Source organism: Artibeus jamaicensis, unplaced genomic scaffold (genome assembly GCF_021234435.1).
Source record: "Artibeus jamaicensis isolate MK-2021 breed Jamaican fruit bat unplaced genomic scaffold, CSHL_Jam_final contig_1832, whole genome shotgun sequence".
NCBI classification, from domain to species: domain Eukaryota; kingdom Metazoa; phylum Chordata; class Mammalia; order Chiroptera; family Phyllostomidae; genus Artibeus; species Artibeus jamaicensis.
This window is the reverse complement of record NW_026521362.1, coordinates 4070689-4324515: the sequence shown is the minus strand read 5'-3', so window position 1 is coordinate 4324515 and position 253827 is coordinate 4070689. Positions and strand designations below refer to the sequence as shown.

Below are 253827 nucleotides of genomic sequence, written 5' to 3'. Positions count from 1 at the left end.
GGAAGATAAACTGTAGGAAACTTGAGGTAAGACAGTGGTGAACAGGGAGCAGAGTGGTTTCATCCTGATGCCTTGATGGAGGACTGACATCCTTCTTGCACTACACGGACAGCCCACAGGAACTTTCACCTCTTGGGACAATCTTCACTTACGGTATTAGCCACACCAAAGTTCCCCAAATCCCAACAGGCAGATGAAGAAAAATTGCAGTATATCTAAGCAGGCCTAACAGTAGAAAGAGATAAACAAAGAGAACAATCAGAACAGGCCTCTAATGAAGTAGAAATGTTGGACAAGAGAGAGAACAACTTGAACAAGAAAATAGAATACTTAAAGTTTCAATTAAAGCCTAAATTAGTCTTCCTATGGGGAGAAAACATAACTTCCAAGTTAAAAATTCACTATGGGGCTTGTAGGAGAGGATGGCTATTTAGATAATTAGGAAGGAATGATACATCTGTATTTTCATTTGAGAAATACATTGAGCATCTACTGTGTACCTGACTCTGTGCTAAGTGCTGGAGAGAAGTGGCAGAAAAAGAAACAGGTCTCTGTCTTCCGGGAGCCACAGACTTGAGTATGATGAAAGGGAAGGCCATTCTGATGAAGAGACATGGTATGATTAGAATTTAAAGTAGAATAAAGCTCTTAAGGAAAAAAATGAAATGAATAAGATTGTTGTCTTTTGGAAGTTAACTGACTGAGATAAAGTATAAATATGCCGCTTATGCTGCCCAAAGCTCACCAAGGAACTAGGTAGCCTTCAAAATTCCACCAAGAAGAGTCAAGTTTAAATAATATAATAAAGGATGTGATGCAATTAATTTTATTATGACCAAGGATATGTCATAATATGAGTGCAGTGTGTTGACATCAACTAATATTTTTTGAACAAATGTCCTTTGCCTTGTGCTTAGCACTATGTTTATTGACTCATTCAGTCCCCATAAAGCGTCTTCTATACCTTCTCCATTTGATGCATAAAAAACCACAGGGCAGAATGGTTATTCATTTGTGCGTTTGCAAAGCTAGTATGTAGTTGATTCAAACATAGGTTTTACCTGACTACAGTGAATTCTTTCCCACCACCCGCCACTCTTCTAACCCGGAGTCTTGAGAGTCAAAGGAGAGGTCCATTTTTGTGCCTCTAGAATGGTTCCGGGAGAAGGGCGATGTCCTTCTGGTGACCCGTCGTATGTCTGGAGGAAGTATTTATTCTCTGAGCCTACAAAGTAATTCAGCAAGTAGATTATTGTGCTGTTCTGAAACTGTCCTTTTTGGCCATTTAGTTCTCTTAAATTCTGTACTCTTAATCAGTAAATTTGTGATTTATTATGTGTTTTGCTGAGTGAACTTGGTCCTTGGGAATATGACTGCTGACTTTTCTGACATATTCCCCTTTTTCAACTCTTAAATTTAGGCCTCTTATGAATTTGGTTAGTATGAATCATTTGCTTAGACTGAATCATGGCTTTTAAAATGCATTTATTTATGTATTTATTTGTTCATTCATTCATTCTTTTAAAGCAAATGACATGCTGTGAAACTCAGTCTCAGTAGTCATCTCGTGGACTTCATTGTAGGTTTCTCTGTAATAAAGAAGTTATCACCCACAAGTGGTACTTTGAGATTGAACAAGAAGGCCTCTACATTTGCATTAATAGTATAGATTTTTTTGTACAGGAAAAGATTTTTTTCTCCTCAAAGATAAGGGAACTGGTATCTGGAGAAGTAAGGACACATCCCCAGGACCACAAAAGGTGGCAAGAGCCCAAAGCAGGATAAGAACACATGACTTATCTACAATTCCACACACCAAATGGAGCTCACTACTGTCACTCAAGGTTGGAGGGCTTTTCAGCTTTGGGGCTTCTAAACCCCAGAGGAAGAAGTTATATTTGTAGTTGAAGGATAGCAGAATATGCCACTCCAAAACATGTCTCTAGGAATTTAGGACATTCTACCCCCAAATATGTCACTTTGGTAATATTGTTTTGAATTGTTGGCACTTGCAAAAGAGCAAATGTATAGAGAGGTTTTTTTTCCTAACTCCCCTTATCTGCCTAAAGACAGATTGTCCAGAAGGAACTCATTTGTCATAAATCACTTTCCCCAGAATTTCATCAGTCGGGGAAGATTGATTCTTATCACAGAAGAGGATATTCGAAGTTGACACCATGAGCAGACAACTTTGTCACAAGCTGTCATACCTTCCATCCATTCTTTTAAGGGTCCATTCATCTTTTCGTCTTTCCTAAAAATCATGTACTCCCTCCTAAGAGGTCTAGATCTCTCCTCCCTTTCCCTATTCAGATGATATTTAATCCTGAATTCTAAAGACACCTAGAGGAGTAATTCATTTTTCCCTGGGTAGCTCTGATGCATACTTGAGTATACATGTTAATAAACTGTTTTTCTGTGGTTTGTCTTTCTCAGCTAACAACTCAGAAAGGTAGAGAAAGTATGATTTTTCTTCCTGTACAGAAACTGTCCAGTCAATTTCCTGATATGATAATTAATGGGAAGCAGCTGTCTTTTCTCCTTTGTTTAAAAAGTGGGATTTATGGGGATTAATATTTATAAAGCACTTTTGAATGGAAGAAGCACTGTGATTATTCAATAGAGTATGGAGTTATGGGAGGGGGAGATTCATCAATCTCTTGTCAATCTCTTTAAGTCAGATATGACAAAAGACCTGATCAAAAACACACCCAGTGCTCATCGATGTGCACTGCCAGCTTTGCCAGTATTTCAGAAAAGTCTGCAGAATATTATTCCTCCTGCATGTCCTCTCCTAATGCAGCTTATTACTGGTATGTAGCCTTGGTGAGACTCATGGGCAGCTATTGCCCACACTTATTTAATCATCCTTTTCAGTAAGATGTCACACAGCAAAAAAAAAAAAAGATCTACTATCAGAATAATATAGATATTTACTGAAGATTAAATGAAAAATGGAGAAGAGAGTTTAGATTTTCTGGCTGACAGTATCTTTATGTCCACACCCTAATCTTTCCCATAACCTCCAAAACCTCATCTATTTCCTGGAGCCCTTCAGCTCTGTCCATACCTCACTTTGCAAAATGAAATGTGTTGGCCAGCTAGCTCTTTGCCCTTAAGGAATCAATTCAGGCTCAGGGACTATCTATTGTTATTCAAGTTTTCCCCTGAAGCTTTAGTCCAGTATTCCAGGAAGCAAAGTATTGGAATATTAATACTCAAAAGGTATCTGGGTGAGAGACTTCTGGCCAAGATGGAGATGTAGGTAGATACACTTTGCCTCCTCATGCAACTAAAGAAGGATAACAACAAATTTAAAAACAAAAAACCAGAACTGCCAGAAAATTGAACTGTATAGAAACCCAACAAAGAAGGAGTTAAAAAAGAAACATATTTAGACTGGTAGGAGGGGCGAAGAAGGGAAGCCGGAGTGGAGAGGACACACGGCTAGGCAGCAGCTGGAGGACTGGGGCGGGTGAGGTGGTGGCTGGTGGTCCCACATTTGCATGCAGATAAATGAGGAGTAACAACCAGGGAGTGAGATAGACCATGCAAACCAGGGTTCAAGTGCAAGAAAAGAGCCTTAAAACCTCTGGCTGTAAAAACATGTTGGAGTGGCAGGGGCAGGAGAAACAGCCTCACAGGAGAGTTCCTTGGAGAGACCCACAGGGTCCTAGAATGCACACAAACCCACCCACACGGGAATCAGCACCCGAAGGGCCCAATTTGATTGTGGGTAGCCGGGGAAGTGACTGAAAACTGGCAGAGAGCGAAGCAAGTGGCACTGTTCCCTGACGGACCCCCTCCCTCACATATAACACCACAATGCAGCAATGTGGTTGCCTGCCCTGGTGAATACCTAGGACTCTGTCCCTTACAACATAATGGGCATGCTGAGAAAAAAAAAAAACATATGGCCTGAATGAAACAACAGTCAAAAACTCAGAAAAAGCATCCAGATGTTAGGCATCTTTTCATATGTCTATTGGTCATCTGTATGTCCTCTTTGGAGACATGTCTATTCAGGTCATTTGCCCATTTTTAAATTGGGTTGTTTGGTTTTTTGGTGTTGAGTTTTGTTAGTTCTTTATAAATTTTGGGTATGAACACCTTATCAGATGTATCAACAAATATGTTTGCCCATTCTATGTGTTGTCTTTTTATTTTGCTAAAATTAAAGCTAGTTTGCTAAATTTAAGCTAGTTATGCTTTCATTTGCACATTTTTCAATATTCCTTATCTGCAAATGTGTTTATTCTTTGAATTCTCCTTTAAATTGATTGTAACATTTTACCCATTCCCTCATGAATGAATTAAGAAAATCTTTAATATATGTTTGTTCAGTATCTATATGACAGTTACAAGTTTACTTTTTTTTTTAAGTTTCCTTTAACATTACTTAGGAAATAAGCTTCTTTTACAATTAGTTGAAATGAATGACCAGAACATCCATTTCAATGGCATTCTATATCTTCTCACATAAATTAAACATATTCTCAGCTTAGTGAATATGTTAAAGAAATTTCTGCTCTAATTAGTTTTCCATTAATCAATCATTTGCCATCAGATTGTCATCTCTGCAGGGAATGCAGGGAAATAGGGTTTACCCAAGTGTAATACCGAACTGCATGCAAAGAATTCTCCCTGCACTGAGAACTTTTTCTTTTCTCACAGGGCTGATAGCATTCTGTAAAGTGTAGAACGCAATTCCCTGTTAATCTCACAGCTGCCGACTGTGAACTTAACACTTTATGTACAATATGAAGGCCCCTAAGAAAAAGCTCCTTTGGTTTCTGTACTCTCGCAATGTTTCTGACACCATATGTATGGAGGAAGTTTTACCTACAACCAACCAGTTCTCCTGTCCTCTGGACACCCACTGGGTATCCTGCAATTTAATTTAATTTTGACACTAACTACCTGGAGTCAGTGCAGACCCCACAGGTTAAAGGCTCAGTCCCACAAAACTGCCTCCACCCATTTCAGACACCACTGTTAAGCCCAGGTTGTCCCGTGTGAGTCCGACTGACCAGCTATAAGTTAGAGGTTCCCATGAACCTGAGGTTGATAATTTGCAAGAGTGGCCACAGAATTTAGGAAAACAGCTTATTCACTACATCAGCAATTTTTAATTTTTTTATCTCATGGCACACATATGAGGGGGGACCCCCAAAACCCCTGAATTATCTTCTGGAGGGCAGGCTCCTTGTAGTATAGGCTTCCCCTGCTAGGTGAGTTCTCCCCTGCTAGGTGAGTTCTAGGATCCCATCTCTATCAGTGTGTCAGCTGGTGTTGTGAGAGGGTGCAATTGGCTTCAGTGAATTATCTTTTCTGAAGACTCAACGCATTTGTCCATCTCATGATGCGTGATTTACAAGCACACCTACCCACACTGTGCTGAGTGTTCAGCAGTTTTTGACCAAAACAGCATGACCCCCATGTCCTACCCTCCCTATTTACCCAGTCACCCCGAGTGACTATTTTTTTTTGTTTCTCCAAATAAAAAAAAAGTCTTCAAAGGGAAATGTTATGCCAATGTGGGAGAGGTGAAACAAAAAACAGCAGAAGCACTAAAAGGCATCAAAATCGACAAGTTCTTTTTTGAGCAGTGGAAAAACATTTCAAGAGATGTAGTGCATCAAATGGAGAGCACTTTGAAGATGACTGATGTTTAAACATAAGAATAAATACACAATTTTATAAATAAATTTCAGTTTATTTTGTGTCTTCTCTCATCAACTAACTCCTAAAATTCTGAGGCAGATAAAAAATATATTTTTTTGCTGATCTGACAAAAAATAAGTATAGTTTTGACTCATTCACATCCCAGACATCCATGGCTGTGTTGGCTGTAGTTGTTTTTTATTTGATGCTCTAAGGGAAAAGAGGTCAGTGCCCCTAACTAAGTGGGTACTGCCTGTTTTAAAAATGCTTGTGGCACACTAGTTGAAAATCACTATGCTAGATTAGTGATTTATTATACAGAATGCAACGCAGGAACAGCCAGGTGGTCGAGATGCACAGGGCAAGGTATCATCGGGAAAGGGTTTGGAGCTTCCTTGCTCTCTCTGAGCACACCATCTTCCCAGAACCATGAAGTGTTCAGCAATCCCAAAGCTTTCTCTATGCTTTTGTTTATGGTTTCAATGGAGGTTCCATTTTTGTAGGCACGATTAATTAGATCAGTGGCCATTGGTGACTAAGTTGGTCTCCAGCCTCTGTCCCCTCCCCAGAGATAAGGGTAGGACTGAGAGCTCCAATTCTCTAATCACCTGGCAATAAGCCCCCTATTCTTAGAGGTTTTCCAAAGGTCCCTTCATGAAGACAAACTCAGGTGTGGTTGAGAGGGGTTTGTTATGAATAATAAAAGACCTCACATTACCTTCATCACTCTGGGGCTATTTTAGGAACTGGGGACAAAACCCAAATATAACAAAAGATGCTCCTTTAGCTCTTATGTAAGAAATTACAAGGGTTTTAGGGGCTCTGGCCACAAACCTCGGTGCCTAATATCCATTTCTTATATCACAATAATACAGATCCTACCTCTCCTGAATGGTGGGAAGAATTATGGTGTATATTAGTCAAACAATTAAATCATCATGCAATAAACATTTGTTAAGCCTTTAGTATATGTTGTGATCTCTGAAAGATGCTATAATATATGACAAGACACTTTTCTTCAATGAGTTTATAATCCAACTGACAACAGGAAATTAAGGAGCAAGAAAATAGAAATCAATAAAAGACTAAGCAGAAGTTCAGAGAAAGGAGTAGTCAGTATGAGCTGGGTATTAAAGGAGAGTTTCTGGGAGGAAGTGATATCAGCTAGTGTTGAAAGATGAACTAAAAGTAGAAATCTGTTCAACATTTTAAACAAAGTTTTTCAAGCCCTTTTTTTCCTCTTTTTTTCCCCTGTGATCTATGCTTGAGCTTCAGGAAACCCCTGAAGTTGTTTCTCAAGTTCTGGGCATATTTATGCTTGTATATTTTTCTCATGAGTGTATCCATGTGTTTACTAGCTTACCAGAAGGGTCTGTGACCACTTAAAAGTAAAGAACTAGCACCTACTTAGGAACAGGAGAACTTCAATCTTGGTCTTGTCCAGAAAATGGCAATTTACTACAGTTAATGACATCTCAACAGTAAGAGCAATAAAACACCCCATGTGATTGAGCATTGACAGGTGGAATAAAGGGGCCAAACCCAGCAGGAGAGACGCCACTTCCCTGCACTCTTCTCCATTATAATTGGTCTTCTAGGCATGTATTTTCTTTCTGTTGGATTTTCTAACTTAAACGGAATACTGTTTATTTAGTTTCTACTCTTCCATTGGAAAAGTGCAAGTTTCTAGAAAACAGATAAATTAAAACACATAAGATTTTCTCTTCTCAAACTTAGTGTGCTTATACTTTACTCCTTTGCATTCCCCACTCTGTGCCCCTCACCCCACCCCATTAAACACAAAGATAAGCAAGCCTGGGTAATCTGTAACATATTGTTTTTCTTTATTTCCCACATTTCTCTACTTTTACTTTTACTTTTTCCTCAAACTTTTGTGTCTAATTTAAAGACATGCTCAATGAATATAGAAATCCTAACTTTGATGCAAATTTCTTTTTTAAAAAGATGTTAAAAATAGAAGCCATTGCTTGGAACTCTTTACCCAATCACTCTCTCTCTCTCTCTCTCCCAGTTCCTGTGGGTGCCAGCTGTGTTTTCCTTGTGGTAAAGGCAGGCAATTTGAGAAAATTAAAGAATGTTTGCAACTGATGTGCACAGAGCTGTCCTTGGAAGTGTACATAGTATTTTCGAGTTGATAGACTCTAATAAATGTTTTCTCTGTTCATTGTTAGGACTGGTAAAATGCTGTCAGTGAAACTCCAGCCCTCACAAAGGAGTAAGAAGGCAGTGACTGAAGGGAGTTATTGCTGGTTACCATGAATGACAAAAATTAATAAGTTCATTTTGTTCATTAGTCACAAGGCAAGGGGCTCAGATCAGTGTCCAAATATTGTCTTATTTAACCCTTATACCACCCTATATACTAAATGTTCTTTATACCAGTTCACAAATGGGGAGAATTGAAGCCTTGGAGAATTATGTGACCTGGACGAAGTCATACTGTCCACAAAGATCAGACTGGGGTCTGGGGACAGTACTGGAAAATTCTCTGAAGACTGATATGCTACTACTTACTAGGTGATATTTGGGGCCAAGGGTTGGGGTGGAATTAGTAGTTTGGTAGGTATGAATACCTTGTTTTAATTGGGAGTGTTAGTTGGTATTGGGATGAATTGTTTGTTAGTCAATAGTCTTAATGTAAAGATGGGATAATAATAATTGGGTCATAGGATCTTTTTAAGAAGTAATATAATAATAGTTTTAACCTTTTAAAATAATGCTGTCCATACAATGCATGGTCAAAAATGTTAGCTATCATTAGTTTTCTTTAAAGTGCAATGAATTGAATTGGTAAAACGAAAGCATAAGTGAAGTAATAATAACCGGTTCCCTCTATCATCTCTGGATCTGGGTGCTGCTTTGTCCCTACAAGCACATGAGTGAGGGCTTTTCCATAAACCCAGAGGGCTTTGTTGTAGGAGCCTACCCCACGTGTAGAATTCTCCCCTGCTTAAAGTTCTAAGCCAACTGAAACCATCTGCTCCCATCCACTGGACCTTGGCCTTGGACTCTTTCCTGGCCCAGTGACAGAAACACGTTGTCACTGCTCCTCAGGAGGAGCGGGCTAAACACGACACGGTTGTGAAGTAGCCTTTTCTGTTTCTCTTGCCCGGTCTAGAGTTGCTTTTCTTTTATGGTTTCTGGATTTTGTATGTTAATTTGGAATATTTTTCCCAAATAAAAATAATCCTTGAAATTTTGTGTATTAATTGTTGTTTCTTTTTTACAGTTTGTTTTTTAGACCAGGTGAAATTGATCTTTGCATGGGACCTGGGGTAGGCATCTAAATTTATCTTTTCCCATAGGACTAGTCAGTTGTTCCAAATCTGATTATTGATTTGGAAATTCCAGCTTAGTGACACACAAAACACAAACACACACACTTTTTGAGGCTATTTTTTTCATTGGCATTTCTATACCATTTCAATAATCATACCTTTATTTTATGCCTTAATAGCAGTTAGGACTCATTCTAACTTACTGTTCTTCTTTTTCAAAATATTTTTGAGTGTCTTGTACTGTTTCACTACAAATTTGGAATCTGATTTTTAAGTCCCATTAACTATTCTACTGGGATTGCCCCAAATATATGAATTGGGGAAGAACTGATAACTTCATACTATTGAATTTTTACATTTAGGGACATGGTATATCTTTTATTTGAGTCTATTTTTCTGTCCTGCAGTAAAGTTTTATATTTTACTTTATGTAGGTCTTACATAATCCTTTTTTCTTATTATTATTCCCAGGTATTGTGACTTAGTTACTATCATTTTGAATGGAATAAATGTTTCCGTTACATTTTCTGATTTAACATTGCTCATATAAAATGTTAATTTTTTGTTGTTGTTGAGCTTATATCACTGGCTTACTAAATGCTCACATTGATTTAGCTGTTTTTCACTTGATTCATTTGGATGTTCTAGGAAAAAATTAAAATTTACAAAATACCAACAGTTTTCTATATAGTCAGTCTTACTGGGAAAATAGATGCCACTTTAAGTTATTTACTACAAAGGAAATGTAAAAGGGCAAAGTGGTTACAGATGTGGAGAACACTTAAAAACCACACCAGTAATGAAGAAATTACCCAGGGATTAATGACAGCAGTAAACCAGAACCACTAGACTGTGGAGATAAAGGGAGCAGCCAGTGTTGCTGGAGTTGGGGACCAGGGTCACTCCAAGGAAACTGGAGAACTGGTGGACCTGTCTGGTGGGAGTGGGAATCATGCAGGAGACTTAGCTGCTTCCAGAGAAGCTGTAGGAGGCCAAGGGATGAGAAAAATACCTCATTATCTCCACTACCCCACTCTGCAGTCTCCCCTCAGTGCCTCCCACTGGCTAAACTTAGCTAGACAGCAGCTGAAGACAAAGCATGGGAAACACAGCTTGCAGGTGTTGGCCCATCTATGATACAGAGAAAAACATGGGTGCTTCAGGAGTGGATCTGAGCACAAGTAATTTAGGATTAGCCCTCTTTCCAAGTTTATGCCTCTAAATGACTTTTCTTATTTTATTGCATTGGTGATGACCTGTGGCACAATATTGAAGGGTGCTGGATAGGAAGTCTCTGAGCTTATTCTTGATTTTCGTAGAATTATTTCTAATGTTTAAAACTTAAGTTGGGTGCTTAATATTGTTTATAATTATTATTTATCAGGTTAAAAATAAAATCTTATTTAGCACCTACTGAGATGATTATGTATAAATACATATTTAGCCCTGGCTTGTGTGGCTCAGTTGGTTGGAGCATCGTCCGGTAACCAAAGGGTTGTGGGTTCAGTTCCCAGTTGGGGCACATACCTAGTTGCAGGTTTGGTCCCTGGTCTAGGTGCACATGATCCCCAGTCCAGGTGCATGGGATCCCTGGTCCGGTTTCATGTGGTATGCAACCAATCAGTGCTTCTCTCTCATCCTTCCTCTTTCTCTAAAAGCAATGAAAAAAATGTTTTCAGGTGAGGATAAAATATATATGTGTATATTAATGTACTATATTAATGCAGTGAATTGCACTAATAGATTTGCTAATGGTGGACCAGCCTTCTATTAATGGGAAAAAACTTACTTTGTCATAATGTATTGTTCTTTGTAATAAAGTGCCATAATTGTTCATATTTTATTTTGAACTTTGGGACCTCTTTTTATAGGTATCATGAACCTAGAGGATTATGCTTGAGAATGAGTTAAGATTCATTCCATTTTTTATACCTTGTATATACAATATAAAGTTTTCCTAATCTTTGAATGTTTGGAGGAACTCCCACTTAAAACCTGGTGTTTGATGACTTCTTAAAGAGTAGAGCATGCATAACTGTTTCAAGTTCTTCTATGATCATGCTTTCTTTTCTTCTTGAGTCAGCTGCTGAAAGTTGCTTTAACAAAATTTTGTCTAGTCAAGAAGGCACACTGGTCCCTGACTCAGCCAAATGCCTTGGAGATACACAGTCCCCTGCTCGTTTGAGGAAGTTTGCATACCCAGGATGCTTCTCCTGAGACTGATTATTTTTGTAGTAGATATATATACCTCATTAGGTGTCAATGTGGAGAATGGTATGAAGGAACGTTCTTTACCCTAGAGTCCACATAATTTGATTATTTCAGGGATTCATGTATCTCACCTAAACATTCTCAGAAGAAAACAGTAGTAGCAACTTAGCCAAAGAAGTGCCGTTTCAGGAATAGTGTCCCAGCAGCCCTTTCATGTGTGAGGCACAAAAGTGCTATCACATGGGGACAGAAAGTAGGCTATTCCCAGGGTGAGCTACTTCAGCTAACTGAATTCATTTTCAGACCAGAGGTCGTTTTACTTGTGTTCTTCACCACTATTGGGGAACAGACTTAATAGTTTTCTCATGCTTCTCACTATAAAGTAGGAACCTTAAAATGTTTTTATTTTAAAGGTGACTACAGATTATGAAACACATGATGTAAGACATAGTTGAGGGCAATGTGGGACATTATGCGGTGAGTAAGGAGAGTGAGAGGTTTCTTCAAACCCCTGACCCTATTTTGATAGAAGGGAAATGAGGTTAAAATTAGCATCCAGGGCAGGCTTCAGAAGAAAAAGAAGTAAATTTCTAGGTCAGTTCATTGTTACATTTATGGAAGTAAGGGGATTGGGGAGGTCAGCTTTGTTCTCACAGGAGTGTTCGGGTCGATTGTTGGTATGTAAACTACCTACTCGCCCTCGCCTTCAGAAAACCCTCGGCATTCACCCTGTGCGCCTACCACTTCTACTCACCGCATCTTCACCACACGCTGGTCCGCACTTGCAGGCCCCCTCATTCTTTCCCCCACCCCACATGGCACCACAGAGCAGTCCTCCTGGTCAGCCGTGTTAAAAGGAAAGAAGGAGGAAAAAAGCTGCTTCGTCCCCAGCACCGTGCTGGGCATAGCCATACATCAGATGAGGAACTGGCCCCCAACTGTGGTTCTCAAACTTTAAAGATGAATCGTATGCGTTAGCATGTTTAATTTGATTCTTGGTATGGAAATTTGAGACTTGTTGATGTAGCTACTAGAGCTCAGCTTCTTTAGTTAGGCATACTCTGAATGAATGAGTCTTTGCTGCTCACTATGTGGTGGCACTGTAAGTGTATCAGCCATTTTAAGACTAACTGCTTTTTAGTCAGGCAATGAGTATATTAATAACAATGTTAAGAACAAATTAGGTTAAATGTGCATGTTGAAGGCTTAGCACAGTGCCCGGAACGCCGGCAGACATCAGCCAGTGTCTGTTAGCACTACTCATGTCAGGAGACCTGGACTTTTTTCCTAAGTATTGTGTTACTTCGAACAACTTATATAACTCCTCAGTACCAATATTTAATCACCTGCAAAATACATTTGTGTTTTACCTCTTAAAAATAATTTTGTGCTGTGTTTTTACATCTCTTAATCTTTAAACAACTTGGTGGTATTGTTTATTTTTAAGAGGAGAAACTCATATGGATTGCTGCCAAGGTCACGGATTTAATCGGTGGTGGACAGGGACTTGAATGCAAGTTCTCTGATGCTAGATCCTCATTCTCTTGTTTCTGTCACAATGGTCCTCACATGAAGGAGTTGAGCACATGATTCGTAGGTGATCCCTCTGTCGCTAAAAGATTTGCATCAGGCGTTTCACTCTTAGGGACAGCTTGAGGGGAATTGGATGCTCACAGTGAAAATCCAGGTCTGCAGTGGTTAAAACAACAATGGCAGCAAATGCAGAAGTACAACACTGAAGATGACTGACTGTGCAAAGCATGCAGGCTGTGTGAGAAAAGTTGAGACCTGTTTTGGGATCCCCAGTTATCTTCCAATATGAGATTAAAGCCCAAACTCCAGCTGGCTATGTGAATATGTCCCCCTAGCCCCCCACCTCCATTGCCACCAGTCCCCCACAGATATCAAAGGGACAGAGCTGGGGGTTTCAGTCACACTGATGAGACCAAAAGTGGTTTCACATCTGCTTCTGAACAGTGCTTCTGAGAGGTACAATGTCTCAGTTGCTCCTGGGTGCCTCCCTCCCGGTACAGTCACCAGAAACCTGGGAATGAGATGAACATGTAGTCTACCAAGTTAGAATGTCTGCACTTGAATTTTGGAGGCCATGGGTCTATGCAAGTGTAGCAGAATGTTCAGGAGGGCTCTTCCTGTTTTCTCAGATTCTTCTGTGTCCAAGTTTTGTTTTGTAGCACTTGTGGAGGATACCCAAGAAGGTGTGGAGGGGACCAGAATTTAGAAGAAGAGCAGCAGCTGTAGAACTGCTGCTTAAAAATTGAATGTGCAAAGCTGGTGACCACAGATGGGAAGTACTCAATATTTCCAAAAGGACTCTAGCAATTAGGGTCAGTCTTCTGCCTGTTGTGCTTACCCCCAGGAGGCAATGCATGTATAACCAGCAGTGCACCAACCATCTGCCTTGCCCAGGTTCCCAACTCAGATAAGAAGTGGATTGAGGTGCTGAGGGTGTGACCTTTTAGAAAATTCAATAAAAGTGGTTTGCTTTCACTTGCTTCTGATGGGGCAATGATCTCTCCTTTCAAAGCCAAGAGAGTCCGCCATATGTATTGAGGGCATCCTCCAAGAATTTTGTTATCCACAGAATCTTAACGAACTGTAGAAACTGCAGGCCCAACTTGAGTATCTTCAGAGTCATATGGAGAGTTCTTGGAGAATGTACTTTGAAAAGGATTTCACTTATATTGTAGGGTGATTGCATGTTTTTTTGCCCAAACTAGTACACCTTTGAGAGCGAAGGGGGACACTATAGTTATCTCTGAACAACAGGTGAAAAATAGGACTCTCTCAGGTCAACCAGGGTGTCTGATTCCTCTATCTAAATTTACTTCAATATACTTCATCACAGGGAGGGCGACATATGCATGTTAATTAATTTTAATCTAGCTACTAATCCTATGAGTGGTTAATTAATATTTGAAGTCCCCAACTGGGCATGCCCACTCCAAAGTGATTAGTTAGCATTTGAAGGACTGACTAATCAGAAACCCATTCTCCAAATGCCTGTTGGCTTTGGTCATCTTGTTAATTTGCATAATAAATAACAAAATTTTCATTAGTGAGATCAGTGGTGCTCAGGATATATGAGTGAGCAGTAATACCCGATATTGTACAACCACTTTCTCCCTTGTATGAACAGATATAAGTACTCCAGGAATTCGAGAGCCTATACCACTTGGAATGGCCCCTAGGTTTAGAATTCCAAGGAAATTGAGAGGCTGTTTAAAGTTTCCTAATGGAAGTTTTGTTACCTTACTCTAACCAGAAGGCTAACTGAATATCAAGAAAATCTTTCATTCTTCAATAAAACCTTTTATGCATGGCTGGACAAAGGTTTATTAAGCCTATGGTATAAGTTGTATGGTTGTTTTCCATAACTCTTGCTTATATAGCAGCAAATTTATCATCACACTCTGCATGGTAGCAATGTTGGGGGGAAAGACCTATCTAGTACTTACATACCTCCTCTGAGGTAGAGGACCTACCTACCTCTAATGACAGGAGACTACAAGTATCTGCCAACATACACACTGGCTTAAATCAGTGTGTGACATATGTCATTTTCAGCCTCCTCCCCACTATGGAAAAGAGAGGATGCTTAACATTAGTCCTTGGATCTAGGGGTATATTTCAACCTAGAGAGAGATGCTCATGGGGGCCTAGAGATTCTGATGTAGGGAGGCCAATGGAGTGTGTTTCCTGATGTAACTGTACTATATGTGTCTAGGAGTGGCAGGGGGGCCATGCTAAGATGTCCAATTATCTAAGATCCTTGGAGGGTATGGAAGAGAATTCCAAGTGAAGAAATCCCCAAATTCTAGGAAGGTCAGGAGCTCTGGGCTGTGGGCTAGAGAAGGGGTTGGGCGTTTTGTCACAGAAAAGTCCAGGAAAGACACAGCTGTCACTTCTAAAAGGAACCTCCTGAGTAGAGGGGACTGGAGTGAAGTTTTACACGGTTCCAGGAGAACCATGCACAATGTTTACGTAGTGACCACCACATCGGCTGAGGCTGTCAGCATGCCTGGAAAACCAGAGCAAGCTGGGGACCCCTTTCCAACACTGACAGGCAGTCTCCCCACCCCTCCTCCCTGTCCCCACCCCATGGGTTATGGGGCCAGAAGAAGAGAACATTTGTGAGTCAGAGTCTCTTTCTTCCTCCTCAGTCCGAGCTCTCATAAACAGGGAAATGGATATTTTCCCAAAGATTCTGTAGGCGAGTCAGTGGTTTCATGATGTGCCAGGAGAAGAAATTGATCAAATTCCAATTACTCATCTCATTTGTTCTGGAAAAACTCTCCCCTCGGCCTTCCTTTATGTTTGGTTTAAATTAGTAGCTGCAGTGAGACTGCTGCACTCAGCAGGGGAAACCTGTTGGAGGATTTGGGACTGTTTCCACGGAGCGAGGGTGCTACTGGTTTTGAGGAGCTGGAGCCAGAGAAGCTGAATACCCTACAATGTGTGGTAAAGTGCCACACAACAGAGGATTGTACCATGTCTCCTATAACTCCAGAAGGCTCCGCTGGATATTCATTAAGTAAGAAACCCTGTTGGTAATTATCTGAGCTTCGAACTTAGCTAAAGTGTATGTGCGTGTGTGTGTCTGGCATGGTTTTAATATACAGCATGCATCGGGTTTTTCAGTAGTACAGGTACTATGTAAATCAAAGGAAGTTGGTAGCTAATTATGTCTTAAAATTTTCTAAGACAGCATTTGTCATTTCAGAGAATCACATGATTAATGCCCATACTTACCACTTATGAGCAGAAATGAGACTGACTGATATCAGCCTGTGTTTGTAGCTATTGCAGTCATGGCGATTCCGTTGTAGGTGCAGGCATCAGACCACCTCGCGAGGTGTCATGGTGCAGTCAAGGCCGAGCAGTTTGGTAGTCAAATACCTATTTATACTGTCGTCTCTTCCATAACTGGGGTTGCCAGATTTAGCAAATAAAAATATAGAAATCCCAGTTAAATTTAAATTTCAGATAAGCAGTGAATAATTTTTTAAGTATAAGTATGTCCTAAATATTGTCCCTCCGTTTACCTGGTGACCCTTTCCAGAGTACCTTTAGGGAATTTTAGCAGATGGCTTAAAATGTGCATGGATAGACAATTCTATCTAATAATTTAATTTCTGGAGGTTAAGGGGTATTAACAGCTATTTATCATAAGAAGGAATCAGTGGAGCTAGATAGCATTTCAAAGCACCAGTTAGTGCAAAATAGATGTTAAAAAGGAGGAACTCCACAAGCAAGACCTTTGGGCAAAGGATCTCATACTTTCCACCTCCATCCTACCCAGTCAAATAACTAAACAAATATTCTCTCAATTTAAAAAAGTATCTTCCTTAGTAAGAATTGTGCTGCTAGAAAACAGGTTTTCTTCATTTTGCTACATCTAAATCCTGATTTCAGTAACGTAAGTGCTTTCTCTGGGGAGAGGTGGGCCCGTGCAGCAGCTCTGACCTAGAAGGCTGGAAACGATTTCAGGAGTTTCTAGTAATCAGTGAGATGTCGCTCTTCAAACCTAACAGTCATTTGTGTTGCTTCCCAGGCACTAAGAAACCTTTCCTGTATCTTCTGAAACCGAAGTGTAATTTCTGCAACATTAATATTTGATTATAATATAGCTATCAAAATTGATAAAATGATATTTTAAGGTAGTAGGCCCCACTGAGAACAATCAAAGATTAAATTATGGCTTTTTGATTAGATTTAGGGGAAAATCTGAAGCCCATATGCACCAGAATGCCTCCAGCTAAGCTTTATAAGGTTCAGGATGAATCACTCAGTAATTTACAAAGGACAGAGGTATTTTATGGTTCGGAAAACTGCAGAAGAATTAATAAATAAACAAATAAAAATGACATAATAATCATTAGGACGAGGAAAGGCTTGTCTGGTTTATTCTGGTGTAATTGCGCTGGAGCCAGGAATATCTTCCAGCGCTGCCATCTGAGCACATTACCCCCTGCTTAACACTCCGTGGGGACTTTGCCTTGAACTCAAAGTCTGAAGTTCAAAATTCTCTACAAGCTCCTCCATAACCTGCTTCCTGCTTCTGTCTGCAGCTTCATCTCACACATCTGCTGCAGCCCCACCAGACTGTTCATCTGGGTCTTTGTTCTTCAAGCTCCTGCCACGAGGCCTGGGAACACGTTGTTCCCTTGGCCTTAAACCTCCCTACTTCTCCCCCTGCGCCTGTTGCTCAGGCCTCAGTCTAACTACCTTTCTGGAATCTTACTTAAGATAACTTTTAACTGGTGGCAAAAGAGATTTGATGCCATTAACAGATACAACAGAATAAAACACTGTTTACTCTTGTTTTTAAAATGTCCATTTTTGTGTATTTTCTAAGCACATAATTCACAGTACAGTAAAACTGCCTTATAGTTCATAAAGCAGATATATAAATATATGCTACAGACACACATGCTGAATTTTTTTATACCATGGACATGGATAAAAATCTTTGGAGACTGTGAAGTAATGATTCTCAACTCTATCTAATATGGAAATTGCTTTTCAAAACTTTCAGAGTGCTTGGGATCCTTGCCAGACAGGCGGTAGGGGGTAAAGCCCAAGAATTAACACTTTGAAAAGCTCCACAGGTAATTCTGATGTAGAACCACAGCTGAGAATCAGTCTAGAGACAAGGAGAGAGTTTCTCAAAGTATGCTAAATTCTCAGATGGCCTGCTCCAGGATTACCAGGGGAAGGGGGCCCACTGAATTGGAACCAAGGACCAGTGTGGGGGCTCTATATTCAATCCTGTGCTGATACTTTTGTTCATTATTTTATTTTAAAGTCTCAAATACTTTAATGTAGACCTCATTCCCATTTTATGCAAGAGAATACTGAGGGCCAGAGAGGATAAGGGACACTCAGGGCACGCAGGTGTAGGTCAGAACAGGGAATCTGAACTATTAACAAGCTCCACAAATGAGCCACATACACACCTAAATTTGAGAAGCACTGAGGCAGAGCAGAGCAGCTACTCTCCCCACTGATCACCTTCATATTAAGAAACTCTTCAGTGGGAGCTAGGCGCTGTTATGCCAGAGAAAAATTACCTTTCCCCTCTTAGCGCGCACAGCCATTACAGGAGTTCATCAGTATGAAATATATTCACATTAAAGGGTCTTCGGGTTAGCATTTTTATTATTTCAATAATTCCTTTATTATAGTATGGTAGTCATTCACTGGAAAAGCTCAGAACAATAGCTGTCTTCTGTTATTTCACATTATTCATGTAAGCAGAATAAATATAAGTAAGGAGTAATTTGAAAAATTTGAGTATAATCAAGGTTGACAGAAGCTAATTAAGTAGGACATATGCAGAAAGGTTCTTAATTAGCCTTTCAAAAATTGTCACTTATCTTGTGACTTCAACTCTTAGGAAGAAAGGAGCCAAAAGAAATGGCAGCACACATGTGTGTCGGAGAAGGCCATGCCTCTGACCATCTGGGCACAAAGACAATTGTTAAGAACATGGGAGAGTGGTTAAGGCAGAATGACTTTGACCTTGTGTTCAGGAATTGTTGTCTGACTAAATGGAGGAGAAACTTAATATAATAATTTCCCCTGCTTGGATTAGTTAAATACATGTCATCATGTTGGGAAATAGTCAGTTTGAAGGGAAATAAAGTGAGCAGGTGGTTTCTGACAACTTGTCTCAAGAACCTTGTGTGTGCCACACCGCATGTGTGTGTGAGGATACAGAGATATTTGTTTATGCGTACCTAAATTCAGGTTTTATCTCAGGCGTTAGCATTTTTTTGATCTTTTTAGATGACTAAAGGTAGCAAACTTGTGGCCTATTGGATGGTGCAAGGCAGCAGACAAGATTTGTTTGATCTCACAATATTGGCAAATACGGTGTTTTAATAATTTGGACTTCACTATGAACATTTAAATGTGGAGAAATTCCACATAAAGTTTCCGGTTTCTGCTTTACTTCCAGCATAGAAAGATGTGGCAACATTCAATCTCTAGCCCTACGTGGCGCTCATACTGTCTTCTGTGATCAGGCTATTTAACCTGCATTTAATTGGTGGTGCCTATTCTGGAGGATAAAATGAAGTGAGATGTGGAAGGGATGAACTTATCACATCTTTATTCTATGTTTGGTACTATGCTAGGCTTCTTATATTTAAAATGCTATTCTTAAATCCTGTGCTAGGATGTATTTTACTTAAACTGTCAAACTATCTTTACTGAGATTCAGAGAAGATAAGTAATTCCACCAACATCACACTGCCCTTGGAAGAGGCAGGATCAAAGCAAGGTCTACTTTGGCTCTTCATGCTACTATACAATTATAACTGAAGTTAGAATAGCGCCCTCGGACTCTTGCATTCACATGTTTGCCTTCCTGTTCTTTCTACTTTTGACAGTAAGTTTTGCTTTCGGACGTTTTTCTGGGGCATCAGATTTATGAATAGCAGAAGAAACAAGTCAACAAGTGTGCATTAGCAGCTGTTACATGAAAGGTAATACACTAGATTACATGTTTTAGACATGACTCCAGTTTATACCAGAGAAGAGGCATTAAGGGAAATACAGAAGTAACTACAATACTAAATGCAGTGTATGGGATGCATCATGAGCATGGTAGAGAGTGCAATAGATGATAAAAGAAGGAAGAGATCTTTTAGGAAGTGTGCCATGAACTCTTGGGTGAACTGTGGGATCACTGTTCACTCTATATATTTCTATATATTTCATTAGAAAAAATATATAGGTTATTTCTCTCAAATGTGTATGTATAGACATAGATTAAGATACATTAGGCATATTTATTTGTACATACCTAGATACACAGATTGGGCCAGGTCAATAATCTGCAGGTCTTATCTCAGAATCTCACAAGTCAGAATCTAGATCCTTACTTTTAATAGATGCCAGGCCCTGGCTGGTGTGGCTCAGTGGACTTAGTTGCCAGCCTGTGAAGCTAAAGGTCACTGGTTCGATTTCCAGTCATGGCACATGCCTGGTCCCCAGTTGGGAGCTTGTGAGAGGCAACTGAATCACACACATTGGTGTTTTTCTCTCTCTCCTTTTCCCTCCCTTCCCCTCTCTCTAAAAATAAATAAATAAAATATTAATAAAATAGATGTCAAATGCTTGTACAATACACATCAAGAGATGATAAGGAGTAGTGGTTAAGGGACCAGACTTTGGGCCACAGTATCTGAATTTAAGTCCTAGCTATGCTATTTATTGGCTGCATAACCTTGGGCAAATTACTTAATCTGTTTGTGCCTCAGTTTGCTTGTCTGTAAAATGGAGATAAGGAGAGTGTAGCTGACTTCTATGGTTATTGCGACAATTAACATGAATTAGATACATAAATTACTTAGAGTAATACCTTCCTAATAATTACTATAGTAGAGTTAGCTACTGTAATTATTACAATAATGTAACATGCTGATCTTTTCAATATTCAATTAGGAGCATATTTAATGATATTCATTTTTGGTGTCTCTACATTTATAATTTAATCATCTACACAGAAGCTGCTATTCTTCAATCATTGCACTTCTAGCTTTTTTCATGGTTAGCAACACTAGGAAAATTCTAAGAAAGTGGAAGAAGAAAAAGATTAGAAAAACCACACTGCCTGCCCTTTCTTCAAATACTCTGAGAACTGAAGTTCTACGGTGCTGGGGGCAGAGATCAAAAATGTTTCAGGCTCATTGTAGAAAGTTATTTTTTCTCTCCAGCTCCTTATTTAGGTCACATGCCAAACATAATAAAAGAATAGAACATCCTTTTAGGACTTCCGCCAAAATGGAGGCGTAAGTGGAAACACTTTGCTTCCTCCCACAACCAAATCTAAAAACAACAAAGTTATAACAATAATAAACGTAATCAAACCACACAGAAAATTGACAATACAGAGTTTGAAAACAACAAACTGATCAGCTAAACTGGTGAGAGGGACGAAGCCAGCAACGGAGAGGGTTGGGCAAAAAAATATCCCCAACCTGGGCAGTGCGCAGGCAGCCGAGGGCGCGGATCCCAGGTGCGGGCTAGCTACGGGTGGACACAGGGAAGAGGCGTGGCGTGGCTGGTTGTCTGTGGTCAGTTGCGCATTTGTGCACAGATAAACCAGTGAAGAGGTGAGCATTGAGACTACGCAGCGCAGGGCGGCAGGCTCGCACATTTGCACTCAGATAAACAGGCGGGGGCTAGCTGTGAGGTCGACTGGGCAAGTGGGGAGGACCACCATTGCTCCCTCTCTGACCCCTCCCCCACGTACAGCATCACAAACCAGCGACCTGGGTGATCCCGCCCTGGTAAACAACTAAGGCTCTGCTCCTCATACATAACAGGCACAAACAGATAAAAACATGGCTCAAGAACTCAGAGCCCCAGAGTCGATAAATCTAAGCAATGAAGAAATAGCCAAACTTTCAGATGCACAGTTCAAAACACTGGTGATCAGGATGCTCACAGAACTGGTTGATTTTAGTCACAAATTAGAGGAACATATGAAGGCTAAACTAATTGAAATGAATGGTAATGCACAGGAAACTGACAGTGATGGAAAGGAAACTGGGACTCAAATCAAGGGAGCAGACCAGAAGAAAGGAAAAAAATGACCAAACAGAAAAATATGAAGAAACAAGAATTCAAAAAAATGAGGAGAGGTTTACAAACCTCCAGGACATCTTTAAACACTCCAACATCCGAATTATAGGGGTACCAGAAGGGGGAAAGGAACAGTCACGAGTGGAAACCTTATTTGAACAAATAACAAAGGAGAACTTCCCCATTCTGGCAAAGGAAATAGACTTCCAGGAAATTCAGGAAGCTCAGAGAGTCTCAAAGAAGTCAGACCCAAGAAGGAACACACCAAGGCACATCATCAGTATATTAGCCAAGATTAAAATGAAGGAGAAAATTCTAGAAGCAGCAAGAGATGAGGGGACAGTCACCTACAAATGAGTTCCCAACAGACTGTCAGTGGATTTCTCAAAAGAGACGTTGCAGGCAAGAAGGGGCTGGAAAGAAATATTCCAAGTCATGAAAACCAAAGACCTACATCCAAGATTGCTCCATCCAGCAAAGTTTTCATTTAGAATGGAAGGACAGATAAAGTGCTTCTCAGATAAGACCAAATTCAAGGAGTTCATCATCACCAAGCCCTTATTATATGAAATGTTAAAGGGACTTATCTAAGAAAATGAATATAAAAAAGATGAACAGTGAAAGGACAGCAAACTCACAATTATCAACAACCGCACCTAAAACAAACGCAAATTAAGAGGATAGCTAGATCAGGAGTGAACCATAGAAATGAAGATCACATGGAGGGTTAGCATCAGGGGAGTGGGAGAAGGAGAAGGGGGGAGAAGGTACAGAAAATAAGTAGCATAGACAGTAGATAGAAAATAGATAGGGGGGAGGGTAAGAATAGTAGGGGAAATATAGAATCTAAAGAACTTGAGACACGTGTTCGTGAACTAAAGGGGGGATGGTGGGGGAGGGGAATGCAGGGTGGAGGGGAGAGGAGGGGGGAAATAGGACAAATGTAATGGCATAATCAATAAAAAAAAGTTGCTAAAAAAAGAACATCCTTTTAAATTGTAAAGTTATTTTGTTTATCCTCTGAAAAACTGTGCTCACGTCACTTTGCAGTCAGTTGCCTTGGCAACTTGTGGCAGCAGCTCATTCATTTTCTTTTTTAAAAGATATTTATTTATTTTTAGAGAGAGGGGAAGGGAAGGAGAGAGAGAGAAACATCAATGTGTGGTTGCCTCTCATGTGCCCCCTACTGGGGACCTGGCCCACACCTCAGGCATGTGCCCTGACTGGGAATCAAACCAGCAACCCTTTGCTTCACAGGCCCATGCTCAATCCACTGAGCTACACCAGCCAGGGCTCATTCATTTTCTGAACCTATAGATTAGTTTTGACCGTTCTAGAATTTTATGGAATAAAATGGGATAAAACAATATTCTCTTGTAAGTATGGTTTCTTGTGTTTATTGATCATTTGTATATCTTATTTTATGTAGGGTTCATTCAAATCTTTGGCCTATTTTACAAGGAGTTGATTATCTTACTCAGTTTAAGACTTCTCTGAATATTCTGGATACAAATCCTTTGCCAAATATGTTCTGCAAATATTTTTGCCCAGTTTGTTTCTTTTCTTTTTATTTTGTTGATACTATGTTTTAAAGAACATAACTTTAAAATTGTGATGCAGTCATGTTAACACTGTTTTTGCCTTTTATGACCTAGCTTCTGAAGTTACATGGCATCACTTCAGTTGTATTCCACTAATAGAAGCAGTTGCACAGCCCCTCCAAGGCTCAGGAGTATGAGACAGGGATTCCATCTGCTAAAAGGAGAGAGGAAAGTTCCGAGGGAGTGTGTGGAATGAGAACTGTTATTGTAAAATACAATCTGCCAGTGTCCTTAAAAAATTAGTCTATTTCACTTACATAGTAAATTTATTAGCATGAAGGTGTTCATGATAATCTCTTAGTATCCTTTTAATGTAAGTAGGATCTGTAATAATTCTTAATTCTTACTGTTAATTCTTTATGTCTTCTCTTTTTTTCTTGATTAGACTATTTAGAGGTTCATAAAATTTATTGATTTTTTAAAAAACCAACTTACTTTCTCACTAATTTTCTTTATTTAAATTTTTTATTTTATTGATTTCCATTCTTTAGAATTTCTTTCATTTTTGATACTCTGGGTTTAATATGTTCCTGTCATTCTAGCTTATTAAGCTAGAAGCTTAGATCATGGGTTTAGATATTTATTGTTTTTCAATATAAACATTTATAATTATAAATATTAATATAAGCGCTCCCATAGACGCATCTTTAAGATTCTGATATGCTATCATTTTATTATCATTGTATTTAATATTTCCTAATTTTTCTTTTTCTTCTTTGACTTAAAGATTATTTAGAGGTGTTTTGTTTAATTTCCAAATAATTTGGAATTTTCCACTTTTCATTTTGCTATTGATTTGTTTTCAATATAACATAACATTAATCATTTTTAAGAGTACAATTCACCAACATTTAGCATATTTCGAATGTTGTGTAGCCATCACTGGTGTCTAGTTCCAAACATTTTCATCATCTCAAAAGGAAACCTTGTACTTTGAAAGCAGTAACTTCCCATTCTTCCCTCTCCCTGGCAACCTCTAATATTTGCTGTCTTTGTAGATTTGCCTATTCTGCATATTTCATATGAAAACCGAATCATACAATAAACAGCTTGTTACATCTGCCTTCTTTCATTTTGCATAATGTTCACCCATATTGTAGTATGTACCAATAATTCATTTCTTTTTACAGCTAAATAATATTCCACTGTGCAGATATAATTTTGTTCATTCATCAGTTGAAGGATATTTGCATTCTTTCTAACTTTTGGTTATTTGCATGAAAGTTCTGTTTAAATAACCATTTTTAATTCATAGAGGGAAGGGAATTTAAGGGGAAAAATGGGGAGGAATTTTGAGGAACAAGTATGAAAGACACAGGAATGAGGACTGGGGGGGAGGAAATGGGAGGGAGGTGGGGAGATGGGGCGGGGGGCTGGGATGGAAGAAATAGATAAAAAACTGTACTTGAAAAATAACTAAATAAAATTAAAAAAATAAACAATTGGTGAATGGAAAAAATACTTTAAATTTTTATTGTTGTTCATATACACTTTTCTGCCTTTTCCCCCCACCCCTCTCATTTTTAATTCTTGTAGGTATATGCCTAGGAGTAGAATTTCTGGGTCATATGGTAACTTTATTTTTAACTTTTTTGAGGATCCACAAGACTTTTCCACAGTGGCTGTGTCATTTACATTTCTACCAGCAGCGTACAGAGATTTCAATTTTTCACATCCTTGCCAATACTTGTTTTTTATTTTTTAAATTCTAGCCATCCCTGTGGGTGTGAAGTGACATGTAATAATGGTTTTAATTTGCATTTCTCTGACTAATGATGTTGAGCATCTTTTTATGTAATGATTGGTCCCTTATATATCTTCTTAGGTAAGACATCTATTCAAGTCTTTTGCTCATTTTTAAAATAGGATATTCATTTTCTGTTGTTCAGTTTTGAGTCCTTTTTACATTCTGGGCACTAAACTCTTATGAGATATATAACTTATAAATATTTTATTCCATTAAGTGCATTGTGTTTTTACTCTCTTGGTAAGTGTCCTTGGATGTATAATAGTTTTTAATTTTGTTGAAGTTCAATTTTTCTGTTTTTCTCTTTTGTTGCTTGTGCTTTTAGTGTTGTATCTAAGAATGTATTGTCAAATCTATGGTTATAAATATTTTCCTATATTCTTGTTGAAGAAACTATTCTTTCCCTATTGTATGTTCTTGGCACCCATGTTGAAAATCAATTGACCATAGGTGTATGGGTTTATTTCTGAACTCTGAATTCTATTTCTTGCAACTATATGTCTATCCATTTCAGCAATGTTTTGTAGTTTCCAGTGTACAAGTTTTGTAGCTTCTTAGTTATATTAATTCCAAAGTATTTTGATAGTATTATCAATGAAATTGTTTTCTTAATTTCTTTTTTGGATTGTTTATTGCTATACAAATACAACTGATTTTTACATATTGATTTGTGTCTTTTGCAACTATGATGAATTTGTTTATTAACTCTAATAATCGTTTTTTTGCAGATTCTTTAAGGTTTTCTACATGTAAAGCCATGTCATCTGTGAATCAAGATTTTATTTATTAATTTCCAAATTGAAAGCCTTTATTTATTCTTGGGGGAAGAAAATTGTTGTGGTTAAAATGTCCAAAAAAAATGTCCAGTACAATGTTGAATAGAATTGGCAAAAATAGGAGTCCTTGTGTTGCTCCTGATCTTAGAGGGGAAAGCTTTTATTTTTCTCATCATTTTTTTAAAAATTATTTTATTTGTTGATGAGAGAGACAGACTTGTTGTTCCATGTATTTATACTGGGGATCGATCCCACAACCTTGGTGTATCAGGATGATGCTCTGAGCAGCAGAGCTACTTGCTGGTCCTTGTTCTTTCATCACTAAGTATAACATCAGCTGTGTTTTTTTCATAAATGCTCATTTCACATTGAGAAAGTTTCCTTCTATTCCTAGTTTGTTGGGTGCTTTTGTGTGCTATTATTTTAAAGCCTAATCCTGCTATCATTAGGAACAAAATATTATGACCTTTTAAGTTTACTGAGATTTGTTTTATGATCTACCTGTAGTCATTCTGGTGAAACTTCACTTGAAGAGAAGGTCTCTTCTGCAGCTGTTGGGTGCAGTGTTCTGTATCTGTCAATTAAAACAAATTGATTGATAATCTTCTTCTAGTTTTTCTATTCTTGCTGATTTTTTTCTACTTGTATTATCAACTATAAGACAGAAGTATCAATATGTTCAACTATAATTATGGATTTGTCTCCTCCTCTGTTAAGTTCTGTCAGTTTTGCTCCATGTACTTGAAATTGTATAATTATGTGCAGACACATTTAGAATTATTATGTCTTCTAATAAATTAACCCTTCAATCATTATGAAACAATCCTTTTTCCCTCTGGCAATATTTTGTGTACCAAAGGCTAATTTTCAGATACTAATGGAATCGCTGTAATTTTCTCATGATTTGTGTAAGATAGTATGTTATTTATGATGTTTTACTTTTTACTTGTCTCTTTATATTTAAAGTGAGTTTATTATAGACAATGTAAAATTGAAAATTCCTTTAGAAATCCTGCTGGACAACCTCTGCCTTTTAATGGAGCGTTTAACCATTTACATTTTTATATTTATCAGTATGGTTAGGTTTAAGTCTATAATCTTGTTTCTGGTTTGTAGTTGCTTCTTCTGCTCTTTGTTCCTTGTATATTCTTCTAACTTATTTTGGGTTGAGTATTTTTTAGCATTATATTCTTGTCCCCACTATTAGTTCATTAGGTATACCTCTTTGTTCTTTTTTTTGTGGTTACTAATATTTATAATATGTATCCTTAACTTATCACATTTTACAAATAGCATCACATCATACTACATGTGATGTAAGAATTTTACAAAGATATAATTCAATTTCCCCTCTCTCATCCTTTGTATAATTGTATTGTTACATTTCTCGTCTACATGTAAACCTCACAATACATTTTTATTACTGTTACTGAAGTCAATAATTTTAAAAAATTTAAAGTGAGAAAAACATATTGCAATGTGACATATAAATGTATCACATCAACATGTTGTACACTTTAAGCTTAAACAATGTTATATGTAAATTATAGCTTCATAAAAAGGAGAAAAGTAATTTTATTTTTACCTGCATATTTATTGCTCCGGCCCGCGGAGCAGTCAACTGGAGCTCGACCACCTACCTAGAACAAATGGGTTGGGGGGACAAGAGGCACGAAGAATGGCAGCAAGACAAAAGATTCTGATCAAGCTGTAAACTTTATTTTTCTGAACTGGGTATATATATAGGGGAGGAGGGCGAGATTAGGTTGCTTGCTATTGGCTAGCTTGAGACAAAGAAGGGCCCGCTTATTGGTTACTTGGGTGCAACTGGTACTTGTGGACACCTCATGTGCCTGTAGCTGATTGGCTTGTGGACCGCATGCACACCACCATGTGCCTGTAGCCGATTGGCTTGTGGAGCACACAGGTTCCTGTAATCAACGCAATGTTTTTAGCTAGAAGCCAGGTGTAAGGTTCCCAACAATTTATCATTTCTAGCACTTTTTATTGCCTTTTGTATATTTCCATATGGTATTATTTTCTTCCCACCTGAATTTTTCCTGTAGTGCAGATGTTGACAGTCTTTTTTAAACTTTTGTTAACATGACATTGAAGTGTCTATTTCTCCTTTATTTTTGAAGGATATTCTCAATAGATGTAAAATGCTAGGTTGAAGGGGTTCTGTTCATTGTTTCACTTTCAACAATTTAAATATGTCATTGCATCTTCTTCCTTCTTGTGTATTTTCTAATGAAAAGTCCACTGTCACTCTTATCTCTGCTTCTGTATTTTGTATGCTGACCCCACCATTTTTTGTCCCCCAGCTTTATTGAAGTGTAATTGATACATTCAAAGTGTATATACCACACACACACATTTATAACTATGTGAGCAGATGGATGTATTAAATAATTTTATTTTGGTAATCATTTCTCAATATATATGTGTATAAAATCAGCATGTGTATAACTTAAACAAATGTGATGTCATATCCCAATTATATCTCAATAAATCTGGAGAAAAAAGACCTGAAGGAAAACAATGCAATATTCTCATCTTCAAAAGAAAAGATACATATTTAAGGTCTACAAGGTGATAAATTTTCCCTCTGGCTGCTTTTAGAAGCCTCTTTTTATTCTTGATTTTCAATAATGAGGTTTATAATGAGATTTGATGTAGTTTTCTTTGTTTTTATCCTGTGTACATTGAGTTTCTCATATCTTGAATTTTTGGTTTTCATCAAAATTAGAAACAAATTTGCTATTATTTCACTAAATACTTCTTCTGCTTCTCTTCCCCCCCATCTACTCCTGGGACTCTAACTGCATTCATGTTGTGCTGTTTGTTAGGGTTCCACAGCTCACTGAAGCCTGTGAACTTCTTTTTCACTCTGTGCTCCATTTTGTATAGTTTCTATTTTTATGTTCTCAGGTTCATGATTTTTTTTCCTGTGGTATTTAATCTGTTGTTAAGTACATATAGAAATTGTATGTTTCATCTTTAGAAGTTTCATTTAGTTCTTTTTTATAATTTCCAACTTCTTCTTATGGTCATGTTTTCCTTTAAATCCTTGTGCATAACAGATGTTTTAATTTCTTTGGCTAATAATTTCATCTCTACAACTTTTGGGCCTGATATCACTTACTGTTTTAGTCTTCTTGTTATAGGTAACACTTTTCAATTATTTGCAGCTCTGATAATTTTTTGTTGGATCTAGGACATTGTAAATGTTAATGTTGAGTGTTTTAATTTTGTCTTTCTTTAAAGAATGTCAAACTTCATTTTATGAGTACGTTAAGGGACTTGTAGATTAGCACTATCATTTCTAGTTTTGTTTTACAATATTTTAATTTTATAGTATTTTTCCCAGTGACCATTTAGTCCTATTATATCTGCCCCCCCCCCCCCCCCCCCCCAAGCAGTCACGACACTGTTGTCCATGTGTGTCTAGGTTGGTACCAAGTCATGACCCTCTGGAGATTTCTACTCCATGTGCCAAGTTTTCAACAAGGTTTCCCACTCTGGCTAATTGGGACACAACTGTCTCATGGTTCTATATAAACTCTGGGAACGGTTCAGCTCACAGCTTCTCAGTAGTTCCTTCTCTGGCCAGATGGAGCTTGAAATCAACAACAGACTCAATGGGATTGCTATGCAGATTTCTCAAGCTCTTTGTTTGAAGTCCTCCCTCCTGTATTGTACTCTGTCCCAAATATTTCAGCTGTGTCATTCTGCTCGAAGTCCAGACTCTGCCTTATCCATTTCTAACTCAGCATGACCATTATGATCTGCTTGGATTTTTCCTTTCTGCCAGGATCAGAAAAGCGCTGTTTGGCACAAGGGCAGGGTGACCCCAGAGCTCGTCTCATTTGCATGCTTTTTGTAAAGGAACTTAGTCCTGTCCTGCCTCTTTCCAAACATCTATTATTTTTAACAGATATTTGAAAACATCTGTTTTTTTAAAAGAAATTTCTGCTGACTTTTCTAGTGGAAGGACAATACCAGTAAGTTATTTCAATATGAACAGAAATAATTTAAATTTTGATAATTAAGCCTAACATTAATGAATTGGGTTCACCGGGTGAGTGTATTTTAGAAATTTTTGTGTGTGTAGAGAACTACCTACATCATTGTTTTAAAAACGCCGCTCATACTTTTAGCAGGACTTAACTGCACCGGGCAGAATGGTTAGAAGAGGCCCAGCACTAAAACAAGATGCAGCGGCAGTTTGGCCATGGGCCTGGGAACACTCCTGTCTCTGGTGCAGGAGGAGGTTTAGTCTGGAGCCACAGGTATTACATGGTATCCAATACAATCAGGGAGTTCCAGCCTGTAGTAATGATACAGGGTGCAGCCAGGGGAGGCCCCCCCCAAAAAAGATTTGGAATGGTGTCCAGAATTCAAAGTGCATAGGAATATTGGAGAGACATATAAAATGTCCTCACCCCTCCCCCCAGGGGGAAGAAATGAATGGAGCAAGGCCATTGAGAGCTGTTTTGCATAGCAACAGTTTTGCAGCTAACCTCTGGAAGGATTATTTAGCATATCTATAACCTTTAACTGGTTTCATAGATATGTTAAATAGCAGTGGCCAAGTTTGGAGCCAGGGAGAAGGGAGTGGCTGGGACCTAGGATGTAACCAGGGCCTGGGCCCCTGAGTGAGAAGGGCCTGTGTGAGAGCTTGGAAAAGATGGGCTCCGGGACATGAAGGGATAACTGCCCAGGTGAGGAGAGGGCCACGCCGTTTGGGGCAGAATGGAGATCCCTGCAGCCAGGTGAAGAAGAAAGCCACACCCTTTTGGTGGAGTGCGAACCCCTGCAGCTTTGGTAGAAGAGGCCCACACGGCTTTGGGATGCTCTCTTTGGCCGAGTGGCCTGAAAAGCAAGAGAGACTTTGACTGGAACTGGGTACAAAGAACTCTTGCCAGTGGACCATGAGAGGGTACCACAGTACTTTGGATTAACTCGAGATCCTGCACAGTGACACAGCTGACGGTGCCAGCGGCCTGAAACACAGACGTGTGCTCTTTTCCTGATTTACGGTACCCGGAGTTGGGACAGTGGGAGAAGGGAGCGCTGTGTGGGTGTAGGTGTACAACCTACAGGACTTTGATATTTTAGTGGAGGCATTAGGCCTGAATAGCATTAAATAAACATTTTGTTTCCTTTTCACAAATCTCTGGCATTGAGAGATGTCTTTCCAATTGGCGGCGGACAGAAGAGCCCAGTAGATATTAGTATTTTGTTTTTGGGAGGGGCCCCTGTTGTATAGCAGTTTTGGGCATCCCTAGGTGGGCCAAATATTGTATTGCCCCTCCCTCAGACCTCTTGTTCGGTAACAGTAATGATGAGGCAAACTGTGAATTAAGTCCTTAACATATTTCATCACTCTGCTAAGTGTTTCACAATCTGTAATGGAAGTTTTTGTTATTGTTTTCTCTTGTCCTTTCTTGGTTGATAGCTTTCCTTTGGGAAAGTGCTCCTTTCAGTCTTTAGGGTTTTTGTCACTCATCTTGGCCACAGGTCCAGGGACATGTTGAACTGAATCCCATTCAGTTAGTGATTGTTAAAAGGGCTGGGTATGTGATCTGGTGATTCTTGAATTTTCACATGTAATTCAAGAAGGGCCAGTTAAATTTCTCCCACAGAATTAATATAGAAATTGATAGAGAATGATAACTTCTATTTTTATTGAGTTGCTAAATTGGAGTGGTTGGTAGCCATTCCCCAGGTAGATGAGGGAGACTCTTCAAGAGTGAGAAGTAAGGGCCTCTTGCCATTATTTGAACTTGTAGATCCATCTGCATCTAAAACTAGCAGTTTTTGTGGGCCCCCTTTTCATTTCTTGAGTTAGATTTCGAATGCACATATTATTTCACTATATTCTTTTAAAAAATATTTTTATTTTTTATTTTACATATTACTTTACTGTTGTTCAATTAGTCGTGTTCATTTTCTCCCCACTACTCACCCCATCCAAACCCACCTCCCTCCCTTACTTCCACCCTCACCCTTGGTTTTGTCCTGCGCCCTTTATAATAGCTCCTGAAAACCCTTCTCTCCACAATCCCCTCCCCCTCCCCTCTGGCTATTGTTAGATTGTTCTTAATTTCAGTGTCTCTGGTTATATTTTGTTTGCTTTTTTCTTTTGTTGATTAGGTTCCAGTTAAAGGTGAGATTATATGGTATTTGTCTCTCACCACCTGGCTTATTTTGCTTAGCATTATTTCACTATATTCTAATTGTAATTGTTGTTTCCTCTGTATTTCAGAAAAAGATACTAAGATATAGGTTGAATAAACCATCAATAAATTATGTATACCCAGTAAGGACAGAGCCAGGATTCGGAACCAGGCAGTCTGACCTCAAGTGTGAGCTCTTTTTCACTAAGTTGAACTAGTTCCGAAGAGGACCTACAAGGCAAATAAAGGCAACTCAATGATGGGAAAGCCAGGGCTGAAGAACTAGAGAATCCAGATGGGCATTATGTTGTCATTCCCAGGGAAATTTGTCAGTAGGTTAGGTTACAAGGCTCAACCCCAATGTGAGTTTCAAGTATTATATGCTTTGAGGTAAAAGTCATACAAGACAGGCATTTTCCATCTTTTATCATCTGCTGTCATCTCTTATCGCAATCACATATTTAGTCCTTACTTTTTGCTGAGGGCCAATCACTTTCTCATTTAATTCCTTAAATGCTTTCTACCAATTAAAAAATGCAGAGCTTTATAGGTCATATTTCTGATGTTAATAAAAATGTAACATAAAATTTTTAAAAGATTCAAACTTGAAAATGAAAGCCTCTGATCTCATGCTATAGACTATATTAAACACCATGGAAAAGATGACAATAAACCCAAAGATCTTTGAAATACACCAAGCCTGGATTCAGATTTATATCTAATACAGATATATATCTAAATATATGATCTATGGATCTATTTCTACATCTATAAATCTATGTAAATTAAAAATCTATTAAATCTATATCTCTATAGACCAGGTGGCTTGAACAACAAACATTTATATCTCTCAGTTCTAGGGGCCGAGATTATTTCTAAAATTCAAGAATATTTCTAAGATTGTTCAAGATTATTTCTAAGTCCAAGGTAAACATGCTGGAAGGATGAGTTCTCAGTGACAGCCTGCTTCCTGGCTTGCAGATGGTGGCCTCTTTCCTGTGTCTTCATATGGCAGACAGAAAGCTCCGGTCTCCTCTTCTTTAAGGACACTAATTCCATTACAAGGGTCCCACACTCATGATCTCATTTCCTCCCAAAGGCCCCATCTCTAAATGTCATCACACTGGGGATGAGGGTTTTAACATATCGATTTGGGTGGGGACACAAACATTTCGTCCATGACATTCAGCTAAGTAAATTTTGTCTGGGAAAAATTGGAACACAGGAGCAGAGCAGCAGAAATATTCTTTCCTGACCCTTTAAATAAATGGATTTAATTTCCAAGCCTTCATCTTCTCTTAAGAATACAGTAGTCAGGGGATATGTTCCAAGACCCACAGTGGATGCCTGTACTCACAGATAGTACTGATCCCATTATACACTAAGTTTCATCCTATACATGCATACCTATGATAAAGCTTAACATGTAAATTAGATACAGTAAGATACTAACAATAATAACTAGCAATAATATAGAATAATTATACAATATACTGTAATGAAGTTTATGTAAATGTGGTCTCACTCAAAATATCTTACACCGTATTCAGCCTTCTTCTTCTTGAATAATGACGATGAGGTGAAGTGGGGTACATGACATAGGCATTGTGATGTAGTGTTAGACTACTTTGACCTTCACACAGCAGAAGGAGGATGAAAACTAGAGTAAATTTCATTTTCCTTCTTCACATTTTCAAGATTGAAGATTTGTTCTTACTGAAGATCTTGGTAACCTCAAAAACTTTCCCCTTTTCGCTTAAAAACATACTTTATGCCTTCTTTTTGGCATGTCTGACTTGGCCAGAATCACTATTCTTGCACTTTGGGGGCATTATTAAGTAAAGTAAGGGTTATTCAAACACAAGAACCTATTTGATAACGCAATTAGCCTCTACCTAACAGACAGGGATCATATACAGTGTGGATAGGCTGGACAAAGGGATGATTCAAGTCTTGGCCAGGATGGAGCTGGACATCATGAGATTTCATCTCACTGGCCAGAACAGCGGGAAGGTGAACCCCAGAGATTTCATCACACTAACTCAGAACAGCACGAAGTGGGATATGCCAGATTTCATCATACTACTCACAAAAGCAGGAAGCTGGATGTGCAAGATTTCATCACACTACTCAGCATGATGCGCAATTTAAAAGGTATGAATTGTTTGTTTCTAGAATTTTTTATTTCATATTTTTAGACTGTGGTTGACTAAAAACCACAGAAAGCAAAATCATGGATAAGCAAGGACTGCTGTACTGTCTCCCAGTGTGGGCTGGGACTGGGGATGGGGATATGGAAATATAGAAACCGGTCCTGACTAGCACAGAGGCCCTGGCACTGTTTCCCATAATCCTTTCTATGGTTTTTCCCCAGGTCTCAGCTCCTTACTGCACAGATGCTGATCAGTAGTCTGCTGATCTCTCCTTTCTTGTTCCCTCTCAGGAACTCTCACTGCCTTGGTCTCCCTGGACTCGCAGCCCCATTTTCTCAGCTTGGGATGTCTGCCAGGCTTCACCTGGGTTCATCCCCTCTGCACTGAAACCTGGAAATTTTCTACACTCAGTAAGCCAGGACAACCATAGGACTCACCTTATTTATTTTTTATATCTTAAGAATCACTATTCTTCGTTGCCTGGATGACCATTTTGTATGACTTATTTTAATGAGAGGGCAAATTTTTTTACTCAAATTCTTCAGTCAAAATTTCCTACTGAATATCACTGAAAACTCTTCCCTATGGTTTTACCATCGTTTTTACGGAAGAAAAAAATTTCAAAACTGGGGTTAAATAGACTTCTTCCCTTGCTAGGTATCCTTACATTAAAACTGCCATTACTTAAAATATTCTAAGAGAGTGTCTAACATAGTAGGAATTAGAAACTGTGGCAGGCTGGTGGGCCATATACACGGCAGGCAATTTTTGCATCTTTGAGTCGACCAATTTATGCACTGGGGTTAAGGTGGGATGACAAAAAGAAAAAAGAAAAGAGACTGATGGCAGAAGGAATATTCCAGTGGTCCACAGGCCCTAACCACTCGCACATGCGGGGTCACACAGATCCTCTTTCTCCTTTCAAGTCGGTGGGGTCTCATCAGTAGAACTGATACAGCAACAGCTTACCAGGGATGCTGAGAAGATTAATCAGAATCAGTTAGTCCAATGCTTTCAAGAAGTGTTAGGTTCTTGCTACATTATGCAAATTACCCAGAAACTACACTAATGATGTGCTGTTAAATTCAGAAAATGAGAATGCCAACAAACAACATAAAAATGAAAGATACTGCTTTACAAATTGTATCGCATCCATTTAGTCTGTCCGGCAAAGCCGGGTTCCTCTTATTTAGGACTGTCAGTGTTGTGGCATACCAGATATATTTTATGGGCAGTAATGAAGTCTTATTAGTATAAAATCTCATTACAACTAATGATGCCTAAATCTCTCCTTTGAAGTAGGTGAGGTTGTCTGGCTCTGGAGGGAGCTGGCAGGTAGATGGACTGGTAAAGTGAGGGGAACTCAGAACGGTAAACTGCATCATCAGGCCCCACCTGGTTCCCAGTCTCCGCAGCCCCCTCTCCTCACAGCTGCAGCCACTTGACTCTCAGCCTCAGGCTCCTTCTCTCTCCAGCCTCAAGGCCAGTGGTTCACAAAGTGTGGCCCCAATCAGCAGCCTCCGCAGCATTTAGGAATGTGTTAGATATGCACATTCCCAGGCCCCACTCAAGACCTACAAATCAGAAGCGCTAGGGTAGAGCCCAGGAGTCTGTGTTTTAATCAGGCCTCCGGGGTGGCTCTGATGCACATGGAAGGGTGAGCACCTCAGCACTCTCATGTCATCTTCTTATTCTCATCTCTTGCTGTATTTACTTGGATGTTTCTGTCTTAGTCTGCTGGGGTGCCTGTAACAAAATACCACAGACTGGGTAGCTTATAAATAACAGAAGTGTATTTGCTTTGTTAAGCAAATTAACAAAATTAGCTTTGTTAATTTGCATGTCTCTGATTACTACTAAGTTTAAAACACTCTTTCATGTGTTCATTAGTTATGTTTGTCTTGCTTTTGTGTGAATTACCTATGCACCGCTTTTGAAAGTTTTTCTGTTGGGGTGTTTGCCATTTGTTATGAGTTCTTTGCTAATTACAGATATTTATCTCCTGCTCATCAAAAAGAATGCACTTTTTCACAGTGCCTCCTCTATCTTTTAATTTTATGAAATTTTTGTCCTATAATTTTTTCATGTTATCCTATGTGTCTATATTTTTTATAGTTTTTGAACTCCATGTATTTGTTAAAAGGATCTCCTTCATTTGACTTTTATTAATTTTCATCTCAGAGTTGTATTTTTAAAAAATCAGTATTTGATGCAGCTGGTATTTATTTGTCTGTACTATGTAGAGGAAGGGGTGTCTAGCATCCCATAACATCTGCGCCTGGCTCCTCAGAGGGAGGAAAGCCACCGCAGAGGGTACTCCTCTATCTCACCCCGCCCCTACACAGCAAGTCAGGCACTGACCCCAGATGGCAGCTGTTGCATGCAGGTCCTGGGTCGAAAGGGTGCAGCAGCAGGAGGTGGAGGTATGACGTTAGCTGAGACTGCCAGTCCGTGGACATGCTCTATTTTCTCATCAGACTTTACTTACAAAACAGAAATTCAAAGATAAAGAATTAAGAATTTCAAGAGACTACAGAGAGCATCAAACCTTATTTGCAGCATCCTTTTATATGCCGGCTCTGTGCCACTGCCCTGGACACATGCTCATGAAGCCCACCCTGCCATTGACATTCAGTTGCGTGCGATAAGTCTGAGTTCTTGTTCTTTGCGCCTCCCCAGCGTTTCCTGAGTGACTAAGCTCCAGTGGCCCAGTTCCTAGCTGGCTTCGTAAGCGCACCTTTTTTGGCTGCCTTTCCTTTGCACCGCTTCCCCATTCTCCTATCAGTGTTCTACTCTTCCCAAATCAACCTATTACTTGCATTGGAATCCTGGCTCAGAATCTGTGGGGCATTATTTTGAGTGCTTTTATTTGTTCCCTGAACTAATAGATTCTGTGGGGATAAACAAAGATGGCCCCCTTGAGGGTAAAAACTGCTTGTAGACAGCAGGAGGGTCAGTCTGAGTCACCAGCACTTGCATTTGGCAGAGATTCAAATCAAAGGCGAAGCAAGGAGTGGGAAAGCTTAATGGTGGCTGAAGGGGAGCTTTTGTCCCCAGGAGCGATTGCTGGCATGGGGAAGCTGCAGGCAGGCTGACAGAAGAGGGACTGACCAGATTGTTGTTTTTCTTATTGTAGCCATTGCTGCTATAATTTATCAGGTTTTATAGTGTTAAGTTGTGCTGGTTTCATAAAAGAAATCGGGGTGCTCTCCATATTCTTAAGCTCAGGAATAATTTTTAAAATATCAGAATTATCTATTCTTTAAAGATTAGTTGGAACCTATCTAAAAAACCATCTGGACCTAGTGACTTTCCTAAGGTAGATCCTTAACAGCTTTTTGCTCTCTTCACAGTACTCGGTCTGTTCTAGTTTTCTACCAGTGTGGTGTGTTTGCCTCCCTTGTATTTTGTGCTGAGTTTATTTAATTTTTCTAGGTTTTCAAATTTTCTCCCACAGAGTGAAACTTAGTGTGTGTAATAATTATATTATCAACATCATTAGTCATCTTGTATGTTTTATTTTTCCTTATTTATTCCCTAATCAGGCTCATAAAGAGATTATCTAATTAGACTAGTTGAATAACCAGAGTACAGACATATTTATATATCATTTTATTAGAAATCTTATTAACATTATTAATTCCCCCTTCTAGCATTCTCTTTATTGTTCTTCTTTTCTAATGTCTTAAGATAAATCCTAAATTCCTTGTGTTTTAGTCTTTCTTATTTAAGCTTCCCAGTCTATGGAGATATAGATATATTATGGAGAATTTAGAGGTGCTTTTAAGACCTTCTAGCCAGTTCAAGTTTTTCTACTGTAAATAGTCCCAGTACTTTACTCTAATTTATTCAGCCTCTATGACTGTATGTTCTGGATTATAATTATGTTTCTTTCTACACTGTTCTTTCTAATAAGTCTTTCTAACCTCATAGCCATTTTTATGCCATGGACCTCTTCGGTAGTCTGGAGAAGACCATAGATGCCTCAGAATAATGCTTTAAAGTGCATAAGATTAAATCCCTAAGCTTACAAAGGAAACCAATTCCACTGAAATACAGTTAACAAAATTTAAAAAATTGCAAACACTGTTCTGTTTTACTAACACATTAAATAATAAGATGTGACAAGAAGTCTAATAATGACTCTGATTTGGAAGTAGCAATAAATATAAACAATATATCTGGATATCTGCAGTAACTGTTACATACTATAAAAATAATTATGATTCCCATTGGTGACAAAGTCATGAGTTCTCCTGTAGCTTATATTTGCATTGGAAGTACGTGCTAAATAATCAATCATATTTCTGCATATGAAGACATAATATTTTCCATCATCTAATTTCAGGACCTCTGAATTCTGAAGGGGTTAAAGACCTCTTTTCTGCTCAAAGTAAACATTAAAAAGTTCTTCCCTTTCTTATATGGCTATATGGCAAAAAATCAGGCAAACTTTGCAAGTCTGAACATTGTCTTAGTTCCAAAGTTCTGGTCACATTTTAAGTACAAGGAGGTATTTGTATGAGGGCACTGGGTATAAAAATGGATGTTAGATACAAAGCAATCAATTGAATGTATCTGAAATATCAGGTGTGTCTTGGGGAATGTTTGGTGCCTGTAAAATTTTTCTCCTTCTCCTCCCCCTCCCTGTTCTCATCTCTCTCCCTTCTTCCCATCCCCTCCTGCTCTTCCTAATTGAAAAGCCTAAAGTATGGAGAACCACGTCTTGTAATGATTTAGTCACAGGCCTTCCCTCCACTGGGCACTGTAAGGTGCGCAGCAATCAAAGGGCTTTCCATCAGCTTGTGGGTGGGCTGTGTGGAGCATTGTGAGAGGAAATCCAGGCCCTGATATGTAGCCTCTCCTAACTGATTTAGAGTAATGGCTTGTATTTTTTTAAACAAGGTTCAGAGTAACAAATACATTTACATCATTATTCAATACACACACACGCTTGTATACTCACTTATATACATACACAAATACTGTAACTGAAACAATGTTCCAGGATGATATGTTACTAAGTATGATGCATTGATATTTTTATTTTATTCTGTAATTTAAATATGCTGAATTGATTTTATGATCCACTAATAGGTTGGCCTCTTCAGTTTGGAAAACATAGATTCTGAAGATCTGAAATTAAATATATAACATTGCAAAAACACTATAATATTTTTCACACAATGAAAATTATCGGTCTTATGTGGGGAAAAGGAGCTGAATGAAGACTTTAATATTTCTCCTTTTGCATGACCTCAGGCTCTCCTCTTCACAGTATGTCTCTGTCTTAGCTAAGCATTTAGAAGGTTACCATGACTTCCTCCACAAAAAGCCTGCTTTTTCTAACACTGCATTTTATTAAATAAATAGGTCTTCCATGCCTGAGGCAGGCAGTGGCTCTTCCAGTGTTTGCATTTGTGTTGGCCTGATGGTGCCCCCCTTCAGCCCTTTGTCTGCTTTCTGTTGTGTGCCAATCCAGCCACCTCCCAGCTCCCACAATAGAAGAGACATTTGTCTTAGGATGTATGGCTTATCCTTTGTGGACTGGGGTAAGGCTCCTTTTCAGTCACTTCCCTAGACAGTCAAGTCACATCATCCTCATGGAAACAATCACCTGCTGGTGCTGCCCGACTGTGTCACACTGGGCAGGCAGCTGCTGCCATTGGGTTGTGCCTGATCAGGAGATTCTGCCTTGGGAATGAATGGATAATAGAGGGTCTCAGATGAGGAAAGAGCAATGACAAGGTCAAGGGCATTGTAGTTATTTATGTTAGTGAGTTCATTGCCTAGCTGGTTACTACAGCTATCTTCCCCACAGAAGTTGTGGGGAAAAGCTGTCTCCTGTTTCTTACTCACAGAATATCTAACACTGTGAGTATTCCATGAGTGATTATGATTACAGATTTCTCTGAAAATCTATCAGTCAGCCCAGAGGTGCTTGGACAGGCAAAGCTGATATTAGCACCTCTCCACAGAGCACAGAACAGGAGGAGGGAGGCCGAGAAGGCACGATGGTTTTTCACAAGTAATTTGGCCTCTTTTTGCTTTTCTTTTTTCTACTGTGACATTCATTTGTTTGGACTCTTGTGATTCATTCAGAGTCATTCTCAACTCAGTGTCAAGAGAACAGCCATAATATGCTATGTAACCAATTTATCTATAAATTCATCACCCATATAATTTGATTTTAATTTTAAAAAGCTCTCTGTGCTTATCTTTCACTATTTTGCTTAACATCCACTGAAACATATTTTAAAATCTAATCATTTTTTTGAATGGAGAAAACTTTTTATGATTTTCTGTGTCTTAGGGGATCCAAGTCTCATACTCCTAAGTCATTGGACTGATCCCAGCAGAAATCTGTACTTATCACACTCATTTGATGGTTGCTCAGAAATTTGCTTCCCAGCCCAGGGAGGCTGGCTGGTTGTGGAAATGTGCAACCACAGAGTAGTAGCCCAATGGGTGGGGTCCACTAGACAAAGAGGATCAGTGGCTGTAATAATTATTTAAGTTTTTTATTTTTTCTTTGAGAGTCCTGAAGGCAGCCTTGGAGCTCCGTTAGCTATAAAGTCATGGGGGTGCCTGTGGGGATTGCAACCTGGAGGTGGACAGTGCAAATAAAACCCCACATTTTCATACTGAGTGTGGCAGCTCAGAAGGAAGATGAATGGCAGCGGGGCAAAGATGGCTCATTGCACTGTGGTAGAAGGAAAGCTGTGATTATAGTCCCCACAGGGTAGGCTCCCTGGCGCCTGCTCAGACTTCCTTTCTGGAGCCTGTGATATATTGAATGCTTCTTAGGTCATGTCCACAGAGAACTGCAGGAATATGTAGAAACCATAAGAGGTACAAGCTGCCTCTAGTCTGGCTTCTAACTGTATGTCACAAGCATTCAGAACCTCCTTGAAGAATTTGAAGAAGGAAGCTGAGGAGAGTAGGAATCCTAGTTGATGTCACAGGTTGGATTCTTTGGTACTGAGCTAGTCTCATATGTTCGTTCTCCAGAAGCAGATACGGAGATGGAATTTGGAGTGCATTGTACTTATTAAAGGGTTAACCCCTGGCTGGGTGGGGGGGGGGGGCAGGATTGGGTAAAAGTTGAAATGTAATATAGGAAGGACTAAACCAACACCTGGGGGCGCTCTTGAGCATATTCTGCCCACTAGGGTATCTCATGGGCTGAAATTGCTGCACCTTCATACTTAGTCACTCATGGGATGTTGGCTATCTTTTTGGCAACTCTGTGCAGCTGAGGCAAACCCTGAAGGAGCCGACAGCTGAGACCACATGCTACAACTTGAAGGGGATCTGGGTGACACATTGCATAGCTACTAAAGCTAGCAACAGGGTAGAACTTGAGCTTGGATTCTACTGATTCCATGCTGATGATATTCCTTCCTGCTTTTATTCAATTAGTAAATATTTACTGAAGACTTTCTTAGAGCTGGGCACTGTTTTCTGTATTGAGGGTTCAGCATTGAGAGAAAAAGAAAAAAAAGGGGGGGGGAATCCTTGCCCTTATGGAATTACTTAATAGTATAGGGCAATAAAATATTACAAAGAAATAAAATACAAATAGCCAAGATATGGAAAAAACCTAGATGTCCATCGATTAAAAAAAAAGATGTGGTATATACAAAGGAATATTACTCAGCAATAAAAAAGAATTAAATCTTGCCTTTTGTGACAACATGGATAGACCTAGAGGGTATTATGCTAAGTGAAATAAATCAGAGAAAGAAAACACTGTATGATTTCAATTACACGTGGAATCTAAAAAATACAAATGAATGAACAAAACAGAAACAGACTCATAAAAAGAGAGACCAAGCTGATTGTTGCTGAAGAGAAGGGGTTGAGGGAATGAGTTGAAACAAAGAAAAGGAAAAAAGTAATAAAAATATGTATTATATTGGATGATGGTAAGTGCTATGGTGAAAATAAAACCTGAAGGGGAATGAGGACTGTGTGTGAGGGAGGGAAGGATACAGTAGAGGGTATTGCTAGTAAAAACAGAATAGTCAGGGAAGAACTCACAAAGGAGAAGACATTTGACCAATGAGGCAAAGAGGGGAGTGTGCGTGTCTTACAAATATGGGAGAGATCATTTCGTGCAGAGGAAATAGCCGGTGCAAAGGTCTGAGGTGAGAACGTGCCCAGTATATTCTTGTCACATTTCCCCCTGCAAGTTTTTGTGCAGAATATAACACCTTACAGCATCTAGCATAAGGTTTGCACAGAATGCAGTGTTTTCAAACTTTCATCGTTTGTGTACCACTGGGATAATTTTTGTAATATTCCAGTACCCTCTGTACAACTATTTAATTAGATTTTACTTAATTAATTCCCTTTTCACATTTAAGTACATTTATCCTAGGAGGAGACTTTTGTTTTATGGAAATAAATTAAGACCACCTAAATGAGAACAAGCAAGGACCATTTATTCAGAGCTTACTACAACAAGGCGGTCAGCCGCCATCACTTGTGTTTGGTAGAGACTCAAAGGCAGACAGGGGAGTGGGACGGGGTACAGAGGGGAGGTTTCAGGTACGCCTTGATTAGAGGCTGTTCCATGAAGAAGCTGTATGTGGGCCAGCTAAAGAATCATCCTGTATGATAATTAGCGGTGCATAGTTAGCTTTTTTTTGGTTGGTTCTAAGTTGAAAATAGGGGAAAAATTAGGAAAGTTGTAATTAATCAAGTCTTGGCCATTTTGGGCCTATTGTTTACTGAGTTACTGCTTGGTTTCTAGACTATAGTGATCTCTAGACTCTAGAGATAGTGATCTGACTTGACGCCACAGAGAAAAAGAATGAGCTAATGCTTTGACAATGCCAGAGAGACTGCCTCAGGACATTGGTGTTGTGTATGACAGAGAAAAGGGAGACAAATGCAGATTTTTTTGCATGTTATAGGAACTCTTTGGGCTATGTTCTTCAACCTAGGGAAGAAAGAACCAGAGCCCTATATTTCCAGCCTTATTTTGCCTGATTTTCATAAACACATCCTTTGTATATATATATCTAATGTGCTTCTTCATTTAGTTTGATGCCATTTTGTGTGTCTTTTTCCCACTTGAGTACAAAATCTATCAGGGGAGCTAGAATTAATCTCCCACGTGCTGTAGTTCTCACCTGTTCTAAGTTTGCTAAGTAGCAGATGCTCAACAAATATCAATTAAATAAGCTAGCAGACAAATCTTCAAGGGTCTTTGCATATTGTGATTGTCTTCTTGAGCCTGCTGACAGTAATGGCCAGCAGAGTCTGCATAATTCTCCCCATGGAATTCCACGAGCTAATAGGCTTCTATCAAATGCTTGACGATCAGGTAACAAAGAGAACATGGAGAAGGACCAGCCGTCTGACTCCTTGGTGCCCAAAGTCATGATTTAACATCATGCTTTGTAGACATTTGGCCAAATGAAATACATTGAGTGCTGTCCACCTGATGAATAGCTCCAGACTCCAGTTGTGGAGCTTAGCTTTTTGTAAAGATAAGAAATGAAGCACTTGATGGAGGATGTAGGGGAAGACTGCCAGTACCCACCATAGCATAGCTTGGCACTTCTTGGTCTACTTCATTTTTGCATTCAGGAACAAATTGGACACTCCCATAATTCTTTTCTTTTCTCTAGGTATTCAGGTTTATGATGGTTAAGAGTTACTGCATTAATTATGTTTTATTAACCTAAGTATGTATTTCTCTAAGAATGTGAAATTGATGTAATTTAATGATTTTTCAGTGGTTTATACATTCCCATGTGGAGGTGATTATTTTAAAGGATTCTCTCAAAGAGTACAAATTTAAATTCTCACGAAATTTTAAAATGATACATGAAAACTCCACCGAAATGACAATCTGAACTTGTTCAGAGGGACAGCTGTATCATTCATGCTCATCTCAGCCTATCAAGGTCCAGAAGTAGGAGATTTTTTCATTTTCAAGTAATAATTACCTGTAGCTGTGCTTAAACAAACATGCAGCTTGCTGGCTAGGAGTGGGTTTCACAACTTGAAAGACACCAAAGCAGTGCAGTATTTTAGGGAAAACCTGTCTTACCTTGTAAACATTTAGTGACAGTACTTGTTATGATTTCTGAAATTTATTCCAAAGCACTTCAGCATAGCAGTGTGGTTTTGGGGTTATGCCAGCTTAGGCTTTGTCCTCAGGGTAAGGTGGTGCATTCACGTTTCATCAGAATGGCCTCTCTTCCTAGGTGGCTACCATAAACACTGCACTGGTGCCCAGTCCGCACTGGACATGCTGCTCATCAGCATTCTGAGTATTAGAAATTGGTCTTCATAGGTGAAATTACAATTTAATCAGCATAATAGACTTAGCTATTAGTCTCTCATTAGCAAGAGACTTCACTAGTAAAATTAGTGATATTGAGTATTATGTCACTTGGCTAAAATATTTTAGGAACAATGACTACTCTCACAGGAAGAAGGTATAAGAAAACTGCTGAGCATTGTAGCTTTGCCTGTGGTACCCAAGGCTGTTTCGTAAGTAGCCTCATGAGAGCCCTGGTCTTATAGCTTTTAGCTGATTGGATCAGGTCTGCTCAGATCATCTGGGATAATGTCCTTTGTTTAAAGTCAGCTAATTATAGACTTAATCACATGTACAAAATATAGCATTGCCTAGACTAGTGATTGATTGAAAGACTGAAGGCTGTATCCCAGCCAAGTTTTTTTGTACACTTGTTTAGTTTAAAAAGTGTAGGAAATAACATGACACCTTGAAAGTATCTACGACAAATAAATTATTTCCTGTGAAGCACACAGATCCACATAAACCAGTCTGCAAATGGTAACCAAAGTTATTCCCTGTGGACCCGTGCTTCCCCCTCTTCTCTTCCTTGAGACTTGCCCCTCCCATGTGAGGTGACTGCAGCATTAGCCACAGGTCCAGTGTGAGCCAGGTTCCTCACAGCTATGGCAGGTGGGTGTGCAGGCTCCTGGCATCAGCAGCCCCCATGTGGAGGCTTGAATAAATGCACCTGGCTGGGATCCGGTGATCCCAGAATGGTTTCCATAAGAGGGTCCTGGAATTTAAAGAGCCATAGTACATCGGGCTGGCTCCTTTTGGTAGGCGGATTTTCAGAACACATGAGGTCTTGGGGGCCTGCAGTTTTGCACTTGTGGGTCAAAGAAAATGGCCACATGAGCCCCTTGTCATTAAAAGTGATGTGTGTGATGACAGACAGCCATGCCCAAGATGGCCAGCCACACTCTGGGGATGAAGGCAGAGCACCAACCCAGTGACCCTCAGAAGGAGCCAGGAGGCAGCCTTTCAGAAGGTAAAGGTGCCATAGCTGCACTGAGGGGATAATGAAATAAACAAAACAAAACAAAATTCTTTTTTGGAAAGTGTTCAAGAGGCCTTAGAATACATTCCATTAAGGAGATTGCAAAAACTCTTTCTCATGAAGGCAAAGTAGTCTATGAAGAAGTCTAGGTGGTGTGTTTCCAAGGTGAATTCACTGAGCTCAATGAAGTGCATTTATTTTTCAAAGAGGGCTTTGCCATGGAAATGTTGAATTTTTGGCTATGCAGACAAGCCATAACACAATCTGTCTCTCCTCGGGTGAGAGCAGGGCCCATGAAGGCAAATACACACAGGAGCTGGGTGGAAATTACAATAAATGAGGGGGGGAGGCTATGTGTAAGAAAACTCCCTGAAGCACATACCAGCCTTGAGGCCCATGTTCCCATTTGATAAGACATAGGTCCCAAACTTTGTGTTCCATTGTGGGAAAACTGACCAATAGCGACAGACACTGAGCCTCACTTTGGGAGGTGACAGGGAGTGGTGGGGACTGTGGGGAACTGGTAGAACAGATGCCCCAGCTGCAGGTGGAGCTGGTTCTCAATGCAGCCGGTTGTTGCCAGGTGAGAATGTGAGCCTGAGCGTAGCCAGATCTTCTGATCTGTATTGCTACGTAAACATTTAATCATTTTAAGTGTTAGTAATCAATACTTTAAAAAGATCCTGTCAGTCCTCCTTACAGAAACGTCTGTTCGAGTCCTTTGCTCATTTTTTAACTGAGTTTTTTTGACTTCCCGTAGTGGACTCATGTGAGTTCTTTGTATACTTTGGAGATCAAACCCTTGTCTCAGGTATCACTGGCAAATATGTTTTCCCATACGGTTGGTTCTCTTTTATTTTACTGCTGTTTTCTTTAGCAGTGCAGAAGCTTTTTATTTTGATGAGATCCCATTTGTTTATTTTTTTCTTTATGTCCCTTGCTCTAGGGAAAATATTGCTGCATGGAATATCTGAGATTTTCTTGCCTATGTTCTCCTCTAGGACTTTTATGGTGTCACAACTTATATTTAAGTCTTTTATCCATCTTGAATTTATTTTTGTGTACGTTGTAAGTTGGTGATTGAGTTTAGTTTTTTTGCACATAGTTGTCCAGATCTTTCATCACCATTTGTCAGAGACATATGAAAGGATCCTGAGCATCACTAGCCATCAAAGAGATGCAAATTAAAACCACAACAAGATACCACTTTATACCAGCGAGAATGGCCATCATAAGCAAAGCAACAAACAACAAGTGCTGGAGAAGATGCAGAGAAAAGGGAACCCTAGTGCACTGTTGGTGGGGATATAGACTGGTGCAGCCACTGTGGAAAGCAGTATGGAGATACCTCAAAAAATTAAAAATGGATCTACCTTTTGTAATCCCACTACTGGGATTACACCCTATGAATCCTAAAATACCTATTCTAAAGAACCTGTGCACCCCAATGTTCACAGCAGCATAATTTACAGTAGCCAAGTGCTGGAAGCAACCGAAGTACCCACCAGTAAATGAATGGATCCAAAACTTGTGGTACATTTACACAATGGAATTTTATGCAGCAGAAAGAAAGATGGAGCTCCTACCCTTTGCAACAGCATGGATGGAACTGGAGAGCATTATGCCGAGTGAAATAAGCCAGGCAGTGAAATACTACATGACTTCACCTATAACTGGAACCTAATCAATAAAAGAAACAAGCAAGCAAAATATAACCAGAGACATTGAAAAAAAGAACAAACTGATAGTAACCAGAGGGGGGGGTGAGGGGACAATGGGTGGGGGGGGATAGGGGAAGGTCCACCAATGAACATGTATAAAGGACTTGTGGACAAAGCCAAAGGGGGTAGGTTTGAGAGTGGGATGTGAGGACGGGTGGGGTGTAGAGTTGTGGTGGGTTGAAAATAGAGACAAGTGTACTTGAAGAACAATTGAAAAAACCCACAAATGTATAGCACTTTGAGGGTGACTGAAATTTAAACATGGAAGAATAAATACACAATTTTTTTAATAAAAATAAAGATCATTTTGTTTTTGGAATGTAAAAAATAAAATGAAAAGATCCTGTTGGCTAAGCAAAACATACCTGCAGAGAAGTTTGTTTTGTAGTCTCTTCTGCAGCAGCAGGAAGATGTAGCAGGCAGAATCATGGCTCCTAAAAAGGTCCAAATCCAGGGCTTGCTACAACCCTGTACTGAGTAACTTGCATTTCTCTCTCATTACAGTGCAATTTACAATTACAACCCAACCTGAATTTAAAAAGACAAGAGCAGTGGTAATTGTCCAGACCAGAATTCATTATTTTCAACGTCTCATCATTGGAATGGGTCCGCCTGGAAATCAGAAGTTGGTGGTGTTCAGGAAAACCTCCTGCTTTTCCTTCCATATGATTCCTCGTTAGGATTTCTGATGGGCACCCTACAGGGCAACTCAGTGCCCTGCTTTATGCAAAGTCTTCGGGATGGGTTCAGATTATCCCCCAGTCTTCTCTGGCTTGTGGGCATCCGGCAAGGGAATGTCTGTGTCTCTGTTGTTTCTGCTCCCCTTGGTGGGGTGGGAGAAGGTGTACGGTTCACTCTCAGACTCAGGGCTGAAGCCAAGGGATGGCTCCTGTGGGGCCAACTTTTTAGTCAGGGCCCTGGAGCATGCGAGTGGTGGCGAGGGAGGGCAGTCCCCCATGGGGGCCTGGAAGGGTTGATAGGTGTCTACCTCAGGCCGGATGATGGGCCCGTTGGAATCTTGCAGCAGATGTCCACGTGCCATGGTGTCTTCAATGCTTGCATACACATGGGAGTCAATGTCCTCTTTATAATTTCTGAAACTTTCTTGGCTTCATCGGCATCTGGGTATTGATGTTGCCATTGTAGATATCTATGGATGGGCCCTTGTTCATCCTCTTTTTCTACTTTTTCACAAAACAAATGATGAGTCCAAGGGCAAACAGCAGCAAGACGCTGCCTCCTACCACGGCAATGAAGACAGTAGTCAGGTTTACAGTTCTTAGGGTAAGTGACACCTGGAAGAGCAGGTCCAGCTGCTTGCCGCTCACGGGGCTGCAGTTGGAGATGATGGCCCAGAAGCTGCAATGGTGGGAGCTTGTCTTGGACAACACCTCCTCCAGGCTGATGATCTTCCCAGCCCTGGACAACTGCTCCTGGAGGACCATGAATGCATGCCCCATCCAGCAGACCAGGCCAGTCTGCTCCTTTACGAAGGTCAGGCGGCCAACCTGGTTGCTGGGCACACTGATGTTCCAGGACACCAAAACAAGGGATAGTGGGCCCTGTTCCCAGTTAGGGGTCCTCAGGTAGACCTTGCTTTTCATATCTGGGGTCACTCTGAAAACCCCTCCCTCTTTGAAGGAGGGTGCGAAGGATGTGGTCAGACCCCTCATGAAGTCCTCTTGTTGGAAGCTGGGGGCAAAGGTGTACAGGGTCACCGAGATGTCCTGCTTCACTTAGATCTGCTCAATGGAGCCTCCAGAGCAAAAGGAGCCTGGCCCTGGCCGGCGCTGGCCACCAGATAGATGAAGCTGGTGGTGCAGATGTGCTCCTGTGCCTGCTGCTGCAGCTTCTGGGTGGGGCATCTGTGCCAGGCTGAGCCAGTTCTTGGGCACCAGCAGCTTCTAGGAGAAGTCATGGAGCTGCCCAGCATCTGGAGGATGTCCCTGGGCAGCTGGATGGAGTAGGACCTCCTGAGGTAGTACTGGTGGTCCACGCAGCTTATGGTTTTCTTGGCATTCATCCACGGCACGTCAGGTCATCACAGAGGAAGAAGACCTTGTGTTTGTGAATCCCAGCTACACTGACACATCTGAAAACTGCTACACCTTGATTTTGCAAGTAGCCCAGCTAGGCTTAGTGACACCCATTCCTGTCTAGGCCCCCTGTGTTGTCTAATTACAAAAGTCACTCACTGTGCTTAGTGTCAAGGAAATTCTTTTGGTCTCTCTCATCATTTTTCTGTTTATATTCATAAAAATAACAAATAATGAAAAAGAGATTATGTTAACTTGCTTAACTTTAGTGCTTTTTCCTCCTTGAAAACCTATTTGGACTATCAAAATGGGCTTCTCCAGCCCAAACCTCAGATGGATAGTGTTTTTTTCTCCAAACTCATTTTGCTGGGCAGGTGCTGAAATCCGTATTCTTTTCAGAACAGTGGTGGCATCCCAGAGTGAATGACAATGGAACAGGTATGCGATTTAGAGGCTCATGGAGTCCCATCGAGTTCCATGGGGTCCAAGTTCCAACATTTTTTTTTAATGAGCGGTGGAGCCACAGGAAAACTCCTTAATCTATTTAGATCCCTGATTTGCTCATCTGTCACACAGAGGCACGGAAAACACTTCCCTTCAAGAATTGTTTTGAAGATCAGAAATAGTATTGGGAAGGTGACTGGAACATTGTAGACTCTTAACAAATGACTGTAATCATCATTTAACCAACAACTGTGCCACCTGCTATACTAAATGCTCAAATCAATAGAGCACTAACTCCTCCCCTGGCCCAGCCTCCCCCCCCCAAAAAAAAAATCTAAATCAACAAAGCACTAACAGGAATGAAAACCTAGTGTTAACACTGCCAACATTAAAAATGTCAAACTGTAATGGGGGAATTGTTACAGTACAAAATCGTAACCCACTCCACCATTCTTTTGATATTGTTTCTCTAGGTACTGTCTCTGAATGATATCTAGCTTGTAGAAAAACAGCACATTTGTATAAGAGTCCTGGGATTCAGGCAGACTTTAAAAGATACAGACTCCACTCCTGGCCTATTTTACTCAGCATAATGCTTTCCAGTTCCATCCATGTTGTTGCAAAGGGTAGTAGCTCTTTCTTTCTCTCTGCTGCATAGAATTCCATTGTGTATATGTACCACAATTTTTTTAACTAAGGGGGTGGAAATGGGAGGGAGGTGGAAGCACAGGGCGGGGGGGGGCTGGGATGGGAGAAATAGACAAAAAACTGTACTTGAAAAATAACTAAATAAAATTATTAAAAAAATAAAAATAAAATAAAAGATACAGACTCGGACCTTCAGGCATCCTGGCTCTGGGAGATTTGCTGACCTTCAGCCATGGAGCCAGGATGACGTGAAGCCGGGATGACTAAACCAGGATGATGCACACTGGCCCATCACTTGCCTTACTGGAATTGACTGTACAGTTGGAGGACTTTTCAACCCCCTTCTTGATCTCTGTTCTGTTCCCCTCTTCCTCTGTATACAAACCTCTGCCTCCACTGAGAGGGGGAGATGGGCTTTGAGATTCGAGTCCCCATCTTCCCCGGAGATGGGCTTTGTAATGTGAGTTCCCCATTTTCCATGTGGCTGGCACCTGATAATAAACCACTTTACTTACAGCAGCACCTGCCTCTTGAGTATTGGCCTTTGTAGTGGCAGGCGGCCAGACCTGCATTCGGCTACCAAAGTCATAATATTGATAAAGACCAAAGAATATTTATTATTTGTAGTTATAAAGTCCTTCATGATATTGAATATCCTTTCCACATTCTTTTGAGTTGAGGAATGTATACATTTATGACATTTTCTAGCCTTTATTATTGGTCTTAAAAATACCAGTCTCAAATGTCTCACAGACATTTGAGATTTTGCCATGGCAAGCTGCATTTACCACCTGTTACAAATTTGTTGTCTTTTATTCAGTCAGTATAACCATATTTCTGCTAACATTATTTATATCTTATCTTAATATTAAAGATTATGAGTGAGAGATAGTAAAATAAGCCAGGCTTTTCATAACTGGCAAAATATAATTGCTTTTCTCCTAGAACCAGAGGGCATAGGCATTTTTAATTTTTGGTTTTCTTTAAATCTAATATATTTTGTGCTTCAGGTCCTAAAAAATATTCACTTGAGTTCTTTGATTAGAAAAGAAAAACAAGCTTACAAGACAATACTACACTCTTTGCAACAGGCATAATTATGCATCTCAAAATATGATAACTTGAAAAGAAACACACAAAACAATAAATTTAATTATTTCAGAAGTGTTACCATACTATTGGGTTTGGAGATGAATCTTGCGACAGGGACTGAGATAAAGTTGTATATTAAAATTTGTCTTGCTGCCCCTTTCCTTCTCTGAGTTCCTGTCTCCCTAAATATTGATATTATCGTAGTTTCAGACAATGTTCCAGGCCTCACAAGTTTCTTGCCTTCCCTCTGACTCGAAGAGTGAAATGTATTCCCTGCACAACTCTTCCCACAGGTTCCGCTTCTCAACCAAACGGAGCTACGCCTTCCTCCCTCCCTCCCTCCTCCCTTCCTTCTCCCTTCCTCACTTCTTCCCTCCCTCCACCTCTCCCTCCTTCCTTCCTTCCTTTCATTTTCAACAAATACTGATTTCTTTAGACTTACATAATCAGACACTGGTACTTAGTCCTAGGGATATAAAGATGAGAAGACATGATTCCTATCTTTAGCAAGTCACAAAACAGTGGGAAAGTGGACAGTGAAAACACAAAATACAGTTTCTAGAGTGGCCATCTGTTAAAGATGAAGAGAGCACTGAGTTCTTAGTAAATCAGTGAATCCTGAGGAGGTTTGTTTGACTGGGTAGCTGATAAACAACGAACATTTATTTCTTACAGTTCTGGAGGTTGGAAGTCTGAGATCTGGGTGCCAGTGTGATTGAGTTACGGTGAGGACCCAGGTTGCAGACTGCCAACTTCTTGGTAGAGAGCAGAAAGGAAGCAAGTTCTCTTGTAACACCTTTAAGGGCACTAATCTCATTCATGAGGGCTCCACTCTCTGCCTCATCTAATCCCAGTTACCTCCAAAAGACACTATCTCCTACTACCATCATGCTGGGATGGGGGCGGGGGTAGAGTTCAAAAAAGAATTTGGAAGAGATGCAAACAGTCCATTGATAACATAGGGATATAAGGTTGCAAGGCAAAAAGGTGAGTGAGGAGTACGTGTATGTATGTGTTGGTGCTGGGGGAGCAGTGAGGAGGAGAGTAAGGCCATCCAGGTAGAGGAAATTGCACACACAAAAGCTCAAAGGTCTGTATTAAGGAAGCTGCCAGTAATCAAACATCCATAATAATTCAGTAAAGAGGTGAAGTGTAGGTTGCATGGCTGGGATAGACAGTGACAAGGTAAATTTGTAAGGATAGAGAAGGGAAGAGAATCTTGTACTGTACCCTTTAGCTGGGGGAGCTATCGAGAAATTGTAAAGTAATAGGGTTTAATTAATCATGTTTGCTGTGGATGCTCAGTTACAGGAAGTCAAGAATAGAGGTGAAAAGACCATTTCAGGGGTTTTGGCCATCATTCAGGTTCAGGATAAAAAAGAAAGGAAAGCATTAAATAACAAATTTATTGATCTTTCAACAAATGCTTAGTGAGTATTTACAATGTACCAAGCAAGCATGGGGACTACAAAAATGATTATGAATTAACCCTTCACTCACCTCATATTGCTTAGAGGCCAGCTGGGATCAGACATGTAAATGGACTTTTTACATATTGTGTGTCAGATTTTTCTCCTTTGGGGATGTAATGTGTAGTATATGAAAGAATCTTTGGATCAGGCTGTCCTGGATTCAATTTCTGCCTCTACAGTTTTCTATTTGAGAGACCTTGGGCAAGTTACTTGTCCTCACCAGTAATATGGCAGGCTTTTGTGAAGACGAGAACACGTATGTGAAGGAGAGAGAAGAGTGCTGGTACATATCTGAGCTCCCAGTGTGGAGCTAAAGGAAGAAAGTGAAGGCAGGGCCGGAGCTGAGCAGCTATGGGATATGGGGCCATCACGTAGTGTATGTAGAATTTACAGCTTGCTAGGGAAGCCAACACGAAAACAGTGTTTGTTGCATTGGGAAAGATTCTATCTTTTCTTGCTTATTTCTTTCTGGTTCCAGAAATAATAGCAGCCTGGGAGGAAGGGCCATGTATACCCAACACAGAAGCTGATGTAACTAGTCTGCCATGACACAGATTGTCCTGTTCTTGATTTTTTCATTTAGAAAGTCAGTTACTTTTGACTTTAGCTGTATCCATTCCTCTCTGCTGCTTCAGGTGTGCTTGACACAGGAGCTAATGGACTATACTTCAATCCAGGTCAGAGAATGAGTTCACAGAGACTAAACCTAGTGTTAAAAAATGTAAAGTGGGAAAAAGAAAGCAGAAGAGACCAATGGTCAGAGGAAAGCAAATGGTAAGAGAATAATATTCATTTAAGGAGAGGGCTCTGGACCAGCCACTCTTTCAAAGCACCATACATATTAAAGGCTCAGTAATTGGCGATTGTCAAAATTCATGACTCTGAAATGGTAAAATGGCCCCGGCAGCAGACAAATAGGAAACGACTAAGTACAGAATGGTCTGCAGATGAATAGTGCGCGCTCAACAAATGCCTCTGGCCTGGGGACAATTCACAATTGTTGACCTTCAAATATGGGTCGCACATTAAAGAAAAAATTCTATACCAAACAATATCAGGCCTCCTACCTGAGAATGGATAAGATCTGAAAAAAAGTTCTTTTTGGAGCTTGTAGTCCAGGAAGTCAAGAACGTCTCCTCCAGAGTTGCCTTGGCAACATCTCCCTCTTATGACCTGAAAGAAGATAGAGGTCATGTTGGTGGGCTGTTTAAATGTTGCTCTGATCATGCCTTTTATTTCCATGGGGGAAATGAGAAAAAGGCAATAGGCAGGAAGAAGAAAAATGAGGACATAAAATAAAATAAAAGAGATAAAGGGATTCCTGTGAGTGATTTTCCAAATAGGTTTTGTTATTGCTGGGGTCATATTAATTTAATTGGGTTAAAGTCTAATAGGAGAATCCAAAATGAAATTTCTGACACTTCAAGGTGTAAAGAGTGTTCAAGTATAAGATGACGCAATGGCCACTTTTATATTGTGGAACAGGACTTTAAACTAGATTGTGAGGGAAAGAGGAAGAAAGGAGTCTACAAGAGCCATCACTTAAGATTTAGACCAAGTGAAAGAACAGATTTTCTTTAAATTAATCCAGCTTCTTTGGATTGTTTCTACTTACTTTTTAAACCCACATTTTAGAGGTTTATATAAACCTCTGTTAAATTTGAGAATGGGCTGATATCAGTCAGGTCAGCCAAGAAAATAGAAACAGGAGGTAGTTTAACAGAAATCCATAAAAATAACTCATTTTAAGGGTATGGGATAGGTTAAAGAATAAAGGGGACATTATGTTCTGTATGTTTTACCCCTCCTTGCCCCTACCACACACACCAAGGAGACAGAGAGGCAACCCAGAGATTAGCAAAACTAGGACCTACATCCTGGTCACCGTACTCCTGGAGGGACAAAGGGAGAAGGCAGTGGTACAGGATTCAGGTGAGTAACTATGGTAAGGGCAAATTGCAGAAAAGATGAGTTGCTGCTGAAAATACCACCCAAATCAGAAAGGGGGAGAGGGAGGAAGGGAGAGACAGAAAGAATGAGAGACAGAAAGAGAGAGAGGGAGACCCTGTTTTCTCTCCTCTTTCCCTCCTCCAATCTTTTGTTGTCCAATCTCTTGTCAGTGTCTCCCACTGGCCACACCTAACAAGAGCTTGTCAAGGGAGCCTGAGCTCAACCTGTAGCGATGCAGAGCAGAGGAAGAGTGCTGGGTGGTCTTAGTGATATCTAAGTAAATCAGCAAGGGAAGTGTGGGAATGGGAGGGAAGGCCAGCATTATGGACTAGTAAGAGTCTGAGTTACAGAACACTTGAAAGTAAAGGCCAATTTATAGTTTCATATTAGGGGGGCTAAGAGTGTCCTAAAAAGGTCAGAACCATGGGTTTGAAGTCCAGAGATACTGGGCACTGCTTTCTGCAGCATGTAATATCATTCAAGTTAGGGAACTATCAGAATGCGATTATCAGGATAATAAATTTGGAGAATGGAATTCAATTCTTTATGAACAACTAATTGTACTTCTAAATTATTGCACAATTCCAACTCAATTTTAAGAACTGATCAAAAAAGTGATTACAGTTGAGCTGTAAGAGATACTATTGGAATGTTGATGCCAAACCTACGTTACAATCCCAGAATATCAAGGTCACAGGGTCAACTTTGAACCTAGAGCAACCTCTTTGAACAACCTGTCTGATCACCATTTTTGTCAGCCTCTTCTTAAACTATGCTAGAGGTGATGTTTTTCTGTGACTGCTCATGCCATTTCCTGACTGCTCTAGCGGTATCAAAGAAAACCAGATCTGGATGATGGGACTTCTGGCCCAGATGGGGGCATAGGTGAAAACACTGTGCCTCCTCTCACAATGAAGTTCAAAGACAACAAAGATTTAGTAACAAAAATGCAACCGAAACAGACAGAAAATTGAACTGTGTGGAAGTCTGACAGCAACGAACCATTCATCCAGACCAGTAAGAGGGCGCGGAATTGGTAGCTGGTGGAAAGGGGTCGCACAGGAAAAAGTGTTCAGACTGACCCAGGTGTGCAGGCGGTTAGAAGATCCCAGGTGTGGGGTGGCACTGGGCAGACCCAGTGGGGGTGCAAAAAGGCTGGCCTACTGTGGTCACACATTTGAGCGTAGACAAATCAGGTGAAAAATGAACAGTGAGACAGACTGCTCAACCAAGGGCAGTCTAAAAGCACCAATTGGAAAAACTTTTGAGGGTGGAGGTGCCAGGAGAGGCTCACAGGCTTACAGAGAGTTAGTTGGAGGGACCCACTGGGTCCTAGAATGTACACATGCCCACCCACCCGGAAACCAGCACCAGAAAAGCCCAATTTGCTTGCAAGAAGCAGCAGAGGGGACTGAAATCTGAGAGAGAGCAAAACAAATGCCATTGTCCCTCTCTGACCCTGCCCCCACATAGAGTGTCAAAACCCAGTGACTGGGTCACCCTGCCCTGGTGAACACCTATGGCTCTGCCCCTTATACATAACAGGTGAGAACAGACCAAAACATTATGGCTCAAGAAGAAGAACAGCTCAAAGTCTCAGAGCCAATACTTCTAAGTGACAAAGAGGCCAACCTATCAGATGCACAGTTCAAAACACTGGTGATCAGGATGTGCACAAAACTGGTTGATTTTAGTCATAAATTAGATGAAAAAATGAAGGCTAAACTAAGTGAAATGAAGGGAAATGCACAGGAAACCAATAGTGATGGGAAGGAAACTGGGACTCAAATCAAGGGAGTGGACCAGAAGGAAGAAAAAAATGACCAAACAGAAAAGGATGAAGAAATAAGAATTCAAAAAAAAAAAAATGAGGAGAGGCTTAGGAACCTCTAGGACATCTTTAAATGCTCCAACATCCGAATTATAGGGGTACCAGAAGGGGAAGAGGAAAAGCAACAAGTGGAAAACTTATTTGAACAAATAACAAAGGAGAACTTCCCCAATCTGGGAAAAGAAATAGACTTCCAGGAAATCCAGGAAGCTCAGAGAGTCCCAAAGAATTTGGACCCAAGAAGGAACACACCAAGGCACATCATAATTACATTAGCCAAGATTCAGATGAAGGAGAGAATCCTAGAAGCAGCAAGAGATAAGGGGACAGTCACCTGCAAAGGAGTTCCTATCAGACTGTCAGTGGATTTCTCAAAAGAGACCTTACAGGCAAGAAGAGGCTGGAAAGAAGTATTCCAAGTCATGAAATCCAAAGACCTACATTCAAGATTCCTCTATCCAGCAGAGCTTTCATTTAGAATGGAAGGGCAGATAAAGTGCTTCTCAAATAAAATCAAGTTCAAGGAGTTCATCATCACCAAGCCCTTATTATATGAAATGTTAAAGGGACTTATCTAAGAAAAAGAAGATAAAAAAGATGAACAGTGAAAGGACAGCAAAATCACAGTAATTAACGACCACGCCTAAAACAAAAGCAAACTAAGAGGACAGCTAGATCAGGAGCTGAACCATAGAAATGGAGATCACATGGAAGGTTAGCAACAGGGGAGTGAGAGGAGGAAAAAGGGGGAGAAGGTACAGAGAATAAGTAGCATAGACGGTAGGTAGAAAATAGGGGGGAGGGCAAGAATAGTATGGGAAATACAGAATCTAAAGAACTTGTGACACATGGACATGAACTAAAGGGGGGAATGGTGAGGATGGGGGTGTGCAGGGTGGAGGGAAATGAAGGGGGGGAAATGGGACAACTGTAATGGCATAATAAATAAAATACATTTAAAAAAAAAGAAAACCAGATCTGGACGTCAGTTAAAGTGGTAAACGCAAGTTTTACTCAGGAGCTATTGTGATAGTGTGAGAGACCTTAGTACAGAGCTGCGCTCCACTCTACATAGAAGGACAAGGAGCAGGGTGGATGGAAAATTACTAAGAGGAAACATTATGGATAAAGGGGATTCTAGCTGAAACAACTTAATAGCATTTTTACTGAAAGCAGGCCAGGGTGAGAGGATAGAGAGGGAGATGCTTTAGGAATTTGATCAGATTTTAAGGGTGGGGAATTTCTGCTAAAGTGATCTAGCAGTATTCGTGCCAAAACTGTGCCAGGCATTTTTGAGCCTAGTCAAAAAGACAGCTCAGAGGGTCTGACCAAAGTTTAGTCAAGGACAGACTCTTGTTATCTGTTAATAAAAAAAATTGTATGTGGAACCAAAATCTGCCTCCTGGAGTTTTCCTCCTTTGGTCTGAGTTCTGCTCTCTGAGGTCATATAACATAAGATTAATCCCTTTTCTCCACAACATTCTTTCATATGCTAAAAGATAGAAGGCTTGTGCTCTTGACCATGACATTGTTCATGCTAAATATCTCTAGATTCTTCACAAACTCCTTCTATTAGTATTCCATCGACCATTCTGACTATTTTTTCTCCCATTCCTGTTACTGTCTCATACTTGATACAACCTAGAGCTCAGTTATTATGGGGCTTTATTACATTCCCCGATGACTTAGAAGCTCAATCCCTGATTGCCCATGGTAATTTGTAACTCTATTACTTGACCTGCCTGGTTGCATATTTGTTAGTCTTCTCTATTAGATTGCATGTTTGTGAAGGGTAGGAATCATATCTTGGTTATTTCTTTTATATTACCTTCTATAATGCTCAAGGTAATGTATGCATGTGTGTGTGCGTATATGTGTGTGTGTGTGTATGTAATTGGTATGCAGCAAACAGAAGGAACACAAAATGAACCTATCGAAGATCATGATTCCCTGGTCTACCCACAACCTTCATGCCATTTTCCTCATGGTATTCTTCCTTGCCTTGAACATCTTTTCTTTTTATCTTTGTAAACCAGAATGAACTTTAGACTGTAATGAAGAATGAGAAGCATGAATTAAAGCAAAAAGGAGCTGTGGCCCAGGAGACTTGAGTTCCACCCAGACAAAGGGGAGGCCCTGTTTTATAGTGAAAGTTCCTGCCCAGGTTCTCGCTTAAGTCTGTATTGTGTCCCTGAGGTAGTTGTACAGTTTCGATTGGACCAGATAGGACTCATTCTGTTGGTAGAAAGACAAAACCAGGGTTTCCCTGCATTGGTTGACTCAGAGGGTTTGCAGGGCATAGGGTTAAGTCTGAGATTCTTCCTGGTATTCAGAGTGCGGGAGAAGCTGCTGTCAGTAAATGGCTACTAGACTCCTATTAAAAGTCTGGGCCCTCAGTTGGCCATGGGGAGTCCATCTCAGCAGATGAATCCCTCTTGGGGTTCACATCAAATGAATCTTTCTTCTTGGGGTCTACATGAGTTCTTTATAGAGAACTCCTTCTGTTTCAAGATTAAGCTCAAATATCACTTCTTCTCCCACACAGTCTTTGGCTTTCCCTGTATTCTGACCCTTCAAAGGCGGAATACATCTCTTCCTCATTTGTATTTCAATGCAAATTATTCATATTCTGTCATGTAGCAAACATGCTTGGTTTTGGAGTCAGGTGGATTTACATCAGATTCCAGTTCAGTTAGCACTTGTGGTCTAGTAAGTTTACTTAGTCTTTTTAGGGCTCAGTGTTTTGTTTTGCTTTGTTTTTAAATATAATATTTAGGATGATGGTTATTTATTGCTTGAGGGTTTTGAATAGTTAGACAAAATAGTAGATGTTGAGAACTCTTCCCAAAGCCTGGCACATAACGGACACTCGATTGTTATCTATCTGCCAGCGAGACATTTACACCCGTGCATTTTAGTTTTACACCCGTCCATTTATCTACCTGCTTGGTATTATTTGAATCTTACTTTTGTATGCCCAGAATAAAACACTAAAGAGGTCTATTGAATTAAACGTTTACTTTTTATTAAACAATTACTTCTATGACATTAAATACTTTATATCTGTACTAAACAATACTGTTCCCACTAGCCACATGGTGGCTAGTTGCATTTAAATTAATTAAAATTCAATACAATTAGAACTCAGTTCTGACACCACAGATGTAGATCACTTCCCTCACTGCAGACAGTTCCTTTGAACTGTGCTGCTGTAGATCATGTTAGTGTTGCTCCAAACCCGACAGTTAATCACCTGGTTTGTCTATCATTCTGGGTCCTATATTTCTAGCAATCAAACTATAACTCAATCTCAGTTTTGGATAGTCCAATCATACAGCTAATTCTTGTAGACACTGCAATGACAAATCACCAGGTACTCTATCGATTTATTTTCTCTAGGTGCTTTCATAGTATTTTGAAAGTATTGACTATATTAAGGGTTGGCAACTTTTCCTGGAAAGGACCAGATACTAAATATTTTAGGCTTTGTGGGCCATACAGTTTCTGTTGTAATTACTCAATACAGGTATTATAGTGAGAAAACAGCCATAGACACTATGTAACAGCACGGCAGGGGTGCTGTTTTATTTATTTATCATTAAACCAGGTTGTGGGTAGTAGTTTTACCTCCCCTACTCTGTTCATAGACTTTACTGCTTCCTGTAGGGATGTAACCAATCCTGTCTCTACATGCCCCCCCCCTTTTTTTTTTGCCACACTGGACAGGATCTAATCTCAATTGAGGCTAGCAGTCCACTTTCTCAAAAGATTTCATTGTAATTCTGAAGATTTACACAGTCCTCGGAAAATAAAGAAAATATTATAAACTAGCACAATATGCTTATTGTGTGCCCAGCATTATCTAAAACTGGTACACCAATGAACTCCTTTAAACCTCACAATGCAGTGTTTTACTGATGAATAGGCTGAGGTAGAGAGATGGTAAGTAACTTGTCAAGGTCACACCCCTTCTAAGTGGCAGAGCTGAGAACCAAACCGTGGCAATGTCCTGTTATTAGTCCCCACACCATAAGCTTGCTTCTAGGCAGTGTTTATGTCCTTAGCTCTCAACCTTCAACCTCCAAACCATTTTTTAATCTGAAAGCTTTTTTCTAGCTCCTATTGTTGCTCTGAAAGGCCTTCACTGACACTCATCCCCCGAGCCCAGGAAAGTAGTATAAATTCTTCTATGCTTTACAAAATACAGTAAGAGCAGTTGACTTCTGGCAGCTTGTCTGGGCTGCAAAATTTTGTTTGGTAAACCCAGTGGACCTCATTTCAGTCCTCTTCCACTTGTCCTTTCAGCGGCAGTGTCCATGGTGCCACTCCTGCCTTCATAAACTCTCTTTTCCTGTGACTCCCACACCTGACTCTGCTCCTACCGCTCAGGCCAGTCTTTCTCAGTCTCTTTGGAAATGTTCTCTTTTTGACCTTTATTTTATAAATTAAAAAAATTAAATTAATTACACATTTAAATTTAATTGACATTGAATATTATATTTAGTTTCAGGTGTACAGCACAATGGTTAGACATATAACTTAAGAAGTGATCACCCTGATAAGTCTAGTATGCCTGAGACCATACATAGTTATAATATTATTGGCTATATTCCCTGTGCTGTGCTTTACGTTCTTGGGACTAGATATGTTCTACCTGCCAATCTGGGCTTCTTAATTCACCCAGTTGCCCAAATCCCTTCTCACCTGGAAACCATCAGTTTAAAAATCGGTTTTCTCCCAGACTGACTTTTCTCCTTACTCTACTGGGGGTGTCAAACTCATTTCCACAAGGGACAACATCAGCCTCACAGTTGCCTTCAATGGGCCAAATGTAATTTCAGGATTGTATAAATATAACTACTCCTTAACAGTTAAGGGAGAGGTCAGTGTTGCTGCTGGGTATAAACAAGCTGCAGGGCTGGATAAAATCAGGTAGAGGGCCAGATTTGGCCTGTGGGCCTGTGTTTGACACCTGTGGTCTACACCCTTTCTCTGGGTGATCTCATAGGCCCTAGTGCATAACTTTGCATAAAGATGGTTCCCACATTCTTATCTCAAGGACTTCCTGAGACCCAATCTTACTGACCACTTAAACAACTTGTCTACCTAAGTGCCTCTTGAGCGTGTACAGCTCAGCATTTCTCAAACAGGAATTATTTTCTCTCTTAAGCCTGATGTTTCTTATATTGCCTATTTCTTTGAATAGATTTCCAAGCTGGAAATCTGCCTGTCTTCTGATTCCTTTTCTGACAGTCCAACCAATTACCAGGTTCCGAAAATTTCCAGTTACTTTGGGAATCACTTTTAAATCCACCCACTTTTCTTGTAACTGCCACTTGCCTGCTTCTCTGTCTTCCTGCAACCATCTTGTATTTGGCCTTCCTTCTATCAGTCATGATGCAGCCTGAGTGGTTTTCCTAAGATACAAATTGAACAGTGTTATCTTCTTGCGTGAAATCTTTAGTGGTTCCCTATTGCTCTTAGTATTAGTTGTGAATTTCTTCATTGCCGATGATATTCTTCATAGTCCTGTTCCCATGTGCCTGTAGCACATCACAATGTGTTCCTCCACCCTGTGCTCTAGTCGTACTGACCCACTCACTCTGGCCTTGAAGTCATTGCAGTGCCTGCTCTTTCCTCAACTTGGAACACATTTTCAACCCCTGGCCTTTTGGCTAGCTCCTGCCCACTCATGAGTTTTTTCGAGGATACAGACCTGTGCTCAGATATTGCTTCCTTTACGAAGCCTTCTGTGACTTCTGGAACAGTCTTCCATGATCTTCCAAACCAGGGTCAAGTGTCCCCAGTCTTCTTTCACAGCCCCCTCTAGCTAGTCCTATTCACTATCTATTATTACACTAGGTTGCACTGGACATGGGATGCTTGACTTTCCCATAGACTAAGCTCTGTCAAGGCAAGGAAGATCGCTGTTTTGCATTTTTATAGCCCTAGTGCCTTGCATAGTAGAAGCTTTACAAATATTTATTGATTAAAAAATGATCAGAAAAAGAAAGTTAGGAATATGGGCTTTGGAGTAATAAAACCTTGGGTTTAAATCTGAACTTTGCTACTACTAGTTACGTGGCCATTGCCACTTACTATCTCTGTGACTTATATTGACCTTTTGAAGCCTCAGTTTTCTCATCTGTAATGTGGGAATTATTATTCTAAATAAATATAGCCAAATTTGTGTAGCCAAACTCACAGGATTGTTTTCAGATTTCAGTGAGATGAAGCGTGCAGAGCAATTAGCTCAGTGACTGGAACATGGTAATTGTTCAATAAATTATATTGATAATAATGTGTTTTTTACTTACCTATGTATGTATTTTTTTATATTTTATTGTTCATAGTTCTGATCTTTTCTTAAATAAGCCATTTTAACATTTTATAATAATTGTTTGGTGATAATGAACTCCTTTAGTTTTTTTCTTGTCTGGGAATCTGTTTATCTATCCTTTGATTCTAAATGATACCTTTGCTGGGTAGAGCAATCTTGGCTGTATCCTGTTTTTCATGACTTTGAATATTTCTTGCCAGTCTCTTCTACCCTGCAAGGCTTCTTTTGAGAAATCAGCTGAAAGTCTTATGGGGGCTCCCTTATAGGCAACTAAATTCTCTTGCTGCTTTTAGGATTCTATTTTTAACCTTTGGCATTTTAATTATGATGTGTCTGGGAGTGGGTCTCTTTGGATGCATCTTGTTTGGCACTCTCTGTGCTTGCTGGACTTGCATGTCTATTTCCTTCACCAAATTAGGGAAGTTTTCTTTCATTATTTTTTCAAATAGATTTCCAAGTTCTAGCTCTTTCTCTTTTCCTCCTGGCATGCCTATGATGTGAATGTTGGAATGCTTGAAATTGTCCCAGAGGCTGCTTATGCTATCCTCAATTTTTTTGGATTCTCTTTTCTTCTTGCTGTTCTCATTGGTTATTTTTTGTTTCCATATATTCCAAATCATTGATTTGATTCTTGGCTTTATTCACTCTACTGTTGTTTCCTTGTATATTGTTCTGTATTTCAATTAGTGTATCCTTTGTTTCTGACTGGATCTGTTTGATGCTGCTGAGGTCTATCTAAGTTCCTTGAGCATCTTCATAACCAGTGTTTTGAAGTCTGCATCTGATAGACTTCTTATCTCCATCTTGTTTAGCTCTTTTTCTGGAGTTTTGTTCTATTCTGTAATTTGGGCCATATTTCTTTAGTCTCTTCATTTTGGCAGCTTCCCTGTGTTTGTTTCTTTGTATTAGGTAGAGTTTCCATGACTCCCTGTCTTGGTATCATGGCCTAATGTAGAATGTATTATACAGAGTCCAGTGGCAGCGTTTCCCCTATCACCCAAGCTAGGTACTCAAAGGTGTACCCTTTGTGTCAGCTGAGTACAATCTCCTCTTATAGTTGAACCTTGGTTGCTTATGGCAGATCAATAGGAGGGATTTACCTAGGCCAGTCAGCTACAAGGAGTGGCTATGACCACTGACCAGCAACATCTGCCCTCTGTGGAGGGTCAGCTGTGCAGGGGCAGGGTGGTAGTGCTCTGATATAGTCTGTAGCTTTCCACTGGGTACAAAGGTCCTGGGGTTTCCTAGGTGGTGCAGGCCAAGGCCACCCATGCCCCGCACCCCGACTATGTTTTGTCCAGGGCACCCTTCCCAAGCGGTTTGAGATGCCTGCTACTTGTTCTAGGCTTAGAGATTCCCAGGCAAAGCCAAGCTGTGAATCTAGGCTGGCTGCCACTAGTGCTGTGCCTGGGGCCACTTAGCAAGAGGCGGACTCACTGAGGCCAGCTATTGCTTGTTTGAAAAGAATTAGGAACCTGTGAGGCATGAGCCAAGACCAGCCATTCATGTGAAAAAGCTATTGGTTAACAGCTGTAAGTTGGTTGGAATGGTGCCTCAGGGGATCTCCAGGATGCGGTAAAGAGTTTTAGCCAGGTTGAGGTAGTCTCTGGTATAGCACCTGCCTCCTAGCTCTGTGGCTCTACCTGCCTCTCTGTCTGGGAGAAAGCTGTCCCCTAGCTCTTGCCTTGATGTCAGCCACTTTAGTTCCTTCCTGTATGCCACTGGTGCCTTCCAAGCTGCTACACTGGAGCTCAGAGGGAGTGAGTCTGAGTAAGTTGGTGGGTGGGTTTTTTAAGGGGAACTGCTTGGGACTACAGAAGTTTCTTCCACTGATTCAATCCCTGCTGGATTTTGCAGCCAGGAATTATGGGAATTTATCTTCCTGGCACTGGTACCATGAGATGGGGGTCCTGGTGTGGGGCTGGGACTCCTTGCTCCCCAGATATTTCTCCCGAGTTTTTATCCACCCCATGTGTATGTGGCACCTGTCTGTTCCATGTCTCTGCCCCCCTGCTACCAGTCTGGATGAATGCGGTGTCTTTAATTTCACAGTTGTCAGACTCTTGCTCAACTCAATGACTGCCAGTTCTGAGTGATGGTTGTATAATGTAGTTGTAATTTTGATGTGGTTTTGTGATAAGGCAAGCTGGGTTTGCTGATGCTGCCATCTTGACCAGAAGCCATCTCTTTATTTTTCATTGTGTTTTGTGCATTACCATTTGTCCCTCCCACACCCTCTTCTCTCTCCCTCCGACCCCTCACGATCACCACACTGCTGTCCATGTAACACATACACAGTTTAGAACCACACTGCCTGGATTCAAATCTTGGCTTTACTTTCTACAAGCCATGAGACTTGGGCAAATAATTTAACCTCTCTGCCCAAGTTTCCATATCTTTAAGATGGAAATGTAACAAAATATGCCTTAAGGCAGTGATTTTCAACCCTTTTCATCACATGGCACACATAAACTAATTACTAAAATTATATTTTTTGCCAAGCTGACAAAAAAGATAGGTATAATTCTGATTCATTCACACCAGACAGCTATTATTGCACTGGCTGTTGTCATTTTGTTATTTGACATTTTGTTATTTCCCTCTAAGGGAAAAGAGGTCAGTGCCCCTGACTAAGAGTCCACTGTAGCACATTTTAAACATCCTTGCAGCACACCAGTGTGCCACAGCACAACGGGTGAAAATCACTGCCTTGAGGGGTTGTTGGGAGGGTTAAACTAACGTATGGGAAGTGTTTCAAAGGATGCCTGTGACAAAATTTCTTTTTGTGACCAAAGTTTAGTTGGACTCTTCTGAGCTCTCTGCTTGTCTATACTGGACTGTTGGGTTTGTTTCCAGCCTTATAGAGTCTAGTGTAACCAAGAATCCTGTCAAGTCAATTTAGCCAGAAACCCCGCCCTTGATATCTGATTGCTCTTGTATAGGATCAAATTCCTCCTCCCCCACCATCCCCTAGATGATATCTGATCACCCTGACTTGCCTTTGGCTAGAATCTGATGAGGTAATCTCTTTATTCCTCTCCTTGGCTATAAATTCCCACTTTTTTCCTTCTCCTTGTTATCTTTGGAATTGAGCTCAGTTCTGTATTGAAATCTCGCTTCTTCTACTGAACAGTCCTAAACAAAAATCTGCTTTTACTGCTTTAATTACCGCCAGGCTCTGATTTTTTGTTGACAACTAGCACTGGGAACAGTAACCATTATTATTGCCTTGTAGAAAAAGGAAACTGTTCTGGTTCAAAAGGGAGAGTAAATTCTTAGTCTCTTTCTGGAATGGTAAGAAAGATAACAGGAGCTAATAGTATATTCCAGAAGAAAAGTAAAACATTGTCATTCTTTTAGACATTAGGCCTGTTATACCCAGCTAGGAAAATTACAGCTAGGGCATTACCCAACCCTAAATCTGCAGTTCCTGGAACAGAATAATGAACAAACATCCGGGAACAATTGGGTTTAAAATTCTAGCCAAATAAGGTAACTAACCCTGGCCGCCAGAAAGTGCCCACCAGCTGCAGCACCCACCAATCAGGGACCCTCGCCGTTTTTAAATAAGCCAATAGCTAACCGCCACCTCTGCTTCTGTATGCCTTTGCTTGCTTGCTAGAAAATATAAATACCCAGTAGTCTGTAAGCCAGGCGCGACTTCCATTTTGTAGCTCTGAGTAGCTACGTGACTCCAGTCACAGTTGGGGAAGTTCGCCCCTGTGCAGGAAAAATCTTTGGCCATTAAAATTTTTATCAATTCGGTTCCGGACTCCGAGAGTGTGTATTTACCCGCCGATCGTCTACAACAAGGCCCATTCAGTATTTAGGAATAATCATAAAAATCATAATCAGATGTTTTTCACAAAGCAGATTAAATATGGATTTGTAACTAAACCTTCACTTTTTAAGGGATTTTCTAGTATTACACAGAAACAAATGCTGTCTTTTTTTTTAAGCTATGGTATCATGTGGGTAAAATTATTTACAAGTAAATTCACTTGCTGTGGATTTGGTCGGAACATTTCTTATGATCAAAGAAGATGCTGGTAGGTTCTTTCAATATGTGATTTTACAAATTTATAACATAACTTTTTCTTCCCGAATTTCCACCATGTCTTGCTTGTTACTACATGAAGAAACACGAGTTCTAGTTCTTTATCTTAACTCTCAGAGAAACAGAATTTCCATGCCGCTTTTGGAAGTTTCCAAGAAATGTGTTTCTGTTAAGAGGCTAAGAGTGCAGCGTGGTGTGATTTAATACACAAATGAAGAGATAGCAGAAGGGACTCATCTAACAATGCCAGCATGCTGCAGGGAGCAAAATCATTTTTCTATAATTAGAAGCACCATGTTTTATCCTGATAGTCATTGAATAAGTAAATAGGGAGCCCAGGAAACGCTGGATCTTACAGGTGAGGGTGAGTGTGGGAGCCAAGCAGAGGAAAATCTCTCAGAAGCTGGATAAGCCCCAGGCTCTGACGTACTAGCAAAGAGGAAAAATAATCCCTAGGAGAAGAGCTTGTTATGGAAATAATGTTAAACTTGTGTGAATAGGGTGACTCTATTTTTACTTCCTGGCATTAACTGAAACCTATTTTTTTTCTCGGACAACATTTTTTTCCACCTTTTTGTCATAGAAGGAGATCCTGGTTAGGTAACAGTTCTCCGTGAGCCTCCTCCATTTCTGCCTATCTCGTGAGTCGGGGCACTGGCTGTCTGCATTCTGGACTACTTTTTCAAGGATTTTTGTTTTCCTTTTTCAAGGAAACTAGCTTTGGGAGGTAGAGGAAGTGTCTCCGTCAGAGCAAAATTTGTGCATGTTGACTGCCTGTCATAAAAGCTTTGACTTCCTAAAGCTCATGGCGCCTCTCCTCTATTTTCAACCCACAGAGTGTGAAGGTGCCATTATTTTCATATCTCCCCTCCCCCCAAATTAGGTTTCCCAAAATGACAGAAAATTGTAATACTCTGGTGACTTTTATTGCTATAAAACCAAATATGTGTATGAAGCTATATATATATGTGTGTGTGTGTGTGTGTGTGTATGTACATCTATCTATCATCTATCTATCTATTATCTATCTATCTATCTATCTATCTATCTATCTATCTATCTATCTATCTATCTATCTATCTATCTATCTAGATAATGCTATAAAGGAATTTTATGTCTTCTGTTAGCACCCAAGAACCTGTGGCAAACAAGCAGCATAAAATCTTAAGAACTCTTCAAAATTCTTGACAGTCCTTTTTTCACATCTCATTCCCAGATGGTTTTATACATTCTTTGCACTCTATTAGCAATTTTTTTTACCTGAAGTTACTTTATACCATTTTTCTCTCATTCCTTTTCTTAATTATCTGTAAACAACTACACATTCTTTCCTACTGTTCTTAACAGTTTTCCTGCATCACCTGCCTGCCTCTCTGTCTTCCTTGTTACCTTCCCTTGGAAATACCTTCATGATTCCTCCCCCAATTCTCAGATGCCTCAGTTCCATGACCTCCCTTTAAAAAAATTATTATTATTATTATTATTATTTTATAATGTTTTATTTATTTATTATTAGAGAGAGGGGAAAGGAAGGAGAAAGGGTGGGAGAGAAACATCAATGTGTAGTTGCCTCTCCTGTGTCTCCCACTGGGGAACTGGCCTGCAACCCAGTCATGTGCCCTGACAGGGAATTGAACTGGTGACCCCTTGCTTCACAGGACCATGCTCAATCTACTGAGTGACAACAGCCAGGGCCCCTTTTAAAAATTATTTTATCACCTGGTTTGACCTTATACTTCATCAGTCAAAACTGCTCTGCTTGCAAGTTTGCAGATTCTGAAATTTCTTGCTCTGACAACCTCTTGTTTTTGTCTTCTATTCCATCTCTATCCTTAACAAGCACTTGTCCTCATGGTTTGGTCCTTCCATACACTTCTCTCAGTTCTCCCATTATTTAATATTGGTTATTCATACTGTGCTATGCAAAGACTTATTTCTCATGACAAATCACGGGGATAGGCACTATTAATAGTTTAAGTCTATAGATTAACAATTTAAAGCTTAGAGATGAAATAAAATTCCAAAGGATATAGTGGTAGCAAGTTACAGGATTCAGGGCCTGACTTAAGGCCCGATAAGCTCCAGGCCTTTACCTGGTGTCTGGCTTCACCACCCATTTGGCAGTGATAACCTTTTAACCCCTTTGGGCAGTTCCTTAGAATCCTAGACTATTGCGTGTTGCTAAATAAATTAAAAAATCTGGGTAAGTGTACCCCCCAAATTTATGCTATTTTCTTAATATTGTGCCATTGAGCAACTTTCTGATCACATGTTGTTGTTGACTATCATATTTCCTACAGTGATTGTCCAAAATCTTTTGTACATTCCTCAGGCCGGAAACCCTATACCAACCACTCTTGTTTGAGGCCACTCAATAGAACCTCTCTCAGTTCATGCCCATGAGGTGTCTCTCTCTCTGTCAGAATGCAGTATCTTTTGAGATGGGGCTTCCCATCAATGGCCACGACCCCACCTTTTCCAGAACATCACTTCATTAATTGTGTCTCCTCTTTCACTCCTTGAGTCATAAGTAATCCTCTCTTTCATGCCACATTAAAAAATTACTCTTTTATAGCTGCCAAAGCCTTATTTGCATTTTAATTTCTTGCATTTGGCTTTCAGTCCCTTTACTCAGTGATACTCTGGCCTCAAAAATCAGTAGGCATTTTACAAGCACTCACTCTAATCACCTTCTGTTAGTTATGACATTCACTACATCAGTGTAGCTTTTGATACTTTGCTTCTCTTTCCAGGTAAAAGCAAATGGCCAGAGCTCTGAACAGTGTCTCTGAATTCAGAACTGGCTTTGAGCTTTGACCTTTGACTCTTCAACTAAACTAGCTATGAAATTTTAAATCATCTCTGAGCCTCAGTTTTCACACCTCTGAGAAAACTTTCATGTATACCTTTAGGCTATATAGGATCCCGGGCCGGATCCCCAGACTGCCTGCCTATTTTTATCTTTTTGTATTTGATTTTGTTCAACTGTATCCTCTCCTAAATCTTCTACAATTATTTTTATGTCAGTGACACCTCAGTCTATGTTTGTAGAGCCAAATATTTTAGAAGCATAACAAATGTAATACTTGAGAACATAGCAATTATAAGAAGTCAAATAATGTGAATATGCAGGGTGGGGAAAAAAGAAGATTTACAATTGTGAGTACATGAAAGAGAGTTTTCTTCTATCATTAATAATTATTATCAATTTCCATGAGAACAACTGTAAGCCTACTCCTGTCCCCCCCTGTACAGAGAGCAAAACACGGGAGTTCGTCTGCTCCTTAACATCTAGTTTTCCAGCATCTGTTCTTCCTCTTGGGCACAGGAAGTGAGGCATGTGTAGTACTGATTTTTCTGTGCATTTCTGTCCAAACAACAACAATATTTTTAAAACATTGTAATCCCAAACTCTTGATTTGTATTTCCATTTTCTGGTTATAAACCACCATCTGGGAAAATGGAAAATTAAAATGCAACCTGTAAAAAACTACATGCACGATCCTTCCCAAACAGCCTCTCCCGGCTTCTCTGGGCCACAGGCTCAGCCATGGCCACAGCCCTTGCAGATCAAACTCTCAGGCTCTTTGACCTCTCCCCCCTTCATCCCCTACCCCACATTAAACTGTTGGCAAGTTGTAGAAATTCTAACTCCACAGTGTCTGTTTTGTCCTTTCTCTTAAATTCTGTGTGAGGTTTTTTTGGATCACACCGATAGTATGATTCAGATCAATTTATATGAGAGTCACTTTGTAGTTCAAACTTTTAGAGAAGATTTTTTTTTTCTTTCTTAGACCAGTGCCAAGTTTTAGACCAGTGCCAAGCTTGTTTGTTCTTTTATTCTGTTTTTTCTCCTATCACGCTTTAATTTTTTATCACATTTTCTACTTTTGTTACTACAATAGGTACTCCTCAAGGCAGAGACCATGTTGTCTACTTCTAGTCCCCTAATAATTTATTTATCTTGGACATTCATTTTTCTTTTTTAAAAATTTTATTTATTAATTTTTTAGAGAGGGGGGAGAGAGGGAGAGAACTATCAACATGTGGTTGCCTCTCATGTGCCCCGTACTGGGAACCTGACCCGCAATCCAGGCATGTGCCCTGACTAGGAATCAAACTACTTCGATTCTCTGGTTTGCAGCCCGTAATCCATTGATCTACACTAGTCAGGGCCTCTTCTTCTTTTTTTAGTGCTAAATCTAACAATGGTGTTTCTTACCATTGGTTTTTGAACTTGCTTTGATGAAGTAAGGGAATTTTCCCATGTCCAGTGTCTTCCTGACTTAATCTATTCTTCATATCTGAAATCTAATTTCAATCATATTACTCTATTGCTGAAACTATATGTTGGCTCTCCATTGATTACTAATGTATACAGTCCTCTCTTTGACATCAAATCCCTCCACGATATGACTCCAAAATATCTTTCTGGTTAATCTCCTCCCAATGTCATTTCCTAGGCCTTAGACAAACTAGACTACCCACATTCCTTATACTCCTTGCTATTCAAATTTTCATAGTTCTCAATTTCTAGCTCTGCCATCTTCCTAAGACTCTTTCTGCTTATTAGACTTCTGCCTCCCTCTCCATTTATTGAAACTCTCTTCTCAAAGGACACCCTATAATTGTGGTGCAATTAAGCATATTTCCTTTTATTTCTTCAGCTTATTGGGACTTTGTCTCATTGCCTATTGGGCCATAAACTCCTTGTCTGCAGGAACCCTATATTGTTCATGTCTTCTGCAGTGTTTCACACAGCGCACAGGTGTTTATAAAATGAAATATTAGGAGTTTCTGATGGAGGCAAATGACTTTTTGGGAGGTAACCTGCTTCTGGAGGGAAAAAATAGGGAACAATAGCAATAATCTTAAACATTAATTAATGAATGTTTTATTTATTCAGCACATGTTTATTGGGTAAATACTCTGTTGGGCACTGAAATGTGACAGAAAAATGGGCAACATTACCTTGTCTTCAAGGTGTTTAAAGTGAAGCAGAAAAAGCACTGTAATAAAGTAAAATCAAGAGTAATAAAGTGTTGTAGACTGCTCTGCCTGGTTTTAGGAATTGTAACTCTCTTCCCCGCTGTGGCTTAAGGATGAGCCAGCGAGGACCCCTGGAATGTGATCTGCAGGAGACAAAGCTTGTCTCTGGTAACAAACTCTGCCTCAGTTTCCTCTCCCTGCCCCCAAAGCTTGGTCGGAAGTCAGTGATGGGTAAGACCCCTCACAGGAGGGGGCAACCTAAACCAGACTGGGTCACTTGGGAGGCCTTCATAGAAGGACTAGGGGGAGGCGGGTGGGGGGGTGCTGCAACAAAGAGAGAGCGATGGAGTCTTGCCCCCCCCCCCCCCCCCCCCCCCCCCCGGCTTTGATATAGCCTGAGTCCCCATGTTCCCTGGCTCTGATCCCCTTAAGCCTGAATAACTGTTGGGGAGGAGTGCAGCTCCTTGCCTTGCTAGAGCATTTCCTGGGGAAAAAAATCTGGCATCACAAAGACTTCCTGATAAACCTGTGAAATCTGCTCTTCTAAGAGTGCTTTCATTCATATGTTAAGGGTTCGAGCAGGAAACCCTAAAACTCTGTTCCTGACAGACTGGGACTCATACTAAGCCCTCAGATTTCTTTGAAATGTTATCTACTGTTTCATCCTTGCCGCCCTATATTCCTGTCTATCACAACCCAATAAAAGCCCTGGAGGAGGGAGCCCAATGCCTTTTTCCTCTGGGAAAATGGCCACCTCTCCTCCCCACATCATGTCTCAGTCATGATTACTCTCATCCGTGGTGGCTGGGGGGACTTGCGAGGAAGTCACCTCCACAATAAAGGAAGTATAGGGTGTGGTAAGGACACATGGCTGAGAAGTCTGACCAGTCTGGTAGAGACACAGAAAGTGATAAGGTGAAGGACCCATAGGAGGTGATGAGAGAGAGTGTGGCAGATTTGATACGGGGTGCAGCCGGGGGGGGGGGGGGCCAAAAAAAGATTTGGAATGGTGTCCAGAATTCAAAGTGTATAGGAATATTGGAGAGACATATAAGATGTCCTCACCACCCCCCAGGGGGAAGGGACAATGGAGCAGGGCCATTGAGAACTGTTTTGCATAGCAACAGTTTTGCAGCTAACCTCTGGAATGATTATTTAACATATCTATAACCTTAACTGGTTTCATAGATATGTTAAACAGCCGTGGCCAAGTTTGGAGCCAAGTGGCGGGGACTGAGGATGGTAACGAGGGGCTGCGCCCCTGAGTGAGAAGGCCTGTGTGGGAGCTTGGAAAAGATGGACTCCAGGACATGAGGGGATAACTGCCCAGGTGAAAGGGAAAACCACACAGCTTTGGCAGAATGGAGATCCCTGCAGCCAGGTGAAGAAGAAAGCCACACCCTTTTGGTGGAGTGCGAACCCCTGCAGCTTTGGTAGAAGAGGCCCATGCGGCTTTGGGGTGCCCCCTTTGGCCGCGTGGCCTGGAAAGCAGGAGAGACTTTGACTGGAACTGGGTACAAAGAACTCTTGCCAGTGGACCATGAGAGGGTACCACAGTACTTTGGATTAACTAGAGATTCTGCACAGTGACACAGCTGACGGTGCCAGCGGCCTGTAACACAGACGTGTGCTCTTTTCCTGATTTACGGTACCTGGAGTTGGGACAGTGGGAGAAGGGAGGTTTGTGGGTGTAGGTATATACCCTAAAGGACTTCGATATTATAGTGGAGGCATTAGGCCTGAATAGCATTAAATAAACATTTTGTTTCCTTTTCACAAATCTCTGGCATTGAGAGATGTCTTTCCAATTGGCGGCGGACAGAAGAGCCCAGTAGATATTAGTATTTTGTTTTTGGGAGGGGCCCCTGTTGTATAGCAGTTTTGGGCATCCCTAGGTGGGTCGAATATTGTATTGCCCCTCCCTAGGACCTCTTGTTCGGTAACAGATTGTTTCATACCGAGAAATAGTAGTAGCAGTAATGTTCTTGTGGTTGTAATGCACAAGGCACATGAAACAATTTGGTTCAGCTAGTGTATAGGGTATAATGTATAGGTTCAGCTAGGGTAAGGAGAATGGCAAAAAACATACTGAAGATGTTCAATCATAGAAGGTTTTGTAAATGATGGTAAGGACTTTGAACTTTTCCCCTAAACCACTGAAAGATTTTAAAACAGAAAATGCTTTGATCTGGTTTATGATTTGAGAGTTTCTTTTTGGTGTGAAGTATTGAAAGTCTGGTTTAGGAATCCAGGTGAGGTGTGTGTGGGAGGTGAAAGTAGAGAATTTGTTTTATTAAAAAAAAAATAAAACGGGGTTTACATTAGCATTTTTAAATGAGGAGAAGGACGAGCTGATGGAGGAAGTAGAAAGTGCTGGGTAATATGAGCGAATCAGGTGACGCTTAGAACAGATGGCCCCATGGGAACTACCTGGAGTTAAAAGATGAAAAATTAGGGATTCCAGCATGATGAACCTGAATGAGCCCTGCATGGCACTTCAGTACACAGTTTTCATAAGATAAAGGGGCTTTGGTCTAAACAAAAGCAATTTCTTTGAGTTTTATAGCAGATGCTTTCATCAAGTTCATGGGTTGAGGCTTACATTTATGAGAGAAGATGGAGAAAATAAGCTCTTAAGGAGGTTATGTTTGTACTTACAGAAGCAAAGACTTTCTTCAGAAATAGAAGTAGAGAGTGAAGAAGCGTAAAACATCTAAAGAACTAGCTTTTTGATCACCTAAGAGAATGGTCTTGGATACCTTTTTAGGACCAAGACAATGTTCATATGAAAGGATGTCTGGATGTAAGCAACACTCAGACTTTGAGAAAGTCTTAAAGAAACTTCTGAAGAAGCATAATAGGAAGTTAAAGCTAAATGAGATTGATGTACATATATATTTTTGAATGTGACATATGCCCGGAGAAAGAAAAGTATTTTGTAAACATTTTAGAGAAATGCAGTGTCTTTTTACTCTTAAATGAATGTGAGACACATGGACATATTTGTTAATTTCAGGGAATGTTTTATTTATCTGTCACTTTATCAAGACGTTCTATCTCCCAGCAATGTACATACTATATTTTTGACAAATGGGCCTTTTGTGCACAAACTTCATCATCAAATTGGTTCAAAAATAAATTACTTAAAGTGAACTTTCTTCTATTAGTTCCTGTGATGGCTAATGAAGATGGATGGGATGAAGCGGGAACTCCACTCTGCAGAGGAGGCGCTCTCATCCCCCACTGTGTGTGCCAGCAGCACATTTGTTTGCAAAGGGAGAGAACAGAATCATCTAATTGCTTGGTTCTTGTGGAAAGTCGTTGTCAACCAGCCAGCCCCAATACGGAGGCTTCTGTTAAACAAGCAAGAGTAAAACTCTCACATACACATCCAATAAAAACCTCAATGTTTTTCTCCACTAGAAATTTGCTGTGATCAGACAATATTTATATTTGATCTGAAAAAAAAAGAATTCTTTACATTTCATTGACTTCAGATTAACTATCTGAACAAACAGATAGTTTCTTCTTTCTTTCATTCTTGGAAATAAGGATCGTAATTAGATTTGTGGAATGACTAGACATTCGGAGGTCACAGGAGAATTCCACAAAGGTTCTTGCCTTCAGCTACGGTAATTTAAAATTGAACACACCAGTCAAGTATGTGAAGCAACTGGAAGTCTCCTGCTCTGCTGGTGGGAGTGAAATAGGCACAATTGTTTTAGAAAGCTGTTTGGCAACACCTGCTAAGGGTGATTCTATACCTACACCATGGTCCAGCAGTGCCAGTCCCAGGTGATACCCCACAGAAACCATCTCTGTGGGAATATTCATATCGCCATAAGTCAGAGTAGCTAAATTAGAAACAAGTTAAATATCCTTCTATAGAGTAGAATACCTGCATAACAATAAAGGGAATGAATGGTTGAGCTAAGCAACAACATGGATGAAACTTAAAAACAATGTTGAGCAGAAAAAGCCAGATGCAAAGGAATATATGCTGTATCTGTTATCTGTGTGGTTGCATTTTATTTTAAAGCTCAAAAGCGTGTATAGTAATCCATGAGGATAAAGGTTAGAACAGTGCTTAGCCTTGGTGGGCTGTATTGACCTGAAGGGGCACAAGGGAACCTTATGCTATGCTGGAGATGTCTGAGACTTCAGCGTGGTTATAACTGATGACTAAAATGGGGTCACACATACGTAAAGATCCACTAAGCTGTGTATTTCAAATTTGTACGCTTTACAATAATGTAAAGTGTAATTCAAGTAGAAAATGAACCATTTCCCCATATCAGTGGATTTTTTTTTAGCTTTTTTTAATCTACAGAGAGGGTAAAGGAGGTGATTATCACCTCCTTGCTTCTTGACCATGACTTTGATGGCCCTACATCATTTCTTGGTATATCAAATTGACAAAACCTTACTAAACTGAGTAATTGATTTTCAGGTTGGAGGTAACGACTGTAACAACTGAATATTTATTTGATTTAAAGTAGTTATTAAAAATAAACATTTTAAAAGATTTTATTTATTTATTTTTAAAGAGAAGGGAAGGGTGGGGGAGAAAGAGAAGGAGAGAAACATCAATGTGAGAGAGAAACATCTATCACTTGCCTCTTTTATGCCCCCTGTCTGGGGACCAAACCCACAACCCAGGCATAAGCCCTGACAAGTAATCAAACCAACAGCCCTTCGCTTTGCTGAATGACACCCAACAAACTGGGCCACGTTGGTCAGAGTTAAAGATAAATTTGATTTACAGAGTCACAAATGATTTGACAGAATGACATAAACAACTTTTTCGAATTTTTTATATGCATAAGTCAGTAGTCATAGGGCTATGACCTTGACTGTGTCCCTTGGTTTGTTCTCTTGGGGCCTATGACCTTATATAGTCCTTACCTACATCTCCCTAAATGCCCTGATATAGGTGCTGTTAGTGACCAGAATTCACCTTCTCTACTTACATCTGAGCTGTGAACTTCTGAAATACACAAGGAGATAAGGCTGCACTTTAGAAAGTGCAAGAAAATTAAAATGTCTGGAACTTTAGAAAATATTGGCAGGGGGTTCTCTAATTTTCACAAATATTATTTCAGTACATGATGAAGCCTGCATGGAGCAGGATGATGGCTCTGTTTCTGTTGTGGTTGAAGAAATTGGACTTGGTAATGGCAAAATACAGGATGAAAGTCAGGAAGAGTTGGAGAACCAAAAAGAACCTTATGGATCATCTTGATCTCATGTTTCCAAGAGCATGAATAACATACAGTGAGTAAGGTCATTATTTTTAAGTCTTTTTTTTAAAATATTTTATTTATTTATCTTTAGAGGGGAAGGGAAGGAGAGAGGGAGAGAAACATCAATGTATGGTTGCCTTTCGTGCGTCCCCTGCTGGGAACTGGCCTGCAGTGAACTGGTCTGCAACCCAGACATGTGCCCTGACTGGGAATCGAACCGTGATTGTCTGGTTTGCAGGCCCGCGCTCAATCCACTGAGCTACACCAGCCAGGGCTTCATTATTTTTAAGTCTTGATTGATTATACCATTTATATTTAAGCCATTGAAAAGAAAAAGCCCATGACCTGACAAGGCTAGAAGGAAATTCTTTTCACCCCTGTTAAAATTTAGTGTTTATCTGTATCTTATAGTTGTATATTATGTCAGTGAGGAAAACAGACTCTAGAGCTGAACCCAGGAGCTCAGGGTTTGCTGTTTACTGGTTTTGTGATCCCTGACAAGTTGCTCAACTTCTTTAAGCTCCACTTCCTGTCTCTCAGGTGGAGCTTGTGGTGGTGAGTTGACATGCATAGCACTTAGCACTTTGTAGACAAAGCCTGGTAACTCTTATCAGCTCAGTAAGTGTTACCCGTCATTATTACCAAATAATAAGATCAATATAATAATAACTGACTACTATTTATTAGCTTATATTTATGTGGTGGATCTGGTGGAAACTTCTCTGTGTGGAGTTGCCAATAGGTCTAAATGCCAAGCTCTTCCTGTCTTTTTTTTTAATCCCTCAGCCTGCTGACTGTGCTCATCCTCCATGCCAAATTGAACCAATTTATATAATGGTTTTAGAAGTGAGGTAAGGAGGGTGAGATTCATTAGTGTTAGACCGGTTTGTGCCTGGCAGCCACCTGAGAAAACCCTTCATAGCTAAGCCGCCTAGTCCCCATGGCCCCCGTTAATAAAAAATGCTTCATCCACTGTGAATTCATTTGTTATTGTAGTGGGCACATTCAATTTCCTCTTTCTTTCTTTCTTTCTTTTTTTGTAGCTACATTAGGCCCAGAGTTTTTCAATATTTTTGTTTTAAAGATGCTATTTATGTTTGAGAATAAATACTATTCAGAGAACCAAAGTCTCTTCCATTTGTGAGGCAGGATGTCGACTCCACAGCCCCATTAGAATGTGACAATGAAGCAGCTGTGGGAGCCAGTGAAGCTTAAAACTTCTGTTGAGTTAGAACAAGGTGCATGTGCCTGAAATTTGTATACTAATTAGATAGAAATATTCATCTGTATTAAGTTTATACATTATAATCATGAATCGAATTATTCAGTAATATCAAGTGAATGCAAAAGAGTACCAACCATAACAGTGCCCATATTGTAAGCATAGGTAGCTAGTTGTTTTCAATAAAGGAAGGGAGCAAATGGAATCAGACACGTATGCCTGATTGAAGAGGAAGCCGCAGAATTCACAGACTCCACAGGGGACAGCCACATCCTCCCCCAAAATGAGCACTAATCCTCAAGCGGGGAGGAGAAACTAGCTTTCAATTCTCCCTGGGGAACAGCTGGCCTGTTGGCTGGAATTATAGCCGGGGAGGGATAAAAACAGTACAGGAAATTTCTCTGCCGAAGCATGCGCAGTGGAAGCCAAGATGTTGACCATGAAGGGGAGGAGTCTAGCTTGGGGAAATGTGGGGAAAAGACTGGGTAGGATAAGGGCATGAAATCCTGGAAGATCCAGAAAAGGGATTGGATAGTGGGAGGCACCAGCATAAGCCTGGGAAGAATTGGAAAGAAGACTGGTTAGTTTGATAGAAAGAAAGCTTACCCCTTTCCAAACCCAAGGAGATATAATCAAAGCTCAACAAAGGCCCAGGGCTCATTTATTCACACGTTCTCTCTCCATAGCAGCGTTGTGGGCCCAAATGCAGTTCTGGTCACAGCCTGGGTGCCCTTGGGCCTTGGCAGTGAGCACACACATGGGGAAATGAGGCACGGAGAAGTCCTACATCCGGGCCCTCCAGGGCCTGATAGGCACAGGTGTGGGTCTGAGGCATCAGAGGCTGTACTTTTTCCCCTCAGTGAGATGGAGCTGAACCACCTGGTCATAGATGAGATATCAGACATTGGGGGTCAGTGTTTTGTTGTTGCTCCAATAAATCTTGCCACTATTGCTCACATGTGTGTCTCCAAAATGCTTTTCTCACAACTTCTTGGAAAAATCCTATTTCCACTGACAACAATATCTATCACTGTGATTGTGGCTATATGACATCAACCTAATTAATACATTTAATTGAAAATTTAAGTATATTCATATGATTCCTTGTAAATCAAAATACCTATTTGTCAGGTTCAACTTTTTATGGATCAATTAGTAATTTTATTGCTATGGAAAAACGGTATAAATGCTAACTCCAACTAAAGCATTGTTTTGATATCCCAGATCTAGAGTAGATATCTTTCCTGGAGAACCATTCTTTGAAATTGGAGCTTGGATGAGGAAAACAGGAAAAATATAAATTTTATGATATATTTAAAAGAATAATTCTAGAAACTAAAATTTATTTTCACTTACTTTATGGCAATAAAAGGCAGAAGATGCTATAGATGTGACCCCATTCCAAAAATGGATATTAACATCCTTCAATCTGTTAACTATTTTCTATTTTGAATCAACTGTTGTTTTCATTAGAACACACTGTACCCAAATTGTTGGGACTCACTAAGGCATCCTTTGACTCAACTCTACTTGTTTTTATACCATTGTTTTAAGATGATAAAATTAAACAATATCACAGCTAACAGGGAAAACAGCTGAAGAACGTTTCATAAAAAGACAGAAGCCCTGGCTGGTGTGGCTCAGTGAGCTGAGTGCTGGCTGGCCTGTGAATCAAAGGGTCACTGATTCAAATCCCAGTCAGGGCACATGCGTGGGTTGTGGACTAGGTCCTCGGTACAGGGCACATGAGAGGCAACTGCACATTGCTATTTCTCTCTCTTTCTTTCTCCCTCCTTCCCCTGTCTTTAAAAATAAATAAAGAAAATCTTAAAGACACAGAAAAAGTCTGGTAGGTCTGTTCAGCTATATGCATTGAAAGCCAATCAAATAGGGAGCACAGAAGCACAGGGGAGAGGAAAACAAATGGACTAGATTCGACTATTTAAGGGTCAAGTGGCTGGAGAACACTTCTTACTTTTTCAATTAGTATTTTTTCTTTTAGTCTGTCATACAACTAAGAAATATTTTTTTGTGGTGCCTTCCAGAAGCCAATGTGTTTTAGACATTGAGGAGTTAAATTAACCAGCAGGAGTAGGATGTGGCATAAAATCGAGCTAGGAGACTGGCTGTTTCTCCTAAATTTTCAGTTGCTGGGCTTTGTGATGAGAAGTTGTTAGGAAAAGCCGTAGGCAATGAGGCTGGAAACACAGGTAGGATAGGTAGACTGTGGATTACAGGTGGTAGGGCCTTTCTCCACGCCTACCTATGTGGGCACATGTATCTCTGGCTTCATTTCTCTAGCTACGAGCAAGGCAGATATGGTCCAGGCTCTCAGGCATCTGGCATGCCACAAACAAAAATCAGGAACAGTTAAGTGTTAGGAAGGCAATGAAAGAGGCATGTGACAGGACAGAAGTTTGGAGGAATGCAGGCTTAGGTGAGGTGGTCAGGAAGGTGTTCCCTGAAAGGGTGATGTTTGAGCTGAGACTTGAATAACGAGAGAGGGAGTATCTGCAAAGGCCTTGAGATGGGCATGATGCTTTCTGGAAATAGGAAAAAGGAGCCTGGTGAGAGCAAATCAAAGGGTTAGGAGTATAGTGAAGTCATTCATGCCATAACAGCTAATTGATTAACTTCCAGCTTCTCATGTTTCCCTAAATCCTTGGGATTACAAAACAACCTAACAATAATTTATATCATCAAAGCATTCTAGTCATTCATTCTTTTAAGAGAGTAATTTATAACTGCAGAGGGTTTTGATAGAATATGAAATTTATGCTCCCAGAAAACCTCTGTTCTGAAAAACTGTACTGTTAATAACAAGGCTTATGGGAGAATGGAGTTGATGCAGACCACTTAACACCTGTGCAACTTTGTAACCAGAACATTAACAAAAACAGTAACAGTGTCTGAGGGTCAGATAGCTGGGGGCTGCCCCGGGGAATGCTGGCTAAACAGAGTAAAACATGCATCTTTACGATTAGACTTTTAAACATTTCCAGTATTTTAATGTGCCTTGTGAATCTCCAAGAAGGGGATAGTCCGTGTATCATTTACCAGACTCATTTGTCCATGACACTCTTCATCGAATGTCATGTGAGACTGGTGTTCTAAAAACACATTTTGGAAGATCCTAATCTGTTTTACAGAACTTGAAAGTAAACAGAGTGTCTCCTTCTTCCCTTTTTCCTCCCTTGACCATAAGAATAAGCATAAACAAGGCTGTAAACTGACATCGTAACTTCAAGATGTTGACATCTAAATTACTCATAAAACCAACCATGTGTGTGGGGAAGTTCATGATGTACAAAGCAAGTAGTATCATCCAATTTCTGCTAAAAAGTGTGTGGACATTACTAAGGGTGTGGTGTGCTGTATAGTGATTAGGGGGCACTGAAACCACAACAGAGAGAATTTGTCAGTTTGTGTTTGATATTATAGTGTTTGGGAAATGGTTACTTGAATGTAATTTTTCACTTTTCCACTCTGTCGATGGTAAGCTAGTATTCGTGTTTATACCAAAATTCCTTTTAACTTACTTTGTTACTTTCAATCTTATGTATGAATGCTTTAACCAGTGGTACCCTCATTGATGAGAATTTTGGGAGTAACATCACTTTTGTGCATTTTTCAGTCAGGTTATATATGATAATTGAATTTCAATCTAAGCATGAGATCACCTATTTTAAAAGATCTAATAATGATCTTATTTTAAATTTAATTAAAAACTATTCATACTGGTTGCAACCACTATGGAAAACAGTATGGAATTTTCTCAGAAAACTAAAAATGGATCTGCCTTTTGGCCCATCAATTTCATTGCTAGAATTATATCCTAAGAACCCAGAAACACCAATCAAAAAGAACCTATGCACCCCAATGTTCATAGCAGCACAATTTACAATAGCCAAGTGCTGGAAGCAACCTAGGTGCCCATCAGTAAATGAGTGGATCAAAAAACTGTGGTACATTTACACAATGGAATTCTATGCAGCAGAGAGAAAGAAAGGAGCTCCTACCCTTTGCAACAGCATGGATGGAACTGGAAAGCATATGCTAAGTCAAATAAGCCAGGCACTGAGAGATAAATACCACATGACCTCAACTTTATCAGGAACCTAATCAACAAAACAAACAAGCAAGCAAAATATAACCAAAGACACTGAAATAGAGAACAGGCTGACAGTGACCAGAGGGGAGAGGGGAGGGAATTTCAAGGGAAAGGGGGAAGGGTTTGCAGGAACAAGTATAAAAGACACATGGACAATAACAAGGGGGGCTGTGGAATTGGGAAGGAGATAGGGAGGGCTGGGATGGGGGTAAAAGGCAGAAAACTGTACTTAAACAACAATTAAAATAAATATTACAGAAAAAGTACTATTCATTTATCTTGTTAGATGCTGCTCTATTGTCATGTCCTCTGAGAAAATAACTACAGCAAAGAGAATGGAGGGCTAAGAGAGCATCCTGTGAGGCCAGCAAATACGTGTGGTCAAAAGACGCCTCGGAGATTCTGTAGTTTTCTACATGATATAATATACATAGTTTTGTGTTTATAACCCCGTGTACTAATTCTTCTGTTTCCTACATACTGAGAGCCAGTGAGCTATATTAAAGGAAAAAATCAGCACAGTCTGCATGCAGATGTCTGGTTGTCAAAACCGTTTGTTGTTAACTCTTTCACTTCTAGAAGGGGAACAGAAGGTAGATGGAGAACTCTAGAGCACTAGTTTATTTTTAGCATTTTTCCTTTTCATATTACTATTAAGCTTCAATAAATTTTGTACAAATTGACACATTCACTTGTTGTACTAATACTTCATCTTCACAGATAGGAGCATCCACAGTTTAGTACATAAGTTAAATGTTGACACTCTACTATAACTCCTTCTGGGCTCCATTATACTTTGTACATATTTTTATTATAACACTTTTCAAAATATGCTAGAATTATGTGACTATACCTTTGCCTCAGTAGATAGGATCAGGTCTCCTTTATTTGATACTCCTGGCACCTGAGACAATGACTCCTATGTGGTAGTGCTCAATTTCCGTTGTTATTGTCAAAGTAAAAGTCTGCATCCCATTCTTTGTGAAAGATACATGCTTACCCAATGCATTTTAATAGATTTTGCATATTGTTCATTTTTTAAAATTAATAAACTTTATTTTTAACAGCGGTTTTTGGTTCATAGCAAAATTGAGTTTGGTTCACCCACAGGTGCACAACAGTCACACATGTGTTTCAATCACCAGGCTTACATGGACACATCGTTATTACCTGAAGTTCAGAGTTTGCCCTAGGGGTTCCTCTGGGGACTGTACATTCCATGGGTTTTCACTGATGCTCAATGACGTGTATCTACCATTGTAGTGTTGTACAGGATAGTTTCACTGCCCTCAAAATCCTCTGTGGTCTACATGCTCATTCTTATCTCATCCCAAACCCGTTCGTACTGTCTCTAAAATTTTGCCCGTTCCAGAATGTAATATAGTAAGGATCATACAGCATGTCACCTTTTCATATTGGCTTCTTTCACTTAATAACACCCATTTAAGTTTCCTTTATGTCTCTTGATAACTTGTTTCATTTTAGTGCTGAATAATATTTCATTGTCTGAATGTGCCACAGTTTATTTATCCAGTCATTTAATGAAGAACATCTTGGTTGGTTGCAAGTTTTGGCAATTACAAATAAAGTTGCTATAAACATTTGTGTGCAAGTTTTTTTTCAATTTTTAAATTACAGTGGATGTACAATACTCTATTAGTTTAGAGGTACAATATAGTGATTAGACATTTACATGCCTTACAAAGTGATCACTGATAAAACTAGTACCTATCCAGCCGCATACATAGTTATTATACTAGTGTTGACTTAATTCTCTATGCTGTACTTTACATTCCTGTAGCTATTATTATAACTGGCAATTTATACTTCTCAATCTCCTTCTGTGTGAAAATTTTTGCATGGACATTAGTTTTCAAGTATTTGGGTAAATATCAAGGAGCATGATTAGTAGGTCATGTGGTAAGAGTATGTTTAATTTAGTAAGAAACTGTTAAACTACCTCCCAAGGTGGATGCACCATTTTGCACAATCATCAACAGTGTTGCTCCTCATCCTCACCAGCACTGGGGCTGCCAGTGTTCCAGCTTTGGGCCATTGTAATCGGTGTGAAGTGGTAGCTCATTGCTGTTTTCATTTGCATTTCCCTGACGATAGATGATGTGGAACATATGTTCATTTCCTTACTTGCCATCAGTATATCTTCTTTAATGAACTGTCTCCTCAGATCTTTTGCCCATTTTTTAATTGAGTCATCTGTTTTCCTATTGCTGAGTTTTTAAGAGTTCTGTGCATATTTTGGATAATGGTACTTTATTAAATGGATCTTTTGCGAGTGTTTTTTTCCCCCAGTATGTGGCTTCCTCATTCTCTTGACATTGTCTCTCACATTGTCTCTCACAGAGCTGAAGTGTTACATTCTAATGGGATCCAGCTTCTTAGTTGTTTCTCTCTTGGATCAGGCCTTGAGAGGTATATCTACAGTATAATCACCATACCCAATGTCATCTAGATTTTCTCCTCAATTATTTTCCAGGAGTTTTGTAGTTGTGTGTTTTATATGGAGACTTATGATCCACTGCTTTTGCTGCACCCCACAAATTTTAAGATGTTGTCATTCAGTTAAAAATGTTTTTAAATATGTAGAGATTTCTTCTTTGACCCATGTGTTACTTAGAAGTGTGGTATTTAATCTCCACATAGTCTGGGATTCCTAGTTATCTTTCTGTTGTTGATTTCCAGTTTAACTCTGTTGTGGTTTGAGAGAAGACTTTGCATACATTCTATTCTTCTAAATTGGTTCAGGCATGTTTTATGGCACAGAATGTCATCCATGTGGGTGAGTGTTCTCAGCGAGTTTGAGGAAAATGTGTGTTCTGCTGTGGTTGGGTGAGGAAATTGTTCTCTGACATTTACTGTGATGGCCTGGTGGGGCTCCTGGAAGTAAAACCCACAAAGTGTGGGGAACCCCTTGAGGGAGTCCCCTTGGAGGCTTTAAGTCTCTGGTTTACAATGTGCCTCCAAATTCATCCGTTAACATTCAGGTTTTCCTGTCTTGGCCCTGCTTTTCACGGCAGGTTCTGTTTGTGGACTCCTGCTACTGTACGTTGTGATTCTTTGGATTCTCTCCTTCAGTCTCACTAAGCTTTAGTGCAGTGTTTTTCCCTGTGATGCCACTTCTCTGAAAGATCTAAGAAGAGTTGTTGATTTTTCAGATGGTTCAGCTTTTTACTTGTTAGGATGGAGTGGCAACTGTGAAGTTCCTTTTATGCCAGGCTGGATGTTTTTTGTTTGTTTCTTGTTTATTGTTTCACACATGTGTAATCCCTGGTTTCAGCTCCTTTTAAATTTCTTATTGTTGCTGTAGAATAATTGTTGAGGAGATGTGACTGAATTCATTCACAGCTTTTCCTGAAGTTCATTTCAGTAGTTTTCATAATGTTAAGCCTAACCAATAAAATATTGGATGACTTGGGCTTCCTTTATAATAGATATTATCTGCTTGTGATGAAGAGGAGAGCAGATTTCTGACAAACTTCAGATCTGACCTTTGAAAGACAAATTGAGAAAAGGCACCAATCATAATTTTGCCACTTCTTTATTTTAAAAAGTCTGAAACTCACATTTCTTGCTAATGTCAATGTTTTTCAGAAACTCAAGATATCAAATTTTCTCTAAATCTGTAAGGTAGTTGGATTACCCCTAATAAAGTCAATCCTCTGACAGAGCACCTTCCTTTCCTCCTTAAAAGAAGGTCACCTGTTGAAGAAAGGCCTGGGTAGGATACAAGGCTGTCAGGTGCCTGTGGGCACCCCTGGTTCCTGTCTTAGCCGGGAGCAGGGAGTTCGGCATGGAATGAATTCTCTGCATAAAAGTCCTTCAGAAAAGGACTCAGCAAAATCGCTTTACAGCCACACCCTGTTGGATACTTAGACATTTCTGTGTGCCTAAGTTCTATGACCACATATCCAAACTTTCTAAAACAATTCTCTTCTTGTGTATTTTTGTCCTTCTTAAATAAAGGTGTTGCATTAAGTATTAATAAAATGAGCTAATATTTATCTTCACACCGTTTAAATGTAAGTGAATTCATAAGTCAGGGTAAAATATATTGCAGTCCAATTTTTTCTTTAGAAAGTGGTCATGTTTTTTTGTACTTGGAATATGAGGAATATTGAGTTCATATTTTTTCTTTCTTTTCCTTCTCTTGCCTCCCACCCTCTCTCCCTGTCTTCATTTCTATAATTTTTCCCATCAATAGTTATTTATTAAATATACATGTAAGGCACCTAAAAAGTGTTGGATCTTGCCATTTTGTTTTTTAAATTGGTTTTTGTTTTATAGCCAGGAGGAGTTGAGGGAGGCTTAAAATGCAGAGGCAATGAAGAACAAAGTAGACAACAGGTTCACTCAATAAGCTCTGGCTGTGTAGCTCAGTTGGTTAGAGCGTCATCCTGATACGCCGTGCAATGGTTGTGGGTTCCATCCCTGGTCAGGGCACACGTAAGAGTTCATCAACAGATGCATAACTAAGTAGAACAACCACTCAATCTCTCTCTCAAATAAACTAAAAAAGTGTAAAAAATTCACTTAATAAACCAGGCAAGGATGCTAACTTTCTCCATGTCTTCCTCCATACATAGACTCTGAATTCTTTGGGACTCTAACACAAATTTGTATGCCCATACAAATATTTCCGGTGCTGCCTGGGGAGACTCGAACCATACTTCATTCTGAAGGCTCACTTAATCTTCACCGAGTTACAATCTGTGTTCTGCGATTAGACCTACCAAACATCTGATCTAATTCTGGCTAGGGTTCCTGTTCTTGAATTTTTCTTATAGACTCTCCATTTCTAATTGCAATAAAATATTATATTTATTAGCCACCAAAGATTTGCTGCATGATTGGTATTTGCAGATCTCCCAGATGAATTCTGACAAGGCACTATAGATGAGACAAGTAACTCAGTAGCATCACATTTCACGACAACATTGTCAAGCAGAGACCAAGAGCTCCAGGAAGCTGTTTCTAGCTCACTTCAGCATGCTGAAAGGAAAAGAAAGTAAGTAGGTCTCCAATTTCTGCTCCTTATCTGTTATTTTCCTCAAAAGGACAATGTGCCTTTTAGGTAAGAGCTTTTCCAGTTTGTTTTTTCAACTTTTATATGCTTGGAGCGGGGGGGTTGTACCACTGTGTTCTGCACAGTGTCTGTCTGGCTGCCTAGACTCTGCTGAAGATCCTTTTACCACCGCTCCTTATTTAGTGCTGTGCTGCTGGCTTTTCCACTCATCCCATATGACTGACTCACGGGTGAGCCACAGCCTGTGCCTTTGTGGTATATTCCATTCATTCTATGCAGGTTATGTAGGATGTTCTAAGGTCTCATTGTCCTTTGAGTCTGAGCCTTAAATTTCCTTGCTTGATGAGCTTTCAGGCCCAAACATTCAAAGGCGTATGTTGATGCAGCTGCATTGAGGAATTTGGTGATTTCCACGTTGGCACTTTTTCCTAAGTCAGAAGAGTAGCTATAGAGACATAGACATAAAGATGACAATCTGGCCTGGAGCAGTGGGCTCACACAGAAGAAAAATGTACTGAAGGACTTCCCCCAAGATGGAGGCATAGGTGGAAGCACTGTGCCTTCTTGCACAACCAAGTTTAAAAACAATAAAGTTTTAGCAACAAAAACACAGCCAAATCACAGAAAATTGAACTATATGGAAGTCTGACAACAACGAACCCTTCAGCCAAACCGGTAAGAGGGGCAGAGCCGGCAGCAGAGTGGGGTCAGGCAGGAAAAATCCACAGGACTGACCCGGGCATGCGACCCAGGTATGCCAGCAGCCGTGGGCGGATCCTAGGTTTGGAGAAGTGGGTGGACCCACTGAGGGCTGATTGCGGCCACACATTCCCGCCCAGATAAACCGGTGAAGGAGTAAGCAGTGAGATTGAGACAGACCGTGCAGGCCCCAGTGGCGAGAAGCAGTAGAAGGGACTGCTGTTGTCCCTCTCTGACCCCACCCCCACATGCAGCATCACAAACCAGCGACCTGGGTGGCCCTGCCCTGGTGAATAACTAAGGCTCTGCTCCTCATATAGAATAGGCACAAACAGATCAAAACATGGCTCAAGAACAACTCAGAGCCCCAGAGCCGATAAATCTAAGCAATGAAGAAATAATCAGACTTTCAGATGCACAGTTCAAAACACTGGTGATCAGGATGCTCACAGAACTGGTTGATTTTAGTTGCAAATTAGAGGAACATATGAAGGCTAAACTAATTGAAATGAAGGGAAATGCACAGAAAACCAATAGGGATGGAAAGGAAACTGGGACTCCAATCAAAGGAGTGGACCAGAAAGAGGAAAAAAATGACCAAAGAGAAAAATATGAAGAAACAAGAATTCAAAAAAATGAGGAGAGGCTTAGGAACCTTCAGGACATCTTTAAATGCTCCAACATCCAAATTATAGGGGTACCAGAAGGGGAAGAGGAACAGCCACCAGTGGAAAACTTATTTGAACAAATAATAAAGGAGAACTTCCCCAGTCTGGCAAAGGAAATAGACTTCCAGGAAATCCAGGAAGCTCAGAGAGTCTCAAAGAAGTTGGACCCAAGAAGGAACACACCAAGGCACATCATAATTATATTAGCCAAGATTAAAATGAAGGAGAGAATCCTAGAAGCAGCAAGAGATAAGGGGACAGTCACCTACAAAGGACTTTCCATCAGACTGTCAGCTGATTTCTCAAAAGAGACCTTACATGCAAGAAGGGGCTGGAAAGAAGTATTTCAAGTTATGAAATCCAAAGACCTACAACCAAGATTATTGCTCTCTCCAGCAAAGTTTTCATTTAGAATGGAAGGACAGATAAAGTGCTTCTCAGATAAGGTCAAATTCAAGGAGTTAATCATCACCAAGCCCTTATTTATATGAAATGTTAAAGGGACTTATCTAAGAAAAAGAAGATAAAGAAGATGAACAGTGAAAGGACAGCAAACTCACAGTTATTAAGAACCACACCTAAAACAAAAGAAAACTAAGAGGATAGCTAGATCAGGAGCAGAACCATAGAAATGAAGATCATATGGAGGGTTAGCAACAGGGGAGTGGGAGGAAGAGAAGGGGGGAGAAGGTACAGAAAATAAGTAGCATAGACAGTAAGTAAAAAATAGGGTGGAGGGTAAGAATAGTAGGGGAAATATAGAATCTAAAGAACTTGAGACATATGGTCATAAACTAAAGGGGGGGAATGGTGGGGGTGGGGGTGTGCAGGATGGAGGGGAATGAAAGGGGGAAATAGAACAACTGTAATGGCATAATCAATAAAATATATTTTAAAAAATGTACTGAAATCTAAGTGTAATTAAAAAGATAATAATAAAAAAGGGTTTATCTTGGCAAAATGCAATTGGTGTTTCTGGTGGTGAATCAATGATACCTCTTATACTTGATGGATGAGAAGCTTTAGAAAGCAATGAAATCCATTAGTGTTGTATGGTAAAATAGAAAAGGACTCTAGGAAGATCCTGCATTGAAGTATAACTCCAAAAGATACCTTTCATGCACAGTTGGGGAACAAGTTTGCTTTTTGCCAGGGCTTGGTGCCAGAAATCCTGGATTGGGTATGAAGTGATATTCATTAGTGTCTGGGAAAGTTTGGTCACTGGGCAAGAGAAAAAAGGGTAGATTTGATTGAATTAACTTGCTTCCAGGGTTTTGCTTGATGAAAGGAGAAAGTTTTACTTAAGGTCTTAGGGTGGGTGGGGGTGCAGACAATGTGGTATTTCCCTCAGCTGTGGTCCTTTTGTTCACTTTAAGGACTTGAGTTTGAGCCCTTGTAGAGAGAGGGGCCATAGTGGAAACTGAAGGGCTATTTTGTTGAGGGATCCAAGATGCTCCCCTTATTGTACTAGTGGGTAGAAGGCTGTGCACTGAGACTCAAGGGACATCTTTGGTCTTTGTTGTAGATTTGGGAAATCCAAGAGATCATTATTTTGGCCCTGGCAGTTGGAGTATCACAGCCAATACCCACAGGCCTGTGTGATCTGGGAAGCTCGCCTTAAACTGTTTGCCTTTGTTGGTGCATAGAAAGATGCTGGGGACAGAAGTCAGGGAATGACAAGGATTGTACAGAATAAAAAGGAATCACAGGCCATCCAGTGATTTTGCCACGAGAACACAGACATCCTAGGAATTCACAGTAATCCTGGGGCAGGTATTAGGCTTCTTAAAATTTGAGATAAAACTTAGAACCTCCTTTTTTTTTAAGGTAACACTTTCGGCCACTGCTTCCCTCCCTCCCTTCCTCCCTCTCTTCTTTTTTTCTCTCTCTACCCTTTTATCCTTCCATGCTATTAAAAATAAAGCAGACTCTAGTTATTTTCCCTTTACTATATCTTCAATATATTTTTTTGCTATGTTTTTGTGTTATTGAACAGGCCTTGGGGATTGACTGGACACTTCCTGTAAACTCTTAGTGTCAGCTGCATTCTTAAACCATCCACACTGGTCCTGGGCGTATATTGATTTTTTTTGCATGTGTATTCATTTCTTGCATCCATTTGCTTATTGTTCCTTGTACATTTACTTACCTTGTACATCACTCCTAGCTCAAGTGGTATGGGTGAGGCTGACCATGACCTTAGCTTCTCATATGGCTCAGGATTTGGACATGAGAACCACTGGGTCCTGTATTTTTGTTGGAGCTGTTGGAAAAGAGGTGCGCTGTTTCCTGCTGGGATTCCTGATGTGGTGGAATGGAGCTGGAGCTGATGGTAGTTAATTTTGCCAGCCTGAGAATGAAGCCAAGAAGAGGAGAGCAGATCCAAGGGGAGCAAAACCTGATTTCTGACAATGCTCTTAGATCTTTGGATTTAGTCATGCCAGATGCATTTTGAGGTTTGTGAGTCAAAATGGACTTTTTCTGCCTATGCAGTTTGAACTGGGCTTCTGTTACCTAAAATTTCGAGTCCAGCTGAACATAGCAGTTAAGCCTTATCTGCTGGTATTAGGAAGCTGATTAGTTGAAAGAAATGATGCCATGGGACTAATGCCACTAAAGTATGTATCCTAAGAGGAACCTGGGGACTGAAGTGATCTGGCCTTGTTAGGGATAGGGTTTGGGGGGTGTCAGGAAGTGCCAGTGTACCTCTGATCATCAGAACCTGCCCCAAGTGTATATATAGGCTCCAGGCAGGATTTGGGGATTTAATTACTTTGAGTTTGGGGCCGGTCATTTTGGGATGTTTTAGCATGCCACTCTGGCTGTGCTTCCGGACATTAACAGGCGCTGTGCTAACACACACACTTGCCTGAGCTATACCTCGGCTCATCCAGGTTGTCTTACTGTCCATATTCTAGCTCTAAAGTGGAAGGGGTAGAACAGTAACTCTCACGATTGGGAAAGAAAAGCCTTTCCACATTTTTCTGCCTCCTCCAAGAGACTTATTTTTAGAAGTGTGAAATTAGCAGGTCGGTGCCATCTTCCATTCTTTGTACCTGCTTCACGGATGCAGGCCGAACTGGAAAGTGTTTAGAGAAGAAAAATATAAATATATGCCTTAAAAAGTGGTCCCACAGAGAGGAGAGTTCTGAAAATTCAAATGTGTGACTCTTAACTCATTAAATATAAAGGCAAAACATGATTCCCGGCTATAACCAACTAGAAAAGTTTGACCTTTTAGAGTTTCAAGAAGCCACCCGTGGCTACAGTTGGGGCAAATTAGGTAGGAGTGTTACGTAAGAAAACTGGTTTTCTGCCCCACAGGAACTCCTGCCAGGCACTAGAAATTGGCCCTTGAAATTAAACCAGTTTGAATTGTTGGCCTGCTTTAGCCTGTTTACTGTGGTCTGGTCTAGGGGACCAATATTGGGACTCAGATTTTCCCACCAAGAGGACAGTCCTCCTTACATTGTCACATCATTTCTTCAATAACATTCATTCCCCCTTTAGTGCTTAGGTTTAAGGGACAACCTTTTAAAGATGATGCTGCTACAGATGTGCAAACTCAGTCATTAAACAACATGGAAGACTGGGTATGTCTCACTGTGTCTCCTAAACACTTAACGTGTAGCAGGACAAGGTGTTCATTTAAATTGTGTGTATGTACATAAAGAGTGTGCGTGCATTTATGTCAGCTGCCTAGAATTGGATTACTTATGACACTTGGTTCATGACACATTCTCATTCTTAGTCCACGAATGAGCAATTTTTCATTTATTTGGCTTGGGGGTCGTTGGGCTGTACCTCCCCGTAACCTCTGAAATTTGTCACAGTCATGTGACTTGCTCTGGCCAACAAAATGTGACCAGAAGTGGAGAATCGTGTCTGAGCAGAATCATTAAAAGAAGGATCCACACATCCTTCTCACTGCTCCAGTGATTTTGAAAATTTTCACAGGCCTGTGTCCTTGCGTGGCTGTGATGAACAGAGCCACCCTGTTGACCTGCACTGGATGTGGAAAATGGACAGGAGATATACTTAAATCGTGTTAGAGCCCTGGCTGGTGTAGCTCAGTGGATTGAGCACGGGCCTGCAAACCAAACAACCGCGGTTTGATTCCCAGTCAGGACACATGCCTGGGTTGCAGGCCATTTTTCAGCAGGGGACGCATGAGAGGCAACCATACATTGATATTTCTCTCCTTCCCTCCTTCCCTTCCCCTCTGAAAATAAATAAACAAAATCTTAAAAAACAAACAAAAGGAAATTTTGTTAGAGAGTTTTAATCTAGCCTGTGCCAGTTAATAAGCTATTGTCTCTCAGTGCCACACCCACCCTTCTTCATCCTCTGGTTTTGGGGCTGGGGCTTTGCTAACCATTCTTCCTTGACCAGCTGGCTCCCTGTTACGTTCCACCAATAGGGGGTTGTGGAGAGACTGGAGGAGCAGATGGGCAAAGGCACTTCCCTTTCCCAGTTTGCTTGTTCCCGTTAATATTGCTTCACCCTAACAGCACCAGCTGTTTCTGTTTTCTAGCTTGCCTCACCTTCAGGACTAGCTTTATTGTGTTGCCTCCCAGGGACCAGCTTAAGCTGAAGAGGGCCACCCCTCAGACTCCCTGAGGGTCCTCTTCTGAGCTTCTAGGATCTGATACTCCTGACCTTTTCCCTTTTTCTTCCAGCCCTAGGGGTGGTAGCTTATTCCTGCAGTTAGTCTATCTGTGTTACCTTTATGTTCTTTGTCGCTTTTTAGTTCCTCAAATACTTAGTGAACCAATTCCCTATATTAAATTTTCCCTGTTAAAATATTTGGTGTGGTTGCTGTTTTCCTGAATGTATCCTTGCTGATACATAGACTGATATAGAAATAATATTTTTAATGATGTAATAGACACTGATGGATTTGCTACCCAAAGCCGAAGCTAGGTCCTTGACAATGACATTTGTCTAACCAGGTAATATCTAATCTCACTGTACCTCTCCTCCCCATCCCACCTTCCAGCCTCCTCCCACAAACAGTATCAGTGGCTGTGATACTCTGCTCATCACCCCTTTTCTGTATTCCATTATACTTATACGTATGCTTAACCCTAAAGTTATAAGTTGTAATTATAGTTGTTTTAGCTTTCCAAAGAGGTGTTATGTGGTATGTAATCCTTCGGTATTTACTGATTAACTTGTTATTTTGCTAGGATCTACCCATATTATTGCTTTATTTGTCTTTTATTGCTGTATCACATGCCATTGAGTAAATAGCCTGAACTACATAATTTGAAGTAAACTAGGAAAAGCAAAATCTAGTTTGGTGGGATTTGAGAATGGAGGTTTTATGTTGAGAAGTGGTCCTGCTGGCCTCCCTGACATAGTTTCTGGGCACTCACTCTGGGCTCAGATACTACCGGTCACTACAGAGCAGACAGTGAGTAGGGAAGGGGTATACATCATATAAGCATTCACATTTGCTAGACATGCAGTATTCAGTATTAGGAGGTTATAGAGGTTTTTTTTTTTGTCTTTATACAATTTAACTTTTAAATTTGATTCATAACTAATCCCACGGTGGAAAGAGAGTCAACATAGAAGCAAGATTACATGGACTGGATAATCAGGTGCCTGACTTTTTAAGGTTGTCTCTATGCGTCAATTTATTTTCTTTTATTTGAATTATTTTATTATTTTCTTTTATTGTTCAAGTACAGTTGTCTGCCTTCCTCCCCACCACCCCCCCACCCCAGCTATCTCCACCTCCTTTCTATGGTTCCACGCCCCCCTTTGGTTTTGTCCATGTGTCCTTTACGGTTGTTCCTGATAACCCTTTATCCTCTCCTCCCATTATCCCCTCCCACCTCCCCTCTGGTTATTGTCCGTTTGTTCTCAATTCAGTGTCTCTGGTTATATTTTGTTTTCTTGTGGTTTTTTTTGTTGTTTGTTTAATTGTTTTAAGATTCTATTTATTTATTTCTAGAGAGATGGGAAGGGAGAGAGAAAGAGGGAGAGAAACATTGATGGGTGAGAGACATGCCCCCAAATGGGGACCCGGCCTGCAACCCAAGCATGTGCCCCAATTGGGAATCAAGCTGGTGACTGTTAACAGGCCAGTGCTCTATCCCCTGAGCCACATCAGCCAGGGCAATCAATGTTGTTCTAAAAGAAAAGCTATTTTCAGTGAAGTGTGATGGCCACCATTTACTATGGACTGAAATGGGTGGAGATAAAAGGGGCTGATAATCTGTGAGGCTCTGTAATACACTATTAATTATAATGAACAGCATTTAAAAACATTTAATAAAACAATTGAAGTGTGGTCATTCTCAGAACAATTATGAGGGCTTCAGTTTGTCCCAAGGCATTTGTGTGGCAGAGATTCCTTGCCAGGAACCAGTCAGTGGATTCCAGTGTTTTACTTAGTAAATATTGGATAATGAAAATAATAGAAGCTACTTTTTTCAACAGCCTCTGGGGACTTGAGCCTGCTAAATGACTCATATGCACCATTTCATTTATCCGTACAAAAAGGCAGGTATTATTATCATTGTCTCCATTTTCATAGACAAGGAAATCAAAATCTAGAGAGTAAGCCACTTGTTCAAAGTCACAGAGTTATTCAGTGGTGAAGCTGCAATTTAAACCTTGGTCTGTCTAGCTCTGCAACCTAAGTTCCTAATCTTACCTTCAGTCCAACATCGCCTCTCTTTTTGTGTTGTATTTGATCTTTCAGTGTGCAGTCATTTTGACTTCAAATTGTCTCTCTTAAATGCTGGAGAGGCAGGGAGTAGAGCTTTTATAGACAGGACCACAAACAGCAAAGCTGCCCGAGTTTCAACTTTATTTCAGTATTCAGTCATTTATTCATTCACAAAATTATCCATTAATCATTTATCATACGCCAGAGACTGTGTAGCTACAAAGATAAGGAAGATAGTATCTGCCCTTAAAGAACAAATAGTGAAGTCATACCTTTTCTTACTCTTAGGATACCTTTCCTCATTTGACCATGTGCTTAATGTTGCTTTATTTTGAGTTATTGGGGAGACACTGAAGAGTTTTATAAAGAGAAGTGAAACAGTCAATGTTGTATTTCTAATGCTCTAGAGATAACTTGTCTAGCAGTTGTCAGGAGGACAGAGTTTGGAAAAGTCAAAAACTGAAGGCAAGAGACCACTAAAGAGTTATTGAAATTAAAGGGGTCTACTAAAAGGGGATGTGAGTTTGTACTAGGGTGGAGGAGCCAAAAGGGCAGAGTTCGTCATTGTTTTTAGGGGGTAGTGGAGATAGTATGGTCAAGAATGGCTACAGCTAGATCAGGAGCAGAACCATAGAAATGAAGAAAGATCACATGGAGGGTTAGCAACAGGGGAGTGGGAGAAGGAGAAGGGGGGATAAGGTACAGAAAATAAGTAGCATAGATGGTAGGTAGAAAATAGATAGGGGGAGAGCAAGTATAGTAGGGGAAATATAGAATCTAAAGAACTTGAGACACATGGTCATAAACTAAAGGGGGGGAATAGTGGGGGAGGGGGTGTGCAGGATGGAGGGGAATGAAGGGGGGAATAGAACAACTGTAATGGCATAATTAATAAAATATATTTAAAAAAAAGAAAATATTTAGGCCAAATGCTTTCTGTTATAAGAGCGGGGTGGGGGGATGTCTAAACATCTGCGTTAGAATAGTTTACCTCAGAAAATCTTGAAAATCCAAGTTATAATTATTTCATAATAAAAAGTTTTTTTTTAAAAAAAAGAATGGCTATCTGGCTCCTGACTTGGATTAATGGATGAACAGTAGCATCAACTGCTCAGGCAGAGAGTACAGAGCAAAGGGGCAGACTATAGGGTGAGAGAGAAGTTACTGAGCTGAGTTTGAGATATGTTGAATTTGAGCTGCCTACAGCCCATCCAGATGAATGTGTCCGTCAGGCAATTGGTTATATTCTCTGATATATCTCCATATTACACCTATCTATATATTAGGTAGATATATAAATCTAAATATATCTCTATCTACCTAATATTATATATATCTATATACCTATCTATATATAAGTATATATAAAAATATGTAGGCATAAATATATAGGCATTATATATATTTATATATATAATTTTATATTATTAGGTCTTTTCTGGAGAAGAAAATTTGGAATTCAAAATCAGAACTTTAAAAGCTTCTGATTGCAAAAGAGAGCATATGTGAAATAATAGGAAAAAATGTTTATTGGTCTCTGCTCTCAGTTCCTGGCACAAAGCTCCCAAAACCCTTGTAAATTTCTAAGTGATAACAGCACTAGGAGCACATTTTTTCCCCTAATGAGCTGACTCTGGGTGGGCTTCTGATGGTTCCTGGATGGCCGTGGTCATTTGAAAGACAAAGCCATAATCAGAAACCTAGAATTTTCAGCCCTACATCTCATCCTTTAGGAAACGGCGAGGGACTAAAAAATGGTGTTAATAATTGATCATGTCTTTGTGACGAAGTCTCCATAAATACCCCAACAGTATGGGGTTCAGAGAGCTCCCAGGTTGGTGCACACATCTGCATACGGGGAGGGTAGCACATCCCAACTCTACAGTGACAGAAGCTTCTGCATGTGTACCTCCCAGTCCTTGCTCTGTGTATTTCTGCATCTGGATATTCATCTGTATCCACTGTTGTGTTCTTTAGTAAACTGGTAAATGTAAGTAAGTGTTTCACTAAGCATGTATGAGCTGTTCTAGCAAATAATGGAATCCAAGAGAGTGGGGACAGCCATGGGAATCTGAGACTTGTAGAGTAGTAAGAAGTTGTAGGTTGCCCAGGAACTTACCACTTGAAATTGACATCTGAATTGGGAGGAAATCTCGTGGGGCTGAGCCACTAACCTGGGGGATCTGACACTGTCTCCAGGTGGATAGCTCAGAACTGAGTTATACTGTAGGACACTCGGCTGGTGTGACAGAGTTGGTGTGGTATTGGGAGAAAGCCCCACACATCTGGTGTGTCAGAAGCGTGAGGACAAACACAGGAGGAAAGACTGACGTTTTCCTATAGCGTGTGTATGATAAGTCCAGAAGTCCAAGGAAGAAACCTTGGGGAGAACCAAGATTCAAGGTTGAATTCCTTAGCAGTGGTTCAATAACTAATTCTTTAAGTGCATCTAGCCAAACGTTTATCTTGTCTTCTAAATTCTTTCCTAGATGTTTTCTTCATTTCTAGCATTTATAATTGACTTAAAAAATCCTATCAACCTGGTTTTGTTTCATGTAACCTATTTATCTTCCATAATCTTCTAGTTTTGTAGGTGAAGGATTTTCCATCTTTTATCAATTTGAGGATATTAAAATGCTTGTTGAAAAAATGTCTATGTGCTTTGCTGTCTCCACTTTGGGGGGGAATCAGCAGTCTTTTTTGTAAGTTTGTGGAATTTCATTTAATGGGTTAGCTTTCTTTATCAGGTTTTGGGTTTTGAATTTCAGCTCATCTTAAATGAGAGCTATTTTTTCCCTCTTTTCTGACACAGCTCTTGTACTTGGTGATTTGGCAGTTGCTTACCTTTGAATTCTCAGAATTCCCACTTTAAAACTATGTGTTAGTACTGGCTTGGGGATACTGTACATTCAGTCCTGGAAGCCTTCGTTCTTTCTTGTGATCCAGGCCTCACAGACAGGAGTAACCTTGCCCCAGCTCGTATTTTCAGCACTGGGCCTGAATGCAGGCTCTTGACATTTTGTCTCTGCTGCCCTGTAGCAGTTGGCTTCCAGACACCAACACTTGTTTTTGTTTTTTACCCTGGAGCAAAGTCTGCTTAGAGCTGCTGCCCATTTTCATTGTTATGGATTTCTTTTCTATATCTGAATCACAGAGATATTGATATTTAAACATTCTACCTGTGTATTTTAAAGACACTTAAAACTTTTAAGCTTTTATTGTTAAGTGTTTGGAGTGAGAGAGCAATGGGGATTTCCAAGGGGACGCATTCTACCAGCTTGAAATACTTTTGTTTTCAGGGTAGAACAGGAGAGACTGGCGCATAAGTGTATCTATACCGACTTTTCTGACCAATGAAAGGCACGTACATAAGAGCATAGACATATTTGCTTCCAAGATGTGGAGATGAGGTAATTTTAATAGAAAATAATATGGACGTTTTGTATATCTGTTTGTTCTCTATCCAGTATTCTAAAAACTTGGTTGATAAACACAGTCTTTGTAAGAGAACTGTTCAGAGTAGTGGTGTCCAAGAAATCTTGCACTTATTTAACACTTCTGTTGTCCCACTCCCCAAAGAGTGACTATGTTGGGGAAACCAAGGCAGCCCAACAGCAATGGTGATGTTGTTGATACAGTGTGGATGGGGGGCTCAGGTAGATTGGAGAGAAAGCAGAGGACGGAGGATGGATCATGGTTATAAATCCATACTTATCTGCAGTGATTTTTTTTTCTGCTTTTGGCATGATTTTTTCCCAACAAAATAATTATTTTGATACTCATTTCCTATATCAAAATGTATTTTTTCTGAACTTAAGAATGTCTTTCTCTGCACTCTACTTTTTGGTATTGTAATACCCTAATCAAAATGCAATCTTAGAGAGGCATTCTAGTCCTCTTGACAATAATGGAATGGCTTTGCTATGCAGCTGAAAACAATAGTATTCTTTTTGTGAATGCTAAATCACATTTTAGTCCTATTCTTAACATTTCTTGCCAATAGGAGTCAATTTTTCTTTAATGTCAAAGTTCATGTATTCACATTCACCTTTTATTTTATAAAATTTATTGAAGTATAATATACCTATGAAAAAGTGCATAAATCCTAAATTTGATAATTTTCTTGAGATGAATATAACTATATAACTACCACCCAGATCACAAAATAGAAAATTACCAACACCTCAGAGATTTTCTTTTGTGCTGTCTTTCAGTTACTACCCCCTTTCCCAAAATATGAGTAATATTTTGACTTGTGTAACCATTTATATGTTCTACCTGTTTTGAATTTTATATAAAAAATCATAGAATATGAACTCCCTTTTGTCTGGCTTCTTTCACTCAGCATTATGTTTGTAAAACTCTTTTAAGTTATTGTTGTGGCAGTAATTTATTTGTTTTCATTGCTGTTTAATATTCTATTGAATGATATAACATAATTAACTTGTCTGATTTCTTTATTTATTATGAACATTTGGTAGTTTCCAATTTTCAGCTGTTGGAAATGGTGCTGCTATAAGCATTCATGTATATTCATATAAGGCATTCTTACATGTTTTTTGTTTAATATATATATATATATGGAATTGCTAAGTAATAGGGAATGCTTATGTTTAGTTGTAGATATCACTAAATGGTTTTCTGAAATGGTGGTACCAGCTTTCTTCATCACCATTAATGTATGAGTTTCAGTTGCTTCCCATTCTTGCCAACACTTGGTATTGTTAGTCATTTAATATTAGCCATAGTGAAATCTTATTGTGCTTTTACTTTACATGGCCCTAAAAACTAATGAAGTAAAAAATTTTCATGTTAATTGGCTATTTGCAAAACTTCTTGTGCGGTGTTCTACTATCCTAGTCAGTACTTTTTTCTTATTGATTTGTAGGAGTTCTTTTGAATTCAGTATGTGAATTGCTTGACAGACATATATTATAAATTTCTCTTTCCTCTTTGTTGTATGAGTTTCTATTGTCATAGCAGTATGTTTGGATATATAGAATTTCACTATTTTAATATAATTTAATCTATTGTTTTTACCTTATATTTGGTGCTTTTTTTGTCCTATTTTAAAAATCTTTGCTTACCACAAGGTCATAAGAATATTTTCTTTACTCATCTTCTAGAAGTTTTATTGCTTGATGTTCTACATTTAGATCTATATTCTTTCCAGAATTGATATTTGTCAATGGATGTATATGAAGTTAAAATTTGTTTAATTTTTTTTCTGCAGGTATATATTTAACAGAGCACCATTTATTGAAAAAACATGTTTTCTTTCTATACCACAATGTATCCTTCATCATAAAGAATGGATCTCTTTCAAGACCACTTTCTGTTCTGTCTGTTGATATATTTATATTCCAAATACAGTATTTTAATCACTGGAGTTTTATATTTTTGATTCTTGATTGTGGTGTACTAAGTTCTCCAGCTCTCTATTTTTTTATTATGACAGATGGAGGGGGAGAGGGTGAGAGAGAGAGAGAGAGAGAAACATTGATTTGTTGTTCCACTTATTTATGCACTCATTGGTTGCTTCTTTGAACCCTCAACCTTCGTGTGTCGGGATGATGCTTCAACCAACTGAACTGTCCAGCCAGGGCCTTTGCTACTCTTGAAAAAAGGACTTCACTTGCTCCTTTGAATTTTCATACAAAGTTTTAGAATCAGCTTGTTTCCTGTCTCCTTAAAACCTTCTGGGATATTGATTGAGGTTGCATTTTAATATTTGTTTCAGTATTGGAAAAACTGACATCTTAATAATATTGAGATTTCAAATGTGAGAACACATTTTTTATCTTTATGATATAGATCTTTAAAAATCTTTTCATATTTTTCATGTTTAAATCTTGAATATCTGTTAGTGGATTTATACTTGGGTATTAAATGCTTTAGGAAATGGTGTTTTAAACATTAATTTTATAATCGCTTCTTGATAGCATATAGAGGTACATTTATTCTTACATATTAATCTTATATAGACTCCTTCCTAATTCGCTCATTAATTTCAACAGTTGTGTGAACATTTTTTGGCTTTTCTATATGCAGCTATGCCATCCAGTAATAATAGAAATTTTTCTTTCTTTTTCAGTATTTCTAACATATATATTGTGCTTAAAATTCAAATATGTGAATGTGTTTACGTGTGTATATATACATATATATATATATGCAAATATACTCTAATTTTTTAGTTACAATATTTGCAATGTGAGCAGAAGTGGTGATGGAAAATATTCTTGTTATTTCTGATTTCCAGAGTGGAGATTGAGAAAACTTTCAAATTTCAACATAACGTTTCCAATTGGTTGCTTGTAAATATTCTTTATTGGATCAAAAAATTTCCATTTATTCTAGTGTGCCAAGATTGTCTAAAAATCAAAATTGGTGTTGAATTTTATCAAACAGTTTTCCTTATATATCTTTTTATGATTATATAATTTTTCTCCTTTACTTTGTTATGGTAATAAATAAACTAATTAAATTTGGATTGCTACACCAACCCTGTATTCCTCAAATTAATTCAAATTGATTATATTTTATTTTTTAGATACCCTGGGTTTGATTTACTAAATTTTTTTACGAGTTTAATGTCTAATTCATGAGAGAAATTGGCTTATAAGTTTCTTGAATTGCAAGGAATTTCTTGAAGGTTTTGATGTAGCTATTATTCTGGCTTTATAAAAGGAGATGAGAAATACTTCCTTTTTTCTATTTCTAACAGAATTCATGTAATATTGATATCATGTCTGTTTTGTTTGTGGAGAAATTCACTAGTGAAGCCATCTGGCTCTGAAGTTGTTTTATGGTGGTTTGGTTTTTGATGACAGATTCCATTTCTTTTCTAGTATAATAACATTTTAATTTTCAATTCCTTCTTATGTTAGTTTTTATTAGTTTTGTTATTTAAGAATTATTGTGTATTCATTTTCAGATTTATTGGCAAATTTATTTATAATATCTTCTAATTTTCTTAAAAATATTTTTTATTGTTCAATTACAGTTGTCCCCATTTCCCTCCCATTGCTCTCAATGTCCATATTGTCTGTAGTGATGCCCCTTTTTATATCCCTGATATTTGTTGTTTGTACCTTCTCCAATTTTCCTTGCTCTCTCTTGGTGGGAGTTTATAACTTGATCAAGTTTTTTTTTTAGTGTATTTATTTATTTATTTATTTTTAGACAGAAGGGTAAGGAGAGAGAGAGGGAGAGAAACATCAATGTGTGGCTGACTCTCATCTGCCCCTCACTGAGAACCTGGCCCGCAACCCAGGCATGTGCTCTGACTGAGAATTGAGCCAGCAACCCTTTGGTTCACAGGCCAGAACTCAATCCACCCAGCTACATGAGCTACACGCGACTTCTTCACAAGTCACCCCGGTGCCACAGACGTGAGTGAATGAATAAGAATATGGCTGAGACATGCTGGATCTGTTTGGGGAGAATGTGGGCAGTGGCCAGTTTCTCAGGGGAGACAAAGTTCAGCAGCGGCCAGTTTCTCCGAGGAGAAAAAGGCCCTGAGCGCCCTCTTCCATAGCCTTTTATTGGGTTGTAATACACAGGAATACAGGGTGGCAAGGATCAAACAGTAGATGACATTTCAAAGAAATCTGAGGGCTTCAGAGTCTGAGTCAGTGTCTGTCAGGAAGAGAGTTGTAGAAACCTTGGGAGACATATTCATTTCCTCTCAGACCCTTATCATATGAATGAAAGCACTTTTAGCAGTGCAGGTTTCACAGGTTTATCAGCAAGTTTTTGTGATGCTAGATTTTTCCCCAGGACATGCTCTAGCAAGGCAAGGAGCTGCACCTCTTCCCATCAGGTATTCAGGCTTAAAGGGATTAGAGCCAGGAAGCTCTTCTCCCAGAGAACGTGGGGAATGGGCTATGTCAAAGCTGGGGGGGGGGGCGAGAGTCCATTGTTCCCTCTTTGTTGCAGCCCCCCCCCTCAGTCCCTCCATGAAGGCCTCCCAAGTGATGGAGTCTGGCTTAGGTTGCCCCCTGCTGTGAGGGGTCTTACCCATCATTGACTTCGACCAAGCTTTGGGGGCAGGGAGAGGAACTGAGACAGCGTTTGCTACCAGAGACAAGCTTTGTCTCCTGCGGCTGGCACTCTAAAGGTTGTCTCTCACCCTTAGCCACAAGGGGTAGAGATACAATTCCTAAAACTAGGCAGAGCGGTCTACTACAAGCCAGGGCTTGATTAAGTTTTTTAAGAATCAAATGTTGACTTTGTTGATTTTCTGTACTGTACAGATTTTCTTCTTTATTTATGTGTACTCTTTATAATTTTTCCTCCTACTTTATGTCAATTTAATTTGTTGTCATTCTAATTTATTTGATATACATTCTTTTACTCTTCTTTTAATTGGTTATCCTAGAGACTACAATGTGTATACACAATTTACGAGATCCAAATAAAAATTAGGACTTTGTCACTTCTCAAGTGAGACTAGAATGTTGGAACATTTTGATTCTTATTAATTCTCCTCACCAAGTTCTACACTTTGTTATCGATGTCATGTATTTTGTCTACACATATACTTTAACCCTCCAAAGATGATATCATTGTTGTTTCATACAGTGAATATTCACTTTCATTTACATTTTCCTTTGCTCTTCCACACTGCTTACATTTCCAAGGGTTCATTTGGGATTATTTTTCTTCTGTCTAATTCTCTTTAGTATTTCTTTTATTATGGAATTTGTAAGGACAAAATTTCTCAGTTTTGCTTATCTGGGATGTTCTGTATTTAAGTTCTCTTTTTATTTTTATTTTATGCAGTTTTTGAACATGAGAGATACGATATGGGGAGATGCTTCATTTGTTTATCTTTTATTTTCTCAAAACTTTTGTTTTTCAAATAAGGTCATACTAACAAGAAAGTGGCAATAATAGTATACTATCATATACTATTATATATATTAGTATATATACGAACCCCCAAAACCTATAATTTACTTATAAAAATTGTATATTTATTCTTACATATTTAAACATCAGTCACCTTCAAAATACTCTCCAGTTGAGTACAATACACCTGTCAAGGCATTTTTTTTCCCACTGCTCAAGAGTTTTTGAACTGGTCAGTTTTGATGCCTTTTAGTGCTTTGCCATTTTTTGTTTCTTCCTCATCTGCAAAATATTTCCCTTTGAGGACTTTTTTTTTTCATTAGGGAAATAAACAAAAATAGGTCAATTGGGGTGAGATTGGGTAAATAGGGAGGGCGGGGCATGGGTGTCAGACTGTTTTGGGTCAAAAACTGCTGAACACTCTGTTTGTTGTGGGCAGGTGTGTTAGTAAACCACTCATCATGAAATGGGCAAACACATTGAAAGAGTCTTCAAAAAATTCACTGAAGCTGAGGGCAGCCTCTCATAACAATGCCAGCTGGTGCACTGATACAAATGCATTCCTAGAACACTCTTCTAGTTGGGGGAAGCCGGTATTACCAGGGACCCGCCCTGCAGAAGATTATATATATATATATAATCCTTTGAGATTGTTTCAGAGTAAATAGAAAATATGATTCTCTTTACCACATACCTCATTGCTTAAAACTAGGTATTATATTTTTGTCTTTAATGGTTATTTTCTCTGAATATATAAAATTCTAGATTGGATTAAAAAAAACTTTCATCAGTTATTCTATTGTGTCTGGTTTCCATTGTTCCTGTCAAATTCGGCTGTTAATTTGGTAGCACATTTAAAACTAATATGTTTTGTTCCTCCAGCTGATTTTAAAGATTTTTTCCTTTATCATGATTTATTTCAGGAATTTTGTTTATAATGCGTTTAGATGTGTGTGTAGTTTTTTGTTTGTTTAATCTAGTTGGAATTCTTAGAGCTTTGTGAATTTGTGGTCTGATGTTTTTCATAAGTCTTAAAACTGAATCAACCATATTTCTTCAAATGTTGCTTTGGCCGGATGCTCTAACCCTCCTGTCCCAGAACTTCAATTATATGAATGTTAGACTTTTTCTTCATGTCCCCGTCTCCAATACTCTTTTTGTATCACTTTTTTCCTGCTCTTGAGTCTGGATATTTTACAATAATTTATCTTTTTGTTCATGAATTCTCCATATAAAGTTTGTTGTTGAAACCGTGACCATACTTTATTTTACTTTTCAGTTCTACAGTCAATAATTATTTTTATAGGTTTTGGTTCTCAAGTAAAATTCTCCATTTCATCTGTTTTCTTAAACATCATTTATACCTAATTTAAAGTTGGTATGGTGTAACTGGGTTATCTTGTGGTCTGTTGTTATTGTCAACTTTTCACCTGGTCTTATGGTCCTGTATATATATTATATAACCTTACTATTTTTAAACTGAATGATGATATTATATATGAACAATCGGATTGGTTCTGGATGATGTTTTCTTCTTCTAGAGATGATTCACTTTATCCTTTGTCAGTCAGCTAGAAAAAGGGGTAGACTTCTTAATCTAATCAGGAATTGAGGAGATTCTAACCTATATTTTTGACTTTTAAGTTTCAGTTTTTGGTTTGCTCCATCTTTCTTTTGAGCCATCTAGTCTCTTTTCTGGATTTTCTGGGGCTTTGCTTGTGCCCTCCTCCTATCTAATGTCTTTTCCTCCAAATTATCACAGGCCAGTTCTCCTTCCCTTCTTTTTTAAAATTTATTTTATTTATTTACTTATCAATTGATTGATTTGAGAGAGAGCGAGGAAGAGGGGGAGAGACATCAATTCATTGTTTCACTTATTTATGTATTTATTGGTTTATTCTTTTATTTTTAATCCTCACCGGAGAATATGTTCTTATTGGTTTTAGAGATAGAGAAAGGGGGAGAGAGAAAGATAATCAACATTGATCCATTGCCTCTTATACATGCATGACTGGGAATTGAACCTGCAACCTTGGTATGTGCCCTGACTGGGGATTGAACTCTCAACCTTGGCATATTTGGATGATGCTCTAACCAGTTGAGCTACCCATCCAGGGCCTCCCTCTCTTTGTTATAGTTGTCATTTTGGCTCCTACTGCACATGCCTCATGGTTCCACTTTGTCATTTGGTTTCTACGGCACATGCGCTTAAGTAAAAGGAATCCCCCCTGCACCATTTTCTCCCTCCTCCCTTCACTTGGGGGTAACATGCTGGTCAATCCTCCTCCCTTCCCACAGCTATAAAGCTATCTTTCTCACCTAGTCCACCAGGTGGTATGTTTCATTACTATGTACATAGCTAACTGCATACTCTAACACCGTGAGGCTGTGGAAAACTCCACTGTGGTTTGCTTTAGGTTTTTTCTTAGCTCCTTAGCTGCTTTTCCTTGTGCAATTTAAGAACTGTCAAATGCTATGAGGGCAACTCTTATGTGAGTTTATACCTACTTCTCTTTGCCCTTCTTTGTCAGTGATCCCAGCCCCTCACACCCCTCTGGAGGCCTTAGGAGGCCCAAAGTGCATTTCTTCTTAGCTCTATGAAAAAAGCTTCATAGTTTGTCTGCCTCTTGGAACTTGTATTCTGCAAAACTTTTTAGCCACACCCTTTAGTCTCTTCCTTCTTAAGATTCAGTAAATACCCCAAGGGGAAAAGCTGTATACAAAATACTGGGTTCAGCTGAAAAAATTTCTCTTCTTTCTGAGAACTCGGTTTCTCAATTCGTGGATGCCTCCAAAGTTCTTCAATGCCTACATATTTTAAAAAGTCTTTTATACAGGTTTTCTTGTTCCTTTTCCTGAAAGTGTTATATGAAAGTTATTCCATTTTTGTTGTAAGTAGAACATCTGCATTTATCTTTAATATGTTAATTCTTTTGAAAACAAGTTTTTAAAAAACTACTAAGTACATGAGGTCTTATTAGTCCATTTTATTAAAATTGGTTTTAAAAATTTATTAATTGAAACATTTTTTTCTTCACAAGTGATCCTGTCTCTTCTTACAATGTATACACTCTAATAAACACTCAGTTTTTCCATTTACCAAAATGGACAAATACAAGCTGTTTGAGGCAGGAGATTTTTCTTTAGGCTTTTGCTTGATTGAAGTTTTTATGTTGAATATTGTTCTCTGTCCATAAGTCAGACACTCCAGAGAACATCTTCTACCTCGGTGAGTGCCCCAGAAAAGCAGCCTGTCAGGAACACTAATGATGAGTGGCACCTCTAGGGAAAGAAGGGAGGTTTCTGAAAGGACTGGTGCCTTTGGAGAGTATGTCCAGTTGGCAGCTACTTCAAGAATGTGTTATCCTGCCCTGGCTGGTGTAGCTCAGTGGATTGAGCGCGGGCCTGCGAACCAGACAATCGCCGTTCGATTCCCAGTCAGGGCACATACCTGGGTTGCAGGCCAGTTCCCTGCAGGCCAGTTCCCAGCAGGGGACACACAAAAGACAACCATACAATGATGTTTCTCTCCCTCTCTCCTTCCCTTCCCCTCTAAAGATAAAAAAAAAAAAAAAAGAATGTGTTGTCCTAGCTTTAAAGATAGGCTTAGCCACCAAATAAAAGGTTTTATATTTTGAAAATTGCCATGCTATTTTTTTTGTCATCTCAAGTAAATAATGAGTAGCCAAGGTAACTGATAAGCTATCATTTCAAGATCTCTTTCAATTCAGTGTCTATATTATTATCACAAAGAAAGTTAGTATGGTCTTATGCAGAATTAGACCATAGTATATCATTTCTAAGATGAATATAATTAAATGTTTTTCTTGAAAATTTCCATGTTCATTTCTCTGCTCATGTCTTTAGCTGAAATGGATTCTGTCTTCCTCTGTGAGTTTGACCTTGGGAGCTGGCTCAGATTTCACCTCCTTGTTTCCATACCCAGTCTTACTATGCCCTTACTCGTGCTTATTAATGCTTGCATGCATTAAGTACTGCATAAATGCTCTACCTGAATTATCACATTTAATAGTAAGAAATACAGTGAGAGAGGTTTCCATTTTAGAAGTATGGAGAATAAATTTCAGAGACATTAAGAAATTTACTCAGTCATCTTTTTAAAACGTTTACATATCCAATTTGTACTATATATTGATATTAAATCCTATTTTTTGTTGTTGGTCATCTGTAATTTTTAAATAGTCTTTATGTAGTCCTTTATTCTTCCCTCATTGTGTCTAGTAGAAGACTCTATACAGGAAATGCTTAATAATGTTCCCTGAAATAACTTTTCAGAGCATAAGGAATCACCATGTCACATGATTCAACCCTGGATGTTTGTGGGGACAATCGAATTGAACATATCCTTGACAATCATGAACAATACTTTTTTATAGTTTTCTAAATTTATACATTCCTTCAGTTATTAAGACCCACATTTTCCCTTTATTTTTATTATGAAGAGTAATAGTTTTCCTTTTGGGGATGAACTGAAGATGGCAAAAATAAGTTAAGATATTGCTGCCTGCCAGATCCCCTTACTAAAAAGGGGCATATGGTTGAATCAAGTGTTCAATTCAGATTTCCTCCCCCCAATTCAGAAATTATTATAGCCTTGGATATTGAAAGTTGATTTTAAATAGTGAAGAGATGTGCACGTCAACTCCTGAGCAAAACAGAATACTCCTGTGTGCCACAACGGCATTTTCACGGAGGCGTATTATTTATTTAAATAAGACCCCTTTGTTTTTGAAGAAAAAGATGACTTAGATCTAAAGATTTTAAAATAAAATATCACATTTATATAGTAAATAACTACAAATAATTGAAGTTAGGAGATATTTTATTCATTATAAAATTTCATAATTCAATTTAGGGTCATTTCAGAGAAAAAGTTATTATTAAAAAATGACATGTTTTCAAATTAAGTTTTTGATCCTTCTGGAATTGTTTGTTCTTTAACTGTTTTAATTTATCAAGATGCCACTGAATTTTGATATTGTCCTCATTGCTTTATCACTCATACCCATTATTCCATCCAGGTCATTGCTATTTTTAAATTCAAATGGCTTAGATTTCAGCTGGTTTATTTATTCTTGTTAAAATGAATCTTGGCTATAAGCATCCATGGAGTCCAATCTTGTCAAATGTAAACTCTGAGCAGCTTTTGGATATCGGGCAGAATCAGGAAAGACGTGGGGTGAGGTTGCCATTCAGTTCTCTCTGTAGCAAACATTGTTCATGAATGATAATACTCTAACCTGCTAGGCCTGGATAGAATTTCACAGTTTTGTCGATATGCCACTGTAGACTATCACAAACAACTGGTAGACTTTGACAAATCAGATGAAGTCTCTATGCCTACTTAGGTCTTCTGTTTTAGTTGTGGGAATGGTATATTATGCTAGATGGAACCACAAAATACTGCCAACAACATTTACCATAGCTGGTATTTTTTTTAGGTATAAGAATGTTTTATCCTCATACACCCAGAAAAAACATGATATGATAACCAGTAAACACCAGCACTGGTTTCAATCCTATCTAAGTGATCAATGACAGTTTTCTTTTGTGAACTTACATCTGAAAGCCAACCAATTAGTCCTCATGCTTTGAAAGTCAGCCAGTCAGCAGTGGATTGACTCTGATGACCTTGCATATAAGACCAACATCAACCAACTTCTGTATCTGTAACCGAACATAACTGTGTTTCTTTATTTAACATAACTCATGTGACCCAAGATGGTAGGGGAATAAGTGGGAGATGTACTAACTTCCTCCAAGGACCAGACTAGAAATACAACTAAATTATAGAAAAATTATCCAGAATAGCTAACTGAACACTAACTGGAGAGAAGTCTTATAACTACAGTAACCCACATCACTGCAATGAGACTGGTTGGAAATTCGGAGGAGGTACTAGAAGACTGGCTGAGTTCCCATGAGGCAGCTGAAGTCCTGGAGGGATATTTCAGTGGCTAGGGGATATTCCTCCTGAGATGTGTTGGGTATAAGCCCCAATCTGGGCTCCCCAGCCTATAGCACCAGAACCAGGAAAGGAACCCAAATAACACATGGATGTGAAAAGCAGTGAGGTTTCGATCTGCCAGGGAGAGATGGCTGGAGACTCAGAGAGCCTCTCAAAGGGCCCACACATAAAATTCCACTTGCAGCCACTTACCCTGGGCACAGGAGGAGGGAGGGCAGAGTGGACTGGAGATGCTTGAGGAGAGTCTGGGGTTGGTGTCTCTGGGGAGAGAACTGAAAGAACAGCCACCAGATTCATGTCCTGAATTATTCCCCACCTTGAAGGAGACATCTCTCTCAGGCCGAGCACTCCCCTCCAAACAATATCAGCTGGAGGGGAAGCAATAGCCCTGCCCACAGGAATTACCCTGCTCTACCCTGTGGTGCTTAAGCCCAGTTGCCAAGGAGTACAGCTTGTAGACTTTCACACTTTAACTTTACCGAAAGCCTGGAGGCAAAGGTGGATATCTGGGAGCTCTGAGTTTTCATCTGACCCACCCCCGGAACTGATCCTGGTAAAAGCCAGCCTTGAAGCACAGTCTGGTTCTTTCTGCACACCCACAGGACCAGCAGAGGGAGCCACATGCTGTGGATCACTAATAGCTCCAAACAATTTGCCCAGGGCCAGTCACAGGCAGGGTTTAACCTAGATGTGCAACAGGATCTTGTAGATCTACCTAATACACAGAAACAAATACAAAGAAGCAGCCAAAATGGGAAGATGTAAAAACAGACCCCAATGAAAGAAAAGCAGATTTTTCTAGAAGAACTAGATGAAATGGAGTCAAGAAATTTATCAGAAAGTTTTGAGTAATGATTATAAGGAAACTCAAGACTATGAAAGAAGAAATAGAAACTATAAAAAAGAACCAGTCAGATATAAAAAAATGCAATATCTGAAATAAATATACACTGGAAGGAATAAACAGTAGCCTAGTTAAAGCCAAGGATTGAATTACTAATTTGAAAGATAAGATAGAGAAAAAAACCAAGGCAGAGCAGTGCAGAGAAAAAAGAATTTTAAAAAATGAGGAGAGCTTAAGAAACATTTTGGACAACGTGGAGAATAACAACATCCACATCATGTGAATACCAGAAGGGGAAGAGAGTGAGTAAGGGATCAAGAACCTATTTAAAGAAATAATGACAACCGCGCCCCCCCCCCCCCAATCTGGTGAATGAAAAAAGACACACGAGCCCAGGAAGCTCAGAGAGTCCCAAACAAGTTGGACCCAAAGAGACGCTCACTGAGACACATCATAATTAACATGACAAGGCTTAAAGACAAGGAGAGGCTCGTAAAAGAGAAAAGCAGGTAGTTACCTACCAGGGAGCACATATTAGATTGGAGCAATCTGATTACTAAACAGAAACATTTCAGGACAGAAGGGAGTGGTGTGAAATATTCAAGGTGCTGAAAAGCAAGGACCTGCAACCAAAGCTGCTTTACCCAGCAAGGCTATCATTTAAAATTAAAGGAGAAATAAGGAGCTTCTGAGACAAGAAAAAGCTAAAGGTGTTTGTTAACACCAAACCAATACTGCAACAAGTGTTGCAGTATTGCTTTAAGAGGAAGAAGAAGAAAGAAAGAAAGAAAAAAACAGAGGAAAACAGTGTAACAATAAAATGGCACTACATATATATCTATCAATAATCACCTTAAATGTCAATGGCTTAAAAGCTCTGACCAAAAGACAGAACGTAGCTGAATAGATAAGAAAATGAGACCCATATATATGCTGCCTCTAAGAGACCAATCTCAGACTGAAAGATACACACAGACTAAAAGTAAAAGAATGGGAAAAGATGTTTTATGCAAATTGAAAAGTAAAAAAGTTGGGGTAGCAGCACTTATATCTGACCAACTAGACTTTAAAACCAAGGCTATAGCAGGAGACAAAGAAGGACTTTACATCACGATAAAGGGAATAATCCAACAAGAGGATATATCCCTAGTAAACATTTACCAACCCAAGTAGGAGCACCTAAATATGTAAAGCAAATCTTGATGGACATAAAGGGAGAGATAGACAGAAATACAGTCATAATTGGAGATTTTTACTCCCCATTGACTTCAGTGAATAGATCTTCCAGACAGAAAATGAAGGAGACAGCAGCCTTAAATGACACACTAGATCAAATGAATTTAATTGATATCTTCAGAGCATTTCACCCCAAAACAGCAGAATATACATACTTTTCAAGTGTACATGGAACATTTTCTAGGATAGACCACATGTTAGGACACAAAACAAGCCTCAGTAAATTTAAGAAGATTGAAATCTTATCAAGCATCTTCTCTGGCCACAGTGTTATGAAGTGAGCAATTAATCTCAAGAACAGTGAAAAATATACAAAGATATGGAAGCTAATGTGTTATTAAACAATAAATGTGTCAACAATGGGATCAGGGAATAAATCAAAAGATACCTTGAATCAAATGAAAATGAGGACGCAACAATCTAAAATCTGTGGGACACTGGGAAAACAATCCTAATAGGGAAATTCATAGTATTACAGGCCTATTACAAAAACAAATAAACAAAAAAAACACTACAAAAGGGATAGCTCAAGTAAATGACCTAACTTCACACTTAAGAAACTGAAGAACAACAAAGACCAAAGCAAGTAGAAGGAAGGAGATAATAAAGATCAGAGCAGAAATAAACACAATAAAGTCTTAAAAAGGATGTACATGATCAACAAATCCAAAAGCTGGCTCTTTGAAAAGGTAAACAAGATTGATAAACATTTAACCAGACTCATCAAGAAAAAAAGAGAAAGGACCCGAGTGAATAAAATCAGAAATTAAAGAAGAGAAATAACAACTGTCACCAAAGAAATATAAAGTATTGTAAGAAAATATTATGAACAACTATATGCCAATGAACTGGATAACTTGGGTGAAGTAGATAAATTCCTGGAAATGTACATTCTTCTAAAACTAAATCAGGAAGAATCAGAGAATCTGCATGGACACATTACAGCTAGTGAAATTGAAGCAGTATTCAAAAAAACTCCCAACAAACAAAAGCCCTGGACCAGATGGCTTCATGGGTGAATTTTATCAAACATTTTGAGAACTAACACCTCTCCTTCTCAGACGATTTCATAAAACCCGAGAGAAGGGAAGGCTCCCAAACTCATTTTATAAGGCCAGCATTATCCTAATTATATTAAAATATTACAAAAAAGAGGAAAATTATAGGCCATTATCACTGAGAAGCATAGATGCTAAAATCTTCAAAAAATATTAGTAAACTGAATACAGCAATGCATCAACATGATCACACAACATAATCAAGTGGATTTATTCTGGGAGTGCAAGGTTGGTACATTTTCAAATCACTAAGTACGATTCACCATATAAACAAAATAAAGGATAGAAACCACATGATCATATTAATGCATTGATATGATCAGTACAGAAAAAAGTATTAATATGATCAATGCAGAAAAAGTATTTGACAAAATTCAGTACCAATTTATGATAAAAACTCTCAGCAAGGTGGGAATAGAGGGAACATACCTAAACATAATAAAGTCCATATATCACAAATGCACTGCTAGCATCATTCTCAATGGGCAAAACTACAAGCATTCCCCTAAAGATCGGAAAGCAGACAGAGATGTTGGCTTTCACCTCTCTTATTCAACGTAGTACTGGAAGCCCTAGCCACAGCAATCAGAAAGAAAGAAGAAATAAAAGACATCCAAATTGGAAAGGAAGAAGTAAAACTGTCTTTATTTGTAGATGGCATAATACTGTACATGGAGAACCCCAAATAATCTGCCAAGAAACTTTTAGAATTAATAAATGAATTCATTAAAGTAGCAGGATACAACACTAGTATTCAGAAATCAGTTGCATTTTTACATGCCAATAATGAACTAAGAAAAAGGGAAATAAAAAAAAAATCCAATTTATAATTTCTTCAAAAAGAATGAAACACCTAAGCATAAATTTAACTAAGGGATAAAAAACCTGTACTAGGAAAATTATAAGACATTGAAGAAAGAAATTGAAGAAGGTACAAATAAGTGGAAGCATATACCATGTTTATGCATAAGAAAAATTAACATCGTTAAAACACTACCCAAAGCAATCTGTAGATTCAGCACAATTCCTATCAAAATCCCAATCACATATTTCACAGAACTAGAACAAATATTTCAAAAATTTATAGGGAACCTCAAAAGACCCTGCATAGCAATAGCAATCCTAGGAAAGAAGAACAAAGTTGAAGAAATCATGCTACCTAATATCAGTCTATACTATAAGGTCATAGTCATCAAAACAGCATGTTTTGGTACTGGCATAAAAACAGAGACATAGAACAATGGAACAGAATAGAGAACCTAGAAATAAAATGCACACCTTTATAGTCAATTAATATTCTACAGAGGAAAGAAGCACATCAAATATACTAAAGAGAGTTTATTCAATAAATGGTGTTGGGAAAGTTGGACAGATATGTGCAGAAAAAAAACTAGACCACCTTCCTATACCACACAAGAATAAATTCAAAATAGATCAAAGACTTAAAAGTTAGACATGAAGCTATAAAAATCCTAGAAGAAAACATAGGTAGCAAAATCTTGGACATAGCGTGAAGCAGTATTGTATCAGATATATCTCCCCAGAAATGGAAACAAAAGAAAAAATAAACAAATAAGACTACACCAAATTAAAAAGTTTTTGCAGAGCAAAGGAAAACATTAACAAAATAAAAAGACAACCCACAAAATGGAAGAACATATTCACTAATATATTTGATACAGGGTTAATATCCAAAATTTATAAAGAACTTAACAAAATTCAACACCAAAAAAATAAACAACACAATTAAAAAATGAGCAAAGGACCTGAATAGATAATTCTCCAGAGAGGATATACAGATGGCCAATAAACACATGAAAAGATGTTCAACATCACTAATCATCAGACAAATGCAAGTTAATACCGCAATGGGATGTCCTCTCATATCTGTTAGAATGTCCGTCATCAATAAATCAGCAAACAACGAGTGCTGACAAGAATGTGGAGAAGGGGAAACGCTTTCACACTGTTGGTGGGAATGCAGACTGGTGCAGTCACTGTGGAAAGCAGTATGGAAATAGCTCAAAAAATTAAAAATGGATCTGCCTTTTGAACCAGTGATCCCACTTCTGAGTATATATCCAAAGGAATCCAAACCACTATTCTGGAAGAACATAAGCACTTTTATGTTCATTGCGGTGTTATTTAAGTTGAGAAAATATGGAGGCAGCCTAAGTGCCAGTCAGTAGATGAGTGGATAAAACAACTATGAGACATTTACACAGTGGAGTACTATGTGGGTGTAAAAAAGAAGAAAGTTTTACCTTTTGTGACAGTATGGATGGACCTGGAGAACATTATGCTAGGTAAAATAATCCAGTCAGAGAAAGACAAGTATCATAGGATTTCACTCACATGTGGAATCTAGTGAGCAAACTAACAAGCAAAATAGAGACAGACTCATAGAGAGCAGGATGATAGCTAAGGTAGGGGGTGGGTAGGGGTGGAGGGATTGAGCAGAAAGGAAAAAGGACTCATGCACATGGACAACAGTGTATGAATTGCAGGGGAAAGGTGAGTATAAGGGGACTAAATGGCAATGAAAAAATGACAAACATTGCTGAATAAAAAGAGAAAATAAAAATATTTTAAATTTTTGAAAAGCATCAGTCACCTTTTAATTCTAATTTAAACTTACTACTGCCTCTGTAATTAACATAGTTCCCTTCTCTGCAACTCCCTTTTCTTAAAAACCTATGAAATATTGGTAGTTTGCTTAGTAAGTAAGTAGTTTGCTTACTAAAATTGTAACTAACCAGCATAGCTCCCCCTTACTGAGGTGAGCAATTAGTCAAATTTTGCAGCTTTGGTTTTTGTTCCAGAATTTGAATGGTGGTCTCATCCTTTGACAGATGACAGCATATGACAGCATTTTAAAAAAGAAAGATAACATGTTTGCTCAACTTCTCAAATGAATTATTTTTTGGGAATAAAGTCGCATACCAAAGTGTGGGTTGACCACATGACTATATCTTCATCATGGAAAAAATATATTTTGTTGAGCTATTATATTAATAAGCATTGAGAAACCCCAATCTTCTATTTTAACTGCACAGAATATACTTCATTGATATATAGCATCCATTATACAGAACCTGCATGTGACATCAGCCTCATGAAGTAGACTATTATCAAATATGACATGCTCAAAGTGTGAATACTTGGGGGCCTTAAGGGGAAAAAGGTCCTAGGAAATCCTGAGGAGTAAGCTTGATGAGAGATAATAAATAAGTACACTTGGAGTTTCCCAGAATGAGACTGCTCCAGGCCATCTTTGAATCTTCTTCTAGATATCCTAGTCAGCCTAAAAATAGATGGAAGTACATGTATATGAGGGAAACTAATTTTGAGATAAACTCACCAGTAGACAGTGGTGATGGGGTTGGCAGGGAAATGACTCAGCAGCAGCCCGTGGCTGAGTAGGGATTATATTGTCGATGGAGAGATTATGATGGTCTGAAAGAAGTGTAGGAGACTGAGTTTTTAAATGTTTCTATAATGAAGTGCAAATGTGATTGCAGATGACAGCCTTGTGGTCAAGGAGGACAGAATGTTGAGCAAAGGATCTCAGATACATTGCTCAAACAAAAAGATGTTTGAGACTCAGCGGTGTATTATGTGCTAGTAATTTTGCCAGATGCTGTGGGAGCTGCAAAAATGAGCAAGCTGTAGCTTCTGCTCTCATGGATCTTGCAGTTTAGTAGGAATAGAACTTTTTGATGAGGCTATTCAGAAATGTTTGTGGCTGGTTTGGGAAAGAGGCCATTGAAGTCAAGGAGATACAGGCTGTGAGGTCCATGTGCCAGATGCTCATCAACATGTGTGGAAGGCTGAGTAGGAGGCAAGGAATGGGACTGAAGAGAAAGAAAAATGCTATACGTGACCAAGGTACAAGATAGTTAATGCTTGCTTCTTTTTAAAGTTTTATCACATTTGGATTATTTAGTAGGGGATAGAAATTCTGAGAACCCTATGGGAGCCCACAGCAGATGATATAAATTTTCAGAGAATTCACATACACATTTATGAGAGGAAGTGAGCCTGGCTAATTATGATACCATTACATTATTACTTGAAGTATTAACCTACAGAAATTGCCTGAAAATGTGATTTCACACCTGAAAATTTGAAGCCTTCTTTTATAGGGAATATATATATCTGCAAAAAATATTAGCGGCTACACAATTCTTACTGATGATTTTTTAAAGTATCTAATGCTGAGTCATTAGCACTAAATGTTTGGAGAATAAGGCAGCATTGAATGATGATGATTTTGTGTTTACATCAATTCTAGGGGAAAAGACAATTTTGAAGAAAGTTAGATGTTAATATTAAAGATAAATCAATAGAATCCAGGCCAAAGATCTAACCACAGACTGACTTTGGGGTCAAGTTGTAAAATTCATGATTTCTTGTTGTATTTAATCCTTTAGCCAAACTATTATACTTTTTTAAAAAAGATTTTATTTATTTATCTTTAGAGAGGAAGGGAAGGAGAGAAGGAGAGAAACATCAGTGTATGGTTGCCTCTCGTGAGTCCCCTGCTTGGAACTGGCCCGCAACCCAGGCATGTGCCCTGACTGGGAATCAAACTGCGATCATCTGGTTTGAAGGCCCGCGCTCAATGCACTGAGCTACGCCAGCCAGGGCCAAACTGTTACACTTTGTACCTAGTATCAGCAGTAATTTTTTCATAGTGTCCTCATGTCTGTAATTAATGCTGCCAACCTGACTTGCACTACTTGGTTTTGCTGTCTTAAAAAGCCTCCTTTCAGTGTGTGATAGTTGGGTTTTTTTATGGTTACTAGAGAGAGGCTTGTTAGAAGTTAGGGAGAGCAGAGATGAAAGTGAGTCTTCTAGGGTAGGGTGTCTGCTCTGAATGCAATTTGCTGGGAAATAGCAGTTATCAAAGAAAACATTGGCTTCTGCTGGTGAGCCTGAGGAGAGGCTGAGGGGTTTTCAGAGCACATACTGATGGGCATGGGGTGAATAGTTGCCAGTGGGTTTAATCCTGGCTTGTTGCCAACCCAGGGGCTGGGCATCTCCCAATAGAAAATGACAGATGTGTTAAAGCATGAGGCACATGTGTGACATGGTTTTGGACAGAGGCCACAAACTGCTGTTTACCTTGGGTACTTTCTTTTATTTTAACACCTGCTTTTCTTCTCAAGGTAGCCAACCTTATGGGGCTCTAACTTCTGATAAAATTTTTTTAAAGGGCATACTTACATCTTTCCTTTGTGCTTACATAAATCACATGTGGTGGCATCTGTTGGCTGCATTTGTGATGGGGCCAAGTGGGAGATGATAGACCCACAGTTTCCTCATTTAATTATAAGGGAATCAACAGATCATCCCTGTGTCACATGCTCTGGTATCATGGCATTTCTAGCATCTGGCACTGCACGTGGTGCAGATAGGCTCACACAACTATGTGGCAGGGGGAAGATGCCCAAGGCAGACAGAAATTGAAAACAAGATTACAGGCAGAGCCAAACGAGTGGTACATCATTTTTGGAAACACTGAAATATTGAACAGAGACTTTACTCGGGCAGCAGATTGGCTGCGCATGGTATTTTCTGATGCTGGTGGTTAATGTTGCAATTAAAAAAAGAAAACATATTGAGCAAGTGCCTTAAAAAGAAGACAAGCATTAGCTGAAAGAGGGGGTGGCATTGCTCATATTGTTTACTTTATTTACTTGTGGCATTACTCATATTGTCTGCTCAGGTTGTGTAGTTGTATAACAGTGTCTGAAAGCACATTTTGCTTCTTATGGGAACACTGCTACTGTCGTTTAGAGCTTACATTGCCTATGCCAAACAGTAGGTCTGCAAAAGCATTCTTGTCCTTCATGTAGGTAGGCAGGCCAGAAGTGGTGACTGCACCAGGAGGGGTATAACTAAATGAGGAGAAATGACTTAGGTATATAAAAACAGTATGTATTGCATGCTCTTGGAAAAACACCCAATTCTCTCTGAAGGGGAACATCGCAGAAAGTAGAGGGGTTTGAAAAAAAAGTAATTTGCCTTCTCTTAAATGGTACTCTGCAGATCCTACTTGGGCTGGAAAAGAGGCAAGTTCCCTTTGCCTTTTCTTCCTGTAAAGTGTGAACAACAGGAAGGCACAGTTTCACAACAACTTTGTTCCCTGATTTTCACCCACTGCTTTTCAGCCAAAGAAAAATCAGTAGAAAAACATAATTTTGTATTTTCTCCTTAGAATATTATGTGACACCCGGGACCATTTTCTGTTTTCTCCCTCTGGTTTTTCTTTTTTTTATATGGTCCAGCTAATGCACTGCTAAATTTAGCAAAAAAGCATCACTCATTTTTTTCTGCCTTCCTGAGCAATAAGGGTGAGATCTGGCATATTTACTTTTCAAGTAATAAGACCTTGGAAGAATATCTTTCAGCCAACAGTAGAGCTTTTGTTAATGTTGACATAACACAATATAGTCTGTCCCCTCAGAAATTCTGTGAGGTTCCAGAGTTAGGCTTATGAAGGATGAAAGTATATATTTGTTTTCTTGTACCATAGCAAATTTTTCTTTTAACTCATGATACTACTAATTTTGTCTTTTATTCAGAGAGAAAACAGAGATGTATGATAATTTTCCTGTCTATCAATGACAAATCAGGTGCAAAATCAGTAATTTAAAAAATTTTGACATGCGATATTTATTCTTTTAAAAGGTTTTCTGCCTTTCCCACACAATATAGTTTATTTAGTCTAATAAGAGTTAGTTTCATGTACCCATTGTGGCAGTCTTCTAGGTCATACGTAATGACCTGGAAGGTCATTTCTCAGGAGAAAAGGAAGAGAGGGGATGAGAACTCACATTTGTTGAACAACTGTATTAATCAAGACTCTTTTAGTTGCAGCTGCCAGGATTCCTCTCAAATATATGACACACACACACACACACACACACACACACAATGACAAAAAATCCAGCATCTCTGTACATACATTATGTTACTACTAGCATCTTTTTTATTGTATCTCCAGCCAAAGTCTTGCCAATGACCTTGATTGGCCTGACTCAGATCACGTGGCCTTCCTTATCTAATTGACTGTGGCCAGGACTGAGTTACATGGTCCTCCTAGAGCTATCAGGACCAAGGACAGCAATGGTGCTTACACAGAGATTCTGATTCCAGGCAGACAAAAATCACCTGTCCACTTTAAGTCCCCATTATGTGCAAGCCTCTGTTACAGTAGCCTGAAACTACTTTGTAGAAACTATAAATGGGGGGAAAAAAGCATAACTCTTTCTCAGTCTTACATATAGATTGAATCTTGGAGCTGATACCTTTGAACTATGATGATTCCAGCAAATCTTTAAAGGGCTAATGCTTTTAAAAAACACTCATTTAGATGTTTAATAATTCCTAAAGGATTTAAATCCTAAACAACTAGATGAAGAAACAAAAAAGATACAAATACATGTATCACTTTACTTTGGGCTCTTCCTCAAAATAATGTTTTCGTGTACTGCTTCAAATAGACATTTGCATGGCTATGTATGAAGTCAACAACCCTTTAGTATAGAAATGGCAAAATAGTGTAACCTATGTAACTGCTTATTATTGCTAGACATTAAATGACTTATTGAATTTAGTTATATAAGTGTATTCAAAGTTGTGATCAGGCATTGTGTTAAGATTCCATCTATGGGTTCTGCATAGGAAACTCACTCTATTATTTATCATCAAAGCTCCTACATATTGACTATAAATTGACTTGTGTTTGTTTATCTCCTCTTCTGTGCTTTGTTTTTACTTCTAATGTTGCACTTATCCCTCAGTTATTATAACTTAGTGACCTAAATTAATTTGAGAACAAAGTATCTAAATATATAAAATGCTGTAACATTATTATTTGCTATGGATTTATGTCAACTATCAAACTTGAACTTCTGGGGGGAAGATATTTGGATTTTCTCATCTTTTCTTCCTTCTTGCTCATTAAAGCAATTGGCACATAGAGAATCAAAAAAATGCTGGTTAAATCAATAATAGCAAAACCTTTAGGGAATTTGCTGCTGAAGAAGATTTTGGGGAAATCTTTCAGTGAGTCTTTAATAATCATTCCACACATCATCTGTTTTAGAAACTTGGGTGCTTATTAACTAGATTCCTTTAAAGTGGGGTTTATACAAGTCCCTGCGCCCCCACCTCCCCCAGCCAAAGCTCTGGTGTGGCCTCCTTGTGAGTTGTTTATGTGCAGGTGGGGTGGGTTCTAACAAATGTCCAGAACTTACTGCTGTACATATGACTGAGTTAAGAAAATCTAACATTTATAAAATTTCATTAAAAATAGATAAGATCAGACATTGTAATAAAAAATTGCATGTGTGAGCTGTTTTGCATGAGTTCCCCCCACTCCTTGTTTGTTGAAGACAAAAGAAGAATAGAATTCTTTCACTCTTTGATGTAAACAATGTTTTAGAAAGCAAGTCTGCCAGGCATGATATTTTTTCAAATAAACCTACAGAAATAATTGGGTGAAATTTAAAATAAGAATCAGATATATTCCCTTTGGCACAGTAGGAAACTGATATGCTCATTACTATAAAGGAGATTTTGTATTTTTTTTAAAACAGAAAGCTCACCACTCAATAGAGGCATGATAAATGATAGTAATTTTCAATTTCCAAGCTGAGATGGTTTACATAATTTCCAGTACATAAAAATTCTCAACTACCCACAACTACCTCTTGAATTAGATATAGATATTGGTAAATAAGGCTTAAATCCCATTTTATATACTAGTCCTGTGATTTAAGAAGTGAAAATATACTGTATTTTTCAGCTCCTTAGAAGTTAAAATGGTAAAATGGTTCCATTTCCAGAGCTGATAAAAATCCTTTGAAATAAAGGCATTTTCTCTTGATTTGTCCTTCTCCTGGGAAAGCTTAAAGAAAGGTACCAATTATTCCTGACTGGTGGCAAGGGAGTTTTGAGCAATTCTCTGTTACATGTTTTCAGTCATTTGTCAGCTTATCTGTATGGTCTGCTAACACTCAGCACTAATTAACAAAACTCTAAAGAAAGTTTTTTAAAAAAGAATTACCTAAGTTCAATCAAGCTGGCATGACATTGAAAACACCTGAGAAAAATTTGGCTTTTCTAGAGACTGTTTCCAGAAAGAAAATTGCAGCAACTGGAGTTATATGCAGAATTGCAAAAATATTCAGGTTTTTTTTTCGGGCAGTCTGGCTTATCTCAGTATGTTATAGATTGAAAGGTAAAATGAATTTGATACAAAATAGGTGAAGTACACTTAACATGCTGATTTGGGTGCCTGAACTAGCACACTTTATAGGCTCAGCTTTTTATTGTGTCATCACATGCTGATTTTTTGCTTGCTTTTTATACTTTTCTTTCACTAATTTCCCCTCAGTTTTATTGAGATTGACCTGATACACATCTCTGTATGAGTTTGAGGTTAACAACATAAAGATTTGGTTCACATGTATTATGAAATTCACAAGTTTTGAACCCACTTCTTTAGTACTTGCTAAAATCACTTGGCTAAGAACTGGCTTTGCTTTACATTTTGACAGAACGATGTTTTTAAATATTTTATTTATTTAATTTGAAAGAGAGAGGAAGGTTGGGAGAAAGAAAGGGACAGAAACAAGGAAGTCAGAGAGAAACGTGGATCAGTTGCTTCTCCTCTAGGTCCTAACCTGGGACTGAACTTGCAACCCAGGCCTGGGTCCTGACTGGGAATGGAACTGGAGACCTTTTGCTTTATGGGATGACACTCAACCCACTGAGCCACACGAGTCAGGGCTTGATGGAGCAATCTTGGAGAATCCTCACACACTCTTCATCATCATCCCTAAAGGACTCTTTGATGTGTGTGTGAGTGTGTGTGTGTCAGAGAGAGAGAGAGAATTATTTATCTTCAAGTAGTATCAATGTGTAGTCTCCTTGGAGCAAGCTCTTAGTTAAAATGTGTCCCACTGAAAGGGAATTTTTGTCACTCTCATTACCAACAGCAGAATTCTAGGAGGTTATAGTGAGGCCGCCCCCTCAACTGAGTTGCCTCATTCTGACTCCATCTCTAGGATTCTCTTCTTGGTTAGGATTTACTCCTTAGCAAAGCAAACTGGGATGCCATGTTTAATTGCTTTAGTTCTTGTTCTTAGTAGTGATTCATTTTTAGTGCTGTAGTGTAGTGTGTGATATTTATAAAGGCTGATTTAAAGGTGCAATGAATAATACAGATTAAATGTTGGTGACATTCTGCTCTCTCATCTGTTAAAAAATGTTGATATATTAGGAGTAAATAATTTAGAAAGCAAGTACACTTTGGTATTTACACTTTTTGCTGTGTGTGTGTGTGTGTGTGTGTGTGTGTGTGTGTGTGTGGTGGCTCTTGGGTGGCCAGCCTGCTTCACTGGACAGAACAGCACATAGGAATGTGGGGTCTCAGCCCCAATGAATAGTGGAAACCTCATTTTCCCCAAAATGTCTTCTATGTAGAGGAGACCTGCAGGGACTATGGAGGAGTGTTGGAGGATCATGGATGTGGCATCTGTATTTATTTTTTTATTGGAGGTGTGACTAATACACAGGCCCTCTAGATAAAGCTAATTTTTTCTTATAAGAAAAGTGTTTAAGGATAATTAGAATGTTTCAAATCAAAATCTCCTATGTAATTTCTACATTTTGGGGAATGTTTTTCCAGTTAAATAACTACAGCATCTTGTTAAACATCATCTGAACTTCTTTGTAGAATAATTTGGCATGCATTTTGATTTGGGGGAGAGTATATGATGTGTATCGTGAAACTTTCCATTGTGCTTTCTGTAACAACTTTGAGGACATTATACTTGGACTTCTGAAAAGATGATATAATTTGTATTATGCCTACCATAAAGAATGTGACAAATTGTGCTTTCTTTTTTTTTTGAACTGACCCCTGTGATTCCGAATTTGTGGCCCATCTATAAAGAAAGGGGGCCCAATGAGAGGTGTTTATATGGTGACTCGTTCCAGTTTTATTTTTATTTTATTTTTTACTTATTCAAGAGTGGGCAAAAGTAGGTTTACAGTTGTGAGAACACAAAACACAGTTTATTCTTGTACTCTCATTAATTATTGTATTATTTTCCATACAAACAACTATACAGCAATTCTAGCCCACCCCTGTATTTATCCTTTGTCCTAAAATGCCACCATTTATTTTAATTCAATAATGTTAATTTTTTTAAACTTTTTTTATTGATTATGCGATTACGTTTGCTCTATTCCCCCCCTCCATTCCCCTCCACCCTGCATACCCCTCCCCCACCATTTCCCCCTTTAGTTCATGAACACGTGTCTCAAATTCTTTAGATTCTGTATTTCCCCTGCTATTCTTACCCTCCGCCTATCTATTTTCTATCTACTGTCTATGCTACTTATTTTCTGTACCTTCTCCCCCCTTCCCCTCCTCCCACTCCCCTGTTGCTAACCCTCCCTGAGATCTTCATTTCTATGGTTCTGCTCCTGATCTAGCTATCCTCTTAGTTTGCTTTTGTTTTAGGTGTGGTTCTTAATAACTGTGAGTTTGCTGTCCTTTCACTGTTCATCTTTTTTATCTTCTTTTTCTTAGGTAAGTCCCTTTAACATTTCATATAATAAGGGCTTGGTGATGATGAACTCCTTGAATTTGGTCTTATCTGAGAAGCACTTTATCTGTCCTTCCATTCTAAATGAAAACTTTGCTGGGTAGAGCAATCTTGGTTGTAGATCTTTGGTTTTCATGACTTGGAATACCTCTTTCCAGCCCCTTCTTGCCTGTAAGGTCTCTTTTGAGAAATCAGCTGACAGTCTGATGGGAACTCCTTTGTAGGTGACTGTCCCCTTAGCTCTTGCTGCTTCTAGGATTCTCTCCTTCATTTTAATCTTGGCTAATGTAATGATGATGTGCCTTGGTGTGTTCCTTCTTGGGTCCAACTTCTTTGGGACTCTCTGAGCTTCCTGGATTTCCTGGAAGTCTATTTCCTTTGCCAGATTGGGGAAATTCTCCTTTATTATTTGTTCAAATAAGTTTTCTACTGGTGGCTGTGCCTTTCCCCCTTCTGGTACCCCTATAATTCGGATGTTGGACCGTTTAAAGATGTCCTGGAGGTTCCTAAGCTTCTCTTCATTTTTCTGAATTCTTATTTCTTCATTCTTTTCTGTTTGATCATTTTTTTCTTCCTTCTGGTCCACTCCCTTGGTTTGAGTCCCAATTTTCTTTCCATTACTATTGGTTTCCTGTGTATTTCCCTTCATTTCAATTAGTTTAGCTTCCATATGTTTCTCTAATTTGTGACTAAAATCAACCAGTTCTGTAAGGATCCTGATAACCAGTGTTTTGAACTGTGCATCTGAGAGACTGGCTATTTCTTCATCGCTTAGATCTATCGGTTCTGGGGCTCTGAGTTGTCCTAGAGCCATTTTTGGTCTATTCGTGCTGTTAAGTAAGCTGAGCGAAGCCTTAGTTGTTTACCAGGACGGGGAGACCCAGGTCGCTGGTTTGTGACGCTGTGTGTGGGGGCGTGGTCAGAGTGGGAGCAATGGCGGTCCTCTCCGCTAGCCCAGCCCGCCTCTGTCACACCACACGCCTCAGGCTTGTTTATCCGATCGGAATTGTGCGAGCCTGCTGCCCCGCGCAGGCTTCCCTTCTCACTGGTTTCTCTGCGCACAGGTGCGTGACCGACCGCAGACAGCCCTCCGCGCCTCTTCCCTGTGCGCTCCCGTAGCCAGCTCGCTCTCGATCAGCGCTTTCGGCTGCTCTCGCGCTCACCGCGCACCACCCGGGAATTTTTTCTTGCTAACCTGTTCCGCTGCTGGCTTCCCTCCTCATACCGGTCCAGCTGAGTATCTAGTTGTCCTTTGGACTCCGTATTGTCGATTTTCCGTGTGGCTTGGTTGTGACTGCTGTTAAAAATAGTTGTTCTTAGATTTGGTTGTGCACAGAGGCAAGGTGGTTCCTCCACCTACGTCTCCATCTTGGCCGCCCAATAATGTTAATTTAATATGTTTCTGAAAGCCTCCTTAAATCATTTTTAGGAAAAGGTGTTTCTAGAAAATGTCAATTTTGAAGGCTATTTTTATCCTTACTACTCACTAGCAATTTCTCTCTGTTATTTAAAGTTCTGTTTGTTAAGAGGATAACACAGAGCCACTCAAGTAAGAGAATCAACTTTGTGCTGGGTGAAAAGAAGGAGAAAGATTTAATGATGGGGTAGAAATGCCCAATTTCTCTTCCTTCTGTTCTCTTGTAAATGCCCCAGGTTTGACAAGCAGATTCATTCCTGTGGGAAGGCAGAGGTTCTGTGAGTGCAGAGAAGGGGAGAGGCAGACAGCACTGGAGGTGGAATAAAGAGTAATGATTAAAAAGGGGAGTCAGAGAGAGGAGAGTGAAGGGTGCAGAGGACCAAGACTATGATGCTACTTGTGGTACTAGAGAATATGTCCAGATGCCACTCTGACAGCTGCTTTAGGCACAATCGGATAGTAATCAACGGGTGATGGATTAATAACCCCACATTTTCTCTGTTTTCTTTACTATCCACATGATTGCTGAAATTAAACTGAAACGATTCAGTAAGGAAACTCTGGTAAACCCAATTTTGTTGTTTAGTGATATCCAAATTTCAAAAAACACTGAAGCTTTCATTTCCAAATGAAAATACATTTTATATTTTCAGGATAATTTGTAATAACAGCTTTGGAAGGTACTTTTGCATTCCCTTGTCGTTATTCCATGTAATATTTGCCTATTCGGAGTGGGAAGGTGTACTGTAAGGCATGTCTTTCTTCATGCTGTTAGGCTATAAATCCTTTGTTTTAGGCTGGAATTCTTTCATTTTTTTTATTGCCATAATCACTACTAGGTATTGTTGTCCTACATGCTTATACCCAAATGGGACATAGAAGGGAGACATCAAAAATAACTTTCACACTTTCTTAAATTGATTCTACAAAAACATAACTATATAAAAAAGGAATTTTATGAAGATAAACTACTACTCATGTTGATCCATAACATTAAGATCAATTTTTAGCCAATGCAAATAATCAGCATCTGCACTTGGGAGGGAAATATTATTTTAAATTTTAAAATCAGCATTTAATTTAACTGTAATATGATGTCTGGTCTAACAAGCACTTAAAGCCTCCACAGTGCCTCTGCTTGGAATAACCACCAGGAACAGCGTGCCGGATTCTCCTCTGCCCTTGCTGTCTGTGGCTATGGGCCTCAGAACTTACCATGAAACCGGCTACCTCAGGCCCAGGAAGTTTTCATAAACTGTTACCTGAGATTGCTCTCATTTATTGTCATTCCTGCTTAGGGAGGGTTTCCCATTGTTCGAGTTCGTGGGCTTCTCTCAGTTGCACCAAAAAGAAAACTCCTGTCATATTTTGCAGATTTAAAGCTGAGGTGAAATTTTTCAGGGAAATACAAATAGTCATTGTGCCCTAAGTTGAGTGGCAGCGGCAGCAACAGGCTAAGGACATGGGCTCTGAGTGGCTGGTTTCGTTCAGATACTAGCTTTGCTTCTTCTGAGGTCTTTTATAGGCTTCACTTCCCCTATATGTTAGTGGGAATATAATACTACCAACCTCAAAGGATTTTTCAGGAGTTCAGACGTGTCAGTTGCTACAGTGGTGCCTGCTGGCTGGTGAGTGTTACATGTATATGTCTTGTTTTATCTTTATGTTTAAAATATTTCATTTTAAAATCCTGTAAATAAACTTAATGACATCTTTTATAGTAAAGGTGACCTTGTCATAAAATTAAGTCTATGAGACCATATTTATGTTATCTTTTATCATTAAAGTCAAAACCGTCATTGTTTTCTTAAAAAAAAAAGACACATATAGCCCTGGCTGGTGTGGCTCAATAGTTTGAGCACCGGCCTGTGGACCAGAGGGTTGGCAGTTCAGTTCCCAGTCAGGGCACATGCCTGGGTTGCAGGCCAGATCCCTAGTAGGGGCATGTGAGAGGCAACCACACGGTGAGGTTTCTCCTCATCTCTTTCTTCCTCCCTGCCCCCTGTCTAAAAATAAATAAATAGATAAGTCTTTAAAAAAGACATGTATATTCACATTCATATTACAAAAAATGATTTAGCTAGATTATTTTTAATATACGCTTTTAGGAATCTAGGAATTACATTGTGGGGTTTTCCCCAGCTTTACTGAGGTATAATTGAAAAGTAAAATTGTAACATATTTAAAGTGTAAATCTTTTTTTTAAAAAATATTTTATTTATTTATTTTTCGAGAGAGGGGAAGGGAAGGAGAAAGAGTGGGAGAGAAATATCAATGTATGGTTGCTTCTCATGTGTCCTCTGCTGGGAACTGGCCTGCAACCCAGGCATGTGCCCTGACTGGGAATCGAACCGCGATACTCTGGTTTGCAGGCCCGCGCTCAATCCACTGAGCTACACCAGCCAGGTAAAGTGTAAATCTTGATGTATGAGATGATTTGATGGAAGAGTAAAATTGTAAGATATTTAAAGTGTAGATCTTGATGTATGAGATGATTTGATGGAAGAATTCCCCCCCCCTTAGTTAATTATCACATCCATCACCTCAAATGTTTATTGTACATGTAATTTTTATGGAAGGATATGATATTTAGGGGCTATTTATCCATCCTGTTTCCTCATAAAGTTCTGAATCTGAGTTTTAAATCTGAAATCCTTGCTATAGCCTTTTAAGAAATTAACCGGGAATCACTATTTAAAAATTAAATCTCCCAACCTCAAATGAATCATTTCATTTTTTTAGTAGTGAAATTTTGGAAATAATACTTTGACTACAGTCAAACATTTGTTTCAGGATTCTAATATCTCTTATAGTTTTGAGCTGGGGTGGCAAAGTATCGCCCATCATTTTAACCCACCTGTCATCCGTATTTATAGATAGAAGTTCTGTTGGAACAGGGCCACATTCATTCACTCACCTATTGTCTATAGCAGAGTCAAGTCACTGTGACAGAGGCTGTTTTTCCTGCAAAGCCTGCAATACTGATGGCCTGGAGTATAAGAATGACCACCTTTTCCAAAAGAAATCTATTATGTACACTGCTTGATTTTTGCACATCTGCTTATCACATATTGTTTATTTAATATTTTGATTAAATAGATTCATTACTTTCTAAAGTTATTATATAAAGAACTTTATATTATTTAAATAAAAACAGTAGTAAAACAATAGAAATAGAAGATACTTATGAAAGCAAATATGCTTAAAAATTAATTTGTTATTAAATCTTAGTTGAATGCTATTTCCTGTCAACCTAAAAACGACTCTCTTAGGTAATGAAGGTTTTCAATTGTTGGAAAGATTTAGGCATTATTAACACCAAAATGGAAACCTTAATCTTTTAAGGTTTTAATCAGAAGGATTCAGTTACAATGGAAAAAGGCATACTTTTCTCTTTCAAGTGATCCATGCCACTTGCTGCATTTGTGAGTGGCTGCTGCAATAGCTGTGGGTGTTGCCCTGACCCGGTGTGTTCGCAGTGATACACATCGTATGACTTGAGAAACCTGGATGAACAACAATGGCAATGACACTAGCTAAGGTGTACTTAGACCTTCCTCTTTACTTGGCACTCTTCCATGGGCTCTTTAAGTATAAACTTAAAACAAGCCTTGAACTAGGTTCTGCTGTCTTTTCCATCCTGCAGATATGATGATGAGGCAGGGGTTGAGGGCTAGGAATGCAGACGTGGCAACCAATTGTGCTTCTAGAAACCTTGAGGTCAATTGTGTTTTTACCTTTTTCTCTGTATTATAGATATTTTAATAGGAATTTGGGAGAATGTTTTGCTAGAAACTACTATTTTATTAGGCAAACACTATTTTATATATTTTTCTAAAATTGTAGTATCTCCTTTTTAGTTTAAGATCACTGAGAATGGGCATTGAGGAAAAAAACTAATGATGATAAGATGCCTTTTTTCCTGCTATATCAGTAAAATACTTCTAAGATTTTCAAAGGTCCAATTCTATAAAAATACAATAAAATTCTTGAGATTATATATTACATTTAGAAATTTGTGGTGGCAATGTAATTTGGTAGAGTTGTTTTGAAAAATTAAGCTTAAAATATATATTTAGGGGGCATAATAAAGTTTATTTCCTTAGATCCAAAATTCAAGTTTAGGGAATCTATTGTGAGGAAGTAATATTTGTAATATTAACAAAAAAGATAATTTGGAAACAAACAAGAACCAATACAACCTTTGGAATCAAATAGACTCCAGAGTGTGAGTCTACTGCCTGGTGGTGCCCAGTGAGATGGTGACGGGCTTCAGGATGCGCTACCTTAAAACACAGCACCTGGAATATTTTAAGCTAAAGGAGTCTGAGAAAACAGCGGAAGCAGGAAGGTCACTCTGACCTTTCCATTCCTCAGTCCTTCTCCCCTGAAAACAGACCTGAAGCCTCCTGGAGGACAGAAGCATCCTTATCTCAAAGACCAGGGGACACAAAGAAGAATCCTAACAAACAGGCCTTGCTATTTCCCCAGTTTACTACCCTGACCTTTTGATCCGTAATCTATCACATTCTGCTATGACTGCCTGTTCTTCTTTAAATCTAGCATAAAACACTCAGATTTAACTGTTTCTCCTGGTCTTTGTTTCCTTATGAAGCTCCCCTTGCCATGTAGAACAATTAAATAAATTTGTGTACTTCTCTCCTGTTCATCTGTCTTGGTCAGTTTACATTTCAGATCCAGTGAGGAACTGTAAGAGGGTCCAGGGAAACACCCCCATAAACAATGGCAACAGACTGAAGATATAATTAATATAGCATTTGAACCAAAGAACAGAGGAAAGGATTTTCACTTAGAGGGGGCTAATTTTATAGTCAAGTGAGAGTTCCCAATTCAGTTTGGGCTTTTGAGTTTTCAGTGGTACCGAATTTGGTTAAAATTGTGGCCATGTATGGCAGAAAGAGTCAGGCTACATTTGATTCCTGCCTCTTGATAGTTTTAGGTTTCTTAACCTTTCTGGGTCTCAGTTTTTAATCATTAAGCACAGATAAAAATGCCTATTGTGTCATAAGTACTAGATAAGACAAGGTGTCTGAAGGCTCTTAAGAACATAGTTCTTTCAAGTAATGTTAACAATTTTCCTTCTATTGGCTTTCTTTAGCATGTAGTGGAGTAGGAAGACCAACCAACTGGGAATGAATAATCCAAGTGGGAGTGGTTGCTTTGCCTCAGGTGTGATAATATATCACTTGATGATGTATTAGTTAGGTGCACTTTGTGACTTTTTTGCCACAAATTATTAAATATGATTTAGATTTCAAGTTAAGCGTCAAATAATCTTTAATCATATGCAAATGCCAAGTAACTCAATAATCACAGAGGAGCTAAATTACCAGAAAGTGAAACCAGCTTCCAACATGTACTAGCTTTGTGAACTTGAGCAAGTTAAGCTTTCTATACTTTAGTTTTCTCACATGTAAAATGAGGATAAGAGCCCATCATTTAGAAGGCTAGGAAAATTTATATTTTAATTTTTTAGATTTATAACACTTCCTGAAGCATATAAGCACTCTATATGTATTCCTAAATAAAATTGTTGTACATTTCTGAAAAATGCTAATGAAGCAATAATTTCAACTCTTCTTGAAATTCTTAGTAAACATTATTCTATCATTATGCCACAAATCCTTCATCTATGAGCTCTTAAATGATGAGAAGGGCTAGCTTCCCTTTTTCTGCTATAAAAACATTTAGTTCTTGGTCTTTATGAAGTGCACAATGTTACTTGTTGTCAGGGTAACAGGATCCAAGAAGGTTTTGTAAAATGAGAAAGGGAATCATTAAAAAAAAAAGCACCAGAAAATATTTTAGGAAGGATACAGCTTAATAAACTGCTATTGAAACAAAAGTGTCTAAATCTCACTGAAGGCAGAGAATCGGTTGCTCTGCAGATTCAGTCACCTTATTGAGGTAGAATATATTTTCAAAAAAGAGTTTGGCATTTAATATCTTCACAATTATAGGGCATAACTTTTGAGAATGAGAATGTAAGAAGCTAGTAAAGATTTTTTCCCTTGAAAAAAAGACATACAATAGCAGATTTTACTGAGATATGATTGGGGAAAAGTGATATGTAAAGGGATTTGACAGAATAAGCCTTAACAATATGAAGGGCATATCAATATAACCCTTTCAACTAGCATTTCTATCCAAATTCTGGAACCATCTCACTGACATGCTAAGCCAAAAGTTAATAATAATAAATGTAGGAAAATCTTATTTGGGAACACATAACCTTATTTATGCATCGTTTAATTTAAATTGTTTCAAAGAATTTGTGCTATATTGGCTTTCTATCATACAGCCATTAGTTATCAGAACACAAATACGTTTTTTCTCTTTTTGGCATGCCAAGCGAAAAAAATGTGTATGAGAAAAACAAGCAAGGTGCATGACATGTTTTACAGCTTTATCGCTAATTGTGTTTTGATCGTAATTTAAAAAGTGCTGTTTAGTTCATCTAATGACTATATGTTACAAACAAAAAAATGTTGAAGAACCTAATTGTGTGTGGGGCATCAGGATCTTGATTACAAGTAGCAAAAATTGATTCAATTTTTTATTAGTAATGAAAAAGTCAGCTCTGCTCGACATCAGCATTGGATACCATGCTGTAAGCGGATGCTACTACAAATGATTCTAGCCATTCCCTTTTCCTTGTATCACTCAACCCAGAATCAAGTTCCTAGGCAAAGAGCCAACTGTCTGAGCCTGGGTCACATGCTTGTGTCCTGGCTGCAGGTATGTGGCTGAAGTATCTGCTTCCTCTTAGATGCCTTAGTGGGTACATGGGAAGAGATTACAAGTCTCTTCCCAAGTCTCACACAGTGGGGTCTCCCCTAAGTTATAAAGGAAGTTTAGGTACTGGGTAGAAATAACAACAAATACCTTAGAGTATAATTCTAAAAAACTGGAAAAAAGTAAAAGAATAAAATTGGGCTGTTTTATGTGTGTGCCAAGTATATGGTGGGCTATACCTGTATATGAACTGTAGAAGTTGCATTGCAATTAATATCTTGTTAGACATGTGCACCATTCTGGATTTTCTGTAACTATAGCTCCATCCAACATAAAGTGATTTACAGGATTTTCTGTAAGTGTAGCTCCATCCAACTTAAAGTACTGGGACTTTGGGGAGGCAAAGTATCCCTCTTTCTTAACCCACAAGAAGGAAAGGGGTGAAAAGAGCTTTTCTTTATAAATGCTAGACTATCTTAAAGGTAATGTCCTCTCTCCCTAGTCTTGCTCTTAAATAGACATGTTGCTGGTGGTACAGCTGTCCTTCTAAATAGTCCTCTCTGATAGCGCCACAGGGAGATGTCTTGTACCAACTGCCAGTGGTTATCAGACCTTAGAATGTGGGGTGTACAGCATCTTTTATCTATAGGTTGGTGTCTTAGTCCTAACTCCCAGGTAACAGAAAAAAATTCTATTATTACCCAATAACTTACAGTTGGTGCTCCTAAAGAGAACAAAATAAATAAATCATATAAACTGCACTAAAAGACAGAAGAGAAGAAATATCTTAAAGAAATCTGTAGGTGAAATGGTACAATGTGTTCTAGGGAAAAGATGATGGCATGGACCAACATTAAACCATAGCCTAGAGGAGTTACTGGATTTTACCAGTAACCACTAAAACCACTTCTTAGGGCAAAAGAAAAAAGGTAGCACATTTAGACTACATCAGACACAGTGACTCTCAGTGATAGAGTATCATGAAACAACATCAGATCTCTAAGGGAAAAAGGTGTGACTCAATTTTTAAAAAGTTTTATTTGAGATAAAAGTCAAAGACAGATATTCTCACAGATGCAAAAAGAATAGAGCACAAATTAGCCTTTTAAAAGCAAAGACTTGATATAAATCAGGCATTAAATAAATGAGTCATGATAAGAATCTCAGAGTAGGGAATCTAGCATTAGCAGACTTTCAGTGAATATCAATGGGCTTATATTAGAGTAGGGAACAGTTACAAGAATTGTGGTTATTGGGCAACATCTAAGTTTTATAAATATAAACAGTATGAATATAAGAATCTAAAAAGCAAAAGACTAGAAGATATGAAGAAAAAAGTGTGAGGTAGAACAGATACAAAGTCAAACTGGTTTGAAAATGAAGGAACAATTTGGCTCATGAATTAAAAAACAAATTTCAAATGAGTAAATTTTCAAAATCTTATTGAATTTATTTCAATTTTTTTATGAGCCAGGCAGGTACTGTGTAGCAGAGAAAGGAGCTCCAAGGAGCTGTACAAAAGGAGAGACTAATAGGCAGAAGGGATCAGGAACATCCTGGGTAAAAAGTAGACTGGTTATTTATTCCAAGGTCACTGTCCTTCATGATGGCAGGGGTTCATCAGGCAGTTACCTACCTTACTAGTGCTGATCAGGAGATTCCTGACTGACTGGTTTAAGATTCCATTTCAGGGAGAGACTAAAGTTAAGTCTTGGTTTGGTGATGTGGGACTTAGCATAAGTGGCTTCATTTTGGAATGTTGTCTTGTGTTTAACATACAACCAAAAAAATTTAGGGATGTAGTGAATGCAGTGAGGTCTAGGGCCTTGTTTTCTGTGATGGTCCTTGGTGTGCACTCCACTTTGTGTGGCTTGTTCTCAGACTTGATCTCCTCTTGAAAAGAGATCAATGATATAATAATAATAATAATAAAATTATTATAAAGACCTCATCTTTCTTTCTTTCATAAGAAACTGTGGAAATGTGATTCTTTATTCACAGTCATCACTCTGCTTACCCCATCCCCCTCAAATCCCCAAATCAATCACTGTGGAAAGGCAGATAGGATTACCTCCTGGTTGATTTATATTAGAGTTCTCAAAGAGTGAATTATGGATCACTAGAGATCTCCAAAGACTCTCTTAAGAGGTCTGCGAAGTTACTATTTTGATAATATTGAGTTGGCCAAAAAGTCTGTTTTTTTTTTGTCCGTAAAATAAAAGACATTTTTCATTTTCACCAGTAACTTTATTGTTTTGGCTATTTCAAGTATGTTGGCTATCTACAGCTATTGGCTTCTAGTGGGCAGAGGCCAGGGGTGCTGCTAAACATTTTCCAATGCATAAGACAGAACCACAGCAAAGAATTATTTCAACAAAATGTCAATAGTACCAAGAAACTTTGCAAACCACTTTTGACACTCAGTCACAGCGCCTTCTCCATACATTGTACAAATCTTTATTTTGCATTTCAGTTGCATTTTCACCTTTCTTGAAATAATAAAGCATAATACACCAAAAATGTTGTATATTTTCTTCCACCTTTAATATTAAAATGCTGCACAAAATTCACCAATTTAATAAGCTTTTTTAAATGCATGATGATATAACAGCTGTTACAATACAATCTAACAAAAATTGTTTTGAATGAAGTTAAAGACAACTGACCACTACTAGAGCCACTGTATGAAAAAAACATAATGGCTTTTTGGCAAATCCAGTATTAACAGGTGATTTGCCCTTTTCACTATAATGACATTTATCACAATACAAAGCTGATGGGTAAAACTGCTGTTGCCTCAGTGTGATTCAAGGCGAGGGTACCAAACTGCTCCTGATCTAGCTGTCCTCTTAGTTTGCTTTTGTTTTAGGTGTGATTCTTAATAACTGTGAGTTTGCTGTCCTTTCACTGTTCATTTTTTTTATCTTCTTTTTCTTAAATAAGTCCCTTTAACATTTCATATAATAAGGGCTTGTGATGGAGAATTCCTTCAATTTGACCTTATCTGAGAAGCACTTTATCTGTCCTTCCATTCTAAATGAAAGTTTTGCTGGATAGAGCAATCTTGGATGTAGGTCTTTGGATTTCATGACTTGGAATACTTCTTTCCAGCCCCTTCTTGCCTGCAAGGTCTCTTTTGAGAAATCCACTGACAGTCTGATGGGAACTCCTTTGTAGGTGACTGTCCCCTTATCTCTTGCTGCTTCTAGGATTCTCTCCATTTTAATCTTGGCTAATATAATTATGATGTGCCTTGGTGTGTTCCTTCTTGGGTCCAACTTCTTTGGGACTCTCTGAGCTTCCTGGATTTCCCGGAAGTCTATTTCCTTTGCCAGATTGGGGAAGTTGTCCTTTATTATTTGTTCAAATAAGTTTTCCACCTGTTGCTGTTCCTCTTCCCCTTCTGGTCTGGTACCCCTATAATTTGGATGTTGGAGCGTTTAAAGATGTCCTAGAGGTTCCTAAGCCTCTTCTCATTTTTTTGAATTCTTGTTTCTTCATTCTGTTCTGGTTGAATGTTTCTTTCTTCCTGCTGGTCTACTCCATTGATTTGAGTCCCAGTGTTCTTTCCATCACTATCGGTCCCTGTGCATTTTGCTTCATTTCACTTAGTGTAGCCTTCATTTATTTATCTAATTTGTGACTAAAATCAGCCAGTTCTGTGAGCATCCTGATCACCAGTGTTTTGAACTGTGTATCTGATAGGTTGGCTATCTATTAGAAGTTGCTTAGAAGTATTGGCTCTGGGGCTTTGAGCTGTTCTGGTGGAAACATAATGTTTTGGTCTATTCACACCTGTTATGTATGAGGGGCAGAGCCTTAGGTGTTCACCAGGGTGGGGCAACCCAAGTTGCTGGGTTGTGACCCTGCATGTGGGGCGGGGTCTGAGAGGGAACTGTTGTGCTTTGCTCTGCTCTCTGTTGCACCTCTTATAATTTAATAAATACACTTCAAAACAAGGGCATAAGGATTGAGCAAAGACAGTGAAGTTTTAGCTCAAGAGGTTTAGGATGAAATGGAACACAAAATTTCTAAGAAAAAAATAAGATTATGTTCTATTCAGTAGCTTTCTGATTTAATTAGTTTTAGGAAGCCCTTCACTTCCATTCAAAGTTTGTGTTTTCTTGAGAGAAGGCCAGCATAAATAGTAGAATTTTGAAAAGACAGTTTGGGGGAAGCACCATGCAATTTGCTGTTATGTTACTTTAAAAGAGAAAAACCTACAGGGAATGCCTGAACTTTTTGTTTCCTCTGGCAACAGGTATCTAGATTTGACACTCTTAACTATTTACTCTCCCACATATCTAATGTATAATCCATATTCAAGTTCTATTGGATTCTACCTAACAGTGTGTCATAAATTTACACTTTTATTTCTGCTTCCACCCAAAACTGTAAGTTCAACTTTATTAATCCTAGCCTGTCTGACATGAGTCTTTCTCCAAAATCATCCTCTGTGCTGCATCCTGAGCCATGTTTTTTAAGCACTGTTACATCATGTACTTTTCTGCTCATAAAAATGCCAAATAAAGTTCGAATTTTTATGTCTGTCTTACTCCCAACCAATTCTTACTCTAAAATGTCTTTGCAATGCACAGCCTGTATTCTAGTCATACAGATTTTTTCACTGTTCTTTAACACAGTCTATAATTTTTTGTGTCCATTTTCTGTTGTTGTTGCACTATTTGGAATGCCCTATCTTTCATCACTATTTAGTGAAATTATTATTCTCTTTCCAGAACCATCATCTACATTAAAAAATTTAAAAACCACCAGTGACTTTCTGAGTGGATATGAATTGCTCTTGTTTCAGTACATTTGTTTTCAACAAATATTATTTGTTTTCATAGTCCCATTCTCCTAAATCAGCAGCAGAAACTTGTCTTATTCCTTTTTGTTTATTCCATAGCATCTAAAAGATTACACTTCTGTTTACTTTTGTTATTGTTATAAGAATGTCAAAACCACTTTGAATTATTGTTAGCTCTTATCTTTAGTTCAGTTTGGAAAAACATTAATCATGTGAACGTCTGTGAACAGGACTCCCAGGATTGATCAAGATTGGTTTCTTTTGTCAGAGTTAGCAAATTTTCTTTCATTTATCAATTCATTGTTGAGAAGGTCATGTCATATTAGTAAATTGTCAGGTTGGGAACTGTTATTAAGTTTCTTTCTTTGAGTTGCAATTTTTTAGGGCATTTAAAGTTTGGGGAAGTGACTAATTTTAAATACTTCTTAAATTAACGGCATCCATTAGGTTGGTTTTTCATCAATGTCCTTGTAATGCTTGTGTATTGTTTCATGTTATCTTGGTCAGCATTAGTACTTCATGTGAAATCAGAAAGAAATTAATTTTTCTAATCTATTCACATGATTCATTCTTCTTCATTAATTTATTTATCACTTACCCCATGAATCCCTTTTAAATTCAATTTAGAGTTTATCTCATCTTTTAATGAATTATAGCTTTCCACAGAAACTGAAAAAAATTGTTACAATTCTCTTTTTAATTTTCAAGTAATTTCTATTTTAATCACTCATTTGTATGACTTTTATTGCATATTCTTTTAATTCTAATTCAAAATTTATCTGACTTAGTTAATACATAAATCTAAAAATGACAAGAGAAAGCATGTTTCACATCTATTCACAGAATAATCCACATAGTGGAGTAATGTGAAGCTATAAAAAAGCATGAATTATAGATATTTATAGCTGCATGGAATGAACCTGATAGGAAACATTAAGTTAAAAAGTATTGACTAGAAAAATGCCTAGCAAAATATCTTTTACCTAAAATGTAGAATATATAGAAAAATAGGAGCTAGACATACAAGTCCAGGATGCTCAGAGAGTCCCAAAGAAGTTGGATCCAAGAAGAAACACATCAAGACACATCACAATTTAATTACCCAAAATTAAAGATAAGGGAATAATCTTAAAAGCAACAAGAGAAAAGGAGACAGTTACCTACAAAGGAGTTCCATAAAACTATTCCCTGATTTCTTAAAGAAACCTTACAGGTAAGAAGGGGCTGGAAAGTATTATTCGAAGTCATAACAAGCAAGGACCTACATTCAAGATTACTCTATCCAGAAAAGCTGTCATTTAGAATGGAAAGGCAGATAAAGTGCTTCCCAGATAAGGTCAAGTTAAAGGAGTCTATTGTCACCAAGCCCTTATTATATGAAATGTTAAAGGGACTTATTGAAGAAAAAGAAGAAGATCCAAAACTATGAACAGTAAAATGACAATAAATTCAAAAACTTTCAACAACTGAACCTAAAAAATAAAAACAAAAACTAAGCAAACAAGTAGAACAGGAATAGAATTGCAGAAATGGAGATCACGTGGAGGGTTATCAGTAGGAAGTGGGAGGTAAAGAATGGGCAAAAAGGTATAGGGGATAAGAAGCATAAATGGTAGGCGCAAAATAGACAGGGGGAAGTTAAGAATAGTATAGGAAATGGAGAAGCCAAAGAAGTTGTTAAAAGGACTTATCTAAGAAAAAGAAAATAAAAATATAACAGTGAAAGGACAGCAAACTCATAGTTATTAACAACCACATCTAAAACAAAAGCAAACTAAGAGGACAGCTATATCAGGGGTGGAACCATAGAAATGAAGATCACTTGGAGGGTTAGCAACAGGGGAGTGGGAGAAGGAGAAGGGGGGAGAAAGTACAGAGAATAAGTATCATAGATGGTAGGTAGAAAATAGATAGGGGGCAGGGCAAGAAGAGTAGGGGAAATATAGAATCTGAAGAACTTGAGATACGTGGTCATGAACTAAAGGGGGGAAATGGTGGAGGAGGGGGTGTGCAGGGTGGAGGGGAATGAAGGGGGGGAATAGGACAGCTGTAATAGCATGATCAATAAAATATATTAAAAAGAATTTATACGTGTGACCCATGGACATGAACTAAGGTGAGGGAATGCTGGCGAAAGGGAGGGTTCAGGGGGGAGGGGAATAAAGGGGAGAGAAAAATGGGACAACTGTAATAGCATAATCAATAAAATATACTTAAAAATAAATAGACAAACACCAATGATAACAGGAGAAACCCAAAATGTTTTATGGAGGATATTTGCTAATATTAAGGTATTTTAAAATATTGCCATTTTTAATAGGGGATACTATTATTCTTGTTATATTATTAGAGACCTTATACTTTAGAGATTCAAATGGAAGTAATTACAGAATAAATTACATGATATGTGGGATTTGTTTCAAAATAATAAAATTGCAGGTATGAAAGTGATATGTGAAAAATTTGTGACATTTAACAAAATATAAGCAAAGAAAAAAATTGGGTTATGTCTAAATTCCAAAGGACTGGAGCTGTGTTGATCTGTAAGATAATAGACTCAAGGTGGATATCAGCATTGCATACAACTGTAGAAACATTATTTTGTTCCAGGAGATCATTTTTAAAGAACTGAAAAAGGAAAGAGTGATGATGAGGGCTACAAAGCAGAAAATGACCTTTTACCATTTTCTTCTCCATCTGGCAGCCTCCCTCTGTTACCTTCCATATCTTTGCACAGCTGAACCTTCAGATGCTACTCTCCCTTTCTTAGCTCCTCTTGCCCTTGCTTTCTGTTTCCTTTTTTTATCATTTCTCCCTAACTCCCTTTTTCTTTATTATTTATTTTTTAGAGAAAGGAAAAGGGAGAGAGAAGGAGAGGGAGAGAAACATCAATGTGTGAGAAAGAATTTATTGGTTGCCTCTTGCATGCCCCAAACCAGGGACCTGGCCTGCAACCCAGGCACATGCCCTGACTGGGAATCAAACCTGCAATGCTTCAGTTTGTGGGATGATGGTTAATCCACTGAGCCACACCAGTCAGGGCAACCCCCTTCTTTCAGTCTTAGATTATCTTCCACTTGCTAGGCATATTATTCAATAAAGGCATATTCAATTTATTTTGAAAAAATTATGTTTTCTTTTTTATTGTAGTAGTGGATTAATTATTTTGTACATAGGTGATTATATACCCAGGTTTCACTGGAACAATCATGATGAATGACTTTTGTCCCAGAGAAGTTATAATAGCACTCTTTTTTCTCTTTATCCTGTATTATATGATAATACACATCATAGATTTTGCAAAACTTAATGCATATCATAGATTTTGTATGATAATACATATCATAGATTTTGCAAAACTTAACTGTCATTAATGTTCTTTAAAAAATAAATACTTTATGCTATCAAGTATCTGAATCTGTTCAAAAGTTTGTTTGTTTCCTGTGCTTTAATATGGTAAAACTAGTGCATGTAATTCAGTGGTTGTCAACAGAAATGAAGTTTCTACTCTTCTCTTAAAATATTTTGCCAAGTACATGTGTGCTAATGAAAATGCCTTCTCTTTGAGAGATAGAACATTGATGTATTGACAGTCACACAGACCTTTCAGTAGATTCATTTGGTAGAATTAAAATATGTAGAAGCAGAAAGCAGGGTTCCTGGGACAGAGGAGAAGCAAATTTTGATAGGGGAGGAAGGTGTCCAGCACAGGCCCTTGTATGGAGGGAAAGCCAGATGTAGGGGCTGGAATGAGACCTAAAAGCTGAAATACAGCAGTGAGAATTGGTGGTGTCCAACATGAAAATTGAGATCAGGAAAAGTCTAAGAGTCTACTTTAAGTAGAAAATACCAGTATCTCTATTGTAAGTAACAACAACCACCATAAAACAACAATACTCAATACTGCAAGTGAAACATTGATGGGTAGGAAATATCTTATTTCCCCCCCAGGGAGTATCCTTTTATTACAATTTGTTGTAAATCCTTTGATTTACAATCAAACTATATTTGATTAATTTATTGTTTCTCTCAAATCAGTTCTTACCTTCCTCAGATACCTGTTTCAGAGGATGTGAGATGCCAAAATACATTATGTAGATGGGGGGAGGTGATGTTCGTTCTCGGTATCATCTGGCCACTCGGGTATCCTGTTAAGTATACTTTTTCTTATTTATTCTTTGGTACTACTAAAGCTTCTTCAGTATCTGCTTTCATGTGTATATTCAAATTTCTTCTCCAGCCTTCAGCCACAGAAAATCTCTCACTGCCCTCTTGGCTGTGGGAATTGTGGGGAAAGCTTCATGAGACTATCTCAGGCTGGGGACCCAGACAGCCCTTCCACCCTCCTGTGTCTGTGTAAGGTGCCATGCCAGAACGATCTTCAAGACTTGCTGCTTTTCCCACCACAACTTGAAGAGAGACATACAACTGACCTTTGCTCCTGAATCCCCAAATTCATCTGGGGGTGCGTGCCAATCTCGGGCATGTCAGATCCTTGCTCATATTTTGTTTTGCTCTTTATGGTAAGTGGCTTACTATCCATTGTATTTTCCTTTTGGTTATGGGTCACATTTTTCAGCTGCTTTACATATCTAGTAATTTTTCAGTAGATGCTTGACAATATAAGCATTTTTTTGTTGAGGATCTGGAATCAGGGGTGTCCAAACTTTTGCCTTCTCTGGGCCACAATGGAAGAAGAAAGGTCGTCTTGGACCACACATTAAATACACAAACACGAACAGTAACAAAAGAACTCTCATAATGTTTTACATAAATTTATGATTTTGTGTTGGGTCACATTCATAGCCATCCTGGGCTGCATGCGTGAAGCCCACAGGCTGCGGGTTGGACACAGTGGTACATTTTGTTTTCTTTTTTTAAAAAGTTGTGGCTTTTGTTTTAGCCGGCACTTAAGTAATTTGAAGATCAGCTTGATTATTTTAATGCTTACTTTTAAGTTTCAACAGTCCATATCTGGAATAGCTTTTACTCTAGGCTAGTTTTGCTCTGGTATTAAAAAGTGAGTCTCTGAGGTCTCTATGCTTCATTCATCAAGGTGTCTCTACTCTAGTTATATTTTAAACACCTCCAAGCCCTGTCTAAATTTTGGGAATTGCTCAGCTTGTAGTTCCTTTAGTTGTTCTTTGCCTAGTCTTAATGGAATTTTTACAGTAGGCCTGTGTTCTCCTTAGTATTTAGACTCTAGTGGTCTGTCATATAGATTTTTGGAGTTCTTTATGTCTCTCCTCTCTGATTTCTTCCTCACTCATGTCAGCTGATTAGCTGCCCTGAACTCTGATCTCTGTTTCCATAATTTAGCAATATTCTTGTGCTCCATTTGGGTTTTTAGTCTTCGTGCTATAGTTCTTAATGTATATACAGTTGGAAAGTAGGGTAATTATAGGGCCCACCTTGTTTGCATGCCTTTCCCCATCATTCTCTTTTGGCCACTATCCAAAGATGGAAGATAGTTACTTCATATACTTTTTCAGTTTTCTATTTACTGCTGGAAGACAAGTCTGTTACCAGTTACTCCATTAAGGCCATAAGTGGAAATCTATGATTGTCCCTTTTAAGTTATACTTTCAACTATAAATTCCTTTTATAAATAGGTAATACACTCCAGTGGAACCTTCCTACTGAAAACTACTGAAATCTACCACCACTGTACATTTGGTAATAAAAACTTGATTACTAGCTGTTTTCTGAATCTACTTTTCTTTGCCACTTCTCTATCTTTGAACATGTTTTTTCACTCTACTACTGGGGATACTCTGAAGATGGCACAATATTTGTTTTTAAACATCTGATGAACTGAACCTTTCAATACAAAGTCATGTTGCAGACCGCTCTGCCTGGTTTTAGGAATTGTATCTTGACCCCTTGTGGCTAAGGGATAACCTTTAGAGTGCCAGCCACAGGAAACAAAGCTTGTCTCTGGTAGCAAATGCTGCCTCAGTTTCCTCTCCCTGCCCACAAAGCTTGGTTGGAAGTCAATGATGGGTAAGACCCCTTGCAGCAGGGGGCAACCTAAGCCAGACTCAATCAATTGGGAGGCCTTCATGGAAGGACTTGGGGGGCTGCAATAAAGAGGGAGCAATGGACTCTCGCCCCAGCTTTGATAGAGCCCGAGTCCCCATGTTCTCTGGGAGAAGTACTTCCTGGCTCTAATCCCCTTAAGCCTTAATACCTGATGGGAAGAGGTGCAACTCCTTGCCTTGCTAGAGCATGTCTTAGGGAAAAATTTGGCATCACAAAGACTTGCTGATAAACCTGTGAAATCTGCTCTGCTAAGAGTGCTTTCATTCATATGTTAAGGGTTCAAGCAGGAAAACCTAAAACTCTGTTCCTGACATACTCAGACTCATAGTAAGCCCTCAGATTTCTTTGAAATGTTATCTACTGTTTGATCCTTGCCACCCTGTATTCCTGTGTATTAGAACCCAATAAAAGGCCCTGAAGGAGGGGGCACAAGGCCTTTTTCTCCTTGGAGAAACTGGTTGCTGCTGGCCTTTTTTCCCTGAGAAACTGGCCACTGCCCACTTCTCCTCCCTGAGCAGATCACATCATGTCTCAGTCATATTCACCCTCATCCGTGGCAACTGGGGGGACTTGAGAGGAAGTCACCCCTACAAAGTCAAATAGAAAAAAATGGAGAGAAGAGTGGAGCTGAAGGTGTTTTAAATGGGTCTGTAAAACAAGAGTAATATAATATGGTCTGATCCTTAGTAGCCAAAACCAGTTACTTGTTACGTGTCCCAATTATGTGTCCAGAAAAAGTCCAGCTATTTTTAATATAACAAGAATGGTTTGCATGACATTGATGTACCTGACAGCCAAGGAGATAATGACAATCACTGTACTAGTCAATGAGGGCAGTAAATGCTGTTGAGTGAGCGTGTGTACTGTGTGGGCATCGCATTCAAAATGACTGAGTGAGTACAGCAATGAATCTGCATCAAATTTTGTGTTTGGCTTGATTATTCCTCCACAGGAACTATTTGGGAAATTCAGAGGGCCACGGTTATGGGCAACTGGTGATTGGCATCTGCATCACCACAATGTGCCAACTCACATATCATGTCTCTTGCAGAGTTTTTTTGGCATAACATAAAATTACCCAGGTGACTCAGGCCACCTACAGCCCACCTTTGGCCCACCCCTCATCCCTACAATATTTGACTTTTCCCAAAACTATAATCACCTTTGAAAGGGAAGAGGTTTCAGACTGTTGATGAGATTCAGGAAAATATGACAGGGCGGCCGATGGTGATTGGGAGAACTGTGTGAGGTCCCAGGGTGCCTACTTTGAAGGGGACTGAGGTGTCATTGTCCTATGTACAATGTTTCTTGTATCTTCTTCAATAAATGTCTCTATTTTTCATATTACATGGTTGGATACTTTCTGGACAGACCCGTATGCCACACAATTTCAAGGTAATTAAAAGTGATCTGTTAAAAACAAGCCTTTTTAAAAGCAAATGAAATATAACCAGAGTCATTGAAAATAAGAACAATCTAACAATAGACAGAGGGGAAGGGGGAGGGGACAGAGGGGAGAAGGGTTTTCAAGAACTACTATAAAGGACACATGGACAAAACCAAGGGGGAGGGTGGAAGAAAGGGAAGGAGAGGGGTTTGGAGGAAGTCGGGGGGGGGGGTGGGGAGAAAACACAGAAAACTGTAATTGAACAACAATAAAATAATTAAAAAAAAGCCTTCTTAATAAATGCACTTTATTTTTTTAATGACATAAATCAGGGGTTGGCAAACTATGGCCTATGGGCCAAATCTCTCTAGTTGTATGCTTTTGTATAGATAGAAAATTAAGAATTGATTTTGCTTTTTACAATGGTTACATACTAAGTGGTTATATAAGTATCTATATAACATTGTCAAATTTGTTTCTTGGCCTATAAAGTCTAAAATATTTACTTTCTGCCTCCTTAAGAATTTTTTTTTACTTATTCTGTCCTTAAACATTTTTTTTCCATTCATTCCTTTATACCATCCACTTAACAAATATTTATTTAATTCTTTACATTGTGCAAGGCACTTGACGAAGTTAGAAACTTGAATTAAGCTGGGAACCTTCTTTACAGGAGTTCATAATTTATTAGTAACACAGAGTTGAGTGAAAGATGAAGCATGGGAGAGGGGTAACAGGTTAAGGACTGTCCTATTTCCAAAAAGAATAGCTGACATGCAGCTGGGGAAGTTAGAGGAATCTCATTGGAGGAGATGGTATTGGAGCTGGGCTAGGAAAGAGGGGTAGAATTTGAATGAATATACAAAGGCACCTCTTTTCTCTCCAGTCTATTTTTAGTCTGAGTTTTCTTGTTGAAGTTACAAGAGATTAAGTAACAGGTTTTGGGAAGCTGTTTCCTTAGTTGACTTTTCAGATTTGGGATTCCAGTATGGTCAGGAAAGAGCTAGTATTCTGACCCCTCTTCCCAGATTAGAAGAGTTTTGGCCAAATAACTCCATATATCACTCTCTGTGTGTATCTGGGTTCAGCAGGGAGGGAAAACTGCCTGGATTTCCTTCTAAAGGGCACTCTTTGTCCTCATGGAGTTCTGTGGCCAGCAGCATCTCTCTTTTTGTAGCTTTGCCAGGCTGGAATCTGCTAATGCTAGGGCTGGGAGAAAAATCAGATTCAATATTTGTAATATTTAGTAATTGCTTTCTCTCTTGTGAATAAGCCTTTTAATGGCAGGGCCAAAGAAACTGATCTGAGCAAAAAGAGAATCTTTATATGTCTGTTTAATAGATACCTGAATGTACAGTAAGGAAATGAAATAAATATTGTCATTCATCCTAAATGAAACGAACATAACTTGAAAATAATTTTCTTATAGATCAAAGTTTTTAAAGTGGAGCTGGAGTATAAAAAGACTATTCAAAGGACTAAAATTCATAATATTAAGCTTTCTTATGAAAATAATCTTTTAGTATTATTTGGCATGATGACATAATTCTTGATTGTTGAGTTAAAGGTAAAAAAGTAGTTTTGGGGAGAATCATTTTCAGAAAAAGAGTTATTAGATAATTCTACCTATTCTTTAAGGTAAAAGTATTTTTTTGTTGTTAAAGACTAGTCATCCTTGAATTTTTGTGCTGATTAACACAAAGTCCCTGAAATCAAGCTCTATTCATAGACATACCTAACAGTACTTATTAGTCACAATAACTGAATAATTTTGTGATGAATTTAACATATTTCCATTTGGAATTCAGAATACTATGTTTTCCATATCACAGGTACACTGATTTTATAATACTTTTTCATTTCTTCCATGGCCTTTGCAGTTAAGCTTGGATAACTTTACATTGTTTTCATTTAAACTTTATTTCAATTTTGCATAATGGTCATACTGGCCTATTCAACATAAGGGTAATGAGAATGGAGTTGAAAGTTGTGTTAAAGAATGATAGAGTTACTGGACTTGATCCAGACCACATAAAATATTTTGGGGAAAGTACTTTCATTTACTTGGCAACAGTCAAATTTTTTTACATTTGTGTAGTATTTTAAAATATTCCCAGTGCTCCCCAGTGCGCTGCCATAATCTTTTAGTCTACCCATGGTTGTAAGTGGCTGAAACTTAACTCAAAAGAGTGTAGTCTAAAAAAGATAGTATATTGTCTCAAACTGCTGACAATTCTAGGTGTCAGTCATCAGGAATAGCTTGCTGTGTACTTGCAACTACATGATTGGGGTTTTGTTTCTGTCCATACCTCGCCTTTGATTTCCTCTGTGTTGACTTCATTCTCAGAGAGTCTCTACAAAGCGGCAAGGTGGACCCTGACAACTCTAAGTTTACATGGTCCTTACAGCTTAACACACCAAAGGAAGACGTAGCATCTTTGCCCACAGCTCTAACAATCTTCCCAGAGTGGATTCTGCTGTGGGTCATATATCTTAAATATGCTTAGGGAATAAGATACTGATTGGCCAAGCCTGTGTTAATGCACACATCCAAGGTGAGGTGCATCACTATCATTTGAGAGTAGGGGATTCAAGATCAATTAATTAAAAGTCAATTAGTCAGCCCTGGCTGGTGTAGCTCAGTGGATTGAGTGTGGGCCTGGGAACCAAAGGGTTGCCAGTTGGATTCCCAGTCAGGGCACATGCCTGGGTTGCAGGTCAGGTCCTCAGTGGGGCCCATGTGAGAGGTAACCACATATTGATGTTTCTCTCCCTTTCTTTCTCCTTCCCTTCCTCTCTCTCTAAAAATAAATAAATAAAATATTTTTTAAAAAGTCAATGAGTCAAAATTTCCTCAATTCACTTTTAAGGACTTTATTTTAACCAGATTTCATTTTGCAGTCATAACATTTTGAGGGATATTCATTTTATCTTTGCCTGTTTCCTACTACTACAGCTAGAGATGGAGGTCCAGAGAGGTGGGGAATCAGGAGCCGAGAAAAGATACACACCTGGACCTGTTCTGCCACTGCCTTATTGGTAGGGTCGCTTCGGTGGGGCTTTTATTTGACAGATCTACCGTTTTAGTCCTAAGTGACTTCATTCTTAGCATTGAGGGGCTTTATATAAACAAAGCTTGATTTATCAATAGACAAATTCCACTGACAGGTTTTGGAACTGAAATTCCCAATCCATTGGACAACAAAGCACTTACAAGGGAAAAATTGGGACTTGGCCACCAGTATAGTATGAGTTTGTTGTTCACCTGTCATGCACTATATGACATGTGGACTTCTGTGACATGCCATTAATCATTTCATATGAAATATGAACAAAGTATTTTATGAAGCATTTTCTAAAGGACCTGAAAACAGGGGTAAAAAAATTGCAGTGATTGTCTTGTGTTCCAAGCCATTAGCTAAGTCCACATGCCCTTCAAGGGTTTCAGGCTTTGAGAACAAAGAGGAAGGCATAGTTTTGAGAGAGGAGGATTACATTACAGGGCACTTTGCACTCACAGTAAAGAATTTGCTAGGGTGCAAATCAAAGAGCAAGTAATTAGGGGCTCAAACATCAGAACTTAACTCCTATTATTGTCCTGGGTAGCCTTTTGACTTTAGTCAAATAATAACTTTTTAACCTCTGATTTCCCCAGTGATATAGCAGATTAATAAGAATTCTTTTAAAATGGGTGCCCATAGTAGCATTGTGAGTGTTACAATGACAGGAAAAGATAAGATGAAATCATTGATTTACCATTCAGAAGAGATAAGTACATTTTTTTGATATTTCCAGTGTTCTTATCAACTGCTTGGAATAAAAAGACCAACTGCTTTTTATTCCCCTACAAGGACATTTCAAATAAAATGCGTCTTAGAAGGTGAATATCTCTTTATCATTGGTTATTTAGTAGTGATAGCAGAACTTAGAGCTATTTCCAAACACTATTTCTCTGTAATAGGGAGACCTTACACCTGCATTATACCAAATAACTATTAGCATCTCTTGCAGAAATAGCATTGCAGTCCACAGTCACAGTTTGAAATATCAGTGGCCATCTGTTAAAACACCTAGGATGTCCTGAAACGTTGTTGCTATGTGAGGGCAAAAATGGGTTTGACCAGTAAATTTCACCTTGGGGGACTCTTTTTTATTATACACATTTCTTAAAACCAAATTATACTTTGTGGGGCAGTCTGGCTTAAAAAATTCCAACTATCAATATGATTCTAATATGTGATGCTCTAGGGTTTATTTTTTTCTGAGTTTTCAAAATTGTATTTCTGTGTTTGGCATACACTCTTCGTGCTCTGGGGCAGTACATTATGTCTGTGTATTTATTTCATGGATCTTTGTGGAAATACAGTGATTAATGAGAACAGTAATCAACTGAGAAGTCATTTATTATACACCATTAAACTAGTAATCTATTGACACAAGATATGAATGTAAAGTACAATTGAATGATTGAAATAGTACAGTAGATTATGTTTATCATGGAATGTTACTCTTTGCAAGAGTTGACAAAGATGGTTTGTACAACAGGAATGTCTGTATATGAACTTCAGCTAGAGCAGAAATATAAATTTTAAAAAGTGAAATGCCAACAACTTAATAAAGGAAGCTACATTATAAAACCATTCTCTGCTTAGCAAAACTAAAAAAAAGGGGAGAAAGAAAACCAATTACAGTGCACATTGGTAGAAGACAGTGACATCATTTATTCAACAAGTCTTTGTAGCCTGTACCTGCTATGTGTATGGAAAAGGTTTCTTTTTTTTTGAAGACTCCGTTTTCTCTCTTGATTACTGAAGAGTATTCTGCTTTGCTTTTCGTGACTATGGCAAAGCACATTTATTTAGTTGAGTCAGACTCAGTGCTATTAGCACAAATATTGTCATCATTCCTCCTTCTTTTAAAAATGTATCTATTTAATGTCATTGCCACGAATGGGAGATTTCATTTTTTAAATAGTTGAGGAGGAAGGTTTGGTTTGGGTTCGGTGAAGACAGCCCAGAGGATGGGTGAAGTGGAAGTGCTGATTGGTGACTCTTAAAGTATGTGGTACCTCTCCTGAGGCTCTGAAGGAGCGTTTAGCAATTTGTGGAGGCATTTGGGGAATTTGTGAGACTTTTCACGCTCTCTCAGTGATGGAGGGGGAATAGAGCTTATGGCTCTGGAGGGCGCTAGACTATCTGCAATGCAGGAGGCATTCCACACCATGAAGACTTGTCATGTGACTCCTATGAAAATTAATTATCCAACCAGACATTCATGAATATTTAAAAAAACCTGTTGATAACTAGTTAAGTGTTGATGCAAAAGATACTAACATATTAGCACATTTTTTTTGCATGGTGTTATATATACTAAATTTTCCCAGAATGAAAATACTGAAAAAATCAAGAGAAGATTACACTTTGTTTGGTTCATCACCTTACCAAGAATTATTCATTATTTTGGGAAATCACATATTGAAGGGAATGCTAATGCAAACTACCAGTATCCGACCTTTTAAGAGGTCTTATTCATTGTGATTGCATATACACAGATAAGTGTTAGATTACTTCACTAGAGTTTTGAGTCTAGTTTTGCTCAAGCATTTTCACATTCAAATATACAATACTTTATTATAAACTGATTTCCATTTGTTGTTTTCTTTTTAATATAGTTAAAGCTTTACATATTATAATTTTGATTTATAATATGTAATTTGAAATTGTATAATTCTGTAGGTTACATTATCTATGAATTTTATTTCATATATTAAAAATGGCATTGAGAACCACAGATGGCAGTGATATGATATCTGCCCCTTTTTGGAAAAAATCTCATTTGAACTCATGCATAGAGAAATAAAGGACAGAATTTATAGAACTGTTTCTATGCGCATACTCTGAGATTCTCTGCTGACAAGAATGACTCGAAAAAGACTTTGAAAAACTGAGAAACAAGCAGATTTGTCTCAGCGTTGAAATCACAAGGTTTGACACAGAAGTTGGGGAGGAAGGCACTGGTCTCATCTCAGTACTAATCCCAGCATTGCCCAAATTTGGGGTGATCTGGAAAGAAGGTACTCCTATGGTGCAGGATGAAGCATTAAGATTTTACAAAGTGGCCATGAGGGGTGTCAGTCTGGGTGCATAAACAGAAGAGCAGGAGAGGAAAAACACTGGTCATTGTGAGCAAATTAATTGGTTTGTAGGATTTGGAGGACTTCCAAATCAAATAATGGGATATGGGATATGGATATGGTCAAATTTCCATCAGTCAGGCTGGGTGATGCTATCATAACTGGGTCATTAAAACTAAATGTAAGTACTCATTTGGAAGAAAATAAAGTTAGATCCATCTACATAGCATATTTTAGATTGATTAAACATGGATATGTTAAAAATCTACAAAAATATTAGAAAATCAGCAGAATACTTGTGAGGAAGGTCTTCAACTCCACTGATAACATATGCAATTTAAAATAATAATTAAGTATAAATTTTCTCACATCTGATAGGCAAAATTTAAAAATTGATAGCATCCAATTTTGGTGATCAGGTGGCAAAAGTCACTTTTATTTTATTGTTAATTTATAGGTGTTTAGAAGTGTGATTTGGCAGTATTTCTAAAAATTAGAAATTCACATAAACTATATTTAGAAATTTTACTTTTTGGAACTGACCCCAGAAGCAGCAGCCCCAATGAGTAAACACACACACACACACACACACACACACACGTCCATCATGGGAACTTACTAAACACATTACAGTACCAAGATAAAACACAACACTGTGCAGCCATTAAAATGAAGGTTGTACTATTTTTGAATATATACATATATCTTCATACATATATGAATGTATGTATTTGTCTGGGAAGATATGCTTCATGTATTAAATGATGATAACACATTTCAGAATAATGTGATTATCACCTTCTCATGTTTGTTAAACAACACAAGTGTTTATTGTGGGACTGGACTGGAGTATAATGTTATCTGGGGGCACTGTGTCCAGGAACTCAGAATCACACTAATCGTGCTCTGCTCTGCCAATCAACTATTTTCTGGGCTGATACACAGCACATCTCAAGGGAATAGCATAAACATTTGAATTCTTCAGTGCATAGTATAGCCATTTCCTCCCATGAAATTTGGAGGCTACTGAATATTACAGGAACAATTGCAAACTGATCAAGTAGTCATTAATGCAGAATTGTCATACACCTGGGTTGACTTTTGCATAGTCCAGAAGCCCAGGTGATATTTATATTGTCTTTCAAATTCTGAATCCAAATTCTAAGTCTAAAGCTGGAAAGTTTTCCTCTATCATCAGGAGAGAGACAAGGATGCCCACCCACGTGACTTTTACTGAAGTCCTCACCAGAGCAATTAGGCGAGAAAAATTAGTGAAAGGAACCCAAATTGAAAAAGAAGTAAAACTGTCACTATGTGCAGATGACATGATATTACATAGAGATAGCCCTAAAAACTCCACCATAAAATGTTTGAACTAATAAATTCAGTACAGTTGCAAAACACAGTCAATATACAAAGTCTGTTGCATTTTTATACACTAACAAAAAAACTATCAGAAAGAGAAATTTTTTAAAAATCCCATTTACAATTGCATCAAAACAATAAAATACCTAGGGATGAATTTAAACAAGGATGTGAAAGACCTGTGCATTGAAGCCTACGAGACATTAATAAAATAAATTGGAGAAGACACAAATGAAGAGATATTCATTACTCATGGATTGGAAAAAATTTATATTGTCAAAATGTCCATACTACCCAAAGCAATCTACAGGTTCAACACAATTCCTGTCAATATTCCAATGGCTTTATTCACAGAAGTAGGAGAAACAGTTGTAAAGTTGAATGGAACCATTAATGACCCTGAATAGCCAAAGCAATCCTGAGAAAGCAAAACAGAGCTGGAGGCTCCCTGAATGCAAAGTGTATTGCAAAGCCACAGTAACAAAACAGTGTGGTATTGGCATAAAAACAGACACATAGATCAGTGGAAGAGAGAGAATAGAGAGCACAGATATAAATCCACACGTATGTGGTCAGTTAATTTAGAACAAAGGAGCCAAGAATATGAATGTGAAAAGGACAGACTCTTTAATAAATGATGTGGGGAAAAATTGGACGAGTATTTTACATCATACACAAAAATCAACTCAAAATGGGTTGAAAGTTTGAATGTAAAATCTAAAACTCCTAGAAGAAAACATAGTCAAGATACCCCTTTGATTTTTAACTGCTGCACCTTGGTGTAAGACCAGCTGGTTCTGCTCTCTGCCCCTCCTACTAGTCTCCATGTGGCTTCTTCAGCTAGATTTCAGACAGTTCTGAGTGATGGTTGTTCTGTAGTTTAGTTGTAATTTTTATGTGGTTTGGGAGGTTTGGAGTACTTCATTTACTTACTCTGCCATCTTGACCAGACTCCACAGTAGATTTTTTTAAATTTATTTTTTTATTGATTATGCTGTTACAGTTGCTCTATTCCCCCCTTCATTCCCCTCCACCCTACCCCCATCCCCACCATTACCCCCCTTTAGTTTATGACCATGTGTCTCAAGTTCTTTAGATTCTATATTTCCCATACTATTCTTGCCCCCCCATCTATTTTCTATCTACTGTCTATGCTACTTATTTTCTGTACCTTCTCCCCCCTTCTCCTCCTCCCACTCCCCTGTTGCTAACCCTCCTTGAGATCTTCATTTCTATGTTTCCACTCCTGATCTAGCTGTCCTTTTAGTTTGCTTTTGTTTTAGGTGTGGTTGTTAATAACTGTGAGTTTGTTGTCCTTTCACTGTTCATGGTTTTTTTTTTTACTTCTTTTTCTTAGGTAAGTCCCTTTAACATTTCATATAATAAGGGCTTGGTGATGATGAACTCCTTGAATTTGATCTTATCTGAGAAGCACTTTATCTGTCCTTCCATTCTAAATGAAAGTTTTGCTGGATAGAGCAATCTTGGTTGTAGGTCTTTGGATTTCATGACTTGGAATACCTCTTTCCAGCCCCTTCTTGCCTGTAAGGTCTCTTGAGAAATCCGCTGACAGTCTGATGGGAACTCCTTTGTAGGTGACTGTCCCCTTAGCTCTTGCTGCTTCTAGGATTCTCTCCTCCATTTGAATCTTGGCTAATGTAATGATGATGTGCCTTGGTGTGTTCCTTCTTGGGTCCAACTTCTTTGGGACTCTCTGAGCTTCCTGGATTTCCTGGAAGTCTATTTCCTTTGCCAGATTGGGGAAATTCTCCTTTATTATTTGTTCAAATAAGTTTTCCACTGGTGGCTGTTCCTTTCCCCCTTTTGCTACCCCTATAATTCGGATGTTGGAGCATTTAGAGATGTCCTGAAGGTTCCTAAGCCTCTCCTCATTTTTTTGAATTCTTGCTTCTTGACTCTTTTCTGTTTGGCCATTATTTTCTTTCTTCTGGTACACTCCATTGATTTGAGTCCCAGTTTCCTTTTCATTGCTATTGGTTTCCTGTGCAATTCCATTCATTTCAATTAGTTTCGCCTTCATGTATTTGTCTAATTTGTGGCTATAATCAACTAGTTCTGTGAGGATCCTGATCTACAGTGTTTTAAACTGTGCGTCTGAGAGTTTTGCTATTTCTTCATCACTTAGATTTATAGGCTCTGGGGCTTTGAGATCTTCTTGAGCCATTTTTGGTCTGTTCGTGCCCTTTAAGTGTGAGGAGCAGAGCCTTGGACTACCTGGTTGCTGGGTTGTGACGCTGTATGTGGAGGCGGGGTCAGAGCGGGGAAATGGCAGCCCCTCTGCTGTTTTGCCCGGCTGGGTGAAGAGCAGAGCCTCAGGTTGTTCACCTGGGCAGGGCTACTTAGGTCGCTGGATTATGATGCTGCATGTGGAGGCGGGGTTAGAGCAGGGAAATGGCGGTGCCCTCCGGCGCCACTTGCCACTGGGGCTGCTGGCTCTTGTCCAATCGCCCACTCCCTCGCTTGTCTATCCACACAGGAATGCGTGAATGTGCAACCACAGTCAACCCGCAGCCCTGCTTCCTCGCTGTTTCCCCGAGATTGCTTGCTGAGTTGCCCACCAGGTCCAACCTTGCACCTGGATTCCGCGTGTCTGAGTCCATCTGACCAAGTTTTCCTGTGCTACCCCACTCTGCCAGCTGCTGGTTTCGCCCTTCTTACCGGTCAGGCTGAAGAATTTGTTGTTATCAGACTTCCAAAAAGTTCAATTTTCTGTGTTCTGGCTATGTTTTCTATTGTTATTATTTAGTTGTCTTTAAACTTGGTTGTGTGAGGAAGCACGGCGTTTCCACCTATGCCTCCATCTTGGCGGAAGTCTCCACAGTAGATTTTGATGGTGGATTTTCTTCATCACTTTTGTGGTTGAGTCTGAAGTATTTTTTATTTTAAAAAGGAGTCCCTCATAATTAAAAAGGGTAGAAACTACTGATTTGAAGAATCAGTAGTTTCTGAAGAATGATGTCTTCAATTTGACTGTAAAGTACTCCTCACTTAATGCAAAACACTGTGCAGGGACTCTTTATTGTGTTATTTGTGATGGACTTTTAAAGAAAGAGTAAAGGTAAACTGCATTGGGTTAGACTTTAGCACTATGTTACACCGAATAAATATAGAAAGATATCTATAGAGTTTGTACACACGAATCCATCGTATTATTTGACTTTGTAATAATGCCAGAGGTCTACCTGTTGCTAAGTGAGAATGTTCAGATTCAGAAACACTGATTCCACTTCCTTTCCTCAGGTTCTGTTGTGTGGTCTGCTTGCTACATGTTGTCAGGATACACTGAGGTATTTAGAGGAAATCATCATCACTACAATGAAAAATGACCTTGAAAGTCTTCTATGGTGAGCATTGTTTTCATTTGGGAGATAGTTTGAAGGTAAGATGCTTAATTGTATAGAGTATCAAAAAAGGTCTTGCTAATGAATGCTTCCAATCTCAAGACTGTTAATGAATCCCTCCACATACTTTTTGTTTTCTTTTTAAAAGAAATTATTTTATTGTTGGTCAGTTACAGTTGTCTGCATTTTCTTCCCACCACTCCTCCTCACCCCCTCCAAACCCACCTCCCTCCCTTGCTTCCATCCTCCCCCTTGGTTGTGTCCATGTGTCCTTTATAGTAGTTCCTGAAGACCCTTCACCCCACTGTCCCCTCCCCCTTCCCCTCTGTCTATTGTTAGATTGTTCTTAATTTCAATGACTCTGGTTATATTTTGTTTGCTTTTTTTCTTTTGTTGATTATGTTCCAGTTAAAGGTGAGATCATATGGTATTTGTTCCTCACCACCTGGCTTATTTCACTCAGCATAATGCTTTCCATTTCCATCCATGCTGTCACAAAGGGTATAAGCTCCTTCTTTCTCTCTGCTGTGTAGAATTCCATTGTGTAAATGTACCATAGTTTTTTGATCCACTTGGTACAATATTCACAAATCAATAGGCATAATACACTACATAAACAAAATGAAAGAAAAAAATCACATGATCATATCAATAGATGCGGAAAAAGCATTTGATAAGGCACAGTACCCATTTATCAAGTAATTTTTAGCACTATTGAGAACATTTCTGGAGCAACTATTCAGGACTTCTAGCTGTAAGTAATGACGAATTCTGCAATCAGACAAAAAAGGCAATCAATGTTTTCATGAACTTGGTCACCTAGGATGAATAAAGATTATTGAATTAGATTATTATCTAATTTGTTACCCACTTTTGTTTTCAAGCATTCTTGTTTAAAGAGTCTAATTTTGGGAGAGTAGTTAAGGAGGGAAGTAGAAGGAAAAAAAGACTCTAATTTTTTATATGATTGAATAGCCTGGCCAATATGAGTTATATATGACTAATATAAAAATTTAATCAGAAACACTATTTTTTTTTAGAATAAAACTGTTCACAGCTGGGGCTGGTAAAAATAATTTTATACTGTTATTATTGCAAAAAATGACATTTTAAATTATAGTTTTGATTATGCTGACTTTACTTAATAAAGACAAATCTAAACATCAGTAGTATAAAGTGTATGCAAGTTTGAGTGACAGGAAAGCAAACATTTTTAGAAAACTGTATTACTGTTTTAGTTTTGATTTACTATGGTTTTATGGTTACATATGCTTTATCAGTGTTAGCCATTGTTTAGGTTAATGGTTGAGAGTTAATAGAATCATGGAGAATTGTTTGTAGAAAAAGGATGGAAACAGAATTCTGTATAGAATTTCATCTGTAACTTGGAGCCAATTAATAATTTTGTGGATAATTATAACAACGGTAAAATCATAAGAAGAAGATTTAAAGGTTTAAGACATGCCAGGTACCACAGACTTAGCGATAACAAATAAAAGTGAACATTATGTGTACCTCAGACAAAGAGAGTCTATTTTTTATTCTTTTCACTTAGGTCATGGACTCTCTATTATCTGAAGCATAAAAAACAGAAGTTCTTTGTGAAAACTCTGATGACATTTTTCTGGAGCCAACTATAAATAACCTCTGTGGGGAATTCAGTTTCAGTTGTGGGGATTTTTTTTGTTGTTGTTCAATTGCCTTCTCCTTATTTTTCTTGTTAGTGCAGCTACATTTAAAAAAATCTGAGTTTTTTCCCTTTTCCATCGGCATTGTTATGTTAAATGCAGGAGTGGTTCAGATGTGAGAAATGAAAAATATTTAGGGAGTTCAAAAAATTGGGCCTGAGTGCTTCTCCCTTTCTCTTTTTTATAACTGGTGTGGCTCAATTGTTTGGTCCTTAATAAAGTGAAGGTCTGCTGTGGTCTTCCTCCCCACTGTCTGCTTCTCCTTACAACAGTCAGTCAGGATGAAGAGCCAGGTGGTGTGTGAATGATGAGATTGGGATAAGAATATCATAAATATTACATTAACTTCTCCAATTTCTTGCTTACCTTTGTATTTTCCACTTGGTTCAAATTGGCAATTTAGCTAGAAAACTAGTGGTAAATATCGAATTTATCATAAAAGTATGTTGTAGGTCCTGTAAGCAAAATCAGAACTTAAAGAGAAGTTAATTGTGAGACTATGATGGAGTTTGGTTAACTTTGCAATGCTGTTACATTTAACAGGGCAGTAAATATGACACTTATTTCCCTTTCTAAACCACTCAGTTTAGTTTAGGGAAGACGGTGTTACTTTAAGGATATCTGTAATGGAAGCTCGAAGTGTAAGATATGCAGTTTTGGTCAAGGCCAGGCTTTCTCTGAGAGTGAGAGAGAGCTTTGGTCCAGTGCTCCCCCGCCAGTACACGCAGCTTTTCTGTGTTACTACTGCTCTTTCAATGAAAACTTGCTGTCTTTACTATGGTTCTTTTCTGAAATTAAATGTATTGGGGTGATATGGCTTAATAAGGTCAGAGGTTTCAAGTATACTTTTCTGTGATACATGATCTGTATATTGTATTGTGTACCCACCATCCATAGTCAATTCATCTTCTGTTCTTCTTAACATCCTCCTGTTTCCTTCTTCATAATGTAACCTGGACTCTAATGTCCTCTCCTTCAACTCACAGCTACTACTGGAGCATTTTATACTTTTAGGTTCCACCACTGACACTGATTCTCACTGTATTTCTCATCTACCAGAGCAAGGTTTTTAATGAGCCCAGTAAGCTTTTCACAACAAGCCAATTTATGGACTACTGGAAAGGTCAAAGATAGTCTCACCTTGGGCCAGACACTACCTGTATTCCAATCACTGTGGCCTAAGGGAGGTAGAGGATGTGGGTTGAGCGATACATATCATGGTTTCCCCGGAGAAGAAGAAGCTGTGGCTAATTTCTCCAAAAGGAACTCTGTGAAGGCAATTTCCTTGGAAGGGGTGATAGGCACAATGATTGATGTGTTTGGTTGCGCAGCAAACTGCAGAGTTTCATGGTTTGTGAGGAGGAGCTGAGCCATCCCTCTGTGTTATGGGAAGCAGTAGTTCCTGGAGACTAACACAGCAATATAAACATCCCAAAAGAGAGCTTGATGCTGGAATGTGATACCAAAAGACAGCAAATCTTTCATGCCACCTATAGCCGTTAATCATTAATGGAGGTTCTTCTACAGTGATCCACACCAAAGAGATGGTTTTATTGTATTGTGAGTTTACCTGTTTTGGGAGACTGCATGAGAATGTTGATTAGGTTTACCTCACAGGCATAGGGAAAAATAACTTTCAACTTTTTCTGTTCTTCTCGGTTACCATATGCTGTGTGATTTCTTTCTCATCAGTAGGCATTTGAAGACTGATCTATGATAAATAAATGCAGATTAAGATGCGACAAGATTTAATATAGATCTTTATACTTCTAAGGAAACTACAATTAGTAAGGCTTATATTTCACACTCATTGAAAAAGAATTTAGGCCGCCACGTTTTAAAAAGATTTAAAAAAATTTTTACTGTATTAGAGTCATCCCAATTTTCCCCCTTTGCCCTCCTCTGCCCATCCAACCCCTCACTCCCATAGTCAGTTCCCACACTGTTATCCATGTCCACAGGTCATTCATGCATGTTCTTTGTCCAGTCTCTTTCCACCATTATCTCCCTCCTCGCACCCACTCTGGTCACTGTCAGTCTGTTCCATGTTTCCATGCCTGTGGTTCTATTTTTTTCATTAGTTTATTTTGTTCATTAGATTCCTTATAGGTGAGATTATATGGTATTCATCTTTTAACAACTGGCTTATTTCATTTAGCATAATGCTCTCCAGTTCCAACCATGCTGTCATAAAGGGTTCTTTCTTTCTGCTGCATAGCATTCCATTGTGTTAACGTACCAGTTTTTTGACCCACTCATCTACTGATGGGCACATAGGCTTTTTCCAGAACTTGGCTATTGTAAGTAGTGCTACTGTGAGCAGAGGGGTGTGTAAGTTCTTTTGAATTGGTGATTCAGTATTCTTAGGATATATTCTCATCAGAGAAATCAGTGGATCAAAAGGCAGTCCCATCTTTAGTTTTTTGAGGAAATTCCATACTGTTTTCCACAGTGACTAGACCAGTCTGCTTTCCCACCAACAGTGTATTAGAGTTCCCTTTTCTCTACAACCTCACCACCACTTGTTTGTTGATTTGTTAATGATAGCCACCCTGACTAGTGTGAGGTGATACTTCACTGTGGTTTTAATTTGCATCTCTCTGATGGCTAGTGATGCTGAGCATCTTTTCCTATGCCTGTGGGCCCTCTGTATGTCCTCCTTGGAGAAGTGTCTATTCAGGTCCTTTGCCCATTCTTAAATTGGATTGTTTGTCTTCCTGGTGTGGAGTTGTATGAGTTCTTTATATATTTTGGAGATCATACCCTTGTCCAATGTATCATTGGCAAATATGCTTTCCCATGCAGTAGGTTCCCTTTTCATTTTGATAGTGGTTTCTTTAGCCATGTAGAAGCCTTTTAATTTGATGTAGTCTGTTTGTTTATATTTTTCTTTCTTTCCTTTGCCCTAAGATATATATTGTAAAAAATATCACTACATGAGATATCTGAAATTTTCTTGCCTATGTATTCCTCTAAGACTTTTATGGTGTCATGACTTATATTTAAGGCTTTTATCCATTTTATGTTTATTGTGGTGCATGGTATAAATTGGTGGTCTAGCTCTTTATTGCATGTACCAGTCCAGCTCTCCCAATACCATTTATTGAAGAGGCTATTTTATGGACTGCCATTTTTCTCATCAATTAGGTCTCAAGTTTGAATATACTCATGGTTTTGGAAGTAGAGAAAATTTATCTCTGTCCAGTAATGCATGTTTATGCATGGAATGAATGATAAAAATGGCTAAAGGATACCTGCTTCCATTATGCTATTACATTTTTAACATGGTAAATAATTCATTTTCCTTAGAGTTATACAAAACATAGAAATCATTAGGAGAGTCAAGAATCTTACTTCAGTTGGGATGTTATAAATATTTGGAAGATTTTTAAGATTATTGAGTAAGAAGGTAGGCATCATCAATACCAAATATGTGGTTCACTAAACTTTCATCACGTTTCTAAAAAATGTGCTTTTTAATGATTTGTTTAAACTTCCTGGATAGTAAGAATTTGATATAAAATTTTCTGAAGTGTTTTCCTTTTGCTATCCATGAAATAGAAATAAAGTAAAAATCAGCAACAAATCAGTAAAAAAAACCCAAAATCTTCTTTACTCATAAAATAGAAATTAAATTTACCAAAAATAAATCAGTAATAAAATGGGAAACTGGCTTTCTAGATAGCTTATTGACAATATTATCACAATTCTACATGTACAGTATATCACTTAATGTTTCAGTTTTAACTTTATACCTGAACAGTGTCGTAGTATATTTAATATTCTCTAACTTGCTTCGTTCACTTAACATTAATATTTCGAGATGTATCTAGATGATACAGGTAGCTATAATTCATTTATCTTTACTGTTATATAGTAATATATAATGTCTCATAATTTGTATAATTTTATATAACTTTTAGTTTTTTGCTATTATAAATGATTTTGTATATATTTCTTGGGCATATGCAATAAAGTTTCTTTAAGAATGCCACTAGAGTTCTTTAGTTCCTTGTACATTCTTAAGATAGGAGTTACAGATAGTAAGCTAAGCACATTTCAAAGTCTCCTAGATATTGTTAAATTTTGCTTCGAAGGGATTGTGCCAATTTGTACTCCCACAGGTATTATAATGAGAATTCCTATATTCCACTATTTGTAAAAAAACTTAAGCTCAATTCCAGTTTTGTAAATTTAATTGATATAAGAGGTCAATTTTCTTAATATTTACTTCCCTAATTACTAGTTGGAACAGGGAGAATTTCATATACTTGTTAACAATTTGGATATCTTAGTCTGTTAATTATTCATATCCTATGCAATTTTAACATTTATTGTCTTTTTTATTTTTAATCAGTATATAACAATTCCTTCTGAATCCTGAAGATGAATTTTTTCTATATACTATAAATTGTATGTAATACAATGGCACATTTAATATAATATTAAATATAAACCATGTAATATAATAATATACATACTATAAATTATATGTAATATAATTATATATTTAATATAATATTACATATGTAACATATAATGGTAATTAATGCAATATAATGTAATTAGTATAGTGTAATTGTCATATAATATAAATTATACATAATTATGTAATATATAAATGAATATGTATAATTATATAGCATACTTAAGTTATATATTCTATAAATTATATGTAACATAATTTTATATGTGATATAATATTAAATATGCAACATATAACATAATATATTTTAATGTAATATATAATGTAATTAGTATAATGTAATTATTATGTAATATAAATTATTTATAATTATAACATAGTAAATTATTATGTGTAATTATATAATATATGTAAATTTTCTATAAATGTGAAATATCTTCTCCCAGACTATCTTGTATCATTTAAAATACAAATCTTTCATTTGGCAGAGTATTTAATTAAATTAGTCAGTTGTGTTCTTTTTTTAATAGTTTGTGATTATGCATTTTCCTCAGTATTATCCCTTACACTGCATTGTTTAGAGAGACCTGTATTTAAAAGGCCTATATTTATCCCCAAAAGTTTAAAGTTTAGTTTTTACATTTAGGTCTTTAGTCCATTTGGAATTATTTTAAAAATGTTTTAAATAAGTAAGGATCTCATTTTATTTTTATTCATATGAAGAGTATGTTTCTTCAGTGTCATTTACTGAATAGCCTATCATTTGCTTATAGATAGGCAGTGTTGCCTGTGGTACACCAAGTGCCCCAAAGTGTAGAGGAGCCTGTGTCTGAGTTCTCCATTCTACTGGTCTATTTGTCTTTCTCTACATGAATATCACACATTGTTAATTATTACAACTTACGATCTCTTGATATCTTAAAGGACTAGGTACTCATTTTGATTTTTAAGTGTATTTTGGCTATTCTTAGCTCTTTGTTTTTACATTTAACTTTTAGTGTCCACTTGCCAAGGTCCATAAAAACCTGTGTTGATATCAGATATGGTACATTTGTACATTTATTTAGGTCTGCTTTATTTCTTTTACAAAGTTTTGAAATTGCCTTCATGGGTCTTGAACATCTTTTATCAAGTTTTTACTAGGCCCCTTTTATTTTTGTAGGTAATGAAATAAGAGCTTTTGTAAAATCACATTTTCTAGTGGTATGTTGCTGATATGTAACATTAATTTTCATATATTGGTCTTATTTTTAACAGGTTTACCAAATCCTCTTACTAGTTTGTAGATTTTCTAGATGAGTAATTAAAAAAAATAATTATGTTTCTTGCTTTTTTCCTTATACCCTTTTTGATCTTCTTTCTTTTCATTCTGGTTAAGTTTCTGGTACAATATTGACTATAACGAAATTATTCTCTTAATCTTGGTAGAAAAAAACCCAAAATTATTTTGCAGAGACACTGTCATTTCCCTCACTTTTAAAGAAACTATGTGAGCTGATTCAAATGGCCTTACCTTCTTTATTCTTAGCATTGTTTAATCTTTAGCTTCTGAACAAGGGAAAGCCAGGGTTTATTCTCTTGGTGGCACTTATAAACTAAACTGAGATTTTAATACTTGTGCCAATCTCTTGTATAAGATGCTTCTCCTGTATTTTGCTGAGATTGTGATTACCTTGAGCAGAAGATGGAGAGGGTACCACTTCCAGTTTTACTTGATTCTTTGAAGCAGGTCCAATCACCTGGGTGTAATAGTCAAGTTTAAGGAAACAGCCTACGGTGCAGTCTCTCTTAAAGGCAAGACTAAGAGAATAATTCTCTTATGGTCAAGCATGGAGATATTATCATTTTGTTTTTGTCTTTATATTTCAATGCTTATTTAGATGGTTAAAATATTTTCTAATAATTTTTGCTAGTTATTGCTTTCTATACCTTACTCTTTCTTCTGTAGTTAATTTTCTTCTTCCAGAAGTATATTATTTTAATGGTGTCTTTAAAGTGAGAATCTTTAGATGGTAATCTATCTCATTCTCTGTTTTTATGAAAAGGTATTTATTTTTGCTTTACTGTTGAATGTTATTTTAGCTACATTTTAAACTTTGTTTGACCCTTTTCCTTCAACACTTTGCATTTATTGTTTGTTTACTTGTTATTCCTTAGAGGATTTTTTCTTCTGGTTGCTTTCAGTACTTTTCTGTTCATCTCAGATAACTTTTAACATTAATTTGATGTATTTAGGTAATGGTTTATTGTTATTTGTCTCTGTGAACCCTCTGTTTCTTTCTAAGGAAATATTTTTACTCAATGATTTGTGCCTCTCTCCAGTTTTCTTTATTCTTTGTTACTGGACCATATATTGAATATATGATAAAATTTTTCATTCTGAACTCCCTCTTAACTAGTGTTTTGTGTTTTTCACCTCCTTTTTAAATTAGTGGTACATTCTGTGTAATTTCCTTAGACTTGTCCTTTAGCTTACCATTTCTTCCTTCAGCTTGACCAAGCTTAACCATGTTCAGCTTCTTCCTGTGTTTAACCAGTTGTTTAGTCTATTAAAATTTTAGTGCCAGATATTACAGTTTAAAATCTCTGATTTCTACTCTGGTGTCCTATATTCTCGTTACATTTTTCATTCTTCTTTTAAATACTTAAAAATTATCTTTGGACTAATGCAGTGTCTCAAGTTTTTTTGGGTTTCTTAAATTCTCCTACTTATTCTGCCTCATCACTATTTATCACGATGCATTATTCCTTTGCATGTTCTTGATTATGAGCTCACTTTCAATGAGTGTGTTTATTCAATGGGAATCCCTTACACCCTGAATAGAGACAGTGTCTGCAAAATAATTTTGGGTTTGTTTCTGCCCAAGTCCTAGGATTTCACAAATATTTCTGTTAAATTCTAGGCCTTAGGTTTCAACAATGTGTGAGTGGTGTACACTTGGACACCTTACTCGTGCAGGTGCAAGTATGGTGTTTCACTTTTCATGGGATGCTTGCTTGCTGCTTCCTGAGTTGGTTGGTGACAATGTTCTATTCTCATTTTCATGGAGTGGTGTCAATTCAAAGCTTTCTGCTTTGCAAGAAACTCAATTCCAATTCTTTGCCTTATCCAGGGTGCACTTCCTGGCATTGTTTGGTATTTGCAGGCCAAGGCCTGAGTCCTTAGGAATTAACACCTGATCCGTTGGTTCCTGCATTCACCACTATATCTATTTTTTCCTGATACCTGGGAATTTTCCTGTTCTTGAGTTCACCTTTATATATGTATATAAATGGGAATTATATTTTATCAATCTTTTCTCTTCATAGAAGGATGAGAGTTTATATTTGTTCAGTTCTCTGTGCTGTAAAAGGGTATTATTTTTTCTCTGAATATCCTAGATATTAAAGTGGAAAAGGCACAGCTTTGCTTATACAGTATTAATTAGATGTAAGAATGGGTATTCTGTTTATCTGTACTTTAAAAATAAACAGCAATCATGTTTCTAACTTATCAAATGTCTAAGGTTGCTTTAAACATAGAACATTATAGCTGATATTGATTAAATAAAAAAGGCATGGACAGGGCTACCAGAAATTGGAGTGGGGGAAATGCTTTTGAAAATGCACACTTTTTAAATTAAGCATTAAATGGGCTTTTAAAAGAATGAGTTAACTGGGTATTTTGACATAAATTATTATGTTATAGTGAATTTGTTTTCTAAGTGAGCTATATCTATGAGGAACAATATATGATTCTAACGAGCAATATAATCACATTGAATGGTATCTGAAACTTGTCTTATATGCACACTCTTTATGTTTAAAGTTCTGATTGAGGAGTATCATATATTTGCTATTAGTATCATTCTCTTCTCCCAACTGACCTATGATAAATATGTTGGGAAGATTATTTCTAGGGAGACAACATTAAAACAGAAATCAATGAGTAAGTACCTTATTGGGAAATAAGTACCAGGAGTCAGAAGACAAGGAAAGATAATCAATGTAAGAATATAAGTTGATTACTGCAGTGGGGGACTGGGTGCCTTGTTGAGAAACTCTGTACAATGTATCTCATTACCTTCAGTTTGTGGATGGGAGGAAAAAAGAGAAGCATTGAGTCATTAGATTTTGTTTCACATTGGCCAGATTTTTCCTTTGGAGAATTACTTTCAAGACTGCCTATGTGTAAACTATGAGTGCCCACAAAGAAGCTTGGGACTAGAGAAAAGAGGCATGTAGCGCATTGGCGGTGCTATGCGAAGCTTGTCAGACTCTATGATGAACTTGCTGCAGTGGTGACTGGAATAAGAGCCAAGGGAAGCTAATTGGATTTGTAGGAATGCATACGATCAAGGAAAAGCCCCAAACCCTGTTTTTGTATGAAGTTTTAAGTAAATTTTCTTTTTTTTTAATTAAATAAATTTATTTATTTTTTTTGAATTGTTTATGCTGTTACAGTTGTTCTATTCCCCCCTTCATTCCCCCTCCACCCTGCCCCCCAACCCCCCCATTACCCCCCCCTTTAGCTTATGTCCATGTGTCTCAAGTCCTTTAGGTTCTGTATTTCCCATACTATTCTTGCCCCCCCCCCATCTATTTTCTATCTACTGTCTATGCTACTTGTTTTCTGTACCTTCTCTCCCCGTCTTCTCCTCCCACTCCCCTGTTGCTAACCCTACTTGAGATCTTCATTTCTATGTTTCCACTCCTGATCTAGCTGTCCTTTTAGTTTGCTTTCGTTTTAGGTGTGGTTGTTGATAACTGTGAGCTTGTTGTCCTTTCACTGTTCATGTTTCTTTAACTTCTTTTTCTTAGATAAGTCCCTTTAACATTTCATATAATAAGGGCTTGGTGATGATGAACTCCTTGAATTTGGTCTTATCTGAGAAGCACCTTATCTGTCCTTCCGTTCTAAATGAAAGTTTTGCTGGGTAGAGCAATCTTGGTTGTAGGTCTTTAGTTTTCATGACTTGGAATATTTCTTTCCAGCCCCTTCTTGCCTGTAAGGTCTCTTTTGAGAAATCTGCTGACAGCCTGATGGGGACTCCTTTGTAGGTGATTGTCCCCTTAGCTCTTGCTGCTTCCAGGATTCTCTCCTTTGTTTTAATTTTGGCTAATGTAATTATGATATGCCTTGGTGTGTTCCTTGTTGAGTCCAACTTTTTTGGTACTCTCTGGGCTTCTTGGATTTCTTGGAAGTCTGTTTCCTTTGCCAGATTGGGGAAATTTTCTTTTATTATTTGTTCAAATAGTTTTTCCACTGGTGGTTGTGTCTTTCCCCCCTTCTGGTACCCCTATAATTCGGATATTGGAGCGTTTATAGATGTCCTGGAAGTTCCTAAGCTTCTCCTCATTTTTCTGAATTCTTATTTCTTCATTCCTTTCTGATTGATCATTTTTTTCTTCCTTCTGGTTCACTCCATTGAGTTGAGTCCCAGTTTTTTTTTCATCTCTATGGGTTTCCTGTGGAATTCCATTCATTTCCCTTAATTTAGCCTTCATATGTTTCTCTAATTTGTGGCTATAGTCCACCAGATCTGTGAGGAAGCTGACGACCAGTGTTTTAAACTGTGCGTCTGAGAGATTTGCTATTTCTTCGTCACTTAGATTTATCTCCGGGACTTTGAGGTCCCCCTGCGACATTTTTGGTCTGTTCTGGCCCTTTAAGTGAGAGAAGCGGCGCCTTGGAGTCCCAGGTCGCTGGGTTGTGACGCTGTATGTGGGGGCGTGGTCAGAGCGGGGAAAATGGCGCCGCCGCCGGTTCCCCGCTCACTCCCTCACCCGCGCGTAACCGGGCACCCACAGTCAACTCGCTGCCACCGCCTCCCCACTGACTCCTCCGTAGTCGCTCACCCGGTGGGCTGCTCACTAGGTCCAATCCTGGGTTTGGAACCCGTGCGACTGGATTCGCGCGACTGGATTCCGCGCCCGCGCCTGGGTCGATCAAGTTCTCCTTTGTAACTCCTCACCCCACCGGTTTCGCCCCTTACCGGCCGGGCCGAAGAATTTGTTGTTTGCGGACTTGCGAAAAGTCGCGCGTCTGGATTCCGCGCCCGCGCCCGGGTCGCCCGGGTCGATCGAGTTCTCCTTTGTAACTCCTCAACCCGCCGCCGGTTTAAATTTTCTTAATAACATTATTATCATTGGATGATCAAATAACTACTTTTTACTTTGGACACTTCAGACATGATTCTCAGTATATAGAGTGGGTTATTTTTGCATCAGGAAGCATGATAAAGGCAAATAACTTGAAAGTATGTGATAGAATGAAAGCAGAAGGGCAGGTTAAAATGTGTTTGGGGAACCTCATCCCTTTGTTCCAGAATCGTATCAGAGAAAGCAGAGTTGGAGGCAAGCATAGGAGTCTGGATGCTACTAATAAGCAGGGCAGAAGCTCAAAATTCCTATCAATCATGCAGAAAGTGGTAATATCAGACTATGTCAATATATAAGGGACAAATATTTCTGTTACAAGAAGTCACTCAACAACCGATAAAGTGGCAAATACTTTCTTCTTTCCATCAAAGCCTTTCCTCTGTAAAAATTCAGATCTTCTGGCAAGTATAGACTGTGACTGTTCATTTTATGATCCACCTATTGCCTATTAGTCTCTCCCACCTGAACAGCATGGTGGGGAGGGCCCCCAGTAACTGGAATGTTTTCCTCTCCTCTGACAACATGCATGCCATTTCTGAGGGAATGCAAACACATGCCATTGCTCTCATGTTTTACAGGTTTGTGACTGTCATTGGCCCACCGAATGTCAACAAATTAAATGTTCAGAGGCTGCAGATAAAACAAATAATTAAAGATTTTTGAGCTGAATATTTTAAGTTCCTATCAATTTTTGTACTGATTTGGAGGAAGAGATGAGTGGATATTGAAATGGGAAAGGATGGTGTAGGCAAACTGTTAAAATTCACAATTTTCTATCTTATTTGGGAATAAATCTGACGTTTGATTTTATATATCTAAGATGCCTTAGAGATTGACTAAACTTCTCAGTTTTGTCTGAAGCTTTTGGCAATGATGTATCTTGTATACTGTGTTGGGTAAGGTAATTGAGAGGATATGGCCACTGGTTGACCCATGAACTAGGCCCAAGCAATCGGCGGCTCCTCACCCACTCCCTGTGCTTGGAATGTACTCTCTCCCCACCATTCATTCCCACAGCAGAAGCCATTTTCAAGGGCACAGCCTTGAGAGAGCAATGAGTTGTTAAGAGTACCTGGATAGTATACCTAACTGAATCCAGTGAGGTCCTCTATATAAACTTTTATGATGCTAGAGGGCCAGTGCAGAGATCTACTGGTCTTGCAGCCACCTAAGACAAGAGTCTTAAGTTCCCTTGCTTGTTAAAACTGCCACCTACCATACCACTCTAGAGTGGTATGCCTCTTTCTTCAGTCTCCCCTCGCTCTCTGTGGCAAGTTTGTGAACCAACATACAGTGGGGTCTTAGTAGTTTTGTATTTGATAAAAGAAGGAATGCAATAGATTCAGCTTGTACATTAGTTATTTAACAGGTAAATGAGGGATTTTTTCCTCTGTAGGCATTTAAACCGAGGTATATTGTTTATGAATCTTGGGTGTCTTAGTGGTCCAACTCAACTGAAGGTGGGAAAGTGACCACTTAAATGTCTGTGGTTCCTTCTGGTCCCATGATTAAGAACAGCTTCTATTAAACTGTAATATTCCACTATAGCTCAGAACTTAGTTTCACTTGCATATTTTCCCTAAGGAAATCTAACACTTTTTATTCTACTGTCTTCCCTAAATTTAATAAATGTGCGATGTGATTTCTTTTTAAAATAATTCTCTTTATACTAGTGGGTTGTTCAACCTGCTCCCACAATGACATTTCTGGGATATTTTCCAATCTTTTCTTCCTCCTAAAATAGACTGAGACCTTATGTTCCAACTTGGAAAACATCACATTTATCTGCTTTTTGGTGTCTGAACTATGCGTTTTCAATGCTGCTGAAAGGCAATTCTCTGAAAGGCATGATTGTTTTTTAGGTTTTATCTGGCTTGAATTCTACATCAGTTTTCAAGTTTGTGTTTCTCTGTGACCATGTGTGAAGAAATATGACTTCTTACAAGATTAATGGAAAGGATTAGACAAGATGTAGTTAGTAAATATCTTTGGTGAAATTTCCAAGAAAGTTTCAGAAAGCCTTCCTTTTTGACATACAGATCTTTAACATAGGGAAAGTTTGGTGATTCTTTGGGCTTCAAAGTAAATATTTTAATAGACAAAGGGAAATGCAAAAGTGCTGGTATTGTACTATCAAGTGATAATTTAAACAGCTGCCAAAGCCTCTAATGAAACAAATATATGAATCTTATGGATCTTTATCATAAAATATTGTAGTGTTCATAATTCAAACTCTGTGTTAAATATATGTATTAATAAGGTATAACACTCAAAGTGAACAAAAATTCAAATTAAGGGAGGATTTTTTCCAGAAATAATTGAGTATGGTTTCTGTATGAAAATAAATATGAGTTTCCTTAGATTTTCCACATATTAAAACAAATAATTTTTCCAAAGGGAAAGTAGACTTCGTCTGGACTCCTGGTGTTCCTCAAACTGATGATTAAGGACCACCTGCCTTTTATCACCTGGAATGTGCTGGAAAGTGAATATTCCTTGGTTTCGCTCAGGCCTAAGGAGTCAGGTGCTCTGGGGTTAAAGTCTCAGAACTTAAAATATTAAAAATGCATCTGAGGTGTGATTCTGATTAAATTAAAGTATGAGAACCTGGTACAGCATGGTGGAATTACAAATACCCAGAAAACAAATAAGTACAAAATCTCACTGGAAATCTAAAAACCCATTTTTTCTGTTTCAAATGAAAGAGATTTCATCAAATTATATTGTCATAGTTTGCCAATGACATATTACAGACACAAAGACAACATGTAGATAGTGATTTTGTAAAAACCTTTCTAAAAATATCTGGAAAGACTGTCTTGTAGGTAGAAATAAATCTCAATAAAATTGGTTAGATACTTTGTATTCTTAGAGGTTAAAAGACTGACTTGAATGAAAACATAATCTGATGCAGGAATTATATGTAACCTGAACAATGGTTATCATTAAGAATGCTTGAAGAACCTGTGCACCACAATGTTCATAGCAGCGCAATTTACAATAGCCAAGAGTTGGAAGCAACCTAGGTGCCCATCAGTAAATGAATGGATCCAAAAATTGTGGTACATATACACAATGGAATTCTATGCTGCAGAGAGAAAGAAGGAGCTACTACCTTTTGCAACAACATGGATGGAACTGGAAAGCATTATGCTGAGTGAACTAGGCCAGGTGCTGAAAGACAAATACCATATGATCTCACCTTTAACAGGAAGCTAAACAACAAAACAAACAAGCAAGCAGAAAAAAAAAACAACAAAGACACTGAAATAGAGAACGAGGGGACAGTGACCAGAGGGGAGAAGGAAGGGAAGTTAAGGGGGAAAAGGGGGAGGGATTTGGAAGAACAAATAGGAAGGACACAGGGATGAGAACTAAGGGGGGTGGAAATGGGAGGGAGGTGGGGAGCAAGGGGCGGGGGAGGCTGGGATGGGAGAAATAGACAAAAAACTGTACTTGAAAAATAACTAAATAAAATTATCTAAAAAAAGTGCTTGAAAGGATTTAGGAAGCGTATTCTTTTTTTTTATTGTTGTTCAAGTGCCATTATCTCCATTTTTCCTTCACCACTGCCTCCTGTCCCACCCGTCCCCACCCCCACCCCCTTTGGCTTTATATTCTTAGTATTAACATTAAACTTTTTTCTTTCGGTGTTACTGAGATGTAAGTGACACACAGCAATGTGGAAGTTTAAAGTGTACAGCATAGTGACTTCACTTACCTACATCGTGAAATGATTACCACAGTAAGTTAACATTCATCATCTCATATAGATACAAAAACAATTTTTTTTTGCTTGTGAACTTTTAAGATTTACTCTCTTAGCAACTTTCAAATATACCATATGACAATGGTAACTGTAGTCATCGTGTTGTACATTACATCATCAGTGCTTATTTTTCTTGAAGTTTGTACCTTTCAACCACTGTCATCTAATTCCCTCACCCCACCTACACTCCACCCCTGGTAACCACAAATCTGATCTCTTTTTCTATGAGTTTTTTTTTTAGATTCTACATGTGAGATCATACAAGTACTGAGATCAATACTTGTCTTTCTGACTTATTTCAGTTAGTAAAATACCCTCAAGTTTCATCCATGCTATTGCAAATGGCAGGATTTCCTCCTTTTAAGACCAAAGATTATATATATATATATATATATATAACACATAATATCTAATATCTAATAGATACATATTATATATACATGTATATATATATATACTTGGCTAAAAGGTGTATATGATTCTTTTCATAAAATAAAAGATATATTTCTCATCATCATCAATAACTTTATTGATCTGGATATATTGAGTATGTCAGCTATCTCCCACTATTGCCTTCTAGTGGGTAGAGGCCAGGGGTGCTGCTAAACATCTTTTAATACATAATACAGCCCCACAGCAAAAAACGATTTGGCCAAAACGTCATTATTACCAAGAAACTTTGTGAACAACTTTTGACACATTCCATTGGTAACAGCACCTTTTCCATACACTGCACAAATCTTTTGTTTTGCATTTTAGTTTCATTCTTACCTTTCTTGAAATAATAAAACATAATATACCACAAACAATGTTGTGTATTTTCTTCCATCTTCAATATTAAAATGGCTGCGCAGAAATTCACCAATTTTGATAAATTTTTTAAGTGCATGCTGATAGGATAACTGTCACAATACAGTGTAACAAAATTGTTTTAACTGAAGTTAAAGACAATTAAGCACTACTGGAGCCATTGTATGGAAAAAACTAAGTGAACATTTTGGCCAGCCCAATATATATATGTGTGTATATATATTCTTGTTTGTGGTTTTTCTCATTTCTTTTTGCCTTCTTCTTGAAATATTTTGGTGCCTATCTTTTCCTGTCATGGAGAAAAATTGTCTGAATAATTCACACTAAGATATAAGTTCCTCAATGTTGAATGTTTCTCAAAAGAGCACTACAGGGAAGTGGCAAGGCTTAACATAAAGAAATAAATCTCCAACAGTAGAATTTAAGGCCTCATATTATTGAAGTGAGGTGTTTTTTGGAAGAGATTTTTAAAAATCATTCTCCTCAACTGATGGTGACTGTAATGCGTAGAAACAGCCATGTATCTATACTCACAGAATTCCAGTTTGCTACCACTACTCAGCACTTGAGATACTTCAAAGACAAATGAAAGCAAATATGACTTTATATAGCTGGTAGTTATCTTAAAGAACTTATCTTCAAGTCCCGGTTATCTAAATATAGCAATATTTGAGAGGGAATTACTGTATTTTTTGGACTATAAGATGCACCCGCTCCCCCCCCCCCCAATTTGGGAGGAAAATGCATCTGACAACCCTGCTCCTGCCTCCTGCGACCCCTCCTCCCCTACTGCCCCCCACCCCGCACAGTAAGCCAGGTAAGCTACATTCAGACTATAAGATGCACCCTTTTCCACCAAGTTTGGGGCAGGTGAGTCTTATGGTCCGAAAAATAAGAAAGTAACTCCATTGTTGAGAGAATTCTATCTGTCAAAGTTTTTGCTTGCAGTTGAAACTCAGATCAAATCAGCTTAGGCAAAAAGAAAGTGCATTAGCTCCCAACACTCGTTTCAAATGACACTGTTCTATCACTCAGCTGTGCTTCTTCTGTTCATTGATTTTATTCTCAGATAGGGTCTTCCCAAAAGGTGGGAAATACAGCAGTGGGTAACAGCAAGCTTATAATTTACAGACCACAATCCAGAAAGGAGACTCCAAAGCTCTTTCCTACTGTCCATAAACTTCACTGAAAAGTATGATTAGAGTTCCTGGATAACGTGCCCAGTTGCTGTGGCCAAGGAGATGCAAAACTGTTCAATTGGGGGACCTGTACCAAATTCTATGGTCTGGGGTGTGTTAAGTTCCACCTTACCTAAACTACGAGGAATGGGTTCCCTCAGGTAAAAGGCGTATTATTACTAGAAAAAAGAAAGACCTTCAGACAGCAAAAACAAGAGATGCTCATTTTGTATAGTCCTTATCTTGACTGTACATTATTCATTTCCTATCTCCATAGTGCTTATTGAAAATAAGCCTCCACTGACAGCAACAGAACACTGTGGGTGACTCGCTGAGCAGATGCTCTATGGTATTTGTCTTGCTGAAACTAAAGATATATTCATCAGTTATATGCCTAGGAGGTAAGAAGACTCAACAAAGAACGAAGAAAGCATCTGTTTATTTATTAAATGGCTATTATTAAGTGTATAACTTTTCTGCTCTATTTTGTAATTAAGTATTTAAGAACAGAACTGGGAAATAAGAACTGTTCACTATTTTTAGTATAGTTGTGATCATTCTTATGTAGTTGGTTTTCTCTGCCTCTTGGTAACCAGGCAACAGAAATTGCTATAAAGAATGAACTGTGAAGACTCAATTTTTATTAAATCTTTAAAAACATTTCTTTCCCATAATTAACATTTTCTAGTTTATTCAAATTATTTTGTATATAAATCCTCAAACATGAACTCAACTTCAAGATAAAAATGATGAAATATATTTTAATTAGTTCTTATTTTACTCAGCTGTTATTTAGAAATATTGAGACAAACTCTCTTTATTCTTTACCTACTGCATTTTTGCAGTTTTTCTGAAAAATTGGAAAAATAACTTTTTATAATACTGATTCAGTGTAGCACTTAGACCGTGAATTTTGGAGCCAGAATTAAGGTTTTGGATACTATTTTGCCAGTTTCTAATTTTGTGCCCTTAGGTATACTCTAAATCAGTGCGATCCTCAACTTTCAACTTTACTTAAAGTGAAAGTAATGAGTATTGACCACAGAAAACTGTTGGAAAGATTCAGCAACATAATGCATACAAACCATTGGTCATATGCATTGGTACTCAGTGATGGTTTAGTCAATGTTAGTTTTTATTAACTATGAAATACAGAAAACATCTGATTGCAGTAGTAATTAGTGTTAATTGCTTGCTTGAATGGATAACTACCAGGGGTCTGGAGCCGTCCTTTAGGAACATCCGATTCCAGAGTGAAGGTGAATTATTTGACACTCAGTTATTCTGGAGGAATGAAAAATGGTCTTCATGAAATGTTCCAGAAGCCATTGGTGGATCGCTTTTGAATAGAATCATTCCATACTTTGTAGTATATATTTGACTTGAGTAAATGTATATTTTAAAGTAAAATAATGTAAAATTTTTGTTACTACAAAATCTATTCTAGTTTAAATTTATTGTTTTCCTTTTTTATTTGTAAGTTAATTTATATTTTATGCCAACTTAACATGAAAAGAATATGCCAGTTCTTGTTTTAACTTAGAACTTTTATAACTCAAAGGAGAGAATCTGCCTATTAATTTGCTGGTGTATATGCAGTACAACATGAACAAGCAACATACAAATTGAGACATTTTTGTGATCCATTTGAGACTTTGTTGGCATTCGATTCTGTATTACACCCAATTACACAAATTAGCAGTACAAACAAGATTACAACATGTATATTTATTTTGCACAAGAGAATATGGTGTTCAGATATTTCAGAGCATTTATATTTTGTGGAAATTAGTTTATAATTCACAAGTGTAATTATAAATACAAGCTTACTGTTATTATAAATATAAACATTTATTAAGTGACTTTTGTGTGCAATAAATTGGGCAACACTTGGTGATAGTAAGACTAAAATACAAGTAGGAAAAAAAACCCTGTTGATTTTGAGTAATGTAATGAACAATGGCCTCAATAATATTTTTACATTGAGTTTTAAGGCAGGTTATACATCTGTATTTCTTAATGGTTTTCATAAAAACAAAAATCATAATGTTAAGGGACAGTGCTAATTAGGCTATAAGGGACTAAACTTCAGTTTTTAAGAAGATGGACTTGCAGAGGTTTAATTTAATTTAAAGTAACTTTAGACAATTTTCTCACCGTATAATTTCTGCTGTCTGTGATTTCTTTTCCAATTGTGCTTTCTTGAAAACAAACTAAATTTATAATCTAAAAAGCTTAGCATTTTGTATTTTGAATTTCTTTCATATTTGAATACATTCTACATTTACGTTTATGATTTTTAGCTGGTTTGGATCAATCTTCTGTACAATTAGTGTGAATTTGTGGAGGTGTATGATGTAGCTAAAATGTTTTTCAGGTAGCCTTGTGAAAAGTAATTATTTTCTGTCTGAAAACCTAAGCTGTTATGTCAGGACATAGGAAATCTGACATTTACCAGTGGCCAATCTGACATGGCCTTCATCATTGATTTTCTTCTCTTCTCCCACATGCTCTAGCTGGATTTTCTTCATTATAGATGCATGGAGGAAAAATATCCTGTTTATCTTTCGTGGCCTATTGTGAACAAAGGTGCTACCACAAGTGAACTCAGAATGTGGGTAGAAGTATGCTTAGATGACAACCAATTTTTGATTTGAAACTAGAAAGCAACTTCAAATAAAGCCATAACTGAGATTCTGATGTGATGTATGGAGGACAATTTTGTTTTTCTGGGGAAATTTATTTCATTATTTATTATTATTTCATTTTTATATTTATTGAGATACCAAATTCTGTCCAAAAAGTATCCAGCCACGTAATATGAAAAACAGAGATACTTACCGAAGAAGATACAAGATACAAGATCCATTGTATATAAGACAATGACACATCAGCTCCCTTCAAAGCATGTTGGGATCTCACACAGTTCTCCCAGCACCTCTTCCCCTGTTCTAAACATTGCAAAAAGCCATTGTTGGAATTGCCATCACCTGCCCTGTTGTGTTTTCCTGAATCTCACTGGTGGGCTGGTCTGAAATCTCTTCTCTTTCAATGTTGACTTTAATTTTGAGAAAAACCAGAAGTTGCAGGGCCCCAAATCTGGTTCATTGGTCGCAGGTTGAATCAAGTCATTAGCAGCTGCAGCATGATGTTCCTTCTGTTGTGGCAGCAGAAGCCACCATGGAACTGATTTTGCCACAACACATTTCATGCCAAGATCCTGCAACAAAATCTTGGGCACCATAGTTTTTGGAATTCCCAGACCAGCTTCTAGTTCTTACACTGTCAGCTGCCAAGCTTTGTTGACTGTAGCCCATATACATTCAACATGCTCAGGTGTTCTGCTTGTTGCAGGCCTTCCAGAATATGGATCACTTGCAACAGATTCTTGACCATCTTTGATGTATTTATGCCACACTTTTATTTGTTTTATTTTAATTTAAGCTTTTATTTTATTTATTTTTAATATATATATTTTTTTAGTTTTAGCTATTGTTGCTTAAATATGGTTGTCTCCATTTCCCCCCTGTGCCACTCCAGCCATCCCCACTTCCCACCGGCACTGCACTTACTGCATCATCCTGGAAAGACTTCTGAATCATCTGAATAGTTTCTGTGGAGGAATGTTCAAGCTTAATGCAAAATTTGATGCAGATTCATTGTTCTGCTGCTCATTGTGAATGCAACAGCCACACAGTGCACATGCTCACTTTAATGGTGTCTACCACCCCCACTGACTAGTACAGTGAAGTTGTCATTGTTCATGCATGCACATTCCAGTCCACTCTCCTTGGCTGCCAGGTTACATCAATGTTGTGCAAACAGCTCTCTTTACATTAACAATGGCTGGCCTTTTTCTGGACAGACCTTGTATAATTGACATAAAACATTGTGTAAGTTTAAGGTTTACAACACTTTGATTTGATACATTTATCTAGTGCAATATGATTATCACTATAGCATTAGCTAACACCTCTATCACATGACATAAATATCTTTTTTCTTTTTGTGGTGGGAACAATTAAGATCTAGTCTCTAAGCCACTTTGAAGTTAGTAACATGGTATGATCTATAGTCACTATGCTGTGCTTTAGATCTCTAGAACTTTTTATGTACTAGCTGGAAGCTTGTACCCTTAAACAACCTCTCCCCTATTCCCCTACCCCAGTCCCTGGTATGAGGTATATATGTGTATCAGTTTTAGTTACAAACACACATGTACACATGATAGAATATTATTCAGACACAAGAAAGAAGAAAATCCTGCCATTTGCAGCAACATGAATGGACCATGAGAGCATTATGATAAGTGAAATAAGTCAGACAGAAAAAGACAAATATTGTTTGATATTACATATGGAATCTAAAAAGCCAGAGTGGTAAAGACTGAGAACAGAATGGGGGCAATTCTCTTCTTTCCATTCTTCCACATGAACTGCCTCTTGGTGTGACTGAATGCTGATGAGGAAGGGCTATGGATTTGCCTCAGTTTGGCCTTTCTATGTCCTAGCAGTCTTTGGGGGATAGAATTGCCACCAATCACAAACAAATAAACAAACGCCATTCAACCATGGTAGATCTATTGGTTAAATTATCGTATAGTTTTTAAAGTTCTTCTCTTTGACTAAATACTCACATAATTTTCACTTACCATTGTGAATTAGTCATGTCTGAAGGCTTTCTAAAAGATTCCTAATGCTGAGTGGCCTCTTTATGAAACCATACTTTGCTTCTTTAAAAAGTTTTTAAATGATAAAAGTAAGTCTTTTTTCTTTGTAAAAAATTCAAAGAGCCCAAAATTGTATGAAGTAAAAAGTAGAAGTTTTTCCTTTCCAGATTTTTCTTTCTCCCAAATCCACTTTCAAATTTTGATGGTCTGCTTTATAACACTTAGCCTTAGCTATCAGTCTCTTTTTGTACACACACACACACACACACACACACACACACACACACACACACACAAGGTTTAGGAACATAGTCACATTCTTTTGCCTCTCTATCTCCTCTTAATATACTAGTAACTAATAGTACATTATGAAATATTTTAATTTCCCTGCATATAAATTTATCTCATTCTTTTAAAGGGTTATGCATAATTTATCTGAAGGTATATACCATAATTTATTAATCAGTTTCTTGTCATTGCATATTTCCAAGTTTTCCAGTGATGTATTATAAATTTGTGTGTGTGTGTGTGTGTGTGTGTGTATTTGAACACTTGGATAACTGGTATGTTGAAGGAAATGTACATGTTAAGTTTGGATAGTCATCGCCTAAATGCTTTATCAATTTGAACTCTCCTCTGATACCATGGGGAGTTCCTCATTTTTTATGTTCTTGTTAGTAGTTGCATATCATAAAAAATTTTCATTTGTGCATATTTGATGAGATGAGAAATGATGTCTCCTTGTTGTTTTAGTTTGAATCTTCTAATGATGAGTGAAGTTTGTCATCTTCTCTTACGTTCATTGGCAATCTGAATCTCTTTTTCTCCTTTCAGCTTTTTGATAGTGGTCCCTTTTCAATTTCTACCATTACTGCTCTATCCTAGTTTATGCCTATAGAGCCATTTACTATATAGTATTGCTCCTTTCCCCCAATTTACCCAAGTGTTTCTAAGGTAAAAATCTTACATTACTTTATTTAAAAATCTGCTCATGGCACCCTATTCAACCAACTAAAATATACATGACTTCATATGATATTTAAAACCCCTTCGTGGTCTGGTCCTGACAGCTCTCCAGGTTTACTTTCCATCACCTCTTTTCTGTTCCTCGTACACCTTCATCTCCTATCAGTGGGAGAAGTCACTTTTCTGTAATACGTCCTGCACCTTCCTTCCTGTCTGCCGTTCTCCAAGATGTCCTCTCAGCTGGAAGGCCCTTCCCTTCCTCTCTGTGTAAAGTCTACCTAACCTTCCAAATCTGACTCAAAGTGAACTTCCTTAGGACATTTTCCCTGACCTGCTTACAATAATTCGTCCTTCCCTTGGGGGCCTCCTTTGTTCTCTGGTATCTTAGAACTACAGTTGTACATCTTCCCTGTTAGAGGTTTTAAACTATTGAAAGAATGAGCTTGGCTGGTTTTTGTTTATATTCTTTTCCCCAATGCTCTTAGTATAGTGTCTAAAATATAATAGTGCTCAAAATTATTTCTAAATAGTGAAATCACTATTATAAACTACTAACTAGTAGCTTTGACTGCCTGACAACCACGAGAGGATGCCCAGGAATATCTCTGACTGTGTGTACTGCATGGCAGAGGAAAACGTTTGGTGGGCATGGGAATAGAAGAAGTTATATATAAATTTGATGCCAACATGTTTAAGTACTATAGGACTGTTACTGTGTGAAATTTCTAAGGTGGTCTTATAGCTACAGTTATAATAGAATTTTATTTCTGTGAAAGTTTTGAGAGAAGATAGAGTTCTTGAAAGCAATCACCTCCTTTTTATTGCAGGGTATGAGTGTATATACTTTATAAAAGACACATTGTGTTCTGTGACTCTATAGGGGTAAATTTCACAGGCTAATGCTAAACTGGCAGTGTATTCTTTAGTGTCAATGGGCATTTTTAGTGAGAGGCATTCAGCTCTTTACATTTTGAAGTTCACATATGAATTCATTTTCTTTAGCCTTACTTTTTTAGTGCATCTCTATCAGTGTTTACTAGCAAAAATTTCATTTCCTATGCAGTGTCTCCCTTGATTATATTTTCATTAGGCAATTACCTGTTTGGATTTTGTTACTCTTACTGTATGGAAGAACATACTCTACGTATTGTCAAGGGAAATTAAGATGGCTTTCATTAAAAGTAGCAATACTTCTGCATACAGAAAAGTAGTTACATTCTGAGGATAGAGGTTTAAGATTTTTCTGAAAATCCTCACCTCCCTCTAGAACCAATAGTCAAGACTGCATTAGTTAGGGGTGTATGTTGGGGGGGACATCTGTCGAATTGCTGGGAGGTTTGCCCAGTGAGGGCCATGTGTCCGTGGCACGTCTTATGAATGAATGTTTCCCTAGAAATTGGTTAAACACTTGAACAAAGTGTTATACAAGCGGAAAGAGAACAGGTTTTGGACTTTGGACAGAGGGCCCACCCTTCAAAACTGTACTGTCTAGGTGATCTGTTATAACTAATCTTGTTTTGCAATAAATCCTTACACATATAGTGTTGGGCAAAAGCCAGTTTCAAGTCAGGAGTGTGTTCAACACAGTTTATTTTTATATTATTATTTATTAATTGTTGTATTACTTTCCATATGAAAAACTGTAAACCTACTTTTGCCCACCTCTTTACAATATAACATCATTTTAAATATGATGCTGTTATTTTAAAAATACAACTTTCTTGCACAGATATAAAGTTCATTTTTTTCCTCAAGGTTCTTCCTTAAAAAAAAGCAACTCCAATCTTTTGACATGTTGCTAACAATCCCCTGATTATCCGTGTTGAAAAAAGAGTGCTCACTAATTTCTCAGCCATAGTGTAGCCCCTTGGGCTGCCTGAGTCCTCTCCTTTTCTTTAGAGCTTTTCTCTTTTGCTTAAAAAATTTTGAAAATATACATGAATGTGTAATTTCTATTACTAACTCAGAAACTTTCACTAATTTATTTCACTATAGACTGAAGATTATTCCCAGGAAGCCCAAACACTCCATTATTCAGTCAATATGCTAAAATATTCCCAAGAAACCATCGCTTCATCCCTTTTTCTCTTCTAGACTCTGGGAAACTCACTCAACTGTGTAGATAAGCTGAAAACAGGTCACATTATAATGACTGCCAAGACATGGGGGATACCAGTTAAGGAGAATACCCCCAGGTCTATCCTACCATCATTCCCTTCTGTTTAGCATCTTGGACCATGTTGAAGCTGGAGCCCAGGAACCACTCATTCAGAGGGGAAGCAACCCTGGAAGAGTTCTCTGCGTGTGTCTGTGCCTGTCTCCATGCAGATAGATAGACCCTCAGGAGGATGATTCCCAAACTGTGGAAGTTAAAAAAGTACCATTTTGGAGGATTGTAAGCAATTTCTCTCATCTGTGGTAGAAATAGTGCTTTATATTTATGGAAAACTCCCTTTTTATGCATTGAATATATTTTATACATGTAGTTATTTGATACATTTTTATATAAGGTTAGAAGAGTGGCCCAAATGCCGGTGATTGAATCTGAGATGTTAAATAATCTGTTAATAATATGAATTCAGATAATTAGAATGGTATAGAATTAGATAATTTGTTTTTCCTATAGCAGAGTTTAGGCTTCCCAATGGCTAAAATTATTGCTGGTTTTTAGGCGATCTTTTTGCAGGAGATCCTGAGGCCTTACCAGTCCCGGAGGGAAGATTGTGCGGTGGGTTGAGTCTAGGCAAGTGGCATTCATCTAGAATAATATTTAGGCCTAAACAATCTAAGCTTTGAGAAATAATACAAAATATCGTTACGGCTTTTCTGGACCTTGGTGTGCAGGCTGCACCTTGTGAATAGAGGTAAAAGTTTTCTCCAAATAATTCTACATCACTACCAAGCAGGACAGATCTGTAGGGAGGAAGATACCTCTCCTTTTCTCAGGGATGAAAGGAGAGTTAGGGTCCTGAGCTCAAGATGTGGGGATTCTTAATTGAGGGGGCCATTCTGAATCCCCACCTTCTCCAAGAGGAATCCTGAAATAGACCATGGTTAGTTGTGTAAAAAACTATGTAACAGTCACTGTGTTAGGTATAAATGAAATGTTGAAGAATAAAAAGGAGAAAAGACACAGCTCATCTTTATTTACCAAGTCATATAATTAAAATGTAAATTTGCAACTGTGATCAGGGCCATAACAAAATTACACAATGCTGTGTAAATGTGTAATATAGATAATATAGTCTGACAGCCTTGAGGACCCTTCTCTGAGAACATGACAAATTGAGTAGGAATTCACTGGATAAAAGAGCTAGGGAAGATCATTCATTCATAGCAAGAAGAGAGTTAAATAGTAAGTGCAAATGCCCTGTGGCAGGGTGGGAGTATGAAGAACATGAAGGACTGAGGAAGGACTTGTGTATCTAGAATGGAGAGGGAGTCTGGTGTATGTTGAGGCCAGAGAAACGTGTAGGAACAATATACTAGGCAAGACTATAGGAGTTTGTAGCCTTCTTGAGGAAGTTTATCTTTACTTGTAGAGTAATGGCAAGCCATGGTTGTAAGAAGAACAGAGATGGGGATGATCAGATTTGGGTTTGAAAAGATTACACTGTTCAAATTTCTATAGATTTTGCATTTTGAACTAATTGTTTTTGGAAAGGGGGAGGAGCCTGCAAGTCAGTTTTATTGGGTCATAGACTCACCTTTAGCACTTTGGACTAGCAGTGGATTTGTGGAGGAAGTTAGGGTTCCTTTGAGAGTCCTGGACATTCCTGAATGGGCAACCTGATAGAAGCATGGATTTCTGCACAATGGGGGCTCATATATGTTGTCAACTGGCTGATAAAGAGAGTGAAGCTTTATTTACCAGTCACAGGCAAGTCAGATTTGGGGAAATATGATTATATATACAACTAAACTGTGATAATACTAGATGACAATGAAATATTATGTAGATCACTTCCTTTATATATTAATGTGGAGAACTTTTCAATTTTATTAAGTGTTTCTCTACAGTGTCATGTGAAGTTGCTTTATGCTATACCATTGCATAAATATACTATGATTTCTTTAATCAATGGCTTGTTAGTGGATAGTTATATTATTTCTATGTCTTTATTATTATAAGCAATGCTGTGATGTATCATTGCCTACATGCTGGACATGCCCCTGAAATTAATTATTCTGGGAGTAACAGAAGGGGGATTCCTGAGACTATGGGTGTTTTAACAACTTTTCTATCTAATAGCAATGTTCACTATTTTCTTCCTAATTTTATTTCTTATCCACAGTGTTAAGAAGACTTTCTAAGAGTGAATAGTTATATTATTTCATTTTTTGCCAATTTGATAAGTAAAATTTGGATCTCATTTTAATTAGCATATCTTAAAATTTAAAAAACATATATTTTGAAGACATCCTAGGGAGCATCTACTTTAACCTACTCATTTGACAAAGCTCTCAGAGGCTATGTCTTGGGTTGTACCCAAGGTCTCACAGCGAGTGAGCTGCAGAACAGGGCTGAGGCCCAGTTCTGGATCTCAGTGCAGGGCTCTTCCTACTAAAACAAGATCAGCAGGGTGCCTGCTGCAGTTCTCTTGATGGAGGCAACAGAGTAGAAGATGGTCGGGGAGAGAGTGGGATTTTGTCCAGTAAAAGACTATTAGCTGCTGTAGGAGCAGTTAGTGGATCCATTTCCTGGAGATGCTTCTGCCCAGGGAGGAGGCTGCTGAGGGATGCTTGGGTCTAGTCCCAGAAGCTCCTCTGAACAGGACATTGGGTTCAGGAAAACTCACTTGGATGCCATTGACCTTTCCACTAACCTTAGTATGAGCCTTACTGGGATAAGCCCTTCCTGTCAATGGGCCTTAAGATGGGGATGGAAGGTGTATACCCATTTCTGTATAGAAAGAGCAACAATGGCTTATCAGGACATGAGACAGGCTTGAGTCCTACAAAGTATGGGAAGAAACTTGACTCAAAACCAAAGACTCCAAGTTGTAGTCTGTTGTCTAGTTTTATTTCTAAGGGGTGCTGTCAAGAGAGAAGTTATATCTTCGGTGTCCTTTGCTCCTTTAAGTTCCTTTTGCAGATGTCAGCAGGGTCATCATCTTAAAGCCCTTTTTGTTAACACTCATACCCCATTTGCCTTACAATGGGTCCAAAACCCACTGTTTTTTCTATATGACATGGAGTCTTTTATTATAACCAAGAAATGACATTAATGCAAAGAGCAAGGACGAGAAATCATTTCTCAAAGTAGAATGAAAAGAAATAAAAGTGGAGACCAGGCAAAAAGAACCAGGATAAATAGCAGTAAATTGAGTAAATCATGAGGACTTCTTGTCTGCTTGCAGAATAAAACTCGAACCAGGTTTAGCATTAGAGTCTGTGGTCTGGTTCTAGCCTTCTCTTCAGACTCAGTCCCCACTTCTTGCATCACAGGCCATGTGCTCTGCTTTGGCTGATTGGCCATTACCTCGGAATGCCTGGTCATCTGTTTCTGGAACACTGCCATTTTCCCTCACTGGAATACTGCTTTCATCATCTACTTGAAATCTATCCATTGTGCCAATCCTATGAACCACTGCCTGCACTTCTCTCCACTCCCTCTGAAATCACTCATTTAACATTGACTATATATTGAATTTTAATGAACACATATTTTTGCCTGTGACTATCAGTAAAGGAACTGGGTGTTGTGCTTGTGGTGGCTGTGTAATGCAGCCTCTTGACTAGGCTGAACTACATTTCCCAGAATTCCCTTTCTGGTATGTTTCCAGGGAGCGTGGGTCACAGAGAGGTACTTGTATGAGATTTGGGCAGAAGTGAAGCAGCAGCTATTTTGTAGCTCACACAGGCTGTTGATGATCTGCTGCCTCACCCCATTGCTGCAGGGTGCTGAGTGGACCTGCAACTGCTCCACCAAAATCTTCCTTCAGGTGTTTCTCATGTGTTTTACACCATGATGAAGGAACCCAGCTTCGTCAGAGCACCATACCACTGAGGTCAGAAGCAAGAGAACCGACAGGTTTAAGTCCATTGTGTGCTGTGAGTTGCAGCTCTATCTTTCTCTCCCCACCATAGAAACACCCAATTTCAGCTCCTGATTGCCTGCCTTTGAAGTTTAAACTTAAGCATCAGATGTGATGATGACATCTGTGCAGAGACTGCTGTACCAGCCTCCACAATTGTGTGAGGTCACATCACTGTAACTTCTCCCTTTTAGGAAAAGGTTGAGACTTATGACTGGCTTCACACACATTTACACATCAGATATTGATGTGTCTGCACATAGAGATTCACAAAGTCAATTTTCCTTTCTTTACAATGTAATATTCAAGTGCAACAAACAAATAATAATAATAATAATAATAATAGGATTTAAAAATCATTACAGAGGAGAAGAGAGAAATTGTGATAGAAATCAGGCAAAGAGAATCAGAACCAATGACAGTAAATAAATATATCACAATTACCAAAAAGAACAAACTAAAAGAAATCATAGTAAGCAACAACTAACTGGAGTGAGAACATAAACAACAATAAAACAGGAAGGTGGAGAGTCCACGTAAAAGAAAATTAACAATTGGCAAGAATAGAGGATCCCGCTTCTGTTCCTTTACTGTCTCAGTAATTTTTTCATAGTGCTTCTAGGCCCAATGAAATACTTAACAGTTTTACTTATTAAATAATGAGATCTAACCAACTGAATGAGTATTTATGTTCTAACAACTTAGTACACATTTGGCACCTCACATATTCTCAAACTAGGCATCAAACTGGGCACCTGTACCCTAATTTCTGTACTATATTGATTTCTACTTGATGCGTCTTTTCTGTCACAGTTGCTGTTGCAAACCCATCTTCACAAAGATAGGACATTTTTGGAAGAAATGTAGTTATCTAATGTTGAACCCCAAACTCCCTCAAACTGGTAGTTCACAGGGTATCCGACAGATGTTGTTTTACTTCCCTCGACAAGTGGAAATATCTCCTGGTCCCCCTGCGAGTTTGCTCAAGCATTCTGGAGAACCTTAGCAGACAGAGTGGGAAACCACAGGGCTAAAAGCTTTAATGTAAAAGAATAATAGAAGGAGTTATGGGGGGAAAAAGAAGGACATTTAACAGGAAGAATTTTTAAAATTGATTTTAGAGAGAGAGGAGGGGGAAAGAGAAAGAAAAACATTGATTTGTTATTCCACTTATTTATGCATTTGTGGGTTGCTTCTTGTATGGGCTCTGACTAGAGATGGAACCCATAATCTTGGTGTACTGAGAAAACACTCTAACCAACTGAGCTATTCACTTAGGGAAACAGGAGGGCTATTTTTAAAAGAAATGAAAATGAAGACCAAAAACATGACATGAATTTTGAAATTCATTCATTCATGTATTCATTCAGCAGATGTTTGCTGAGCACCTATCTTGTGTCAGATGTAGGTGTTATGCCAGGTTCACAGGACATAATGTGAATGAGGTGGACGTAGTTTCTGTCCTTAAATAGCCCTTAGTCTGGCATGACAACAGGTGCTAGAAAAAGGTGAACATTATGATAGCAGGTTCACATGGAGTTAAGAAAACATATAGGAATGAAGTTCAATCAGATCAGGACACCTCACTGAAGTACATTCTGATTGGAGATATGAAGGACAGGTAATGTTGGCCAGAGGAAACTGTAGGCAAGAAGAGTGTCCCAAGATGAGGAATCAACAGTGAAGGACCAAAAACCAGGAAGGACATAGCATGAAAGGAACAGAAAAAATTCAGGATGCTTCGAGTATTAAAATTCAAGGAGATGGACTGCACAGGATGAAGTTGGGGAGGCAGACACCAGAACTTGAAAAGATCTATGAGGCAGTTTAAAAGACGGGGTAACATGTTAATGTGAAGGGAAGACCTGGACAGATTTTAAGAAACAGAATGATTCTAACAAATATATGCTCCCAAAGAATTACACTGGCTACAATGGTTGCAGGGCAACAAGACGGAGACTTGAGAGATGGGTTAGGAGTACATTGAAATAGTTAGGTATTAGGTGAGGTGGTGGGAGGGGAGGGGCAAAGACTTGTGATATAACTCCAGGAACTGAGAATGCGGGGTTGGGTGGAATGCAGAGCACAGACAGAAGGATTAGCATGAGACAGTTGTTCGAAAACTTGAGCATGCATAGAAATCAGCTGAAGGGCTTCTTAAAACACTGGTCACTGGGTCCTGTCTGTAGAGTTTCTGACTCACTAGGTTGGCTAAAGGGAAGCCAGAAAATGTGCATTTCTATCAAGTTCCCCAGTATTTTGTGTTTGGGAACTAACCTTTGAGAACCACTGGTCTAAAACATATAGTGGCAAAAGGAGGAGGAGGGAAGGAGGGAAGATAAATAGGAGGCACGGACTGGGCATTGAAGGAACTTCAAACTGTTTGGCTTTTCTTATTTCCATGAAGCTGAAGAAGTCATCTGTTGAGAGCAGGCAGGGGGGGCAACAAAGCAATGCATCTAAGGTCACTGGGTGTTTAAAACAGGAAACAGTAAACAGGACAGAGACTTGATTAGAATACATACATAATGGTATTTGGGGATAATGCTGAGCTTCCTGGTGATGTTAATGATCCTAAATTTATAGTGACAAATCCACCAATTTCAGTGATTTCATGCAACAAAACTCAATTTGTCCAAGTGCATCTGCAGGGAAGGCAAACATTGAGGGTTGGTGTTTTGCTGGGCTGGAGTTCCAGTGGGACAGTGAGGTAAGGGAGATGAGGGAGTCATTGAAATGTTGGGCCCTGAATATAAGCTGGAGCGAAAATCCTGACAGAAAACTGCTGAGAAGTAGATATGCTAATGAATTGGGAAAACTGGTGTATGGGGGCTAAATAAAGGAGCAAGCTAGAAGAGTAAGATATTTTAGTTAGAGAATCAAAAGTGTAAGTTGATGATTTCAGGGATAGAACAGTTCCAGGTGGCGATGAATTCCAGAGTGGCTCTGAGCGTAGGTGGTTGAAGTGAAGAAGGTCATTGGAGATGAAGCACCAGGGCACTGAGCTTTCAGATAATGAGGTTATCTGGGTTCACCCCATGATGTTGAAGATGGCTAGGAGTGTGGAAGAAGTTAAGGTATGGCAGTGAGCTACCTGCCAAAGTCTTCAATGAATGAAGGAAACCAAACAGGAGCTTAGTAAAGAAGAGTGCAGGATAATACAGCTTATGGCAGGGTGTCAAACTCATTTTCACCAGGGACCACATCAGCCTAGTGGTTGCCTTTAAAGGGCTGAATGTAATTTTAGGACTGTACAAATGTAACTACTCCTTAACATTTAAGTGAGAGCTTGGTGCTGCTGCCGGGTAGAAACAAGGTGCTGGACTAGATAAAACAAGGTGGCCCTCGGGCCTTGTGTTTGCCACCTGTGGCTTATGGCACGAGTAAGCCTCAAAGGAGGAGAAGCTCACAAAGAAGAGTGGAGAAGTTGTATATGAGCAGCAGTGAGGGGCCCGAAGTGCATTGATTCAGAGCCCAGAGTGGACGGGCTGCTGGAGAATGAACAGCTTTCCCTTGAAAGACCTACAAGGACAGTGGAGTCCTCTGGGGAGAACCAGTTTTCTCTTGAGACAAGGGCAACATTTAGAGAGAAGTTGATATTGTGGGGAAGTTTGTAAATAATTAAATGAGTTTTAGAGGACACGATGGAAACATTTTAATTTATGGAATAGAAGCAGCATATTAGAGAAAATTGTTGGCAAGTAATCAATAAGCTTGTCATAGCCTCACTGCTTAATTTATAGTTTGCTGAAGATTAGTGAAATTGATGTGTGCATTTGCTGGGATAGTCAATTAGCTACGGGAAGTCATTCACATGCTCCTTGAATTCCAACACGTTTGTTCATGTTAATGGCACAGAGGAAAACTCAGAAAAAATATGTATAATTAGAATGCTGGTCATATAAAAGCAGGAGGTGAGTTTGTCTTATCTTATGCACTTTACAAATTATGTTTATAAAGCATATAAAAATCATCACAGAAATCTGGAGACCAAGTCACCTATGTATGACTGACCAAAAAGGTTAAGGCGACTAAGATTTATTATGCTCATTATTCCTGCTTCCATCTAATACTAAGTGGTAGGTTTTTACTCGAAAAGATGAAATTATACTGAATTTATTATATTGCTAGACTGGATACCTTAAAGTACATTTTTGACTGTTTTATGTCAGAGTCTTATGGGATAAATAATTGTATCTATCTAGAAAAAACATTATATTCTGGTGTAGCTGAGATCTGCACCCCCAAGCTCATCCAGAAAACTGTCCCTGGAGATTATGTGAAGGGACTGGATGCAAATTTTATTTCACATGCATACAGCTCATCTATTGACTAGAAGTGAAGTGGTTTCCCCACCTGAAGGGCTTTTTACTATGAGCGTGGCTCTCTCTGCATTTGTTGGGAAAGCTCACCTCTGGGGGATGCTTTCCCTGGGCTTCCATCCTGGCATAGGCCAATGGGAAGCAGTGGCAGGAGATTGGAATGCTGCGAGAAGAGAGACGAGCATTTCTCAGTAGTTCTGAGTATTTCCCCCTTTCTTTCTCTACTCTGGTGGCTTTTCTGGCACTGCTTGTTCCTTTCCTGACTTCACAACTCTTGGGCAGCCCTACCCTGAAGCGAGCTTCTGCTAGGACAGGTCAGACCCTAGGTTTCAGTAATTCATTCCTCTCCCTATTACCTCTGGTTCTCAGGTGGCCACAGTCTTTGTTGTTTCTAACCACTGATTACCTCTCCGATACATCTCCCCATCCTGATCCCTGTATAAAATTATCTGTGTATTGGGTGCTTAGAAAGGTTTCTCTCTTCCTTACTGGATTGCGATTGACATGATTGTCCAACTGACAAAGTTATGGAAAGACTCAAGTATATAGCAAGAAAATAGGATGGTGACTGATAGGTGCTTAATGGGTTTTTGAGTGGGAAAAGGAACTTTACAAAGCTCATGTGCATCATCCTTTTAAATGGCACACACAGACACACCCAAGTAGTAACAAGCACCTCAAAACAATGTGCAGACACCTTAAAGAGCTGTAGCCACTTTCCAAACTCCAGATAAATTGTGATGGTAGAAAAGAATTTTGAAAAACATGAAGACAAAGATGGGACGATTTGAGTCATTTTGATAGTAATTTGAAGAAAATAGCAGTCATCAGAATAATTCCCAACTCTGATGTTCTTATTGCCACTGCTACAAGTAGTTCAAGTACCAGACATTTGTATTTTATGCAAGTGATGCTTTTCTGGAGGCCACCTATAATTCAAATCCCAGGTAATTAAAGACTAAATTTTCTATCAGCTCGAATAAGTCTACAGATTGTTTAACTAGGACAGGGTGTTATACCAATTGATTGACTTCCTTCATGATCTTTTATCAAATTTTCCTCCCATAATTATTGATTTTGTTGTATTGCTGCACCAACATAAGCCTCACCATGTTATCAATAATATACAGCATATGTTCCATATACAGAAAAAATTGAAGCATGATAATAATGAATGAAAATAATGGTGCAAAATTTCTTGCACAATTCTGATGCAAGTACACAAAACATGATTTATGTGCTGGGGAGAAAGTCTGACAGTGGGCATTTACCTTTTACAAGAAAGGCTCATCTATTTGGCAATAGAGTACACATAGTTCATAATAGAGTTGATTTGCCAGCTCTGAAATCTAAAAATCTTAGTGAGCTTTTACAAATTAGAGAAATTTAAACATTTCTTTTTCAAATTTTATACCTGAAGTGAGAATTTAGTATTGTGTTATTTGGCATGATATCAAATTTGCATAATTTGTTTAACATGAAATGAGAATTTAATTCACTGTGAAAAGCTTTAATGCTTAATCTGAAGTCAAGGGGGCATTTATGTTTGAAGAGGTTTTTAAAAATTATTATGTAATTTTTCAAGGAAAGTTTAAAAGAATTCTTCTCTTCAAGCTTTGAATAAAAATAGAACTTGATTAAATAGTGTTTGATCACAGTTTGAAAGTATCTCACACACACACACATCTTTGAATTTTGCATTAACTTGTTATCATTTTAAATTTAATAATTAGAAATAGCACTGAAATAGTAATTGAAATGTTATTCATGTTTGGAAATTCCTCTTTATCTTGCAGCCTCCTTCCAGTTAAAGGTAAAATGTAAGACTTAGGTATCCACTCTCTGCAGAAAGGTTGTTACAGAATAAGAATGGAAAAATCAGTCAATTCTTAGATTTTAGTTTAGAAAATAGGCTTAGAAATGCAGGGGGAAAATAATAATTTCAAGAATAAAATGCTTTTGGGTTCTATGAACCCAAGCATCTTAGCATTTGTACTGACTTAAAAAGTCAGAGCATTGAAGTACTTGGGGAATGAAGTTATGCCATGAACAACAGGTATAAAAAATATTGCCAAAGACAGTCTTTCTTCTCCCAGACTACAGAACACACCCAAGAACTGGGAGGATGGGAAAATCTGAGGGAAGGAAGAAAGTGAGTCCTAAGTATGTCTCCCTGGTCAGGGGGCCTGTGCCCTGCTCTCTGGGGTTGGGAGATGAAGAGGTGGAAATTAAAACTCCCAGGTAGGTTGAGGTGTTTAAGAACAGTGACAACTGAAGCCTTATTTCAGGGGTGGAACCAAGAGGATCAGCAAGTAATGAAAGGAAACACTCTCGAATTCCCAAGACCTCGGGGGAGGTGGGGTAAAATCATCTATGTGGCATGTTTAGCAGAGGAGACTTCAGACAGCTTCAGAAAGCTCTCTGCTGTTCCCAAGTGGCACGAGAAAGTGGGCACAGCTTTCTGTGTATCCCAGTATGAGGCCTGTAAGTAACTGGGAAAACCTGGCACTTCAAAGGCCTTTTTGGATATTTTAAGGGAGAGGTAGGCAATGTTTAGACCTCCTATCCTGGGGACCCAGTACAAGTCAATGTCTTATGCAGTTTTTCAACAGTTTTGGTACATTACTTACAACAAGAAAGACAACTTGTGTTGTGGCCCAGAACACATGAAATGTTGATAAAACAATATTTGTAATGCTGGCATATGTTTTCTTTAGTATTTTATTCTTTCATTTAAAAGTCTGCAATGTGATTACCAAATCAATGTCATAGATTGAAACCTACATTTTGAAAAACACTCTCTACTGGTGCCAGTGAATGCTATATTTTGGCACTTTCCACCCCTCTCCACTGAAGAGACATACACAAAGGTGGTGGAGACCTCCAGATTAATTAAATTAGGGCCAAATGAATTAAGTGAAGTTATAAAAAATAGTTATATTTTATGCACACCTGGGCGAATGGAAGGGGTATTTGCATCCATTACAGTATTCGGTGCTTATATTTTATGAAAAGTATTGTACATTGAAATTAAGTGAAAAAATGCTAATATCTTGTTTTTCATAACCCGCTCATGTGCTTTTTGATCCATGGGGCATAATTGACACAATGCTACCCACCTCGTGGTGGCGTATGGATCCCCAGGGGAATACATGGTTGTGAAGAGCATACTGATCGTCAACTTTGCCAACTTAAAGCTAACACAGAGTAAAAACATTTCTTCAGGGAAGTGTGGGTAATGTTTCAAAATTCTTTTCAATCAAAGGGATATGTATTTTTTCTTATGCACATTGAAGGTAATATTAGAGAGAGAGCATTTTGCTAATATTCAAGTAAGGACCTGGGATAGATTCACCTGTGCTGTAGACCTTAGAGTTCTACATCATGCTAGTCATTCTTCCCCTAAAATACTTGCTTTCTTTCTTTATATTTATGACATTCTCTTCTCTCAGTCTCAATGATAATAACCTTTTGGCAGAAACTGACTCAAATTCTGCCAACAAAAATTAGATTTTTGGTGTTCTATAACATTGAATCACTTAATCTCATTGGCCTATTACTTTAAAAAAATCATGGAAGGTTCAAAAGTAAGTTTCTTAAGGACTGAGAAACATGGGCCCAGGACAATAAGGCTAATGTGTCTTAGTCCATTCAGTCTATAATAACAGAAATACCCCAGACTATGTGGCATGCAAACAATAAGAATTTATTTCTTAGTTCTGGAGCCTGGGCAGTCCAAGATCAAGGTATGAGCAGATTTTGTGTCTGGTGATAGCCTGCTTCCTGGTTCACAGAAGGCCATCTCTTTTACTGTATCCTCACATGGCAGAAGGAGGAAGGGAAGCCTCTGGAATTTCTTGTATAAAAGGACACCAATCCCATTTATGAGGGCCCCACTGACATGGCCTAATCACCACCCGAAGGCCCCATCTCCGAATGCCACCACACTGGGTGTCGGGATTTAAAGTACACATCTGAGGGAGACACAAACATTCAGCCTATAGCAATTTGTTAGTCAAGGAACACTGTCATGCTGACGCACTATTAGGAACAGTGTGGCCTAACCTGTAAAGGTAAGAAAGTGACAGACACACAGACTAATGACAAGGTTTCATTGAAGTTCCAGCCTCAGGCAGCCCAGGAGGACCAGGGTAAAGGTCCTTTGTTTTCTTTACATTGATTATCCAAGTGACCCGATTCACTCTACAGCTCTTGAGTCTCACTATTGATCTGGAAGAAACAAGATCTCTGTTGGAAACACAATGAAATAGAACAATTATGCTTGTTCTGAGAAAGCTTCCATTCTGTTTTTTATTGCTTGTCGCTTACTTTTGGCTGGGAAACCTTTCCTTTTTAAGTAAAATATATCACATCTTTATAAACAAAGTATCTTGTCATAAACAGGAAGTCACAAATGAAATCCCTCTAGGGGCCAGATGGAGAGAGTAGAGATGATTATGAGAAACTGAAAAAGTCCATCCTCCATTTAAAGAAAACCAAACACACATTAAAAAAAAAATCACTGTGTAGACCAGAAGAACTGCCTGTAGTTGAATTTGGATTTGGTCTACCAGTTTGCCTGTAATCAAGAAATAAGGAATTCAGTTCATCTCAGAGCTGTACAATGAGAACATAAGTACAAATCTGACCACTGCAGCCAAAACTGAGCTCACTACTGCTAAAGGCCCAGGTTTCAAATCACTTTCTGGTGGCTGGGAGTTAAAGCAGACATTAATGCAGGGCAAGGGAGGGGGAAGGTATTTATGGTACCGGTGGAGGTGGGTGGGATGGGGGTGACGGTGTAAAGTTGTATCAGTGTCACTTGGCCACTTTTCCAAAGTGTGTACATCCACCCACTTCCCTCCCACCCCCAGATCGCTGTGAACCACCCCCACCAAAGCGAGATCCCCTCTTCCAATCAGAACGACTGCTGTAATGAGCTGTTGTTACTGCTGCAGATAGTATCTGTTACTCCTTTGATGTGGGAGGAATGTATAAGATGGGAAATCATTGCCTTGTAGGTCATCTCCTTCAATAAGTTGTTTATTGTTTTATAGAAATTCTTTTTCTAACTCCAGTATCTCGTCCTGATGATGAATCAGAAGGAAATCTGAACTCTTCTTGTAAAAACACTATTTCCTGTCTCGAGTTGATGTTTCCTCATTATTTCAGATATAGTTCTTAAGAAAATGCTTCAAAACAAAAATCTGAAACGTTTCTCTGTAATGGCATCCTCCCTGCCTGTCTCTGGCCCCCACCAGGTGAAGAGAAACATTTTTCTCCGGATGCTACAGATGTACATCATATATATGTAAGTGAGGTGTGTAATTTTTTCAAATGGATACTATTTTAAGGCAACAGAATTTGCTGGAAACTAAAGAAAATGTTCAAAATAGGTTTTTGCTAATTATACCCAGAAAGAAATACAGATGCAGGCGTAATTCACTTGATTGTGCTTCACAGATGTTGCTTTGTTTTTGTTTTTCACAAATTTTAGGCAGGACTGTCCACCAGCAAAAAGATTATGATTCGCTTTATTGGGGTGATCTGAGCCCCAATATCTATGAGGCATCCTATATATGAATCGAATGGAGAAAATGTTATTCTCCAGAATTTCAGAGACTTGAAATGGCAAAATGGCTTCACCAGGCTGCACATAACTGGAAATAAATACTTGAGGTTGGGAGGGGACACTGGCCTCTCTTGCAGAGGTGTGTGTGGGTCAGGGGGAAGTTTCTAGAGGAGCATAAAGTGGGTAGGCAATGAGATAGACATCTGTAACTTTTTAAACCTTAATGAAGCTACAATGCTCCTATATTATCACAAGTATGGCTGGAATTTTAAAATGGAAAACAGTTCTAAGTTGTGTTTCTTGAAGTATACCTCACAGTGCAAAAATTTTTTTGTCTCTCGTTATGATTATTGCAGTATGTTTTAAGAAGTTGGTACCTTTTATTTAGGTAACTTTACTCTGTAAAAGCAGTTTTACTCAGTGACCAAACTGATGCTTCTAAAACATTTTTAAAAACGTTCCCTGTTTAAAAAACATTTGGTGACTCTTCATTGCATGACAGGAGAATGCCGAACTGCTTGTCATAGCATATGTGGGACTCTCCATGATGTCCCAAAGTAGCTTTCTAGGCTTATCTCCCACCATTCTCTCTTGCAACATTTGTTTCAGCAATGACGGGCTTGCTGACAGTTTCTGAAGGTCCCTGCTTGGTCACGCTTTTGTTTCTCTTTGTGCACTCGGACAAACCCAGTGCTTAATGACTCTAGGGTCAGAAATGATCTGTGATGAAAACTTGAGTTACACTGTGGAGGGGAAGTAACATTGTTTTAGGAAACAAAGAGTCAAATGCAGGTGACGCCCCTAATTTTTTAACAGTTTCATTATAAATGTTCACATATTGTTTATTTAGAAATATTATTAAAAGGCGTGTTTACCCATAGTTCTTTGGATAAGAGTTGGATGCTGCATTGGCTTCATTAATTCATATGATCAAGAATATTGTATCATAATCCAGGTTGGAAATCAGACTTTTCAACATTCCTATTAGCTATAGTGTCTCACTTTTTCTGTATAGCCATGGCAACCAGTTTTCTGCAAGTTACTGGGTATAGTTCACATAGAGTCTCTTTTGTATAGCTGCAAGCAATTCGTTTTCCTTAAAAAATAAACTGAGTAAAATAAAATTATACAATATGAAACCATCAAATTGTATTATGTAAATGCAAAATAAAATAAAATATATTTTCTCTAAATTGCCATGGGATATTAAGAAGAGCCTAATGAGATTTACATGAATTCTCATAAATAAACTTCCTCAGGTTAACCAAGTCCTCAGACTGAAGGCAAAGAACAGTGAACTTGCCGTTTTTGACATTTTATAAGATTGTGTGTTTTTTTATTTTTACTATTTTATACAGAAATCGCTTAATATCATTCTTCATGAAATGATAGAAAATTTTAAAAGATTGTTGCTTTAACCATCAGTATTCAGCACACAAATTTCATTTGACCCAGTTGGAATTCACTGGTTTGTAGATAAGGTCATTCTGAGGGCAACATTACATAGTCAAAGTCATGCCAGGTTGTTGTCATTGAAAAATGACAGTAATATTGTTTCTCATTTAATGGAAAACTAGGAATAAATTGTAATTCCGCTCCAATCAGAAGCTCCATATGGTAAAAGCTGCACAAGTGGCGGTCTGCCTTGTAGAAGGCAATTGAGGCAACAAGGTCGTTCGGGCATTTGATTGCTGAAATGTTAACCCCGAAACTGAGGGGCCTTTCCCCCCACTGAGTAGTTCAGACATTATAAATTATATAGAATATACCTATACATGCTTTTCCATTTGTTTTAAGATTGTGTTTAGATTTTTTTATTCTTCTTTTCAGCCTTCCTGCCTCTCATTTTTTCCATGATCCACTGCTTTCATCGGCATACATGTAAATTGATGTGTAATATGTAGCTAGTGTATCCAGTTTAGGGCCAGACTTTCTGTAGTTCTTTTTGTTATTATAAGCAGGGGATGCTGGTAAATGTTTAATGATAAACTTTGGTAGTTGGGGGGATGCATGATTTGTAGTATCTGCCGATTTCCATGGTGTAAATGCTTCCACTGTGGCTGATCTCAGGCTGCCAGTGGTTCACTGAGCACAGAATTGGAAAGAGATGTGCAATGACTCACCACCCAATTGTATTTTCTGCTGTACGGATGTGTTAGACGTAAATAATCTTGAAATAGATAATAGTAAAATGAAGTAAAGAAGAGTGATACTTTTTGTATTTAGTACCTTTACATTTTTAATAGAATCTGTTTCATTTCAATATTATTTATTTTTTAATATTTGGCTCTAATAACCAGCTCAGAAGAGCCTTGATACTCAAGTAACCTGGTTATATAACCTGGTATGAGGTTGGCTCCTGAACCTTACTGATTATAGATGATATATTGTGTTATAGAGTTTGCATATCACAGTGAGTAGTTTAGCCTTTGAGTGGCTCCTCACTTGTTTATCAAGTGTGACTCACTTGATAAACTTGTCCCTTCCTTTCAGATAACAGAATGCAAGAAGTCAACTGAATGAATGAGAACTGCCCCAGTCTGTGGCTGAAACCTAAACACTGCATAGTTTGATTCTCCGACACTCTTTCTCCCTCCCCATTTGACCACATGTGCAGCTAGTATGCATCTTATAATTGAGATATGTACTTTCTCACTATTTGCTTTGCAGTGATTTTCTAAGGTACCTAAAATAATGGTGCATTTTAACAAATTGTGGTATCTTTGAGTTGATGAAATATGGCACTTTAAAGTATGAGAAATTACTGATTTGGCTAAGACATTGTTAATTCTTTTTTTTCTTATTAAAAAATAAAAGAAAGTCCCTAGGTGTTGTGTATCTTAATATTTATTCAAAACATCTAAATTCTGTGTTAGTAGAAGCAAAAAGCACCCAATCTATCAAATAAGGGAGTTGACATTAAAGTGTTATAGCTTTTAAATTAAAGTCAAAACTCTCATGTTCTGAGAAGGAAACATCATTATTTTTCTGCTCAGTATAGCTTCAAGGTTAACATCTATTGTGTAAAGAATGAAGCGTGAGCTAATCTATTTCTTGTAGTAATTGGCTATATCCATTGGGTTTTAACGTTAAGGGGTGTTGATGTAGAAAAAGCCTGTAGGTGACATCTGAAACACAACTGAGCGTTAAGACCCCTAAAGATGGAAAATGGCCTTCAGTTCACTTCTGCTGCCTAGCTGTTCCATCTTCTGATTTTAGAGAAAAACGAAGTTGATTTCATGTCACGGTGGAGAAACAAATAGGGAGTTCTATTTCTCTGTGCATGTGGCCTGCTATGGCAAATTAATGCCCTCCTACGCATTAATGAAAAATAGAAAAAATAGAAGGATGGTGCTTCTTTTGTGAAGGTTAATTGTTGGCTCATGTTTTTATCTTTTAAAATAGAAAAAATTATATTTTTCTATTTACAATGGCTTTACATATGTATTCAGTGAAAATATTTGAAAACTACAGCAGCATTTGCAATTTTTTTTATCTCCTGGGACATATAAACTGATTGCTAAAATTTTGTGGCGCACCAAAAAGTATATTTTTTGCTAATCTGACAAAAAATAGGTACAATTTTGATTCATTCACACAGAGTGGCTATTGTTGTGTTGGTTGTTGTCATTTTTTAATTTGATAATCTAATGGAAAAGAGGTCAGTGCCCCTGACTAAATAGTCAGGTGTTGCATATTTTAAAAATTCTCGAGGCGTGTTAGTTGAAAATCAGTGAACTACAAAAAAGTATAATAAAAATAAAACCATGCACAATAATTCCATCACTCAGAAATAACACTTTTCTGAGGAACTTTTTGTGAATATCTTTGATTTTTCCAGAAGAAAAGTCTTTTAAGTTAAATCACTACATTGAGAGAATGAACATTTGTAAGGCTTTATAAACTGCCTCCAGGAATGTGGACTGGCTCACACTTTCAACGATGGTATATGAGTGCCTATTTCACTGCGTGCATGCTGACATCAGATAGTACCATAATACCATCTAATTTGCTTATTTAATAGTCAACAATGGCACCTCGTTATTTTCATTAAGTTTTGAGTATTTGATTAATAATGCTTTGATTAAGGTTGAAAGACCTGCATATGTTCACTAGCCATCTATATTTCTTTTCTAAGTAGCTTGTTCATGTCTCTTGTCTGCTTTTATTTTAGAATGTTCCCATTTCACATGGTGATATATAAAAGCTCTAAATGTAAAGGACAAAAACAGTTGCTCTGTGTATTTGAAATATTCTTCCCAATTCAATGTTTTAAAGATTTTATCTATTTATTTTTTAGAGAGAGGGGAAGTAAAGGAGAAAGAGAGGGAGAGAAACATCAATGTGTGGTTGCCCCTCACATCCCCCCAACTGGGGACCTAGCCCGTGACCCAGGTATAGTGCCCTGACTGAGGATCAAACCAGCAACTACTTGGTTTACAAGAGCATGCTCAGTCCATTGAGCTACACCAGCCAGGGCTCAATTTTTAAATATGTTTTTTAAATTGTAAAATAATAATGCTCAAGGTGGAAAGTTTAGAAATTCTGAAAAGTAGAGAGGAAAAATAAAAATAATAAAACCCCTTTCCTTAGATATAATTATTATTCACATTTTGGGGGGGTTTCTTTTTGGTCTTTCTTTGCTTTCACACATTTACATAGACTCTCTGTTTAAAAGTTTAAATTCATATAGAGCATGTTATATTTACATTCATATGTTTAATTTAAGATCATATTGTGACCAAGTGTAGAAGTGATATTTGCTTATCTTAGTTTCAGTTCCTCTGCCTGCAGATCCTGAGACAAGGACTTGGGTGGGAGTGTCCAGCTGACATACACGAAGAGGTCAGAGCTAAGGCCTGATGCCTCACATGGTAGAGCCACTTTTGTATTACATGGTTGGATCTTTACACAGACAGTGAAATGAAGAATAAACCAAAGGGGCCTTCTCCCCTTGATTCTTGTCCCACACACTGAAGCAAAAGGACTGAAGACCACAACACAACTTTTAGTCCAAGTCTACACTGCTGTTACTGGTTTTATAATCTGCAGTTCTGTTCTGAGGGGGCCAGGGCAGAAGCTCCCACACCTCATCAGAATGCAAGAGGTGGGGAGAAATCATCCTGTGGTAGCTAACAGGGAGGCAAGTGGGAGGTGACCTCATATCATCGCCTTAAAGGCCCCCCATCCTCTTGAGTTCTAGATGGAATACAAAGTGTTCTACCAAGACTCTGATAAACTGCGGTTTAAGCCCTTGCCTGTACAGAGGCCTGCAAAATTGCCAGGTGTCACAACTGAACTGTTTTCCTACAGCAGGTGGTTTACGTAGAAAGGGACCCCAGGATACCAAGGTAATGCAATGGGGAAAGGGAAAGCCAATAAAGGAGCATGAATTAATAGGTTACTCCTATGGGCAGCAGTGGGTCAATCCCAGTAGGGGCTTTCTGGGGAACTGCGTAGATTATGCCTCAGATGTGCTCCAGGACATGGAAGCTGGGGTGTTTATTCCCCAGCTGTCATCTCTCATCGATTGTGGGTTGCCTCTTCACTGATTCCTGGTCTTCTAGGAGGTTTTGAGTGTGGGTTAAATGCATCCAAGTAAGCCAGAGAAAAAAGCCTTGGGCAGAGAATTCTCGAGGCCTTAAGGGTGGAATTTGTCAGCAGTTTGGGTATTATTTATAGTGGGTGCAGGTGAACTCAGATGTGGGCAGAAGGAACACAGGCCACATCTGCCGCAATGCAGAACATCGAGAAAAAACAAGCATTGTAAAAAGACAAAGACCTTAATTCCATACTACAAAGTAATTTTGTTAATAATGCAGTCATATTTCTCAGCGTCTTCTTCAATGATTAGATGATACTTGTAATTAATTTTGCTTTCTTTTATTTTAAAGCTCTGATACCATTTTATAATAGTTTACTCACATTATTACGTGATTAGTGAACATATTTTTTCATAGGGATTAAAATTTATTGGGATAAAACACACATGAAATAGAATTATAATAACAACATAGTCAATTAAAGAATTATTGTTCAAAAATCATGTGAATATTTGATTTATATCATTAAGTTATGGGGGAGATATGATTGTGGATAAAGGCTTCATAGTGGAGAATTTTAGGCTGAATGTTGAAGAACTAAGTAGGAAATAGCTGAGATGTTTAGGAGATTATCAGGTAAATTAAATCAGGTGTGCAGAAGTACAGCTTCTGAAACACAATTAAGCAAACTCTATTAGGAGGCTGTGGTAGACAGAATAATTCCCCCTACCAGTTGGTTCCTCCTCCTCCTCCCAAGATACCCACTTCCTAATCCCTGAAATCTGTGAATATGTTACCATATGTGGAAAAGGGCAATTTAGGTTGCAGGTAGAAGTAAGGTTGCTAATTAGCTGACCTTATAATAGGAAGATTCCTCTGGATCATCCCATTGGTCCCAATATCATCACGAATGTTCTTATAAATGGAAGCCGGAGGCAGAAAAGTGGTGAGATGTGCTGAGATGGGAGGACTTGGTCTGCCATGCTGGCTGTGAAGATAGAGGAAGGGTGAGGGGACACAAACCAAAGAATGTAAGTGGCATCTAGAAGCTGGAAAAGGCAAGGAAACAGACTCCCCACCAGAGCCTCCAGGAAAAAAGGCTGTGAACATTTTGAATTTTAGCTCAGCGAGAGCCCAGAAGAATTTTGCTTGGAAAGTGGTGAGTCCTTATAATTTGCATATTTGACTTTTCTCCCAGCCATTATTCCATGAAGTGTTATAGGGACTTATTTAAGGAAAAGAGGAAGATCAAAACTATGAACATTAAAATGACAACAAACATAGCTATCAACAACTGAGCCTAATAAACAAAATCTAAGTGAATAATGAGAACAGGAAGAGAATCCTAGGTATGAGGATAATTTGGAGGGTTATCAGCTGGGAGTGGGAAGGAGGAGGAAGAGGGAAAGATGCAGGGATCAAGGAGCATAACTGGTAGGAACAAAATAGACAGGGGTGGGTTAAGAACAGTATAGGAAGGGGAGAAGCCAAAGAACTTACATGCATGACCCGTGGCTGTGAACTAGGGGGGGATTATTGAAGGGAAGGGTGTTACTGGGAAGAGGAGGATAAAGGCGGAAAAACTGGGACAACCGTAACAGCATAATCGATAAAATACTTTAAAAAAGGGAAAGGTTTTCCCGGAAGTTCCTCTGTTCACGTGATTAGTGACCTTTTACATAGCTGTTGCGCTGCACTTCTGTGGTCTTGGTGCCTTTTATCTTTCCCTTATCCATTTTATCTTTTTTTGCGTATTCTAAGAGAGGTTCTCAACTCCACTTTCACATCTCTAATTTAATTTGCTGTGAAGTCAATTATATTTACCTGTTACATTTTTATGTTACTCCCCTTTGTCTTCTAATTCTCTAATGTCTATTTTACATCTTATTAGGCCTTCTTAACTTTATCATGTCTATTAATAATTTTATTTCACTGACCATACTTTTATTTTTAAAGATATCTTTGTGTGTTTTCATTTTCTTCTACACTCTTTCTTTTCCCCTATTTTATCATAAACTTTTTCTGAATGGAAGGTATTATTTCATAAAAGTGTGTAGTGAGTTCATGTTCCTTTGTTTTGACAGTGTGCCTGGTTTTACTTTGTGTGAAAAGTTTTGTTCTATTCCTTCTCGCTTTTTTCCCTGGCGGCCTCTATTGTCAGTTTAGGGCTCCTGTCCCACGTGATAAGATATTTCGGAGTTAGTCACAGAGTCAGCAGGTGGTTTAATTCATTTTCTGATCTTTATAGCCTGTCTACAACCACTTAGTTTCCAGGTCTCAAAGCTTGCGCAAAACTATAGCTGCAGGTGGTAACAATTTTCATTTAGTTGCCTCTCTGATAATTCTGTTTATATGGCACCTCTAACTCTCGTCCTCAAACAGTGAGGCAGGCGGCAGTTCCCCTCTTCAACAGGCAGTACTTTTTACTCTTTTTAAATGATACCGGCTGAACTTCTATCAGCCACTGCCTGCCAGAATTCAGCAGGTCGGAGGCCTTAGTTCTTTTTTCTGCTTTGTGTTTTTGTTCTATTTCCACCAGAAAAAGATGTTTATGTGGGTTTTGGGTCTTACTATGTCTTTTTGCCTTTTATTTTAATGCTCTTGTCATTTCTCTGTGTTTGGCACGCAGACGGTTTGTTCAAGTGTGATCTTGTACCATTTGGACCAGAACTCTTACCTTTGTTTTTGACAATATTTTTAGACTGTCAGTGTTTACCTCCACTATTTGGTTTGGTTATGCATATATGCATTTGAGAGTAAAGTTATATCTTTTGGGGATAGACATACATTAAATGACATCACCCTGGTACGCTTGGCGCTTGCTTGGATCTCTCCTTGACTTGTTAAGGCTTTGATTTGTTTGTCATTCCTCAGTATCATAGATCTAGACTCCAAATATAAATCTTCCTTCTGGTCTAACAGTGATTTGGGGTGCAGGGAGGATGGGGGGTGGCTTCTGAATAGTTTTCTATTTCTCTGTTGTCATTTGTCAGTAATGCTCTTCTCTCCTAACCTACCAAATAAGTCAAAGGAAAGGAATTGATTTGATTTAATTATTGTGACTGTCTTGGATAATCTGAGCCAATTTCACTCAGGGAGAGTTGTGCTTTGAATAGTTGTCTCTTTGTTCAGTCGGATATAGGGGTGCAATTCTGTAGCTAGAATAATGGGAAGGAATCAGGTATGACCACACTTCACCATCAGCCAGGATGCCCTCTTCTTGCTGCTCAAAAGTGTGTCCTGTAGAAGGCATTTCGGCGTGTGCTGCCTCCTTGCCCCGCAGTCCCCGGGACGTGTGTTCTGCATCAGACTGGTCTGCTATCTTAGAAGCCTAGTGGTTAACTTGGTTTACACAGTGCAGCTACAACCCTTTTCCTTTTTAGAAAGGTTTTAACACTTCCTTTTCTGAAGTATAACATAGTTCTTTCCTCTGATGCTTATTTACTTTTGGTTTATAGGGTCTCTTGTTTCTCTACTGAGGCAGCCTCCTTTATGAGGCCCTCCTTATCTGGGATGAGTGCCAGGGGTGCTAAAGTGGATGGGATGGGGAGACCATCAAATAACATCGTTAACATTGTTATTACAACAACAGCAGAGTAAACCTTTTAGAGGTTTGGCAGTGTTTCCCCTCACATCGCCTTTATCTCCTGTATTCATCTCAATCTCCTTTCATCCTTCCAGTAGCTAAGTGAGGAGGGGCAGCACGCTTTCTCCATGCTACAGAATGAAGGTTCTGAAGTTCACAGAGGAAAATCGACTTGTCGAAATCACAGAGCAGGGACTTGTGCCCTTTACTTGTCCCAGTCCTATCTACTGAGATGTAAGCCGCACAAAGTAAAGCTCCTTTATAAGAAGATGGGGCTTACAATAGCAGAGACATAATTGAAAATGGGTCATATTCTCAACTCCTGAGCCTAGTTGTATCTATTTGCGGATGAACATATCTGTGAAAGTAGGCAGGTATCTTCATCTCCTTTTTGTCCCTCTGTTCTGGTGAGTGCCTGGCTTTGATCATAGCCTGGAGTGAGAGACAGTATGCATTAACCATATTTCTTCCACTTTTCATTACTTTTTGGGTGCTGTTATACTTGGAAATTTTATCCAGCAGAATTGTGTACCAACTTCTTGTATGAAGAACCTGTGAAAACAACTTTTGGTGGGTAACTATAATGCTCTTCTGATAAACTCACCTGTTCACCCAGAATTATTTAATATACCTTGACAAAGGCCCTCTGGTGAGACCTTAACTTCTTTGAGGATGACTTTTTCTGTACTTCGAAAAGAGCTGATGATAAAAAGAAATGAGCCATCAAGGCACAAAAAGACATAGAGGAATCCTGAATGCATATTGTTAAATGAAAGAAGTCAATGTGAAAGGCTACATACCATATGATTCCATCCTTACAGCATTCTGGAAAAGGCAAAACTGCGGTGACAGTAACGTGATGGTGATCGCCAGGGGTCCATGGGGAGAAGGTGGCTGGATGAACACGAGAAACATGGGGCGTCTGAAGGGCAGTGAAACTATTCTGCATGATACAGTAATGGATATACGATGTTATGTTTTTCTCAGACTCCATAGAACTGTACAGCACAAAGGGTGAGCCCTGATGTAAACTTTGCACTTCATGTAATAACACAACAATATTACCAGTTGTAACAAATGCCCCACATGAATGTAAGGTGTTAATAATAGGGGGAGCTGTGTGTATTTTGGTGGGAGAAGAGGAGGTATATAGGAATTCTTTGTTCTTTCTCCTCAACTTTTCTATAAACCTAAAACTATTCTAAAAGTAATTTTAAAAAACGTGGTGTTCCTCATGCCCTACAATAACACGGGACTGGAAGTTCTAAGGGCCTCTTCTCTTCAAAGGCTTTGCTTCCCTTAAAGGGAGAAACGACACACATACATCTCTATATATTTGTGATGGTTACAAAGACTTTGTTTTAGCAATATCCTTTGTTCATTCTTCTTAGCCTTCTGAACAGTTTTCTTCAGTCTGAAGTATCTTTAATCTTGGTCTCAGCTTAAGGGTAAATTTTAAGGGGAATGTGAAATTCAATTACTTCAAATATGCATTATTAGACTGAGAGAAGAATAAAAACTCTGAAATTACTCTGTTTTATTTAGCCCATAGGCATTTTAACACTCATAAATCATGAATAATTGCAGTTAAAATCAGTTTTGTGCAGTTCAAATCCTATAGAAAGACTATGGTTTAAAAATAAAATTTATAACTCTGGACATCTTTGGTTGGATTCTTTGCTATCCCAACTTCTTACAGAAAGTTTGACCTTTTCTTGTGCTGCTCACAAACTAAGAGTACTTTTGATATTATAAAGTGTTTAAAAAAATGCAACAGAGACCATTACGTGGCCCAGAAAAATCTAAGATATTTTATCTGGCTCTTTAACAGAAAAAGTTTGCCAGCCTCTGCTTCAGAAGATAGGGACTTAGAGGTCCGATCCTTGTTTCCTATAACTAGAATAATTTAATTAACTCTTATCTCTGCTTCTTCCACAAAAACAGCTGGGATAATTTACTTGAAGTTTTTATATCTTCTTTATTGAAGGACCTTTATGTGTTCCTATGGCTTATATTATTAATAAAAATCTTTGCCTTGGTCCTATAATTAGCAACCTCTTCTTAACCCAAGTCCTAAACGAAATGTTAACTAGAGCAAAATGGTTGTAGATGAAGGTCAAGCATCACCTTCCTCACTGTTAATGGCTAACTTTAGGTGCATAGCTTTGTCTGAGGGCCAACTGGATCCTGTCTACCTCTAAGCAGTGTGGAGCCTGGGCAGAACTCTCCATGGGAAGAGTGTGGGATCGGGTGCCCCTGTAGGAAAGGAAGGGGAGGGGAGGGGAGGGGAGGGGAGAGGAAGGGAGGGGAGGGGAGGGGAGGGGAGGGGAGGGGAGGGCATTCTGCCTGGGAATGCACTGAGCATTTTCTCTTAATTTATTACATTTACTGTCCACATAGGTCAGTCTTCCTCCAACAATGAGAAAATGGGTAATGAGAAACCTGAGGGGCCACATGCTGTGAATGCTTGTTTCATTCACATTAAAGAAAAACTCAGGAGTGAAAAACAAGTACTTTTACCTAAAATAATAATCTTCAAATCCTGACTGTGGACTGCAAGGGATGCCATCCTCTGCTCCCCCAGTCCGCCTCTCCCATTTCACTTGTTGTCACTCTCCTTCACTTCAGGTGGTAACTACATTAAATATGATTTGCTGGGCCTGGTGGCTTCGCCTTGACTCTTGTCATATCCCCAGTTCGTGGCGTCATTTTGTAATCTGTATCCATCCTTTGCATAAAATCCCAGTTCAGAATTGACTGTTTAGGGACTTCTTGCTATTTAATCTGCACAATAGTTTGCTCTGTATTCTATCATCTATTGTGCATCCTTCCATTTCCTAAATTTTCATCTTAATATGGTAGCATACTTTTAGTAATAACATTTGTGCATTAAAGATTGGTAATTTTATAGCCATTTACTGAGTATTTATATGCTAGGCACAATGCTGAGTGACTTTTATATATTGTCTCATTGAATCTTCACAATAGTCCTAATGAAATAGACCACAAGTAGGTCACAGATTTTGAAACACAATATGCTGGGCAAAAATGTGGACTGTTACTTAATAAGGGTGTGGATCAGTTTCCTAGGTGGTTTATATCTTTATTTATTTTTCTCAATAATTTTCAAGGTTCTCAAGGAAGGGGGTAGCAGCTGCTCCTATTGCAATTTCATTTTGCACATTCTTCTGAAGAAAAAGATATATTCAAAATATTAATTTTATCACACTGAAGATAAAAATAAAATAAATAAAAATGTGTTTTATTTTTAATATGCTCTACAAACTAGTGGGGAATTAATGATGTAGCAGTAAAAAAGAATAACTTAAAAATAACATCAGTGAAAACTGTAGATTTTTGTTGTTCTTTAGCTTGCTAATACACAAACTGTTGAACACAGATAAATATAGCAAGAATGATAAAATGATCCCTAATAATGTCCCATTAAGGTTCAACTACTATTAAATCATGGTAAATTTTGTTTCATGTATACCCTACCCACAACAGATTAACTTAAAGAAAATTCCAGACATCATATCAGTTTATCTAGGAATAATTCAGTATATTTTTGTGAAAGATGAGGGCTTATTTTATAAACAAAATGACAATTGTATTATTTTCCAAAAATTTAATAATTCTCTAGTATTATCAAATATCCAGTTCCTGATAAAATTTTTCAAGTTGTACTCAATTTATTTCAAGTCTAGTTTGAATCAGGATCTGAATGAAGGTCAGTACATATAGTGTAATTGGCTGACATGTTGCTTTAATCCTTCAATCCCTAATTTGCTTCTCCATCTCTTTTTGTTTCTTCTTGCAATTGACTTTTTTTTTTCAACTTACTTTTTTAAAAAGCTGGGTCATATGACTTTGTTGAATTCTCATGGTGTGGCTTTTGTTGATTTCATCCCTAGTTTTATTTACCATGTTTCTTTGTTCCCTGTATTCCTCTGAATTGATGATTATATTTAGAGGTTTGATCAGATTCAGGTTCAAATATTTTTTCAAGAATGTTTAAGGAGTATTAAGTACTCCCATTAAGAATTTTTGTCTATTTTGTGATGTTAGCAGGCACTAGTAATCATTGTCTAAATCTACTGACTCATTAGGAGTTGTAAAATGGTGGTATTCTAATTTATCAGTCCTTTACTTATTTGCTGGTATACTTCTGTAAAGAGATATAGCACCACATTAACTATAAGGCTACTCTGAAGTTTATTTCTCTACTTTTACGTAAATACTTATTGCATTGTTCGACTTATTATTTTTCAAAATAATGAATCACTTCCCTGACATCCTTCAAAGATGATCAACAATCATTTTTTTGAGAATTTTTATCAACTTGTAAATTTAAATATATTTGTGTTTCAATTTGTTACCATATTATTCTTGATGTTCAAATTTTTCTATCTTTGGCTAATGGGAGCTTCTTCAAGTTCATTCCTGAGTCCTTTTAGTAATTTTGATCATTTTCTTGCTTTAGTATGACAAGATTTTTCTAGAGTAATCAAACATTTTCTTTCAAGACTTGCAGTTAGTCTTCCTCTCCAAAGAACCCTGGTTTCTTTTGTTGAAAAATAATATCGAGACCAGAATCTGGGTGGTGAGGTATTCATTACCACAGGGTTGATCATTGGTCACTGTGTGCAGGCTTATTCAGATTGGGAAATTTGTTTTTTTGAAAGATAAAAAAATTGAGTATGTACTTCAAATTCAAACACAGGACTACAGAGTTTTTATGTTACTTCATTGAAGTTAATCTGTATCTCTTTTCTTATATCTAAAACCTTACTCTGTAAAACACCAGCATACTCATTTTTTTTATAACTTACAGACAACAGTCTTAGAATAATTTCAACACTGCCATGTATATTATGAGTACTGGAAAAGGTTTACATTTTTTTATAGTTCTTTTTTGTCTTTTAAGCAAATATTTATTGAAATGTATAATTAAATAATTGTTTCTATGTAGTTATATCATCAGCTCAATAAATTAATTTGTTTTAAATTTTAAGAAACTATTTTTATTATAAGATTGATTTAACTTTATAGTTACATATAATATTTATAATTTGGGGGTGTCCAACCTTTTGGCATCTCTGAGCAATATATTAAATACATTGTAACATGTAATCACAAAAAAACTCTCATAATGTTTTAAGTAAATTTATGATTTTGTGTTGGGCTGCATTCATAGCCATCCTGAGCTACATGTAGGGCCACAAGTTGGACACCGCCGAATTTCACATGGTTGCAAAGTCAACTATACAGAGACAAGATGTGTTCAGGAAGACTTAGCTTTTATTATTATGCTACTCATCTGTTTTCTCCCTCCCTTATAAGCAGTCATCACCAAACACTTTTGTGGTTTATCCTTTCATTTGTAGGTATATTGTATGTGTGTATGTTTATATTGGCTCTTTACTTAGACAAATAGAATAATTTATATACTTTTCTCTATCTTGCTTTTTTACTGTACAGTAGAAACTGGAAACACTGCATTGGAAGATTTAGAGATTCCTCATTCCTTTTCACAACTGCATAGTATTCTACTGTATGACTATTCCATCATACATTCAGTCAATATGTTAATAATGGACATTTCCACTTTTTTTGCTATTATAAACAATACTGCCTTTGAGAGTCTTGTTAAAACTCCTTTTGTATGTTTGCCTGGGCATCCCTGGGGCAGATTCCTAGAAAGGAAGTGCTGGATCAAAGGCTAAAGACAATTTGATTTTTGATTTATAGTGTCAAATTTCTTTCCAGAGGGATTAATGATATATTTTTCACTCCTATCAACAATGTGTGATATTGCCTCTTTTCCCATAGCCTTGCTAATGGTACATGTTGTCAACTTTTGAAATTTTTTTGAAATTGCATCTCATTGAGTTTTAAATTCTATTCTCATTATGAGAGATTATCTTTCAAGTAAGTAAAAGTCATGGGAATTCCTCTTTGGGTGAACTGTCTTTTCCTATCAAACCCGTTATTTTCTTTCCTTCAGGGTTGATTTTTAAAAAATCGTTTAGAGCTTTCTCTACAATGAGGAGACTAAACTTTTTTGATGTAATTTTGCAAATGTATTTTTTCAGTATATAATTTGTCTTTTTAACTGGCTTAGTTTGTTGAATGTTTAGTGCTACAAAAATATTTTTATGAAATTCATCAATCTTTTAATCCCATGACTGGACATTGTGTCATAGTTAGGAAATGTTCTCTTTATTACTTCAGATAATAAAGCTATTCACCCATGCTTTCCCGAGTGGTCTTATAATCTTTTACATTTGAAGTCTCTGATGAGATTTAGAATGTTGAATAGTTGAAGAATGCATCGAGTTTTAGACTTACAGGTCTAATGATCACAACAGGCTTTATTTAAAAGTCTATTATTACTTTTACTGATTTTTTGGGCCACTTTGCCTTATACTCTAAATTTCCATATGCAATTAAATCTAGATTTTGTTCTATTTCTAGTCCAACATCAGTAACACGCCAATTTAAATATTGAGGCTTTGTGATCTATTTTAATATGTGGTTTTGCAAGGCCTCCTTCATTGTTCTTTTTCAGGGTTATTCTGACTAATCTCACTTGTTTTTATTTCTCCTGATAAAAACAACTATCTAGCTCCAAGAAAAATGGTATTTTTGTTGGAATTGTATTCTATTTAGAAACTAAGTGAAGGAAAACTTTCATTGCTATCATGTTGGGTCTTCCTGTACAAGAATGTTGTATGTATTTTCATTTGTTCAAGTCTAGTTTTGTAGTTTTTAGAAATGTTTTATAGTTTATTTTATAGGTTTTAGACATCTCTTGCTAAATTTTATGCATAGGTTTGGTCTCTTTTTCTTTTCTCCTGCTTTTGTGAATAAAAACTTTTTTTTTGTTATATTTTCTAAGTTGCAAGTATATAAATGAATGCTATTGATTTTTATATGTTTGATTATTATCACCACCTATTGTCTAAATACTCTTATGTTTGTGGTAAATTTTCATCAGTTTGGGGGATTTGTCAGATTTAGAATTACAATATGTTGAGAACTGTTCTGCCTGGTTTCAGGAATTGTAACCATTTAAGGCTAAGTGAGTGACCTCCAGAATGCGAGCCACAAAGGAGACAAAGCTTGTCTCTGGTAGCAAACACTGCCTGCCCTGCTTCATCCCCCTGCTCCCAGAGCATGGTCGGTAGTCAGAGACCAGTATGACCCCTCAGAGGAGGGGCAACCTAAGCCAGACACGATTACTTGTGAGGCCATCATGGAAGGACTCGGGGGGCTGCGACAAAGAGGGAGTGATAGATCCTCACCCCCCGCGCCCCAGCTATTCTGACATAGCCCAGTCCCCATGTCCTCTGGGAGAAGTACTTCCTGGCTCTAATCCACTTAAGCCTGAAAACCTGTGACGGGGGAGATGGTGCAACCTTTTACCACCTAGCGCAGGGTCTGGGTAATCTGGCAAGAGAAAAGAATTCTTAACAATTCTGTGAAACCTGCTTTGCTAAGAATGCTTTTAGTTCAATGTTTTTATTTTCCCACAGTTTTATAGCCTTTTAGTTGATAGACCCTGATTTAGAAGAAGCCCTATCTTTGTATACTATCTACTGTCCACTGCCTAACAATGATTAATAAGTTGTACCTGAACTCCTGTGCAAAAAAACCAATAAAAGCCTGTCTAGGCAAGGGTACACGGTGCTCTTCCCTAGAGAGAGTGTCCTGATGCTTTTCCCCACAGGATTCGATAGTCCATGCGAATTTGTCTTGATCGTCCATAACTCTGAGTGCACTGCTGGCCAGTGCATGCATCAATAACATGCCAATAAAGAGGTATTATTTCTTTGTTTTCAACTCCCATGCTTCTAATCACTTTCTTCTCTTCTTTATTACTATTTATATCTGCAAGACAGTATTAAACTATTATGTATAAAAAGAGGCTTGTTTTTATTTTCAGTGGAAAAGCCTCTAATATTTCTCCTTTAAATATGATATTGCTTTATCATGTTAAGGAAATATTCATCAATTCATTTTTTTGAGTATTAGTATAATGAATGAGTCTTGAAATTGGTTGCAAAATTTTTCTGAATCTATGGAGTTGATTGTTTGATTTTTCTCCTTAGCTCTAATAATATATGAATATATTAGTAGACTCTAGAATATTAGAATAAGCCTACTTAGGCATGATGTGTTATTTTTATGTGCCGTTGTAATCTTGGCTAACGTATTTTTAATATTTTTGCACTGATAACCAAAGTGAGGCTGGTCTGTAATTTTCTTTTTTATTGCAGTCTTCATGTTTTTGGATCAATGTTAAACTCATTATCTGTGATATAGGCTCTTAGATTTGGAAAAAGATTTGGAAAGCATCTTTTTTAACTCTTTCATTTTGAATATGAAAAACATGCATTCTTTTCATTTGGCTGTACAATTTTCTCCAGCATCATTTATTGAAGAGTCTGTCCTTTCCCTTTTGTATATTCTTGGTAGGTTGAGAGTAATGAATTTGAAATTTCATTTCTGGTAAGTGACCAAGTTAGGTACGAATTTCTGATCTTCTGATTGTTTTTCAATTCAGTATTTTTTCTTTTACTTTTTATCCTTCTTTAATTATCTTATTCAATTTATTTAAGCAAAAACCAAATAGTTCACCCATTTCTCCTACCCCTCACACCCCACTTCTGTCAATTACCAATCTGTTTTCTGTATCTAGGAGGTTAATTATATTTATGTATATATGTGCATGTATATAAGTATATAATACAAAAAGGACTGTTTCTTTAATAAATCATGATAGGAAAATTGGATAGTGACATGCAATAGAATGACAGGACCCCCTGTCATTACGTTATATAGGAAAAGGAACTCAAAGTGATTTAAAAAACTTGAACACAAGACCTGAAATCATAAAACCCTTAGAAGAAAACATAGGACATAAGCTCCTTAACATAGGTCATGATGATGATTTTTTGAATATGAAAAAAAAAGCAAAATGAGCAAAAGCAAAAATAAATGAATGGAATGACCTCAAACTAAAAATCTTTTGCATAGCAAAGAAAATTTTCAACAGAAAGAAAAGGCAATTTACTGAATGGAAGAGAATATTTGCAAATCATATATCTAATAATAACCAGTATATAAAGAACTCATGCAAGTCAATAGCTAACTAAGAGACAATCCACTTAAAAATGGCCGAGAGATGGATGCCTTGGATATGGAGGATGCCACAGAGCATGTCAATCCCACCTGTTTCATCCACAGTTCAGGTGAACCCAACAGCTCCTCTCAAGTCATCCACATGGAGGGCCAGAAGCACCTCGTCATCTTTGCCCTGTGCGATTCTGTGTGGCAGTTCCATGTGGAACTTATGACTACAAGTTCCCAACTGAGAGTTCTAGCAACAAGCTGCCCTGCAACTGTGGTACCAAGTGTTGCCATCAGTTCTTTACTAAAGCCACAGTTACCCACAGTGTTCCTTGCTGCCATCTTGCCCCTAGCATGGGGCTCCCTGGTCCCTTCCATGGTCACCCCCACCCTCATATTCAGGGTGGACGTAGGCATGCAGATGGCATGGGCCCTGACTCCACCCCTCTAGCCCACCCAGCAATTGCCCCCTTTCTGTCGGGGGCCCAGGATATAGCTATTGTGCTAAGGTTTATAAATTGCTTTTTTTCTCCAGATTTTTATTTAAGAGGGTGGGATCTCAAGTGGGAACCTCCACAATAAAGTCGATGTTTGCAGGGAAAAAGGGCAAAAGATCTGGATAAGCATTTGTCCAAAGAAAACATACAGATAACCAGCACTACATGAAAAGATGATCTACATCATTAATCATTAGGGAAACATAAATTAAACCACCATGACATATCACCTCACACCTGTTAGAATGGCTGTTATCAAAATGACTAGAAATAACAAGCATTGGCAAGGATGTAGAGAAAAGGGATCCTTTGTGCACTGTTGGTGAAAGTGTAAATTGGTAACAGCCAGTATGGAAAACAGTATGGAAGTTTCTCAGAAAGATTAAAAATAAAACTACCATATGATGTACCAATTCCACTTATGGATATTTATCTGAAGGAAAAAACCCCACTAATTTGAATAGATGTGTGTACTTTCCATGTTCACTGCAGAATTATTTACAACACCCAGGATATGGAAGCAACTTAAGTCTCCATTAATAAATGAATGGTTAAAAAATTGTGACACACACACACATACATAGACACAAAAGATTATTCAGAGCAATAAAAAGAAAAGAAATCTTGCCATTTGAGACAACATGGATGGACCTTGAGGATATAATGCTCAGACAAAAACAAACACTATATGATCTCTTTTGTGTATAGATTCTAATACATATACATATATGTGTATATGAGGTCTGTCTGAAAAAAGTCCAGCCATTGTTAATATAATGAGAATGGTTTTCATGACATTGGTATAACCTGGCAGCCAAGGACAGTGAACTGGAATGCAAATGTGTGAACAATGACGACTTCCCTGTACTAGGCAGTGGGGGCGGTAGATGCTGTTGAGTGAGCATGTGTACTGTGCGGCCACCACATTCAAAAGGACTGACTGAGTAGAGCAATGAATTTGCATCAAATTTTGCACTGAGTTTGAACATTCCTCTGCAGAAACTATTCAGATGATTCAGAAGACTTTTGGGGATGATGCAATGAGTGCAGCACAAATAAAAGTGTGGCACAAGTGCTTCAAAGATGGTTGAGAATCTGTTGAAACTGATCCATTTTCTGGAAGGCCTGAAACACGCAGAACACCTGAGAATGTTGAACATGTATGGGCTGCAATCAACACAGATCAACAACTGACAGTGTGAAAACTAGAAGCTGATGTGGGGATTCCAGAAACTATTTTGTCCAAGATTTTAATGTAGGATCTTGGCATGAAACATGTCATGGGAAAATTCATTCCACAGCTTCTGCTACTAGCGCAGAAGGAACATCATGCTGCAGTTGCTAATGACTTGATTCAAATTGCTACCAATAAACCAGATTTTCTCAAGAAAGTCATAGTTTTGAAGGGGGATAAGATGTCATTGTCCTATTTCCCATATTTCTTTTGTCTTGCATCTTCTTCAATAAGTGTCTCTTTTTTATATTGCATGGCTGTATACACTCTGAGCAGACTTAGTCTTCCCAGACTATTTTTAGTCCTTAGTCATAAATTAAATTACCATATGTGTGTGGGTTTATTTCTGGCTTTATATTTTGTTCTGTTGATCTAGGTATCTGCTTTAATTCCAATACCATACTGTTTTAACTATTATAGCTTTGTAACATAGTTTGAAATCAGGAAGTATAATGCCTCCAGATTTGTTGTTCTTTATAAAGATTGCCTGGGCTATTTAGGGTCTTTTATGGTTCCATGAAAATGTTAGAATCTTTTGTTATATTTCTGTGATAAATGCCACCGGAGTTTTGGTAGTGATTGCATTGAATCTGTAGATTGCTTTGGTTAGTATGGATACTTTAACAATATTAATTTTCCAATTAATTACCACAAAATATCCTTCTACTTACTTGTGTCTTCTTCAATTTCTTTTATTATTAATGTCTTATAGGTTTCAACATACAGGTCTGTCACATCCTTGGTTAAATTTATTCCTAGGAATTTATTCTTTTTGATTCAATAGTATATGGATTGCTTTCTTGATTTCTGTTTCTGATATTTATTAGTGTATAGAGAAACAACTGATTTTTGGATATTGATTTTATATCCTGCAACTTCACTGAATCTATTAGTTCTAACAGTGTGTTGTCGTCTGAGTCTTTAGGGTTTTATATATATAATATCATGTCATCTGCAAATAATGACAGTTCTACTTATTAATTTGTATCTTTACTTGTTTTTATTGCTATATTGCTGAGGCTAAAACTTTCAGTATTGTGCTGAGTGAAAGTGGTGACAGTGGGCATCCCTGTCTCATTCCTGATTTTAGAGGAAAAGCTTTCAGTTTTTCACCATTGAGTACAATGCTAGCTATGTATTGTCATATATGGCCTTCTGTATGGTGAGGTATGTTGCCTCTATCCCTGCTATGTTGAGAGTTTTTATCATAAAGAAATGTTGAATGTTGAAAGCAATTCTATAGCTTTTTCTATATTTAATTAGATAATGTGATTTTTATATTTTATTTTGTTAATATAGTATATAGCGCTGACGGTTGGTAAATGTTGAGCCATCCTTGCACTCATGAAATAATTAATCATAGTGTATGATCCTTCTAATGTACTCTGAATTTGTTTTGGTAATATTTTATTGAGGATTTTTACATATATGTTCATTAGGGATATTGACATCTAATTCTCTTGTACTCTAATCACTTTAGTGTTTTTTTCTGTGACATTTTGACAATAAAGGAATAGATTGAAAAATGATCAAAACAGTTGCAAGAAGTCTTATACCCTAGGCCATGAAGGAACTTGTGCTAGACATAACTCAACTTGGCTCTAGAGTCTCACTGTTATAGAAACATATGATATTGATATCATGATAAACCTGAGTCATTAAGAAAAAGGTCGATTTGTTATTGCATATTCTGTTTATGAAGGGTAGGTGTTGGGAACCACTCTGCCTGGTTTCAGGAGTTGTAACTCCCCCACATGGCTAAGAATGAATGAGTGACCTCTGGAATGCAAGCCACATAGGAGACAAAGCTTGTCTCTGGTAGCAACGCTGCTTCTGCTTCATCCCCTGCCCCCAACGCATGGTCGAATAGTCCATGATGGGCAAGACCCCTCAGAGGAGGGGCAACCTAAACCAGACATGATCACTTGGGAGGCCATCAAAGAAGGACTCGGGGGGCTGCAACAAAGAGGGAGTGATGGACCCTCACCCCCCACCCCACCCCCCGCTATTCTGACATAGCCCGAGTCCCCATTTCCCCCTGGGAGAAGTGCTTCCTGGCTCTAATCCACTCAAGCCTAAAAACCTATGATGGGGAAGGTGGTGCAGCCCCTTGCCAGCTAGAGCAGGATCCGGGTTGATTGGGCATAAGAAAGACTTCCTAAAAGTCCTGTGAAACCTGCTTTGTTTATAACACTCTCATTTAAATGATAAGGGTCCAAGCAAGAAGTTTGTTCCTCAAAGTTGTATGCCTCTTTAGCTATCTAACCCTGACTGAGAATAAGCCCTCATAGTTTTTGAAATGCTATCTATTGTTTGATCCTTACCTGTATTCTTGTGCAAAAAGAGCTCAATAAAAGATATTGAAGAAGAGGCTCTTGGTCTTTCTCCTCTGAGAGATTGGCCACCTCTCTTCCCCAAGCAGATCATGTCTTGGTAATTTCACTTTTATCCATGGCAGACAGGGGCACTTGCTGGCAAAATTGCCCCCACAGGTAGGAAAATAAAGAATGAGTTTTAGAAAGATTTCATTAAAATGTTATAATGGACATAACTATGCTTAAGGGAGAAACATTTTAATGGCTGAATATTTTACCTCATGTAAAATACTGTACCATCCAAAGATATAAGTAAATTAGGCATAATTCTAATATTTGATATTTGGTGTTCTCTGCTTATTTCATAAATTATCTAAGTTACCAGTTTTTATACAGCAGATATAATATCTGTTATTTCTTAGTTTCCTTTTGTCATTTTACATAATGCATATAATGAAGTGGGTACATAAGTGATTATATTGAGCATTTTATTCTCTTAATATTTTCCCACACAGTGTGAAGCAAGTCTGGCATTGAAATTGTCAGAATGATTAGGGATAGAGTTGAGTTTCATAAATACTTCTGAAGAGAGTTGAAAGTAGTATAGAAGGTAGTATAAAAGGTATGTTAGTAATTATGACTATAAATTGAAAAAAATTTAAGCCTGATAGCTATTTTGTATAATTCAGAGAGTGAGAAAAAGTTGTCATGTTTTAATACTCCTATGACTCTCAATTAGAAGAAACATAATTAATAATGTAAACAATAAATGGAAAATTCAGAGGAAATTATTTGAAAAGATCAGGCGGATTCTCAAAATATGTCCTTATAGCCCAGTAATTCTTCAAATCAAAAGTTCAATGAACTAGAAAGAGTAGATGAGTTTAAGCCCCAAAACAAAAAGCAAAAAAGAAAACAAAATAACAACAGCAAGAACAAAAAACCTCTCCAGACTACTAAAGATGGCAGAACCTGGCATGTGGATTTCCCAGTTAATGAGTGTACGCCATGAATTGCTGGGGCTCTTGTCCACAGAGCCGCAGTGAGTAACAATTAGGCAAGAATTTCCTTCTTGTCAGTCCAGAAACAATAGGAGATGTAGTTACAGTGTTCAGCTGTCTGCAGAAATGAACTTTTACTTACTTAGTGCTTTGTAGAGAAGCCTGTTGAGTTCACTTGGCAACTTTTAAACAGTCATACTTGGGGAAAAATTTTTGAAGGAAAGAAGATATTGCTCTCCTTAAATGTTCCCGGGGGAGGTTTGTGGCACTTCTAGGATCATCACTGTCATTATTTCATGCTCCACTGGAAATGAGTGTCTTTTTTGCTCACCCTCATTCTATTCGATCTTAGATATGTAAGTACATACATGTTTTGTTGTTATTTCTTTCACTAAAAATCCTGAAGGAGTGGCACACATCTCTGATGGCTTGTAATAATATCTAATATCTATATATATTAATGTATGTATATGTAATTAAATTTATGATTCATGTATGTTTACATGAAGTATTTAATGTAAATATACACATAACATTTTTACCAACAACCTCTGAGGACATATAAAGAAGCATTTTGATTACCCACCTGTGTGTAATATATAATTAATATTGAGCAACAGGTTTTTTGGAGAAAAATAAAACTCTGATTTTTAGCTTGTGCCTATGTCCTTGGTGTAAATGCTTTAACCATGACCTAATTCAAACTACCAACATTCTTTGCTATTGAACATGGAGTAAGAAAAACACATGCTGGCTCCAGGATATCTTGCATCTCTGATTTTCAGATGATAAAACTGAAACACACTGAAATGATGTGACTTGTTAAAAATAGTAAAACTCGTATTTTAAAGAACACTATTAGGTTATTTTATTTCCCCAAACATTTTTCTCTCCATTAACATGTGTGATTTCTTGATAGAATACATTCTTAGAATATGAGAATAGCATCTTTATTTTCCTGACATCTTGATCCATCCTCATATATACTTGTTCTTTTAATATGTAAGTATGCCTCATGCAGTATTATAAACAGAATGCAGTAATTGGGACACATTTATACTAAACTATTTTGTCACTTATCTGACATTCAGATTTAACTGGGTGTCCTGCATTGTATTTGACAACCCTAGCCGTACCTGTGTTGAATTACAATGTCAAAGGCCATCACGTGCTGAGGGAAGAAAATGAACAAAAGCATAGAGGGGGAATTGAAGACCATGTGCTCATAAAACCCCAAGGAAACTCATATGGCAGAAGAAATATCTCTATAAAAGCTCTCTGAGAATAGGAACTGTGTCTTATTCACTCCTGGACCAGTCTGGTGCCTAATTATCATGGGGTGGGTGATCAATAAATATTGTTTAGTGTGTAAATGCACAGTTGCTCTGTAGCAGAGAACAATAAGGCTGGGGCTGTGGCATGAGGCCAGATGGTGGAGGGCTTAGAGCCGGGAAGCATGGGTTTGGAGGAGGTGGAGCTGAGAATCAGGATTGAGTGAGACTGATCAGCATCTCAAATGACCAGTTTACCCACTTAAAGCATTTACACTTTCACTCCCAGAAAACACCTAATTTTTCTATTACTTCAGTGATCTTTGCTCATTTCCAAAGAAAGTAGGGGAAAAATTTTAGGACAAGAAGAACATTTTTACTCACTATTATAGGATCATTTCACAGTGTTCCTTACAAAAGTAACTGATAAACAAGATGGATGAGCATTTTGTCTTTGGTTTTGGCTTTGCTTGAAAAATTGGTGAGACCTTCCAAGGAAGAGAAATATGACATGCACATATACCGATTCTGAGGCCGGCCTTGTGTCTGTCCCTCGGACTGTGTTCTTGCCCTGTTCCAGGTACTCTGAAGCCTGGGAAGCAGCAGGGATAAAAGAAAACATGACTGAGGTTTTGTGAGTGCTCAGTGTATTGTTGGGTGCTAGTGAGGGGTGAGGTAGGGCCACAGCTGGGCCATTTGTGCACATGATACTCTTAGCAGTCTTGCCATGGCAGTTCTGGGTGTCATCTGCAGAGGAAGTTGACTAGTTTGGTGGCAGCAGCATTTCCAGGTGGGCATAACTATTGGTTTGGGCATCAGCAGATGTAGGGGTGTCCAATGTGCAGCCCGTGGGCTGCATGCAGCTCAGGATGGCCATGAATGAAGCCCAAAACAAAATCATAAATTTACTGAAAACATTGTGAACTTTTTATTGTTTTCATTAGTGTTTGTGTATTTAATGTGTGGCCCAAGACAACTCTTCTTCCACTGTGGCCCAGAGATGCCAGAAAAGTTGGATACCCCTGATGGGAAGTATCACTGCAGTTTGCTGGACCGGAAGATGAAGAAAATGGAAAACTCAAAGGCATCAGGGCAACAGCTAAGGGGACCACACTGATAGCGGACATGTCCTGGTCACCATGGGCAGCAGGCATAGCTTAGCTTGTGTTGCCCATTGTATGTATTCTAAATTATATGCATCCAAAAACACATCAGTCTATTCACACTGAGGTCCACAGTATAATTTTTTCATATGTCAGTCAAAGAGCTACCCATTACTTCTAAAAAATAAATTATTGTTTAAATAAATGTAAAGACTCATGAGTTAAACAAAATAAACAATTTTCTCATCTGTAACATTTCTCAGAACCTTAAAATGCTAAAATATTCATTGTAAGTATCCAAGAGGCAGATTTAGAATTAGCACTTTCCGAGCTTAATTGACCATTGTAATTTCCTGGTCTGTGGTGGTGCGTCTTTTTAAGACCAGTGTTCCAAGGAACACTACGTTAGGGAAATGTTTTTTTGTATTTGTAATGATATGCAAGTATTGGTTCATTGTAAAAACTCCAGGAACACAATCAATCACTTTGTCTGTTGTTTATGTGAATCTTATATTGGTGACTTACTTTAGTGGGCAGAGAGTAGCGTCATTTAACCTCATGCTCACACATGTTTTCCTAGTTTCTTCAAGGCCATGGTCTCATGAAAAGAGCGTCAGTGTCCATGCCATTGGAAAACACAGTGTGTTTGCATACATTGGATCTGAGATTCCTCTTTTTATGGGCTCAGCAGAGTAGGAAGGAACCTTCAAGTGTGACCGCATCCACGGGACATCAGAGCATTCACTGGTTATATATCATCTGTCGTGGCTTTATTGCTGGGGAAGGAATCTGTTTTTTTGCACTTTTAACATATTATTCCCTTCACCCTCTTTTATGTAATGTACTGCGTTATATATATACATATATATAGATACATAAGAAGTTATCAATATATCTATATCTATCTATATCATCTATCTCAGGGGGTAGAGTAAATAGAGATAGTTTATCTGTCCTACCCTCAACCCTTCAACTTCATCCTCCCTTTCCAATATCAGAGGTAACTATTGTCAGAAACTTACTGAGTACCCTTCCCTTTTATACCTTTTCATACAAATGTGTACCCATAACATGTATACATATATGTAAATCATATATATACATAAATCCTATATACACATAAATAGTATAATATGTTTATGCATATTTGTTTTTAATAATTTACATAAGTACATATTAGATTAGTGTGTTTTAATAGCTATATAACATTTTATATTGGATATGATGTATTACTTTTAGATGTGAAATTTTTTCACAGTCTTTTCTCCCCCAATTACAAGTATTGCTTTAATAAAGTTTTTTCATGTGTGTGCACTTCTATGAGAACTTCTTGAGGTTACACTTCCAAGAGTGTTGCCCCTAGGATTTGGTTATGGGAGAAATTTACATTTTCCCTAGACACTGATGACTGCATCCCAAGATGGCTTTAACAAGTTTTATTCCCTGTGGTCAAATTTCCCCTAAATTCTTGCCAATACCTCATTAGATTAAAAGGCTCTGCTAGTGTGATAGAACAAGGAGATCACTGTCATTTTAATTTGTATTTCTCTGACACAAAGAGAATTAGCATATTTCACATTTGTATTTTGAGTTACTGGTTTGGGAGTTGCTTGTTTTTATATTTTGCCCATTTTTTTTTTTTTCTCATTGATTAGCTAAAGTTTCTTATATAGTCAGGATATTACTTCTTTGATGGATAATACATTGCAAAAATCTTTCATTCTTTGGAAAATATTTTAACTTTATAATGAAAACTAAAGATGTTTATTTACAATTTAAAGTTAAATGTTCTTAGTGTGCGTTCTGCTTAATTCTGTCATATATATATTTTCTAAAATTTTAGAAACTTCTCACATTTAGATATTTAATGTACATGACACTGATTTTTGTTTATGTTCTGAAATAGTAAATCTTTTCCTGAGGAGGGTTACTTTTTTTAAAAAATTTAATCTTTATTGTATTTTTTCCATTACCATTTAGTCCCCTTGTACCTCCCTCCCCCCAGCAATCACCACAATGTTGTCCAAGTCCCTGAGTCTTTTTTCCTTTTGACTCAATCCCTCCACCTACTAACCTTTTTCCAGTGGAATACTAGGGTATGAAATACTTTTGGAATACAACGGAATACTTTTTTACTCGACTGTAAAAATGAAAATTTTGCTTTTTTGCAACAGTTTGGATGGATCTAGAGAACATTATGCTAAGTGAAATAAGCAGTCAGAGAAAGAAAAATACCATGATTTCACTCATATGTGGAATCTAATGAACAAACTGAACTAATGGGAAAAATGGGGACAAACTCATAGATGGAGAGGAGGGGTGTTACTTTTACTTGCATAAGTTATTACAAACTCCATATATTCCTCACCAGTTCATGTACCCCATGTAATGTATCATGTTTCAGATTTATGGGTCAGTTTCTGGGCTCTCTCTTCTAACCCACTGATTTATTTGACAATTATGGCCTCAACACTGCACCATCTTAATTAGTAGAGCTTCACATTTAGTAGGCAAGCACCCTTCCTTTTTAAAATTGTTTTAGCTATATTTTTATTTTATATATGAAGTTTATAATCAGTGCATTCTATGAAAATGTCACTGCAATTTTATTGGTAGTTGCATTAAATTTTAGATTATTTTTGAGAGAAGGTGTTTTTACCATGCTGAGTTTTTCCAGTCACCCGGCTCTCTATGACTTTCAAAGAGTTTCATCATTTGCTCCAAATTGATCTGATACATTTTTTGTAAGCATTTTTAATAGACTAAATAAATGTTGCTTTGTAAATAGGATCTTTTTATCCAAATATCTCTAGCATAAACAAACTCTATTGATTTTCTTAATAATACAATTTATATACATTAAAATACATGTACATAAAATAATATATATTGTATAAATATATTCAATGAAAGATATATGTGTATATATATATTTCACATAAATTGTTGTACATGGGAAGATAGAAAAGGAGGAGTGGGGTATAAGATAAAAAGGGATAGGTAAGTAATAAATAAAGCAAGTAAACTTACATTCTGTATCTTAGTCTCTTGGGTTAATTGGAAACTGTGGTAACAAAAGATGGAATCGCTAACAAGCCATCATTGGTAGATTTAATAATGAGGACATATAGAAAGCTTCACCAAGGTGGCTACCCTTAGCACAAGCTGGAACTTGACTAGTGGTCATCTCTCTATTGTACTTATTTTCAAAAGCAATATTGTAGTCAAAGGTCTAATTGTTGGTTTGTTCTTCTTTCCTGTGGATAGCCAAGACTATTTCCACTTCTCTTCTAGTTAGGGGGAAGGCTTGTGTCCCTGAGAGGTGGGCTTCTTGGTGCCTGCACTCATTGTGGGTAGTCCCTGCAGACCCAGGAGCTCAGAAGTAGCAATGTGGATGGGAGCCAGCTGCAGCTTTTTCGCTGGCCATATGCAGACAGTAGGTCTCATTTCCTCAGAACTTCCTCAATTCTTTGTGAAGAAAAATAGAATATTTTCAACTAACACTGGTACATTCTACTTATTTTCCTGACACTATTGATTTTTGAGTATTGATCTTGTGTCTAGAAACCTTATAAACTCTCTCACTGATTTTCGTAATTTTTTTCTTTTGGAAGTTTCTTTGGAAAATAATCTATAGAATGACAATGTTTAAAGTCTTTCTGTCATAGAGACCAGGATTCGTCATCTAATATCCTTTTTTATTTCCTTTGAAGACATCCCTGCCTTTTACCTGGGTGTATGGCTATGTATAGGATAAAGCCTACATTTCTCAGGCTCTTATATTCTAGTGTGGCCATTAGATTAAGTCTTAGTCATGGCAGGGGTATAACCAAAAATAAATGTATGCAGCTCCACGGAAGTGTGTTTAAAGGGAAAATAAAGTGTCTTACCACCTTTTCCCTGTATGGAGCCCAGAAGTGATCGCCATAATGCTGGGGCATTCATCTTCAACCATGCAGTGAAAACTCCATTGAGGGTGGCAGAGCAGTAAGGAACAGATCATGAGTCTCTGATGTTTCAGAATCAAGCTACTGAGGTTTACAAAAGAGAAATAATTAGAAACCAAACAAAACAAAGCTACTATCTTGATTCTTAGGGGGTTTTGTTACTTGCAACAAAATTTGTTCTTTCCAATACTCGTATTTCTTTTCCCTTGTCTCGTTTCTAGTTTTGGCTATGTCTTTCAGCACAATGGTCCACAGTTAGGCCAGCCTTAATGTATTCCTGAATTTAATGAGAATGTACTTGAAGTACCATTATATATATGATGTTTGCTGTATGGCTTTAGAAGTTGATCTTTAGTAAGTTTGGGAAATAGCATCCTATTCCTAGTTTTCTAGAAGTTTTAAGGTATCATGTGCAGGAGTTAAATTTTTCAAATGTTTCATTTTTCACTTAGCATTTGTTGAAATAACCCATATGCTTTTTTCCCTTTAGTCTCTTAATGCAGTAAGGTATGTTGATAAATATTCAAATGTAGGATTATCCTGTCATTCTTAGATAAATTCTCTATGGTAATGATAAATTTTTATTGAAAAAATTACTTTATATTCTAATTTTCTAATATTTTATTTAAAAAATTATACACATGTTTATTTTATATTTTTCTTTCACTTCTAGCTATATTATCAAGATTGATTTATAATATGCTATTTAATTTTTCTTCAGGAATATTTTATATATGAAAGAGATCACTGATTCTCAGAAATTTGGTAAAATTAAACCACAAAGGTGTTTGGTTTAGTAAAAGGAAATTTTTGAGCACCCCATCAATGTCCATAGTTACTGATCTACTTGTGTATAAATTTTGTCTTAGACAAATTTTCTCTGCTCCTCTGGTTCTCTGGTACTCTGTCTAGATAGGCAGATAGATATAGAATATAACTCTAGAAAAATCTTTTATTGTTTTTTGATTTTTCAGATTTATGAGTTTTATTTTTATTGTGTATCTTAATACTTTTTTAAATCTCTGAAATATATTTGTAATTATTTAAGTGGCTATGTTTGAAGTGGAATTATTCTGTTGAATAATCATTATCTATTGGGGAAGGGAAATTTGCTATATTATGATTCTCCCATTTTCAGCTTAAAAGTTAAATATTGATAGTTCCTTGGAGGAAAATATAATCAACATTACAAAAATAATGAAAATCTGGCTTTAGTATGTTATGAATTGCCATGCATTTTAGGCAATATTATTAACAAAGAAAAAATCCGAAGTTCATAGTGTGGGTTAGGGTGCCACATGGTATACCAGAGACCCTTCACAGGTATGCTATCCTATGCTAATCAATATGAAAATATATTTTTGCTAATATTTGGGGGGGCTCCACCTATAGGGCCCCCCTGGCTGCCACCGATGAGAATGAGTCTACCAAGACATGATCTGCTTGGGGAGGAAAGGTGGCCGATCTCTCAAAAGAGAAGGGGCAGGAGCCTGTTCCTCCATGGGCTTTTATAGTGTTTAATTTGCATAGCAATACAGGGTGTATATGTAAAGCTCATCAATCATTGTCAGGCAGAAATGATTAAACAATGGATAATATTCAAAGAACTCTGAGGGCTTATTCTGAGTCAGGGTCAGATGGCTAAAGGGCATAAAACTTTGGGGAACAAATTCATTTCATGCTTGGACCCTCATCATTTAAATTGAGAATATTAGCAAAGTAGGTTTCACAGGATTTTATACATTCTTTCTTAGGCCTGATCACCCTAGGGAACCCAACCTTTCCAGAACAGGGCTGCACCCACCTTTGGCATTGTTTCAGGCTTAAGTCTGGCAGGGGAAGTAAGGCAGCCAAAAGATTAGAAGACTTTTTTGCAGACTGAATGAGAACTCAGCTGTGTCAAAGCCGAGGGGCGAGTGTCTATTACCCCCTTTTTCTATAGCCCCCAAAGTCTTTCCTTGAGGTCCCCTTTGTGACCATGTCTGTCTTATGTCATCCCTCCCTTGAGCTATCTTACCCATCACTGGCTAACTGATCATGCACTGGGAGCCAGGCAGGGTGAAGTAAAGTGGACAGAGGTGGTACTCCTTCCAGAGAGATAAGCTTTGTCCCCTTAGTGGTTTAGGTCTCAAGATCTCTCACTCAGCCTTAGCCATGGGGGGGTTACAGCTTCCGAAACTAGGCAGGGTAGTTCCCAACAAATATTGTCATGGCACTATCAGAAGGATCGCTGAAATGACTTAGTCAGGGGATGAGATATAGTGCTGGCCACAACCTCTTTTATGTAACAGGTAAGAAGCACAGTGTATTGGCAAGAGGGATGATATATATACTGAAGTATGGGCCAAACTATTAAAGGCTGAAACAGTCTCCCAACTGGCACTCCATCTCCATGCTTACTCCTTGCTTCCACTGTACATTTTTCAAAGACCAAGTCAGTTGGCCTTTCTAAGGCCTAGGTCAGATCATGTTCCTCTGCTGTTTAAAATCTTCCAATGACTTCACTTTGCATCCAGAAGAAAATCCTTATAATAGCCTAAAAAGACCACAATACATGCCACTGCCTACCTCACGGACCTCAGCCTTTCTGTAGTCCATCTTATTCGCTATTCCTGGCACAGTAGCCTTCTTGCTGTTCTTGAAGGATGGCAAGCCCATTTCCTTCTCAGGCCTAGTTCTTCCTGTTCCTTTGGCAGAGAGCACTCTTCAGACTTCCTCTTCACAAGGACTCATGCCTGGCCTCCATACTTAAATGGGATATCTCCAGAGATATTTTCCCTCTTCCCCACATAGGCCCTTGTTTCTCTTTATCTCATTACTGTATGTGTGATGGAAAGACAGCAACAGACAGGTGGAGGTGGTACATTTTCTTTAGTGGTGACAGGGCATTTTAAGGACACAAGCACAACCTGTTGTCAGATGTGTGTTGGACTTTTCAGGACCCCTGAGTTTACATTTGGATGTGCAAAGTGAATACAGCCGCCTCTGTATACGATAAGGATGGTTTTCCCTGACACTCAATGGCTTTCTTTTTAGTACTTTCCATTGCTTGAAATAATATTTTCTTGGTTTTCTTTTTTATGTATTGTCACTCTATACTAACATGTAAGCTTTTTGAGATCTGAGAGCCTTATCCACTATGTACCCACACACCCAGACTGTCCTTGAGATGTTCAATAGGTACTTGTCATCTACTGATTCACTGAACAACTTGATCACCACTGCCTCCCAGTTCACTTACTTGTCTAAAAGTCTGTTTGAGTTTTCAATCCAAATACAAGTTTTTCTCTTTTTGAAACCTTATACCTATCTTTTAATGACCTTATATCCTTCCCATATTCTCACTGTCCCTGTTAATTTCCTGTCCTCTGCACTACAGAGTAAACTGATACATGGCAAGGACAATAACATACTCATCTTATAGCCCTTATTACAATTCCTTTGACAACTTTAGGTTAGCATGTTCACTTATCAAATGACAATAGTACTATTTTTTCTATTGCTTTAACTTTTAAACTTTGGATATTTGAGTTACATAGTCCTGTGTTAAATGGAAGCAACAGTTTTTCCTTTTAAACTATAATTGTTTCTGATCTGGCCTCATTCCTTATGTTTTCTTTGCCCAGATGTACTCTGTGGAGGAATTGCAAACTGGCAGCTCACATTCTAAACACAGCCTGCAGATATGTTTTATTTGGCTCTCACGATGTTTTAAACTTTTGAGTGAGTTGCTACCAATTAAAATGTAGATTTCACAAAATGTTTTGGACTTTTGGGTTTGCTGTAAAGTACGGCAATTTGGCAGCCCTGGGTTGACATACCTCATGACAACACATGCTGAAAATGCACGTGTGCTCTGTCTGGCTCACTGTCATTTCCTCTGGTCTTCCTTCATTCGTTTTCACTCCTTACATCCTGGAGTTTCACATTCCAGGTGTATCCTGTTTCTACAATGCCTATGTGATTTTCATTAGTGACGATCCAATAGTAAATACCTAAGGAAACTTGCAATCCAACCCAGCCCTATTTGACCCCAAAGTCTGAAGTGCTTCCATTACCTACCACATTTGACTACATACAGAAACATGTATTTGGAAGCAGGCATATAGATAGAGGCTTTGAAAGAAAAGGAGGATGATATTACAGCACCCGCCCCTCCATACGCAAAAGTTTCCATTTGTTAGGAGCAGTGAGAAGAGGTAGAGTGGAATTGAGATTAGAAGTTAGAATGCTTGGGTTCTACTATCACAGATTTCTTTGTGATCATTTTACCTCTTTGGGCTGTGGTTCCTCTATAAAATGGAAATGATGTGTTGTTGATTCCTAAGGTCCCTTCCAGCTCTTACCATCCTATACTTTTTTTTTTGAAAAAAAATTTAAATGTTTTTTATATGTTGATTTCAGTTATTGACTTTGACATACATAGATAGAGCTGACAAGTCTCTGTTGATATTTATTCACAAAGTGATGTCTTTTCTAGGTTGTGCATATCTGTTTGATGCTTTCTAGCCAGGCATCTGTTTGATCCTTATCTTCCAGGGAGATAAGTGCTAATTAAATTGAACGCTATTGTTCAAATAACTCCCCTGAAGATTACGTTTGAGACAGTTGAGCTGTGTGGTTACATTTTTCTCTGACATACATTTAGATTTCTAAATAAAAGGGGAGAGTCATAGAGAAATGTATTTTGGCTGAAAACAAAAGAAGGTGATAAATTATGCACCATTCCCTCCCTCTGTACTTGGCATATCTTAGAACATAGATCACTTGGCCTGTGCCCAAGGGTGTTCTGGCCTTTCAATGAACTTAAGCCATCTGAACTCCTTTCTGAAGCATTTGTTCAAGCCCACCCTCCTGTATGTGAATCCATGTTGCACATGAGTAAATGAGTGAGTAGTGTGTTTATATCAGAAGGAAAGACAAGTTAAGTCACAGCGTGGCCAGCAGAAGTCCTCCTTGCTTCTTAGGCAAGTCTGTCCTTAACAAGAAATAAAAATGAAGCGCTCCAGATGAACATGAAAAGAAATCCAACACAGCCTCACATTTACTTTATAATTAATGAGATGGTCAGAAATATTGTTTTCTAGCCAGTGTCAGTGCAAAGTGATATATGCCCAAATATTAGACACCAAAAAATGTAGGTATGATCCTACAGTTTTAACAGCTAGAATAAAGGGTTTCTTTATGACCTGAAAATGAATGCTAGAAGAAATACTATTTTTTCACTGATGTTAGGAATGGAAATTAGTGCTCACCTACTATTTATGAAAAACTCTTTTTGTTAAAAACTCTGGAGCTTGTTTCCTAAGAAAGATATTTGTAGCTATAATTAAGAAATCTGTTTAAACTGTGCTGATAATTATCCTAATTGGTGTAAAAATCTGATTGAATACTTTGAAGGGTAAATTGCCCCAGATGAGTTCAGAAGCTGAAGTCGGTACATAGGTTTTCAAAAATAAAGACCCTGCTTGCTTTAAGTAGGTCACGTTTAGAAGTGCTCTTTGTGTGTCTCTATCTTAATTTGGGCAACTGGGTGGCCTTGCAATATTTATATCCAAGACTAAAATAAAATCCGAAATTAAGTGCAGTTGCATTGCTTGAGATGCTTTGATCTGAAAGGTCCTCACTATGTAGATCCAGACACTAAAAGCTCCCAGAGTCAGAGGGTTAAGAAAATGACCAAGTGAACAATCCAGTGGGGGCACTCAAGTGTAGGTCCATCCTCATCTGCATGAGACTAGTGGTTTTCCAAATGTGTGAAAACTAGTGGTTCCTTTTTGGAAAACTAGTGGTTTTTCAAAAAGGAACACTATGGGAGGGAGGTGGGGAGCAAGGGGCAGGGAAGGCTGGGAAGGGAAAAATAGACAAAAACTGTACTTGAAAAATAACTAAATAAAATTAATTAAAAAAAAAGGAACACTACGTTTGCTCGAAGGAACAAATGTAGTGTTCCTTAAAATGTGTGTTCCTAGTGACAAGCATATCTGGGAAAAGGACCTAAAATTCTCTATTTTTTAAAACATGCTCCTTTTGTCACTATTTTAAGTTCATTTCAGATTTGATATGATCATTGCACTAATTTGACCAAATAGTACAGATTTCAAGGAGCAGAAAGGAAGGTAAATTAAAGAACATCTGAACCAAAGAATAAAGTAGATGATTTTCCTGGAGAGAAGTAGAAAAGTAAGTAAAAATAAATGACCTCAAATCATTTATATTTGCCTTTGGAAATAGGTCTTGACTATATTTTGGCAGCAGACTTATCATCATAACTTAATTTCACTTAAGATAATAATAAATAGGTTTCCATTTTCCATATATACACCTGAAAATGTGTGTGGGTAGAGAGAAATAACAACATATTGTAGGAGAATGACAAAGGAGGGCTGGTTTGAGGATTTAAAGTTTGCCAGGGAAATATTACACAGTGAATACTCCAATATAGATAATTAGGGGGTATTTGTTTATAGACACTGTCTATAACAGATACCATTACTAAAAAAAGCATATTATCTTCCAGGTGGCTCATGGCAATGTAATTTTGTGTACTATTGTGTAATTGTACCTGGAATTCAATAGATCTAAGGAACAAGAACTTTTCCATGTGGATAGACACTTTATAACAATAAACTCTGAACTACAAGCTATGTGCCTTTAAGCTGGAGAGGGAGGGTGGTGCTGTGAATGTGGTGGGTAATTTGTATTTTTTATCACATTTCAACTCTTCATCTGCCTATCTTTAAGTTTATAATTTAAACTATACCCATCTATCAAAGCAAAATAATAATAATAATAATAATAAACAACATTTACAAACCTGGGAAGGAAAAAAGTAAACAAGGCATTGGTTCTGTTACAGGAAAGACTTGGTTCCTCTTGCTGACGTAGTAAAGAATTACAGATTGGCAAGACAGTTAGTGTGCAGGCAAAGTTTATTAGTGCTGAGTTCCAATGGGAGAACAAAAGCAAGGGTGGCTAGAGCAGAGTGGCCAGAGGCCAGGGATCAGAAAGAGAGAATGGCCAGAGGCTGGGTGGCTGGCGAGCCCTGTGTGGCAAGAGAGCCAAGAGAGTAAGTCCTTTGTTCTAAGGACTTATATAATTTGCTTGTGGGATGGGGGTGAGGGAGTTACACATTGACTGATGAGTAAAGGTGGGGCCAGCTTCCCCCAGGGAGATGTGACTACACATAGGTATGTGTGAGGGTCTGTTAGCCTGAATCCTTATCTTGCTCCAGACTCCATTTGTTATATGTGACAGAAGGAACACAATTAACCAAAGTTGCTTTATGGGCTTTTTCTTGGGGCACTGTGGATCCCCTCTTCTTCCCCTAGATAGCTTATGGGCTTCCCTAACCCCTCCTGAGCTATCATAGTTTTGCTTGTGTCATTCAGAATGCCTGATAGTCTTGCCCCTGGCTGGCGTAGCTCAGTGGATTGGTCGTGGGCCTGCGAAGCAAAGGATGGTGGTTTGATTCCCAGTCAGGGCATATGCCTGGGTTGCAGGCCACTTCCCAGTGGGGGGGATGCAGGAGAGGCAACCATACATTGATATTTCTCTCCCTCTCTCCTTCCCTTCCCCTCTAAAGATAAATAAATAAAATCTTTAAAAAAAAAAAAAGAATGCCTGGTAATCTTATCAGACAAGGCTCAGGGCTGCTGGTTCAATGGGTGAGAGGTGTATTCCTCTGCTTCCAGCCCCCTGTATTAAGTTGTTTGTTAGATTATAATGGCAAGGGCCCTGCCTTTGTTTCCCCTCTGGCCCTGCTATATAATAGTTCCATTTTCTTTCTATTAATAATTACTTTTAATTTTATACAGGACTTTACAATGTATGTTTATGTGCACTGCCTCACGTGAGTGACTTTAGCCCAAGTCTGAGTGGGCAGGGCTGATCCCATCACCTGAAGATAATCTTAATAGACAGTGGGTGAGGAGCCTGAGCCACAATGAGATTAAGTAACTCCCAAAGGTAAAAAGCCGTCCTACCATCTAAAATCTTCCAACTCTAAAACCAGTGTTCTCTATAGCACTTTTTTTTTTTAAAAAGAGAAGAGAGTTCTTTCTATAACTTGGTAACTAAACATCAGGATGTCATATGCTTCGACTCTGTTTCTTCTCTGGATGCTCTGGGCTAAAATGGTTTTTAACCATATACCAATATAAGGACATTTCATGAATAAACTGGTATCTATGGGCTCAATTATGTATGGATATATAGAAATATTGAAAATATATCTGGAACTTCAACTGAAGCTAATGGAGTTTAGAAGGCTCTGATAAGGGTAAAATAATAGCATGTTTATAACCTTGGGGTTTTCATGTCCAAGGGATACTCAGGATTTCTAGATTGACTCGTTGTAGGCCTACTGCTTAAGAGATCTCTTATTCTGTCTTATTCCCCTACATATCATGGGATTTTGATAATTCATACACATCATAGACTGGGAGAGTCAACTATAAAGATGAGAAAACTATGACACTTAGAAAGGTGATGTCCACATGGCTTACAAAACAGTAAAACCAAAGATTGAAAGTGGGTCCTCTCACTTTCTGCCCGGTGTTTTGGAAGGAACTTTAAGGTGGCAGCCACATTCCTTATCACCACTGGTAAGCACCCTGTGGGCTCCAAGCATTTGCTAGGCATAGTGGAGGCAAAGTAGTACATATAAAATCAGCCTGGATCTAAAGGAATGTACACACTGCTTTGGAAAACAGGACAGACCATTTTAGATAGTTCTGTTAGCATTTGGGAAAAGAGACTTTACTATCTACTCTTGAGAAAAGGATTTCCAGTGTTTCCCTACTACTAGGAAACAAACCTAACGTCTCCAGCTGTGACTGAGTAGTGTAAAGTGGCTGGAACCCTTTATACGGACAGTGTGCCCTGTCTGCACTGCTAATCCTGGAAACCATCGCTTAGAAAGGTTAGCGAGTCTCCACTTCTGCCAGTTCAATTCCTCTTCTGTGGACCCTTCTGTTCACTGTCATTGAAGGGCAAGAATCGGACGTTTTCCATAAGCCCAAATCAATTTTAATTCTTCTAAAGGGTTAAAAATAAAGGCTCGGTGATGATGTGAGTGTACAGAAAGCAGGATGACTTGGGCTGTATCGGGTTTGAAAGTTAAACAGTTTTATTTATAGGCCTTTGTTCTGTATGAAATATTAAACTATAAAAGCACAAGGTAAACAGATTTATTTTTAATTTGTGTGTGTGACATCCTAGATACCTTATCAAACTTTAGAATAGGCTGAGCTAATAGGTTAAATGTACATCTGTTTTCTCTCTGTGTTGAGAAGGCAACCCATAGAAATTCACTTTCAACAGATGGTTCTAAGAAGATAGAATTACCTTATTTGGATTAATACACATTCATGAAGAGCATGTTACTTTCCAATGAAACTGAGTCATCCCATAAATCCTATCAATAAACTGATTTGGAATTTCTTTAAAATGTACCCAAACAAGTAGTTGGAATATAGACTTCCATCTCCTAGTTTCGTCTCTTGGCCCCCCCATTTCCCATGCTTGATCATTGATAGCCTTTTTGTAGAGACAAAATTTTGTTCTAAAAGATTTAAATATAGATCTGTGTTGTTCAGGCTAGAAGAACTGAATCATACTATTGACATTTTTATGTATCTAACAACCTCCATCAACATGTAAGTTCTAAATCATAACTAAAGGACTCTTTTTGGAAAATTTCTTCTCTTAACATGTTTAAAGAGTAAAACTTTACCTTTCCCCTTTAATCTTATAATATTTAAGCCTCAGGTCTTGATCCATGTTTGGTAAAGGACTGTTGGATTTTTCTAGTTCTGGTTCTGCCTCCTGCAGTATGTGTGCCTTCAGGTGGGAGAACTAATGCCTGGGAAACTCCATTTTTACAACTTCCTGATGAGGGTTCAGACTGGTCACTGCCGTTAGAGTCTGGATGTCTAGTACCTCATATGGGGTCATAGTCAAGGAGTGGGACAAAATGTCTTGCTGTCTTCACATGCATTCCTGCTTTTTTTTCTCCTACTTTTGGGCTGCTTTTAGGGGAGGAGGTGAGACTCTCACACACACTTACTCTTAGGTAGACTCAGTTAGAGTCTTAGAAGAAATCACACATTATTTTTCTATTTCCTAAACAAGATTCTTTCATGGAGTATAAGGAAAGATAAAGCAAATGAAATCACTCATGAACGCAAGTGACTTTGAAATCGAAAGGACCCCACAGACGTCCGTAAAATAACTTTGTAACATGCCAGTCCTTGTCCATCTTTACCTCATCTATTCTTCCTCCCTCCACAGTTAGTCACTGATAGCAAAGAGAAGTTTCTAGATTAATATGAACCTACTTTGTACATGGCACAAATTGTCCAGTGGCCACAGTTCAAGAGAGGTTTCTAAAATGGTATACATCATTGTTTAAACCATGCAGAGTAAATTGTGAATTTAAAGCAATCTGTCCTTTAGAAGATCATGATCTAGTATTTCTTATTAAATATATTAAGTAATGTTAAACAATTAGAACTTTGTAATTCCTTTAAACATCTTTGACAACCAAAAGCAAATACGAAATACTGGAATAACAGTCAACACCAAAACTTTTTGTGTCCCTTAAAAAAAACCCACCACCTTTTATGATGCTGAGTACCCTCTTGACTAGAGATTCCCCATGATATTGTTCTGGATAAAGTCTTGTAGCTCAGTTTTGTTTCTATAGTTACAGGTGAGAAAGAGGGTTTGACCAATTTAAGTCTAAATGATTTAAAATGAGAGAAATTTACCTAGTGTGAGAGGAGCAATTTGGAGAACTAATAGGGTTGGAAAATGTGATTTTGAAGAAACATCAGTAGACATGGAAATAGTTTGCTACCCAGATTGTCAACATAAATAACTCTCAGCTTGATTTGGGTATAATTTAGGTGAACTTTCTTATTAGTATGGGTATCACGGGACAAAGAAAGTAATTCTAGTTGGTTTTCCTAAGAACTTGATCTTTATCATAATGGGTCATACTAATATTATCCTTTGCCCTGGAATATGACCTGTCCCTTCTTTCCCTCCTGACTGTCAGGTCTGTTGCTAAAATGGGTAGTTACAAAGTTCTGTGAAAACATAAGTGTCCCTGGTATCTATTTCTAGGAATTAACTATTGAATCGTGAGAAATCTAATCCTATGATCTTAAGTGGTAATTTACATAGAACAGTTTTCTGCTGTTTAAGGGATTACACTAGGCAATGGGGATGTGAATTTGCTCCCTGCTGCCTATCCCAAGCCAAGTGAATGACTGTCTTATAGAATTATTAAATAATTGCATTCCCCCCCCATTCTTTTGTTTCCTCTCATATAGAGAGGCAGAATGTAACATTCCTAGCCTCCTCTGCCTCTTTGCTCACCCATTTCCAGGGGAACTGAGCGCTGTCTGATTGATGAGTTTGGCTGGAGGAAACTGGGCACACTTGGATCTACTCTTTCTTTTCTTCTTTTTGAGAACCAACTGCCTACAGGAAGTGTGTGCCCTACTCTCTCCAATGAAGGCTCTACCCTTCCTTGGCTGAGTGTGAAGGGAGACCCCTGTCCTACCTAGCAGTGTCTAAGACTAGGTAGATTAGTTTGTCTAATTCTGGGTTCAATATTAAGAAACACTCTCCTCCATTGATACAAGCCACATCAACTAAGCTATTTGAACAACAATAACACATTTTGACCTCTCCATCTCTTTATTTGTATTTAATAATCCCATATTCAAAGGGAAAGTATTTTAATTATCTCCAAAACCTCCATATGGTTAAATACATATATAGTTAGATATGTATATAGTTACATATATCTATATATTCTGACCATGTTCTTTCTATTCCCCAGGTTAATGTTTTGTTAGAGAATAAATAATAATCAGGCTTTAAAAAAATTAAAGAGTGATTTAGGTTTACATTTATGTTTTTAATTATAAAAACATACTTGAAACCCTCATTTGAGGTGGTAACTTCCCTCTTAAAGACAAACAACCATTTATTTGTTCAATACAGTTGTGAGCACAGTAGTTCTCAACAGCAAATTTTTAAATGTGCCAGTTTCTGTTAGATGTTTGAGGCCACAGTTTAGCTTTAATGTACCGTATATAGGGGAAAGTATGGGGGGGAAGGTACATGCAGAGAACAACTGGTCAAGCTCTAAGAGCTTCTTCTCTCATAGATCAATCAGATAATCTGTAATTAGAAAAAGGAGATGGGAATGAGGTACTTCTCTAAAATATGGCTTCATTGAAATCAAATCCATTTTAAGAAATAACAGAGTAGAAAGGACGAGAGATGTTAGAGAATATTGTTGGTATGTATGTCCTCACTTTGATTCAATCCAATAATAGACTTTTAAAATTGTATTTTTACATATCTGTGTAACTTAAGAGACTATTTGTTGAGGAGTTTAGTATGTCCTTCTGTACTGGCAAGAAGTTAGGGCACTTGGTTTATACAGTTTTGATTTAATACCTACCATTTCTTAAGAGAGTAGAGGACAGAGATTTGCGTATCTTTTGTCCATGTAAGTGGGAGGATAACTTCTACCTCTGGACTCTGGAAGTGTTTACTTTGATGTTTCTCTTATGCTGGATTCTCTATTGCAACAGTCAATGGTATTGCAAAATATTAGCAAAAACACCTAATCTTTAAATGTTTTTTCCTGTAAGCAGTGAGTTGTTAAATTTTTAGAGTTCAAATCCATGAAGTAGGAGCATTTCTTAATCTTGTACTCTAGGGTTTCCACAACTTTTAGGAAGGCACATGTGAAATGTCAATGTTCCTATAGGCAAAATTGAGCCCCATTAACTCAGCCACTCACAACACTCCATGGACACTAATGGAGTTTTGAATATAGATTCTTGCACTGTCCATAGATCAACTAATATTTAGCACTGTCCCTGGGTAATCACCCTTCTTCTAAAAGATATGTACATTTATTGAAGCCCAGTGTGTTCTACACATGTTCAACCTTCTATTCAATTCAAAGGAAAGTGAAAAACAACAACAACAACACAGGACTTGAAAGGATCTAGGAGATCACTAAGTAGACAATTCATTTTATATTTGGGAAAAACTGAGAAATAGACAATGAATACAACTTGCCCAAATTTGTTAGTGCCCAATCCAGGATTAGGAACTTAGAATTCCAATACAATTCTGTGTGTTTTTCATCATCATATTAAACAAAAAGGAAAGGTCCAGATGTTTAGATATGGTTTTGGCCCAAGATAGGAGTTTCTTCTTGAAGTTTGCTTGCACTTACTACCTTTTGTATGTATCTCGGTTTCAGACAGTACTGGGCAAGCCTGAAATAGTCCTTTTTGAGGATCATCGAATTGTGGGTATCGTTCTTAGCATAGTGCTTGATACATTAAATAATCACTCCTAGATATCATCATCATTATCATCTTCATCACCTCAGAAACTGCCAGAAGAAAATATTTGGGATCTCTCAAGAACCTCAATATTCTTGAATTTGGTATTTGTGCTATACACTTGTGTGAACTTCTCTTGTGCTTTGAGCTGTTTCAAAGTGGTAGGATTGATGTAGATTATATTCATGGACCTGCTTAGGCAAATAGTTTGGTTAGTGATTAGATCTGATTATCCAGTTTCCTGACTCTAGGTTTACCCATTGGCCAGAATGGAATAATATAGAGATTCTATGATTACTGGACAGATCTTCTTGGGAAAGTCAGGGCAACAGGCTTGTCTCAGTTCCTTTTAATTTTACCTCTGTCATGTGAGACAATATAGTCCTTTATTGCTAACATTTAATTTGAGGCTTTCTTGCTAAATTTTCCCTGGGGCTATACTGCTGCTCTGTTTTCCTTCCCCAGGATCAAACTACCACAAGGGTTAATGCTATCATGGACAGGACCTGATGGTTGTACTGCCCCGGTCTGAACTTGTAGAGATGATGCTTGTCCTGCCTCACCAAAAAATGACAAGTTTTGCTCCAAGTGAATTATAGGTCCACATTCTTTTTGACCTTGTGTTTTATTGGTCAGCTTCTCCCTGGGGCTATGATTTCATAGCTTTTTCTCTCCCTGTGGAGAGAGAAAATTCTTTTATATCCCCCATGGCAACTAGCCTCATGGTTTTATTCTTCCAAGTGTTGGCTCTTGTACTGTGGCCTTATGCCTTGGCTAGAGAAGAAGTCAGTCAATTCTATTTCTTGTCAAAAATCTGATAAAAACATTGAAGAGTTTGGAGCAAAAGTGTTGACTAAAATAATTATTCTGTTCACCCTCAATTAACTTGAAGTCTATGTCAAAGAGATAACAATAGCTTTGAATTGTGTAGAAAAATATGAACACACCTGAGAACTGTTACCAGTGAGGATTTGATATTAAGATAGCTTTTGACAACTCAATATAGGAAAGAGATAATGATTGAAGTGATAGACTAATGGGAACCCACAACCTACCTGGGGATGCAAAGTTGTATTTCTTCGTAGTTTTATCTGGGATGTAGATCATACATGGACAACTATTTCTCCACTATCTTTCTGCTGTAATTAGTTTGGAAATGAGTTTAAGTAAAATGGTAAAAACTGACTTTACCAATAAACTTCAATAATGATGACTGGAAACACTCCTCCTCCTTCTCTTTTTCCTCTTTCTTATTGTTGTTATAAAGCAGTATATAGCATAGTGGCGGAGAACTGGTTCTTAGAGTTGTACAGGCCTCAGTTTAAATCTGTCTTTAAACAAACATAAATGTGTGGCTTTGGGTGAATTACTTTACTTCTTTGAGTCTTAGGTCCTTCATCTGTAAAATAAGGACAGTAATACCTACCCCACAGAATGCTTGTGGCAGTTAAGTGAAGTAACATATGGAAAGTGCTAAGAAGAATACTTTCTTCATAGTGAGTGCTAAAAAGTAACTATTACTGCATAGCTGGTCCATGCACTGGCCTGCAGTGCCCATGGCATTATGGATGGAAAATCAAGACAAATTCACATGGACTACCAAGTCCTGTGGAGGAAAAGGGACGGCATGGCTACTCCCTCAAGGGGGGGAGTATGCATGCCATTGCCTAGACAGGCTTTTATTGTTTTTTGTGTGTGTGTGTGTGCAGGAGTTCAGGTACAATTTATTAATCACTGTCAGGCAGTAAACAGTAGATAGCATACAAAGAACTATTAGGGCCTTTTCTAAGTCAGGGTCTATCAGCTAAAAGGCTACAAAACTTTGGGAAAACAAACTTATTTTCTGCTTGGGCCTTTATCATTTAACTAAGAGATTCTTAGCAAAGCAGGCTTCATAGGATTTTACATACCCTTTCTCAGGCCTGATCACCTGGGGAGCCCGCCCTTTCCAGCACAGGGCTGCACCGCCCTCTGTCATTGTTTCAGGCTTAAGTCAGACAGAGGAGGCAGATAGCCAAGGAATTCTCAGAGACTTCTCGCAGACAGACTGAGGACTCAGGCTTCGTCAAAGCCTAGGTGCAAGGGTCCGTCACCCCCTTTTTGCTGCAGCCCCCTGAGTCCTTCCTTAAGGGCCTCCCAAGTGGTTGTGTCTGGGTTAGGTTGCCCTTCCTCTGAGGGGTCATACCCGTCATTGACTAACCAACCAAGCATTGGGGGCAGAGATGGATGAAGCAGAAGCAGTGCTGCTGCCAGGGAGATAAGCTTTGTCTCCTGTGTGGCTCACAGTCCGAAGGTTGCTCACTCGGCCCTATCCATGGGGGGTGGTTACAACTCCAAAAACTAGGCAGGGTGGTTCCCAACACATAGCTAAGGGTTTGATATTTTCAAATAGCTATTCAAATGCTTTATTAAACTTCTATGAAAAATGAAGTGGTTACCATCATATCTTGGAATATGCTTCTGTCATGCCTCTCTGCCCTTTACTGCTGTGTACTCCATATTCCATATGAATTTGAAAATTTTTCATAGGCAAGTGTCCCAGAAAAGGAGGAGTAAATCACTGAAGGTAACAGTAAAATTCAGGATTGAGAACATCTGTTTATGGTACTGAAAGCCAATAAAATGATGGCCCTCAGAAGAACTGTGGTGGTAAGACACACTGGCATGGATTGTCATCAAGCGAGCACATGCATTACTTAAATCAGGACCATTTAAGGTTTTCTCACTCTTTCACTTGAATCCATACTCAAAGCTTTCCTCAAAATGAAATACATTGATATTTGATCATTGCCAGTTTTCCTTTTAATGCACAGAGAGGATTAAAAATCTGTGTGGAATCAGAAATTGTTCACGATATGTTCCACAACCATAAACTCTGTAGGGGTAAGGATCATGCCAGTGTCTATCTTGTTTTCCACTGTGTTTTTACTGCATAGCATCATGCCTGGTACATAGTAGGTACTGAAAACCAATCAAACTGATTGCCTACTTTATAGATAATTATTAATATATTTAAGCATTCATCTGTAATTAGGCGTTTATGAAATATTTGTTGAAAAGTAGAAAGATAAGATGATATTCAGCCAAAGGTTTCTGTCAGGTTTGTCTAAAAAGACTTCTTCTTTGTGAACCAATTAGACTTAGGTTACTGCTCAGCCTTAAGGAAACAGCATTCAGTTATAATCAATCTGTGTGACTCTTTTCCAAGGGGTATTTTATTTTTAATGAAAAATAGGCAAGTGGTATTTTTTAGACCTATGCATTAACATTTTAGCTGTTATCTGAAATGTTGATGTATGGTTAAATTAAAGTTGTAGTCTTAAGGGAGAAACTAATAATTCTCGAATGTTTCAGTATATTTAAAGGACAAGGAAATTTAAATTAGTAATAAAGCAATTGAAATTGGGTTATCTTGAAATCCTTAACGATAATTGTGCAAAGAACAAATGGTAAACATATTTTTATAAAGCTTCAGCATCTATTAAAATTGATCTAAAATTATTTTTTTGATGGGCGGTCTTGATGTTTTTAACTAAAAATTTGAAAGAGTAGTAAAATAATAAGATTTTTATAACAAAGTAATGAGATTGATTTTTTTCCTTTCAATGAACATAGTAGAGCATATAATTTTGTGTGTATTTGCTTCAAAGTGGTCATTTATTGCAAGGATACAGTCATGTGTAAAGTTTGTGTTTGGGATTTGCCTATAGCAATAGGAAAACAGAAGGAAACTTATCATTTTAAAATTATGCTTCACTGTCGATTTTTCTTGTTTACTTTAATAACTTGGCTACAAGTAATACTTGGTTGGTAATAAAAGTCAAACCAAACTTTCAAGGATGAGAATGTGCTGTTATTACATTAAAATAAGAGTGGTTTAACTGATTATTCTTAAGGAATTCTGATGTTGTTCTGAGAGATGGCAGCACCATTGGAAAAAGATGTCTAGGCTCCTGAATGACCACTGCGTTGGAGGTGAAAACACTTGGAGATATGTGTAGTTTCCTTTTTAAAGAACACCCAGCTTTATTATTTTAGAGTTTTAGCAGAGGAGCACAATTAAGGTAAGATCCTTGCCTGAGACATAGGCCCCCTTTCTATAGGAAAGTCTGTGTCAGAGCTACAAACCCTCAGCTAAATACACACACAGTAACAAGGGAGCAAGAGCCAACACTACGCAAACGTTGGAAATCAAGTCATTCCTGAGAGATTAATCTCAGAACAACTTCATTGTCATTATCCGCTTATATATTTTGAATCAACTTGATTTTCCCTGTTGATTTTAGAATGGATGTATTGGGTCAGCATTATAAGACAAAATGGCCACGTGACTTTTTTCGAACCATGAAAGAGAAAGAGTCATACAGTGATTTCTGTATGAGATTTACCCATTGAAGAACCAGGAGGGAGAGATGTTATTCAGCTTAGCAGGCACATCATCTCATATGCTTGTTTTGGGGCGACTGAGGCACTGGTGTATCATCCAGTTTTCTCCCAGATTACAACTTCTGGGTGAGATCATCTACTTATATACAGTACTTGTACGCTCAAGACTCACCATCCACGATACCCAAACTGACATCTTGGCCTGAATTTCCTATAGGTTCCTCAAACTTACCCTGCCATTATCTAACCTCCTCTTAGTCTCCTCACACCTGCACCAAAATTTGATTGTCTCTGTTTTCTCTGTGCCTCTTAACATTGTGGCCAGCCAAGTTGCAAGAGCTGAACATCACAGTATCTTTTATAAAGCCCCACTTTTCTCTATGCCGACCTATCCAATTAGTCCTAAACTCCAAAGTCCTTTTCAGCCTTCCATTTGCTCTTGTCCTTGCTGTCTCACCTCTGAGAAAGCCCCACCACTCCAATTGCATTGTCTCTGACTCGGACTAAAGCCACAGCAGACTGTTTGCTTTCTTAATTCCAGCCCCGCTTCACATTAATGACCAAATTATTTTTCTAATAAATTTGAGATGTCACTTGACATGAAACAAATTTTTCATGTCCCCAAAATGAAAAACAAAAGCAAGCAAAGAAAAACCCAAGCACTTCTGGTTTCTTTCTTTATAGAAGAAAAGTCAATATCCTTTACTTAGTGAGCAAAGATCATTACTGCCTAATCCAAACCTAACACGTCTTCCTATACAATGCTCTAAATTCCAGTCACACTTTGATTCTTACTATCGCTCTAATGCCCTATGCCAGCTCCCAAGTCTTCTGCTTTACACAGGCTGTTCTTTCCCAGAGCATCCATTGTCTCTTCCCATCTCATAGCGCCTGCTTTCCCTTTCACACCAACTCTAAGGGCAAACGTGTCCCAGAATCACCCAAGTGGTGGTTTGCCCTTGTTCTGTGCTCTATGGTCCTTATTGCATTGTGATACAATTTTCTGTTTAATTTGTCCATCATCTGTTATTATTAGTCTTTTTTACTAAACTGTTGAGTTGTTGCCCCTGGCACAAAGTATAGGCTCAATAAATGATTGCTGAGTAAAACAACAATAACAAAATTACCCCCCCCCCCCAGGAAATATCAACAAACCCTTATAAGGGGGCTAAGTAACAGCCAGGTATTATTCTAGGTTATTTATTTTAACTCAATACACCAAAGCACTATCAAGTAGATACAATTATTCATGTTATAGATAAGGGTATTTCAGCACAGAGAGGTTGAGTAACTCGCTGAAGGTGCACAGCCAGTGTCTGAGCACAGAATTGAAATCAGGCTCTAGACATGGGGCTCTTAACAACTATACCTCACCACTTCTCTGTGTATCTGAAAACCAGACCGCAGATTATTTCATTTCTGTGAAGTCTTTGCTTTTAGAGAAAATGTCAATTACAAGGAAATTGAATAGAGATTTATTTATCAAAAGGCAGTTTGCAGCATATATCTTACAGAGGAAAACAACATTATATATATGACCATTATATACCATGGTATTAAATACAGTGTGCACTAAAAATGATAAAAATGACCTTTGTATTTCCAGAGTTTTTCTGAGGGAGTGTAGCTTCTGTTGCCCACTGTGGTAGATGTCTAAATATTGGCTTTATTTTCTGTCTCCCCTTCCTCTATCACTTTTTCCTCTTTTAAATTATTGTCCCTCTATTCCCTATGTATTTCCACATATCTCAAATATGCTATTTTCCTAGGGATACTATTCTCAGAGTCAGCTTCTGAAAGAACTCAGCTAAGACAATGATGTTTATGATGATTACTTTGGTTGCTAAATATTAAATGAAAAACCTTAAGTGTGCTAATATATTAACAAGAAAGAGTTAAAGTACATTGGGGAAATTTTTTTTAAGGATTTTATTTATTTATCTTTAGAGGGGAAGGGGGAAAGGAGAGAGGGAGAGAAACATCATTGTATGGTTGCCTTTTGTGCGTCCCCTGCTGGGAACTGGCCTGCAGGGAACTGGCCTGCAACCCAGGCATGTGCCCCGACTGGGAATCGAACCGCGATCGTGTGGTTCGCAGGCCCGAGCTCAATCCACTGAGCTACACCAGCCAGGGCTGGGGAAATTTTTTATAGTCCCTGATTACAAACTTGCCTCAGAGCCTTGCTCTGGGTCTCTGGCTCTCTGCCCAGAAGGCCAATAAACATATGAAAGGATGCTCCGCATCACTGATTGTCAAGAGATGCAAATTATAACCCCAATGAGATACCCTCTCACACCTGTAAGAATGGCTGTCATCAATAATTCCAAATGTGACAAGTGTTGGGGAAGATGTGAAGAAAAGAGAACCCTCGTACACTGTTGGTGGGCATAGGGGTTGGTGCAGCCACTATGAAATGCAATATGGAATTTCCTCCAAATATTAAAAATGGATCTGCCCTATGACTTAGTGATTCCACTTGTGGATATTTATTTAAATAAACCTAATTTGAAAGAATATAGGCATACCTATGTTCATTGAAGTTTTACAATAGCCAAGCTATGGAAGCACCCAAGTGCCCATCTATAGACAAGTGGATAAATAAGCTGTGGTACATATATATGTAGTGGAATATTAGTTGGCCATAAAAAGCAGGAAATTGTAATCATTGTGACAGCATGAATGGACATAGAGTGAATTATGATTAATGAAATAAGTCAGAGAAAGATAAATACCATGTGATTTTACCGATATGTGTAATCTAAGGAACAAAACAAATGAACAAGCAAAACTGAAGCAGACCGTAGGCACAGAGTGGTTGCCAGAAGGGAGGGGAGTTGGGGGACTGGGTAAAATCGGTGAAGGGATTAAGAAGCACAAACTGGTAGTTACAGAACAGTCATGGAAACATAACAAAAGCATAGGGAGTCTAGTCAATAATATTGTGATAACTATGTATGGTCCCAGCTGGGGTATTGAGAGGAACACTATATAGAGTATATAATTGTCTAACCACTAAGCTGTATACCTGAAACCAATACAAAATAAAATTCAAAGAAAAAAGAGTCATTGTTCAAGATAACCAAAGGCTCAAATTTATACTTGCTCTTAGCCGGAATTTTACTATCTCATAGTTGTCTGAAGCTCTAACAGGAAGTTAGTGTTTGTCTTTAATAAAAAGGGAAATTAGGTATTTTTTGTTTAATAAAAGCAATTTTGGAGTTAGTGCTGGAGGAGGAATGGGAGTGAGAGAGATCTCGGTGGTCAGAAAACTGGGAGTGAAAGTCTCCCTCTGTCTCACCCAGCTCACGGCACAGGGCCTGTTAGTGCGAATGAAGCCCAAGCAATATTCCTGGGAAAATAATTCAGGCTCTAGCTATTGTGTGATGTGCTCTGAAACGTTAGTTACAATTAGGAAAAAGAGACCTTGGAGCCATTTTTAGAGCATTTCAGTTCAAACCTACAGATGTAAGCTGAGTGCCTATTGTTTAGATGCTACTCCAATTAAAAAGACCAGCAAAATTCGAAGCCCCACAGAAGGACTGGGGCAAAGAAGCACTGCACGATGGCATGTTGGAACAAGCCCAGTGCGCCTGTTCCTGGAAGAGGTTCATTCATTTGGGCAGCATACCCCACGGAGGGCCTCTGAGACCCGGGGAAAGCTGGACCTGCGGGCCGTTTACAGATTTTTTTTAAAAAATATTTTATTTATTTATGTTTAGAGGGGAAGGGAAGGAGAGAGGGAGAGAAACATCAATGTATGGTTGCCTCTCGTGCGGCCCCTGCTGGGAACTGGCCTGCAACCCAGACATGTGCCCTGACTGGGAATCAAACCATGATCCTCTGGTTTGCAGGCCCGTGCTCAATCCACTGAGCTACACCAGCCAGGGCACATTTACAGATTATTTGTCAGGCACTGTAGCCACACAGTATACAACTAATTTAAAACTATGACTTCTTTTTGTGATTTCAAAAGTGATTTCTCTGGGGAAAACTACAAAAAAAATCAAATAAACAAAACCCAGTCTAAACTCAGGCAAAAAAACTAATGCTTCTATCCAGTGATTTAATAAAAAATGATGTCACTCACAATGTTGTTATCTTAACCACTATTTCATTTTGGTCAGTTTTAGTCCCCTCTTTTCTCTACATTTCTATTTTTTATATATTTGCAATTATGATATACAAGCCATTTTGTGCCCTGATTTTTATTTTACATTAAAAGCATTTCTCCCCATGACTACATACTTTTTGCTTCATGCCTGCAGTGTTTCACTCAGTAGATAAAATATTTTCATGTTAGATATTTATTGTCTCTATTATGAATGTTGTCATCGATAGTTTTATGTTTATGATTTCTTTTAATATTTTAGATTATTTCCTTAAGTTATAGTTCCTCTGGAATATAAAGGTTGGAGTATAGTTGTTCACTGTTGTATTCCTCTAGGCAAGCTCAATGTCTGACATATGGTACGCACTTCATAAATTTTTATTGAACAAATGAATGATGAGGAGAAATTATTAGATTAAATGGCATGACTAAATTTTTATTGCCATTTACAATTTTAATAGTGCGATATTATTTTAAAGCAGCTAGATGCTTTTATAAATCTGATTTCATTTATTTCTAAGAAAAGCAGTGGTGTCGTTGAAGAAACAGAGGTTCCGGGATTGATTGCAGTCATGCGGCTAGTGTGGATCCGTCTCTGTACTTGCGACCTTATTGTTCCATTCATTTTGCCGCATTGCCACTATTCCGAATGTTCTCAAGGGAATGAAGAAGACAAAGACTGGAGGCTTTTTAACTGTTGTTTATCTCACAGTAGTAAGTGGGAAAGTATAGTTGGTTGGCTTGAGCAGAGTTTGTCATTGTGGTTTGTACACTGCTCCCATAGAATATACCTGCAAAGTTTGTCCATCTGGCAGCTCCCTAACCCCCTGCCCAGACCTACAGAATCAAAATTCCAGGAGATGGGAAGTTCTTATGGGGCTAGACACTGCATCTTAATCGAGCGAAGTGTTGTGTCCTTCAAAATGATTGTGCTGAAATCCTCACTCCCAGTACCTGTGAATGTGACTTTATTTGGAAATAAGGTCTCCACAGATATAATCAAGTTAAGATGAAGGTGGCCAAAATTAGGGTGGCCCTTAATCCAATGACCGATATCTTATTAAATGAGGCAACTCTGGATCCAGAGGATCTGGAGGGGATTGCTATGTGAAGAAAGATACGGAAAACATAGGAGTAAAACTCCCTTTGAACACAGAGACAGGGATTGACTGATGCATCTACAAGGCCAAGTATGCCAAGCATTACTGGCAACCACCAAGAGCTGAGGAGAGGCAAGGAAGGACCCTTCTCTAGAACCTATAGAGAGAGCATGGGCCTTCCAACACATTTATTTCAAATGTTTACCTCCAAAACTGTGAGAGAATAAATTTCTGTTTTCAGCTACTTGGTTTATGGTACTTTTTTTTTTTTGGCTGTCCCAGAAAACAATTACATATCCCAAGATACATTTCCTGCATTCTTAAATTTGGGAGCCACTTGTTAAATTTTCCTGAATTTAAATCCTAACCTCACTGATTATTAACCAAAGATAGTATTTTAAAACCAGAAATGATCAAATAAAGGGCAAGGTTAAGCTTGTTGTGTCATCAATGGAAATAAAGAGACTAATAAACATGGTAAGTTGGAATAAATAAAGTTATATTTTGACACATCTGAACTGCTGCTACCTTTTGAAAATCAGATAAAACAAATCTCTTGGTGTGATTCACCCTGGAAAAAAGCATTTCTATTAGAAATCTTTAGGAAAAAAGAAATCCATCTGTCTTAAGGGATATGTCACTATTTACCACAATGATTCAATGTAATTTTGATCCAAAGCTCGATTATGTCTTTTATATAGGCCTCCAATTTTTAAGGGCTCCCTATTTTAACTAATTTTTTAATTCTTAACTAAGAATAGCTTTTTAGTAATTATTCTAGAAAAAAGCTTTTTTAAAGTACAGCAGGTGGTATTCAAAATGGTTCCCGATGACCCCACCTCCCGGTATTCACATTTTGTATGATCTCTTCCTCTGGACTGTGGGCGGGCCTTATTGACTGGCTTTAAAAAACGGTATGTGGTAAACGCAATGGCATATACCTTTTGAGGTTAGGTTACAAATGACTGTCTTCCTTGCACTCTCTCTGATTCCTTTTGCTTGCTTGCTCTAATGAAGCAAACTGCTTTACTGTGAGCTACCGTATGTGAGGCCCACGTGGCAAGGACCTGAGAGCTGCCCTCACCCAATGGGCAGCAAGGGATGGGGGCCACCAGTCCAGCAATGCAGGAAGTACTGAATCCTGTCAACAACCACACATGTAAGTTTAGAAATGTCTTCATCTCTGTTTGATCCTTGAGATGGCTGTAGCCCAGTTAAAACCTTCATTGTCATCTTGTGTGAACCAGAGGACCTACTTAAGCTTTTTATGGCGTTCTAACCCACAAAAACTGTGAGATAATAAATGTTGTCTAAGACAGTAAGTTTTGGGGTAATTTTTTATACAGCAATAGAGAGCAAATACAAAAGCTATTAAAATACCTGAGGTTTTTTTCCCCCACGTGTTTGGAAATTTAGAGATGTTGTGTTCATATCCACTACTAGGCTAGTTTGTTTTTGTTTTAAATGTGAGTACTTTTATGAATCTCTGCTTAGGAATTAAGGAATGCAAATGTGGTAAACTTTGGCACTTGCTTGCCCAGGAACCCAATATTTTTTATGGTGTCTCACTTGGAGGTCATTCTGTCCAATCCCTGCACTTCTCAAATGATGAAACCATCATTAGCTTGCCCATGTAAGGCTGCCAGATTTGGCAAATATAAATATAAGATACCAAGTTAAATATGAATTTCAGATATCCAGTGAATCATTTTTTAGCATAAACAGTACTATTTGGGAAATATATTAAAATACAATTTGTTGTTGAATTGAAATTAAAATGTAACAGGGTGTCTCACATTTTTTATGGCAATCTTACAGCAAACTAACAGAGCATACACTAGCATCCAGGAGTCTGGTGTTCAGGGCAGTGTTCTTTCTCCCACAAGATTCTGAGATGCTGATAAAAGTCGTGCTTTAGAAACTCATCCTGTGGTCGTGCATGTTTGAAGTTTTAATGTCAGAACCATTACTGAACTGCTTTTGAAAGAGCTCATGCATCATTAGCGGACAAAACTGATATTCTTGGACACAATCAATGGGTCTCATTCTGCAAATGAAAGACCAGCCTGATAGCTTTAATGGCAGGCAGCTGCAGATCCTGATACTCCTATGATATAGCCAGACGGACTGTTTGTTTCTGACTTGATTGTATTAATATAGTGATTTAAATATGCTGGCCTATTTTAAAGAGGGACAGTTTGTGGGAAAAAATGAATCAATTTTAAGGAGCTTTTATATTCATATATTTACATATGTAGATCTATAAGCATTGAAGTAATTATGTGAAATACATAGATATGCACAGTAAGCATTAAGAAGCCCCTTGCTAACTGGTACTAAGAAGCCTAAGCCCGTATGTGATTGCTGTCTAATTAGAACTAGTGGGGATTTTTTGTTTATGTTGTTCTTGAACTTTGAATATCTGTTTATTTGTTTAAGTACATTTACATAGGTAATTCACCTAGGCTACTCTTTTTATTAATGGGTTTATGTACAGTTTGGTCTTTTCAGAATAACAAGTGCAATGAAAGAAATAGAGACTAGCAGAGTAAAAATAGGAAAGTCCAGTGATTAACCCAAGGATTTGAATAAATATTCAGATTTTGTGCCTTGCTCATTCGAGTGCATTTCTTCCATCACATACCAAGACCTAGAAACACCTTTATATTTTATGGCTAAAATAAAACTTATTTTTCAGAAATTTAACTGATAAACTATCAGTAATTTTGTTTTCTCTGCAGACAAATGGCCAAGTAAAGTGGGAGCAGTTACTTGTAACTCAAATGTTCAGAGTTCTTTTATGTTGAAGGATTTTATTTATATTTCTTCTGTAATTCAGTACTAGGCTAGATACACAGTATTGATTTCATAAAGATTTATTTGTGATTGTAAGAAAAATTTATTGATATTAAAATAATATCCTTACATTTAACAATATATAAATGAATAATGTTCTACTTTTAGCAAAATATTTTCACTGACATTATCTCCTCAAATCTCCAAAACAACCAGTGAACAGGTTTAGAGAAATGATACCTTGCCTGAGGTCACACCAAAAGAATGTAGCGTGCATGCTTCATCACCTGGTTTCTGACCAGGAAACCAGGCCCAAGATTCTTCTCACTCTGCCGCAGTGCCTCTAGGTTTCAGATACTGTTCTGTTGGAGACTGAATTTCCTTTGCAAAAATAAAACCGGGATTTATTTATTAGATGCTCTAGAGCCCTGTTTCCTGGAACTTACCATCTCAATCTTTTGAAGTCTGAAAATGACTTATTTAGAAATACTAAAGAAAGTACGGTGGAAATTCACTTTTTTTCCATTTAAAATTCTCATGCTGATCTCATCTCCATTTAGAGGAGTGCGGCTGTCTGAATATTTTACTGGAGTTCGACTGCAGCTGAGTTCAGAGTTGTGCCCCATCGCCCTGAGCCAGCACATGGAATGTGTTTTCTCACGTTTTGCTGACTGGCTGACTGACTGACCTGTCTTTCAGGGGAGATGTGAGGAGTGCTGAGGCAGCTCAGAGAAAGTGCAGAAAGCTCGAGCAGTCAGGAAATGAACCCCAAATTAAAAGGATCTGAAATTTCATCTCTAAGGAAAATAAGTACTACACAACAGTCTTTGAATTATCAGGGTTCTGACTTTGTTTGTGTACATAATGGAGAACTGAGTAATTTTTTCTTGTCTTTAGTAGCAGCTTAGTACATTATACATCAATAATCCTACAATTTTATCTTCCATTCTAAACTAACTGTTACACTTTATAATAGAGGCCCTGGGCCTCAGTAATTGATTTTTTTTCCTTCAACATACTGGGCTGAAGAATCCTATACATTTGAATATCAGGTTTATTTTAATTAACTGCTTTAATGCAGTTGTGTAGCCTGCTGTGTTTATATACTCCTGTTGAGTGAAATGCTCATACAAAGTTGAAATGATAAGAAGAGCAAGACTCCATCCATTAAGGGATGGATTCTCCCTTAATCCATCTCTTTATTATCCTCCTCCCTTAATTTTCCCTGGCCCTACCACACACAAACACTCAGACATCTCAATGCCATTTTTGTTATGTGTTTCTCTCTCCAGAGGAACTTGAGACCGAAATCTTAGTGATATCCAATCTCCAGTCTTAGCAGTATTTTGTATTTGTCGTTTAACTTGTACTTTTATTTTCTTCTTTTTTTGTGTGCTTTTAAAAGTTTCCTTCTTGATGTTTTTAAATTTTATTATTTTTTTATATTCTCTTTTTCACATTTTTTAATGTTGTTCAAGTACAGTTGTCTCCATTTTTCCTGTATCACTTCCTGCAACCCCAGCCATCTCCACCTCCCACCCCAACCCCACCCCCCCCTTGTCTTTGTCCATGTACTTTATTTTCTAGTATTCTTGACTCCTGGATTCTCAATACACCCTAGAGAAAGCTTATATAGACATTAACATAGAGGTATAAAGAAAGCTTGGCTTTGGATCCGTGTGTCTCTGACTCCAAAGATCACGGTCTTTGTGTTGCAGCGCCTCTTCTCTGTCATATTGTCTCTTATTGAGTATCGATTTCCTGCTCAAGTTGGGACCCTTCCTTCAAACCACTGCAAAATCTAGTCCTTGATATAATCAGAAAATGGCATTTTATTTGTATGCGAAAGGCAGCACCCTCTATCACTGTCTCTCCTGTGTAGGTGAGAGTTTATGCAGAGAGAAAGTGTGTCTACAGGGATTTCTTAGATAAAAACGTGCTCTGAGCATGACTGTGAGAAATCCACCAATACTGGCTTTGATTCCCTCTGGACATCGTTTAGCCTGGGCAACCATTTGTCTTGCACTTTCAGCTCACCAGGGTGAAGGCTAAATTTTCAAATGGCAGGTCTCCTTTTATGTGAGGGAAATGCAATCTGGTCTTGCCTGAGGTTTTGATTTAGGGAAAAAAGACTACGAGAGGCTA

At 38.2% G+C, this 253827-nt stretch overlaps 1 pseudogene; it reads right to left on the bottom strand.

The window, feature by feature from the left end:
- Positions 1-48037: 48037 nt before the first annotated feature.
- Positions 48038-185913, bottom strand: LOC119047900 (CUB domain-containing protein 1-like; annotated as a pseudogene).
- Positions 185914-253827: the final 67914 nt, after the last annotated feature.